The sequence below is a fragment of the Ovis canadensis genome, chromosome 25 (genome assembly GCF_042477335.2).
Source record: "Ovis canadensis isolate MfBH-ARS-UI-01 breed Bighorn chromosome 25, ARS-UI_OviCan_v2, whole genome shotgun sequence".
NCBI classification, from domain to species: domain Eukaryota; kingdom Metazoa; phylum Chordata; class Mammalia; order Artiodactyla; family Bovidae; genus Ovis; species Ovis canadensis.
The window spans coordinates 58913105-59201462 of NC_091269.1; the positions used below are offsets into that span (position 1 = coordinate 58913105).

Sequence of the window (288358 nt, forward strand, 5' to 3'; positions counted from 1 at the left end):
TCCTTTATTGAGTCCATCTTTGCATGAATGTTCCCATGGTATCTCTGATTTTCTTGAAGAGATCTCTAGTCTTTCCTGTTCTATTGTTTTCCTCTATTTCTTTGCATTGATCTCTGAGGAAGGCCTTCTTATCTCTCCTTGCTATTCTGTGGAACTCTCCATTCAGACAGTATATCTTTCCTTTTCTCCTTTGCTTTTCACTTCTCTTCTTTTCACAGCTATTTGTAAGTCCTCCCCAGACAGCCATTTTGCTTTTTTGCATTTCTTTTCCATGGGGATGGTCTTGATCCCTGTCTTCTGTACAGTGTCATGAACCTCCGTCCATAGTTCATCAGGCACTGTCTATCAGATCTAGTCCCTTAAATCTATTTTTCACTTCCACTGTATAATCATAAGGGATTTGATTTAGGTCATACCTGAATGGTCTAATGGTTTTCCCTACTTCCTTCAATTTAAGTCTGAATTTGGCAATAAGGAGTTCATGATCTGAGCCACAGTCAGCTCCTGGTCTTGTTTTTGTTGACTGTATAGAGCTTCTCCATCTTTGGCTGCAAAGAATACAATCAGTCTGATTTCGGTGTTGACCATCTGGTGATGTCCATGTGTAGAGTCTTCTCTTGTGTTGTTGGAAGAGGGTGTTTGCTATGACCAGTGTGTTCTCTTGGCAAAACTCTATTACCCTTTGCCCTGCTTCATTCCGCATTCCAAGGCCAAGTTTGCCTGTTACTCCAGGTGTTTCTTGACTTCCTACTTTTGCATTCTAGTCCCCTATAATGAAAAGGACGTCTTTTTTGGGTGTTAGTTCTAGAAGGTCTTGTAGGTCTTCATAGAACCTTTCAGCTTCTTCAGCATTACTGGTTGGGGCATAGACTTGGATTATCGTGATATTGAATGGTTTGCCTTGGAAACAAACAGAGATCATTCTGTCGTTTTTGAGATTGCATCCAAGTACTGAATTTCGGACTCTTTTGTTGACCATGATGGCTACTCCATTACTTCTGAGGGATTCCTGCCCACAGTAGTTTAAATACAATGGTCATCTGAGTTAAATCCACCCATTCCAGTCCATTTTAGTTCGCTTATTCCTAGAATGTCGATGTTCACTCTTGCCTTCTCCTGTTTGACCACTTCCAATTTGCCTTGATTCATGGACCTAACATTCCAGGTTCCTATGCAATATTGCTCTTTACAGCATCAAAGTTTGCTTCTATCATCAGTCACATCCACAACTGGGTGGTGTTTTTGCTTTGGCTCCATCCCTTCATTTTTTTCTGAAGTTATTTCTCCACTGATCTCCATTAACATATTGGGCACGTACCGACCTGGGGAGTTCATCTATTGAATTAGCTTAAAGGAAATTAAGCACTTATATAAATACTCAAATATAAAAATTCTAGCTAGAATGAATTTTGTGTTCATGTGATCTAGGAAATATTCAGTATTAAATTAATATCTGGGATGAAAGTTTGTTTAAGCTTGTTGGTTTGATTTATACAGATTTGTGCTTAGGGTCATCAACATTAAGTATATTACTTTTATTGTACCTAAGTTTATTAGAAATCAAAGAAGACCTGTTCTTGCTACAAAGTTTCTCAGCAAGAAAAATAACAAATGACAAAGCTTTTAAGTAAATAAAATAGAGGTATATGAAGTAAAATTTAGGTAAATTCTATAGGAATAATTGGGCTTCCCAAGTGGCGCTAGTGGTAAAGAACCCGCCTGCCAATGTAGGAGACGTAAGAGACGTGGGTTCAATCCCTGGGTTGCGAAGATCCTCTGGAGCAGGGCATGGCAACCCACTCCAGTATTCTTGCCTGGAGAATCCCATGGAAGAGGAGCCGGGAAAGCTACAGTCCATGGGGTCATGAAGAGTCGAACATGACTGAGGTGCCTTAGCATGCACAGCACAGCACATAGGAATAATTATATTTGGGGAATGTCTATCTGAAATAGTCTCTCTAGATTTTTGTAACTTGAAACTAAGTTAAATGAAGAGAATCATTGACTATGTAGCTCATTTCAAATAGGATAAAATATTAGAACATTAATTGCTGCTGCTGCTGCTAAGTCGCTTCAGTCATGTCCGACTCTGTGTGACCCCATAGATGGCAGCCCACCAGGCTCCCCGTCCCTGGGATTCTCCAGGCGAGAACACTGGAGTGGGTTGCCATTTCCTTCTCCAACGCATGAAGGTGAAAAGTGAAAGTGAAGTCATTCGGTCGTGTCCGACTCTTTGCGACCCCATGGACTGCAGCCCACCAGGCTCCTCCGTCCATGGGATTTTCCAGGCAAGAGCACTGGAGTGGGTGCCATTGCAGGCATGTCTAAATTTACCAACTTCTGCCTTCTTAGAAGAGGAAGACTAAAGCATAAGTGTGTCAATCAGGAAATGCTGATTTGACAGTTTCAAAATTACTTCTTGGGTTTTCACTGGAGATTAAAGTTTTAAGGTTAAGAATTGTAAGGAGAGTATTTCAGTATGCAAGATGTAGTGTGTGTGTCTTTAGCAAAGAAGGTATGAGGCATGAAAATGTATTTTGTTAAAGGGAAAAATGTGATTTTGTTCTAGAGCTTGTTCTGAATGGAAAAAGTGAGGGACAGATTAATATGCATATAGAAAATTGTGTAAGGTTTTTGGAGGCAGAACACTGAAAGTTTTTTGTGTGTGATCGGGATTAGCTAAAATTGAATTTAAGAAAGTGGTGCAAAACCTGAATTTGGTTCTCTAAGAGGACAAAGTTTTCTTAAAATATTAAAATGCTTTTGGTAATTGTTTCTTTAAGTGATCTATATTTGCTACTGAGATCTTTTCTTTTTTTTGAGATCTTTTACCACTGGTTAAAACTTTTGATACTTTTGATAAACTTCCTAAAGATCAAATTCTAAATGAAGTTCATTTGAAGCTAGTTAACTTTGAAGTTTTCCTGGGGGTTGTAACATCTCAAATTATTTGTTTTCTTTCTGTCTCAGAGGAATATTAAACTAATTAGGCTTATTTGGTATGTTAAATTATGTGGGAAGCATTGTCAAATAAGGGGTGATAAAAATTCTTGCAGTGTATCATATGTAAATGAGGTCCACAGCAGTACTTTGAACAATTTTTTTCTCAGAACTCCTTAATAAATAAGCATGGTGATGTTGGAAAAAAAACCCACCACATTTACATCATGTGTAAAGATGATTAACATACATGTTCTAGAAATTGTATGGAGCTCCTAAAATTCTGGTGTGTGCATGAGTGTGTACTAAGTCACCTCAATTGTGTCTGATTCTTTGTGACACCATGAACTGTAGCCTGCCAGACTTCTCTGTCCATGGGTTTCTCTAGGCAAGAATACTGGAGCTGGTGGCCATACCCTCATCCAGGGCATCTTTCCGACCCAGGGCTTGAACCCTCATCTCTTACTTCCTCTGCACAGTGACTTTTGAATGACTCTATAGCTATTTTGTGAAGAAGTGGGGAAGAGGGATGAAATCCTTTGTGAGCAAGCATTTGTGCTATTACATTGGGAAAATGAAGGAGATGAGAGCGAGGATATGTTGCTTGAAACCTTAACTCCTCTGGCTGAGCTAGCAGTCCCAGCCATTCTGGCCATTATGCCAATTATATCCAACCCTCTAGCGCCTATCAGGAGAAGGCAATGACACCCCACTCCAGTACTCTTGCCAGGAAAATCCCATGGATGGAGGAGCCTGGTAGGCTGCAGTCTGTGGGGTCGCTACTAGTCGGACACGACTGAGCGACTTCACTTTCACGCATTGGAGAAGGAAATGGCAACCCACTCCAGTGTTCTTGCCTGGATAATCCCAGGGAAGGGGGGGCCTGGTGGGCTGTTGTCCATGGGGTCGCACAGAGTCGGACACGACTGAAGCGACTTAGCAGCAGCAGCAGCAGCAGCAACATCTATCATTCCTACCCAGCCCCAGTTTCTGACACTGGAGCTCACGACTTCCCTTCCTAATAGAGGTCAGTTAGAAAATCCCGTGTTAGGTTTTGGGGCACAAGTACTTGGTCTGGTATCATGTAAGATCTGAGAGGGCACTCAGTTTGGGCCAGAAGCCACTCCCAGGGGAAGACAGTTTCCCTTCCCCATTATCTCATAGGGAAAGTGAAAGTGAAGTTGCTCAGTCATGTCTGACTCTTTGTGACCTCATGGACTGTAGCCTACCAGGCTCCTCTGTCCATGGCATTTTCCAGGCAAGAGTAATCGAGTAGGGTTGCCATTTCCTTCTCCAGGGAATCTTCCCGACCCAGGGATTGAACCCAGGTCTCTGGTGTTGCAGGCAGACGCTTTACTGTCTGAGCCACCAGGGAAGCCTAATCTCATAGGGAACCTAAGTGCAAATGATCAGCCCACCGGGTTTCTCAGAGTTATTTAATTGGAGAGATTGCAACCTTCCTTAATAGGGAGGATCTTCCACACCCAAAGCCCACTTGGCAGTACCCTGAGCTGAACCAAATTGGGACTCCAATGAAGGAAGAATGCCCTTATTAGAAGATAAATGCATCTTGGCAAAACTTTATAAAGGAGAACCAAAGCAAAAAGAGTTTCAAACAATGCAGCAAAACAGATGAAGACCTCTCTGAATTTTTAGAAAGGACTTGTCAGGTTTATAGATGTCACACTAATGCAGATCCCAAGGCCCCTGAAAACATTAGAATGGCAAATTTGATGTTTTTGTGGGGGTGGAGGCAAAGTACCTCAGATATTGTGAGAAAGTTGCAAAGATTAGATATTTGGAATGAATGCTTTTTAATCTGTAGATGTTGCTTTTAAAGTGTTCAACAAGGAACAACAGAAGAAAAGATGCAAAACAAAGCCACTATTTTTGTCAGTGAGTCGCCACTGGGGCCCCTCTAGGGGGCTCTACACGAAAACACAGGAAAACACTAAAAGAAGAGAGCCTCTTACTGGCAGAAAGAAAGAAACCGTCTGGTGAATGAGAAGGCTTAGGGGCTCCCTTGGACTTGAGGCAGTATGAGGTGGTAAATAACAGTTTAAGCAAATTTAAAAAAAAATCAGTTTAAAAGGAAAAACTGGGGCCTAAAATGTCCTTTCGGGGCTTTGAAAATTCCCAACATACTCTGAAGATTCCCAATACGCTGCTGGGAATATAGGCCATGAACATGTGTGAGGCCATAGTTCAGTAAAGACCTGAGAAGGCCTGAGGTTCGGCTCTCATCTTTAACCCTGAGGATTTGTGCAAGCAGGATGTGAGAACCAAGGCCAACATGTAAACTGCCTGGCTTAGTGTTGAAGGTGAGGCCCAGCATGCACAGAGTCTTGGCAAAGACAGGAGACCTACTGATTCTAGGTCCTGGAAGAAATCTCTGTCCAGTCATTAGCTGACCACTAAGCTAACTGAGGAGAAATTTCAGTGGCTACGTGCAACAGAGAACACTGACAGTAAGAATTAGTTCAGAAAGGTCACTAAACACTCAACAACAGCAAGTCTGGGGGGGAGGAGTGTGAAATCTGATTTCCAGAGTTCCCACTTTGTATTGTTGAACATGTCTGAAGTGAAGTGAAGTCGCTCAGTCGTGTTGGACTCTTTGCGACCCCATGGACTGTAGCCTACCAGGCTTCTCCGTCCATCGGATTTTCCAGGCAAGGGTACTTGAGTGGGTTGCCATTTCCTTCTCCAGGAGGTCTTCCCGACCCAGGGGTTGAACCCTGGTCTCCCGCATTGTACGCAGACGCTTTACCGTCTGAGCCCCCAGGGAAGTCAACCATTAGCTTGAAGGTAGCCAAAATGGTTTGGCTCCAGCACTGCCCTGTCTGATTCTGCTCAGTGTAGCTCATTACTCTAGGAAGCAGCGAGGAGGAGGTGGGCATGCTGTCCAAAGAACATTCCCTCCATCCACATTTAACATGTCTAGTTTTCAGCAAAAACAAAACGAAGATATGCAAGGAAAGAAATTATGATCGATTTAAACTGTGTGTGGGGGATGGAAACTGTACCTAGAGATGCCCAGAAAATGGACTTACTAGACAAAGACTTCAGCTATTTTAAACATGTTTGAAGAGCTAAAAGAAATTAGATCTAAAGAACTAAAGGAAGGTATGAGATCAATATCAAAAAGAGAATACAAATAGTTAGATATTATAAAAAAGGAATGAAATAGAATGAAATTAAATAAAAAATGAGAATTTATTACCAAATTCAAGGCCATGAAGGTTTATCAATATGGTTTCTTCTTATAGCTTTACAGTTTTATCTCTTATATTTAGGTCTTTGATCCATTTTGAGTTACTTTTTATACATGGAGGAAGAAGTCATGCTTTGTTCCTTTGCATGTGGGTATACAGTTGTCCTAATGCCTTTTGTCGAAGAGCCTATTCTTTTTTCATTGAATGGTGTTATGTGTTGAACTGAGTCCACCTACAAAAGATATGTCTGAGTCCTAACCTCCAGTATCTGAGAATGTAACCTTATTTGGAAACAGTCATTGTAGATGTAGCTAGTTAAGATGAAGTCATCCTGGAGTAAGGTGGACACTTAGTCCAGTATACCTGGTGTCCCTATAAGAAGACACACACAGAGGGACAATGGCCGTGTGACGACAGAAGCAGAGATTGGACGGTACAGCTGCAAGCCACAGAATGCCACGACTCACTGCTGCTACTGCTGCTGCTGAGCCGCTTCAGTCGTGTCCGGCTCTGTGCAACCCCAGAGATGGCAGCCCACCAGGCTCCCTCGTCCCTGGGATTCTCCAGGCAAGAGCACTGGAGTGGGTTGCCATTTCCCTGGTAGCTCAGAGGTTAAAGCTTCTGGCTCCAATGCGAGAGACCTGGGTTCGATCCCTGGGTCAGGAAGATCCCCTGGAGAAGGAAATGGTAACCCACTCCAGCATTCTTGCCTGGAGAATCCCATGGACAGAGGAGCCTGGCAGGCTACAGTCCATGTGGTCACAAAAAGTTGGACACGACTGAGCGACTTCACTTCACTTCACTTTTCCACGACTTGATGGCCACCACTAAAAGCTAGAAAAAGGTAAGAAGTTCTTCCCTTTGGGCTTCAGGGAAAGCATGGTCCTGCTGACACCTTAGTTTATTGCAGCCCAAACTACAAGACAATAGAGTTCCATGTGTTTTTTAAAAAATGTTTGTTTAGCTATTTATCTTTGGCTCTGTTGGGTCTTAGTTGCCGTGGTACATGGGATCTTCGTTAAAGTACGTGTGATCTTCTGTTGTGGCACGCAGGCTTTGCTAGCTGCGGCACGTGGCTTAGTAGCTGTGATCCAGACTTAATCCCCAACCAAGGATCAAACCCATGTCCCCTGCTTTGGAAGGTGGATTCTTAACCACTGGACCACCGGGGAAGTCCCCAAAGTTCTGTGGTTTTAAGCCATCCAGTTTGTGGTACTTTAAGTCAGCCTTGGGAAACTGATACAAATGATGTTGGCACTGTTAAAAAAAAAAATCAGTTAACCATAGACGTTTCTGGACTCTCAATTCTATTCCATTGGTCTGTAGCTTTATAAGGCTTTCACCTCCTTGGTTAAATTTATTTCCTCCCAGACATTTTATTCATCTGGATGCTATTGTAAATTAAATTGTTTTCTTAATTTCCTTTACAGATTGCTTTTTGCTGATGCATAGGAAAACTGATATTTGAGTGTTGATCTTGTGCCCTGTAACTTTGCTTAGTTTATTAGTTCCAGTAGAGCGTGTGTGTGTGTGTGTGTGTGTGTGTGTATGTTCTATGGGATTTTCTATATATAGAATCGTGTCATCTGTAAACAGTTTCTCTTGTTTTCCAATTCAGATGGCTTTTTTTTTTTTTTGGTGCCTAATTGCTCTGGCTGGGACTTCCAGTATCATGTAGAATAACAGGGTGAAGGCAAGGACATTGTTCTTCAGGGAAAGCTTTCTATTTTTCACCGATGAGTATAATATTAGCTGTAGGTTTTTCACAAAAGTTGTTTATGTTTAGAAACGGCCTTGAATTTTGTCAAGTGCTTTTTCCACAGCAATTGAGATTATGTGTCCCCTCTCCACTTTGTTCAGTTAATGGGGTTTGTTAGATTGATTTCCTCATTTTCATACAGTGAAAACTTTTATATTTAGAATTAGCCAGTTGGACTCATTTTAGACGATCCCAGTTTTGTTTGCAATATCTAAACTATTGTAGTTAGGAGCCAGTTAAATACATGCCTTCCTCAGGTCTGATCAGGGTGCTGACCTTAGCCATGTCAACATCATAGTGCTTTTTCACTGCATGTTTAATCTAGCTGTTGGCCTTGACATCCACAGTGAATACCAGTGTGTTGTCTGTTTCCTTCGGGGCTGACTCAGCGGGGAGGGGGAGCTTGATGATGGCATAGCGGTCAAACCTGTTTCTGTTCCGGGTACTCTTTTAAGGATATTCGGCTGCCTCTTGAGTCACAGTGTTTTGGGCTGTCAGAACGTGTGCGATGTCCGGGTCTCCCTTTTTTGTGGCTGTGGATGCCTTTGAACACTGCTTTGTTGGCTTTCCAAACCCTTTACTGTAGCTTTGGCTTTGAGAGGGCAGCAGCTTCGGTGGAGAACCTTTGGCGCCATCTTCATTCATAAAAAAGGTTTCAGATTGATTCCTTATGTTGATCCATCCTTGCATTCCTGGGATAAATCCTACATGATCATGACGTATGTATGATGTATATGCTGCTGCTAAGTCGTTTCACTCGTGTCTGACTCTGTGCGACCCCATAGACGGCAGCCCACCAGGCCCCCCCATCCCTGGGATTCTCCAGGCAAGAATACTGGAGTAGGTTGCCATTTCCTTCTCCAATGCATGAAGGTGAAAAGTGAGAGTGAAGTCACTCAGTCGTGTCTGACTCCTAGCAACCCCATGGACTGCAGCCCACCAGGCTCCTCCGTCCAGGGGATTTTCCAGGCAAGAGTACTGGAGTGGGGTGCCATTGCCTTCTCCATGATGTATATACTTATGTGCCATTGGATATGGTTTCTGAATACTTTCATGTCTTTGTTACTAAGGGGTATTTTTTAAAATTGAGGAATAATTGACTTATAGTGCCATGTTAGTTCCTGGTATACAGCAAAGTGGTTCAGTTACACATATGCCTTTTCATTATGGTTTATTATAGGACAATGAATATAGGTCCGTGTTATACAGTAGGGCCTTGTTTATCCATCCTATATGCTCAATCACACATGGTAATCCGAAACTCCCGGTCCTTCCCTCCCCTGCTTCCCTCTCCCCTGGCAACCACAGGTCTGCTCTGAGTCTTGTCTGGCAGGTCTGTGCATTTGACATGTTTTAGATTCCACGTCTGAGTGATGTGATCTGGTGCTTGTCTCCTGATTTACTCCGCTTGCTATGGTGATTGCAAGGTTCATCCCTGTTGCTGCGAGCTGCGGTATTTCATTCTTCTGTGTGGCTGAGTGATGTTCCATTGTATGCCCACAGCTTCTTTATCCATTCATCTGTCAGTGCACATTGAGGTTGTCTCCATGTCCTGGCTATTCTGTTATGCTGCTCTGAACATAGGGATCCAGGTATCATTTTGGACTAGAGATTTGTCTGGAGACATGCCCAAGAGACAGATTTCTGGACCATATGGTACCTCTAGTTTTTTTTTTTCAGTAACTTCCACACTGTTTTCTATAATGTCTATAGCAATTTATAATCCCATTAACAGGGTAAGATGGTTTCCTTTTCCCAACATACTCTCCAACATTTATTATTTGTAGACTTTTAAAGGATGGCAGTTCTGACTCATATTACAGGATATTGAATATCATTTATATATATATATATATCTCATATACTGTTTGGTTGCCACGCTGTGTCTGACTTTTTTGCACCCCATGGACTGTAGCCCACCAGGTTTCTCTGTCCATGGGATTTTCCTGGTGATAAGACTAGAGTGGGTTTTCATTTCCTTCTGCAGGGGATCTTCCTGACCCAGGGACTGAACCTGTCTCCTGCATGGCAGCTGATTTTCACTGCACGGCGCTGAGCCACCTGGGAAGCGCAGGTACACACAGACACACACACGGGATATTGGCGTGTCATCTTGCCTTTGCCTGGCTTTGGTGTTAGGATAATACTAACCTCATAGGTGTTCGGGCTTCCCTGGTGGCTCAGCAGTAAACAATCTGCCTGCAATGCCGGAGACGCAGCATGACTATATAAATGCTCCCAATATGTCAGCCAAAGACCACACTAAGATTCATCACCCCACTCTCACATGACCTGAACTCTACTCACCTACCTGGTATTGTTCCAAATAGTCTGGAACTTGTTTTCACATCTTTCCCTGCCGCCCCATCCCTATTTTGATGTTCCATTTAGAATGCAAATAGACACTGGGAAGGGCCTGCCATGACCACAGGGCCATGGGCTTATTTACTCCTTGCCCAGATGCTCAGAACCATGGAGAGACAGACTCAGCACAAAACAGACACTAAGTTCAGCTGACAGTTATGTTCCAGATTTGCCAGCTATATAAGCTGGTGGACTCAGGTCTGGAATCCAGTTGTTGATTACGGATACTATGATTACTATCAATCATATGAATACTATGATTATTAGTATTCTGTCTTGTTATATCCTTTGACTAAATTATTAGAAACAAAACATAATCAACAAAACCTCCCTTTGTTAAAAACTACTTATATACAAAAAAAGGTATATAAATTATGTTGGTACATCAGTTTTAAGCCTTAGAACCTCTTCCCTGAGAACAGCCACTGATAATGTTTCATAGAATAAAACACAAAAGAATCCAAGAATCAAATTTGGGCTGCTCAATATAATCCAAAGATACGTTATTTATGTGTTTGTTTCAAAAATTTTAGAAACCCAATTATAGTTTTATCATGTACTGAAAGAGGCAAACATATCAAATACAAAAACACAGAAATGAAACATTAGCTTTGGAAAAGGTAGTCTTTTTAATAACTGTTTTATCACCAGGTTAAGTCATGCAGTTACAAAGTAGTTAGAAATTTCTAAAAGGATATTATTGTTAAAAAAAAAAAAAGAAAAGCTCATTCTTACATAAATACTCTCTAGTACTTCATTGGGGCACTACTGTTCAAAGGCCCTGGCCAAACAACTCCCAACAAAATAGAACCCCGAGTTGCTTCCAGCCCACTAGGGACGAAGCCGTGCGCAAAGATGAGGCCTCTAAACGAGGACACCAAGCCAGGGCGAGTTGGGGCCATTGGCAATGCTGCCAGCCAGACTCCGAAGAGGGAGCCCACGTGGTTTTTTCTGGGATACTCTACTTGAATTATCGTTCAATTAGTCAATGCAACAGATCTTCAAAAGAGAACAATTGATTAACATGATAAGGAGGTCACTACATTCTTTGGACTATATATCATAATTGTGGTTAGCAAATTCCGACAGCCTTAACAAAAATAGCCTCCATCATTTGCAGGTATGAAGATAACTTAATTCTCTACTGGGCTTTTTATTTTTGCTGGATGACAGTATGCAATTGACAAGCTATAAATGATACTGTTTTATGTTATAAAAATACTAGCTTTTTTCATTTATTACGTTTATAGGCATTCACTGCTTGAGTCAAGGTTAGGCTCATTAAACGATTAAAGGCAATTTTCTTACAGCAGCATGTACTTTTTCTAAAAGAATAAAATACATAAAGAGAGACAGTTTTGTTTTTTTTGTTGTTGTTGTTTGTAACCTATAAAATCGAGTTATTTTGCTGATGTAAAATACCAGTAACTCACTTGAGAACCATGCTGCCTCCTGAAAATGCCATATACCTGCTTCTTACATGTGTCAAAGCACCTGACAGACGTGTTCAGAGCTGAAGTGGCGAGTGACTGACTGGTCTTGGCCGAGAGGGGCTTTCCTAGGGCCACAGCTGACTGTGCTGGAAGCAGCCATGGAGGGAGGCAGCACAGGCAGACGGAGAACCCTTATTTAAAGGCAAAATGCCCAAACGACTCTCTGGAGTAGCTGATTTCTACGATCACCTATTAGCTTATATATGATCCCCTAACCTTAATTTCTTTTTCTTAAAGGGCTGATTTGGATTGACTTGCTGCGAATGGTGTCCGTTACCTATTACGTCATGAGAGAGAGATTTCTGTGGTTATATGTAAACTTGTGATAGGTCTGCAGATGAAGAGGTGAAAGGGCAGTGAGGATGTCAGCCACAGCCTGGTCTATGTGAAGGTCACACCAGCTTCATTGTACACCTTGAAGACTTTCTCGATGGCGTTGACGTAGGCGGCCGTTCTCAGGTCCAGTCCCAGGTTATACTTCATGGCTGTGCGCATGATTTGCTGAGATGAAGGAGAAAAGGCAGTGATTATCACCCCGACTCAAGCAGCCAATCCGTGAACACACAGGGTGGATGTGAGCCTGGTACAGCTTGCCCGGGTGCCACTTTAGGGCTGGATTTGTATAGCCAAAGAGAAACTGCATAGGCGGAAGAACAGCTTCTAGGTGGGAAGGATTAATTCTCTGGAATTGATACAGACTATTGTTTAGGCAACAAGAAGGTGCTACTCTACTCTTCAAGATTTAAGATGTGAGCTATCTCTAGGCCCCTTAGACATCTAGTAATCTGAAGCAAGTATGATATACACTAATAATGTAAATGAACTAAGGATGGGTGATGGAAATGTTCTGGAGTTAGTGGCGATGGCTACACAGCTTTGTGAATAAACTTAAAGGCTGTTTTGTTATATATTTTAAAAGGGTGAATTTACGGTATGCTAGTTATCTAAAAAAATTAACGGCAAACACCATGATCAGTATCTGCTCTGCTATTTCAACTTAATGCCAAGTGGATAGAATCTGAGAAAACTGGACTCTGCTCGCTTCGGCAGCACGTATACTAAAACTGGAACGATACAGAGAAGATTAGCATGGGCCCTGCGCAAGGGTGACACGCAAATTCGTGAAGCATTCCATATTTTTCCTTTGACGAAGGAGGCAAGAATATACAATGGAGAAAAGACAATCTCTTTAACAAGTGGTGCTGGGAAAACTGGTCAACCACTTGTAAAAGAATGAAACTAGAACACTTTCTAACACCATACACAAAAATAAACTCAAAATGGATTAAAGATCTAAACATAAGACCAGAAACTATAAAACTCCTAGAGGAGAACATAGGCAAAACACTCTCTGACATAAATCACAGCAGGATCCTCTATGGACCCACCTCCCAGAATATTGGAAATAAAAGCAAAAATAAACAAATGGGACCTAATTAAAATTAAAAGCTTCTGCACAACAAAGGAAACTCTAAGAAAGGTGAAAAGACCGCCTTCAGAATGGGAGAAAATAATAGCAAATGAAGCAACTGACAAAGAATCTCAAAAATATACAAGCAACTCCTGCAGCTCAATTCCAGAAAAATAAACGACCCAATCAAAAAATGGGCCAAAGAACTAAACAAACATTTCTCCAAAGAAGACATACAGATGGCTAACAAACACATGAAAAGATGCTCAACATCACTCATTATCAGAGGAATGCAAATCAAAACCACAATGAGGTATTATTTCACACCAGTCAGAATGGCTGCGATCCAAAAGTCTACAAGCAATAAATGCTGGAGAGGGTGTGGAGAAAAGGGAACACTCTTACACTGTTGGTGGGAATGCAAACTAGTACAGCCAGTATGGAGAACAGTGTGGAGATTCCTTAAAAAACTGGAAATAGAACTGCCTTATGCCCCAGCAATCCCACTGCTGGACATGCACACCAAGAGACACGTGTACCCCAATGTTCATCGCAGCACTGTTTACAATAGCCAGGACATGGAAGCAACCTAGATGTCCATCAGCAGACAAATGGATAAGAAAGCTGTGGTACAATACACAATGGAATATTACTCAGCCATTAAAAAGAATACATTTGAATCAGTTCTAATGAGGTGGATGAAACTGGAGCCTATTATACAGAGTGAAGTAAGCCAGAAAGAAAAACACCAATACAGTATACTAACACATATATATGGAATTTAGAAAGATGGTAATGATAACCCTGTATGCAAGACAGCAAAAGAGACACAGATGTATAGAACAGTCTTTTGGACTCTGCGGGAGAGGGCGAGGGTGGGATGATTTGGGAGAATGGCATCGAAACATGTATAATATCATATGTGAACTGGATCGCCAGTCCAGGTTCGATGCAGGATACAGGATGCTTGGGGCTGGTGTACTCAGATGACCCAGAGGGATGGTGTGGGGAGGGAGGTGGGAGGGGGGTTCAGGATGGGGAACACGTGTACACCCGTGGTGAATTCATGCTAATGTATGGCAAAACCAATACAATATTGTAAAGTAATTAGTCTCCAATTAAAATAAATATATATTAAAAATAATAAAAAAAGAAAGAAAACTGGACTACAAACTGTGCTTGAAAGGCTTTGCAATAATGATCAAGTTGTCAAGAAAACTTTCATATAGACCAAATTCTATGCAGTAAGGTAGCTTCCTGTAGCTGTAACAGAGTAATGTGCACTGAGCTGCAATCCAGTTTGGCTGACTAAGCTAAACATCACTCCTCCTAACCTGGCAGTATTTATTTCAAAGTCTGGAAAACATATTGAGGACCCTAGAAACAACGCTCATCATATAAGAATGAAAAAGCACACGTTCTGGAACATTTAAGCAGACTGGTATTTCCTGTCACTGCTCACACAGTCGGGCAGCTGAGGTGCCGCAGCTGAGCTGCACTTCATGCAGCCAGCAGAAACACCGACGGCATCTGTGTACGTACCCTGGCAGAGCGCTCCATGGTGTAAGCTAGACCAGAGTGCACGATGTCTTTCTCAGAGGCACCCTGTTAGGAAAAAGACTAGTTTAACCAAAACCATACAAAGACATGCTTCACCTGTCAGAGCGCAAAGGATTCTTAAGTCAATATACAGCGAGATAGAATTGTTTTCTTTCAGGCAAGATATACTTAATTTAAAACACTTGTATAACATTTGTATCAATTAAGAAACATGGGTTAAACCTTATTCCAAACTTGTTCTACCAAATTAGGAAACACTTGCTTTACCAGTGGAATACTGCTCTGCCTTTCACTCACGCACCCATTCATTCAAATATTGTATATATACTATGTGCTAGGAACTCTTCTAGGTACTGGGGACGCAGCAGAAAACAACAATGAAACTTCTTTCTTCTCATAGTTTAGATTCTAGCAGAGGAAACGGCATACACAGTTAAAAACCAGGCCCCTAAGATCACCAAAATTTTGAATTCAGACTGAGAATGGCTCAGGGCCCGAGGGCTTCCACTGTTAACAGGGCAGAGTGATGGCAGGCCTCAGCAGAAGGGCCGGCGAGTGAAGCTGGGAGAAATCCAGGAGGATGCAGCGCCCTGGGAGCTAAGACGCCTTTCCACGGGGGGTGATCACCTGTGAGCAGCGAAGCAGCTGAGGACTGGACAACGACAACGTGGCAAATGACAGCTTGGCGACGTTGCCAAAGCGGTTACCTGGACAAGAAGAGCTTTGGTGGCGAGCTGGGCAGAATAGGAGGCATGGATACAGAACTGAGAACAGAGCACGTGCGCCTCTTACGGAGGTATGCTGGTTAGCAGAGGCCCCTACTTTTGGCACCGGGAACGGGTTTTGGGGAAGACAATCTTCCCATGGACTGGGGAGGAAGGACGGTTCTGGGGTGACTCAAGCACGTTTACTGTGCACTTTATTCCTGTTATCACACTGTGGTATATAATGAAGTATACAGCTCACCATCATTTCCCACTCGCTGACAGCGTTCTGACATGAGCTGCAAGCAGCTGATCTACTGCGGTCTCTGTGCAGGCAGATCTGCTGATGACCTGTATCTGCGGCGGCTCCACAGTGCTAGCGCCACTGCTTCAGCGCCACCTCACATCATCAGGCACTAAATGCTGTGGGGCATGTGCCAGTCACAGTAGGGCTTGTGAGGCGGAGCTCAGGTGGTACTGCCAGCAATGGGCAGTGGCTGTAACTACAGATGAGGCTTCACTTATTTGCCTGCTGCTCACCTCCCGCTGTGCAGCTGGTTCCTAATAGGCCACAGAGGGAGGCCCTTGTTATATAGGAAGTAAAAATGATAAGACCTGGAAGGGCAAGTGTGATTGAAAGATTTATATTTTCTTAAGAAAGCATTTGTTACATTGATAGCAAAGACTGAAGAGGGAAAACTGATGGTGCAAAAGAGGCAAAGTTTTGCCGGAAGTTGAAAGCAGGTCATCTGGTTGCCCAGAACAAGGTGCGGGCTGAGATGGAAGCACAAAGCGTTGCTCTATAACAGAAACAGGGCACAGACACCAGAAGCTGTGTAGAGGTGCAGGTTCCCTGATGCTTCACTCTTCTGTGAACAGATCCCAGGACATGAACTGGAGTGCAGGGGAGGGGAAAGGGAGAAAATATGATAGAATCACCAGGAAAGTGAGAAGATGAGTGGAACAGGGAAAGTAGCTCAATTGCTGGGGAACTGAGAGCCTACTTGAAGTGAGAGTCTGAAGAGTCCCTGGGCCTCCTGCTACAGGGAAGGAGCGGAGGAGGCGGCGCACGGCATTCCATCAGGTCCTGGTGTTAACAAGGGGGTGTGATGAAGCAAAACGAGACCAGGGAGTGACTGCAATGATGGCGAACGGAATTTAAGTGAAGACAGGGGTAACGAGGGACAGTGAAAAGACGATCAGGTCAATGATACAGGTCCTGGCAGGGCCAGATCACGGCTGGGGAGGGGGAGCCTAGAGGAAAGGAGCTGGGCGCAAAAACTCGTTTTTCAGCTAAAACTTATTACAAAACTCCTGTAATAAATAGGTCAATAAGAGGTGAGAAACAGCCTTAAAATTGAAAATTGGAAGCACTGAAAGCATCTGAAAGTTGCAAGGCCGATACACTGGCTGCTATGTGGCAGGCCATGTGCTGCGACATGGGGCGAGCTGCTGCAGCAGTGGGGGCTGGGAACGCACGTGACTCCCCTGGGATGGAAGGACAGATGACATGCTGGCACACAGAGGGAACTTCCAGGGAACAGAGATGTGATGATACTCGAGCAGGGCGTGGGTCTGGGTATTCCAGAAGGAGGGACCAAAACTAAGGGATACATAGTTGTGGAGAACAGGAAGGTTCTTTGAAGAGAACAGTTAGTATCCAGAGTGGAAAAAACATTGTCTCGTTCAAAACAAAGCCCTTAACATTTCCCCATGTGGTAACAGTCTTAAATTATTTTCTATGATGGACTATCTCATAAGATATATAATTTAGCCATTTGCTGGCCCTCCCCCCCACCAGAACGTTAAATCAAACCTAATTTTGAAAATGACTACACACACAGTTCAGTGACATCATGCACAGAATCATTCCTCTCCTTTAGAACTGTTTTTGTAGGATTAATTCCCAGAAGGGATGTTATTATAGTGTCAAAGAGCAGGAACACTTTAATAACATTTTTGCACTGTCATCAGAATAAAGGTACAACTGCTTCACCACAGACATGGTGAGTATAAGATCCATTGTTTATGCTAGTTTAATACATTAAAGGATCCTTATTTTAATTTGTATTTCTTTAACAGTGAGGTTAAACATTTCTTCTAAGCCTATTTCCTGTGATTTTTTTTCATGATGTCTGCCATTTACTGGCAAGGAGATTCTCTTTATGATGTGTATCAGTATATTCTATTGAGAGCTAATTAACATAAAACATCTGTTCTCATCTGTTTTCTTAATGCGTCCATGTTGCAATTTCCATCTTTATGTAAGTCAATCTAATGTTTACTTTTCAGTTCTATTTCTCTAAAGCTTGAGAGTCACAGTACACAATAATTCTTCATAATCGTGTTAGAATCACTCGTTGAGTCATCTATATTGTGAAAGTATCAAAAGCAGTAGAACCATGAATTATTTCACACTGAGATACTCCATTTTTAGAACATAATAAAAAGGGAAGTCATGTAATCGTCATGCTGATCACCACCCCTCAAGCCCATTTAACCTGCCTGGCCTCATCTAAAGAAGAGAGCAGGCCGTGTATGGAAAATACTGTCACGAGCACACTCACCGATATCCTGTCTTGGAACTCTGCTGTGGGTACAATGGGAATAGTTCCACCATGTTTTCCAAATTTCCTTTCCAAACTCTCTTGAACAGACACTATAAAAAGCCGAGAAATGAAGATAAAATTTTGCTAGTAGGAGAAAACAAATGAAATACAACCAAAAGTAATCCCAAACTATATTCACAATCCTAAACTGAGTAGTTTTAGAAACCTTCAACGCTAATGACATAAAAGGGTTACTCATTTTAAAACTGAGCTAAAAAGAATAAAGCACTTTGCCAAATTCCTATGTAAGTGTGAATTTAGGTCACCGATCTGTTTCCATAACACCCATTACCAGGGTTTTCCTTGGCTCTGTTAAAAAGAAAAAGGAACAGGAATTGATGGAAAACTTCACCCAGATTCTCAGTGGGCTCAGTAAAGCTCAGCTGGAGGTCTTGGTCTTATTTTAGCTTGAGGAAAATACTAGTGTTAACTCTGAAGCCTACTCTAGTCAAAGACAAACAGCATTCTTATCAGAAGATGCAAAAAAATTCCTGACACTAGATAGGTATCTACCAAGAGCAACCTGAGAAAGAAATGGATGAGTATCAACAGGGTTTAAAACGATACTCTTTATATACTACTAACTTACAGATTATGTTCTGGGAACACTTGCAGAATAAACACTGGAATATAAATACATTCTGGAGAGTTCATATATTGAATACCTCTAAAGGAATTGTATAGTTTTGGTCTAAGACTCATGAGACAGAATGGTTTCCTATTCTGAGATTAAACAAGAAGGGAGGGAGGAAGGTTCCAGAGGGAGGGGACTTACGTATACCTATGGCTGATTCATGTTGATGTATGGCAGAGACCAACACAATACTGTAAAGCAATTATCCTCCAGTTTAAAAAAAAAATTAAAAAACTAAAAGAAAAAAACATCTAATTATGTAACTATTATTTACTTAATACCACTGTATCATTATTGGTCAACAGAAAAATAACAGAATTCTATATCACCAAAACTACCACTTAATAGAAAAACCTGTAATTACTTTTTAAAACCCAGATGCATATCAGAATTATCTTGGAATTTCTGGGGGGCAAAAAAAAAAATTAGTCCTTTTATTAAACACAAGCTTTCCCCAACCTTTTAGATGGTCCAAAAGATTACTCTTAGAGAATACAATAATCAGAACTCACTAAGCAAGTGGTAGTTAGAATCCCTTTCATATTTGAAGGTCAAACGACCATAGCTGACGTGATTCAGATTCTTCAGCCACTCAAAGTAGGACACTGTCACTCCCCCAGCATTCAAGTAGAGGTCCTAGAGACAAAGAAACGAGATGACGGCTTTAGTAAAAGCTTACCGTGAACACAAGAGCTCAGTGTGAAAGCAGATTAAATTTCAGACTTCCCATATATATCTTAGACAGGGGCAGAAATTTTGTCCTTAAGAAATGCACTTTAACTGAAATTTTTAAAGTGCCTGCAGCAAAACGAATTCTTCAAAATGCATCGCAAGTCAACACGAACTTCTAATGGCCTTTTGCTACAGACCCCATGCTTAACCACTGAAAAACTTAAGCACGTGTTACTCACATTACCTTTCTGAGTGAAAGGAGCGAGGAACATTTGCAAGCTACAGTAGTATTTCTAGCACATTTAACATTTATATAACTGGATTTAAGAAGTCTAAATACATACTCAAGAAAGAGCCTGAAGTTGAAAGAAAATGTTCAGGTCCAAGTGAACCATCTCTTTTTTTTGGACAGGCTTATTATATTAACCACACTTCCACTTTATTTTCTTGAAAGCAAAATAAAGATGAAACATTCACTAAGGCTTGGGAAGCTAACAATCCTCTCCCCACAATTCCTTGCAAAAACACCAGTATGACTCTGAGCACATATAAAACCTGGCAAACATAGTTTACTTACTGGGATAACCATGATGTTCCGCTCTAGGAAAATCTTATCAGCTTCTGGAGTTGTTGGTCCGTTGGCACCTTCAGCAATGATCTGCAAGAAAGTTAGAAACATAGAGAAATCCTGATTGATAACACTGTGAAATCCCCTCCAGCTGAGCCTCAGAGAGATGTGTGCATGGGAGAGGGCTGTGAGAGAGACAAAAAACTCCCCTTTAAACTGCATGCTGGGGAACTATATGTGCATTACACCCCAGTAAAGCTTTTTTTTTTTTTTAAAGAAGAAGCCCACTGGAGCCTTTCTGCGACCTTCAGTCCCATCAGTAAGGCTGGGCCCGCCAGCATGTCACCTTGGCTTTCACTCTGGGCGCGTTGGACCTGGTCAGCTGCTTCTCGCTGGCAGCAGGGATCAGTATGTCACAGTCGACCTCCAAGATGCTCCCTTCATAGATCTTTGCTTTGGGGAAGCCCAGGATTGTTCCATGTTGCTATGATTGATTAAAAATCAGAATTAATGGCTGCAACAGAGTTTAAATGTTTATGTTCAGTGCCTATAACATGAAGTCTCATAAGCAAACAAAGCGAAAAGACAACACACAGAAGAGAGAAAATATTTGCAAATGGAGAGACCCACAAGGGATTAATCTCCAAAATATACTCATGCAGCTCATTAAAAAGCAAACACAAGAATGAATGGAAGACCTAAACAGATATTTCTCCAAAGAAGACATACAGATGGCCAAGAGGCACATGAAAAGATGCTCAGCATCACTAGTTATTAGAAAAATGCAAATCAAAACTACAGTGAAGGGCTTCCCTGGTGGTTCAGAGGTTAAGAATTCACCTTGCAATGCAGGGGACACCAGTTTGATCCCTGATCCGGGAACAATCCCCATGCCTTGGGGCAACTAAGTCTGTGCACTTGAACTACTGAGCCTGCGCCCCAGAGCCCAGGAGTGGCAACGGCCGAGGCTCTCGTGCCCTGCAGCCTGTGCTGCAGCAAGAGAAACTACTGCAATGAGGAGTCCCCGCGTGGCAACTAGAGAGTAGCCTCCGCTCACCGCAACTAAAGCACAGCGATGAAAATGCAGCACAGCCAATAAATACATAAAATATTAAAAACAAAACAGCTGTACAATGAGGTACCACCTTACCCTGGTCAGAATGGCCATCAACAAGAAATCTGCAAACAATAAATGCTGGAGAGGTTGTGGAGAAAAGGGGACCCACCTATACTGTTGGCGGGAATGTAAATGGGCATAGCCAATGTGAAGCATAGCATGGAGGTGCCTACAAATAGAGCTACAGTATGATTCAGCAATCCCACTCCTGGGCATGTATCTGGAGAAAACTATAATTAAAAAAGATATATGTAAGCAGCCAGGGCATAGAAGCAACATAAATGTCCACTGACAGAGGAACGGGCAGAGAAGAGACGGGACATATACACAGTGGGGTATCACTCAGCCAGAAAAAGGCACGAAGCAATGCCGCTGGCAGTGACGCGAATGGGCCTAGAGACTGTCCTCCTGGGTCAGGAACGTCAGACAGAGAAAGACAAACGCATGACATTGCTTGCATGTGCCGTCTAAACAGGGGCATAACGAACCTGTCTACAGAGTCACAGGTGCAGAAAGTCAACTTATGGTTACCCAGGGGGAAAGCGGGGGAGGGATAAACCGAGAGATTGGGACTGACAGACTGCTACATACAGAGACAGATAACCAGTAAGAACCTACTGTATGGCCCAGGGAACTCTACTCAATACCCTGTAAATGACCTACCTGGGCTAGAACCCAAAAAGTAGATATATGTGTAACTGATTCACTTCACTGTACAGCAGAAACTAATGCAACATTGTAAATCAACTATACCCCAATAAAAATTAATCTAAAAAAAGCAACAGAAACAGATTTCAATAATGCTTATTTCAACTTTATAACACCCAGGTGGTCAAACTCCTCAGATATTAGAATAACATACCAGTTTGAAGTCTTCCAGTTCCTTTGGGTCAATACCATCTGGATTCCATATGCTGCCATCAGACTCACCAACAGCAACACATTTAGCACCAAAACGATGTAAATATCTCATAGAGTGCAGGCCCACATTACCAAATCCCTGTGAACAACAGTTGTGCATGAGACAAAAATCGAAGTCCTAGCACAGATGGTTAAGTCATATTCTGACCAATACACATTCTATTAGTTTAGAAGTAATTCTCAAAATTCTTTTGACAAAAGAATCCATGTCTCTCTTCAATAATAAATTTCTGTGTGTTGGAATTCAGAACTCAACCCTTTGTAATTTGTGCTAGTGAGTCCTGAAGACATTCAGTTATGAGCAGCTTGCTGACTTATAAAGAAATGGCAACTACCTAGGACCTCAGGCCCTGATGGCCAGATGTCCTATGCTCATGAAAAGTAAGTCACTAACTGGGAGGAATATGAGTCTTATTTTAAAGTAGCATTCAACTTAATTTCGATTCTTCTAAGCAAACTAATCAAACATCAATCAAAAGCTGAAAACTGGATCACCGTGTATACACATAATAGTTTAAGAGGATGTATTACCCTGCAAATGTCCATTTTAAACCTTAAGAGATCCAAAGAATCGAATTTTAAAAACTGCAAATCTAGAGGCTCCAACGGAGAGCATGTGGAACTCGCCTCTTCCCAGAAATACATGAAAAATAGCTCTACGAATGGAACAATTTTCACAGAATACCTACTAATCACTAGGCCTCAAACACCTGAAAGGACACGAACGATCTATTAGTTTAGATCTTTCCATTAATAGATCTTTAGGATGAAAGAAAAAAAAAAAGGGAAGTGGAATGGGACCTGTGTCCCTGCAATTAAAGTGTAAAAGTGTTAATCACTCAGTTGTGTCCGACTCTTTGTGACCCCATGGACTGTGGCCTGTCAGGCCCCTCTGTCCATGGAATTCTCCAGGCAAGCATACTGGAGTAGGTAGCCATTCCCCTCTCCAGGGAGTCCTCCCCGACCCAGGGAGTGAAGCCGGGTCTCTTGCACTACAGGTGGATTCTTTACTGTCTGGGCCCCCAGGGAAGCCCTGGAAGGCAGCTACAGAAGGGAGAGGGTCCTGTATCCTGGGAAGCCGCCTCGCAGGTGGGGGGATCAGGAAAGGGGTTTAGAGGCTCCGAAGAGAGCACAACTGTTCTGTGGCAGGCAGGGCAGAGAAGAGACCTGCACAGACTGCCCATGCCACCACCCAGCGCACCTAGCCTGAAATGCACGTCTGCTGGTAGAGGTGGAGGTGGGTGCTGAAACTCGGAGCTGAGAGGACAGACCTAGGGGAGGACTGCTGTTGGCTGCATGGAGACAGTGAGTGTGGTATGGTCGCAACAGAGTGTGTGTGAAGAAGCCTGGCCCTGCCATAGGCACAGCAGTATAAGGATGTGCCACTGTTAAGGGCATCTGAAGCGAGGGGCAGGGCTGCCACAGCACCCTCTTTCTCTGCAGGCACTGGGAACACGCACCCTGCTGTCCCCTTGCTGGGCTCTTGGAGCTGGCACCAGCAGATTTCCCATGCACAGAGTGGGGCCGAAATCAGAGCTGAGCCCTTGGGCTGTGCATAGCAAAGGGGTGGCCTCGCTGAATATCCAGTGCAGGCTTTGGTCACAACCCCAGTCACACTTCCTATCCAGGGGATAACGGCTAGCATACACTGAGGAAAGAGGCAGCAGGCATCCACACTACAGACGGCCCTCGCACGAAACAACACCAAACCCATGCAGGTTACATAGGGATGCACCCACACGAAAAACAGTCCCCTAAGACCACAGGAGACCACTGCTGCTACTCACAGACAGAGAACAGACGTGTAGTTGGCAAGGGGGAGGGGGCGAAGGAGGAGTGGACTGGGAGTCTGGGATTAGCAGATGTGAATATGAGAAGGGTAAAAAGCAAGGTCCTACTGTATAGCACAGGAAAACGTATTCACTATTCTGTGACAAACCATAATGCAAAAGAATCTACATGCATGTACACCCAGATCACTGCTGCACGACAGAAACTAACGCCGCACTGCAAGTCAACCGTACTCCAACAGAACTGTTAAAACCTGCAAATCTACACACACTGAAAAACTCACGGCCTATTTATCAGCCATTCCTTAAGACAGCAACAAACATTTTTACCTGAACCGCAAATGTTTTATCTCCAAATCCTGGTGTCATTCCTAAAATACTCATGTAAGAAGCCTCATTGATGAAGTTTTCAATCCCATGGAAAACTCCCCGGCCAGTAGCAGAGATCCGTCCATGGATTCCACCCTGACTGATGGGCTTACCAGTAACACAGGCGTGGGCATTAATATCCTGTAAAAAAAAAAAAAAGGCACAAAACTTAAATTATACTCATTAGAAGTGAGTGTGTCTTTAAGGTATACTTTCATCAACAGAGACAAATCTCCCTTTTTCAGATTCTTGTTCCTAGAAAATATATAATAAAGTATATTGTACTTTCTGATGGGAGAAACAGGGTTTCTAGGAATTTAACATAAAGTAAGGACAGAAATGGTATGGACCTAACAGTAGCAGAAGATATTAAGAAGAGGTGGCAAGAATACACAGAAGAACTGTACAAAAAAGATCTTCATGACCCAGATAACCACGATGGTGTGATCACTCACCTAGAGCCAGACATCCTGGAATGTGAAGTCAAGTGGGCCTTAGAAAGCATCACTATGAACAAAGCTAGTGGAGGTGATGGAATTCCAGTTGAGCGATTTCAAATCCTGAAAGATGATGCTGTGAAAGTGCTGCACTCAATATGGCAGCAAACTTGGAAAACTCAGCAGTGGCCACAGCACTGGAAAAGGTCAGTTTTCATTCCAATCCCAAAGAAAGGCAATGCCAAAGAATGCTCAAACTACCGCACAATTGCACTCATCTCACATGCTAGTAAAGTAATGCTCAAAAAAAAAAAAACAACACCAAAAAAAACCACTAATGCTCATAAACTGAAATTCCAGATGTTCAAGCTGGATTTAGAAAGGCAGAGGAACCGGAGATCAAATTGCCAACATCCACTGGATCATGGAAAAAGCAAGAGAGTTCCAGAAAAACATCTATTTCTGCTTTATTGACTATGCCAAAGCCTCTGACTGTGTGGATCACAACAAACTGTAGAAAATTTGTCAAGAGATGGGAATACCAGACCACCTCACCTGCCTCCTGAGAAATCTGTATGCAGGTCAGGAAGCAACAGTTAGAACTGGACATGGAACAACAGACTGGTTCCAAATTGGGAAAGGAGTTATGTCAAGGCTGTATATTGTCACCCTGCTTATTTAACTTATATGTAGAGTACATCATGAGAAATGCTGGCCTGGATGAAGCACAAGCTGGAATCAAGATTGCTGGGAGAAAATATCAATAACCTCAGATGTGCAGATGACACCACCCTTATGGCAGAAAGTGAACTAAAGAGCCTCTTGATGAAAGTGAAAGCGGAGAGTGAAAAAGTTGGCTTAAAGCTCAACATTCAGAAAACGAAGATCATGGCATCTGGTCCCATCACTTCATGGCAAATAGATGGGGAAACAGTGACAGACTTCATTTTTTTGGGCTCCAAAAATCACTGCAGATGGTGACTGCAGCCATGAAATTAAAAGATGCTTGCTCCTTGGAAGAAAAGTTATGACCAACCTAGACAGCATATTAAAAAGCAGAGACATTACGTTGCCAACAAAGGTCTGTCTAGTCAAAGCTATGGTTTTTGCAGTAGTCATGTATGGATGTGAGAGTTGGACTAGAAAGAAAGCTGAACGTCAAAGAATGGAAGCTTTTGAACTGTGGTGTTGGAGAAGACTCTTGAGAGTCCCTTGGACTGCAAGGAGATCCAACCAGTTCATCCTAAAGGAGACCAGTCCTGAATATTCATTGGAAGGACTGCTGCTGAAGCTGAAACTCCAACACTTTGGCCACCTGATGTGAAGAACTAACTCATCTGAAAAGACCCTGATACTGGGAAAGATTGAAGGGGGGAGGTGAAAGGGACAACAGAGGATGAGGTGGTTGGATGGCATCACTGACTCAATGGACATGAGTCTGAGTGAGCTCCGGGAGTTGGTGATGGACAGCGAAGCTTTGCGAGCTGCAGTCCATGGGGTCAAAAAGTGTCAGACACAACTGAGCGACTGAACTGAACTGAACGGAAAATTGTAGCAACCAGAACAGTGTGCAATAGATAAACTGATGGGCGGGACATGAGAAAACAGTCCAAATACATACAGGAAGTCAATATAAAATACAAGAAGCATTTTACGTCAGTGGCTACAGTATGTACAGTTTAATAAACTGAGGCCATTTGTCACCCGTGTGAAATAAGATAAAGTGCCTTATTTCATACCATATCCCTTACCCTCCAATGTTCTAGCTGGAGAAGTTAAAAAATGACTATAAATACTTTTACAGAGAGAATTTAGGATTGTGTTAGCTGTATCATTACCAACAAAGAGGATAAAATAAAAAAACCAAAATGGTCCAGTAAAGTGATTTATGGTATTAGTAGTTTTCCCACAGTTTTCCTTCATGAATAGTTAATGCTTATGAATACAGAATTACAAACCAGGTGCCAAATGCTTTTGAACAGAGAAAATGCAAATGTTGGAGCTGACAGTGATCCTCTCTGAGGTCAGGCACTGTGCCGGCTGGCTGTGAGCTGCCCCGCATACTTAATTGTTCCGGAAAGCCTGGGCCAGGGTGGAGAACTTGCTTGCTTTCCAGTACCCTCACATCTGAACACAAGTAACAAAAACTATGGCTTCTTATCTGAGGCCTGGCCCTGATTTTGGATTTCCTATCACTTTAAGGACAGTCTTTTACCAGCGTTTAGTTTAAGGTTTAGTTGGCAAAGCCTCACAAGACTTTCTTTTGTCACCTTTGGGAATGAGCTAGGAAATAACAATGTATTGCCCACTGCTTTGTCCTATTCAGTCTAATGCTTTGCTTAAAAAGACCATACCCAGAGCTCATTTAACGTAAGAAGGTAACATAGAAAAGCAACCTTTTGGGAATGGCAGTCAAAACCAAAATTCTTTGAAGTGCCTCAGACTGCTCCTGTTTTAGGGGATTTGTAGAATTTGCCTGGTGTAGTATTTATACTTACTTTTTGTGGTTACCAAGAGCCACATTATTCTCTGACTCACTTAATCCTAATGGCTATCACATGAAGTAGGTGCTACTGTCATTTTCTAGAAGAGGAATGCGAGACAGAGCTTAAGGCACTTGCCGCAGGTCACAGAGCTGGCATGTGAAGGAACCCGTTCTAGAACCCAGGGTGTTTACCCGTGCTCCCGACTACACACACACTGTGTCACCTCAGGAAAAGAGACAAGTCTAAATTTCACAACTAGATGCTGTGGCCACCTTCCTCTCTTTCCCAGGAAACAATATTCCTCCTCTTCTAAGGCTGATTTTTCCCTCGGGCCCTTAAAAGATGAATCCGCGGCCTACAGCCAATCGACATGCCAAACAACAACAAAACCTTTCTCTTTGGAAAACAGGCACCTTTCAAGCTGCCTTCTAGCCAGCGCCGCTTTTCTTAAGCGAAGGCTACTGTTCATGCCCTACTTCACTCTCCACGGCCCCCACGGAGTCTGGCTCCATCCTCACCATTCCAGCCTAGCTGCTGAACTGGCGTCTCCTCAGAACCACCCCCAGCATCCACAACGCAGAGCTCTTGGTACTTCTCATTCTTTTGTAACTAACTGCTTCCCCCTCCACCCCGCAAATACTCTGCAGTCTGCCCATCCTCTCGATTCTGTGGCAGGCCAGCAGCGCTCTGGGGCTCCTGGGTAGCCTTCTCTCCCCAGCAATCCCATTTTCTGCTGCACACACGGTGAAGCTTCCTGTGGCACACACCTGCTCACTTAGCACCTCACTGGCTTCCCTCTGTTTTCGGGACAAAGACCAAAGTCCTTGCTGTCGCCTGCAAGGTAGGAATCTGGTCTGACTCTCTTCTGCGGGCCTCTCTCATGCCCTCTCTACTCTGGCTTCCCTCAGCCTCTCGGGTTCGCTTCTTTTCACATAAGGACCCAGGTGCTTCCTTCTGCCTCTAACCCTTGGCTAGCACCACTTCTCCTGGTTGATAAGTACTCTTCTTTCAGAGTGTAGACCAAAGGTTACATCTCAAGGAGGCTTTTCTGATCCTACTCCAGAGATGTGGTTAGGTTCCCAGTACTCTTTTCATGCCATCAAAACGCTTCCTTCTAGCCTTTACCCCAATTGTATTGAACACCTTGCTTGTACTTTATTATTTTCATTCTCCAATTAAAAAAAATTAATTAATTTATTTTAATTGGAGGCTAATTACTTTACAATATTGTAGTGGTTTCTGCCATACACTGACATGAATCAGCCATGGGTGTACATGTGTCCCCCATCCTGAACCCCCCTCCCACCTTGCTTGTACTTTATAAGCCCCGCATGTAGTAAGTGATCTCTCTATATTTTTAGAATTGCGAGCAGTGAGGGTATGGAGTTCTTAGAGGAAGAGAATCAGGAAAAGCCTTCCTCACAAAAGAAAAGCCATTCTGCTACCTGAGCCTGCCCACAGTGCTTGTACTTGGACAGGTCTCAGCACTCAACCATCAGATCAGCTGAAGTCCAAAGGAAGATGCTGACCTTTTCTGCTCTTCCTAAGTTCAGTCACCTAAAGCTTGGACTCTGCCAACCACCCAAGCCCCTCCATGAATATGCATGTACCCTTAGCTTAACAGGCTCCCGCTCTTGCTGTTTGGGGAGACGCTGCTTTGGGAAAGATCCCTAGTGCTGACTGGTAAGCCTAGCCCACCTTCAGTCTGGTCATGTCTTGGCCTAACACCCATCCAGGTGAATCCAGGTTTTGGGTAACAAAGTGTCTTTCTTCAGTTCCTTTCTCTTTCTATTCCTGAGTGGTTTTCAAGGCTCCACCCCTTCAAGGACAGAACATCAACCGTCCTTGTGTTCTGTGTCAGCGGCACGACTTCTATGCAGCCCAGAGACTCAAGCCCTCCTGGTGCCCTCTGACTCAACCTTGTCCTTCGCCTTGGTCCCACACGTGCGGCCCCGTACTGCTGAGTCTACCTCTGAGGCAGTGCTTCTCCCTAGCCACGTGGCTCCCAGGCTGGGAAGGCGGATGCTGACACTGTGGAGGCCGTCTCTCTGCTCCAGCCTAACACTGCGGCCAGCCCCTCTCCCCTAAGGAAGAGTCAGCATCAAAGGCTCCCTGCTGACTAGCACGTAAAACAAAAACACTGGGACTTGAGTATTTTCTTATTCTTTCATGTACTTCTTCATTCTGTTACCTTTCTAAATATGCCTTGTCTTCAGGCAATCCGAGCTCTACAGCTTCTCTGCCTATTCCCCAAATCCCCACATTTGAATGCTATCCATTTTCAAGGTCTCAGTTCAGTTCAGTTCAGTCGCTCAGTTGTGTCCGACTCTTTGCGACCCCATGAATCGCAGCACGGCAGGCCTCCCTGTCCATCACCTATATGCAGGTCAGGAAGCAACAGTCAGAACTGGACATGGAACAACAGACTGGTTCCAAACAGGAAAAGGAGTACATCAAGGCTGTATACTGTTACTCTGCTTATTTAACTTATATGCAGAGTACATCATGAGAAACGCTGGGCTGGAAGCATCACAAGCTGGAATCAAGATTGCCGGGAGAAATTTTAAGGTCTAGCCCTGACCAAATACCTTCTTCCAGGAAGCCTGCCTTCAGAAACTCTCCCACCCTGCTATCACAGTATCTCCATACCTTATCTGCTTAATGTGTCTTAGTTTCTTTGAGGGAAAAGCCCGAATTGAACGCGTCTTTATTTCCCATCTACTGTCTTGTAAGGAATCCTGCCCTGGTAGGTGATCTTTGAGGGTCCCATCCCAGTGTTGAGAACAGGATTGCATGTGAGTAAAAGCCTAACCCAAGTTCACTACATTTATGATGTAAGATTGTTGTTTAGTCACTAACTTGTGTCTGACTCTTTTGCAACCCCGTAGACTGCAGCCTGCCAGGCTCCTCTATCAGTGGGATTTCCCAGGGAAGAGTACTGGAGTGGGCTGCCATTTCCTCCTCCAGGGGATCTTCCTGACCGAGGGATTGAACCTGTCTCTCCTGCATTGGCAGGCAGATTCTTTACCACTGAGCCACCAGGGAAGCTCATGATGTAAGACGGACAGGAAGTAAAATAATATATAAAACGAGGCATAATTAAAGGAGAGGAGACAAACTCGATGAATTTTCCCCTTATATACATCATCATTCGAACTGTTACTTCTGACAGATAACAAACGTAGCCTTCAGGGCCTCGGTGGGTACTCACATAGTGCCCTATGGTGCTAGCGTAGGTGTCCGCAATCCAGGACATCTCCCGCTCGCCTGTGCTCATGTCTGGGGCGGGCACGTCAATGCCAGGACCTGGGGACACAGAGAAAGGGCACGGCACCAATGTTTAAGACAAATGCATCTCAAACACACCCTTGCAGTTCTCTATAATAACAAAGCTACCATGGCTAGAAAACTTCAGATTTCATCCAGGTTACTAATTCACATCACAGAAATACTAAATGTTCCATTACAAAGTTGACACCCACAGTGTTACATAACTTCTCCCAGTAGTGTTCACTCGCTCCGAGTTTGGAAATCAGCTCCGTACAACAGACACACCACTCAACAGACTTCCGAGTGTGCAAGCACGGGCAAACCAGTCTAACCTCTCTCGACCTCGGTTCCTTAAACTGCACTTAGAGACTGCAGTGGCATACGGAGGCTGCAGCTAGAAAGTTTATGTGTGACACAGCACAATGACATGCCTGCTTCCTGGGGATGTAAGCCCTCCTCACCAAGTGGAAGAAGCAAAAACACACAGTGCTGAGGCAACTGTGTTAAGCCCATAGTACTTTTACCTGTGACAGAATCCTGCTTTGACCTATTATTACAAGCTTACTCTGTACAGAAAGTTTTAGACCTTGGCTTTCAGTTCCTCAAAGCAGCAGATTAAATGGTTTGAAGGTAACAAGAAGTTAGCCCACAGGCAGTGACAAGTAACAATGACAGTCTTAATGCTGATGTCCTATGAGATCTCAGATGGAAATGCATTAAATGGTGCCCACTTAAATCTGTAAAGGCAGGAATATATAGAAGTATGCTCATCAAAATGGTAAGGAAGAATACAAAACAACCTGTTTAGTGGAGCAGTTAACTAAAATACAGTATATCATGCAAAGAAATACTATTCAGCAGTTTCAAATGATGTGCACCCATGTAAATGACTTGGAATCATCATTAAAACGTACATGTGGAGAAAAAAGCAGGTTTTGTATAGCAAGTCCAAGTTCCCATTCATATAAATTTTTCTTTCTTTATACATTTGTTATTGTTTAGTCACTAAGTTGTGTCAGACTCTCTGCAAGCCCATAGATTGTAGCCTGACAGATTCCTTTGTCCATGGAATTTTCCAGGCTAGAATACTGGAGTAGGCTGCTATGTCCTTTGGGGAATCTTCCCAACCTAGGGATCAAACCTGCATCTCCTGCAAGTTTGGGAGGCATATTCTTTACCGGTGAACCACTAGAGAAGTCCGTCTCTATATATACCCATGTGTAATAACTATACTTATTTCCATACAAACGTATGCAGAGGTTTAGAAAGGTAAACTTTTTCACTATATTTAGAGTTCAGTCTTGTTTATAGCTTTCTATATTGTTTCAACTGTAAAATACAAACTCATTGCCTTTATAAAAGGAAAACCACAACTTTAAAATGACAAATTGCTCCTGCATCCTTTTAGAGGTTCCCAGATGGCTGAGTAGTAAAGAATTCACCTGCAATGCAGTAAACATGGTTCGATCCCCAGATCGGGAAGATCCCCTGGAGAAGGAAATGGCAACCCAATCCAGTATTCTTGCCTGAGAAATCCCATGGACAGAGGAGCAGGAAAGGCTACATACAGTCTATGGGGTTGCAAAAGAGTCACATGACTCAGAGACTGTTACCACCACCACCCGAAGTAAAACTACAAAGTATTATTACTACTTCATACAAAATCAATGTATAGGGATACACAGATTACAAATAATTCCCGAGTTACAGGTAAATTCTCAAATACCTTACAAAGTACAGGTGTGAAAGTCTAGCCTTTTAACACTCAATCCTGTAACAGTAAAATAAGATAAAAAGTTGACTGAAAAAAGCAACTGCTTTCGCAGGAGTATAGAGGAAAAGCTAAACAGGTAATTTTGGGGCACGGAGATATGGGGGGATGAAAAGGGAGCCCCACAGTTTAAAAGACGATATCCAAATGCACATAACAGAAGTAACACCCTTTCACAAAGTAAAAAAAAGAAAAATGAAGGACTACTTCTCAGTTCATTCTATGAGGCCAGTATTATCTCGATATGAAAGACTTCATAAGAATACTGAAGACCAGTAGCTCTTAGAACAGTATCAGAAAAAATAAAATACTTATGAATAAACTTAACAATAGGTAGTACAAATCTTGTACCTAGAAAACTATAAAATATGATTAGACAAATGGGAAGACATTCAGTACTCATGGACGGGAAGACTCAGTATGGTTAAGATGGTAACACACTACAGATAAGTCAACAGATTCAAAGTATCCCTACCAAAACCCCAGGTGACAACATTTTTTTTTGGAAAAAATTGAAAAGCTGACCTTAAACTCATTCAATATGACAGGGCTAAGACCCAGACTCAGGTCTAACTCATAATCTGAAACTCTGTGGAAAGGCAAGTGAGAAAATAATGATGTCAGTTCCAAAGGTTTGCTCAGGACTAACTCTGTCCCCTAGAGAGAGGAAAAGAAAGCCAACTGCCTCCCTCTTAGGCTACAAAGCTTTCTGGGCCCAGATGTCAGCTTAGCTGCAGAGTGGCTTAGTAAAGCTTTTACACATAAACAAAAAAAGTTAAATTGCTAATATTTAAGCTTTCAGTGTTTTAATGAATCACTTTTTAACCTGTGAAATTACAGGGTTCTTATCAATATAGAGAAAATTAAGTTGTATATACTCTATATACGGGCAATAAATACAACTGAATAAAGTCTGATACCACTCAAGACTATTAAATATGTTTGAGGTTTAAGCTAAGCTATGATGTAAAAAATTACAAAGGCTACCAGAATTGGTAGTTACTCTGCCACCTCATTAGTGGTTCCCCTGTACAGTGACTGCAAGCAAAGCCCACAGCAGGGCCAGGGAGGACGTGCCAAGAAGCCAAATGCCTTTTAAATTATGAAAGACAGGACAAACCTAGTAAAGTTCTCGTGTTACTAGAAGGGGAACTTCAAAATAGGGATACATTAAGTCAACAGGAACTTGTCAACAGTGAGAAGAACACTAAGAAAGAAAAACAGAGGGTCAGGAAAACAGAAAAAGGAGCTTTTCTTTCCTGCTTAGTTTTCTGAGTTTACTATGTTAAACTACGGTAGCAAAATTCTATCAAACCATTTTATTTATTTATTTATTTATTTACTTTACCACAAATCAATCTTTCGGGACAATAAACAGGTTTAATTTGCTTGAAACTTAAACAGATTAAATAATAATTATAGATCAAAGAATACTCACATCTCACACCAAATAATGTATGATACACATAATACTATGATACAAAACCATAAAGAAATGAGTATCAGTACCCTCAGAAATTTAGTCTGACCGGCAAAAACTCCTAGTAACAAACATTAGGAGCCCCAGGAATCAGCCAGTGATGGCAGAGTGAGTCATGAGAATGAGCCTCCACACCTCCCAGCCTGCGCCCACTTCTCTGAAGGGAAAGGCCTGCTTCAGCCTCCGATTCCAAACAGCATGTTTTCTCACTGCTTTCCGAACAGGATTACTATTGCAAAACTCCTTTTCGCATATTAAAAATTATTTATGATGAAGGTATTATTTAGTTCCTAAAATCTTTTTGGATGTCACAATTGTGACTGTGCCTGTGGTTCAATGCTATTACAGTGATCAAAAATCTTATAATGTTATGTCTGTACAAGGAGAAGAGGTGCAAGTGACCTCCGCCGCTGTCCACCCTGTATACCGAGAACGTGAACTTTTCTATTAGAGCGGAGTCACGAATGTGCTCTGGTGTGCTCACCATGTTTTACACAGAACCCAAGTTCTCAAAGGAAAAGGACAAGTCCATCCATGTCTGTATCCATATACAGACAAAAGCAGGAGTTTAAAATCATGACAACTACTTTTTAGATGTTCCCACACTGTGGACACCTACATGGCAATACATACCAATAAAGCCCTTCTTTGCCAGCTCCATGGTGAACCTCCTTGTGATCTTTTCCAATTCGTTATCCTGTAAAGGAGAAAGGTGAAAACATAGACAACAATGAAAAAATAATTTTTGATAGAAAAACCACTAGAGGAGGTAACTAACAGGAGCATCCTATTTTCTACTTATAGAACATTTTCATATTATCTTGTATAATCTTCAGAAAAACAACTCCTAAAGTAGGCATTTCCATTCTAAATGGAAATTAAAATTTACATTTCTGAGACCAAAAATTAGGTTACCTAAAAAGGACAGGGAAGTCTAGCATGCCGCAGTCCACGGGGTCGCAGAGTTGGACAAGACTTAGTGCTTGAATAACAAGCAACAGAGGAGCACAGTGCTCACTCTTGTTCTTCTTGCATTGATATAGGAGCCTGTGGGCAAGCCTCATGGTTTATTTTCATTTAATCACAATTTAAAAAACATATATATTGTTTGTATGCAGATATTCATATAATTTATTAAACGTAATACAGAGGCTAATTAGTAACATTAACTTGGAATTGATAGGATAAACAAAATTTTTACCAAATTCCATATCACTAAAACCTTGAGATCCCAACATAAAAACCTCAGATCATAGCTGTATTAGTATATATTTATATAGTGTATTTACATTACAGCCATATATAATAAACATGCACACAAATGCCTAAGAATATGAATGTATACTTACTACCTTTTAACCAAGTCGGAAAATGAAACAGGACACTGCTGTGAGCAGGCGAGCTTTATCTGGCAGAACATTCAAGGCGCTAGTTGTCTACTTGTTTCTCCATTGCTTTTCAAAGCAAGGGAACCACTAATCTCACCGGTACAAGGGATGCACAGAAGCACAGTGATTTCAAGCCCTTTATGAACGTGCCATGTGCACTAACGTCATTTTGATACTTACAGTATAGTTCTTGGGATTGATCTTAACACCAGCTTTGGCACCCCCAAATGGCACATCTGAAAGAGAAGTTTGAAAGCCGTGATTCCACATAAAGGATACAAGAATCTAAAAGGCAGAAAGCACTACGTAAGACTATAACAGTGTGATGCTTTTAGCTTTAGTTTTGGAAAGTTCAGTAAACAAGCCCGCAACGATCTCTCCTCAAATGATGTGATATAAATTCTAAGAGGATGCAAATTACAGTGCATATCTAATCAGAGTGCCTTACTTCTAAAACGTCACAAAGTATTTTTCTTGTATTATGAAAAGTACAGTATGAATAAGACTATCTTTGGTCTTATTCACAGAGTATAGAAAGGGATTTAAACAAATATCTACACTTCAGGAAAATTCAGTTAATTCCTATAAAAAGTTTCCCATTTACAAAAAGGTAAACCAAGACTTATAGAAAAAAATGATGTAAGTCTTTCGCAACCTAAAAAAAAAAAAGCAAAACAAACCCCAAACACTTTTCTTAAGGTATATTTCTCTAACATCTTAAAAGTAACCTTGTATGCAAACATATTTTCCCAGAGTTCTTATTAGGCAGCAACAACGGAGATCACTTACCAACCACTGCACACTTATACGTCATCAGAGAAGCCAGAGCTTTAACTTCGTCTACACTCACATCGGTGCTGTAACGGATACCTGGTTGTTTAAAAAAAAAAAAAGATGGGGTGAGAAAGAGGGGATGTATTTAAAACATCCTTCCAGCATGTTAAAAAAAATACAAGAACTTAAAAATGTCCACACTTTTTAAAGAACAATTAAAGTAGCTTATAATTAAAGAGTCAGTAACAGATAGAGATTCCTGGTGTCCCAGTGGTTAAGACTTTGCCTTCCAATGCAAGAGGTACAGGTTTGATCCCTAGTCAAGAGAACTAAGATCCTGTATGCCCCAACAGAATAAGCACTGGATTTGATTTAAGTATTCTGATATTTTAGAGAAAAAGATTTGCCCACAAAGGTCTGGATAGTCAAAGCTATGGTTTTTCCAGCAGTCATGTATGGATATGAGAGTTGGACCATAGAAAAGCCTGGGCACCAAAGAACTGATGCTTTTGAATTGTGGTGCTGGAGATGACTCAAGCCCCTTGGATAGCAAGGAGATCAAATCAATCAATCCTAAAGGAAATCAACCCTGAAAATTCATTGCAAGGATTGATGCTGAAGCTCTAATATTTTGGTCAACAACACAGAAAGCTGACCCATTGGAAAAGATCCTGATGCTGGGAAAGACTGAGGGCAGGAGGAGAAGGGGGCGACAGAGGATAAGATGGTTTGATGGCATCACTGACTCAATGGACACAAATTTGAGCTAATTCTGGGAGATAGTGGAGGACAGAGGAGCCTGGTGTGCTGTAGTCCATGGGGTCACAAAGAGTCAGACATGACTTAGCAACTGAATAACAACATATAGATATTCAAATGGATAGAATATAGAAAATACATACACACCACATCTTTATCTGCTCATCGGTTGGACACTTTGAGTGCTTCCATATTTTGGCTATTACAAATAATGCTGCTCTAAACACTGAGGTGCGTGTATCTTTTTGAAATTAGTTATTTTCATATATATTCCCAGAAGTGGAACTGCTAAATCATATGGTAGTTCTGTCTTTTATTTTTCTTGAGAAACCTCCAGTTTTCCAGAGATTGGCTGCACCAATTAACACTCCCACCAGCTCTACCGTGATCCCTTTCCTCTGCTTCCTCACCAACATTTGCTATTTGTGGTCTTCTATTTTTAAATTAGATTGTCTTTTTAGTATGGAGTTGTAGGAGCTGTTTATACACTTTAGATGTTTAACCCAAATGTTTTCTCCCAGACAGTAGATAATGTCTTTTCACTTTGTTGCTGGTTTCCTTTGCCTTAGGAGACAGATCCAAAAAAAAAAAAAAAAAATACTGCTATGATTTATGTCAGAGTGTTCTGCCTTTGTTTTTCTCTAAAAGTTTTATGGCTTCCGATCTTACCTTTAGGTCTTTAAGTTTTGAGTTTATTTTTGTATCTTTTCCCAATTGTATAGTCTTGCCTCCTTTTTGGTAGATTAACTGAAGACTCTTGAGAGTCCCTTGGACTGCAAGATCCAACTAGTCCATTCTGAAGGAGATCAGCCCTGGGATTTCTTTGGAAGGAATGATGCTAAAGCTGAAGCTCCAGTACTTTGGACACCTCATGCGAAGAGTTGACTCATTGGAAAAGACTCTGATGCTAGGAGGGATTGGGGGCAGGATGAGATGGCTGGATGGCATCACAGACTCGATGGATGTGAGTCTGAGTGAACTCCGGGAGATGGTGATGGACAGGGAGGCCTGGGGTGCTGCAATTCATGGGGTCACAAAGAGTTGGACACGACTGAGCGACTGAACTGAACTGAGCTGAACTGAACTGACTGTAAGTGTGTGGGCTTATTTATGGGCTCTCTATTCTGCCCCATTGATCTATGTGTCTTTCTTGTGCCAGAAACACACTGTTTTGATTGCTGTAACTTTGTAGTATAGTCTGAAGTCAGGGAGCATGATACCACCAGCTTTATTCTTTTTTCTCCAGATTGTTTTGGCTATACAAGATCTTCTGTGGTTCCATACAAATTTTAGGATTATTTTTTTCTAGTTCTTTGAAAAACTGTTACGAGATTTTGATAGGGGTTGCATTAAACCCATTGATTACTTTGGGTATTATGGACATTTTAATATTATGAATTCTTCCAATCTATGAACACAGGATATTTTCCACTTCTTTTTATCTCCAATTTCCTTCAAAAACATCTTAGATCTTTCATCTCCTTGGTTAAGCTAAAAAATTGCTTAAATACTAAAATGTGTTTATACAAATTAATGAATAGGAAGGACTGATGCTAAAGCTGAAACTCCAATACCTTGGCCACCTCATTCGAAGAGCTGACTCATTGGAAAAGGCTCTGATGCTAGGAGGGATTGCGGGCAGGAGGAGATGGCTGGATGGCATCACTGACTCGATGGACGTGAGTTTGGGTGAACTCTGGGAGTTGGTGATGGATAGGGAGGCCTGGCGTGCTGCGATTCATGGGGTCGCAAAGAGTCGGACATGACTGAGCGACTGAACTGAATGAATAGGCATTACTTAGGCATGTTAATGGGGCTTCCCTGGTGGCTTAGCAGTAGTCTGTCTGCAATGCAGGAGACCTGGGTTTGATCCCTGGCTTGTGAAGATACCCTGGAGGAGGGTATGACAACCCACTCTAGGACTCTTGCCTAGAGAACTGCATAGACAGAGGAGCCTGGCAGGCTGCACAGAGTTGGACGTCACTGAAATGACTAAGCAGCAGGCATATCATTTAGTGGAAACTAAGCTAGGCCAGGAATCTGGGTTGGGTGCAGTGCCCATCATTTTCTAACAAGTGAATCCCCACTCAAACAGCAACTGCAATGGATGTCTACACCTGCTCACCTGGTTGAGCAATGAGGTATAAGCAATGTTCTTAGGCTTCACACCAGAATTGCTTGGGATAGTGTGTATGAGGCAGCTGGCGTGGTGTCTGCATGTGGTCAACACTTCACTCTCAACTATTTTCACTTCTATAGTAAGTATTACAAAGTAGTGGCAAATAGCAAAGAAATGTACATTTCAAAAGTCTAAATGGATAGCATTTTAAGCAGTTCAGTGAACTTTGACTTTAACTTCTCAAGATAAATTCATATGGGTGGTAAAGTAGTGCACTATTAAGAACCAGCATTTTTCTTATTATATATAAAGCCCTTTTATCAGTGTGCTTTGAGTCTGTGCAGTTCAGTTCAGTTCAGTCGCTCGGTTGTGTCCGACTCTTTGCGACTCCATGTATCGCAGCACGCCAGGCCTCCCTGTCCATCACTAACTCCTGGAGTTCACCCAAACTCATGTCCATTGAGTTGGTAATGCTATCCAGCCATCCTATCCTCTGTCATCCCCTTCTCCTCCTGCCCCCAATCCCCCCCAGCATCAGGGTCTTTTCCAATGAGTCAACTCTTCGCATGAGGTGACCAAAGTCCTGGAGTTTCAGCCTCAGCATCAGTCCTTCCAATGAACACCCAGGGCTGATCTCCTTTAGGATGGACTGGTTGGATCTCCTTGCAGTCCAAGGGACTCTCAAGAGTCTTCTCCAACACCACAGTTCAAAAGCATCAATTCTTCAGGGCTCAGCTTTCTTCACAGTCACACTCTCACATCCATACATGACCACTGGAAAAATCATAGCCTTGACTAGATGGACCTTTGTTGGCAAAGTAATATCTCTGCTTTTGAATATGCTATCTAGGTTTGTCATAACTTTTCTTCCAAGGAGTAAGCGTCTTTTAATTTCATGGCTGCAGTCACCATCTGTGGTGATTTTGGAGCCGCCCAAAAAATAAAGTCTGACAGTGTTTCCCCATCTAGTTCCCATGAAGTGATGGGACCAGATGCCATGATCTTCATTTTCTGAATGTTGAGCTTTAAGCCAACTTTTTCACTCTCCTCTTTCACTTTCATCAACAGGCTTTTTAGTTCCTCTTCACTTTCTGCCACAAGGGTGGTGTCATCTGCATATCTGAGGTTATTGATATTTCTCCCGGCAATCTTGATTCCAGCTTGTGCTTCTTCCAGCCCAGCGTTTCTCATGATGTACTCCACATATAAGTTAAATATATGAGTCTGTGCAAGTAGTCACTAAATTATATGAACTTCTTTTTTCTAAAAGATTTTTTTAAAATGTGGACGAGTTTTTTTTTTTTATTGAATTTGTTATAATATTGTTTCTGTTGTGTGTTTTAGTTTTTTCACCCGGAGGCATGTGAGATCTTAGCTCCCCAATCAGGGATCAAACCAGCACCCGCTGCATTAGAAGGGGAAGTCTTAATTGCTGGACCACCAGGGAAGCCCCCCTTCGTTTCTTAAGTGGGGAAAAAGTTATACTTTCCCTTCCCAGTGCTTATAACTAGTGCCTTCAACGAAAAACGGCTTGAAACATTAACATTCAGAAATCATACAGAAATTTAAGTTCTAGACTTACATGCTCATTGGAAACCAGACCCTTCTTTCTACATGGTGTAAACAAAACGTCTATTTTATTGCAGAAGTCGTGGAATGATGAGTCAGAAACTGTGCATGTAAGAAAAAACATGTTTCCACTGGATGGCACCCAGGAATTCCTGTTTGTAAAGTGAAATTTTCTTTCCTAGCCACACCCATTTACAGAGTTCAACTCAAAGACACTGAAGAAGTTACATAAATTACCTCTCATTCCACAGGCATTTTCTGCAGGCTAGGAACCAATGACGACTTCCAGTGAATTGAGGCAAGGGATGACTACAAGGAAAGTAGTGGAGTCAGGGGAATAAGCCTTGGAACAGATAAGGGTAGACACAGAGAGGAACCTAGAAACCAGTGCAAGGGGTGCCTGGGCTAAAGAAGACACATGCTTTTATTTTAACTTTCTAACTAGTAATACATGAATGTTTTTAATTCTGGAAATCAGCAGATATACTAGTACAGAGTGACTCACACTATTAATCTGAGGGGGAAAAAAAACAACCTCAACAAGTACTCCGCACTAAACACTTGAGATAACAGGTTAACAAACTCTAGTAATACAGGAAATTACCTACACCCAAGGGATAGTTGGTTACTCTTCTTCCTTTGGGATTGGAAATCAAAGAAAATTACTAAAAATATACTGCCATCTGAAAAATTCTTCATCACATTCTAACTGATGTTAAGAATATGACTGCAAAGAAGACAATATTTCCACTAAATCTGTAAATTCAGTGGATTGGGAGATACTATATTAAGACAAAGTTACGCATTAAGACAAAGTTACGCATAAAGCCAAATACCCACATGCATAAAAGAAAATCAGAAAAACTTAAAAACATTTTAAACCAAAATGAAGCAAGAAGGACCTTATTTTCAGTATGAATATTCTCATTTTTTATAGAACCAAGGCTTTCTTTCCCTCTTTTCTGTGGCAGAGAAGGCTAAAGGTAAGCAAGACCAACAGAGAGTTTTTGGGTACCCTGAAGTCTCAGGGCCTATGCTGACATCAGCACTACTAGTGTTTGCGAAGAGATCAATTGGGTCTTTGAACAACAGATGTAATAATGGAGGTAGATGCTTCCAATGGAAAGCCTAACTCCACTGCTGGGTGCACTAGAAAGGGAACTGGGGAAAGGAATAAATTAGAAGGTTGGGATTAACATATGCACACTATATAAAACAGATCGACAAGGACCTACTGTATAGGTAGGTCTACTGTATAGGAATCCTACTCAGTACTCTGTAATAACTTCTGTGGGAAAGAATCTGAAAACAGAAATAAACATACGTATAACTCAATCACTATGCTGTACACCTGAAACTAACACTGCAAATCAACTATACTGCAATATAAAACGAAAAGTAAAACAAGAGAAAGAAAGGGGGTCTGAAGTCAAGGACTATGGCTCACAGTAATCTGTGCTTTCAATTCACCAGAGTAAACTAAAGAAACACCACCCAGGACAATGTTTATTATTTATCAAACTTAGTAACATTGGAGGAAGGGTTGGTAATAGAACTTTGTAATCACTCCTTTGATTCTCCAGAGAAGTTAACCTAATATATACTTATTTTGAGCTAACTAGTATCCAGATGTTTGAAAAGAACATCAGTGAAATGCAGACATCTGCAAACCAGACACAGCACAAAATGTTTCTCAGCCTTTTAACGTAATTCCCAAAGATTTTCCTTACTACCTTCAAGAGCCTAAGATTGGTGTACAGTTAAGTTTTTCTAGAAGGAAAAAAAATCGAAAGCAAAAACTGGCTACGTTGCTATGGTGATAAAGAAAACACACCAGCTGATTACGCTGAAAAAGATGCAGTGAAAACCACTGCCGAGTAGCTTGAATTTTTCTTCCTTTTCCTAGCTGACTCAAAATCAAAACATACAAAAAGCTCTTAGCGACTGAGGAAGCTTTGTTTTTTTATGATGAATCATTAACTAAATAATACATTCATGTAAATTCAAATGGTTTTAAATGTCACTTGAACCTGGATCTTTTAATAGGGTTTGATTTATGGATTAGAAATTCGATTCCCATCTGTATTTTGTCTTTTCAGAAACTATACTCAATAACCAAGAGTTCTGCCACAAAAATAGAAACCTATAAAGGCAAAGAGGACTTACAACTCTTACTAATGTTCACGCACTACCACACTTGCCATTTACTCATTAGAACCTATTTTCTCAATAACATAGTCCCCTAATTCGCAATGAAAGAACATAACTTAATTTAAAATGAGGAGAGAAGGCAAAGAAGCAGTGAGAAACCAGTACCTACCCAGCAGCAAGTAATGGCCATATAAAATACTCAAAGTCTCACAAAAATTCCTTCAGCCTCAGGAAGGAGTATTTACTTCAGGAGCTAAGGACTGCTTTTGAAAGTATCCATGTAAGAAGGCAGCGAACACTTCACAGTTTTAACCTATTATCAAAATTTGCCTTCTGGAAGTGAATGTCTAACAGATGCTGAAAAAAATGGAATGGAAAATGTATTTCTTTCCATTGAAATTTCAAAATTATATAACATATATGCCTGTCTTCATCAAAATTCAAATACGGAAAAGCAGATGTCTCCTGATTACCACTTATGACCTCATTCTCTAGGGGTGAATATTCTTAGCAACTTAAATGTATATGTATCCTTCCAAGTCATTTCCCTGCATTTATGTACATACATATCTATAGAACATATAGCTCTGTTTTATGCTTAAGTATTTAACTTACTGCCCAACGGATGGAGGAAAGAATATGCATTAAGGGGGGGAGGGAAGATTCTGTTAATTTTTGTTTTATTGATTCCTTACTCTGATAATAATACTAAACTTAGTCACACCTTCATACCAAATATGTCTTGGGAATGATGCTAGTAAGACTTGTAAATATACAGTAGGTAACATTTAGTAAAAAAGACAATTTGTTATAAAAATGTTCAAAGAGGTAAAGGCTCACATTTTCAGATATCTAGTTTCATATCTATTATTTACAAGTCTAGGAGATATCTGAGAGGGATCTTAAGAGAGGAAGAGAATTATGGGGATATTGGAGGCAAGGTAGGGACAGGTGCCAGAGAGACTATACTTTGCAAGGATAAAGCTGAGAAAAATACATGCCTGTGTTTTTTCCTAAGGACCATTTTACACCAGATTTCCTTTATTTTCAAAGTCCAATCCTCTTTCCTCGTAACACTTCTTTCCCTAATACCAATTTTTCTATCAGTGTCTCACAGGAGAAAACCAACCAAGTTATCTTTGACTCTCCATTACATGCACCCTACCTGCAGGGGAATCCCGAAGTTATCAAGGAGCCAATAATTGGTTCATCAGAACAAAAGGTGCTCTTATTCACCCAGGAAATTCTAAGGGCTTTAGGAACTCTGTATAGGATGCTCCTGCCAACCCCCATAACTCTGGAAATTACAAGGATTTCAGGGGCTGTGTTAGCAACCAGAGTCGAAGGCCAAATATTGACACAATGGGCACGCTCAGAACCCCTATCACTCAGGAAACTACACGGGTTTTAAAAGTTCTGTATTAGTAATCAAATGAATATTTATGCTATAAAACCCTATTTTTCACTATTGACAAACACAGTCTGTCCTCACGGCCCCAATACACACAGTCCTGCCTCCTGCTAGACCTATGGTCACCTCCTCTTTGACATCTCTTTATCTGAAATGACGTTTTTCCAATCTAAGTCCTATCCCGCTTTACCTACCTCTAGACAGTTTTTCTCTGGCATCTTCCTTGAACTCCTACTGCAGCAACATATTATTTAGAGTGCTTTCAACTGTGTCACTAGAATCCGCCTGCAATGCAGGAGACCAGGGTTCCATCCCTGGGTTGGGAAGATCCCTTGGAGAAGGGAATGGCTAACCACTCCAGAATTCTTGCCTGGAGAATTCCATGCACAGAGGAGCCCGGTGGACTACTGTCCATGGGGCTGCAGAGTCGGACACGACTGAACAGCTAACGCTTTTTAGGAAAGGAAAATCAACCTTTATAATTTTCATTTGTGTCATCTTTCACATTTTCAACTAGCCAAGAAGCAATTCAGCAAAAGTAGAGGGTCCGAGAGACTTTCACCAGGAACAGTCAAGAGAAGTAATAGTGATTCACGATCAAGTCTGCTTAGTTTATAGAAGAGACACCCAGAAGAAAGCTATTTTAAAAATTATTGCACTGACTAGTAACAAATTTTGATTAACTCTTACATGATTCAATTTTTAACTTTTTACATGAATAAACCCACACAGTAAAGACTCAGAAGGTGGGTGCCGGAATCACATGGCTAGAACCTGAACTGAAGCCTACTACTTACTGCCGTGAACCCCTCCCCAAAGAAGACATTCTTTCACCTTGGTATCTGCATCAGGAAATCTGGGTCAACAGTGCATTCATGAGGTGGTTTTGAGGAATCAAAGCAGTGATGTATGAAACGCTCTTAGCGAAATGAATGGTGTAAGACTCAACAAATGTTATCTAGCCCCTTGTTTTGCCAGCTGACCTTTGTGAAAGCAGACTCTCCCAGGTACAGTTGCCTTTTGAAAGGTAATCAGAAATATTCTGAGCAGCCCTCTCCCAGACTGTCTTCTTGCCCTTCAGAAAACCTTTCCTGCCTTTATTAGTAGTATTAACACTTCAGTTTTGATAGTGTGTACTGTAATCTGCATTAATTTCTGCCTCTGGAAAGGCGAAAACATTGATTCATCTGGATAGCTAGGTCAGTTTTAGAGAACAGTTGTGGTATGAAGACTGTTCACGGTTATCTTGTAGGAAAGGACTGGGAATAGAGCTGCTTCATTTTATAACTTTCACAAACATTCACAAAAATTATTCACAATTATTCACAAATGTTCACAGATTATTAGAACATTTGTATTTTAACAGGGATTTGTAGGGTGGAGCAGTTATGGGCCCATTTATGAATCAACATGCTTCATTAAAGTGCTATTTAAAGGTTTTTCCCTTCATTATTTATAACAATCTAATTATTATGCAAAATAATCAGAAAAAAAAAGTCTCATGTCAGAGACTATATAGCCTAGGAATTTTCAACATCCAGAAGTTGATATTTTAGGCTTTATTCCTCAGTTATCTTTAACATAACTGGAAAAGAAACAATTTTATTAAGCAATCTAAATTATCACCAACAGCGCTAAAGCCAATTTCTTCCCACTATATAAGTTATAAAGTCTACGTAATTCTCTACACGTAGCAATTTACATGTCAGTTTTACTGGAGTTTGATACATACTATTGATGTTTGTCCTCAAATTTTTGATGCCCCAATTCCTGCAACGTGTCCTTTGCATAATGAGTAAGTAGTAAGTGTTTGTCTTTCTGCATATAGGGTTTTTACTGCCAAAGCAAACTAGCCAGAGGAATTCACACCAAGCGACAGGAAGACGGAAGGACAATCAGGTCTCTTGTATGGGTCTCCTCCATTATCAGGGCTTTTCATTCCCTAGTATTTCCGGGGAAAGCATCTGGCTCCATGAAATAAAAAAGACTCTTATAACAGCAACACCAATTCATATTTAACTAAACAATATTAAAAAGAACAACAGGGCTACTACCACAGGGCTAAAGGCTAGAGGGCAGAAGACATATAAGCTACCTGTGCTCTGAATGACCTTTCAGACTGAGTTAAATGTATAGACACAGACTCACTCTAAACATACTACACGGTGTGAATTTATTCAAACTTACCTATGTTTTGACCATTGTCAATTCAGCTTAAGAGAAATAAATCTGAAACATTTTTTTTTTTCAGTGTAAGCAGAGGAAGTCTCATTTTGAAACAGTATCAGTACTTTCTACAGTTTTCCCCGAAGTACTACTATTTACCACAAAATCAGATCCCAAAGGCTGAAGGGGGCTTCAATACTGTATTAACTCCAACCCTTATCGGGCTTCCCTGCCCCACCCCCGACATTCAGCTGCCCAAAGACAACAACAAAGACCATCTACCTCCTACTGTTGCTTTTTTGCATTTTGGTTCTTAAAAAGTCAGTCAATGGGTTAATATACACTTTTTTTGGGTGCCGACATTTGCAGCTAAATAAGACAATGCATCAGAATTACATCAGCTTTATTTAAATGATAATTTTAGAAAGTTCGGAGAGGAAAAGTCAGTCACAGGAATTTGGACTCAACATTTTTAGCCTGAGGACTAAAAGGGAATGGGGGATGGGAGGACTGGAGAGGAGAGAAAACAAATTGACTCTTGCATCGATGAACTGCTCTCATCAATCTCTCTGCTTCTCTCCAATGAGTTAAATGATTTTTCTCCTAAAAAGGTACATTAATCTCAGGTAGAACCATAGCCAATAAAACACAGAGGGTTTATTCTGAGAAAGTTAATAGGAATAATCACTGATAATGTTTTCAGCACGTTAGAAAGAGTCTTCTCAAAGCGAATTACACAAGATTAATCTTTGCTGAAAATATCTCAGGCCTCTCTTGAAACTTTCCGTCAGAGCATGAAGCACACTCTTTTGCAAATCCTTAACAGATGCAAACCTACTGGCTTCCTTTAAACATGGTATGTGGGAAAAGAGAAGCATAAAAACATTTGTATTATTAAATATTTACTTGGTACACATTAGCTACCCTCAGTTCTTAAAACTACCTGTTTCCCTTACAGAGATTATAAATTAGATTGCTGTTTTGTTTCAACCTTAAGAATTTTATGTTGGAAAACTCAGGTGTAAGGTTGCTCTTGAAGAAAGATTAGAAAGCTGAGGATTGGAGAGAACAATGATTTAGAGCAGACAAGGGTCCTCCCCAACTCAAACAAGCTGGTTGAGAAGGCAGTTGAGTGAAGACGGGGAGAGAAGCGTGCTTAGGAGGGTAAATTCACATGGCTAATCCAAAGCATTTAAAAAGTCTCAATCACCTAATACATGTTGTATTTCTAAAAATAGTTAACAACTTCCTTGTAGTATTTAGTTAGAAGTGAAAAAGAAAAACCCAGTGAAAATAAGTCCTTCTTGGAATATACATTCTCTGCAATAAGATGGGGATGATAAACGGCTAGGAAGATTCCAGAGTGTCATGAAAGCAAAGTATGGATGTCTATAGCACCTGTTTTGCAAATCATCTATTTAGTATCCTGTTCATTATCTTAAGCAATCTAAAATATGTTGAAGAGCCTTCATAGCTACATAATCCTTCCCAATCCCGCTCCCTCTGTATTCCTTAAGATAATATACTCATCAGTTTATACACGCTGATTTTCTTTTGTATTATCCTGCAATGTTTGCTACTGCTTATTAGGTGCAATCCAGTTTCTGTTTATATGCTGGGATTTAGCAGTGCTTTCAGGAGCAAACCTTCTTGTAAACAGGATAAAAAGAACAGAGAATTGTATCTTAACATTCCAGTTACTAGAACCTAGTAGAAACAAGTGCTACAGTAACAGTGCTTTCTATAGCTGATGCCATTTATTCATGTTTTGGTATTAAAAACTATGGCAAGATGAAGAGGACTAACAAACTAGGGCAAACTTCAGTTGCTTTCGTGAGTTTGTGGAGCTGTGACTCATCATAGGAGGACATGGCATAAAGAAACAGAATATAAAGTACTTCAAAGAAATGGACTAAGATCCTGCAGGAAAACAAATATACTGGCTTAGCTGCGTCTCTCTTAAGCAACTGGAAAATAACGTCAACAAGGCACATAAACGTGATGTCCACTCTTCAGAAGCAACTACAGTTTAATATTTGCTAACTTGGCCTCTTCTAACATCTTTGCTTCTCTAGGGAGCCGGAATGGGAATTGCTGGTTTTGAGAATAAGGGAGTGGACAGAAAGAAGGCAGGCGATGTAGATGGACAGAGTGTGTTTTATATAGTATTGGGGCTGCAATGGGAAATCAGAGATCAAAGAAGTTCAAAAGTTGGTTTTAAAAGAGGAAATTGAGAGCTAGAGGATAATTAAGCTCTAAAGGTTAAGTCCTAGAAGTGGGTGGGGTCAATGCAAATTTAGCAAGAAGTAAAAGTAAATCATTAAGCAGTCTGAAGCAACCTTTGTTCCTGGGCTAAGAATGCCAGCAGAGCGCAAACTTTCCTCCTAGAGAGATTTCTAAAACTCATCCTTAGAAGTCAGCCAGTATTAACAGAACACTGGACCTGATTTACTCAGACAAAGGGTCCAGCCCAACATCCTCTGTGCTTATTAGGCAATCCCCAGCTGGATTCTACCTCCCCGAGTTCTTTATTCTACACATTTTTTTAGTAGAAAAAAGTGGTTTTGCCACTGTTAAGCACGATTAAAAATGCACTGTGCGATTTTAAGGAGTAAAAAAGAGAGGGGAGCCTGTTTTTTTTTTTTTTTTGCTCAAAAAAAGCAATCTGACTGCAGAAGCCAAATCTACAGACATTCAAGAACTACTACAAATCTGGTGACTATCAAATTCTAGCCGATTCAACCCCTTTCTTCAAGTACTTTCCCCCCTCAAACTCAAATGTGGTGCTAGCCTGGACCAGTACACACCCCCACAGCTACTTCATTCCATTGGCTGGCAGGCGGTCTTGCAGTCTACACCCTTCAGATCTACCCTCGGTGTTTGTCTGATGTTACACTGTTCATGTATGACCATTTTGTGTGTGTGCGCAAAGCTGCCACAGCAGGAAAATAATTTAAGAGATCGACTATAATTAATAAATTCATTTAGTTAGTAAAACTGTAGATTTCGATTCATTTTGTTATGTTCCTGTATCATCTGTCACTACTGTGAGAGTGAAAAAATCTGAGAACAATTATTTCATGCTTTGCATTCGCTTGAGTCATAGAAGATCACAAAATCTTGCAGAGGCAGACAGATGGGGCTGTCATTTTCTTTTCTACAAGTGCTCTTCGTCAAGACCCACACTGTTTGTCACAGTGCCTAGGATCAAAAGAGCAATGTAGTGTCTTCTGCATACAGCATCAAGCTCGCGGGGGGAGGACCAACTACGGGGTGGTGATGGAGCAGAAAATTCACTATCCATCGGAGCCTGACACGGCTGAGGCCGGGACTTGGGGGAACGGGGACAGCGTGCGAGGGCGACGGTACCAGCCCGGGCTGGGCTGAGCGGTGAACCCCCGAGGCTGCAGGCCAGGCGGGGCGGGGCAGGACACAAGGGGCTCACCTCCCTTGCAGGGCGTGCGGTGCTGGCTGTGCTGGGCCCGGTAGCCCTCGATGACTTCCCAGGAGCCGTCGTCGCGCCGGATGGGGAAGGACAGGCTCAGCACATGGTTGCAGGGCTTGATGATCCGCAGGATGCCACGCACCCGGTTCCGCTTCTGCTCCTCGGTCTCCCGGGTCTTGAGGTCCTCCACCAGCTTGTCCTCCACGATGCTGGCACCGCGGTCAAAGAAGCCCTCCACCATCTTGAAGAAGTTGGGGTCGTCCTCGCGGTCGGCCGCCGCCTCGCTGTAGTGTCGCCGAGCGGGAGGCACGGGCCCTGGCTGCGGGGCGGCGACGGCTGCGGCAGCCTGCCCGCGGGCCCGGCCCAGCAGCACGGCCGAGTCGGCAGCCGCGGAGCCCAGGGCGGCGGGCCCGACGCGGGACAGCAGCAGCGCTTCACCCAGGCACCGGTACATGGCGGCGGGACGGAGGCCACGGAGGAGAGGCGCGCTCACAGGCCCGGAGACGGACGGAGGGAGGACGGGCCCGGCGCGGGCTGCCCTTTTAAGCCACAGCTTCCTGCCTTCCTGGCTATCCCCTCCCCTCCGGCGCTAGCCGCCTAACGGGGAGGACGGACTCTGGGTGCCACGGGCCAATGTCGCCTGTGAATGGCAGGGCGGGGGGCGCGCACCGCCCAGGGAGCCGGGCCTCCGCCTCCGCCGCGGCCTCGCCCGGCCTCCCCGGCGGCGGCGTGAGCCGGCGGGCACGCTCGGGGGCGCGCAGTCGCGGTCGGGCCGGACGCGCATGCTCGCAGGGCGGGGGGCGGGGCCAGGGCTCCCGCACAGGGCTGGGATCTGCGGGGAAGAGCTGGAGCCGCAGGTCTGTGCGCAGCCCGGGCCTCTCCCGGGGAGGGGTTTTAACTGCGGGCGGGGGCGGGGGGCCCTCCGTGGAAGAGGCCTACCCGCCTCGTGGGGGCGCTGAGAGTCCGGTCCCAAGCCCGCGGGCGGCCTGGCGGTGGGCCCAGGGTGGGTGAGTCATGGGTGTCCCTCCTTTCCGCCCGCGCGCTCTCGGGCGGGGCGGCCATCCTGTCACCCCTGCGCCTGTCTTCGGGTGGCAGCGAGAAGCACCGTTTGGAGGTCGGGCTAAGAGCTTGTCTTTATCCGCTGGGACTGAGACGCACTTTGGTCTTTGGAGTTGGAGTTTTAAAGTGTCTTGCAAGAAATGGAAAGGAGAAGGCTTGGGAGCTGGGGACTCCCTTGTTTATTGGCTTTCACCGCTTTAAGTTTTAGATTTTGTCCCATTCAACCACTGCGTGATGTTGAGATAGTTATGTGAATCGTTGTTGTATCTTTCTGAAATTTACTGAGTGTTTCCGCATTTCAGAGATACGCTCTCGAAATAGTTAAAAAACAACACTATAGAACTGCAATAATACTCCAGGATATTCTTTCTCAGTAGTAAATGTACTAATAGTCCAGAATAGAATTTGTAAAGGTTAAAAGACATCAGGGTTTAATTATGTACTTACACAAACTTGATGAGAAATGCTAGTTAATAGACTTCTATGGGTACAGTTAGATGCTTGTAAAAGTCTGATGACTCAGTTTTTAAGACAAGCTATCAAAGGCCACATTACCAACTTAAGTGGTTCCAGTGTAGGTTGGTGATTTTAAAATAGTACCTTTTTGACCTGCAAAACGACTTTGCCTCCTGACGTTCACTTTATTCAGAAGAGAATGTTTTAATTCTTACAATTTTCTGTGAAGTATAAGGTGACAACCTAGATCAATTAAATTACTTTCATCTATTCAGTGTACTGTCAAAACAAAAAAAGGTGGAGCTTATGTTTTATCTTATTTGCTAGACAGTTAATAGTCATTTATATTTGTATTGTGTTTTCAGTGGTAACTGTTCTCTGGACTGAATCCTGAATTTGTCTTGTTGGTCAAAGGATTAAGGTATCAAGTTTCCTTTTCACTGGATAGTGTTATTGTATATTGCAAAAACAACAACAACCAAAAACCTTAAAAAGTATCAGAATAAAATGATTAGAATCAGTAAACATGGAAATTCAGATTAAATTCTTAGGTATGGTTTGAAGAAAGTGTTTTAAAAGCTTAGTTTTATTGCACTTCTCTATCTCCTTCTTGATAACGACAGCCTTCAGAAAAATAAATGTTTAACTTTTCTTCTTCCAAGTTTTGTTCACCTGAATTCAAGAAGTTATTAATAGAGAGGCAATGGAAGGAGTGAGGAAATTTAACTGAGTGTGCTATGTGTCGATGTCTTATGAAATATCTCTAAAAGAACCTCCTAAAGTCGATTTTTAAGTATTTAGAATCTTTGTTATGTTTTTAAATTATGTACAAGTTGTACAAAAAATTCAAACGGTAAAGATAGATTTTTTTAAAAAAGAGTGAAATCAAACACTACTCCTCTCCTCACCTTCCCATTTAGTAAGTAGTTGGAATGCTTCTTTTCATACTGAAGTAGGTATTATAATTCTTGATTTTAACAGGAGGCGGAACTGAGGCTTGCAGAGACCAAGTAAATAGCTGATCACCTAGATGATAAATAGCAGACTAAAATTCAAACTATATATCTGACTCCAAGTTCTGCCATTTCTAGTATTCCAAGAAATATTTCAATTATGTGTTGTATTTAGTTTAAAATTATTTACTGTGATGTAAATCTAGTAAGTTTCAGCTTTACACTGATGATTGCCTTTATAAAATATACAGATATTTTGCAAATTAAAGCTTAATTATTGATAATAATTTTCAGTTCAAAGGAAGACTTGAATTTAACTTGAAAGGAATTTTGGTCATTTGATAACATTCAATAAAGACAGTTCATTTTCTGCCTTTATGCATTTTCCTTAGCTGTTTCAAAATTCCAGGCCTTTTCTCTTTGATTCATAGCATGCTTTTGTGCTTTCAAGTGCTTTAAAAATTATTTTAGAAGAATTATTTTAGGATTTAGAAAGACATAGCATATAAATACAGGAACAACATGGTTGTTTTCAAAAATAATTTAATTAGAAAAGGTAATATATACTGTCTTAGATTTGTCTATTCTGGACATTTTGTTTAAATGGAATCATGCAGTCAATATGTGGTCCTTTGTGACTGGCTTCTTTCATTTCATGTATGTTTTAAAGATTCATACCTATTGTAGCATGTATCAATATTTCATTTTTTTAATGGTTGAATAGTATTCGTTGTATGGCTATAGCCCTCTTTCACATATATTCAGTTCAGTTCAGTTGCTCAGTTGTGTCCAGCTTTTTGTGACCCCATGGACTGCAGCATGCCAGGCTTCCCTGTACATCACCAACTCCCAGAGTTTTCTCAAACTCATGTCCATTGAGTCAGTGATGCCATCCAACCATCTTATTCTCTGTCGTCCCCTTCTCCTCCCGCCTTCAATCTTTCCCAGCATCAGGGTCTTTTCAAATAAGTCAGCTCTTCGCATCAGGTGGCCAAAGTATTGGAGTTTCAGCTTCAGCAGCAGTCCTTCCAAAGAATATTCTGGACTGATTTCCTTTAGGATGGACTGGTTGGACCCCCTTTAAAGTCCAAGGGACTCTTAAGAGTCTTCTCCAACACCAGAGTTCAAAAACATCAATTCTTCAGCGCTCAGCTTTCTTTATAGTCCAGCTCTCACATCCATACATGACTACTGGAAAAACTATAGCTTTGACTAGACAGACCTTTGTTGGCAAAATAATGTGTCTGCTTTTTAATATGCTATCTAGGTTGGTCATAGGTTTTCTTCCAAGGAGTATGCGTCTTTCAATTTCGTGGCTGCAGTCACCATCTGCAGTGATTCTGGAGCCCCCCAAAATAAAGTCAGCCAGTTGCCATTTTCGTATATATATGTGTCTATATATGTGTGTGTGTGTGTATATATATATATATATATATATATATATATATCTTCTTAAAAATTTTATTTGGCTGTGCCAGGTCTTGGTTGTGGCACATGGGATCTTTGATTTTTGTTGTACCATGTGGAATCCTTTAGTTTTGGCATACGGGATCTTTAGTTGCAGCATGTAGGATCTAGTTCCCTGACCAAGGATTGAACCCTGGTCCCCTGCCTTGGTAGTACAGAGGCTTAGCCACTGGACCATCAAAAAGTTCTATGGCCCTCTTTTTTAAATCTATTAATCTTTGACAGACGTTTGGTTATTTCCACTTTTTGGCTATTGTAACACTACGATAAATGTTCTTGTAGACTTTTGTGTGGACAGATACTTTCAATTCTTTTGGGTTCACACCTGTTAGAGTTGAATTGCTGAATTATAGGGTAACTCTCTGTTTAACCTTTTGGGAAGCTGCCTAGCTGCTCTTCACAGCAGCTGGACCATTTTAATTCCTACCAGTGGAGGATTCCAACTTCTTTTTATTCTCCCAAACACCTGTTATTATCTGGTTTAAAGGTATAACTCATTTTGATTTTGATTTGCATTTCCTTGATGGCTAATGATGTTGAGCATCTTTTATTATACTTATTGACAGTTTATATATATAGATGTATTTTATATATTAATTAATTTTTATTGCAGGATAATTGCTTTACGACATTGTGATGGTCTTTGCCATACATCAACATGTATTGGCCGTCGGTATACATGTGTTTCCCTGCCATCATGAACCCCCACCTCCCTCCCCACCCTATCCTTCTGGGTTGTCCCAGAGCACTGGCTTTGGGTGCCCTGCTTCATGCATAGAACTTGCACTGGTCATCTATTTTACATATGGTAATGTGCATGTTTCAATACTATTCTCTCAAATCGTCCCACCCTCGCCTTCTCCCACTGAGTCCAAAAGTCTGTTCTTTACATCTGTGTCTTCTTTGCTACTCTGCAGGTAAGATGGTCGGTACTGTCTTTCTAAATTCCATAAATATGCATTAATATACAGTATTCGTCTTTCTTTTTCTGACTTACTTCACTGTGTATAATAGGCTGCAGGTTCATCCGCTTCATTAGAACTGACTCAGATGCATTTCTTTTTATAGCTGAGTAATATTCCATTGCTTCCTTTTACGTTCATCTATCAATGGATGTCTAGGTTGCTTTCATGTCCTAGCTATGGTAAATAGTGCTGCAATGAACGTTGCGGTACATATGTCTATTTCAGTTCTGGTTTCCTTGGGGTGTATGCCCAGCAGTGGGATTGTTGGGGTCATATGGCAGTTCTGACAATTTGTATGTATTTTTAAAGAGAGATGTATAGTCACATCCTTTTTCCACTTTTCAGTTGGATTGTCTTTTTATTGTTGACTTGTAAGAGTTTGGAGTTTTAAAAAATTTACTCTTGGCTGTTCTGAGTCTTGGTTGTTGCACAGGCTTTTCTCTGATGGCGGCAAGTGGGGGGCCACTCTGTGGCTGTGGTGTGTGGGCTTGTTACAGGGGCCTCTCTTGGTGCAGAGCACGGGCTGTAGGGTGTGTGGGCTTCAGTAACTGTGGCACATGAGCTCCGTAGGTGCCACTCGAGGGCTGTCGAGGGCTGGCTCAGTAGTTCCGGCGCACTGAGTTCTGGCTCATTAGTTGTGGCGCGTGGACTTAGTTGCTCTGCGGCATGTGGGATCTTCCTGGATATAGAACCCGCATCTCTTGTGCGGTGAACTTTCTACCACTGAGCCACCAAGGAAGCCCCTTTGTAAGAGTGATTTATTTTCGCTTTGTTTTCTTTTGAGAGCTCTTACATATTTTACAGGCAAATCCTTTATCACATATATGATCTGAAAGTGTTTACTTCCATTCTGGGGCTTGTCTTTTCACTTTGTTGATGCTGTCCTTTTAAAGGTTTTAAGTTTGATGAAGTGCAGCTTACAAATGCTTTCTTTCGTGGCTTGTGCTTTTGGTGTCATGTCTAACAAATGATTGTCTAATCGAAAGTCAGGAAGATTTGCACCTGTGTTCTAAAAGTTTTATACTTTTAGTTTTTACATTTTGAGTTGATTTCTGTACAAAAAGTGAGGAAGAAATCCAGTTTCATTCTTTCTCATGTGGATAACAAATTGTCCCAGCACTATTTGTTCAACAAAAGACTATTTTTTTTCCTCCATTGAATTGTCTTTGAATTCTATTGAAATCAACTGACCTAAACGTCAAGATTTATTTCTTCATTCCTTACTTCTTTTCAGCTCGGCCATGTGTCTCTCCCTATGCTGGTACCACATGGTCTTGGTTACTGCAGCTTTGTAGTAAGTTTTGAAATCAGGAAGTGTGATTTCACTCCAACTTTGTTCTTTTTCAAGATTGTTTGGTTCTTCTTAGTGTCTTGAATTTTCGTATGAATTTTAGGATCAGGTGGTTTATTTCTGCAAAGAAGCCAGCTAGAATTTTGACTGGCTTAATGTTGAATGTGTAGCTCAACTTGAAGAGTGGTGCCATTTTAATCAGAACATGAACATGTCTTTTAATTTATTTGAGTCTTTTGAAGTTTCTCTCATTCATGTTTTGTCTTTTCAGAGCATCTAAGTTTTGTGCTTCTTTTCTTAAATTTGTTAATAAATATTTTACTCTTTTTGATGCTGTTATAACTGGAATTGTTTTCTTAACTCCATTTTCAGATTATCTGTTGCAAGTATACAGAAATACAGTTGAATATTATATATTGACCTTTTTAAAAAAATACTCATTTATATATTTATTTGGCTGCCCTGGGTCTTAGTTACAGCATGCAGGGTCTTTAGTTTCAGCATGTGAGGTCTAATTCCTCACCAGCAATCCAACCTGGGTCCCTAGCATTGGGAGTGCTGAGACATAGGCACTGGATCACCAGGAAAGTCCCTATATTGATCTTTTACCAATATAGGTCTCATTTATTGACTGAACTCATTTATTAGTTCTGATAATTATTTTAGTGAATTCATTAGGATTTTCTGTGTACAAGATCATGTCATCTACAGATACAGATAGGTTTATTTCTTCCTTTCCAATCTGGATGGGCTTTACTTTATTGCCTGATTGCCCCTTACTTTTTTTTTTTAATGTTGTATAGTATTTCATTGTATGAATGTGCCATAATTATTTTTAACTAGTCTCTCACTGATGGTCATGTAGGTTCTTTCCAGTTTCTTGAAGTAACAGCAGTGCTGTGGTGAATAACCTATTACATAGAATATCGGTTTCCAAACTCTTCATCTCAGGTCTTCTTTAGTGTCTTAAGTATGAGTAGTGAATTTGAACTGAGAAAGAATTTAGTAGTCACCATAATTTTACTTACAGAGTTGTTTAGTTCATATTTGAAAAAAATCATTGTCCTATTTGGATATTAAAAATGATAACATAAAACCAGCTGATATAAAAAATCAAATTTAATTTTTTAACAAGGGCTTTAAAAACAAGGAGCTAAAAATCTTTTTTTTTTTTCTAATCAGGTCCCCATGTTACTGAGTTTTATAGGGTTTAGTTCACAAGTGCTTGTCAGTACCTCATTATTCACCCAGATGAGTGTAGCGGAGAGAAGAGTATACCCCATAAAGGAAAGATCATTAGCATAGGTCTGAAGACAGGTCGAAATCAGATTGATTATATTCTTTGCAGCCAAAGATGGAGAAGCTTTATATAGTCAGCAAAAACAAGGCCGGGAGCTGACTGTGGCTCAGATCACAAACTCCTTATTGCAAAATTCAGACTGAAATTGAAGAAAGTAGGGAAAACCACTAGACCATTCAGGTATGACCTAAATCAAATCCCTTATGATTATGCAGTGGAAATGAGAAATAGATTCAAGGGATTAGATCTGATAGACAGCACCTGAAGAACTATGGACGGAGGTTTGTGACATTGTACAGGAGGCAGTGATCAAGACCATCCGCAAGAAAAAGAAATGCAGGGGAGGGGGGTTCAGGATGGGGGACACATGTACACCCGTGGCAGATTCATGTTGATGTATGGCAAAACCAATACAATAAAAAAAAAGAAGAAATGCAGAAGGCAAAATGGCTGTCTGAGGAGGCCTTACAAAATAGCTGAGGAAAGAAAAGATGCAAAAGCAAAGGAGAAAAGGAAAGATATGCCCATCTGAATGCAGAGCTCCACAGAACAGCAAAGAGAGATAAAAAAGTCTTCCTCAGCGATCAATGCAAAGAAACAGAGGAAGAAAATAGAATGGGAAAGACTGGAGATCTCTTTAAGAAAATTAGAGATACCAAGGGGACGTTTCATGCAAAGATGGGCACAATAAAGGACAGAAATGGAATGGACCTAACAGAAGCAGAAGATACTAAGAAGAGGTGGCAAGAATACACAGAAGAATTATACAAAAATGATCTTCATGACCCAGATAACCACGATGGTGTGATCACTGGCCTAGAGCCAGACTTCCTGGAATGCAAGGTCAAGTTGGCCTTAGGAAGCATCACTACGAACAAAGCTAGTGGAGGTCTTGGAATTCCAGTTGAGCTATTTCAAATCCTCAAAGATGATGCTGCGAAAGTGCTGTACTCAATATGCCAGCAAATTTGGAAAACTCAGCAGTGGCCACAGCACTGGAAAAGGTCAGTTTTCATTCCAATTCCAAAGAAAGGCAATGCCAAAGAATGCTCAAACTACCACACAATTGCACTCATCTCACATGCTGGTAAAGTAATGCTCAAAATTCTCCTAGCCAGGCTTCATTGGTACATGAACTGTGAACTTCCAGATGTTCCAACTGAATTTAGCAAAGGCAGAGGAACCAGAGATCAAATTGCCAACATCCGTTGGATCATGGAAAGGCAAGAGAGTTCTAAAATAACATCTACTTCTGCCTTATTGACTATGTCAAAGTCTTTGACTATGTAGATTATAGCAAACTGTGGAAAATTCTGAAAGAGATGGGAATACTAGACCACCTGACCTGCCTCCTGAGAAATCTGTATGCAGGTCAAGAAGCACCAGTTAGTACTGGACATGGAACAACAGACTGGTTCCAAATTGGGAAAGGAGTACTTTCCCAAGGCTGTATATTATCACCCTGCTTATTTAACTTATATGCAGAGTACATCATGAGAAATGCCGGGCCAAATGAAGCACAAGCTGGAATCAAGATTGCTGGGAGAAATATCAATAACCTCAGATATGCAGATGATAACCACCCTTATGTCAGAAAGCAAAGAAGAAGTAAAGACTCTTGATGAAAGTGAAAGTGGAGAGTGAAAATGTTGGTTTAAAGCTCAACATTCAGAAACTAAGATCGTGTCATCTGGTCCCATCACTTCATGGCAAATAGATGAGGAAACAATGGAAACAGTGAGAAACTTTATTTTTGAGGGGGCTTCAAAATCACTGCAGATGGTGACTGCAGCCATGAAATTAAAAGATGCTTGCTCCTTGGAAGAAAAGTTATGAACAACCTAGACAGCATATTAAAAAGCAGAGACATTACTTGGCCAACAAAGGTCTGTCTAGTCAAACCTATGGTTTTTCCAGTAGTCATGTATGGATATGAGAGTTAGACTATAAAGAAAGCTGAGTGCTGAAGAATTGATGCTTTTGAACTCTGGTGTTGGAGAAGACTCTTGAGAGTCTCTTGGACTACAAGGAGATCCAACTAGTCAATCCTAAAGGAAATCGGTCCAGAATATTCATTGGAAGGGCTGCTGCTGAAGCTGAAACTCCAATACTTTGGCCACTTGATGGGAAGAACTGACTCACTGGAAAAGCCCCTGATTCTGGGAAAGATTGAAGGTGAGAGGAGAAGGGGACGACAGAGGATAAGATGATTGGATGGCATCACCGACTCTGTAGACATGAGTTTGAGCAGTAATCTCTAGGAGTTGGTGATGTACAGGGAAGCCTGGCGTGCTGCAGTCCATGGAGTCACAAAGAGTCGCACACAAGTGAGCAACTGAACTGAACTGATCAGTAATTTTGGTGCATCTGAAATTGTTTTCCAAGTCTGTGTGTCATAGTTTTTAGAATAATTTTTTCTAATATTTGCTTTTATGCTTCTGACTGATACTCAGAAAAGGGTAATTTTTTTTCTCCCCTAGTGTGTTTGTGTAATAAGCAGAAAAATAGTAACAGAAAGTATATCAAAGAGAAGGACCAGAAATTTTCAGAATTTATAGTCTTTTTATTTCTAAAAACCTTTTTTTTTCCCTTAATAAATCAAATGTCAGTTATATCTGTTTGGCTAGTTTGGCTAAGTTTTCGTTTTACTGTGTCACTGAATAATATTCAGCAAAGGTTTTCTCAAGTCTTGCTTAAGGATTCTTTCCCTGTTATGAGTAAACATGAATATCATGGTAGTATCTTTATCCCTTTAAGCATAGCATGCAAGAAACAATTTTTAAGAGCGCTGTTAAAAATTAACTGTAAGCCAGGATTTTGAGCTCACATGTATGTAATTCATCATGTCTCTGTCTCTTTTTTTAAATTGACATTTCTTTTTGTTTGTTTTCTTTATAGGTAAAAAAGATAGTACATTCAATTATTTATTATTCAAGGTGCCTCACCATTCAGCTCTACTTATTTATCTATGTAGATGACATGTAAATGCAAATCTTTATTCTGTCTTTAGCATTTTCTTTCTAGAAATTTTAGATCAGTTTTGATTTCAATATGAAATTGTTTTCAATAGTAAGAAAGTGTAAGCTAAAAATTGCAACATGTCTCTGATGCTAATAAAAGCAGTCATAACTGAAAAATAGACTGGAGGCAAAAAGTACCTTCCCGTTGACCGTGATGAAGAGTTACAGGGGAAGCATAGACTTTATTTTGAAGCATGTGAAAGTGTTAGTTGCTCAGTTGTGTCCGACTCTGTGACTCCATGAGTATATGTATATTATACTGAGTTTGCCCCTTAGTAAAAGGCAGAAAAGAAAAATGAACGAAGCAGTAGGGAGTAAGGTATCTGAGACACTGGTAATGTAAACAGGTAAGTTAAGCAGTCTCTGGAGAAGAACCGGGAACCACTTTCTTGACATAAGAGAAGCCATTTTGTGATCTCTGTCTGGTTACAATGCCTGCCCATGAAAGAAGTCTGGCAGTAATTATGACCTTAAGGAAAGTAGGGGAACACAGGACAGAGAAAAGACAGTTAAACAGTAGTGCAGTGATAAAGCAGAGTCCTAGCTCCTCCTCACAAGATGTACATAGGGTAGCTTTGAGTTCTGCAGGAACTAAGGCCCCCACCCAGGTAGAGGATGGAATGATGCTGAGCCTCCTGACCTTAACCAACCAAAGCTTGGACTCTGTTGATCTTTGCCCCAATTTGCTCCAATTTATTGTTGTTTTGGCCACACTGCTCAGCTTGTGGGATCTTAGTTCACTCGACCAGGGATTGACTGTACCCTTGCAGTGAAAATGAGGGGTTTTAACCACTGGACCACCCTGAAATTCCTTGTCCCAATTTTATGCCAATTTCTCCTTTACTCAGGCCTGTTCACGAATATGCATGTACCCTTAGCTTAAAACTTCCCCACTTTTTGGACTTCGCTGGTGGTCCAGTGGATAAGACTCCCTGCCGCCTGGGTTTGATCCCTGGTCATGGAGATAGATGCCACAACTGAGAGTTCTCACAATGCAACTAAAGATTCAGCATACTTCACCTAAGACCTGGTGCAGCCAAATAAATAAATTATTCATTTCCCTTGTGGCTCAGCTGGTAAAGAATTCGCCTATAATGTGGGAGACCTGGGTTTGATCCCTGGATTGGGAAGTTCCCCTGGAGAAGGGAAAGGCTACCCACTCCAGTATTCTGGCCTAGAGAATTCCATGGACTGAATAGTCCTTGGGGTCGCAGAGTTGAACACGACTGAGTGACTTTCACACAAATAAATTAGAACAAAACAAAACCTCCCCACTTTTGCTGTTTGGGAAAAGACTACTTTGGGAAAGTTCCCAGGTGTCCTCCTTACTTGCTGCAAGTAATAAAGAAGGATCTGGATGTATTACAAAGATTACAAAGATCTCCTGATCTTTGGCTTGGCTGTGCCTGTTTGAAATCATTTACCTCAGAATGGGGCTTGAACCCATGTGCTGAGACTCAAACCCAGCCAAAACCTAGTTTGAGACTTGAACCCATGAGGCCAGGACTGGAACCCAGCCAAAACCCAGTTTGGGACTCTAACCCATGATCTTTTAATTAGAATCACTCACCTTATGTCTGGACTTACTGAGACTGAGCTTCTTTGTGTCTCAGTGTAGAGGGAGTTCAGTGAGAGACAAAGTGATAGGCAAGAAGTGGATCTGTTCATACAGGATACTTATAAGAGATGCAGGTGGGCAGGCAAGGGAGCTCTGCCCTAAGGATTGAGTGGGCTACCCATTTTATAGTGAACAAGAGCGGGAGGGGAAAAGACCGCCTTCTTCAAGTAGACACAGATGCAGACGTAAGGCATACATCACTAGATCCTCCTTCATACTTGGCAGGAAAGTGTCTGACTCTAGAATGGTGGTGATGTTTTTCTTCCATCTAATGGCCTGGGGCATGTCTTGTGGGTTTGTTTATAGTTTTATGGTTGAGCAAGCTGCTTCATTGAACAATGTCCCAGTAGCTTTCTTGAGGTTTCCTTCTCCATCTATAGTCCCCTACTGGGACTTCTACAACTACCTGTATAACTATTCTGTTCTATCCCTATCATACTGGCTAGACACCCACCAAGAGGCCTACCCAGTTTTCGAGTAACAGTAATGACTGGAGTCAGCTAAGTAGCAGTAGTCTAAATGCCCGATCTTGATAGCTTGCAGTGAATAGATATTTGCTTCCCTGGTGGCTCAGACGGTGAAGAATCCGCCTGCAATGCAGGAGACCCAGGTTTGAGCCCTGGGTTGGGAAGATGCCCTGGAGAAGGAAATGGCAAACCACTCCAGTATTCTTGCCTGGAGAATCCTAGGGACAGAGGAGTCCATGGGGTTGCAAAGAGTAGGACACGACTGAGCGACTGACACACACAAATGCCTGATCCTGATAGCATGCAGTGAACAGATGGACTGGCCCGCAAGTGACACTATCCTGACAAAGGTGGCTTAAACTAAAGCCATAAACTAATAACTTACCGGACAAGAAGGTGGCGCTAGTGATAAAGAATCCACCTGCTAGTGCAGGAGACATTAAGAAGTGTGGGTTTGATCCCTAGGTTGGGAAGATCCCCTGGAGTAGGAAATGGCAACCTGCTCCAGTATTTTTGCCTGGAAAATTCCATGGACAGGCGCCTGCCTGGCTGTCTGTGGGGCTGCAGAGAGTCCTACACGACTGAGCAGCTGAGCACAAGAAGTCTGGATGCAAGGATATTCATTGTTGGTACAGGGCTTAGTTACCCAGTGATTTCTCAGTGTTATTTTTAGCAACGTGGTGATATCTTTCCTTAGGGTTGTGAGATTGCTGCAGTTTTCTAGGGGTCCCATGCAGATGCCGCCAAGCGTTACCTAGGGCAGCAGTTTCCTCCTGTACCCCTCTCTCTCTCTGTTTTAAGCTGCACTGGATCTTCATCGTTTTGTGAGGGCTTTCTCTAGTTGCGGCAGGCTGGGACTACTCTCCTATGGTGGGTGGGCTTTTCGTTGCTGTGGCTTCTCCTATTGCAGAGCATGTGCTCTGGACGTGCACGCTGGAGTAGTTTTGGCACACAGGCTCAGTAGTTGCAGCCTGCAGGCCTCCAGAGCACGCTGGCTTCAGCAGTTGCAGCACACGGGCTGTGGAGCACAAGCTCAGTAGAGTTGTGGTGCACAGGCATAGTTTTCCCATGGATGTGGAATCTTTCCAGACCAGGGATCAAACCTGAGTCCCCTGCGTTGGCAGATGGATTCTTATCCAGTGTACCACCAGGGAAGTCCTAGATATCTCTTTATTGGTGAGGAAAGCCTTTTCCAAAGGCCTGCCGGCCAGCTGCAGCTCTCTGAGGCCCCAGTAGATAGGATTATTAATTCATGCTCTTGCCATAACAGAGGCTAGAAAGAGAACTTTCTGGCACTTTTAGCTTCTGAGGTATAGGCAGGCTGTGCCAGCAAGGGAGAAAGTTGTGGAAGGAAAAATTGTTAAATTGGTAGCCAACAGTGTTTGCCATATTTACCATTGAAAGTAACTAATGCTGTCTGTGTTATCTTATTGCAATAATATATATTTTTAGAATACAAGTACAGTTTAAGATGGGTGAAACATCCCTAACACTGGGAACCGTCATGCTCACGGTTTCGTGTTCTCTACACTGAGGAATCTGCAGGTTCCAGTACCTTTGGGACTGACTGTCACTGTGTTCTGTGTTCTCTGTATTGAGAAATTTGCAGAGTCTTGTTCCCTTTGACATCTTATATAACGATGATAGTTTTAAGAGTATGGCTCCTGTTTTTTTGAAAAGCTTTTTACCATTGACAGCTTGTACAGCAATAACTCCACGCTGTGGGGTTTACTCTGTTGCTAGGACAGAAACCCATCCTTAACTTCTGGGAAAAATCTTGAGAATTATAATGAAATATCAAAGGCTCAGATGAAGCTGCTGTCAGCAACTTACTGTCCTTGGAGTAACACATAAGGCAAGTGGCTTAAATGAAAACAACTAGTGTGACCTCTATGTTGAGATCGGAAGTTCTTATATTTGTTTCAGGCGTGGAAATGCCAGCCTCATCACAGCAACTGTTAGAGTACCATATGGTCAGAAGCACAGCCCGAGAGTGGGGTCAGTGTGTGAAGGTGTCCTTCAGGTCGTTTCGTCAGTGTCTTAATCAACCATAGAATCTTCATGATTGCATTCTTGTAGGGTCATGTAAATCAAAGAAGCACAAAGGGGATTACATCTTCGATTCTGGAAGTTGATATCTGCCAGCCATCCCCAATGAAAATTTCAGTCAGCTATTTAAAAAAGAAAAAAACGAAGTGTCAGTGAAAAGCTGCTAATACGCAAAGAACACGTATCTAGACATCAAGAATGTAGGACATTTGTGATGAAAGGTTCAAGTTAAAGCAAATATTTATCCTTACCTTCGTGTGTTTTTTCTAGGTCAGGTAAAAATGAATTTATTTTGAATAATAATCTGGTATATTTTTACAAGTCTATTCTAATTAATTATAGACTTTGACTATCTTCAGGAAGCAATTGCAATTGGCTTTATTTATTGGCTCCCTAAATCACTTCGAAAAAGTTTAAGTGGGAAAAGCTAAAAAAAAACCCAAGCCCTGAGAAGTTCCAAATCCTTGCCTCTTATGGTTTTAATTTATTTTAACATTTCCTTAGAGAAAACTGCAAAAGTGTACAAATGAGAATAACAAAAACCTATACATAAGTCCATAATACCTGTGCATTTTGAATTACAGGTGTTGCCCACTGACCCAGCTCTTGGTGTCTGAACTCAGAAACAGGATAGATGGGATGGTAAGGGATGCTCAGATTTTATTCCTAACCTGATTGTATAGATTCATATTATTTCTAATGTAAATCCCAGTTTTTTCATATTGGTTCTCAATATGGAAGATTTATATTTTTCTAATTTTTCTCTGTAGTTATCAGTGAAAGCCGTAATAATTGGCAAAAAATCAATTAGAATTTTAAACAGTAGGATAAAACCTGGAAATTTTGAAATATGAAATAATAATTCTAAAATATATATATATAGGATCATATAAGCAGTCCATGATATAATTAAGGGATGGATACATGTACAGCATCCCTCACTTTTGGGAAGTTCGATTTACTCCACTTTTATGAAAGACCTACATTAGTACCTGTTTTTAATAACTGAAAGCAATCTGAAGAGGATTTTCACTTTTATGGAAAAAGGCAAAAAGCGAAAATAGCATTCAGCATTTGTGTTGAAGGGAGCCAGCTGTTATAGGGGTGGTCCACCACCAAACTCCTTCTCTGGTAACACGCTCAACCATAGCTTTGAACTGTTCCTATCTCGATTTATTTTGTGCATCCCTTAGCTAGCTGTCTCCTAAGGTAATTGCTTCTTCGATTTATGCTGTTTTGGCTTAAAGATTTCAGAGGAATGCTCTACTTCCATATAATAGGAGAACACTGCAATTGAAAACAAAAAAGACTAAGTATTTTCAATTTTTCCACTTTTGAGAATTGATTTTTATTTTGAATAATTTTGTTTATAATAATTTTTCTTTAGAAATAATTTTACATTTACAGAAGAGTTGTAAAGATACTACAGAGAGTTCCCTTTACCCATCTTTCCCTACTACCCACATCTTACATAGCCATGATACATTTATCAAAAGTAAGGAATTAATGTCAGTACAAGTATGTTTATTTTTGATTGTCATTTCAGTCAAATTATCATGTTAACTAACATGTTTTTTGCCAAATTACCTGTAGCTGTTGTTGTTCAGGTGCTCAGTCATGTTAGACTCTTTGCGACCCCGTGGACTGCAGCATGCCAGGCTTCCCTGTCCTTCACTGTCTCCTGGTGTTTGCTCAGACTCATATCCATAGAGCTGATGATGCCGTCCAAGTCTCTCATCTTCCATTGTTGCCTTCGCCTCATGCCGTCAAACTTTCCTAAAATCAGGGTCTTTTCCAGTGAGTTGGCTCTTTGTATCATGTGGCCAAACTATTGGAGCTTCAGCTTCAGCATCAGTCCTTCCAATGAATATTCGGGGTTGATTTTCTTTAGGGTCGACTTGGTTTGATCTCCTTGTAATCCAAAGGACATTCAAGAGTCTTCTCCAGCACCACAATTTGAAAGCATCCATTCTTCGAAATGTTGTGAAAGTGAAATTGTTAATCAACTGTGTCTGAGTTTTGTCACCCCAGGACTGTAGCCTGCCAGACTCCTCTGTCCATGGAATTCTCTAGTCAGGAATGCTGGAGTGGGTAGCTGTTCCATTCTCCGGGGGATCGTCCTGACCCAGGGCCTGAACCTGAGTCTCCCGCACCGTCTGAGCCACCGGGGGAGCTCTCGGGAGGCAGTACTTGGGCACAGTCTTAAAAATGATAGAATGATCTCAGTTCATTTCCAGGGCAAACATGGAGCATCACAGTGTTCCAGGTCTGTGCCCCAACCACCAATGCCGAAGAAGCTGAAGTTGAATGGTTCTCTGAAGACCTACAAGACCTTCTGGGACTAATACCAAAAAACGATGTCCTTTTCATCATAGGGTATTGAAATGCAAAAGTAGGAAGTCAAGAGATACCTGGAGTAACAGGCAATTTTGGCCTTGGAGTACAAAATGAAGCAGGGCAAAGGCCAACAGAGTTTTGCCAAGACAGTGCACTAGTTATAGCACCCTCCTCCAACAACACAAGAGACAACTATATACATGGACATCACCAGATGGTCAATACCGAAATCAGATGGGTTGTATTCTTTGCAGTTGAAGGTGGAGAAGCTCTATACAGTCAGCAAAAACAAGACCGGGAGCTGACTGTGGCTCAGATCATGAGCTCCCTACTGCAAAATTCAGACTTAAATTGAAGAAAGTAGGGAAAACCACTAGACCATTCAGGTATGACCTAAATCAAATCCCTTATGATTATACAATGGAGGTGACAAATAGATTCAAGGGGATTAGATCTGATAGAGTGCCTATAGAACTATGGATGGAGGTTCATAACACTGTACAGGAGGCTGTGACTAAAACCATCCCCAAGAAAAAGAAATACAAGAAAGCAAAATGGCTCTCTGAGGAGGACTTACAAATAGCTGAGAAAAGAAGAGAAGCGAAAGGCAAAGGAGAAAAGGAAAGATATACCCATCTGAATGCAGAGTTCCAAAGAATAGCAAGGGGAGATAAGAAAGCAAGCCTTCTTAAGTGAACAATGGAAAGAAATAGAGGAAAATAATAGAATGGGAAAAACTAGAGATCTCTTCAAGGACATTAGAGATACTAACAGAACATTTCATGCAAAGATGGGCACAATAAAGAACAGAATTGGTAAAGACCTAACAGATGCAGAAGAGGTTAAAAAGATGTGGCAAGAATACACAGAAGAACTGTATAAAAAAGGTCTTAATGACACAGACAACCATGATGGTGTGGTCACTCACCTAGAGCCAGACATCTTGGAGTATGAACTCAAGTGGGCCTTAGAAAGCGTTACTACAAACAAAGCACGTGGAGGTGATGAAATTCCAACTGAGCTCTTTCAAATCCTAAAAGATGGTGTTGTTAAAAGTGCTGCACTTTGGAAATTTGGAAAACTCAGCAGTGGCCACAGGACTGGAAATGGTCAGTTTTCATTCCAATCCCAAAGAAAGGCAACGCCAAAGAATGGCAACACCAAAGAATGTTCAAACTACTGTACAATTGTACTCGTTTCACATGTTAGGAAGGTAATGCTCAAAATCCTTCAAGCTAGGCTTCAACAGTATATGAACTGAGAATTTCCAGATATACAGTGGATTTAGAAAAGGCAGATCAGATTGCCAGCATCCATTGGATCATAGAAAAAGCAAGGGAATTCCAGAAAAACATCAACTTCTGTTTCATTGACTACACTGAAGCCTTTGACTGTGTGGATCACAACAAACTGGAAAATTGTTAAAGAGATGGGAATACCAGACTACCTGATCCGCCTCTTGAGAAACCTGTATGCAGGTCAAGAAGCAATAGTTAAGTTAGAGCCTTACGTGGAACAACAGACTGGTTCCAAATCAGGAAATGAGTACATCAAGGCTGTATATTGTTACCCTGCTTATTTAACTTATATGCAGAGTATATTTCGCTCTTCTCTTTCACTTTCATCAAGATGCTCTTTACTTCTTCTTTGCTTTCTGCCATAAGGGTGGTGTCATCTGCATATCTGAAGTTATTGATATTTCTCCTGACAATCTGTGGCAACCGGACAGTGACCACAGCCTTGGAATAAAAACACTTTCTCCTTGGAAGAAAAGCTATGATGAACCTAGATAGAGTATTAGAAAGCAAAGGCATCACTTTGCTGACAAAGGTCCATATAGGCAAAGCTGTGGTTTTTCCAGTAATCATGTACGGATGTGAGAGTGGCTATACTATTGATCTTGAGGTCACTGCTCTGTCCTCACAGCAGGACATGCTTTCAGGTGGTCATGTGACCTTAATCCCTTGTTCCTCAGGCTGCAGATGATTGACTGCCTTTTGGGAAGGTACCTTTGGACAGCACGTGCCTTTTGGCTAGCCATGGCTAATCTAAATGCTAGCCAGAAACTTGTGATGTGATGTGGTCAGAAAGATGACTTTCTAATTTTAATTTCATTTCTCATTTATGTGTATCTTTGTAATATCTTTGCTCTACTTTTTAAATGTGGTCCAAGTGTTTTCTTTTTCAAAACAAAAAAATCCTGATCAAAATGGTATGAAATAGTTTGTTGTTGTTTCGTTGTTAAGTTGTAAGCGACTCTTTTGCGACCCCATGAACTGTAACCCGCCAGACTCCTCTCGTCCACGGGATTTCCCAGGCAAGAATACTGGAGTGGGTCGCCCTTTTCTTCTCCAAGGGATCTTCCCAACTCAGAGATCAAACCCTCATCTAGTGCAGGCATCTTCTTTACTGCTGAGCCATCAGGGAATCCCATGAATTCCATAGCTACATCGTAGTTCACTGTGGTTGGAGTGTGAGTTTACGTGTTATTCATCGACTTTACCGATGTACTCTGTTGTGTGTGTGTTCTTTGTGAGTTTTGATTCTAGAGGTGGGGATCTGACATGGGTTCCAGGGTAATTTCAGCTGTTAACCCCTTTAAATACTGTTTCGACCCAATTTTATCATCTCTCATTGTATCTTCTGTGTATCTTATCTATTCTTTATATGCAACTTTTTAGTTTTTTATGCTTTATTCTATAGGCACCTGGGATTAGGCAAAGTGCCACCTTACTCCAAGGTTTGTAATTCCCAGGACCGAGAGACCATGCAAGACTTGGTTACCGGACTTTGGGGACTGGTTCACTTCCGGGTGACTGTTACCGTAGGAGTGTTGCCCTTTGGCGTTCTCGGTTATTGCGGGGATACTCTCTCATTAGACTTGTCATCTTATGTGGGTCCTGTGTGTTGAATTATGTTCCTTACAACCTACGGCACCATCAAACAAAAATTTTTATTTTTCCTCAAGGTCGAATGCCCTCAGATCAAAAGCAGCTCCAGTGCTAATTTATGGTAGGTTCCTGGTTTTCTCACAGAATTGTAACTGGGTATTCCTTACTCTCTTATTATGGCTTAGTGACTTTTAAGAATTTGCTTTTTATGTTTTGCTTAGTGTTTCTAGTTGTTTTCATAGGGTGAGTTGGCTTGAATCTTGATCATCACTTTGGAGAGCTGGCGCTCACGTTGCTGTTCACATACTTTAGTTCGTCTGCTATTTATCGTGATCAACTTACACACACAGACACATCTAACATACTTCTGTGTTCTTAAAGTTACATTAGTGTTAGAAATTCATGTGGAAAGAACTGATATCCTATTACATTATCACCGAACCATGAAAGAGGATGAAGCACTTTCCATTGTATTCAAACAGACTCTGTTGTTCTTCAGAGTTTTTATGGGCTGCATTTCATTCTTATGGACTCTATTTATTTTAATTTAATCAGTTGCCTTGATTCTTTGTCAGATCTGTTTCTGTCCTGTGTTTCTGTTTTCGTGGCTTTCGCCTGGAGAAGGCACCCTCTGGATTTACATACCATCTTTGTAAAACTCTGTAATTGCATTGTTCTTAAAGTAGAAATAGGGACTTACTTATGGTCGTTTATATGACTTTGACATCCAAATTGAAATGTGGTGGTTGTCTGCTTTTACCTGTTTTTCGAAGACTCTTGAATAGCCAGTACAGCCTCTTTTTGAGCGTTATTTATTTACTTTGGCTATGCTGGGTCTTCCTTGCTTTGCACGTGCTTTCTCTGGTTATGGTGATCGGGGGCTGCTCTCCCTTGGGGTGCACGGGCTTATCATTGTGGTGGCTGCTTCTGTTGTGGTGCATGAGCTCGAGGTGCACGAGCTTCAGCAGTTGCGCCTCTCAGGGTCTAGAGCACAGGCTTAGTTGCCTTGAGGCAAATGGAATCTTCCCGGACCAGGGACCAAACCCGTGTCCCCTGCATTGGCAGGCAGATCCTTATGTACCACGCCCCCAGGGAAGTCCTACTTTTAATTTTTTTAACTCCTTAATACTCAGATTTATTAGAAGATTTTAAAGTTTATTTTGACTCTCTCATTTTCCTTTGTTCATTCATTTATATAAAACTCTTTATTGAGCACCTATTAGTGACCAGACCCTGAGGTGAACAAGACAGACAAGGAAGAACTTTGGAGGTTAGATTGCAAGGAGTGCTGGAGAGGAAGTATCAGGGTCCTGTGCAGCTTCAGATAGGGTGGCCAGAGAGTCCTCTTCAAGGATGAAACATTCCCATTGAAATTAAAGGCTGAGTTGGAGCAACCTGTGTAAAGAGCTCTGGGTATAAGTGAAGGAAAAACACCGTGTGGAAAAACCAGGGGAGAGGAAGAGTGTATATGTGTGTGTCTGGGTGTCTGCGTGTGTCTGTGCACACAATCAGTCATATCCGACTCTTTGCAGCCTCATAGACACTAGCCTGCCAGGCTCCTATGTCCATGGAATTCTCCAGGCAAGAATACTGGAGCGGATTGCCATTTCCCACTCCAAAGGATCTTCCCACCTTAGGGATCGAACTGGCATCTCTCATGTCTCCTGAACTGGCAGGTAGGTTCTTTACCGCTGGCACCACCTGGGAAGGTGGTGGGAGGGAGGAAAGACCTTGACACATCTTGGGAACCAGAGTGATTTTGGTTGTCCAGCTGTAGAACAGCATGCTGTGATGTTGGAGAGGTAGATCATATCAGCAAGGGCTTTACCTTTTTACTTTTTGTCCAGTGAGACACTTAATTGAAAGTATAGTGGGCATAAATTTTCTAAGCTACAAATTTGAATGTGCAAACATGTAATTTTCATTTTCTCTCTATAACTAAAATTACCTTATTTCTGGAGCTTCTTATTCTACTACATAATAGAAAACAGTCTTGCCAGTACCTTCTGGTTTAACTTAGTTAATTCCAGGTTAACTCAGATGTTCAGGTAAATAATCAGTCCTTTAGATAAAGTGTTCAGTTTTCTCATACAGCGCCCCCTCTTTTATTTCTGGGGTGGGAAGTATTGACAGAGAAGCCATGTAATGTTTTCTGCCATAGAGGTGGGGCCTCTCACCTTTGTGCCATCCTGTGCCCTTGGCTGGAGAAGGCAATGGCACCCCACTCCAGTACTCTTGCCTGGAAAATGCCATGGACGGAGGAGCCTGGTAGGCTGCAGTCCATGGGGTCGCTAAGAGTCGGGCACGACTGAGCGACTTCACTTTTGCTTTTCACTTTCATGCATTGGAGAAGGAAATGGCAACCCACTCCAGTATTCTTGCCTGGAGAATCCCAGAGACAGAGGAGCCTAGTGGGCTGCTGTCTATGGGGTCGCACAGAGTCGGACACGACTGAAGCGACTTAGCAGCAGCAGTGCCCTTGGCCACTGTGAGACTGTATCTTATACTGGCTTAGTCCTGAATGGCACGGTCTGCTCCGCTGCATCTGAGGCTGATGTCCATGGCCTCTGGTCCTGGTCGGCAAGTCTGTGTATGCTGGGTCTTCCTTAATCCCAGGCTTTTTTGGGTCCATTGGCCCAAAGCAAACTCCTTAGTGGGTTCCACGTTATGCTGGCATGCTTGGGACTCTGAGGTAGCTTTTCAGGAGTGTGGTCTGGGCATGTTATTGGCTGTTGCTCCCCTACTGCATTGGATTAGTGTTAGCTGTAAAGTTTTGCCAAAAAGCTTGTAGTTCCCTCATCCATGACTTGGAAAAGGAAAACATAATTATCTTCTATTCCAGATCCTCCCCCACAAACATACTGGAGATCTTCCTCACCCCAGCCTTAGCCCCAGCTGGGACAGGAGATAGAAACTTTGAACTTGTATCTAAGCTATCTCCCAATTCCTCTTTCTCTCTGTACTCCTTCCCTAGGTTTTTATGTCCTCTCATTTGTTGTGGGAGAATTGCATTTTTGTCACCACCTGCCACTTTCTTTATGCTGTAGTTTAAAGTATAAAGGCTTCCCTGATAACTCAGGTAAAGCATCGCCTGCAATGCAGGAGACCCTGGTTCAATTCCTGGGTCAGGAAGATCCACTGGAGAAGGAATAGGCTACCCCTTCCAGTATACTTGGGCTTTCCTTGTGGCTCAGCTGATAAAGAATCTGCCTGCAATGCGGGAGACCTAGGTGTGACCCCTGGGTTGGGAAGATCCCCTGGAGAAGGGAAAGGCTGCCCACTCTAGTATTCTGACCTGGAGAATTCCATGGACTGTATAGTCCCTGGGATTGCAAAGAGCCGGACACAACTGAGCAACTTTCATTCACTTCCCTTACGTGTAAAGTCTGCCAGCAGTTTCCTTGCCTTGGGGTGTGATATTTAAAGCCATGGTTTTAGAGTTTAAAAAACTCTTTTTACTCTTAAACCTTCAGATACTGCCACTGAAATGCTTAGCTTTCAAAAGTGATGGTTTCAGTGGATTAAAGAACTAATTAAAAGAGCTGAAACTATAAAAAAAAAAAACTTAGAAAAAATGTAGGTACAGATATTTATGATCTTAGATTAGGCAGAGCTTCCTTAAATAGGACACAAAAGGCACAAGTAGCCAAAGAAAAAAAATAGATAAGTTGGATTTCATCAAAATTGAAAACTTTGGTTATCAAGGGATGTTATCAAGATAGTGAAATATACAAGTACCTATATCTTTTCATAGAGAATAAAACCAATGAAATCCTGATTCTAGAACTCAGGACAGAATTCTCAGCTATCGATGTGCATTTTGTCATCATCGGTGAGTAGATAGCATAAATATAGTAATCCTGGGACGGATGTGAGATGAGCGTAGAGGGGAGCCATGGGGAAGTGTAAGCATCTGTGGGCTGAATAGAGAAAGGAAGGGATGATGTGAGAGGCTGAAAGAAGAATATGAGTTGCCATAGAAGTTTCCCCAACTTGATTCTAAGTTTCTTGAGGGCTAAGATTGTCATATTCATCATTTTATCCCCAATTGTTATCATAAAGTAGGTTTTCAGTAAATGTCATTAAATGAAGACAGAGAAGTTTTAGGAAAAGCGTGGTCAGCAGTGTCAAATGTAGAAAATAGTTTGGCTGCAATGAGGACAGAGCAGCAAGTAGGTGATTGATCATCTCTGGTGGAATAATTTCAGTGAAATCTCTGTGGTAGAGATAAATGCCAGGTTGTTGAGAACTGGAGTGAATGGTTGTGAGAGAGTGGGAGCAGTAAGTGCAGATATTCTTTTCAAAAAGCTTATAGAGCTATAGGATCATAGGTAGAGGGCATGGTGTATCAAGAGAAAGTTCAGCATATTTATGTGTTAAACGGAGAGAGTCAGAGGAAGGGAGCAGTTGATGATACAGGAAGAAGGAGGAGGTGTGTGAAATTGGTTGACATTGTCCTTATGCATGGAGAGAGCAGAATGAGGATACTAGGACTGAGTGGCAATAGGAATATTGATCCCACCACAGTAGGGATAAAGGAAGGAAGGATGGTGCGGATGGAGAAGAGTGAGGGACGCGGGGCGTCAGTACGCTTGATGAGCTTTTCATGAAGTGGGGGGACCACCTCATCAGCCGAGATCATAGGAGATGATGATTGTAGGAGAGGGTTTGAGGGAAAAGGGAGAAGTTCTTTTTTTTTAATGTTTAATTATTTATTTAGCTGTGGTGTGTCTGAGTCCTGACATGAGGGTTTTTCTAGTTGTGGTGTGCAGGCTTCTCTCCAGTTAAACAGGTCACAGCATCATCTTTCAGGATTTGAAATAGCTCAACTGGAATTCTGTCACCTCCACTAGCTTTGTTCATAGTGATGCTTTCTAAGGCCCACTTGACTTCACATTCCAGGATGTCTGGCTCTAGATGAGTGATCACACCATCATGATTATCTTGGATGTGAAGATCTTTTTTGTACAGTTCTTCTGTGTATTCTTGCCATCTCTTCTTAATATCTTCTGCTTCTGTTAGGTCCAGACCATTTCTGTCCTTTATCGAGCCCATCTTTGCATGAAATGTTCCTTTGGTATCTCTCATTTTCTTGAAGAGATCTCTAGTCTTTCACATTCTGTTGTTTTCCTCTATTTCTTTGCATTGATCACTGAGGAATGCTTTCTTATCTCTTCTTGCTATTCTTTGGAACCCTGCATAGTGTGATTAGATTAACTAATTTTCTGTGATTATGGTTTCAGTGTGTCTGCCCTCTGATGCCCTCTTGCAACACCCACCGTCTTACTTGGGTTTCTCTTACCTTGGACATGGGGTATCTCTTCATGGCTGCTCCAGCAAAGCGCAGCTGTTGCTCCTTACCTTGCATGAGGGGTATCTCCTCACCTGCCGCCCCTCCTGACCTTGAATGTGGAATAGCTCCTCTAGGCCCTCCTCCTCCTTGGGCGTGGGGTAGTTATGGTATTACAGGCTTAGTAGCCCCAAGGCACGTGAGATCTTAGTTATGGTATTACAGGCTTAGTTGCCCCAAGGCATGTGGGATCTTAGTTATGGTATTACAGGCTTAGTTGCCCCAGGGCATGTGGGATCTTAGTTCTCAGACCAGAGGTTGAACCAGTGTCTCTTGGATTGCAAGGTGAATTCTAAACTACTGGGCCACTAGGGAAATGCAGAAAGGGAGAATTTCAAGAAGGCCATTGAGAGAAATGAGAGGGCTAACTGAATTGGATTATTACTTAGAAGAATCGTAATAATTTTTCATGGCTCTGGTATATTTAGTTGTCAGGTGATTTTTTCCCCCCTATCTCTCAGGCCTCACCAGCCTGAGGGTTTGAGCGGACAAGCTGAGCAATTGGATTGATTTTAGTTTGAGTTTAAAGCCCAGTGTAGCAGACAAAGGATGAAAGAAATTTCAGTAGTATGAGCATTTGGAGTTCTGGGCCACTGAGGATAGGCGGAGTAGGAAACAAATGAAACCAGGAAGTAGCTTCTGTAGTAGTGGCTGAGACGTGGGTATTGGAATTTGAGATTAAATAGGAGAAGCCCTTGCTGGTGTGGCTGAAGGTGAGATCTGGCTATGGGTTTCTGAAGTGGAGAGATGGTAAAGATTCCTGGAGTTGGAGGAGATAAGGAAACTGTAGAGCTAAACTTTTATAGGAGTCAGCTAAACAGGAAGTGAGTTGCTCAGAATGGTGGCAGAGCAAGGGGTGGAAAAATACTGAACCATGTTCCAAAGCCGTTAGTGATTGTGAAAGAGTGACCAGGAGGACAGGCGATGACAAGGGGAGAGACCTAACAGATGGCCTAACTCTCAGAAGATGTGCTTTTATTTGAGGGTGAAGAACTGTGCTGGTGAGTAAGGCCTAACTGCCATGCTTCCCATGGCCTCCCTGGTGGCTTAGAGGTTAAAGCATCCACCTGGAATGCAGGAGACCCGGGTTCAATCCCTGGGTTGGGCAGATCCCCTGGAGAAGGAAAATGGCACCCCACTCCAGTACTCTTGCCTGGAGAATCCCATGGGAGAAGCCTGGTAGGCTACAGTCCATGGGGTCGCAAGGCTTCATGTTTGCTGAGTGGGGAGAGATTAGCTTGCACCCAGATTAGTTTTGAGAACAAGACTGCTGGCAACCAATTTAAGTTGGTTGGGGTTTAGGGTATTTGCAGTGAAACAGTGGAAAGGGTTATTAAGAAGTACAGCTATGGGAGGCGTGTGATGGTCAAAGAGAGAGAGAGTACCGAGTAGGAATGAGATCAGAGTGCAGCAGGAAAGAGGGATTAATTGAAGGGGCGTACATTTCAGATGATTGTAAGAACGTGGTGGTCTTAGCTAATCTCAAAATTTTTATTAATTTTCTGGGAAAATGCCTTGATGCTGACGGATTGCAACTCTGGGTTATGCACAAAGCTCGATGACTTCATTGTTTTCAGGTCTATTTGGCAGCGTTTAGCTGTCTGTGGCCTTTGCGCAGAATGTCATAAAAAACCCTAGCATGGGACTGTTTTCTTTTATGGCAAGGCTTAGCCTTGGGAAAGGAGGAAGGCAGGGGTGGAATTGATTGGTGTTCACTTGATTTTTTGACCTTGACAAACTGGTCTCTAAGGGGTTTGTATATAGGTAGAGATAAGCCTAAGTTCAAATTGAAATGAGAAATCTTTAGGTCTTCAGACCTTTGCACAGTGGACACCAGGTTGAGGAGTGTAAAAGTTTCTGAATCACAAAAGGAGGTCACAAATAGCAATATGTATAGTTCTTGATTTCTTTAGAGGTATGTGAATTTAGTAACATTTTAGCAATAGCTAATCCATATTTAAGTTATAAATATAACCTGAAATGCTACATATTAAATGTCTTTTTTTGTTTTTTTTTGGCTGCACTGTATGACTTGTGGGATTTTGATTCCCTGAGCAGGGATTGAACTCGGCCCACAGCAGTGAAAGCACCAATTCCTTAAATATCTATTTTTGGAATTTTGAAAATGTATCAGTTCATAAAGTTGCGAAACTCTTAAGTGTTTTACCTCCCCAAATGCCTTAAAACCAAAGGTTATACTACATTAATCTTTGGCATATTTAAAATATGTTTTCAGACTGTCTCAGGTCACAGAATACTTTGAATCATGATTCATCATGTTTCTCTAGAACAAAAAAGAGTGACCGACTTTATTTTCTTGCGCTCCAAAACCACTGCAGATGGTGACTGCAGCCATGAAATTAAAAGATGCTTGCTCCTTGGAAGAAAAGCTATGACCAACCTAGACAGCATATTAAAAAGCAGAGATGTTCCTTGATTGACAAATGTCCATCTAGTCAAAGCTATGGTTTTTACAGTAGTCATGTATGGGTGTGAGAGTTGGACTATAAAGAAAGCTGAGCACTGAAGAACTGATGCTTTTGAACTGTGGAGTTGGGAAAGACTCTTGAGAGTCTCTTGGACTGCAAGGAGATCAAGCCAGTCAATCCTAAAGGAAATCAGTCCTGAATATTCATTGGAAGGACTGATACTGAAGCTGAAGCTCCAATACTTTGGCCACCTAATGGGAAGAACTGACTCATTGGAAAAGACCCTGATGCTGGGGAAGATTGAAGGCGGAGGAGAAGGGGATAACAGAGGATAAGATGGTAGGATGACATCAGTGACTTGATGGGCATGAGTTTGAGCAAGCTCTGGGAGTTGGTGATGGACAGGGAAACCTTGTGTGCTACATTCCATGGGGTCGCAAAGAGTCAGACACGACTGAGTGACTGAACTGAACTGAACTGAACTTGGAAGAAAAACTAAGGAATATTGAGGAGCTTCCCAGGTTGGCAAAGAGTTGGACACAACTGTGCGTACACACACACATGCACATAAAAGAAATATTGATGTGTGGGATTTCACTGTACAAACCAAGAACAGCTTTGCTAGCAAGAAAACATGGCTGTTTTGTATGTGTGACTGTCTCCGCCTCTCGCAAAATAAGAAAGAACCTTTGAAAGAAATCACATTTCGCACTTTTCCCATCTTTGCCCACTAAGCCAGTTTGCTTCTCACTGTTTCTTTTGTCATTTAGTAGAACTTTTTAGCTCAAAGGCAAGTGGTGTCAAGTTAGACTTAAGCAAAATTGATATACTCAGTGAAGAAACTTGGAAAACATAGAGAAGTAGGAAGAAGGCTCACCTTATGGCTCAGATCAACCATAGTTGATGTCTGGCTATATTTTTAGATTGAATTTTTCTCTTAAATTTTGATTCCTTAGTGTTTTGTTGGCTTTTATAAAATTATGCTTATACTTCAAAAGTAAACTAGTGACTTGCTTTTTCACATAGCATTATTCATCATCTTTAAAATAGAATTTGTAATGACTGTATAGTGCAACTAATGTGCCACTCTTTGTTTAATTCTTCCCCTAAAATTAGACTTTTGTGTGCTTGTTTAAAGGCTGCGCCGCACAACTTGCAGAATCTTAGTTCCCCAACCAGGGATGGAATCCACACCCTCAGCAGTGAGCGTGGAGTCCTAACTACTGGACTTCCAGGGAGTTCCCTAGACATTTTCAGTATTTCTAATTTTCCACAATATTAAACAATGTTGTAATATGTGTATTTATATAAGATTTTATCTTGTATTCTCATTTATCTTCATAGTGTAGATTCTTGAGAATTAATGTGTTTGATCAAAGGAAGTAAGCATTTCTGAATATCCTGACACATACTGCTTAGAAAAAATTTTAAATGGAAGCATAGCATAATTAGCACTTCCGGTAATGATTGTTGCTGTTTAGTGGCTACGTCATGTCTTACTCTTTTTGCTACCCCGTGGACTGTAGCCTACCAGGCTTCTCTGTCCATGGGGATTCCCAGGCAAGAATACTGGAGTCGGGTTATCATTTCCTTCTCCGGGGGATCTTCCTGACCCAGGGATTGAAACTGTGTCTCCTGCCTTGGCAGGTTGATTCTTTACCACTGAGCCACCAGGGAAGCCTGGTAATGACTAAATTTGCCAAATGGACACAATAAATACCAAATGGAAAAACACTATGATCTGAATATTGACTTCAAGTCTATACAACAGATGTGAGACTTAGATATATCTTGATAATGGAAACCATACATGTCTTTATTCAAATGGCCATAGATTGGATGAGGACGAATAGTTTCCACACAGTATTGTAGATAATTGAATGACTACTGTGATGAGACATGATCAGTTGAAGCCAGTGAAGGTTATGAGAATGGAAAATAAAACGATGTTCCATTCTACTACATGTACCAGTTCCAGTCACCAAACCCATATGCTACAATCTGCAAAGATATTACTGGCCTGGTGGCTTAGTGGTAAAGATTCTGCCTGCAATGCAGGAGACTTGCAGGAGACGCAGGTTTGATCACTGGGTCGGGAAGATCCCCTGGAGAAGGAAATGACAACCCACTCCATTATTCTTGCCTGGGTAATCCCATGGACAAAGGAGCCTGGCTGTTTGCAGTCCATGGGGTCACAAGTAGTCAGACACGACTGAGCATCTAAAGAACAACCACCACAAATTAAAGATACAACATAGGAACATCCAGATGGAAGCGATGAGTAGAGCAAGGTAGGGGGGTAGGAGTGTGGAGCTTCCTGGGCAATCGTCCGACACACTACCCTTCCAGCACCTCATTGTGTTCACCTGGGAAGCGTTAACCTTGCTATTTTTTTTAAACAGAGTTAATTTTAGTGATGGAATTCTTTATTGTTTCTCAGGGTACTTTTTGTTTGTTTTAATTTTTTTGTTAAAAACATTTTTTTTGTTTAAAAAATTTTTTAGTTTAAAAAACATTAACCAGTCTTTTTGAAGGATGGCCTGTGAAAAGTGGGTTCTATCGTATAAGTTTGGGAAACTGCATTCTATAAATATCCCTTGACTGCTTGGCCATTTATAATGAACATCAACTTTTATCAGCTTAATAGAGACTCAGGGAAATTATTTTAGTACTAATAATTTAACCTGTATCAAGCACTTACTATTCTAAGGCTCTGTTCTAAGAACCCCAGATGTATTAATCATTCTAATCTTTTTAGCAAGTCTGTCTTCTGCAGTTATTTCCTTTTTTTTTTTTTTTTTTTCTTTTTTAACAGATGAGAAGACTGACACCAAGAATGGTGAAATGACATGCTCAAAATCTGATGGCTAGGCTAGGAAGTGAAGAGTTGGGATTCAAACCCAGATATTCCAGGCTCCAGGTACTATGTCGTACGTTTTGTTACCAGTGAAGTTCAGCATTTCTCAAACTTGTTTGTTGCTTTTTTTCCCTACTTGAAAGCCTATTTTAAATGGAAAGTTTTTTGTTTTTTTTTTAACTTTTTGACTGTGTCTTGTGGCCTGTGGGATCCTAGTTCCCCAACTGGGGATCAAACCTGTGCCCACTGCATTGGAAGTGTAGAGTCTTAACCACTGGACCCCCTTGAAGGTATTTGTATATTCTTTTTTGCAGTGACTGTCCTAGGAATTTTTAAAAGGTCAACATCACCCTATAGTACTTTTGAGGTACTAAAACAGTTCATAATCGAAATCATTATTCTACTCTGCTTTCTCTGTTCTGATATTATATTATCATAGTGAAATAAATTAAGAAACTGACAGGTAGTTCCCTGGAGCATTATAATGATGGGCATCAGAGTCTGAACCTTGGCTCTGCCTATTTGTTAGCTAGGTGACCTTAGAAAAGGTACTGCATTTCTCAAAGCTTCTGTTTCTTTCTCTAAAAGGTTAATATCTTACAAAGTGGCTGTGAGAACTAAATGAAAAAATCATGTAGTACGTGACAAATAGAAGGGTCTCAGTAAGTGTTAATTACCCTTTTTTTTTTTAAGGCATCTCAGTTCTTTACCATGAATCATTATGAAAACAGTTGGGAAAGAAAAACCAGTTTTAAATTTAAACTGTCTCAGTGTTTATGCTGATATCAGCTACATTTCTGATAAAGTGATGTTGTCATGATACAGGTTGTATGGGAGTTAAACCCAGTTTCCTTCCGGCTTTCCAACTGACATAATACGCAAAACCTGACTGGGCAAACATAGGCCTATTTATTAGATCACTTATTATTAATGTTAAACTAGCTTTGGTGCTGACTTCTCCGGTTCTTTTTGAAATTTCACTGTTGTCATTTAAAATCTGACAGACTTCAAAAGCTTTGTAAAATGCTTAATGGTTTAAAACATCCTTCAGAACATAGAAAGTATATTTTCCAAAGGGGTGTTCTCTATCTAGCAATATGCTCAAAATCATGCAGGGGGACGGAATTGCTTATGTTTTCACATTTACTGCTGGAGGATTATTCAGTTTTTATGGCAATCGACTTTATGCTTTAGGAGAAGTATTTTTAACATATGTAACCAAAGTATGCATAATCATTTAAAACAAAGCTACAAGAGAAATCTATAGGGCGTTTTCAATTTCATAGTGATTTACTGCCCGATCGAAAACAAGGTGGGTTTGGGTTGAGCTGTGTGTGTGTTCACTTGTGTTGGCTCTTTATGATCCCATGGACTATAGCTCGCCAGGCTCCTCCCTCCATGGGATTATCCCGGCAAGAATACTGGAGTGGGTTGCCATTTCTTTCTCCAGGGGAATCTTCCCGACGCAGGGATTGAACCCACGTCTCCTGAGGCTCCTGCCTTGCAGGAGGAGTCTTTACTGTTGAGCTACCTGGGAAGCCCTTGAGCTGTTTGTAGGGGTTCTCTAACATTCTATTCTAAGTGCCTTGGAATAGCCCAGGTACATCATAAACACTCAGCAAATATTTATGGACCGATTGAGTTTGATTTCTAATCCCAGCCATATACCTTGCAACTTCTGTAACCTTGGACTTTCTCGCACCTTCTAAACTTCCATTTCCTCTTAAGTAAAAAAAAAAAAAGAAGAAGAAGTATCAATATTAACTTCCCAGGATTGTTGTAATAGTTAAATGTTCATGCATTAAAATGGCCAGCCCAGCACAGGGCGTGTTCCCCAGATACCTCAATAATGTTCTTTTCAAGCACTCTTTTTGTTTCTCATTACTTAAATATTTAGTTGTATTCAAGGGTGTTTACACTCTTGAAAAAAATGAATGTTTATTAAACTGAAATTATATTCCTTTGTAGCCCATACTTGAAATGTTTTGGCAAAAAAACGATTGTATGTTTGTTAGACTTTGGTTTGAATCTTGTCTTTAGTGTTGGGACCTTAGGGAAGTTATTTAGCCTCCCTGTAAGGCATTATGAAGCTGAAATGAGCAAAATATATAACGCCTCTAGTTCATTGCCTGGTTTGCATAAGCCCCAAATAGATATTATTTCTTTAAGTTGAAACTGTCATTTAGTCTGCTAATTTGCATAATTGATTCACGTAGCTCTAGAGCCTACTCTATTCAAGCCCCTCTAAGGGCAAACAGGAAGACTGTCAGTGGACACTGGGACAGTTATCATGTAGGCAACTGAATTTGGCCTTGGGGCTTCCTTTGTGGCTCAGTGGCAAAGAGTCCACCTGCCAATGCAGGAGACCGGGGTTTGATCCCTGGGTCGGGAAGATCCCCTGGAGAAGGAAATGGCAACCTACTCCAGTATTCCTGCCTGGGAAATCCCACGGAGCGAGGACACTGGCAGGCTGTAGTCCATGAAGTCACAAGAGTCATACACAACTTAGCAACTAAACAAAAACAACAAATTAGGTTCAGCAGAAGCGGTATTTTCTATTGTAATTGAAGTAGAATAAATTAGTGGGGTTATTATTGCACTAGGCTTCCCTGGTGGCTCAGACTGTAAAGGATCCACCTGCAGTGCGGGAGACCTCGGTTTGATCCCTGGATTAGGAAGATCCCCTGGAGGAGGGCATGGCAACCACTCCCGTATTCTTGCCTGGAGAATCCCACGGACAGAGGAGCCTGGCGGGCTGCCGTCCACGGGGTCACAGAGAGTCGGACACGACTGAGCGACTAAGCAACAACAACGCTGCACGTGGCGTGGCCGTTTTCTGATGTTGTCTTTTTTGAATGTCAGAATTTAAAAAAATGAATGTCAGAGACAGGTTCATGAGAACTCAAGGAGACCAGGTAAATTTTGCTATGTAAAGTTTTTCATCTTTTGTTGATCTTCATTAAAAATAAACATGTTCCTCCCCTTTACTAAAATTCAACATATGATATTGGTAAGCCAAATTTAGTAAAACATTCTGCCATTTTAAAATTCACTTGAATTGTTTAGATACAATATAAAATCGATTTCTACCGTGGCAGATCAAGCATTGCAAAGCTGGTGATAAGAATTTTATGTGAACTCCTGACAAATAGAAAAGATTATTGAGCATGGTAGAAAAAGGTTTACTTTTGAAAATGTTCCTAATGTCCTTAACAATAAGGTTTTTAAAGGGATACTAAAAGATCAGTGTTTGTTTGGGGAGGTAACCCTCTGATAAGATGTTAACATCTGTTTTCTGTTTTGTAGGGTTTCTTTCATTTATTAGAATGTAATTCACAGAACATAACAGTTTCAGTGGCTTTGAATACTTTCATTGTGATGCAGCTATCACCATTATCTGGTTCCAGAAGATTTTCATCACCCTCAAAGGACACCCCCTTAAATTTTCTCCCTTCTCCTAGCCCCTGGCAGCCATACCTCTGCTTTTATCTCTGTGGATTTGCCTTTTCTGAGCAATTCATATAAATGAGAGTCATATAATATATTGCCTTATGTGTCTGGTTCCTCTCTCACATAGTGTATTTTCAGAGTTTACTTGTAACGTGGCATATCAGTTCAGTTCAGGTACTCAGTCGTATCTGACTCTTTGCGACTCCATGGACTGCAGCACGCCAGGCTTCCCTGTCCATCACCAACTCCCGGAGCTTGTTCAAACGCATGTCCATCGAGTCAGTGATATCATCCTACCATCTTATCCTCTGTTGTCCCCTTCTCCTCCTGCCTTCAATCTTTCCCAGCATCAGTGTCTTTTCCAGTGAGTCAGTTCTTTGCACCAGGTGTCCAAAGTATTGGAGCTTCAGCATCGGTCCTTCCAATGAATATTCAGGACTGATTTCCTCTAGGATTGACTGGTTGGATCTTCTTTCAGTCCAAGTGACTCTCAAGAGTCTTCTCCAACACTAGAGTTCAAAAACATCAGTTCTTTGGTGCTCAGCTTTCTTTATGGTCCAACTCTCACATCCATACATGACTATTGGAAAAACCATAGCTTTGACTAGACAGACCTTTGCTGGCAAAGTAATGTCTCTGCTTTTTAATATGCTGTCTAGGTTGATCATAGCTTTTCTTCCAAGGAGTAAGCTTCTTTTAATTTCATGGCTGCAGGCACCATGTGCAGTGATTTTAGAGCCCCCCAAAATAAAGTCTGTCACTGTTTCCATCGTTTCCCCATCTATTTGCCATGAAGTGATGGGACCAGATGCCTTGATAGTAGTTTTTTGAATGATGAGTTTTAAGCCAACTTTTTCACTCTCCTCTTTCACTTTCATCAAGAGGCTCTTTAGTTCTTCTTCCCTTTCTGCCATAAGGGTGGTGTCATCTGCGTATCTGAGGTTACTGATATTTCTCCCAGCAATCTTGATTCCAGCTTGTGTTTCATCCATATCAGTAGTTTGTAGCTATTCTGGGCTGAATAATTCTGTTGTAAGGATATACCACATTTGGTTTATCTATTCATCAGCTGATGGATGTTTGGGTTGTTTCCACTTTTTGACTGATAGAAATGATGGTGCTTTGAACATTTGTGTACAAGTTTTTGTGTGTGCATGTTTTCAGTTCTCCTTGGTATATACCTGAGATGGAATTGCTAGGTTATACGGCTGCTCTCCTTTTCCTATTTGGAACCAGTCTGTTGTTCCATGTCCAGTTCTAACTGTTGGCTTCCTGACCTGCTTACAGACTGAGCGACTGGACTGATGGCGGCTCTGTGTTTAACGTTTTGATAAACTGCTAAAGTGTTTTTTTCTGAAGCAGCTGCGTCATGTTATATAGTTTTTAATGTTATTTAAGACTCTTGGAAGAAATGAGGAAAAAGTTTATGAAAATGTCCACCTAAGAACGTTAGTACTCATGAGGGCCATTCTGGCAAACCGGATGCAGGTCTCAGTCCGTCTCACCTGCTGCACAGAATGAAAGACTAAGACGTGGACGCGCATCATAGGAGCAGTGCCGTCTTTCATGCTCTCTCACTCCTTTACCTGCCCACTTCTCTTAGAAGTTTGGAATATACTTGGAATTGGTGTTGTTTACTTTCACATAATGAATATGTGACTGAAAGTGACATATTACGTTTCCTGCTTTGCTTCTCTTTAGTGAGTTTCATATTGTATTACGCAGTTTACTAAAGCAGAGAAACTGAGCATTGTTCTTTCTGCAGAAAACATTCTTAATCAAAATTCAAAATAGAAAAATAAAATTCAAAGTAGATTTGAATTCTGTTTCAACTTTCTTAGATATAAAAATATTTTTTAAAAATATCACGTAGAGACCTCAGTTATTTTGTGTCACTGTAATGGGTGGTTTAGAGACGCTTCTGTCTTATCTGCTGAGGCGGCTGCCCCTGTCTTTTGTTTTCCGCGGTCATAATCAGCTGTTCAGACAAACTTCACACTTGTTCTAACAAAGATTTATACAGCCTTCATAAAGTTACATGAAATGAAATTAGTAGGAAGAAATAAAGTATTTTTGTTTCATTAGGGAAATAGACTTTCAAAACAGAAGGGACACTCAAGAGAAACAATACTTATGAAATGATTTCTGATATTAGATCAGCACACAAGTGCTTTTCAAGCCTGTCTCATTTAAGGTAACAGTCCATGTGAATTTTATATTTGAAAGAAGAAATGTGATTATCAGTCATTTCATAAAGCTTGATGTGCACCCTGGTGCTCTAGGATAAATTGATCCTTATTCCTTTCAAGGATGTATCACAGAGATTGAGTCATATTCTTTGAGTAATGAAAAATTAAGGAGTTTCTTGTTTAGGTAAACTCTAAGTTAGCTTTGCAATGTGGACATCGAATATATTGTCTACTAAATTCTATAATTTTAACTGGTAATTTTCAGTTGTTTTGCAGTTATTTTGTTTTTAATATAATTTATGGTATTTTGTTGGGTAATTTTATCTACTTCATTTCTGGAATGCCTGAGTAAAGAACTAGATAAATATTGGGTTTTAATTAGGATTTTTCTTTGAAAATTGAGCCTTTTAATAAGTTTTTTATGTATTTTTTTGGTCTGTCATATTAATTTTTCAGTTGATAACTTTCTTTACTGACTAGAAGTAGTACAGAAAATGCTTTCTACCACCCTGTAATGTAAATTTTAGATTACAAAATTTACCTCACAAAAATAAAAGATAATTTACTGTGTGATTCAGCAATTCTACTTTCGGAAATATGTTCTAAGTGAAATCACTATCTTGAAGACATATCTGCATCCCTGTGTTCATTGCGGTGTTCTTTACCATAGCCAAGACATGGAAACCATGTAGGTGTTCCGTTGTTGGCTGAGTGGCTAAAGGAAGCATGGTATGTGTATATACTATGGAGTATCATTCAACCACAAAAATAAGGAAATCCTGCCATTTGCAACAACAGGGACGGACCGCAATGGCGTATGCTAAGTGAAATAGACCAGACAGAGAAAGACAAATGCCGTATGATGTCACTCACATGTGAAATCTAAGCAAACTGAAGACACAGAAGAAGAGAACAGATTGGTGGTTGTTAGAGGCGGAGGGGAATAGGTGAAGGTGGTCAAAAGGTAGGAACTTCCAGACTTACCTGGTGATCCAGTGGTTGGGAATCCCCCTGCCAGTGCACCAGACACGGGTTTGACTCTTGGTCCAGAAAGACTCCATATGCCCTGGGGTAACTAAGCTCAGGGGCCGCACTGCTGAAGCCCGCATGCTTTAGAGCTGTGCTCTGCCACGAGAGAGAAGCCTCCATCGTGAGAAGCTCGCCTGCTGCAGTTAGAGAGCAGCTCCCACAAAAATAAATACATCAATTAAAAGGTACACACTTCCAATTATAAGGTAAATAAGTTCTGGAGATGTAATGTACAGTGTGGTGACTATAGTTAACAATACTTTATTAAATATTTAAAAATTACAAATGGAGAAATCTTCAAAGTTCTCATCACAAGAAAGAAAAGTGTTTATAGCTATGCAGAGTGACGGATATTAACTAAGCTTACAGTGCAGACATTTTGCAGTATATACATATATCGCATCTTTATACTGTAGCCCTTGAACCAATACAATATTTTATACCAATTATGTTTCAGTAAAACTGGGGAGAAATTCATCTCAGATACAACATTGATGGCTGGTATTTTTATTTAACATACTGGTAAAGACAAAGAAGCAGGGAATTTTGGAGCTCAAGTTTTGTATATGTATAGGGCTTCTGGCAGCTCAGCTGGCAAAGAATCCGCTTGCAATGTGGGAGACCTATGTTCGATCCCTCAGTTGGGAAGATTCGCTAGAGGAGGGCATGGCAACCCTCTCCAGTATTGCCTGGAGAATCCCCATGGACAGAGAAGGCTGGTGGGCTACAGTCCATGGTGTCACTCAGAGTCTGACATGACTGAGTGACTCAGTACCGCATATATATATATATATATATTTAATATTTTAAATACTTCAGCTGGAATTCCATCACCTCCACTAGGTGTGCTTGTAGTGATGCTTCCCAGGGCCCACTTGACCTCACACTCCAGGATGTCTGACTCTAGGTGAGTGATCACACCGACGGGGTTATCTGGGTCATTAAGACCTTTTTTGTAAAGTTCTTCTCTGTGTGTTCTTGCCACTTCTTTTTAATCTCATCTGCTTCTCTTAGGTCCTTACTGTTTCTGTCCTTTTCGTGCCCTACCTTGCATCAAGTGTTCTCTTGGTATCACCAGTGTTCTTGAAGAGATCTCTGGTCTTTCCCATTCTATTGTTTTCCTCTATTTTTTGCACTGTTCACATGAGAAGGCCTTCTTATCTCTCCTTGCGATTCTCTGGAACTCTGCAGTCAGTTGGGTAAATCTTTCCCTTTTTCCATTCTCTCTTGTTTCTCATCTTTACTCCGCTAATTTCTAAGACCGCCTCAGATACCTCTTTGCCTTCTTGCATTTCTTTTTCTTCGAAATGCTTTTGTTTACTGCCTCTTGTACAGTGTTACAAACCTCTGTCCATAGTTCTTCAGGCACTCTGTCTATCAGATCTAATCCCTTGAATCTGTTTTTTACTTCCACTGTGTCATAATATAAGGGATTTGATTTAGGTCATACTTGAGTGGCCTAGTGGTTTTCCCTGCTTTCTTCAATTTAAGCCTGAATTTTGCAATAAGGAGCTCATGATCTGAACCACAGTCATAGAGTTTCTTCATCTTCAGCTGCAAAGAATATGATCAGTCTGACTTCAGTACTGACCATCTGATGATGTCCATGTGTACAGTCATCTCTTGTGTTATTAGAAGAGGGTGTTTGTTATGTCTTGACAGAACTCTGTTACCCTGCTTCATTTTGTAGTCCAGGGCCAGATTGGCCTGTTACTCCAGGTATGACATCTCTCTTTTTTTTGGTATTAGTTCTAGAAGGTCTTTGGTCTTCACAGAACTGGTCAACTTCAGCTTCTTCAGCATCAGTGGTTGGTGCACAGAATTGGATTATTGTGATTTTGAGTGGTTTGCCTTGTAAACAAACTGAGATCATTCTGTCATTTTTGAGATTGCACCCAACTACTGCATTTTGGACTATGCATATGTCCAAAATGCATAGTCCAATCTTTTGTTGACTATGAGGGCTACTCCATTTCTTCTAAGGGATTCTTGCCCACATGAGTAGATACAATGGTCATCTGAATTAAATTCACCCATTCCTGTTCATTTTAGTTCACTGATTCCTAAAATGTCAATATTCACTCTTGCCATCTCCTGCTTGACCACATCCAATTTACCTTGATTCATGGACCTAACATTCCAGGTTCCTGTACAATGTTCTTTCCAGCTTCGGACTTCACTTTCACCACCAGACACATCCACAGCTGAATATCATTTCCTCTTTGGCCCAGCCACTTCATTCTTTCTGGAGCTATTACTAATTGTCTTCCATTCTTCCCCAGTAGCAGACTGGACACCTTCCGATCTGGAGGACGTATCTTCTGGTATCACAGCTTTTTGCCTTTTCATGCTGTCCGTGGGGTTCTCTCGGCAAGGACACTGGAGTGGCTGCCATTCCCTCCTCCAGTGGATCTTGTTTTGCCAGAGCTCCTCACTGTGACCCGTCCATCCTGGGTGGCCCTGCACAGCATGGCTTATAGCTTCATTGAGTTACGCAAACCCCTTCTCCATGACAAGGCTGTGATCCTATAGAAATAGCTAAAAAATAGTACAAACAGAAATAATACAAATATTAGTGCTGTTACGCAGTGTTTGGAGGGAAGCATTGTATTAAATTCTTATATTAGAAAAAAGGAAAGGTCTCAAATCAGTGGTCTAAACCAGATATCAGTAAACTTCAGCTTGTAGGCCAGATCTAGCCGATCACCTGTTCTTGTGTGGCTTGTGACCTAGAATGGATTTTATGCAATAAAGTGACTGAGAAAGAGTGAAAAGAATCCTGAAATTTTGTGATATGTGAAAATAACAGGAAATTCACGTTTTTGGGACCATAAGGCTTTCCTGGAGCATGGCCATGCTCATTTGTTTATGTACTGTCTGCAGCTGCTTTCTTGCTGTATCCATGGTATACAGTAATTATAACAGACTATATGCCTGCAAAGCCTGAAATACTTATTTTCTGACATTTTGTAGCAAACATTTGCCAACCACGGCTATGGATGCTAAAGATTTTAAAACAGTTATATGGGTATATATTTCTCTTTTACCACTTTTATTTGACATTGAAATAATGGTCCTAGAAAGTGTAATAAGTCAAGATAAAGATAATAATTAAGCATACAAATCAGGAAAAAAGAAGTAAAACTTGTTTACATGTGTTATGATTGTGTACATAGAAAATTGTGGAATCTGCAAAAAGCAATTTTAATAGGTGAATTTAGCAAAATCAGTATATAAAATAATTTTAGTTCTCTGTATTAGCAGTGAATGATTTGTAAAATGAAATTAAAACTGCTGTTTCTGATAGCATTAAAAACAGACAGACAGACAGACACTTGTGGATAAATCTAAAGATGTGTCCTCAAAATTGAAAGGGAGAAACATTGCTTTTGTTGCTGTTTAGTCACTTGGTCGCGTCTGACTCTCTGTGACCCCATGGACTGCAGCATGCCAGGCTTCCTTGTCCTTCCCCATCTCCTGGAGCTTGCTCAAACTCATGTCCATTGAGTTGGTGATACCATCCAACATTGCTAATGTACATTTAAAATAAACTCGATAGTGATAGAACATATTCATGGATTGGAAGACTCAACATTGTTAAGATTGAGTTCTCTCTATAAATAGATTCAGTTCAGTCCTCATTAACACCCTAATACGCTTCTTTAAAAGGCAGTTTTGGTTTATCCACTGGCTGTGCTGGGTTTTGTTCTGCCTTCGCTTTTCTCTGACTGCGGTGAGCATCTGCTCTTCAGTTGCTGGGCACAGGCTTCTCACTGCGGTGGCTTCTCATGTTGCTGAGCGCGGGCTGTAGATCTCAAGGGCTCAGTAGTTGCGCTTCCTGGGCTTTAGAGGACAGGCTCAATAATTGTGGCTCACGGGCTTAGTTGCTGGATTTTCTCAGCTGAGGGATCAAACCTGTATCTCTTACATTGGCAGGCAGATTCTTGACCAGGGAAGCCGAAAGGCCCTGACCAGCTTTGTTTGAAGAATTAGATAAGATGATTCTACAAACTTATCAGGCTGTGAAGGACTAAGAATAACCAACATAATTTTGAAAAACACAGTTGGAGGATTTTCGTTTCCTGATGTCAGGATTTTCCACAAAGCTACCGTCATCAGGACAGTGTTGGGTAATTCCCTGATGGTCCAGTGGGTAGGACTCCATGCTGTCACTGCCAAGGGTTACAGATTTAATCCCTGGTTGGGGAAGTAAGATCCTGCAAGCTAAGGGGTGCAGCCAAAAAAAAGAAAGTGTAGTCTTGGCATAAAGTTGAACATATAGATCAGCCATACATAGTAGAAATCTCAGAAATAGACTCATACATTTTCCCACCAAAGTGCTAAGTCAGTCCAGTGGGGGGAGAAAAAGACAAATGTGGCTCTAACTTGATATCTATATGGAAAACAAGGAACTACCACCTTAACTCATTCCATACAGAGAAACTATCAATAATTTGCAAAGGATCATATATCTAAAATGAAAAAAGCAAAAACGATACAACTTCTGTATTCTCTCTTGCTTCATAACAATTACCCAGTACTTCCTGGCCTAAAGCAACACATATTTATGTAACGATTACTCTGTGTCAGGGACACAGGAGGAACTTAGCTAGGTAATTCCAGGACAGAGTCTCCTATAAGGTGGTAATCAAGATGTTAGCAAGACTGTAATCATCTGAAGACCTGACTGGGGCTTGAGAATCCCCTTCTAAGATGGTTTGTTTCTCATGGCTACTGACTAGAGGCCTCAGCTCTTACTGGCTATTGGTAGGACCCAGTTCTTCACCACTTGAACATATCCATAGGGCTGCTTGAGCACCCTCATGATATGGCAAGTGACTTCCCTCAGAGTAAGTGATCAAAGAGTGAGCACAGGGACGAAGTGGCATTGCCTTTTATGACAAACTCTTGGAAGTCACCATCACTCCCGCCATGTTCTTACTCATTGCTCCAATCCACATTTAGAAAATTAAGGGTAGAAAATTAAGCCTCACCTCTTGAAGGGAAGAGTATCAAAAATTTGTGGACCTATTTTTAAAATGTCATAGCTTCTAGAAAAAAGAAAAGGAAACCATCACTATGACCTTGAAGTATTTAAATATTTATTGAATAAGATCCTAAAAGAAAAAAGATATGTTAAAAAAAAAAAAAGGATAAATTGGGCGTCATCTAAATTAACACTTTAAATAATACCACTAAGAAAAAGAGTAGGTAAGCCCAGAGTATGGAAAAAATATTTCCAGCATATTTCATATTTATCCATCAAAGGACTTTTTTCTAGGGTATGTAAAGAACCACAACAACCCGTTAATAAAATGAGGAAAAGAGAAATAATCCAGTAACAAAGACTTCCCCACAGAGGATACTAATGATCAATAAGCACTTGCAGAGGTAGTCAGTGTCACTTAAAGAGGGAAATAATGCAAAGTAGATTCATAATAAGGTACCATTTCATACCATCTAAAGTGGCTAACAAAAGAAAGACTGAAGAGGCTAAATATTGGGCGTGACGTGATGCAACTAGAATTCATCCATTGCTGATGGGTGTGTAAAATGGAACAGCTGCTTTGGAGAACCATTTGGCATTGTCTTTAACTTTTAAAATTTTTATTTACTTATTTGCTGTGATGAGTCTTAATTATAGCAGGTGGGATCTTTAGTTGTGGTGTGTGAGCTCTTAGTTGTGGCTTGTGGGATCTCATTCCCTGACCAGGGATGGAACCCGGGCCCCCTGCATTGGTAGCTTGGAGTCGTAGCCACTGGATCACCAGGGAAAGTCCCGTTTGGCATTTTCTACTGAAGTTAAGTGCTTGCGGGTGGTTCAGTGGTAAAGAATCTACCTGCAATGCAGGAGATGTGGGTTGGATCCCTGGGTTGGGAAGATCCCGTGGAGAAGGAAATGGCTACCCACTCCAGTATTCTTGCCTAGGAAATCCCATGGATAGAGAAGCCTGGCTGGCTACAGTCCATGGGGTCACAAAGGAGTCAGACACGCCTGAGCAACTAAACAGCAACAACTGAAGTTAAACATGTAGCCATCCTGTGCTTTGACAGTTCCACCCCTTCATATTTAATGAAGACAGATGTCTACAAAATTATGAATTCAAGAATGTTCATAGCAGTCTTATTTATAAATGCTACAAATTGGAAACAACTGAAATGTCTGTTTACAAGGAAATTCATTAATAACTTGTGGTGTATTCACAGTACCCAGCGCCTGATATGCCCAACAACAGAGGTGAATCTCAAAACCATTGTGTTAAGTAAAAGAAGCTAGACATAAATGAACATGCACTGTTTTGTTTATATGAAGTTCAAGAAAAAAACAAGACTCTTCTGTAGTGATAGAAATCAGAAGATAATTATAGATTGGAAAGGGAAGGAAGCTGTTTAGAGAGGGACATGAAAGAACTTCCTGAGGCCCATAGGAACGTTCTGTGTTTTGTTTTGCGTGGTGGTTACATGGTGTAGACAATTGTCAGTTGTCATCAAACGGAACTCTTAAGGCTTGTGCCTGTTATTGAGTGTTTAATTATACTTCACATTTTAAAAATAGTAAACAAAAGTCTAGAGGAAGAATGTTTAAGGCTGAGGGGGTGGTGCTGAGATATGCTTTGGGGTATTTAAGGTCAAAGGAAGAAAGTGGTTCAGGTCAGGAAGATAACTCTGTCATCTGTGGTTTGTTTCATTTACTCTGTATATTTTAGCTCGCTAAGCAACGTATTTTTATTTATTTATTAAATGTTTTTGGCTGAGTCACATCATGTGGGGTCTTAGTTCCCTGACTGGGGATCCAACCCGTGCCCCCTGCAGTGGAAGCGCAGAGTACTAACTGCTGGACCACCAGGGAATTCCCAGCCACAGGCTTTTAAATTTGAATATTTAATGTCTCCCCTTCATGGACCACAGCTTTGTCATGCAAAGGAGCTTGTGGAACTTAGTGATGTTATGAGCCGAGCCATGCCGGACCACTCCAGATGGACACGTCATAGTGAAGAGTTCTGACCAAACATGGCGCACTGGAGGAGAAAGCGGCAGCCCACTCCAGTATTGTTGCCTGAAGGGCCTCATGGACAGCACGGACTAGAGAGCCTCTTGATGAGGATGAAAGAGGAGAGTGAAAAAGCTGGCTTGAAACTCAACATTCAAAAAATTCGACCATGGCATCTGATTAGGTCACTTCACAGTAAATAGATGGGGAAAAGTGGAAGCAGTGATAGATTTTATTTTCTTGGCCTCCAGAATCACTGCAGACGGTGACTGCAACCATGAAATTAAAAGACGCTATGACAAACCTAGACAGCATATTACAAAGCAGAGATATTACTTTGCCCCAAAAGTTCGTATAATCAAACTGGTTTTTCCAATAGTTATGTACGGATGTGAGAGCTGGTGCATAAAGAAGGCTGAGTGCCAAAGAATTGATGCTTTCGATTTGTGCTGGGGAAAACTCTTGAGAGTCTCTTGGACTACAAGGATACCAAACCAGTCAATCCTAAAAGGAAATCAGCCCTGAATAGTCACTGGAAGGGGTGGTGCTGAAGCAGACGCTCCAATACTTTGGCACCTGATGTGAAGAGCTGACTCACTGGAAAAGACTCTGATGCTGGGAAGGACTGAAGGCAAAAGGAGAAGGAGGCAACAGAGGATAAGATGGTTAGATAGCATCACTGACTCATTGGACATGAATTTGAACAAGCTCTGGGAGATAGAGGACAGAGGAGCCTGGTGTGCTGCAGTCCCTGGGGTTGCCAACAGTTGGACATGACTTAGGGATTGAACAACAACAAAAATTTAATGTCTTGGAAACTTATCATCCCATTGCTAGATGATTAAAGAGAGAGAGAGGGAAAGGGAGGGAGGGAGAGAGAGGGGAAGAATTTGTCAAATATGAAAGATGCGATTTACCAGGGCGGAGGAGGAGGGAGAGGTCCTCTCCAAAACCGTATATTATTCACTTCATTATCAGATTTACAGTAAACCTTCTAAGTGGAATTCTTTGATGATGAAACCCCTTTGTGTTGAAATTCTGTTCTTTCCTTACCTTTCTACCCTAAGCCAGTGCTTTGTGAGTATGTTTCATATAATTACAATCCCGAAAAAAGGCAACACCAAAGAATGTTCAAACTACCGCACAACTGCACTCATCTTACATGCTAGCAAAATAATGCTCAAATTGCTTCTGGCAGAAAGCGAAGAAGAACTAAAGAACCTCTTAATGGAAGTGAAAGAGGAGAGTGAAAAAGTTGGCTTAACACTCAACATTCAAAAAATGAAGGTCATGGCATCTGGTCCCATCACTTCATGGCAAATAGATAGAGAAACATTGGAAACAGTGAGAGACTTTATTTTGGGGGGGCTCCAGAATCACTGCAGATGGTGACTGCAGCCATGAAATTAAAAGACACTTGCTCCTTGGAAGAAAAGCTATGACCAACCTAGACAACATATTAAAAAGCAGACATTTCTTTGCCAAAAAAGGTCCGTCTAGCTGGTTTTTCCAGTAGTCATGTATGGATGTGAGAGTTGGACTATAAAGAAAGCTGACTGCTAAAGAATGGATACTTTTGACCTGTGGTGTTGGAGAAAACTCTTGAGAGTCCCTTGGACTGCAAGGAGATCCAACCAGTCCATCCTAAAGGAAATCAGTTCTGAATATTCATTGGAAGGACTGATGTTGAAGCTGAAACTCTAATACTTTGGCCACCTGATGCGAAGAACTGACTCACTGGAATAGACCCTGATGCTGGGAAAGATTGAAGGCAGGAGAAGAAGGGGATGACAGAGGATGAGATGGTTGGTTGGTATCACCGACTCCATGGACATGAGTTTGAACAAGCTCCGGGAGTTGGTGATGGACAGGGAAGCCTGGTGTGCTGCAGTCCATGGGGTCACAAAGAGTCAGATATGACTGAGCGACTGAACTGAACTGAAATTCATCGATTACAGCCTTGTCCTGGTGAAGAAGGGGTTTGCATTACTCAATGAAGCTATGAGCCGTGCTATGCAGGGCCACCCAAGATGGATGGATCATAGTGGAGAGTTCTGACAGTGTGGACCACTGGAGGAGGGAATGGCAAACCACTCCAGTATTCTTGCTGTGGGAACCCCATGAACAGGATGAAAAGGCAAGAAGATATGGAAATGCAAGATGGGCCACCCAGGTTGGAAGGTGTCCAGTATGGTGCTGGGGAAGAGTGGAGGGCAATTACTAATAGCTCCAGAAAGAATGAAGTGGCTGGGCCAAAGTGAAAGTGACACTCAATTGTAGATGTGTCTAGTGGTGAAAGTAAAGTCTGATGCTGAAAAGGACAGTGTTGCATAAGAACCTGGAGTGTCAGGTCCATGAATCAAGGTGAATTGGATGAGGTCAAGTAGGAGATGGCAAGAGTGAACATTGACATCTTAGAAATTAGTGAATTGAAATGGCTGGGAATGGGCAAATTTAACTCAGGTGACCATTATATCTACTACTGTGGGCAAGAATCCCTTAGAAGAAATGGAGTAGCCCTCAGAGTCAACAAAAGAGTCCAAAATACGATCTCAAAAATGACAGAATGATCTCAGTTTGTTTCCAAGGCAAACCATTCAACGTCACAGTAATCCAAGACTATGCCCCAACCACTGATGTTGAAGAAGCCAGTTCTATGAAGACCTAAAAGATCTAGAACCAACACCAAAAAAAAAAAAAAAAAAAAAGTCTTTTTCATTAGAGGTGATTGGAATGCAAAAGTAGGAAATCCAGAGATACCTGCAGTAACAGGCAAGTTTGGCATTGGAGTATGAAATGAAGCTGGGCAAAGGCTGACAGAGTTTTGTTGAGAGAACACACTGGACATAGTAAACACCCTTTTCAAACAACACAAGAGACAACTCTATAGTTTGTTAATACTGAAATCAGATTGATTATATTTTTTGCAGCCAAAGATGGAGAAGCTCTATACAGTCAGCAAAAACATGATTGGGAGGTCCTTATTGCAAAATTCAGGCTGAAATGGAAGAAAGTAGGGAAAAACACTAGGCCATTCAGGTGTGACCTAAGTCAAATCCCTTATATGATCATACGGGGGAAGTGACAAATAGATTCAAGGGAATAGATCTGATAGACAGGGTGCCTGAAGAACTATGGACAGAGGTTCGTAACATTGTACAGGAGGCAGTGACCAAAACCATCCTAAAGAAAAAGAAATGCAAGAAGGGAAAGTTGTTGTCTGAAGAGGCTTTACAAATAGTTGAGCAAAGAAGAGAAGCAAAAAGCAAGGGAGAAAAGGAAAGATATACCCAACTGACTGCAGAGTTCCAGAGAATAGCAAGGAGAGATAAGAAAGCCTTCCTCAGCAATCAGTGCAAAGAAACAGAAGAAAACAATAGAATGGGAAAGTCTAGAGATCTCTTCAAGAAAATTAAGAGATACCAAGGGAACATTTCATGCAAAGAGGGCACAATAAAGGACAGAAATGGTATGGACCTAACAGAAGCAGAAGATATTAAGAAGAGTTGGCAAGAATACACAGAAGAACTATACAAAAAAGATCTTCACGACCCAGATAGCTACGATGGGTGTCATCACTCTGGGATGTGATCACATCCTAAAGTGTGAAGTCAGGCGGGCCTTAGGAAGCATTGCTTGCATGCTAAATCGCTTCAGTGGTGTCCTACTCTTTGCAACCCTATGGACTGTAGCCCACCAGGCTCCTCTGTACATGGGATTCTCCAAGCAAGAATACTGGAGTAGGTTGTTATGCCTCCAGGGAACCTTCCCAACCCAGGGATTGAACCCACGTCTCTTATGTCTCCTGCATTGGCAGACTGATTCTTTACCACTGGCACCACATGGGAAGCGCCTAGGAAGCGTTGCTACAGACAAAGCTAGTGGAGGTGATGGAGTTCCAGCTGAGCCGTTTTAAATCCAGAAAGATGATGCTGTTAAAGCACTGCACTCAAGATGCCAGCAAATTTAGAAAATACAGCAGCGGCCACAGAACTGGAAAAGGTCAGTTTTCATTCCAGTCCCAAAGAAGAGCAGTGCCAGAGCATTTTTGAACTACTGGACAGTAGAGCTCATTTTGCATGCTAGTAAGATGATGCCCAAAATCCTTCAAGGTAGGCTTCAGCAGTACGTGAAAGGAGAGTAATCATGTGGCACTCTGAGCTGGATGAATCACAGGCTGGAATCAAGACTGCCTGGAGAAGTATCAATAGATATGCAGATGATGCCACTCTAATGGCAGAAAGTGGAAAGGAACTAAAGAGCCTCTTGATGCGGGTGAAGGAAGACAATGAAAAAGCTGGCTTAAACACTAAGATCAAACACTAAGATCAAAACACTAAGATCATGGCTTCTGTCCCATCCCTGCATGGTAAAGAGAAAGGGGAAAAGTGGAAGCAGTGACAGATTTTATTTTCTTGGGCTCCAAAATCACTCTGGATGGTGACTGCAGCCACGAAATGAAAAGCCGCTTGCTCCTTGGAAGAAGAGCTGCTGGTGGTGGTTTAGTCACTAAGTTGCATCTGACTCTTGAGATCCATGGACTGTAACCCTGCCAGGCTCCTCTGTCCATGGGATTCTCCAGGCAAGAATACTGGAGTGGGTAGCCTATCCCTTCTCCAGGGGATCTTCCTGACCCAGGAATCAAACCTGGATCTCCTGCATTGCAGGCAGATTCTTTGCTGACTAAGCCACGAGGGAAGCAGAGCTATGAAAAACCTAAAGAGCATATAAGGAAGCGGTGACATCACTTTGCTGACGAAGATCCATGTAGTCAAAGCTACGGTTTTTCCAGCAGTTACGTACGGATATGAGAGTTGGACCATAAAGAAGGCTGAACACTGAAGATTTGATTCTTTTGAATTACGGTGCTGGAGAAGATTCTTGAGAGTCCCTTGGACTGCAAGGAGATCAAACCAGTCAATCCTATAGGAAATCAACTCTGAATATTCATTGGAATGACTGATGTTGGAGCTCCAATACTTTGGACACCTGATGCGAAGAGCTGACTCTTTGGAAAAGACCCTCATGAGGGGAAAGATTGAAGGCAAAAGGAGAAGAGGACAGCAAAGGATGAGATTGTTAGATAGCATCACCGAACTCAGTGGACATGAATGTGAGCAAACTCCGGGAGACAGTGAAGGACAGGGAAGCCTGGCATGCTGCAGTCTGTGGGGTCGCAGAAGTTCAGACAGGACTTAGTGACTGAACGACAACCGCAAAGAGTAAAGAGTTCAGCGTGAATGTACATAGTATGTGGGCTGCTAGTACTCAGTTATTTCTTAGCACGGTGTATTAAGATAAGTTCAGTTGATTGACTGGAGTTAAAGAATAGAATAATTATTTATTTTTTAGCACCGCTGTATCAGTCACTCTGGAGAACACATAGAAACTGTAACAATTGTTTCTAACTTCAAGATAAATAGTAGTAAACTGAATACTGTTTTTTAAAAAACAAAATCTGTCCATATATAATCTTTGTTAGTCTCCTTGTTTTATGTATCAGTATATTTAGGAAAAGTTTTTGTAATCGTACATAGCTTCATGACTTTAAGTGGCTATACAGTTTGCCTTTGTATGGATGTGCCATAATTTATTTGTCAAACCTCAGTCAGTGAGCGTTTTCCTAGCCTTTCTAACATGTTACATGGTGCTGCTGTGAACATCCCTGTAGCTAAATCTGTTAAGAGCGTGCATGGTATTTTCCCCTTCAGGTTAAATCCCTCTAAGTGATGCTGAACAGGGCCCTGTGGGACTCCTAGGCACAGAGGTCTTTTTGTCCCCTGTTTCTTAGAGGGCTTCCCAGGTGGCACTAGTGGTAAAGAATCTGCCAGCGGGCAGGAGACCCAGGTTCTATCCCTGGGTTGAGGAGATCCCCTATAGAAGGGACTGGCAACCCACTCCAGTATTCTTGCCTGGAGAATCCTATGAACAGAGGAGCCTGGTGAACTACGAAACAGTCCATGGGATCTCAGAGTCAGACACGACTGAGTGACTAACACTTTCAGTTTTCTTATGGGCAAAATTCCACCCTCCATGACCTTCTCTCAGTTCCAAATGGCTGAACAGTTGTTAATCAGAGGAGGAACAGCAGTGAAACCACTGTGAGGCCAGATTAAAGGGCCAGAGCGGCTCATCAAGATTAGGAGGCTAGATCACCTAAGACCCTGCACAGACCGTGGTCTTGTCAACAGCCCCACCCTTTTGAAACTTTGCAGAAGAAAGACTGGAATGTCACTACCTGACTGCATAAGCTCTCCATGCTCAACAGGGGGAGGGAGCGCAGTTCTGGAGGCATGAGCTGCTGCGTTCCCCCTTTGCCTGGCAAAGTAACAAAGCCACTCTTTCCTTCTCCTGCATAACTGTCTCCGTATTTCTGTTTGGCAGTGGTGCACAGAGAGCCAAGATTTTGGCAACAGAAGTATAATTACGGGGTTAAAGGGGTACAGAATTTTAAGACTTTCAACATACATTGCCATATTCCCCTCCAGAAAAGATTTTTATCAGTATAAGTTACTTTGCTGAACCCTTGTACCTTTTTCATGAATGTTTGCTTGTTTGATAGCTAGAATTGTTTTCTTATTAATTTATAATTTTTTATTTAATTTTATTAGAAGAACGAATGTTTTCTTTGTTTTTAACCATGGCTTTTTTTCTGTGATATAAACCTGGTGATCTTCTTAACCCATTTTTCTATTTCTTTGTGTGTCTGTTCTTTCATACTCCTCATATATTAAGGATTTTAATCCAAATGTAATTTAAAATTCACTATTTTTTCAGTTTGGAAATAATTAAGGAAATGCAAATGAAACACCAGTGAAGTACCTTTGTGCCCTCACTACTAATTTCCTTAGTAAAATTACTTTTTAATATGCTTACAAATTTGTGGTGAGATGGAACTCGTGGCCATTGTTTGGGGCTTTATAAACTGTCCAGTTCTTTTGCACACAATGAGATAATATTAAGAACTATAACAATGTATGTCATCTATGACCCAATAATTGCATACCTGGGCAGTTATCACAAGAAAATAATTGAAAAGTAATTGAAAATAATTGAAAAATAATTAAATTTCTCTATTTATTGCAGAAATGGCTGTAATAGTGATAAGTTAGGAACAAATAAATGAAGTATTAAATTTCTCAAATTATTTATTGCAGAAATGGCTGTAATAGTGATGTTAGGAACAAATAAATGAAGTAGAGAGTAATGGGAACTAAATTAGATTCATCATGAAAACATTAAGCTAGCATTAAAAATGATTAGGAAGTTATAGGTTGACATAAAAGAGAGTAGCCTTATAGGGATTAAAGCAAAATATACAGTTATATAAATTTTATGGTTACAACTGTGTAAAAATACACATTAAAAGCAAAGCCCTAAAATACAGTGGTTTGGTTTTTACATGTCACTAAGCATGTATGTATAGAGTTTCCAGTGTTTAATTTAGTTTGTTGAATAAGTACTCTTGTGCCCATCTCACAGCGATAATGTAAGAAAGGGACTGATGTTATTCTCATTTGACAGATAAGGAAGCAATTATCACTGGACATTTAAAGAAATGTATTTTTTTGTTAGGGATGTTTTCAACTGTATACAGAAATATAAAGAACATATCATGTAGCTTCAACCATTTCTAGTTGCAGAGTATGGTTTTAGCCCAAATCTGTCTTACTGTAAAAACCGTGCTTTTAATTATTACAGTCCTGTGCTACCTCTTCATTTTGTTGTTTGATACTTTTGAGTAGCTTTATGATGCTTGTAGTTTTGGTAAAATGAATGTGGAAAGGCATGAAAATGGTGAGTTTATAAGTTGATGGTAAGATGGAGAAAGCACTCCCTTTTAACTGCTTATATTTTGTAACAAGCATTTCTAGTTGTAGTGTTCTACAAAGACAAACTTACCGATACGCTTCATCCTGTTTTATAAATCTTTGACCCATTCATTAGACTCTGACCACTCTAAAGATAAAGGACTATGGTTGCATTGGTCTTTCCGACTGAAATGGCCTTCTACCGATTGAGAAATGGTGTAATTATTAACTATGGTAATGGATATGTACTTGCAGGTTTCATCTGGTATCTTAATGAGCTTTAACCCTCGGAGTCCACCCAAGCATTATCCAAGAATCATTGAAATGCATCAGCGTTCACAACTTAGCTCTTCTGTCCGTGTGTATTTGCTCGGATAGATATTTCGTTTCCCTCTACCCTCACTACCCCCCATCCCCCTGTTCACAGACTCCAACCCCTATAAATCAGAGGAGTTAGTAGCTACAGCCTTAGCTGTAAAGACTTATTTCTTTGAAAAAAAAAAAAAAAAGTACTGTTTTGCATTAACAGGACCATACTTTCTAGTCAGTTTTTTTTTTTTTTTTGATGGGGGAGGTAGGGCTCCCGCACATACAGAGGTGTGTATTTAGACAAATAAGCGAAGGCATACTCAATAATTGTTATGTAGAAATAACCTGGTGTTTTATAGAGTTTCAATCTGCTTTGGACCTGTTCTGTACGAGACGTCCTGTCTGAGCTCTCTGGACTGCTTTCTGGCACCCCTGTGTGCCTCAGTGACTTCCCCCGCCTAGAGGGCAAGGAGAGCTCTGAATCTGGGAATCTGCAGCCTCTGGGCCCATAACCTTCAGCCCTGCCAAACTTGAATCTGTGGACTGTGTAATCTAGTCTGGATACAGAGTCATTTAGTCAGATTTTCCCTTCAAGAAAGAGACTAAATAGAACATGGCTTTCTTTTTTTTTAATTGAAGTATGGTTGATGTACAATCTATATGCTTCATGTGTACAGCATAGCAATTCATAATTTTTGAAGGTTATATTCCATTTATAGTCATTAAAAAGTACTGGCTATATTCCCTGTGTTATATCCTTGTGGCTTATTTATTTTATTTTATACTGTTATCTCGCCCTCTGCCTTCCCGCTTGCTGCTGGTAACCACTAGTTTGTTCTCTGTATCTGTTGGGTCTGTTTCTTTTCTGTTAAACGTTCGTTAGTATGTTTAGTTTTTAGATTCCACATATAAGTTACGTCATATAATATTTGTCTTTCTCTGACTTCACTTAGCATAATATCCTCCAGGTCCATCACGTTGTTTCAAATAGCAAACTTATTTTTAAATGGCTGAGGAGTATCCTATTGTGTATATAATATATACCATCTGTTCTTTATTCATTCATGTGTTGATGGACACTGAGGTTGCTTTCCATATCTTGGCTATAGTAAATAATGCTGCTTTGAGCATTGGGGTGCAGGTGTCTTTTTGAATTATCTTTTTGTTTTTTAGGTATATATCCAGGAGTGGAATTGCTGGGTCGTGTGGTAGTTCTCTTTTTAGGTTTCTAAGAAACCTCCATAAGAACGTTGCTTTTTTTTCAATCATCTACTGTGCTAGTATCATGATACTAGAAATATAAGTCTGATGTTAGGGAGAGTGGTTGGTTCAGTATAGACGAGTAAAGCATGATTGGATATTTAGTAGTAAAATGAATGCAGTTGGCTGGAATTCTGCAGTGTTGTAGGGAATGAAAAGATGAGATGGCCCAAGGAGAAAGAGAAAGAAAAATCAAAGAGGCAGAAGAATTATTTAGGAAAGAGTAGTGTTCTAAACATTAAGGAAAGACTTTCACAGTTGGAGTGGTGAAGTACTGTGGATACTTAATTGACAATTTGTACTTCACTGTTGTCTTAACAGAGATAGGAAATAGAAGTCAGATTGCAGGACATTTAGGAGGACATGTTAAGTGAGGGCCTACAAGCAGTGAGTGCCTTGCGCCCTGTAAACATTTTGGAGATCACGTATAGCTGGTCTGTCCCGTGAATAACACAGCTGAGGGTGCTTTACTGGCCCCTATTTTGGGGTGGGGAAGAGGGATGTCTTGGGACTATATTGTACTACTTTTTTATGAATATTATTTAAATATAGCTTCAAAATTTTGTCACTAACCATAGTCCAGTGAGTCTATGAAAAATGCAGGTAATGGACAGTCCTACTTCAGTTGAATTGCCCCAGGCTTCTCCCTCTTAGGGACACCCTGCATGTATTTCTGTGATAGTTCAGGATCTCAATTTTACAATTGTTAATTTAGTTCTCCCATTAAAATATAAGCTCTTTAAAGCTCTTTGTTATTGTTAGCATGATGCTTGACACCTACTACTATTTATTAAGTGAATAAATGAATAGATCAATAGTTTTCTGTGTGTTTTTTTTAAGCAGAAAAGTATTCTAATTTGATGATCTCACAGAATCAAAAAAGTAGAATGTTTCAGGAAAGAGGAATTGATAATCAATTTCAAATGGCAGTAAGATGAGAGTTAAAAACTGATCTTTGGATTTGGCTACTAGGGGTTATTGGTTTCCATAGTAAAAAGTGTTATACAAAATGATTGAAGTAAGAGCCGTATTTAAGTGGATTGAAGAGTAAATGGGAAGGGAGAACAAAGAAACAATATGGAAGCTTGTTTATTTATTTATTTATTTATTTATTTAAATTTATTTATTCTTAATTGAAGGATAATTGCTTTACAGAATTTTGTTGTTTTCTGTCAAACCTCAACATGAATCAGCCATAGGTATAATTAGTTGAAGCTAACGGGAAGAAACTGTTGGAGAAAAATCCAAAGATTCGAGAGAGGGAAGTTCGTTAGCATAGTAATTTAATGTTTTGATTTGAAGATACCTGAGTGTTTCTACACAGAACTATACGAAAAGATCTTCATGACCCTGATAATCACAATGGTATAATCACTCACCTAGAGCCAGACATCCTGGAATGTGAAGTCAAGTGGGCCTTAGGAAGCATCACTACGAACAAAGCTACTGGAGGTGATGGAATTCCAGTTGAGCTCTTTCAAATCCTAAAAGATGATGCTGTGAGAGTGCTGCACTCAATATGCCAGCAGATTTGGAAAACTCAACAGTGACCACAGGACTGGAAAAGGTCTATTTTCATTCCAATCCCAAAGAAAGGCAATGCCAAAGAATGCTCAAACTACCGCACAGTCGCACTCATCTCATACACTAGCAAAGTAATTCTCAAGATTCTCCAAGCCAGACTTCAACAGTACGTGAACCATGCTCTTCCAGATGTTCAAGCTGGATTTAGAAAAGGCAGAGGAACCAGAGATCAAATTGCCAACATCTGTTGGATCATTGAAAAAGCAAGAAAGTTCCAGAAAAATGTCTACTTCTGCTTTATTGACTGTGCTAAAGCCTTTGACTGTGTGGATCACAACAAACTGGAAAATTCTTCAAGAGATGGGAATACCAGACCACCTCACCTGCCTCCTGAGAAATCTGTATGCAGGTCAAGAAGCAACAGTTAGAACTGGACATGGAACAACAGATTGGTTCCAAATTGGGAAAGGAGTATGTCAAGGCTGTATATTGTCACCTTGCTTATTTAACTTCTATGCATAGTACATCATGAGAAACGCTGGGCTGGAAGAAACACAGCTGGAATCAAGATTACTGGGAGAAATATCAATAACCTCAGATATGCAGATGACACCACCCTTATGGCAGAAAGCGAAGAACTAAAGAGCCTCTTGATGAAAGTGAAAGTGGAGAGTGAAAAAGTTGGCTTAAAGCTCAACATTCAGAAAACGAAGATCATGGCATCTGGTCCCATCACTTCTTGGCAATTACATGGGGAAACAATGGAAACAGTGTCAGACTTTATTTTTTTGGGCTCTAAAATCACTGCAGATGGTAACTGCAGCCATGAAATTAAATGATGTTTGCTCCTTGGAAGAAAAGTTATGACCAACCTAGACAGCATATTAAAAAGCAGAGACATTATTTTGGCAAGAAAGGTCTGTCTAATCAAAGCTGTGGTTTTTCCAGTGGTCATGTATGGATGTGAGAGTTGGAGTATAAAGAAAGCTGAGTGCTGAAGAATGGACGCTTTTGAACTATGGTGTTGGAGAAGGTTCTTGAGAGTCCCTTGGACTGCAAGGAGATCAAACCAGTCCATCCTAAAATAAATCAGTCCTGAATATTCATTGGAAGGACTGCTGCTGAAGCTAAAACTCCAATACTTTGGCCACCTGATGCAAAGAGCTGTCTTATTTGAAAAGACCCTGATGCTGGGAAAGATTGAAGGTGGGAGAAGGGGACGACAGAGGATGAGATGGTTGGATGGCATCACTGACTCAATGGATGTGAGTTTGAGTCAACTCTGGGAGTTGGTAATGGACAGGGAAGCCTGGCATGCTGCAGTCCATGGGGTCGCAAAGAGTCGGACACGACTGAGCAACTGAACTAAACTGAACTGAAGTATTTCTGCCTGCGTTTCTGGATAATATATTCCTCCCTCTTCCACTTGGTGTTGATGTCAGTATATCTTTTGAGAGTGTTTTTTTGCTGTGCTATTTGGAGCCCCCTAGTGACCAATTTATTAGTGATATATAAATTTTTAAAAAGTGTAGTGTTAGTCTCAGTCATGTTTGACTCTTTGGGATCTGTAGCCTGCCAGTCTCTTCTGTCCATGGGATTTTCTGGGCAAGAATACAGGAGTGGATTGCCATTTCCTTCTCGAGGGGATCCTCCCAACCCGAGGATCGAACCCAGGTTTCCCACATTACAGCAGGTTCTTCACTGTCTGAACCACCAGGGAAGCCCAATATATAAATAATAAACCATCAATTAGATCTAATATATCAATTATTTTTTCTGCAGATTATTATTTCTCTGAGGATTAGATGAGGTCGGTATATGTGCCTATAGTGCTTAATGATACTTAGCCCTCTTTGTTTAGTTATGGGTCAATACACCTAAACTTACTATAATTTTGTTTCCTTAGTAATAATTCACTATTATAAGACTGTTTGAAAATAGCAGCATATCTTTGTTTTAACTGGTAATAAGTTAAAATTTGCCATCTTTGTTGTCAACTCTCATTCAGCAATATTAGATTTAGGTCCATTGTTGTATTGGAACATCATGTCCAGTTTGAAGATTGTGAAAGTAAAGCCTGAATTATCAAACAAAAAAAGATCTATTATGAAAATAATAACCATTCATCATTCATCACAATAAAACTTAAAATATAGACATCTTTGAAAAATCATCTTTAGTCTTGCTTCTCAGTTTTTCTTTCTAGGGTTTTTTTAAGGTTATAAAATATTTCTGAACAATATAAGGAATATATTTACCTAGTTAGAAAAATCAGTGTGGTTGGTACAGTTGATGCCCTTTGTGTCTACTTTACCTATCACATCCCCATTCTTCCTTCCTGAAGGTAACCACAATCCTGGATTTTGTGTTTTAATCTGAGACATATTTTAAAATTCAACATGTTGATATCATAAGTTGTCTACTCTTCAGATTCCTTCTTTCATTTAAAATTATGTTTGTAAGATGTATCCATGTTGATATGTAACTTGTGTTCATTTGTTTTTCTGCCACATAGCAGTCATTCTCTGGATAGCCCATGACTTATCTCCTCTTCATGGATTTTTAGGTTCTGAATTTTTTTTTTTATAAAGTCCCCCATGATCATTCTTGCACATGTATTCTTGTGTGGATACGTGCAAGCGTTCTCCAGAGCAGAAACTTGGAAGTGGCATTATTTGGTTGTGAGGTATGAGCATCCTCGCCTTCTCCAGATTGTTCGTCAGAGCTGTGTAAGAGTTCCCCAACCTTGGGTATGATTAGACTGCTCAACTCTTTCCTAAGTTTGAAAAAATTTTTCTTAAAAACAACAACAGAAGAGAAGGCTCGTATTGCAGGATATTCAGGAGATGTACAAAAGCAGAGAGACTAGAGAATGCTCCGTCAGCCTGCCTGGGCATACGGCCCATCTTGTTAAAGCTGCAACCCCATCCTGCCTCCCCTCCTGGTGTTCCAAGGAAATTAGGGCATGTCACACCGTTTCACATGCGAGTAGTCATTCTGCATCTTTGGCACATAGCCCTTCATATGTAGCCTTAGGTCCCACTAAAAACCCAGTAATCCCTTAATGTTATAAATACCAAAGTTTCGGCTTTTCCAGTTGCCTTATATTTCTACACTTGTGTCTTCAAATCAAAATCTAAATGAGGTCCGCACTTTGTAACTGGTTTCAATCTACAGATTCCCTCTGCTGTCCCTCATAACATCTTCCTGGTTATATTAGTAGTCATTAGTGGCTATTGCCTAGAAAATCCATGACTCCTTAGGGGTCTATCATTCTTCTGGTGGCTGTTTATTAGCAGAATATCACTGTAAAGAGAGACTTCCTCTCATCATGTATTTGGCCATCCTGAGATTCTCTTAGTAAAGAAAAACAGGGTAAAATGTTTTCCTTTTATTCACCAACTGTTTTGAAAGTGTCCTCTGAAGGTGATCACTGAGTGAGTTTGTTTTAGTTGTTTGTGTGAGTTGATGGATACACGCATGTCAGATTTGTTCCAGTCCGTCTCGGTGGTCATCCTGACTGTGTTCAGATTGCCCAGTTTTGGCAGCGGGAGCCTCTTTAAGTTGGCTCCTCAGTTCTTTTGACAGAGTCCTACTAGTCTTCGATTGTTCTCTTGTATGATGAGATGGTGCAGGCTCATCTTGTATATTTCCTGCCCCAAATCTAGAACCAGCCATTTCTCTAAGGAGACTTGGTGTTGCAGCCACCCTCTGCCTATCACATACCAAAATGCCAGTCTCTTAGAAGGAAAGGAAGTGATTATTAGATAGTTTAGGCACAGTGAGCCATTCTTATCAAGGAATAGTGGGAACCCTCCTGAAATCAAAATGCACAAATGCCTGCCAAGGGCCCACATTACAAGCGGGGCTTCTTAAGGGTGGTAGTCTTAGGCTTGGTATGTTAACTCTCTTCTGCACAGGTGCCTGTTAGGGATACCACATCCTCCTGACTCTGACCCCACCTCACACTTCCTCACCATACGCTCCTGCTCACTCTCCTGTGCTAGCTTTTCCTCATCTCCTCAGCTTCTTGCTCAGGGGCCCAGTGCTTGTATCTCAAGTAGAATATGGATAAGAATGCTGGGTAAGGAGTCAGGAATTCAGAAGAGAGACTGATGGAGATAAACATCTGGTGGGCATCAGTGATGGAGATGTACATCGGGTAGTCATTAGCCATCATATCCGATGTACATCTGGAAGTTGTTAGTGATGGAGGCATACATCTGCTAGTTATTAGAAAGAAGGTATTCAGATCCTGAGACTGGATGACAGTTACCTAGGGAGTGAGTCCAGAGAGAGACCCAAGTACTGGGGCCCTGAGCAAGAAGCTGAGGAGATGAGGAGAAGGAGGAAGCAAAGGAGGCTGAGAATGAGCGTATGGTGAGGTGTGTGAGCTGGGATGAGAATCAGGAGGCTGCGGTATTCCGAAAGCCAGATGAAAGGAAGAAAGGGGTGATCAGTGCTGACAGTCTAAGCTGAAAATGGGGAGTTGACTGATTCCAGTATGGAGGTTACTGGAGACCTTGAAATATGTTGTTTCAGCGGAGTCTTTTGGACCAGTGCTTGATAGGAGTGGATTTAAGAGAAGATGGGGTAAGAGGGAATATAGACAGTTCTTTCAGGGAATTTTGCTGTAGAGGTGAGCAGAAAAGCAGTACAGTAAGTGGAGGAGTAGAGAAGCTGAGGATCAACAGCATGAGGAATAGTCACAACGTGTTTGTATGTTGATGGAGATGCTCCAGTAAAGAAAGAAAAATCAAGATGTAGGAGAGAAATGGAGAATTGTTGAAGCCTGGGTAGGAAAGAGGTAATAAGGTCTAATGTCTAAGTGAGGAAGAGATGGCCTTAGAAGCACAAACAGTTTATTCATAGTAATAAAGTGGGCAAAGTATATGGGTACGGTAGAGGTCGGTAGGTATGTTGCTGACAACTTGTAAATGGTCATCAGCTGCACAAGGATAGGGGAGGAGATGCTGAGCTTTAAAGAGTATAAAAGAGTTATCTTGAAAAATGAATGGACAGGGAAAGATAAGGTTTCTGGGTACCACCTTGAGGTTAGTAGTAATGATCTTAAAATGAGACTAGTTTTCATTGGGTACAGTTGTAGAGTGGGTGTGATTGAACCAGGGCTTGAGTTTAGCTGGAGAGGAGAGTAGCAGAATTAAAGAAGTATGGTAGGGAGTGATTATAATGACCCTGGAATCTAAGCATTTTAAGGAGGGAAGTGAAGAATGAGGCTGTAAAAATGACTTATGATCATTGTGTTCAACATAGATCCCACGTGGTCAAAGAGTTGTTGTCATTGTCCATTTAGAGGGAGCAAGTCAAAGACAGGAGAAAGTAGTCAGTGAGTTGAAAGCTTAAATTGAAATTAAGGAAATGTATAGTGAGGTCACTTAGTTGTGTCTGACTTTTTGTGACCCCATGGACTGTAGCCTACCAGGCTCCTCCATCCATGGGATTTTCCAGGCAAGAGTACTGGAGTGGATTGCCATTTCCTTCTCCAGGGGATCTTCCCAACCCAGGGATCGAACCCGGGTCTCCTGCATTGTAGGCATACGCTTTACAGTCTGAGCCACTGTGGCACTTTTAAGGAAATGTATAGTTATTGTTCGGAGAAGGCAATGGCACCCACTCCAGTATTCTTGCCTGGAAAATCCCATGGATGGAGGAGCCTGGAAGGCTGCAGTCCATGGGGTCGCTGAGGGTCGGACACGACTGAGCGACTTTACTTTCACTTTTCACTTTCATGCATCGTGTCCAACTCTGTGCGACCCCATAGACGGCAGCCCACCAGGCTCCTCTGTCCCTGGGATTCTCCAGGAGAGAACGCTGGAGTGGGGTGCATTTCCTTCTCCAGTGCATGCATGCATGCTAAGTCACTTCAGTCATGTCTGACTCTGTGCGACCCTATGGTCAGCAGCCCACCATGCTCCTCTGTCCAGGCTATTATAAGTTAATTTCAATATATAAAAATTTCTGACAAATGCTTATTTTAGATTTTTCTTTTTCTTTTTCTTTTTTTCAGAAACTATGAGTGGAGGATCTCAAGTTCACATTTTTTGGGGTGCTCCAGTCAGTCCACTGGAAATGACAGTCTCACAGGAACCAACTTCTTTAGCGTCCACTGCTGAGACCTGGAAAGAAATTCAGGTTTTGTACAATCACCATTCCTTAAAGCTGAAGGATGAAAAATGCAGGCACAAAAATCTCGAGGACTATCAGGCCCTGAAACCTCTGGGCCTTCCAGATCTTCCTCATGATTGTTTTCCAGCAAATTCTATGAGCAGATCTGTTCACATGAAGGATGACACCACACATTGCATTTCTGAAACACAAACTGTAAAGTCCCAGAAGAGTTACCTCTTGGGAATGAGTGATAGAACCAGCTCCAGTGAGCAAATATGTGGATTCACGGGAGGAGTTCAGCATATTACTGAAGAAGAAAAGTATCAAAAGCTTTCCAGTGAACTTAAGAAAACCGCAGATGAACAGCATGATCAATCAAACATATGTGGTCAGAACATTCCAAAAAATTCCTTTCATTCAGATCATAAGTGTGCAGCTATATTGGATGTGGTCTGTGGTGCTGAACAGACCAACATGCCAGAAGCTGTCCTCCGTGCACCAACACAGCATCACGAAATGCAGAACCAATGTCTGGAGGTCTTTCCCTCCAACACAGTAGACAAACCGAGGCCTGAAGGAACAGTTGGGAAGGTGGCAGGTCTTAAAATATCCACTGATACTGAATTTCTTAGCATAATGACCTCCAGCCAGGTTGCTTTTTTAGCTCAAAGGAAAAATAAAGGGCAGAAGTCTGTAAATAAAGGGACCATAAACATGGAGACTGAACCAGAGGCAAGTTATGGGGAAATCAGAATAACTGAGGATAATTTGATTCGGTCCAAAGATGATTCTGCAGAAGGAAATGAAGATGGACAGAACCAAGCCTGTTCCCTTGAACTTTTTAGTCCTGTTTGTCCTGAAACAAAAAGTAGCCACACTGTCTTAAACGCTGATAAGGATCTTGAAGAAAACATAGGATCTCAAGAACTTTTCAATTTTGATGATAAATTTCAACCAAATGAGATACGCATTGAGTCATGTAACTCAGGAATACTGTGTTCTCAACTAAACACCTTCCACAAAAGTTCTGGTAAGAGAAGTTGGACCTCTGAAGATAAATCAGGCCATCCTCAGGCTCTATCTGAAGTCCCCCACGTAGCTAAGAAAATTAAGTTGTTTTCTAATGAGAGAGATCATACTGTAACAGTGGACCAGAGGAACATGTCTGGATTTAAGGGCATTAAAAAAACCTCATTAATAAAAAACTGTGATTCTGAACGTCAGAAATACAATTGCTTAGTCATGGTGTTATCTCCATGTCACATGAAAGAAATAAATATAAAATCTGGACCAAATTCTGGCTCTAAAGTGCCTTTAGCAACAATTGTGGTAACTGACCAATCAGAAATTAAGAAGAAGGTGTTTCTGTGGAGGACTGCAGCATTCTGGGGACTTACTGTGTTTCTTGGAGATATAATTTTACTCACAGGTAAGGTCATCATGGGAAGTATCTTTCTATTTTACAAAGCTGTTGTTTTTCTCCCCCTCCCACTTTAGTCCTTTAAGGGTTCTTTGCTTACCATTTGCTCCTTAGGGTTCGAGCATGATAGAGTCCCTCAGAGCGCCTGTGTTGGTCTCCGCATCCCTGCCCTGCCGTTTCTGGGTGTTTATCTGGCCTTCTTTGTTCTGTGCCTCCTTCCCCCTGTCCCTCCTGTTCCTCTTCCTCCTTGAGGAGTCTTCTCTGGTTTCTCCTCCTTTCATTCACTATGCTAGCATTCACGTTGTGTCTCATCGGGCTCGCTCTTTATTTTCTTACCGTTTCATTTACGTATGTCTTATTTGTAACCCTTTTCTTTAGCTTTGTTAACAGGACGACATTTCTACTATTCCATGCCTAGTAAAGCTGTGCACACTACATTCTTACTGAGGGAACATGGAATTTCTATTGCATTTTTAAATTATTAAAATTACCAAAGACCCTTGAACTGCACAGGCCCCTTTATGTGTGTGTGGTTTTCAGTAGTGAGCACTCCAGTGCTCCGCCATTGCTGGTTGAATCCATGGATGCAGAAGAGCAAGAGATTCAGAGGGCTGGCTAAAGCAATAGATGGGTCAGCTCTGTGTTATCCAGGGGTCACTGCTGATCACATTTGGAAATATGGAAAGGAGAAACTGCCAATATTATACCAGCCGCATGTAACTGCCAGTGGAGTGTGGGAGTTTTGCCTTCCAGTTACCTTGCCTGTGCTCCTCAATCACGTCTGCATATGGATAATGATGGACATTCACTGGGAACTTAGTCCCTGTTTTAGACGTTACATATCTTTCAACTCATTATGTAACAATTGTATGAGGAGAGCACTGCTTATCTTCCCCATTTTTCAGCTTGAAAATACGGACCCAGGGAAGTGAAGTAACTTACCTGCTGTCAGCCAGCTAGGGGGTGGCAAATCAGGGCTTCACCCAGACTCTAGAATCCCTACTCTCAATATATAGTTGTAATCATGAAAAGCTGGAATCAAGATTGCCAGGAAAAATATCAATAACCTCAGATATCCAGATGACAGCACCCTTATGGCAGAAAGTGAAGAGGAACTAAAGAGCCTCTTGATGAAAGTGAAAGAGGAGAATGAAAAAGTTGGCTTAAAGCTCAACATTAGGAAAACGAAGATCATGGCATCTGGTCCCATCACTTCATGGGAAATAGATGAGGAAACAGTGGAAACAGTGTCAGGCTTTATTTTTTGGGGGCTCCAAAATGACTGCAGATGGTGACTGCAGCCATGCAATTAAAAGACATTTACTCCTTGGAAGGAAAGTTATGACCAACCTAGATAGCATATTCAAAAGCAGAGACATTACTTTGCTGACTAAGGTCCGTCTAGTCAAGGCTATGGTTTTTCCAGTGGCCAGGTATGGATGTGAGAGTTGGACTGTGAAGGAGGCTGAGCGCCGAAGAATTGATGCTTTTGAACTGTGGTGTTGGAGAAGACTCTTGAGAGTCCCTTGGACTGCAAGGAGATCCAACCAGTCCATTCTGAAGGAGATCAGCCCTGGGATTTCTTTGGAAGGAATGATGCTAAAGCTGAAACTTCAGTACTTTGGCCATCTCATGCGAAGAGTTGACTCATTGGAAAAGACTCTGCTGCTGGGAGGGATTGGGGGCAGGAGGAGAAGGGGATGACAGAGGATGAGATGGCTGGGTGGCATCACCAACTCGATGAACTTGAGTTTGAGGAGATTCCAGGAGGGTGATGGACAGGGAGGCCTTGTGTGCTGCGATTCGTGGGGTTGCAAAGAGTCGGACATGACTGAGCGACTGAACTGAACTGAATCATGAAAAATGATTTGTATCCTGCTTTTTCACCTGAAAAGCAAAATCTAACAGTGTGTTGCATGTCCTATATTGATTTACACATAGTGTATTAGAGCAGAGATACCAGTCATCTTAAGAATGCATCCTATACCAGTACAAAGTTGATTAAGCTGTATAACATATGGAAAGAAACAATGTGGTAGGGAAGAGGTGTGGGTCAGCTTTAAAAGCTTAGAAAGAGAAAATATTAAGGCAGTCATTGGTAATTCCTGCCAGATGGTTTGTGGAGGGAGTGAGAACCTTAGCCAGTATACTTTGGTATTTGTGGAACATCGTCAGGTACAGCCTCTACTGGAGAGCTGAGCACAGGTTGTATCAGCTTTGCATAGTCTTGTCCCACGGGTGGTATCTTCTTTGTTGGCAGCTCAAGTCATCCAACTTGCTGTTTCTGATTCAGTGCTTGCCGAGCAGCCCTTTGCTTATGACTCGGCTTCCAAGATGTAAAACTACCTACAAGGTGAGAGCAGGCTGCAGGTGTTTCTTTGGCAGTTTTGTATATTTAAACAAAAAGGTTGTGTTCTGTTGTTTTTGTTTGTTTGTTTGTCTCATTAACTTATTTGAATACAAGCTTGTGCTACAGAGCCGAAATCTATTTTTGGAGTGCTGAAGAAAATGAGGTTCCCAAGACCGTAAAGAGTAGGTTAGACCCTGGACCACAATTACTTTACCAAGGCATTGCTGTCATTGTATGAGCCTCCCAGGAGGCCTGTTCCTAGCAGATGGAAACTCAACCCAACTATCTCTTTTTCCCTAGTGTCCATACAGTTGATAACAAGTAGGTAACATTCTGTGAGGTCACTTTACCAAAGTTTACTCAACCATTTTCCTATTATAGAATGTTTAGATTATTTCTGTGGGCACCAGTTTTTTTTTTTTTTTCCCCGTTTTTATTTATTTATTTTTTAATTTTAAAATCTTTAATTCTTACATGCGTTCCCAAACATGACCCCCCCTCCCACCTCCCTCCCCACAACATCTCTCTGGGTCATCCCCATGCACCAGCCCCAAGCATGCTGCACCCTACGTCAGACATGGACTGGCGATTCAATTCTTACATGATAGTATACATGTTAGAATTCCCATTCTCCCAAATCATCCCACCCTCTCCCTCTCCCTCTGAGTCCAAAAGTCCGTTATACACATCTGTGTGTTTTTTGCTGTCTTGCATACAGGGTCGTCATTGCCATCCTCCTAAATTCCATATATATGTGTTAGTATACTGTATTGGTGTTTTTCTTTCTGGCTTACTTCACTCCAGTTTTTTAAAATGGGTTTTTTTGTTTGTTTGTTTGTTTCTGTTTTGCTTTATTTCCTTAGTTAAAAAAATAGTTAAAAAAATAGTTTACAGATATCTAGTTTCTTTTATTTGTGTGGAACAGATGAAAACTTTGTGGAAAGAGAAATTGGTACTTTTCTATTTTCCAAGTTAGGCAGTGAGATTACATTTACAGAGAAATGTATGAATGAAATCCCACTTTAATTAATAGCATCTAGTTGCAGATGATTATCGCAGAAGGCAATGGCACCCCACTCCAGTACTCTTGCCTGGAAAATCCCATGGACGGAGGAGCCTGGTGGGCTGCAGTCCATGGGGTCGCTAAGAGTCAGGCACGACTGAGCGACTTCCCTTTCACTTTTCACTTTCATGCATTGGAGAAGGAAATGGCAACACACTCCAGTATTCTTGCCTGGAGAATCCCAGGGACAGAAGAGCCTAGTGGGCTGCTGTCTATGGGGTCGCACAGAGTCGGACACGACTGAAGTGACTTAGCAGCAGCAGCAGATGATTATATCTCTATTGGATATCTCATACTACCTACTGATACCCACCCAAAACTGAACAATCCTGTGTAACAGATGGATTCCAAATCACATTCCATTCAGCAATGGATATTTTTCTACTACACTTTAGCCATAGATTGAAAAGATGCTCTAAATATGGTCTGTATAGTCTCTAAGGAGACTAGTGATGAGAGTTAAAAGAGACCTCCCTGGGAAACCAGTACATAAAGAGCAAATAGAAAACCGTATCAGTGAATGGACTGAGAAAGGCGGGGCACGGGCTGAATTCTTAACTCCCTCCATCCGGTCCCCAGTGTTTAACATTTTACCAGTCTGAACGTAGGTTTTACAGTATGGTTTTCTGAAAGTTCTCCTTGAAATTCCTTGTTTGTTCCTTTCTGAAGAGCAGGCATCCCGAAGGTCAGATCCTGAAAAGCCTCGGATGCTGTGCTGGTTGTCCCTGACCAGGCCATGGGGAGCCACTGAGAGTGTTTTTAATCAAGTCAGTGGATCACATTAATGTCCTTGATGAATCATTCGTTAGCGTCATGGGACATGGATTGGAGATAGGAAGGGTACCTGCTTGGAGAGAGAAGAATGTTTGATGCAAAACAGTAGCCGAGGCAGGGCTGCGGGCAGAGTCCAGAGGCGGAGTCAACAGTTGGGTCGAGACAAAGATGGAAAGGAGAAGTAGAAGTTCAGGATGATGTCATGTTCCAATTAAGCGACTTAGCAGCAGCAGCAGCATAGTGCCAACAAATGAGACGGGGCGTACAAGAAGAAAAGCGGATTCGAGCAAGGCTGAGTTTGGGGAGCTAATGGGATATCCAGTCAGGAATGTCAATTAGGCAGTTGTAGATAAAGGGGTAAATGGGTTTGAAGATGAGGAGAGGATCTGGGATATAAATTTGGAAGTAACTACTTGGAAATTATGCATCCTTGTTTTCCTTTGATTATTTTGCTGCCATTAGTGTGTCTTCATACCTCTAACATTTTACACACTGATTATATCCTGCCCGGGATGGATCTGTTTCTGTCTTATACTTAATTTTTGTTCTATCTAGAATTGTTTCTCCCAGTTGGTGTGTTTAGTTCCACTGTTTCTTTTTCCATCTTAGATCATGCAGCTCTCTTTTTTCTGGGAAGTGTTCCTTACCTTCAAAGTATTTCATTTTTAACATCTATAGAAGATAACTATCATTCAGTTTAGGGAAAAGTAATCAAAGTTCTTTAAGAATGCCTTATATTTATCTATGGCTTATAGCAGAGGAAATAAATGCATACTAAATATGTTTTACTCTTCTAGGAACTACTGCTTTGGAACCCTGCGTTGCTTCCTGATCCTGAATGATTTAATTTATCAGAAATATATATTACACATTTGCCTTAAGTGAACAAACCGTTAAAATTTTCTCTATGGAGCAGAGCTTCCATATTGAGATTATTTGAATATACAGAAGAAATTTTGTTATTTTATCTACATACAGACATTCCTAGGTTCAGAGATCAAATTTGCTATTTTATCATTTTATGCCTTTAGAGAGAGCATTTACCCTATTTGGACTTCAGTTACCTGGCATGTGAGAGGCATGCATGGTATTTTGCTATGATGAATACATTAATCCCAGTGTGACAGAATTTTTAGCATGATCAGAACTTTTTTCCCCCTTTCTAGATGTCACTATCCATGAGGATCACTGGATTGGTGAGACAGTACTGCAATCAACATTTACCAGTCAGTTATTAAATCTTGGGAGTTATTCATCTGTCCAGCCCGAAGAATGTAAGACATATTTTAAATTTAAATATAATAATTTCTTAGTATTTAAAGTATATACACATATTGAGAAAAAGTAGAGTTAAAATGGCAATGTTACAAAATATTTTCTAAATGGTTAGCTGAAAGGTATTGGTTTATTTTCAGTAAGAATGAAAATAGAATTTATAAAAATCAACTTGTACAGTATAAATCATATTTATTTTAAGAAATATTGGGGTTCATGATATGTTTTCTTAGAGTCAATGTTGTCGTGATTCTTAACCTTTTAGGGAGTCATAGACCTCTTTGAGAAGCTGTGTGCCGTTTCTTAAGAAAAATAGACTTAAGTAGGGAGATATAAAATTTTGCATATCATTCCAAGTGATTCCATGGACCTCTGAAGTTCTTCCATAGAATTTCTGAGCCCCTGGAATTCTGGAGGTAGTGAAAAGAGGAGGTTGTGTGATGAATACGTGTTTAGTTCTATAAGAAATTGCCAAACTATTTTGCAGAGTGGCTGCACCACTTAAGCTTCCTACCAGCAATGTACCTTGTCGTTTCTCTGCATCCTTGTCAGCATTTGGTATTGTCCGATTGTAAAATTTTAGCCATTCTGATCACTGTGCAGTGATATCTCATTGTGGTGTTAACTTGCATTTCTCTAATGGCACAAGACAGATCTAATAGACAGAATATGACTAGGAAATAAGAGATCTAAACAGTATAGTGAGCCCTGTAGGTCTTATGAATAAGGTGTATCTTACAGGTGTAAACTGACTTCTCCATTCTAATGATGGAAATATGCCTTTTTGTCATGTGTGCACAGTACAGTCAGAAAGATTGATCCCTGCAGGTCATAAAGAAAACGTTAGTAATTTCTATAAACTGGAGTTATTACAAACATACTGGTCAAATGCTATAAAACTTGAATTTATTTCTTTTTAATTTTTTATAATGTTAGTCATTTATTGACTGTGCTGGGCCTTTGTGGCTGCATACGGGCTTCTTTCTAGGTGTGCTGTGCAGGCTGCTTATTGTGGTGGCTTCTCTCATCGTGGAGCACAAGCTCTAGGGCACACAGGATCCAGTAGTTACAGCACGTGGGCTGAGTAGTTGCAGTTCCTGGGCTCTAAGCACAGGCTCAGTAGCTGTGCACAGGCTTAATTGCTCTGCGGCATGAGGGATCCTCCTAAACCAGGGATCGAACCTGTGTCTCCGACATTAGCAGGTGGATTCTTTACCATTGAGCCACCAGGGAAGTCCCCAAACTAGAATTTATTGACAACAGCGGCAGCAGGTCCTATATCTGGAAATTTTATGCCTGCTAAACAAATTTTGAGTGAAAAAGGAAATGCAAACTGATATTACAGAGTTAAAAAATATAATAATGAAAACACTGCATGTCAGAACATCTGGGATGCATTTAAGGAAAATTATCAAAGAAAAATTTATTAGCTGAATTCTTTTTTATCAATAATAATAAAAGAGTAAAAATACATGAATTAAATTCTAAACTCTGATACCTGGCAGAAGGACAACAAAGCAAAGCAGAGAAACAAGGAATGAAATAGTAAAGGTAAAAGCGGTGATTAATGAGAATGGGCATTTTAAAATGATAAATGATTCTAATGATAAAATCTTGTTTCCAAAAAAATAGATGAACCAGCTAGCTAATTTGATCAAGAAAAAAGGGAGACATGCACGTCAGTGTGTTTTGCAGCACTGTCTGTAAAATGGCCAAGACAATGTCCCCTGATAAGAGGAAGGGATAAGGAGCATGTGGTACGTGTGTACAATGGAATATTACGTCCATAAAAATGAATGAAATTATGCCATTTGCAGCAACGTGGATAGACCGAGATTATTGTACTGAATGAAGTAAAGCGGATAGAGAAAGACAACTATATGGTATCACTCATATGTGGAATCTTTAAGTTTTTAAAAAATGATACAAATGAACTAATTTGCAAAAGTGAAACAGACTTACAGATATTGAAAACAAACATGGTCACCAAAGCGGGAATTTAGGGAGAAGGGATAAATCAGGTATGCTTGGGATTAACATACACAGGCTACTATATATGAGATAGACAACCAGCAAGAACCTACTGTACAGCGCAGGAAGCTGTATTCAATATTCTGTGATAACATGTATGAAAAAAGTGTCTGAAAATGAATGAATGTATGTAAATAGAATAGGGAAATACAGATAGCCAAAATTGATCCCATTAGAGAAAGAAAGTTTAAACTCATCAGATTCTATAGAAGAAATAGAGAAAATTACTAAGGAACTGCCATACAAAAGAAGGCCAGGTCTGAAAATAGTTTCACAGGAAATTCTACCCAACCTTCAAAGCCAGATAATTCCAATACTGTATAAATTAGTCCAGAGTATTGAAGGAGAACATTCCCAATTCCTTTTATAAAGCAAATATAACACTAGCACCTAAACCAAATAAAGACATTACAAATAAAAATAGAGACCAGTGTTATATATGATTATTGATGTAAAAAGTCTAAACAGGATTTTAGTAGACAAAATCTAACTCTACATTAGGGAAATAGTGACCAAATGAGATTTATTCTAGAAATGGAAGATTTGTTCAGATCCATGAATATTTCATATTAATATATCATATTAACACATCTGAGAATTTATATGACTATCTCCATAGATGTTGAGAAACGCTTTGACAAAGTTCAACATCTATTTATTATAAAAAGCATTCCAGGAAATCAAAATTGAGGGATACTTTCTCCTATCAATACATACAGTATCAGTATAGTGGTACAACTGCAATATAGTTGATATTATATCAATAATATAGATACACTTAGCCCTGATGCCTGATCTTATTTAATGTGAAACATTAGAGGCATTTCCACAAAGTCAAGAACAAAACGAGAATATCCCTTATCTCTGCTGTTCTTTCCATTTGCTGTTGTTCAGTCACAAGTCATGTCTGATTCTCTGTGACCCCACGAACTACAACATGCCAGCCTTCCCTGTCCTCACTGTCTCCCAAAGTTTGCTCAAATTCATTTCCACTGGGTCAGTGATGCCATCTAACCATCTCATCCTCTGCTACCCTCTTCTCTTTTTGCCTTCAATCTTTCCCAACATCAGGGTCTTTTCCAATTTGTTGGCTCTTCACATTAGGTGGCAAGGGTATTGGAGCTTTAGCTTCAGCATCAGTCCTTCCGATATATATTCAGGGGTGATCTCCTTTAGGGTTGGCTGCTTGGATCTCCTTGCTGTCCAAGGGACTCTCAAGAGTCTTCTCCAGCACCACAGTTCAAAGGCATCAGTTCTTCCGCACTCAGCCTTCTTTGTGGTCCAGCTATCATATTCGTACATAACTACTGGAAAAACCATGGCTTTGACTATGTGGACCTTTTGTGATGCCTCTGATTTGTAATACGCTGTCTAGGTTTGTCACTGGTTTCCTTTCAAGGAGCAAGTGTCTTTTAATTTCATGGCTATAATCACCATCTGCAGTGATTTTGGAGCCCAAGAAAATAAAACCTGTCACTGTTTCTACTTTTTCCCCATCTGTTTGCTGTGAAGTGATGGGATTGGCTGCCATGATCTTAGTTTTTTGAATGTTGAGTTTCAACCCAGCTTTTACACTCTCCTCTTTCAGCCCCATCAAGAGGCTCTTTTAGTTCACCATTATACTAGAGTTATTCACCAATGCAATCAGAAAAGAAGAGGCATTTGAATGGGTAAAGAATAATACAAAAATTACTGTTTAAAAAATCAGTAGCCTTCATATACACAAACACCAAACAGAGGGCATAATGGTAGGAAAATTCTAATTTACAATAGTAATAAAGATGTTTCAGAATAAATTAAACAAGAAATGTGCAAAAACTATATGACTAAAAATTTTAAATACACTGGAAAGAAATGAAGACATGAATAAGTGGAAAGACAACATTCCCTATTACTGGATTAAATAATTCAACATTAAATGATACCAGTTCTTAAGATTATAAATTCAGTGCACTCTCAGTAAAAATGCCAACATGATGCTAACATGCTGCTATATGTAACTTGATACTAACATTCATATGGAAGAGCAGGCATGCAGGAATAGCTAGGGAAACAGTGAAAAAGAAAAACATGAGCGACTAGGCTTATTGAGCATTAAAACCTACGCTAAAGCCCCAGTAATTAAAGCAGGGTGACACTGGCGCAGGAATAGGCAACTAGATCAGTGGCAGAGAATAGGGAGATAAGAATTAGGCTCCTATGTGGAATTTACTGTGTAAGGAAGATGGTATCTGAAACCACTGAGGCAAAGGTTAGCTTTTAAATAAGCGTTGCTAAGGTAACTTGATAGCCACATAGAAAAAGATAAGATTGTATCCACTTTGTAACCAAGTAGGGTAGGGGGTCCCTGGAGAAAGAGTATCAGTATCAGGCATGATTTTCTTGACATAAGAGAGGCCATTTTTGGCCTAAGCCATTTGGTGATCTAAGCCTGGCCGTAATGCTTGTCTTTGAACAGACCTGAGTAATTAATAACCTTTAAGGCAAAAACCAAAAATGACTGTTATTAGGCAAGAGAAGTTAACAATAGCAAAGATAACATATCAGTTGTAAAGATTTCCAGTTCTGTTTCAGAAATAAAGATGAGCCTGAAGTGGTGAGCCACCTGAACAACGGAACCTAAAGGATGATGGTGTTGATGTTTTCAAATCTGGGCTCTGCCTACCTCCCAAAGTCCCTTCATGAATATGCATACACTAGCCCAAACTTCTTCGTGAAAAAGTGAAAGTCACTCATTAATGTCCAACTCTTTGTGACTTCATGGACTATCCATGGAATTCTTCAGGCCAGAATACTGGAGTGGGTGGCTGGAGTGGGTTGGGATCTTTCCAACCCAGGGATTGAACCCAGGTCTCTTGCATTGCAGGTGGATTCTTTACCAGCTGAGCCTCTAGGGAAGCCTGACTATGCATCTACCCTTAGCTTAAAACTTCCCCAATTTTGCTGTTCCAAGAGACACCGCTTTGGGAAACATCCCCAGTATTCTTACTTGCCACAAGGAATAAATCCTTCCTTCTCTCAATCTTTGGATTGGTAGTGTCTTTTGACTTGACACGCACAAAAAGGTGAACCAAATTTTTGGTTAACAAATTCTTATGACAAATAGAAGAATAAACTCCAAATGGATTAAGAATATAAATATAAGAAAACAAAACAATCTAACTACTAGAAGGAAACATAGATGAATTCCTCTCTAATCTTGGTATAGGGAAAGGCTTTCTTACTATAACTCCAAATCCAGAGGCAGTAAAAACAGGAGACTGATACATTTATCTATGGAAAGATACTAAAAACACATAAAGTCAAAAGACAGTTGGCATACTTGGAAGGAATGTTGCAGCATACACCTTAGACAAGATCCTAGTGTTCTAGTATATGGAAAACTCTTAAAAATTAAGCAACAAGGGACCTGATGGGAAAATGGAAAGGAGACATGAGAAATTCAAGTTAAAACTACATAGAGGTGTCATTATTCACCTATAAAAGTGGCAGAAATTAAAAAATAAGACAACACATTCTGTTGGTGAGTCTGTGGGGAGTCTGTGAGTCTAAGTTAACAGGCTCACTTAACCTTGCCGGTGGGAATGTAAATTGCTACCACCCTTGTGGAGGGCTATTTGGCAATACCTAACAGGATTCTATATGTGCTCACCTTTGAGCCCAGCAAGCTTATTTTTAAGAATCTATCCTAAAGATAGAATTACAACAATATGAAAATATCTGTACATCAGAACAAAAAAAATATTCATTGCAGTATTGTTTGTAACTGCAAGGCACTGAAAAAGTGGAAACACTCATATATAGAACAGCTGATTAGATTATAGTACAGTCACATAGTGGAATACTGTGCAGCTGTAAAAAGAAAGTGAAACTATGAACTGATATTAAGTGATTTCTAAGACATACTGTTGTGTGAAAACCAGAAGCCCTCAAGAGCATATGTAGTCTGCTGTTCTTCATCTCAGAAAGAAGGGAGGAATAAGAAAATTTATGTGTAACTCCACAGTCGTGCGACAGAAGTACAGGAAGGGGCTTCCCCTTGGTGGCCCAGTGGTTAAGAATCCACCTTACAATACAGGCGGCACCAGTTTGATCCCTAGTCTGAGAAGATCCCACATGCCCCAGAGTGGCTGAACTTGTGTGCTACGCTCTTCAGCCTTCGCCTGAGAGCCTGGGAGCCCGTGAGCCGGTGAGCTGAGACTGCTGAAGCCCGAGTGTGCTAGAGCCCATGCCCCCCAGGAGAAGTTGCCGCGACGAGAAGCTTTTGCGCTGCAACCAGAGAAAGCCTGTATACAGCAGCAAAGGCCCAGTGCAACCGAAAACAAACAAATACATAAATGGATATTTTTTTTTAATGCAGGAAGGATAAACCAGAAATAACAAGATTGGTTACCTACAGGGAAGGGTTGGGAGAGAGGCAGAAAGAAAGAGGGAATGGAAATAGGGTGACATTGATGAAGGAGTGACGCTTCTTTGAGTATATCTTTTTGTGTGTCTCTGTCTTGTAGAACCAAAGTAATGTTTCATATACCCCCCAAAATAAACAATTACAACCAATTAGAATGTGGAGTGGGAATCCAAAATGGAATGGAAACACCTGCCAATGAACCTCACAGTATTAAACATGAATAAAGTAACCATGCAGAAGGGTAGTGGGGACAAAAGAACAAACCCAAGAAACTGTGGGAAACGGTGTATTGACTGGATTCTGTAAGGCCAAGGGGGAAAAAAGCTGTACATAAGTGCTGTAGTCTAGTAGTAAAAGTGCTTCTCAAGGAGGAATGGGTTAGCAACAGCCTTGTATATGTACTAGAATTGAACAAGTAAATAAATATGTAATAGATAATGAGAATTGGGTTTTCCGTTGTTACAGAAAGAAATTATATATAAAAAAGGGGGACGATTAAAGGGAACCTTTTGGGTTAGAGTCAGAGATATTAGTATAAGTGCATGGTCTTGTGTATATATATATATATATATATATATATATATATACACACACATATACATATATATATATATAAGCAAATAGATACAGGAATACAGAAATATAGATATAAGTGTATGGATGGGCTATTATGCTCAGTACATGAATCTCCTGGTTCTGCCTGCTGAGAGGACACAGCAGCAGTGGCACCTCAGTAGTAATTACCCCACCTCGTGCCCGTCTCTTACTCTGTAAAAGAAATCAGCACTGCTAGAAGTGGTTGATTACAGGCCTGGGGCAAAGAAAATCCGAGAAGAGGCTGGAACTTTCATGGTGTCAGAAAAGGGTTGTTTTGAAAGAACACAAAAGCCAACTTTAAGGACAGCCTATTGGCAAGAACTGAAACAATTTAAGAAAAAAAGAAAAGATAATGTTGGATTATAGCCCTCAGAATAAGATATGTATGGATTCATACTGATATAAATATTTAACTAACTTATAAAACAAGTAAGCAAGTAAATAAATGAGAGAGCTCTTTTTCACAATTCCATGGGATAAATTGGAATTCCAATGAATAAATGTGAGAAGAAAGAAGAAAACAGAGAATTACCATTAGGTAACTACTTCAGTAATAAATATTGCGAACAAGGATCCATTAATAGATGCTAAAATTAGTAGGTGGAAGTTTGGGGGAGATATAGCATTGCATATGTATGCAAAGTATCTCCCCAAGGTAGTTATCAACATACAAGGGGAAAAATAACTTTATAATGAAGAAACTTGGCTGACATCAACTTAACTGGGTGAATCAAGGTAAGTGTTCTCTGTATTAAGGATATTACGAATTCCTTGCTTTGTTGCACTGACAGGGGCACAGCATAATTTTTGTGATATTCCTGCCAAGAATGCATAACCTCATTTCAGTCATGAGTAAACATTGGAGAAACCCAAATGGAGAGACATTCTACAAAGTAACTGATCGATACTCTTCAGAAGTGTCAAGGTCATGAATGACAAGACTGATAACAACTGCAGACTAAAGGAGGATAAGGACAAATAAGAACTAAATGTAACGTAGAATCCTGGATAGGACGCCACACAGAAGATTAGTGGGAAAATCGGTAAAATTTGAGTAAGATTTATAGTTTAGTTAATAACATTAATATTTAGACAGTATTAGTTTCTTGTTTGTGGATAACATGATGGATTATTAGGATTATTATTTATAGATTTACAAAGAATCCTTCCCCTCTTAAAACTACAAGCAGATTAGTAGAAATAATGAGAAAGTTTAGCAAGGTGGCCACGTAAAAGGTTAATACACAAAAGTCAATTGCATTTCTAGAATGGAGTGACTAAGAACTAGTAACAAATAAAGACAAGGCACCATTTACAATATTGTCATGTGAGTTTAACAATTTTGTTGTTAAATGAAACAACGAAAAATTAAAAGACTAAATATATTTTGTTCACTGATTGAAAGATTTAACATTGTGAAGATTTCAGTTCTCCCCAAGTTGATCTGTAATTCAGTAAAAATCCAATCAAAATCCCAGTAAGATTTTCGTGAAATTTGATAGATTATTCTGATAGGGAAAAGAGTAAGTGGTCAAAAGCAGCCTGGGATTTTATTTTATTTTTTTTTTAATTTGGGGATTTCTTTAAAAGATTTAAGTTTAATGTTTTATTATGAACATTTGAAGTTGCTACATCTTGGAAAGCACATTTCCAAGGAGTCAAATGGCTTTTAGAGTTGTTATTCCAGATGTTTTATAGTTGTTAATACAATGGAAGGGTAAAGAATATTTTAAAATAATGAAAATAACATGGAATGTAAGTATTTTTCAAGGGATTTGGGAGAAAGGTGTTGTAGATCTCGTTTTAAGACAACTGGATTCAAGTAAGATTGCTCTAGTTCAGTAATTTCACGAAGATCTAAGGATCCAATTCTGGACGGAGAATATGCCATGGAAACTCTGGGTAGCTTCAGGTTTTTGTAGAATAATGTGAAAAATATTGAGCTAGTTAAATAGCTTTTAGAGGTTATTTCAAATTTGTTTTTCTACTTACATGGGAATTTATATTGCCTTGTTTTTCACAGGTTACACAAGTTAGTAGCTACATAAAGTATGTTCTAAGGCTTCTTTGTATGACTAGTTAACTATTTTGAAAATAGTTAACAGTTGATACTTTGAAAATATTTCAGTTGTTTTTCTTCTGAAAGAAGAAGTCAGTTTTGGTTTTTATTTTTGCAAATTGTTACAACTCATGAGAGGTTACTTCTGATCAGCATACATATAGAATTTTTGTTCTTTTCTCATTATAGTAAGGCACTATAAATTTTACAAATTCAGTCCTGATAATGTGACAGGATATAAATGTATCTTAAATATTACTAAATTAAATATATAAATAAAAGGTTTAACAGTGTTTCCATGAAGTAGACTATTTTATTTTGAATCTAAGTAATCAAATGTTTCTGTACAAATTTTTATGAAGCAAGAATTAGTAAATAATTTGATGTTAGGGAGCGTCCCCTCCCTCCAAATCTCTTATTGCAGATAAAGAATAAAGCCCAGAAAAGTTATGTACAAGTTCAGAAGAGTCATTATTGACAAAGCCAGAATTGACCCCAGCTCTTCTGAGTCCAGATGTGCTGGAAATATTGTGAAAGGGGGATCAGAACGCCTGGTGAATGAACGGGAGCTGGAGAAGGAGATGTTTGGCGTTGGGTTTTGCTATGATGTGCTCGGCCTTGTCTGTACTCTTCCTCTCTTTCTCATTCATCTGGCATGATATCTGTTCTTTTCTTTTATGTCATTATCTTTGCTATGATATCACCATTGTTTTATAAAATTCATTTATGAATTAAGTAACCTTAATTAGAATAGATTTCATGTCAGGTTCTGGAACCTTTAGAACATCTGTTTTTACCCGTCCACTCAGCTATACTAGAAGTCTTGTCCTCTGCAGTCTTCCCTTTACCCTCCGCACCTGTTGTTTTAGACTCTGCCTCTGAGCTGGCTCGCAAGTCTTCAGGCGTTTCTCCTTCACGCAGTCTTGCCTGCTTTCCAGCTCTCATCGTCCGCTGGATGGTCATTAGCCTCCTAACGCGTTCTTCCTGCTTTTGTCAGTGAAATTGATTCCTCTGCATTAAAGCATTCATAAACTTGGATGGGAAGATATTACATCCCTTTTTTTTCCTGCCAGTTTTATGAGATATAATTGACATACAGCACTGTGTAAATTTAAGGTACACAGCATAATACATAACGATTTGAGTTATATGCATCATGAAATGATTATGACAATAAGTTAAGTGAACATCATTTCATATGAATAAGATGATAAAAGATAATAAAATTAAGGAAAGAGAAAAAAAAATTTTTCCTGTGATGAGAACTCTTAGGATTCACACTCTTAATAGTTTTCATATATAACATAGAGCAGTGTTAATATGTTTATCATGTTGTGCATGACACCCCTAGTACTTATTTATCTTATAGCTGAAGCTTTATACCTTTTGGCTGCCTTCATCAATTCCCCCTCACCACACTCCAGCTCTGTTAACCATAATATTATATCTTTATTTTCACTAATTGCCTACTGAAAATTAGCATTTCCTTCCATTATGAATAAGGTGACGACCCACAGTAATATTTTCAATACTTGGGACTTGATCACCGATGGAAAGCACGTATATTTTCATATCACATTATAGTTGTTGGAGGCAACTTGAACACTATTCATCCACATGATACTTTGGCATTCTTTGAAGTCATAGTAGTTGCCGCATACTCTGCCATTTCTTATTATTTCATGTTGTAATGAGGCACATAAGTTATCCTCAGTTTTAAAAATATTTTGATTACTGTGTTTCCGTATAATTGGTTTTACTGTCCTATTTCATTGAATGAATTTTAAAATATTACTCTGTGATAAAAATGTTGTAAAATTAGATAATGGTTATAGCCACACAACTTTGTGAAGTACAAAAAGCAAAAACACTGAAATGTATACTTTAAAAGGGTGAACTTGGGAATTCCCTGGCGGTCCAGTGGTTAGGAATCTGCACTTTTACTGCTGAGGTTCATTCCCTGGATGGTGAACTAAGATCCCACAAGCCGTACAGTGTGGCCAGAAAAAAGAGAAAAAGGGTGAACTTATGTATGTGAATTATATTCCAATAAAGTTGTTATAAAAATATTATTCTGATAATGGGTCCATATGCTTTATCAGAATACCAAAAGCATCTGAGATACATAAAGGATTACTAACCCTTTCTCTTTACCTGGAAACATATTCTTCTTCCCAGTTACTACCTAGAAACCTTTTCTTAGGCATTTTCCCAAAGCACTGCTCAAATGTTTCCTCAATAAAGCAAGCCTCTCCCAGCTCCCCGGGGCAGGTCTTTGGGTGCGCTCTTAGGAATGTGCGCACGTGTTGCTTATATCCTAAGCCCAGTGCTGGCTGTCAGCCTCTAGGCTGGTAATTTCTTCAGCCTTGGGATCATGTGTTTGTATCCCTAGCACGGGGAGTCTAAAATGGTTGTTTTTCTGTGTAGGATTCCGATGGGTGGCTAGAGAGAAGAATGACAGCATTGTAGCCAGTGAATATGGTGAGGGCAGAGGCTTAGAAGTGAGAGAGAATAAAACATGTTCTGGGAAGGCCAGTTAGAAGAGTGTTAGGAGTATTTCAGATGAGAAATGCTAACAGTCTTGAGGAAGAATAGCGGTGGTTGGGATAGTTGAGAAAGATGTGATCAAATCAGATTTCAGGGATTAGGGCACTGGTTGGATACAACAGGGTAACGGAGGAGTCAAAAAAATAATTGATGCATATATATATATATATATATATAGCTGATTCATTTTGTTGTATAGCAGAAACTAACACAACATTGTCAAGCAACTATACCCCAATTTAAAAAAAAAACTAAAATATTAGTCTTGGTTAATTGGTAGAAAAATGATACTGTTAATGAAATAGAGAAGGGAACAGGGCAATTTTTTTTTTTTTTTGCAGATGATAAATAATTCCATTTCCATTGGTTAAAAACATCAAGCTTATTTTGGCATCTAAACTGGTTCAAGGATAAGCTACATGCTTTATAGAAATGAAATCATGTTTGACATTTAATCACACTTTGCAACATAAAATACAGTTCTAAGAAAATGCCATCAAGAAAATATAACGTTTCCCTCTTTTGTATATATGGTCTTTTTTTTTCTTTCCTAGATTCCAGTATGATTAGTAATGTTGTACTTCAAGACTTATTGGCATATGTATCTTCAAAACATTCCTATCTCAGAGATCTTCCTCAGAGGCATCCTCAGAAAATGAGCAGTATAGAATTTATAGAGTTGGAGCAGCTTCAGCCAGACATTCTAGTCCATGCAGTTCTAAGAGTTGTTGATATCACTGTACTAACAGGTAAATATTTGGGGTACTTCATCAATTTTAGGTTATAAAAAAATTAAGATATAACAAGGACCTACTGTATTACACAGGGAACTGTACTCAGTGTTTTATAATAACATATAAGGGAAGAAAACCTGAAGAAGAGTACATATATCACTGTGCTGTGTACCTGAAACTAATGTGATACTTTAGATCAACTGTATTTTGATTAAAAGAAACTTAAGTACAGGACTGTCTTAGTGTACCATTTGGTTATCAGTGGATATTTATCATCAGACAGTAAAGTATGATATCACATGCAGTAGAGTAACGCCAACTAAATATTTCTTTTCCTTTTCCAGAGGCGTTATACAGTTATAGAGGACAGAAGCAGAGGAAAGTTATGTTAACAGTGGAACAGACCCAAGGTCAACATTATGTGCTTGTATTATGGGGTCCTGGAGCAGCCTGGTACCCTCAACTTCAAAGGAAAAAAGGTAAATACACCAAAAAGCATTTAATCTATTTATAGGTGAGTAAATGATTAATGCTTATGAGCCTAAGATGAAGGGACTCTGGAGATCAGACAACGTTTGAAATATAATTGAGCATGATTGAGTATTCTTTTGCAGATTTCTTGTTACAATTTTTTACCTCCTGTAAACAATTCAACGATCTATAACCCTCTATAATTAATGGCAGCAAATTAAAAGGTTTCATTTATTCCCAGGTATACTACTTTACCTTTTTAGTGAAGATTGAAGATCTTACCTTCCTTGGATAATGTTGTTTAAAACTTTAATTCTGGAGATGCTTCTACAATTTTTATTCAGCCAAGGTAGTCTGATAAATAAACTCCTCTCTGGTTATAGGGCAGATGTTAGAGGAGTTGCATTAACTCTTTCAAGTCACAGTGTTACTGTTTAATAAATTACTATGTTCCAGGTTTTTATTCCAGTTGTTTTAAAAGTGTGGGCTATTAAACATCCATAGAACGTTCATGTTTAAAGTATGACCCATGGTTATATTTTTCTTTAGAGCACCAGTTAATCATTTATAAGGTATTAAATTAAATGGAATTGAAACAACAGACTGGTTCCAAATAGGGAAAGGAGTACGTCAAGGCTGTATATTGTCACCCTGGTTATTTAACTTATATGCAGAGTACATCATGAGAAACGTTGGGCTGGATGAAACACAAGCTGGACTCAAGATTGCTGGGAGAAATATCAGTAACCCCAGATATGCAGATGACACCACCCTTATGGCAGAAAGGGAAGAAGAACTAAAGAGCCTCTTGATGAAAGTGAAAGAGGAGAGTGAAAAAGTTGGCTTAAAGCTCAACATTCAGAAAACTAAGATCGTGGCATCCAGTACCGTTCAGTTCAGTTCAGTTCAGTTCAGTTCAGTTCAGTTGCTCAGTCGTGTCCGACTCTTTGCAACCCCATGAATCGCAGCACGCCAGGCCTCCCTGTCCATCACCAACTCCCGGAGTTCACTCAGACTCGTGTGCATCGAGTCCGTGATGCCATCCAGCCATCTCATCCTCTGTCGTCCCCTTCTCCTCCTGCCCCCAATCCCTCCCAGCATCAGAGTCTTTTCCAATGAGTCAGCTCTTCGCATGAGGTGGCCAAAGTACTGGAGCTTCAGCTTTAGCATCACTAGTACCATTACTTCATGGCAAATAGATGGGGAAACAGTGGAAACAGTGACAGACTTTATTTTCTGGAGCTCCAAAATCACTGCACATGGTGACTGCAGCCATGAAATTAAAAAATGCTTGCTCCTTGGAAGAAAAATTATGACCAACCTAGACAGCATATTAAAAAGCAGAGACATTGCTTTGCCAACAAAGGTCCATTTAGCCAAAGCTATGGTTCTTCCAGTGGTCATGTATGGATGTGAGAGTTGGTCTATAAAGCAAGCTGAGAGCCAAAGAATTGGCGGTTTTGATCTGTGGTGCTGGAGAAGACTCTTGAGAATCCCTTGGACTGCAAGGAGATCCAAGTGGTCCATCCTAAGGGAAATCAGTCCTGAATATTCATTGGAAGGACTGCTGCTGAAGCTGAAACTCCAGTACTTTGGCCACCTAAGGTGAAGAACTGACTCATTTGAAAAGACCCAAATGCTGGGAAAGATTGAAGGCAGGAAGAGAAGGGGACAACAGAGGATGAGATGGTTGGATGGCGTCACCGACTCAATGGAAATGAGTTTGAGTAAACTCCCACCAACTCTGGGAGTTGATGATGGACAGGGAGGCCTGGCATGCTGTAGTCCATGGGGTCACAAAGAGTTGGACACGACTGAGCAACTGAACTGAACTGAATTGATGTTTCAATAACAGTGTAACATCTTCATTTTGACATTGGATCCTTTAGTTGTAACAATCAGAGACAGTTTAACTAGTGGCTTCTGAGTTATTTTACTCTGTTAAATTAATTCAGAGGTTGATTAGGTATGTGATCCATTCTTTTTTTACCTGAAAGAGTTAATGTGTCTTTGGAAACTTCTATTTCAAAATAGTTATCTAAAGATAGGATCTATCACATCGCCTCTTTTAATCATTAATAGCCCATAACTAGGAACTGAGATAAGTCTGAATTTTGGCTTTCATGTTAAGATCAAACAGTGGCAAATATTTGTTTGGTTGAGAAATCTGGAAGACATGTGTCAGTGATACACAGACCATCATTATTGACCACTGTGTCATGGTCGGGAACATGAGTCTGCTGCATGCCGAGCAGAATGTGGATCAAAGGTGGCGTTCCGACTACAGTGGAGCTGCGGCAAAGCAGATTGCTCCATGCTTAATATGAATATCCCTTAAAAGCTGATAGTTATTTGGTCAATAGAAGAGGAAGTATATTTTCTCTAGATAATTCTTTGATATTTAGGTTAATGTTGAAAATTTATAAATCCATGAATTAAAGTGTAGTTTCTTTGTTCATTTCTTCAGCATATTTATTTATATTTCAAGTTTTAATATCTGCCTTAATACCTCAAGATCTAATTTTGAAGAATCATTTAAGTAAGTGATTCTCCTTTCACAAATTGTTAGTATTCTGTCTATTCATTTAGTATTTCTTGAGGCATTCTCTGTATTATTCTGTGTACTGGGCCCGCGTTTCCCTTGCTCCCAAGGGTAACAAACTCACATTTAGGTGATATAATTAGAAGTGATTGTCAAGCAGTAATTACTGAATACTAGAGACAAAAGAGTTGATGTTTTGGAGAAAAACAATAATAAATTAATTCCCAGTTTTTTTGAAATATGTTTTGCTAGTAGGAATTTGGTATGCCTGATGTGCAGCAAGCATTGGTTACAGTTAATGTCCTAATGAGGGTGGGCTAGGGACACAAATTACACTTCTTGGTAATAATTTGGTATGCATAAAATAAGCTATTCAGAACTAAGTGCCTTTCCAATGCAATATTCTCCTGAAATCTAATAGAAGTCTAATATTTTAAAAAATATAACATTACAATAAAGTACACTCATGATGTTACTAATTAAGCACAGAATAATACAAATGATCCCAACCTTTGTGGTTATGCTTCATGCAAAATCATAGTTATGTCTGCGTGGAGGTTCGGTACTCCTTCACACCCTTAATTCATGATTGAAGTATAGAATTGTATCACAAATTGTCTCGGTACTGCTCGGTCTCCCTCAGACTCACTAGCTTAACCCACATTTGACTCCTTTCTGTTTCTTGAACACGCCAAACTTTTTCCCGCTTTGGGATCTTGAATTTACGTGTTTCCCCTGCCTAGAGTGCTTCTTCCTCCAGCTCTCCCACACAGATGGCTGTCCAATTTCATTTCCCCAGAGAGGCCTCACACATGAGTGTACAAAATCACTATCATGTCAGTCTGTGCATTGCGCTTGTGCCACCTAACACAGACAGATGATCCAGCTGATTTGCTTGCTTGATAATTAACTAAATGTCTCAGTAGGTTGTATAGTTTGTGACTAAAAGCACCCTGATTAGCCTGTTCACCATTGTATCCTCATCACACAGAACTGCCTGCACTAGTAGATACTTTCTCTATAAATGACTGAAGAATAAAATATAGGTCAGGCAGCCATTTAAAATTCCCGCTGTCTTTAAGGAATAAAGATGCAAGTTTGAGGAGGAAACAGCTTGTTTCAAATCATGAGGAAAAAATCACAAAGGTAAAAATGCTTGCACATGAAGATTGTGCAGTCCGTTGGCTGTACTAAGAAACTGTGTTTAAACTTGGCACTGAAGGCTCAAATTTCACACTGGCACTCCATCATGGTTAACTTAAACAATTAAGGGGTATATATTGGAAGTATACAGGAGTATCTCCTAGTAAATAGGGCAAGAGTGTTGGGTTTCAGGGGGACTTGGAATTAGGAACAGAAAAGCTTTCTGGGTCCAGGCAACATCTCCATGGATTTGCTTTATTTACTTAGTAGAGACTTTCTCTGCTTCTCAACATTATGGATCGCACATGGTTACTCTGTAGCTCCTGCTTTCCTTTTCCTTTTAAGAGACCAGTCCTATTTCCAAATTCCCAGTAAAGAGAATCTGATTGCCTAGTTTGAATTTGATTCAGTCAACTGTGGCCTGTAGCACAGGGTCAAAAAGTACCAGTTGGGGGGTTCCCTGGCGGTCCAGTGGTCAGGACTCTCTGCACTTCTGCTGCGGCAGGCACGGAAACTAAGGTCCCTCATGCTGTGCTAAAAGGTAAAAAAAAGGTATGAGTTGGAATATGTAAGCTTATTTCAGTGGGTGAGGGAATAGTTAAGGGGGTCATTTGTGGTCTGGTGGACATACCAGTATACTCACTATCAAAGACATGTATGTTCACTCTCCTGGATAGATGTATAGATATAATATTTAGTTTAAAAAACTAGATTATAAAACTTCATGTATAATAGGATCCCATTTTAATAAAAGTAGATATGTAAGTATGTATATACACTTTGAAAAATCTGGAAATATAGGTACTAAAATGCTAGCCATCTCTAGTAGTATTATGTGGTTTTTATTTTTTATATCTTTAGTTTGAATTTCATGCATGTATGGAATTTACATTTATTCTTTAAACCTTTTAGTGTAAAGAAACTTCAAACATACAGACAGAATAATACAATGAACTAAAGTACCCATTATCCATTTTATTGAAATACAGACAATCTTACTTTGCCTATTACTTTTCTTTTACTGTCTAAATATTTTATAAAAAGGATGTTTTATTTTATAATTTAAAAATTAAAGCAAATTTTTTCTTTAAAAATTAGTAGATATATTTGAAATATCTATCTAACAATTTGAGAAGAAATAAGAATTAAACTTATGCTTCATATTTGTGTCCAAATAAATGCTGGATGTATTAGAAATTCAAATACTTCTATTTATTCATTTATTTTTTGCCATTCATTTATTTATTTTTATTTTTTAAAATATAAATTTATTTATTTTAATTGGAGATTAATTACTTTACAATATTGTGTTGGTTATGCCATATATCAACATGAATCTGCCACAGGTATACACGTGTGCCCCATCCTGAACCCCCCCATACCATCCCTCTGGGTCGTCTCAGTGCACCAGCCCCAAGCATCCAGTATCATGCATCGAACCTGGACTGGCTATTCATTTCATATATGATATTATACATGTTTCAATGCCATTCTCCCAAATCATCCCACCCTCGCCCTCTCCCATAGAGTCCAAAAGACTGTTCTATACATCTGTGTCTCTTTTGCTGTCTCACACACAGGGTTATTGTTACCATCTTTCTAAATTTCATATATATGCATTAGTATACTGTATTGGTGTTTTTCTTTCTGGCTTGCTTCACTCTGTATAATAGGCTCCAGTTTCATCCGCCTCATTAGAACTCAACATCACTCATTATCAGAGAAATGCAAATCAAAACCACAATGAGGTACCATTTCACACCAGTCAGAATGGCTGCGATCCAAAAGTCTACAAGCAATAAACGCTGGAGAGGGTGTGGAGAAAAGGGAACCCTCTTACACTGTTGGTGGGAATGCAAACTAGTACAGCCACTATGGAGAACAGTGTGGAGATTCCTTAAAAACCTGGAAATAGAACTGCCTTATGACCCAGCAATCCCACTGCTGGGCATACACACCAAGGAAACCAGAATTGAAAGAGACACGTGTACCCCAATGTTCATCGCAGCACTGTTTATAATAGCCAGGATGTGGAAGCAACCTAGATGTCCATCAGCAGATGAATGGATAAGAAAGCTGTGGTACATACACACAATGGAGTATTACTCAGCCATTAAAAATAATACTTTAAAAATTCAAATACTTCTAAAAAGGACAGTAAGTACTAGGAGAAAATATAAGTGAACTTATTTGGAACCCAAAGATTAGTAGGTTAAATAAAATGCTGTAACAAAAACTACCATACATGAAAATCACCATATGCAAAATTAAAATACAAGTGAAAAACCAATAAAAAATTGCATGTTGTCTAAAAATACTAGCATAATCTAAAGTCAAATACTTGTGAGAATAAATGAGCAATAGATATGAACAGGCAGGTCCTCAAAGAAGAAATAAAAGTGGCCAATAAGTGTATGAAAAAAATTATTCTTACTAGCAATGGAAGGCAGACAAATAAAATAATAATGATAACTGATTTTTGTCCTAAGAAATCAGTAGAGAAGATATGGAGAAATAACCACTCTCATAGACTATAGAAGATGTAAACTGGCGATCCTTTTTTTTCTCTTTTTCTTATCGAAGTATCATTGACTTATGTGTGTGTACTTAGTTGCTCGGTCATGTCCAACTCTTTGCAACCCAATGGAGTGCCCGCCAGGCTCCTCCGTCCATGGGATCCTCCAGGCAAGAGTACTGGAGCGGGTTGCCATGCCGGCCTCTAGGGGATCTTCCCGACCCAGAGATGGAACCGAGGTCTCCCACATTGCAGGCAGACTGTTTACCATCTGAGCCACCAGGGAAACCCATAATTGACATGAATTTGTTTCAGGGGAATAGCCTTTCTTGGGGACAATTGACAGTGCATAGGGAAGCCTTAGAATTTGGGATACCTTTGGCCTAACAATTGGCTCAGACGGTAAAGCGTCTGTCTACAATGTGGGAGACCTGGGTTCAATCCCTGGGTCGGGAAGATCCCCTAGAGAAGGAAATGGCAATCCACTCCAGTACTATTGCCTGGAAAATCCCATGGACAGAGGAACCTGGTGGGCTACAGTCCATGGGGTCACAAAGAGTCGGACACAACTGAGCGACTTCACTTTGGCCTAATAATGACGCTTAATAGGAAGTTATCATGACTATGAATAAAGATGTAGCTAAAAATATTTTACCATAGTACTAAATTTATACTAGTGAAAAATAAGAAACATGTCCCCAGAGAGAGGATTGCGCTAGTAATTTTTAAGATCTTGGTGTACCTGTGCAAAATGTAGAATAATACTTAATGACATAAAATACACATTTGACATAGTAAGTAGAAATCAAACAAATTGAGAGCATCTGCATGGACACTAAAATATTAGCTGTTTTTATTTTGAGGCATTGACTGTAGCTGCCATTTATTTCTTTGCTTATCTTACCTGTGATTTCTAAGCATGTATTCTATAATAAGACAAGAAAATTGTTTTAAAATAGTGATTGGTTTTAAGCAACAACTTGGAATGTATATGCTTTAGCTCTTTCTAACGATGCTCTGTCTATACAGATTTACTGACTTGTTTTAAAATTTCCCACAAAACAATAGCTGTCCAGAGAAACTGAGGAAGTGGATGAGATGTGTGATTTAGATTTATAGACTGAAGTATGTGGGAAAATAAAAAGACAGTTGTCATTAGAAGGCTTTGTACTAAGAAACTTTTTTGTTTTAATATAGTTTTAAAGTTGAATTTATTAATATACAGCCTGATTATCCCTGGAGAAGTGCATGGCAACCCACCCCAGTATTCTTGCCTGGAGAATCCCATGGACAGAGGAGCCTGGTGGGCTACAGTCCATGGGGTCACAAAGAGCTGGACATGACTGAGCGACTAAGCACAGCACAGGGCTGTCTGATTGTTGAGCAAGAAAGTCTGTGCTACTGTGGTTCAGAATTATTACTGAAAGAATTAAAATTAGGAGCAGCTGAATCTAAATGGTTTTTTGTTGTTGTTCCAAAAAAATTAGCTAAATAAGAAAAATAAGGTATTGAAAAATCATTGAGTAATATGATTATGGTAGACATGTGTCCATTTCTATGTCATTATTTGAAAAAAAAAATTTCCTGTAGATAATCAGAATGAGTTTGCTATTCTGAATAAACAGTTGGTTATGATAAATTATGACTGTTTAGGAGACCAAGTAATCTTTAGAAAAAATTTTGTTAAAATTATCTCTACCATTCTTACTGCCTTAACACAACATTCATATTTTGCCTCTTTATATCCAGATTCCTTAATGTGATAAAAGTTACGTTTAACTGATTTAATCAGGTCAGTCTGTTTAATCTGGTTTTGATCCTAGGTAATTTCATTATGGTAACTTTTTGTTTTTGTTTTGTTTAAGATTATATTTGGGAATTTAAATATCTTTTTGTTCAGCGGAATTGCATCCTAGAGAACCTAGAATTGCATACAACACCATGGTCATCCTGTGAGTGCCTGTTTGATGATGATATAAGAGCAATTACATTTAAAGCAAAATTTCAAAAAAACACACCCTCCCTTGTGAAGATGTCAGATTTAGCAACACACCTAGAGGAAAAGCATTCAGGTAAGATCTTATTTATAAAAGACATTGCTAGTTTTAATATAAGCAAAGAAGCTGCCATTTGTAGGAAAAATGTATAACTGATATAAAAGTGAAATAGAGATCTCTGTAAGTAGCTGAAGCAGATACTAACCTCTTCCTGACTTTCTGCCTATAATCCTTTGAGATCAATTTGTAATTATTAAGGGTTACTTAAAAATATTTTTTGCATATAGTTATAAGTAGCTTATCATTTAATATGCCAGAAATAGATAGCAACTCTAATCAGAATCACTGTTGAGATAAATATTTTATCAAGTTACTAAGCTATCATCTATACATGATTGTTAAAAATTAACATTGAGGAATTTCCTGGCGGTTCAGTGGCTAAGACTCCATGCTTCCAATGTAGTGGGCCCGGGTTTGATCCCTCCTCAAGGAACTAGATCCCACATACCACAACTAAGACCTGGTACAGTCAAATAAATAAACAACTATTTAAAAAAAAAATTAACATTGACACAGAATTTATGGAATTTACTTACTGCTTTGTATATTGTAATAGCATACTTCTTGAACTTGAATGTGTGTGTGTGTATATAAATTTCATTTTCAGAAGCATACCACAGGAAAGGACGCCTGATGAATTTTATATACATGCTCACGCAATTTCCATGAGCAAAATATAATTAATTTCTTTTGGGTGAAGTAGTAGAAGGAGTATGTTTTAGGTTTAGTACGCTATATACTTTGAAATGAAGAGAGACTAAAATAGCAAAAATAAATAACTAGATAACAATTTTAGTGGGAAATACCAATACTTTCCACTAAATTGCATTGGCTTCTTAACTATGGAAATGATGCTAAAAGATGCTAACTCCTAGTTGATGGTATTATAAATTAAACAGCATTTAAAGCTATAGTTAGGGTTGCTAAATGCCAATAATGAGTAAATGTCGGTGATTATCAGTTTTGGAAACTAATAGAAAGCTTTCCAATGGCTATCATAGCGAATAAATTCAGAGGGAAAATAAAGATTGAAAAAAATGAGATGTATCTGCAGGTTTATTGTTATATAATTTAAATTTGTTAATGAAGAAAGATTTGGTGAAAAATTTTCCTCAGAATTTGTATAATATTACTGTTTTTGAAAAAAAATTACTGTTTTTGATTTTATAGGTTGAGTTATTACAAATATCTCAGGAAATTTGGATCTTGACAGTGAATTTTAGCTTTATTCTCCAATTTGCATAAATAATTTTCAGAATTATTGTAGATGGCTTTAGATTTCATTAAATGGTAGAATTGTTTTAAGTGAAATAAGGTTATTTTTACAGTTTTTCTAATGAAAAGAATCTGATCCCAAATAAATTAGGTTGAAGCTCCTGATACCACATGCTAGGATTCTCAACTCCATTTCTTGGGGTTTTTTGCTAGCATGCTCTGCCCTCTTCTGGTTCATCCACAGAAATGTAAGAGTTGGGTCCTATGCAGTTAATAGGACATTTCAGTTGGTGCTTTTCAAACAGGTTCAGAATGTTAGATTAAAAAAAATTTTTTAACAAGATTTTTGGGATATAATTTTCATATAGGCAGTTGCCCTTACTTAATAAAGTGTGTGCATTCACACTGGTGAGCATGGACTTGAAGCCCATGAAAGCAACCACAGTCATGGCGTCGTCGCCCGCCTCTTTGTATCTGTTTCCACCCCTCCTCCCTGCCCCCGACCCTTCCAGGGAGTCACGCTGCTTTCTGTCACTAAAGATTAATCTGAATTTTCTGTGCTTTTATATACATGGAATCATTTGTTTGGCATCTCTAACTTGGCCAATTCTTGGAGAGGTATCAGTTTCTTTGAGATATATCTATGTGGTTGTGTGTATCAGTAAATCATTCTTTATCCTGTTATACAAATATACCCTGCTTTCTTTATTTGTTCAGTTATGGATGTACATCTGGGTTGTTTCCAGTTCTTGGCTATTATAAAGTTTCTATAAACATTCAAGTACAAGGCATTATTCAGACATAGTCTTTCTTTTCTCATGAGTGAATACCCAAGAATTGAATCAATAGCTGGATTATATGGCAGGCTTATGTTTAGCTGGTAAAGAAACTGCCAAAAAAATAAAAATAAACTGCCTGTTTCCCAAAGCAGTTGTCCCGCTTTGCATTTCCACCAGCAGCGTAGGAGCTCTGTTTTTCCGCACCCGCCTCAGCATTTGGTATATTCTTCTTCATTCCGTTCATTCCGGTAGGTGTGTAGCGACGGGTCACCATACTCTCAGCTTGCGTTTACTTATTGGCTGGTGGCGTTGAACATCTTTTATGTACTGAATTGCCACCTGTATATCTTCTCTAATGAAGTGTCAATTGAAATCTTTTGCTTTACCAAGAAAAAGTTGGCTTCGTTGTTTTATTGAGTTTTGAGAGTTCTTTATATTCTGGGTAAAAATTCTTCTTTTGGGGGACTTAACCTGGTGGTCCAGTGGTTAAGACGTCACCTTTCTAAGGCAGGGAGTTTGTGTTCAGTCCCTGGTCAGAGAGCTAAAATTCCACTTGTTTTGAGACGCTTGCTCCTTGGAAGAAAAGTTATGACCAACCTAGACAGCATATTCAAAAGCAGAAACATTACTTTGTCGACTAAGGTCCGTCTAGTCAAGGCTATGGTTTTTCCTGTGGTCATGTATGGATGTGAGAGTTAGACTGTGAAGAAGGCTGAGCACCGAAGAATTGCTGCTTTTGAACTGTGGTGTTGGAGAAGACTCTTGAGAGTCCCTTGGACTGCAAGGAGGTCCAACCAGTCCATTCTGAAGGAGATCAGCCCTGGGATTTCTGTGGAAGGAATGATGCTAAAGCTGAAGCTCCAGTACTTTGGCCACCTCATGAGAAGAGTTGACTCATTGGAAAAGACTCTGATGCTGGGAGGGATTGGGGGCAGGAGGAGAAGGGGACGACAGAGAATGAGATGGCTGGATGGCATCACGGACTTGATGGACGTGAGTTTGAGTGAACTCCGGGAGCTGGTGATGGACAGGGAGGCCTGGTGTACTGGGATTCATGGGGTCGCAAAGAGTCAGACACGACTGAGTGACTGCACTGAACTGAACTTGAGGCCAAAAAAACAAGATGCAAACCAGAAGCAATATTGTAACAAATTTAATAAACACTTTAAAAATAATCCACATCAAAAAAAGCTTTAATTTTTTTTTTTTTTTTTTTTGCATCCAGCTTGTAGGGTAGTTCCCTGACCAGGGACTGGACCTGTGCTCCAGTAGTGAAAGTGCTAGGTTCTGACCACTGGGCCGCCAGGGAATTCTTGCTTTTTGTTGCCCTTGTTGTTTAGTCACTAAGTCATGTCACACTCTTCGCAACTGATGGATTGTAGCCCACCAGGCTCCTCTGTCCATGGGATTTCCCAGGCAAGAATACTGGAGTGGGTTGCCACTTCCTTCTCCAGGGGATCTTCCCGACCCAGGGATCAAACCTGTGTCTGCTGCATTGGGAGTCGTATTCTTTACCACTGAGACACCCGGGAAGCCCAGAGAATTACTGCTGATACCTGTTAATAAGAAGCTTTGTGTCTGTATCACGGTGGATATTTGTCTGCAGTCTCCTTGTGTCTCTTTCTGGTTTTGGCGTTAGAGCACTGCTCATAGAATGAGTCGACGAGTAGTGTCTCCTCTTCAGTCATCCCTTCCCTGGTGGCTCAGAGGCTAAAGCATCTGCCTGCAATGTGGGAGACCCGGGTTCAATCCCTGGGTCAGGAAGATCCCCCTGGAGAAGGAAATGGCAACCCACTCCAGTATTCTTGCCCGGAGAATCCCATGGACGGAGGAGCCTCTTCAGTTTTCTAGAAGAGTTTATTTGGAATTAGATTAAATTCTTCCATACATGTTTGGCAGAACTCCTTCAGGCCTCTCTGGGCCTGAAGTTTTCTTTATTGGAAGGTTTTTAACTACAAATTCAATTTCTTTAATAGATACAGGGCTATTCCAGTTACTTGTTTCTTCTTAAGTGCGCTTTGATCGTTTGTATCTTTCAAGAAGTTTGTTCATTTCATCTAGGTTGTTGGCACAACAACAACAAAAGTTTGTTGGCATGAAGTTATAGTATTTTCTTACTATCCCTTTTAATATATGTAGAATTTGTAGTGATACTGGTATTACCTGATATTGCTAATTTGTGCCTTCTCTCTCTTTTTTTTGACTGATCATCAGCTGGAGTTTTACCAGTTTTATTAATCTGCTCATATAACTACCTTTTGTATTCATTATTTTTTCTATTTTCTAGTCCATTGATTTCTGCTCTGATCTTTTTTTTTTCCTTTCTTCTGCTTTCTTGGGTTTCTTTCTCTTTTTTCACATTCCTTAGGGTGGAAATGGAGGTAACTGAGATGTTTTTTCCCAATGTAGGAGTTTAGTGCCATGAATTTTTCTGTAAGTATAACTTCTAAGTTCTCTGCTGAATACCTTATGGATTATTAGATTTTCCCCTCCAGCTGGTGGGGGAAGACACTATTCCTATCTCTGTGCAAGCTTCAGGGATTGTCCAGTACTTTTGGATGGTTCTTTTCTTGCCCTCTGGTTACATATATTGGTCAGTATTCAGTTGAATTCTTCAGGCGGGGGGTACCCTCTGCAGTTCTCCAGAGTTCCCCTTTGTCTTGTCTCATAACCAACTCTGATATCTCTAGCCATATTAGCCTTCCAGACTCCAGCTGTGTCTGCGGTCAGTTCAGGGAAACCACCAGGCTCTGCCTGGGCCTCCTTTCCTGCACTGTAGCCAGTAAACGCTTGTCTGTAAGCTGGGGCAGTTACTAGGCTTACATCTTTTGCGTCTCATCTCTTAGGGATCGCTGTCCTTTGTTGCCTGATATCTAATGTCCTGACAGTTGCTGTTTCCTACATTTTGTTTGGTTTTTAGTTGCTTCTGGTGTCAGCTGTTTTCACGCACAACACTTGTGACATCAGATGGATGGTTTGTTGTTGTTTTCCACGTCAACAGCCAGTTCTCCAACTCTGAACACCAACTGGGTGTTGTATCAATTCAGTTTGGATGCTGCCTACTTCAAGTTAGTGTCAGACTTCACAGCTTAAAGAGCTCAGTCCTGGCCCAGAAAATTAAAAAACAAAACCCCACTTTTTAATTGAATTACAGAGATTTATTCTCAGAGAACTCCATATACCCACTTCTACATGGAAACATTTATTATTAGCTTTAACCAAATGTAAGTTCATGTGCTGGACACACAGTGAGGGCTAATGAACCGGAATGTCAGAGTTTAGAGCAGAAAAAGGTTTACTGAAGGGCCAAGCAGGGAGAATGAGCAACTCATGCTCAAAAACTCCTAAGTCCCCGATGGTTTTCAGGGAGAAGTTTTTATGGGCAATATTTGGGATGTGAAAGGGTGTGGCTTTCTTCAGATTGGTTGGTGGTAAGGTCACAGGATAATGTTCCAGGAATCTTGTGCTTTTTAGCCTGAAGTTACCATCCTCCAGCTGGGTGGGGGCCTTAGTTCCTGCAGAAGATCTCAAAGATACTGTTATATATATTTTATGAGGAGGACCCTGCCCCACTGGTATACTGTTCGTTCTTGACTTCTTCTTCGATTCCCTCCCTTCCCAGATTCGTAACTGAATTGGAACTTGGAAGGTCAAGGGGGCTGAATGAAGCCTGTTTCTTAGAAACAAGACATGAGGACAGAAAGGAATTTGTACCTGGGAGGGAGGGCCCCATAGGGTCACGCTCTGTTTTAGTACTAACAGTTAATTTAATTTAATAATATTTCTGGAAAATAAACACAGATAGTAGAAAATTTACACATTTTTTACATCATCAAACAAAAATTCGATACAACTTTCAAACATGGGAGTGAGTGGCCACAGAAGCCTCTAGACTGATGCTAACCGGTGAGACCTTGGGCAGCGCTGTTGTGCCATGGATGTGTCTAATCCTGCTTCCCGTCTCTGTGTCCCTCCTGCCCCCACCTCTGAAGCCTCACGGGCTTATGAGGATGGTCACTGCAGGGAGAATGCCGCAGGCAGTAGAGGGGCTGCATTTATGTTGGTGTCACAGAAGAGTCAACCCTTTTTTTTTGTTTTAACAATCTTTTGTATTTTAAGTCTTTATTGAATTTGTTACAACATTGCTTTGGTTTTTTGGCCACAAGGCATATGGGATCCTAGCTCCTCAGTTCAGTTCAGTTCAGTCCAGTCACTCAGTCGTGTCCGACTCTGCGACCCCATGAATCGCAGCACGCCAGGACTCCCTGTCCATTACCAACTCCCGGAGTTCACTCAGATTCACATCCATTGAGTCAGTGATGCCATCCAGCCATCTCATCGTCTGTCGTCCCCTTCTTCTCCTGCCCCCAATCCTTCCCAGCATCAAAGTCTTTTCCAATGAGTCAACTCAACCAGGGATCAAACCCGCACCCTCCTCATAGCAAGGCAGTCTTAACCACAGGACCAGGAAATTCCTGTTACATATCTTTTACATAAAACATCTACTTGCTGGGGTTAGAGGCCTAGAATTAGATATAATGATAAAAATAAACAACATATAGACAACAACAAATTAGGTGGCTATGGTTTTGATGATTAATAGCACAAAGGATATATCCTCACTTCATTTGGGGCATGAGGCTGGGAATTGGGAGCATTCTTGCAAGCCCTGGAGAGGTACTCCCCACTGGGAAACCATACAAAAACCTTGTGCTGTTATAATCAGTCCCTGGTGGGCTTCCCTGGTAGCTCAGCTGGTAAAGAATCCGCCTGCAATGCAAGAGACCCTAGTTCAATTCCCTAGTTCAATTTGGGAAGATCCTTTGAAGAAGGGACGAGCTACCCTTACTCCAGTTTTCTTGGGCTTTACCGGTGGCTCAGGTGGTAACGAATCCACCTGCAACGAGGGAGACCTGGGTTCGATCCCTGGGTTGAGAAGATCCCCTGGAGGAGGGCATGGCAACCCAATTGCCATGGGGAGTTCTTGCCTAGAGAATCCCCATGGACAGAGGAGCCTGACAGGTTATAATCCATGGGGTTGCAAAGAGTCGGACACGACTGAGTGACTAAGGACAGCACAGCACACAGTCAGTCCCTGGCAGTGAAACTGAGCAGGATCCTCTGGGGCCCTCTGTGGTACAGACATCCATCTTTTCAACCAAGGTAGCCAAATGCATCTCTCCTCTTAGCTACAGGCAGAGGGCCCCTCACACTTCAGAGTAAATGCTGAAGCCATAAGTGAGTGAGCTTGTCTAGCAAGAGAGCAGAGAAGACCAAGACCTTAGTGTCCTTCACTATAAGTAACTGTGAATCAACCATGTAATTAACCATGCTTGTAAATTAGAGTTATGGTTTTGGCCTCCTAATTTATGATATTTCTTTTTGCTTATCTTTTACAGGGGTGATTCTAATCAAAGCCCAGATTTTAGAGCTCGTGTTTCCCATCACAGCAGTTCAGAAAATAGCTCTGAATGCTCGCAGTTCTCTGAAGAGTATTTTTTCTTCTCTTCCCAACATTATATACACTGGCTGCGCAAAATGTGGATCAGAACTACAAACAGATGAGAACAAGATCTACAAACAATGTTTTAGCTGCTTGCCATTTACGATGAAGAAAATGTACTATAGGTAAGGCAGCTAAGCAGGCCAGCTAGGTGGGAAATGTTTATTATTATGGGACTAGAAATGACCAAAAAGTTACATATATCAAGTGCTTCTGATGAAAAATAACGAGCTAATCCAAGAGAATAAATTTTTCCTCCTGAGTGATGGAGAAATGGCTAGTTATGAAAGCAAAAATTGCCCAGTAGTCGTAACAGGAATTTTTAAAAAGCAGTAATTGGAGATTTTATTGTTTTTAAGCAGATATACTAAAGAAACATTTTGCTTGGTTTAATTTTTAACCAAGTTCTAAATGGCTCATAAGAAACTCATTTCCCCATCTTAACTCATTATTGGAATTTAAAGGTTAAAATTAATTATATGATCTAACTCCTGAGTTGTAGAAGCTAGTAAGATGTTTAACTTTTCTGCACCTCAGTTTTCTCATCTTCACACTAAACGTTAAGGATAGCAGATTAGCAATCAGTGTTTTATGCTCTTTTCTATTTCTAAATACTACAATATCTAAAAACCAAATGCAGATATGTTCAGCATGTTATCATGGAATACTTTAAATAAGAAAATTTATAGAAGGATAATCCATTAGCCTTATTTCTCTTTACATATATTTCTGTTTGTTATGAATAAGTAAATGAACTTTGCTCTTACTTTGGAAGTTGCTTGTCTGAAAAAGAAGGTTGGATTCAGATGCAAGGTCCCCTCCTCTCTTTGTCTCCACCAAGTCCATTCTCCACAGCCAACAGAGTAACCACTGCCTTCCTTTAGAACCTTTCTGGAATTTCCCGTCACACTCTGCATTTGCCATCACACTCTGCATTTGCCATCACACTCGTCTGCCACACTCCCTGCCTTGATCTCTGGGTTGATACTAGCCTTCTGTACAGTTTTTAGCGCTCTGACTTTTTCCTCCTTAGGGCTTTCTCGCCTGCTTCTCCCCCTGCCTGACCCCGCAAGGCTGACTCGTTCGTGTCTTAGTTGAGGGGCCCTTCATCAGAGAGACTTTTTTTAGTCACCTCCTTTGTTCTCCGTTGAAGGGCTCTGTGTGTGCACCCAGAGTCATTTACTTGCGTAGTCTTCTGAAAAACCTCTTTATGGAGATACAGTTCACAGTCCATCAAATTAACCCATCAAAAATGTAAAATTCCAAGGCTTTAGTATATTCACAGGCTTGTGCAGCTGTTACCACAATCCATTTTAGATCACCTTCACCTCTCCCACCCCCAAAGTGGCCACTTCTCACTCTCCCTTCCCACCAGCCTAGAGCACCCACTAGTCAAATTTCTGGCTCTGCAGATGTACTTACTTTGGACGTTTCATATAAATAATCATACAGGGTGCAGTCTTTTATGACTGGCTTCTTTTTTAACATGTTTCCAAGTTCGTCCATATTGTAGCATATATCAAGCACTTCATTTTGTTTTATTCCCAGGTACTATGGGCGTCCCTGCGTGCCAGTGCAGGAGATGCACGTTTGATCCCTGGGTTGGGAAGATCCCTGGAGAAGGAAATGGCAACCCACTCCAGGATTCTTGCTTGGGAAATCTCATGGACAGAGGAGCCTGGTGGGCTTAGTCCTTGGGGTCGCTAAAGAGTTGGACACAACTTGACGACTAACCAACCACAACATATGGATACACTGCATTTTATCTATCCCTTCATCAATTGGTGAACGTTTGGAGTGTGCCTACTTTTTGGCTATTATACATAATACTGCTCCAAACATTCATGTACAACTTTTTGTGTGGCCATGTTTTCATTTCTCTTGGGCATGCACTCAGGAGTAGAATTGCTAGGTTGATGCGGTAACTTTTCATTCCTTTCGAGGAGCTGCCAAACTGTTTTCCGAAGCTGCTGCACAGTTTTAGTTTTACCAGCAGTGAATGAGGGTTGCAGTTTCTCCATGTCCTGCTGTCACTTTTTATTATTGTCTGTTTCTCTTTTTTGTTGCATGTGCTTTTGGTATCGTATCTAAGAAAAGTATGCTTCCTAAGCCAATATCACGGAGGCTTACTCCTATATTTTCTTCCAAGAATTTTATAGTTAGCTCTCACATACGGATTCATGATCTGTTTTGAGTTAATTTCTGTATGTGGTATAAGGTAGGAGTCCAACTTCATTCGTTTATTCAGTTGTCCTTGTACCGTTGGTTGAAAAGCCTAGTCTATCCCCACCGAAGCATCTTGCCTCCATATTGAAAACCTTAACTGTCTTTCTGTACCACTAAACTCTGAAGTTCCTTGAGTGAAGGAAGCAGATCTCTCTCGTTCACTAGTGTATACCCAGTGTATATATGAATAGTACAAGATTTTGAGTACGTATTTGTTGAAATAGAGAATGGAGGAGGAGGGGCGTCCCCGGAGGTTCCGTGGTTAAGACTGCTCCCCATGCCGGGGAGGCAGGTTCAGTCCCTCGTCAGGGAACTGAAGGCCCAGGTGCCACGTGGCGCATCCAGATTTAAAAAAGAGAATGGGAGAAGTGAGATACCCTGGGGAAAGATTATAAAAAGGTAAAAGCACCTAGAATCATCATGTGGATAAAGGGAAAAATAAGTTTTTAGAGAGAAAATCAGTAGTCATGTTTTAGTGGTTACACTGAATTCCCCTACACTGGTATGTCTTTCTAAATTCGGTTCAGTTTATCTTGTGATAATTTATTTTTAAAAGGGGCGTATCCCTTTCTTTAAGAGCACGCAGAATAATTTTATTCACGTCATTTTGCTCATATTGATTGTTCTTTAGAGTGTATCATGGTTTGTCTCTACTTCTTTGTCTTTATTTAGTGACATGCACAACAGTTTGTTTATTATGGTAAAGAATCCAGTGGGAAAAAATAACTTGAAATTGTGATTGTGAAATATGTGATTATCATCTTTATTTTATCTCTGAAAGTAATTTTCACAATAGGGTAAAATTATGTCCTCTTATATTAGTATCTGAAAATTTAAAATGAATGTGAGATAAATAAAATCTATTAATTTATTACTTGAAACTCTTTAAAATAAAAGCCCTTCATTTCTAGGGCATTTCAGGACATGCTAGTGTTGTTTTAGGAATTAAAATTAACTCTGCAGAAAAACCCAGTGATTTGGGCTTCCCTGGTGGTTCAGTGGTAAGAATCCACCTTGTAATGCAAGGGACACCAGTTTGGTCCCTGGCCTGGGAAGACCCCATATGCCTTGGGGCAACTAAGCCTGCGTGTAGTGATTACTGAAGCCAGCACGTGCTAGAGCTCGTGCCCCGAAACAAGAGAAGCCGTAGCAGTGAGGAGCCCACTCACCACACCTCGAGAGTGGCCCCTACTCCCCGCAAGCAGAGAATGCCTTTGCACAGCAACAATGACCCAGTGCAGCCAAAATAAGTAAATAGATATTTTTTTAATAAAACTGATTTTTGAAATTATATTACATTTAAACATTTCTTTAACTGAAAATCTTTTTGATGGTCCTGAGCTGTTTACTCTTTTGCAGGCCAGCTTTAATGACCATAGTTGATGGAAAATATAAGGTCTGCATCCATGTGGGATCAAAGCTGATAGAGAAGATTCTTCTCAACATTTCTCCTGACTGGCTCAACAGAGTAATAGGTAAGATATCAACATGCCATCAAGAGGTTGTCCTCTGTGAAACCATTCATATCAGGAGTACAGATAGTATATTAAAATAGAAGGAACATTATACTCTAAATTAACTTCTTTTCCTGTCAGTTTATAAGCAGAAGGATAGTTTAGTTTGAGTGAAACGCAAGACTATACAGACTACTGTAAATAAAATAAGTAATCAGCGAGGACCAACTGCACAGCACAGGGAACCCTACTCGATACTCTGTAATAAGCTGTGTGGGAAAAGAACCTGGAAATGAATAGACGTATGCGTACGTGTAACTGCCTCACTTTGCTGGACACCAGAAACTAACACAACACTGTAAATCAACTACACTCCAATATAAAATAAATTTTTTTAATCAATAAAATTCTCATATGTACAATGAAAAAAAAAAAGAAACACAAGATTATGTCAGTTGGAAGGTAAGACTTGCTCTACATCTGTCTCAGCACGTGGAGAGAGAGAGGTCGGTACCTAATCTCTTCTTATTCTAACTTTCCCCTTGGTGAGGGAAACACCAGTACCTTAGTTTTTTAATAGTTAAGTGAATGAATGTGCAGCGCTATACAAACAGATGAAGACTGTCCAGATGCCAGTCATGTGGGTGTTCAGGAACCCCAGCTCTGATGATGGGCACAGCAACAGTGGCTGATCATCAGTAGCTGACAACAAAGATGATCCATTTGTCAGATGCTCAAACCCCACCCTCCCCTCCTTAGTCTTAGACTCTCTAAGCAGATGAGTTAACCTCGTTTAAGGATGGCTCTGCCTCTTAATAGTGGGTTATTTTTTCTGGCTTTCATTTTTGCTTAAATGGTGAACATTGCTTATAGAGCAGAACAGACTGAGGCGAACAGTATTTGTACCTAAAGTGAGCGTGCCTGTTTTCTTCGACTTTTAATGGGGGTGGGCGTCAGCAGAGTAGAGTTAATTTTGCCAGACCATGAGTTGGATTTGAGTTTTTCATTGCTCTGGTTACCTTCAGGTCACCACTGGCTTCAAATTATCTAGCATCATCCATGCTCATGGTGGGGAATGGTTTTCCAGAGAGTTTCCTCCAAATATTCCTGCTCCACTGTCAGCTTCAATCCTTCACCCTGCACCCGGGCCTCAGAGAGCTTCTTGGCACAGGCTCCACTGGTTGTCATTTTTGCATCCCAGCCTAGAGAGAGGGGCAGGAGTGATTCTCTTTGATTCTTGTCTAGCTGTGGTCCTACACAGGTTCTTCGTGTGTCTGGTTCTTGGATGTGGTGCTTTCTAACAGGCCCTGTCCCTCCTGCCATAGCAGCTGAGCTCTGCCTGTGTCTTTGTTGAGTATCTGTGCGTGGTCCTACCCCTATCCCAGCCTCAGGGTACTGCTGATGGTCTTGATCCAAGGTGGTTTTCTGCCCCTTCCCCAGGAATAGAGGGATTTTCCTCCATCTTCATCCTCACCATCTGTATCTTGGGGCAGGAAGACTTGTGGTCTTAAGATCCCTGGTGGTCCAGGGGCTAAGACTCCACAATCCCAACACACAGGGTCCTTGGTCAGGGAGCTAGATCCCACAGCCACGACTAAAGGTCCTGCAGTGAAGATCGAAGATCCTGCCTGCCGCAACTAAGACCTGGCACAAACAAATAAATAAATATTTTAAAAAGATTTTGATATTCATTAAGTAACTGACTCAGGGTTCTGTTATACAAACAGTATGTGTGTGTATAACCATGATAAGATAGACTAGATAAACCTGAGAGTTCTTTTCTGATGTGGACATACCCTTTTTGTTTCAAGCTTAATTTAGGAAAAGATGAATCTCAGTTCTTTCCTGTATTGTTTTATGAAGCCGGTGGCTGTGCCATAATAGGAAACACCATCAGTCTGAACCCGTGCTTTCTCTTCAGAACAGCAGGAATTGGACCTCATCATAATAGAGTAACCTATGGCTAGAAAGAGCAAGGATAGATATTTACAGTGGCTTTGGGACTTGAGAAACCAAGGGAAACAATGAACCCTTTATGTGTGAGCATTTCCGTTCTCTCGGGAAGGACACTAAGAGACCCACGTGTTTCCTCTTCCGCAGCCCCTCCCTCTGATGTCACCTACGGAATGGTCGCCGCAGACCTGCTCCATGCCTTGCTGGCGGGTAGTGGGGCACCTTGTGTCCTGAAGGTGCAGAGCCTCTTTGTGTTGGATGAGAACAGCTACCCACTGCAGCAGGACTTCTCCCTCCTGGATTTTTATCTCAGCAGCTTGAAGCATGCATCCCAGTCCTTCTCTGAGACCAGAGGAAGAAAATGCAGGCGCTTCAAGGAAGAGCACTGAAATGATTTGTCTTTGGAAATGAATGACAGGGCTTTTGCTCGGGGTTTTAAAATAAGTATGTTTTATAAAGAGAACTGTGCTAAATATATTAATTAAAACTTTTTTTCCCTAAGAAAATTCTGTGAAGTTTATTGTTCGCTCATTTTTTGGTCTTTCCCTTTCTTGCCGCTAGAGAAATGATCTAGCAATGAGGCAGCATGCAGCAGGTCATTAGGGTTAAGCCTCTCTCCGTTTAGTCCCTGCTCCATTCCAGGCTCTGTGCTAAGTACTGAGACATGGACCTGAGGAACTGCTTTTCTGCTATGGTCACAAACTTAATGTTTTTCTTACTCCTTCATTAACAAACTGTAGACATGACATGATTTCCTTGATTATAGTTATACATGACTATGGCTTAGTTCAGATAAGCCTATGTTTAGACAAGTTCCAGACGACCATGTCTTTTGATAAAGAGGCATTGAAAATGTAGGAACGTGGTCGTGTTTCAACTCATTATCAGGGAAGGCAGAGAGTCATATTGTTCATTTCTAGGATTTGAGTCGGAGAAGGCAATGGCACCCCACTCCAGTACTCTTGCCTGGAAAATCACATGGACGGAGGAGCCTGGTGGGCTGCAGTCCATGGGGTCGCTGAGTCGGACACGGCTGAGCGACTTCACTTTCACTTTTCATGCATTGGAGAAGGAAATGGCAACCCACTCCAGTGTTCTTGCCTGGAGAATCCCAGGGACGGGGGAACCTGGTGGGTTGCCATCTATGGGGTCGCACAGAGTCAGACACGACTGAAGCTACTTAGCAGCAGCAGCAGCAGGATCTGAGTACCTCACTGAATTCAGTTACCAACAGACACTTTACAACTTGTTACATTCTGTACATCCTCTCATTATAACTATAGCAGCAGCTCCCAGAGAATGGTAGTCACCAGTGAGGAAATCGGGAGCGGTACTTAACCAGGAGGTCTGGAGGATGCTCAGTGGCACTAGATTAATCATATTGCTTGAAGAAAGCTAAATTCATGATAAAATGAACAGGTGTGTTTATCGTAAAATTGTTTTGGTTCATTGAAATTTTTTTTCTCAAATTCAGGCTTGTTTTGTTTTTAACTTGGCTTCCCTAAAAATGAACCTCAGGAGTTTTGTGATTCTCTCCAAAACCATATACAAAAAAGATGAGAGTATGTATGAGAGTGCACACATACAAAAGAACCTTATTTGGTGGAGAAGGGTCTGTAACTTCTAACAAAACCTTCTTACACAGTTTGTGACAGTTTCTTGTCACGAGAGAACAAGCTCCTGCCTGATCCTCACACGCCGACAGCTCCCGCCAAATGGCACCTCCTCTCTCCATCCTAGTATTTCTCTCTGATTCATTTCACCGTATGCTCAGATAAGCTCCGGGTAGCAGGCCAGCGAATTGTCTGCATAATCAGATACTAGATAAGCTAAGGAGCTGTCTTTATTTACATTTGTTCTTCTTGAGTTGCTCAGTCTTGTCTGACCCTTTTGTGACCCCATGGACTGTAGCCCACCAGGCTCCTCTGTTCATGGGATGTTCCAGGCAAGAATACTGGAGTAGGTTGCCATTTCCTTCTCCAGGGGAATCTTCCTGATCCAGGGATCGAACCTGAGTCTCCTGCATTGCAGGCAGATTTTCATGCAACACTGTGATCATACTGTCTGGAAGAATCTTACCAATATGGTATAGTGATGCCCCTAAATGGGAAATCCTGGTTTTATTTTCTCCTTTATTTTTACTTGATGGAATTATTAGAAAAATGTCCCTAACTTCTAAAGAATATAAATTCCCTGTATTAAAAAGATCACTTCCCAAATATAGAAAAAATATATATTCATGTAACCAATATCCCAATTAAGATTTAGAACATTTCCATCACTCTAAAACTTCCTCTCATCTCTACCTCCAGTTAGTTCCCACTAATGACAGGAAATCACTGTTCTGATTTCTACCACTGTAGATTAGTTTGTTCTGTTCTTGAATTTCATATAAGTAAAATCATATAGTTTATTTCCTTTGTGAACTTTTTCTCACATCAGTTTTGAAATTCACCCAAGTTTTCACGTGACTCAGTATTTCATTCTTTTTATTGCTGTGGAATATACCAATTTTATGAATATATTACATTATCCATTTTCTAGCTGCTATAAGCATCATTTTACAAGTCTTGTTGTGGATGTATGTTTTTATTTTGTAGTTGGGGAGGTAAATCGTTATGGAGATTGCTGGCTTATGGGATAGGTGTAGATTTAACTTTGTAGGAAACTTTCAAGCAGTGCTCCAAGACTGTTCTATACATGTATGAGGATTCCGATTCTATACCTTTGCCAACATTTGAGGGTGTCATTTTCATTTTAGCCGTTGTAATGGGTGTAAAGTGGTTTGAAACATTAGGTTAGTGGCTGTGAGAAGGGGAGCTAGTGCTTGGGAATGGGCACGAGAGAAGAGTGTGTGTGTGTGGTGGTGGAGGAGCTAGCTAGCTTATCGGTTTCGCCACAGTTATCAGTTATCAGTTTCCCTGCAGCTCTGATGGAGGAGATAGGTAGGCCCAGGCTGAGCCCTGCAACTGGTGTCCTGCTGATGCTTTAAGATGGGATACCAGTGGGAGCATTGGGCCTGACTGGGTGCATTCTTGTGGATTTCCCCCAGGACACATGCAGAGAAGGTTTTCAGTTTAGGGGAAGGACAAAGGGAGGGAGAAAATGCAAACTGGAATCCAGCTTGGCTGAGATGTGCCCCACACCAGGGCCAAATTTGGAGATGACTGGCCAGAAAAAAAAAAAAAAAAAGTCCAGAAAACTAACAGTACATAAGCAACCTAAGCTGCCCCTAGTAGATGCAACTCACTCAGCTCACCTGTGTGCCCCTTCAAACGTATCCTGTTGTTTCCACACACACTTTGCTTCTTCCACATGTATTTTGCTTCTGATGAACCGCCCCCCCCTTTTTTTTTGTCTCACAATCTTGATCTCTGCTGAGTTCTTCAAAGAAGACAAGAACCGAAGTCCTTTTTTCAGCCTTTCACCTCCGGAATCAGCTGCAAATTCATCCTTTAAAACTTGCTTTGCAGATGGAATTCCCTTTAAGGGTCTCTCCTTCGCAGTGAGTACGCTACTAAACAGTAGAAGGCGCTAGAGACCCATTGCGGGATGTAGGCGCTTTTCTCGGTGGGTGCTAGTAGCTGCCGGAGAAGGCAAAGGCAGCCCACTCCAGTACTCTTGTCTGGAAAATCCCGTGGACGGAGGAGCCTGGTAGGCTGCAGTCCATGGGGTCGCTGAGGGTCAGACACGACTAAGCGACTTCACTTTCACTTTTTACTTTCATGCATTGGAGAAGGAAATGGCACCCGACTCCAGTGTTCTTGCCTGGAGAATCCCAGGGACAGCGGAGCCTGGTGGGCTGCTGTCTATGGCGTCGCACAGAGTCGGACACGACTGAAGCGACTTAGCAGCAGCAAGCAGCAGCAGCCAGTAGCTGCACTTATGTCCCCAGGGGTGCGCCGACACTGGGTGGCGCTCTGCTCTCCACCGGCTTGCGGCTTGGCCTAGCCCGCCAATCACGTTCCCATGGCCCTCCTGACAAGGAGACCACCAGCTCCAGGCCCCCCTCCGGTCTGTACCCATGCACCACCCACCCCACTCATCCACTCCCTGCAAGTTTGTCCTACCAGATTTGTCAAATAGCAAACCGATAAAAGCATATTATCAACTCACAGGGCAGATAGAAATCAAAGCTAGTTATTTGCTGGATTATACCTCATTAGTGGAGATGAACAGAGAACTTACCAGACAGGAGTGAAGGACAGAGGAAAGGAGAGGGAGGGAGGGAGGGAAGTAGGGGAATAGGGATGAAACGTGGAGAAATAAACAGCCTCACTAGAAACCAAACGGACAAACAGAAGCGGCTCTATTGAATAGGCACTTACAGGTCCTTTCATGGATCCTAGGCTGTGGCATGTTCTGGCACTCCGCAGCACCTCTGTCCTGTCTGAGGTCTCTTGGGCTATATGTGATAATGTTACCATTTTTAGACATCTGGAATCTGATTCAGATTCCAGCTTCACCACTTCCTAGTTCTGCAGCCTGAGAGAGGGCATTGCCTTCCCGATGCGCACGCCCCTCACTTCTAAGTGTGGGCAAGTTCCTCCTGAACTGTTGTACAGTTTCACAAGCGAATGCTCAAAGGCCTAGTACAGTTCCTCAGCGCTAGTTCCCTCCTACCCGCTTTGATAGTCCACTCTGAGAAACACAACCCTGAAGTAGAGAGGGGAGGAGTGATCTGAGCAAATAATCCCACACTTAAAAATTAAGGGGAAAAACCCATAATAGGCAGATAGTCCAGTCTAGCTTCATAAATTAAGACATACATCATTTTGTTGAAAGAGCCAGCCTTATGGAATGTAATCGGTTAGCTACTTCATTCTGTTCTTCCCCAGTCACCCATTCAAACCTGTTTCCCCCTTCCCTTTGGATAAAATCTAGGGCAAGTCCCATGGCTTTTTTGATCATTCTTATGTAACAATAAATCTTCCCTGTGACTTCTAGTTGTAAAAACAAGCTATGTTCAGCACTGGAAATGTCCAACCCCACGCAGTGGTCTAAACCTCCGACGTCATTTGAAGTTTACACCTCCCCTTCTCTCCCGCCCTGACCGAGGCTCATGCCTTATAGATAGGCATGGAGCTCCATTTTTTTATTTCTCCAGTTTGTGCTTCCATTCCTCCTCCCAATTTTCTAACAGGAATCTCCTTCTTTTCAATTTTAATTTTATTCATTTATTCACTTTTTTGGTTGCTCCATGTCATGTGGGACCTAGGTTTCTGTGCCAGGGATTGAGCTCACATCCTCTGAATTGGAAGCGTGCAGTCTTAACCACTGGACCACCGCCACTGCCACTGTCCCCTAACAGGGATTTCTGATCATCCAGGCAGGGGCAGGGAAGTGGTACAGAAAGCCCACCTAAGGGGCAGGGGAGGTTCTGCGTGACCAGTTATGAGCTAGAGTGCTCACATGGGTTCTTCCAGAGCCTCCTTTTTCTGCAGGCTCCCATGACTCAGGTTGGCCCCAGAGTGTGGGATGGCACACAGTACCCTTCTCATCCACTTTAAAGGTCTGAATTACAGTTTTGGGAAATGAAAGTCTGAAAATTATGCTTCCCAGACTCTCTTATGGACCAGGTTCCAGGTTGCTCACCAAATGTGAGGCACTCAGGTGAAGCTAGGAAGCAGAAGGTAGAAAATCATCCTTTTCTTCCTTTGATGGTGATGCTTATGACAGCAAGATGCTTGAGAACCTTGTAGTAATTTGAGCAAAAGAGAAAATTTGTGCAAATTCCAGCCAGTTATCACTATAGGATACCAAATAGGCAGCAGTGGCTTTGAGACCTGGCAGCCATTACGAGACAGGGAGTTGTCCTCCTCTGGGACCGCACCTGCACAGCCAAGCACAGAGCCTGGAGTTGCCCATTTCTAGGAAACGTCAATATGGCACCCTGGGTTATCACCCCCGTCCTTAGCCTCTCCCTGTAGCTGTATCTATTGCCATGGTGCTTTGCAACTCTTCTCCCAAAAAGGTGTAGTTTACCCTGCCCCTTGACTTGGAAACTTGGCTATGTGACCCACTTCAGCCAATAGGATATTAGGCGACACAGCACAAGCTGAAGGTAGAAACGTGTTTGTCCTTCTTCTGCCTTCCCAGTGGAAAAGCTTTCCCTGGGTTGCTGCTGCCCCTTCAGCTTGTGCTCAGAATGAACAAACATGGAGCAGGCCTAGGTGAGGACATGAGCCTGGTCAGACCCACAGGTTGGAAGTGAGTTGTCTCATCTAGACCAGCCCATATTCAGCTGATCCACAGGTGTGTGAGAAATACATGCTCAATTTAGTAGAACACTAAGATGTTGAGATTCTTTGTTATGCACCATTTTTCCAAAAACAGCCAACTGATACAAGCAACTTTTCTCCTTTTGGCTTCATCGGCCCCCTAAGAAAGCTATGTAACTTGTGTCATCAAATTCCCTGTATAAAATCACTCTTTGTTGCCAGTTCTTTCTCTGGGAGAAGAATTCTGAGAAAATAATGATTTTTCTGCTTGAGTCAGAATTATGTTCATGCTGAGAGTTAGAAAACCTGAATGAAATACAGAAAGCTTCTTTGCTAAAGAGCTGCCAAGTCAACAAGCATTTGATGGGCCATGATCTCAGAAGAAGGAAAACACAAGGGATGAGCTGGCATTTTGTGAACCACTTTTCCCTTTAGGAAACTTGCTGAGCATTTGCACAGAGGGCCATGGGTTAAGAGGTAGAAAAGGAAGCAGAGTCTCTGGAGCTGAACAGACAAGACGTTGGAGACTGGAGTTGCCAAGGCAGCTAGGATTAGAGGGGCCAAGATGCTAGATAAAAGCAAAGCACAGAAAAGAAACTCTGGGGGATTCTCTGGTGGTCTGGTGGTTAGAGCTCAGTGATTTCACTGTGGTGGCCCACGTTCACTCCCTGGTCAGGGAACTAAGCAAGTCAAGTGGCATAGGCCAATATAAAAGAAATTTTGAAACTTGAATGACATTTTAAAGCTGTTGAAAGAAGAAGAAATGTTAACCTAGAATTTTATATTCACAAATTTTTTTGGTGAGTTTCTTAGGATTTTCTATACACAAAGCCATGTTGCTGCTGCTGCTGCTAAGTCGCTTCAGTTGTGTCCAACTCTGTGCGACCCCATAGATGGCAGCCCACCAGGCGCCTTTGTCCCTGGGATTCTCCGGGCAAGAATTCTGGAGTGGGTTGCCATTTCCTTCTCCAATGCATGCATGCATGCTAAGTCGCTTCAGTCGTGTGTGACTCTGTGTGACCCCATAGACCAGGCTCCTCTGTCCACAGGATTCTCTAGGTAAGAATACTGGAGTGGGTTGCCATTTCCTTCTCTGCAAAACCACATTATCTGCAAATAAATATGGTTTTACTTCTTCTTTCATGATCTGGATTCCTTTTATTTCCTTTTCCTGTCCAATCACGCAGCCACCACAGTTTTGCAGGAGATAAGGAAGGCATGAAGATTGTAAAGGAAGAAGGAAAACTGTCGTTCACAGAGGTCATTACTATATACAAAGAAAATACAAAGACTCTACAGCAATCACAAGTGACTTTAGCAAGGCACTCACTAGGTACAAAGTCAATGTACAAAAATCAGTGGAATTTTTACATAATAGAAACAAATATAAAACACCTAAGAGTAAATCCGAGAGAAGAAGCACAAGAACACTTTCCTGTAAAACCACAGAACAAGTTTAAAGAAACTTGCAGAAACCCTAAAGAAATGGAGGGATACACCATGTTATACACATGTAATACACCATGTTAATGGGCTGAAGATTCAGCATTTCAAAGATACCAAATTGTCCCCAAACTGATCTATATGTTCAATGGAAAGTCCAACCAAATTCTAGTACTTTTTCGGTGTGGAAATTAAGAAGCTGATTCTAAATGTTCTACGGAAATGCCAAGGGCTTCATTCTGCTTGGATCACCTTGTGGACAGGGTTGAGACCTGCTGTCTTAGGTCCATGGGAGGCACTGTGTATTTTTTGCCCTGACTGTGTATGTAAACAGGGGCCAACCAATATAGCACCCCCCACCTCCCCATCAGAGCAGAGAGCCCGCCTGTCTCTTGCTATTGAAAATTTTCAACTGAGTCAGACATGTCTGTCCATTCTGTCCTGCAAAGGGCATATTTACCATATTTTCCAAGTGGCCCTGGAAAGGTCACTGATAGACATGAACCTCCCCGTGAAATGTGGGGGTAGTTGGCACCTATGGTCTCAGGACCCCAAGATAAAGGGGAACAGTTTCATTCTAGTAGCTGGCTATACAAACACACTGTTGCTGTTTAGTCACTAAGTGGTATCTGACATTCAACTCTTTGTGACCCCATGGCCTGTAGCCCACTAGGCTCCTCTGTCCATGGGGTTCTCCAGGCAAGAATACTGGAGTGGGTTGCCATTTCCTTCTTCAGGGGCTCTTCCTGGATCAGGGATTGAACCCATGTCTCCTGCATTGGCAGGTGGATTCTTTACCACTAAGCCACCAGGGAAGTCCCATACAAACACATAGAGAATGCCTATTACATGTGTGCTGTGATGCTATTAGAAATTACTACAGTATTGATTATGTTAAAAATCATGAAATAAGTAAGGAAAAGCAAACACAGGGTATTCTGTGCATACAGACCACTAGCAGCAAAGCTTATATTTGTGCATTGACAGAGATTGGAGGTGAAGTCAAAGAGGCAACATTTCACGACTTTCTTTTGCGGAAGTTGCTTCACTGTGTAAGAAAAGAGAAGACATCATTTAAGTGATGTTTCAGTTACACAGAAACAAGGCTTGAATATGCAAAGTTAGTAGTATTCAGGTGAAAATGATAACTGAGCACAAGCTGGAATCAAGATTGCCGGGAGAAATATCAATAACCTCAGATATGCAGATGACACCACCCATATGGCAGAAAGGGAAGAGGAACTAAAAAGTCTCTTGATGAAAGTGAAAGAGGAGAGTGAAAAAGTTGGCTTAAAGCTCAACATTCAGAAAACGAAGATCATGGCATCTGGTCCCATCATTTCATGGCAAATAGATGGGGAAACAGTGTCAGACTTTTTTTTGGGGGGCTCCAAAATCATTGCAGATGGTGATTGCAGGTGTGAAATTAAAAGACGCTTACTCCTTGGAAGGCAAGTTATGACCAACCTAGATAGCATATTCAAAACCAGAGACATTACTTTGCCAACAAAGGTCCGTCTAGTCAAGGTTATGGTTTTTCCAATAGTCATGTATGGATGTGAGAGTTGGACTGTGAAGAAAGCTGAGCCCTGAAGAATTTATGCTTTTGAACTGTGGTGTTGGAGAAGACTCTTGAGAGTCCCTTGGACTGCAAGGGGATCCAACCAGTCCATTCTGAAGGAGATCAGTCCTGGGTGTTCTTTGAAAGGAATGATGCTAAAGCTGAAGCTCCAGTACTTTGGCCACCTCATGCGAAGTGTTGACTCATTGGAAAAGACTCTGATGCTGGGAGGGATTGGGGGCAGGAGGAGAAGGGTACAACCGAGGATGAGATGGCTGGATGGCATCACGGACTCGATGGACATGAGTTTGAGTGAACTCTGGGAGTTGGTGATGGACAGGGAGGCCTGGTGTGCTGCGATTCATGGGGTCGCAAGGAGTTGGACACAACTGAGCAACTGAACTGAACTGAACTGAACTGTTAACAGTTATCAGTGACAAGCAGAAGGGCTGCTGGTGACTTTGAGTACATCTTCACAGGGAATCGATGACTGTGGTTTGTGGGAATTTCCATCTTAGTGAAGTTTACAGGGACATCTATCACAACACAGTAATCATAATGGCTCTGCTAGGTTTACAGGCAAAGGTTTCAGCCCGATGGGCTATGCTTTGGCCATGTGCTTTCATCATTTCTTACCCAAAGTGAGGGCCCAAGGGCAGATGATCAGAACCTGTCCACCACTTGGTACCTGGGCGGGCTGTTTACAGCGTTCTCCTGCAGGTGTGAAGCCAGTGAGTCTTGATCCCCAAAAGCCTTCTCTTCCAAGCCATGCTGCCCAGGCTTTCTAGGACTGTTCCACACTTACACGCCCAAGCTAGTCGTCAGACTATGCTATTATATTCGGTTGGTGCAAAAAGTAACTGCGATATTGCATTGTTGAACTTTGCTGTTTGATATTGGAGTACATTCTTAAATAAATGTGGTTATGTTATACATAATTTTACTGTGCATTTCTCGCTTTATTTTTTTGCTAATGACATTATTTGCTGTATATTTTATATTTATTTTAGACTATAGAAATGATGTTAGGAAAAAAGCAAACGAGTGATTTTTTTTTTTTAATTCAAGGGCAAAATGGGTTGTTAATGATCAGAGACAACTCGAAACGTCAAAAACACATTTGACCTAGGAACTGCTAATGAGCATACAGTGCAGTAGTGGTTCAAGAAGTTTTGCAAAGGAGACGAGAATATGAGGAGTATAGTGGGTGACCACTGCAAGTGGACAACGACCAATTGAGAGCGATCACTGAAACTGATCCTCTTACAACTACGTGAGAAGTTACCCAAGAACTCAGCGCTGACCATTCTACTGTCATTTGGCATTTGAGGCAAACTGGAAAGGTGAAAAAGCTCGATAAGTGAATGCCTCCTGAGCTGACCAGAAAAGAAAAAGAAAGCATCGTTTTGAAGTGTTGTCTACTTGTATTCTACATAACAACAATGAACCATTTCTCCATTAGATTGTGACATGTGACAAAAAGTGGATTTGATATGACAACTGGTGACAGCCAGCTCAGGGGGTGGCCTGAGAAGAAGCTCCAAAGCACTTCCCAAAGCCAAAAAATGGTCCTGGTCACTGGTGGTCCGCTGCCAGTCTGATCCACTACAGTTTTCTGAATCCCAGCTAAACCATTACATCTGAGAAGTATGCTCAGCAAATGGATGATATGCACTGAAAATTCCAACGTCTGTAGCCAGCGCTGGTCAACAGAAAGGGCCCAATTCTTCTCCATGACAGTGCCCAACTGCACGACCGCAGGTTGCACAACCAACATTTCAAAAGTTGAACGAATTGGGCTATGGAATTTTGCCTCATCCACCATATTCACCTGACCTCTCACCTACTGACTACCGGTTCTTCAAGAATCTCTTGACAACTTTTTGCAGGGAAAACACTTCCATATTCAGCTGGAGGCAGAAAATGCTTTCCAAGAGTTCGTTGAATCCTGAAGCACAAATTTTTATGCTACAGGACTAAACAAACTTAGTTTTCATTGGTAAAAATGTGTTGACTGTAATGGTTCCGATTTTGATTAATAAGATGTGTCTGAGCCTAGTTATAATGATTTAAAATTCACAGTCCGAAACTGCAATTACTGCTGTACCAACCTAATATTTATTGTGAACCAACTGAAGTAAACCCTTTAGACAACTTGTCTTCTCTGCCGGGCAGAAGGTAGAGAAACAATAGCAGAAAAAAGTGTAGGCTGAACATTAACACATCATCAGCTTTCCAAATTTCCACGGCACTCTACACATGTACAGCTACGCTTTTACTAAAAGAGACTGTTTCTTCTCAATGTCTGAGTTTCCAGTCCAATTCAAGACAGGGATGACCGGGAGCCAGGATTCTAAGTCCAGGCACCCCCATGGGCAAAAAAGGACAGAGTGAGTCAAGCAGGGCCTCTCGGGCTGCTGAGATGTAACCCACCAGTCACACCGCTGCCCAGGCAAGGGCTCTCTTGTCCCCTCTTCCCTCCTATACATCAGCATACATGTTCCCACAGCTCAGGCTGACCCTGCAGCCCAGTGAGTTGCTGGATGCAGTGTCCAAGCCTGTGGCTGTCAGGCATGGCTCTGGGGAGAGAGAGCTTCTGGAGCAGACCTGAGTTCCTCGCCCAGGTTAGGGCTCGGTGGTGCGGTAAAGTGCATGCCAGCGCTTCACCAGCTCCTTGGGTTTGCTAAGCATCTCGTTCCAGTGCTCCAGTTCTCTGCCACGGGTGTACATGTAGGGGCCCACCACCACCCGGCCCAGCTCGTGACTCTCTGCAGGGGAGGGAGAACATAGTCATTCTCGGAAGCTTAGAAGCCCCCTCACCTAAGCCATCCCCAGGGCCTTCCCTCTCTCTCACTCGCTCCTTCTCTTAAGGGAAGTAGCCAGCCCTCTTCCTTTTTAACAGCCTCCAAAGGGGTCCTGACTTTGCTCTGGAGCTGGAGCTGACGGGGAAGGGAGCCCAAATAAAAAGCCTGCCCTTTGGTGCCCGGGCACCCATTCTGCCCCCCATCCTTCTGGTGGGCCATCAAACTGCCTCACATCGAAGAGCCGAGGGAGGAAGGGGCCCCTCCAGAAAGAAGCCCTCTTCTCTCAGTCAACTTGTATACTCAGCAGGAACATTCAACAATAATTTTCACCTTTTACCAACTATCACAATGGAGAAGGGGCCTAAGCTCTGACCCACAAGACCAGCTGACCCAGCAGCTCTGCCTCAGTGACAGTGGACCCTGGAGCGAGGGGCAGTGTGGGATAACTCCACCCTCTCATCCACCCTGAGCCTCACCCAGGACCCTCAAGGCTTGTACAGAGGGCATGAGGCAACACAGGGTACACAGAGACCCACAGCACTGGGTCGCTTGGCCAGTGCAGGTAGCTGTGCTGTTTCCGGAACTCTCTGGTGATTTGCCCCAGGACGGAGCAGCAGGGGCCATCCTTTAACCTCTTTTAGGGTGCTATGGACAATGACACCAGATTAAAGCTGGATGTGAGCTCCAGCTATCTCACTAGCAAGCTCCGTGTCCTTGGGTAAATATCTTAGCCTCTCTGAGCACTAGTCTCCTTAGGCACAGAACAGAAACCATCCAGCTCCCTCCAAAGGGTCTGTGCTTCCTGAATGCACAGCAGCCCCGCCTTAGCCCAACACCCCAGGCTGACCGTGAGGGGGCAGCCTTACTGTCTGCTTCCGTGCTCTGCATCACTGTCAGGCTGAGGCTTGCGGTGTCCAGCTCCGCGGGGTTGGCTTTGAAGCTGAAGGTCTCGCTGTACACAGGGTTGGTGGAGCCCAGCACAGCCGAAGTCTTTTTGCACTTGACAAACTTGTGGTTCATCAGAGACACTTTGACAAACACACCTGAGGGGCAGGACAGACTGCAGGCTGGGAGGGGCAGGCAGGGGCCCCAGCCTCCTGCCCGTGGGAGCCTGGGTGGGAGGGCTCATGCCTCGCCTGGGTGCCAGGACCCCATTACTCACAACTGCTGCAGCCAAAGGGCGTTACAAGAGGAAACGGGGTTGATTAGCTCACTGCCTACAGCCAAGGAAATGCTTGGCTCCCTTCCTCTTCCTTCCTCTCTGTCTCCTGAATGCACCCAAGGTATGGCTGGCCCTTGTTACTGGAGCCTGGCACCACACGCCCATCCGTCCCCATTGTGGGGTGGATCCTGCTTGCTGGGTGCCCGGGCCTCCTGGGGCCCTTAAGCACCCCATTCAGAGGTCAAGTTTTTTGGTTTTTTTGCAGGGGGAATTGCTGTTAGATGGGTTTTGAATCCACAGTGGAAGGCTGAATGCCAGCTTGCTTGTAGTGACCCCAATGCAGAGATGCACAAGGGGCAGACAACCACCTGCTTGCTGGGGGCCCCACAATGGGGCTGGACATTTAGGGTGAGCCAGAGCGGGGTCCCCGTTCTCCCAGCTCCTGAGTTCTACCCGAGTGTCAAGCTCTGCATGCAAGGACACCCTGTTTGCTGCTCCCTGCCCTGTGGGGAGCCCTCGCTTTGCAGAAGGGCCGGGCTGGAGACAGGCAGCGCAGTACAGGAGCTGAGGCACTGCTTTGGGAAAAGGGAGGGGCAGGCTTGGTCTCAGGGTTCTTAGGGGTCTTGATGAAGGCCAAGGGGGTGCAGCCGTGGATCAACATAAGGAAGCAATTTCTCACACCCCAGCTGTGCAGAGAGGGAGGGCGTGGCTTGGGAGGCAGCAATGCTCCTGGTAGCAAATGCAAGCAGAAACTGGATGGCTAGGGTTGAGGGCCAGACTCCAGGCTCCAAGATCATGGGGTGGGCCCTGCCCCAGGGGGAAACCTTACTGACAAAACTCGTGTTCTCCCGGAGCCGGAGTCCCTTGGCTCGCAGCACGACCACGGTGAGGCGGTTCAGACGGTCATTGTAGCTGAGGCAGAACTGGAGGTCACCAAATTCGGAGGGAGGCTGGAGAAGCCAAGAGGAAAGCACCCCAGGTAGGTACTGGAGGCCCCATGCCTTCCTCCTTCCTCCTGGCAGGCAGGCCCGGGGTACTCATGACACAGCCACACTCCCTCCTTGAAACCCATCCACCATTTTACAGATGGGGAAACTGAGGCCTGGGGAGTTGAAGGGGCCTGCTGAATATCACATAGTAAGGGCCAGAGCTGAGGGTTCAAAGCCAGGAATGGGGAATTCCAAGGCCTATTCCGAGTGATCCTCAGGGGTTGGGGGAGGTGTTGGGGGAAGAGTGGGTAATTTCCTTGGCAGGTCCATTTGAGGTGTCAACTTTCATAGCTAACTGATCTGGGTGGAAATCCAAATGTGGTTTTTCCAGGATGCTCCAGGTAATCTCCAGGGCAAAGGAGCCTCAGGTGCACCTCCACTGTCCCGTGCAGCTCTGGCCTGGGCCCACCACTGCGGGTCACACTTGTAGGGGTAGTGGACAGTGTTCTGCTGGGCCACACCTGCTGGCTGTCTACGGTAGTCAGACTCGTGGTCATGTGGCACGTGTCTGGTGACCCTAACCTTTACCTCCAGGCTCTCGGCTTCCAGGTCTCTCCAGAGGACGAGCCGGCAGTTGCCCGCCAGTGTCTCCTTCTTCAGAGGGAAGAGCACTTGGCCTAGGAGCTGGTGCTTCCTTTGCCTGTCCACGTGGTACACTGAGAACCTCAGCACCCTCTGGTTGACGCTCTTGCTGGATACCTTGGAGAGACGAGGGCCCGGCTGGAGTCAGGTAGGGTCAGGGGATGGGATGATGTGATATGTTGTTCTGGAAACAGAATCTTTCCATGAGGGGTGTCTCAACCAGGGACCTGCACACCCCAAACCCAGGCATCCTCAGGGGACCCTTTGCCACGGTGGGGTCACTGGAGGTGTGAGGCTGTGCCAGAGCCTTGCCACACAGAGTGTGGTCCCAGAGCCAGCAGCACCCACCACCCCTGGGGCCTTGTTAGAAATGCGGGACCTTGGGCTCCACCCAGACCCACGAAGCAGAATCTACCATTTAACAGGCATCCAAGTGAGTTGCCTACACTAAAGTATGAGAGGTTCCCACACTGGAGCCCAGGCTCTGACACTGAACCCCCGTCTCTGCTACCTGAATTTGGCACCTAAACAGTCCTCTCCCTGAGACTCAGTCTCCTCACCTGTAAGATGGGATAATCGCTCTTACTCTCTGGGTTATAAAACCCCAATTAAAGGGCCTGGCTTAAGGCAGATGGTGAATTAAATTTGATTTTCTTCTCTTTCTCTTCCCTAGAGAGGGAAGCACAGAGAGGCCAGGGTAAGGCTGGTGCAGGCACAGGGCAGGGAATGATTCAAAGCTCCCCACCTTGGATTTTGAGGTTCCAACAGAAGCAGGTTCACCTGTGAATTCTCACAGCCTGAGCCCAGCAGGACGGCCTCGGGCTGGGCCCCATGCCACCCCTCTTCCCAGGGCTCAGCCCCGGAAGAAGGTAGAAATCACACTCTTCCCAGTTGCAGACAAGTCTCTCCTTACCTTGCCAGTCAGCTTCCTGCCCTGCTCTTAAAAATGTTTGTCCAGGGCCTCTCAGGAGCTCTTGACTGCTGGCTTCCCATAAGGGCCCCAGTCACCTGCTGAGGCGCCCAAGGCCGCTGTGTACCTGGCTCAGTGCCTCATCACCTCAGCTCCTCAGGACCCTGAGCTCACCTGCCCACCATGCTGCAGAGGTACCACCTGTCACGAGATGGCTCTCGGGTCCTGCTCTGGCCTCTGACAGGACGGGTGAGTTCTGGTCCTGGGTGAGGGGGGAGGTCTCACCCTCCACCTTCCATGGATAACCATGTCAGAAAGCTCATCGTGTTCCAGGGTCTTGGCTGCCTTCCTGAGTCCCATAAACCAGGGCCTGGCATTCAGTGGGTGCTCCAATAATATGTTCCTCTTTCTCCCCTCCAGGCAGCCTGTACAGGAGGAGCCCAGCCCTCTGCCCCCTCATCCTTCCAGTCTCTCATCTGCCCCCACCATCAAGGGTCAGGGCTCTCGTATACCCTGGCCTGGCAGGCGGGGTAGGGTAGAGCCTGCGGTATGGGGCCCCTGGGGGCTGCAGGGCCCTGGTTAGCACCAGAGGCTGGGCTCTCCTGCACAATGTCTGTCCTTCCCAGGAGGCAAAGGGCCCCGGACCCTGCCAGCTCAAAGGTCATACCTGAAAGACAAAGTGTTCATCGAACCGTGGACTGGTGGTTCTGCGTTTGGTCTTAGACTGGAGGAAGCGCCGCTCATCCGGCAGCAGGTGGAGCTTCACCAGGGGGCTACAGTTCTCTGAGGGGGCGTGCAGCCGCTGTGCCTTGATCAGGCCCACCAGCAGCCGCTCGGCCTCCTGCTGGTATTCCACAGAGAACCACAGCCGGCCCAGGCAGCCCTCAGGGAAGTCAGCCTCACTTTTGTCCTCTGGGATCTTGTAGAACTCAGGGTTGATGGTCCCCACCACGCACGCATCTCCTACAACACAGGGGCTGGAAAGACTGGCAGGCCAGGGGAAGGCAGGGGCGTGGGGACCACAAGCTCTGGCTCTCCCGCCCCCTCCCTGCCCAGCCCTTCTTGGCTGAGTCTTGACAAGGTCGTTCACCGGCTTCTCCTGACCACATTCGCCCCAGACTCTTCTCCAGACTAAACATAGCCCCTCTGTCTAGTGCAGCTGGGCAGGACGCATTCTCAGCACATTCTACATCCAGGCCTGCTCCTCCTGGGCTTCCTAGCAGAGGACATAGGATTCATTCAACCCTTGCCCCCATGACTGACCCCCACCCCTAGAGGTCAGGGCTGGCAATGTGGGTGCAGTGCCCAGCATCTGGCCTGGCTCCTTTCTGTGGTGTCCCAGAGGATGTCTCAGTGATAAAATGTTGCCTCTTGTCTTCCTCTTTAAATTATAAGGGCTTAGCTAATTACTGAGTGGTTCTTAGCGAGGTCTTCAGAGCAAGGAGGTGGGCAGAAAGCTGTGTGCCCAGGTTCCACTATTCTGCTCTCTAGATTGGCCAACCCATCATCCTGGAGGAAGACCCAGCACAGGTGCTACACCTGGGAACACTGGGTTTCCGATCCCAGATTTGTTGCTTACTGCCTCTGTGAGCCGGGCATGGCACTGTTACCCTCCCGAGCTTCAGTTTATTAATGTGTAAAATGGGGTGATTCCCCCAGCCATGGTCTAACTCCAAAATGGCACATGAAGCCATACCTAGCCCAGACTGGGACGCAGCAGGCATTGGTAAACTGAAATACCTGGAAAGAGTGGTCACTGGGCAACTCTGGCATCTGGGGCCCCATCTGGACTCTTTTCAGGAGCCAGGCCCAGGAAAGCAGATAGGTCTGTCCTGGCCTGGGCGTACCATGACCCCTGGACAGGCCCGGGTGGGCACACTCACCAAGATTGCTGCCAGTGGTGTGGGGCAGGAGCTCCGGGGCTGGGTAGGGGTCCTGTGGGACCTGGGCCCACTCTCTGCTGCTCAGGGGTACCCAGTCTTGGCTTTGGAGGGAAGGGGGCACCGCAAATGGTACACCAGGTGGCCTGTCCAGAGGCAGGGAGATGACAAATAGGTAGCAAGTGAATGGTATGGCTTCAGAGTGCTCAGCCCAGAGAGTGTAAGTGTCAGGAACCAGAGGAGAAAAAGCCAGCAGGAGCCGGGGGAGGCAAGAGCACCATCTTCCGGGCCCACACCAGGGGACACGCACAGCCACCTCCTCCGTGTGCCCACAGCCGTGGTGAGTTGGAGTAGGAGCGTAGCTCCTGCAGTCAGCCTGCCTGAGTTTGAATGCCCGTTCTGCCACTTTCTAGTTGTGCTATCTGGACTTACGTCCATTGAGCCTCAGTTTCCCCAGCTGGAAAATGGGCTTCATAACACCTGCCTCATAGCTGCGGCTCAGATTCTGGGGTTTCTTTGTGATTGCTCCTGGCCTGCTGACAGCATAGAGGAGGCGCTCTATAAACAAACAGACCTTTCCTTCTCCACCCCACTCCAAGGGAAACTCCACAGGGAGGGCCTGAAGCAAGGCCAGGAGCTCCCTTAGCCCCACATCCTGCCTCACCTGCTTGCCTGGGTCCTGGCATCCGGGGGGCAGAGCGCATCTCCCTGTGTGCTGGAAGCAGCCGTGGTATCTGACAGCTCCTCATAGGTGAATGTGGCACAGAGTCTCTTCCAGAGATAGTAGCTCACCCCAATCAAGAGCAGCAGCAGCAGCAGCCCCCCAAGGATGCCCCCAATCACCAGGGCCACCTGCTCTGGGGGCAGACACCACCAGTACTGTGATGCCTGGGGAAAGTCACCCCCCTTCACACCACTGGCATTCTGGAGACAGAATTTGGGTAGCAACCCCACCTCGCTGGGTTGGATCCCAGGAACAACACAGAAGCAGGGCTCATGTGCTCCTGTATCTGCTGGGGAAGGGTGCTGCTGGCTCGGCTCTGCTGGGTCTCAGGGGAAACGCCATTGCCCTAGAGGTCCTAATGCCCTGTACAGAGCTGTTTAGTTCTGGACTTGGCATTTTGGATTAAATGAACCATTTTTCCTTGTGCTTCTGTGTAGAAACTAAGCCTTCTCTTATCAGAACCTCCATCTCCCCTGGACTCCTGTTCAGGCTTGAGGGCGGTGGGCAGCATGCCCTTAAGGAAAGCCAGGGGAGGGATGATGCCATGGGTGGCACTCAGAGCCCTCTTCTTTGGGTCCTGGAACCTGCTGAGAGGTTAGTTCTGTAACTTTCCCTAAAAACCTCTCCCTCCCCTCAGCCTTCTATCACAGCAAGCCACATACAGGGGAGTAGGTGGGAGCCGGTGGAGGCGGGTGTGGATGGGCACGGGAGCAGCGAGTGTGAGAAACCAAGGCACACTGGCACTCTGCTGCCAGTGGCTGCCCCCACACTTGCCCAGACCCGGAGGCTTCACCCTGAGCTCACTGAGAGCTCTGCGCTCCATCCCGCACTAGGCGAGGAATGTCCCTCCTTTGGGTCACGCTTGAGGCGGGCGCTTCCCGACCCGGGGATCTGGACTGGGCTGGGTGGTAAGAAGGAAAGACACCCACACCTCCTGACCCGCAGCTCTCTACGAGGAGTGGGCCTCAACTCTACCCCCGCACCTCGCTAGGAGCGGGAAGCAGGGCAGAGGCAGCCCCCAGGGGGTGGCAAAGGGGCGCCGCGCGGCGCCGGGGGCGTGGGAGGGGAGGCGAGGGCGCTTACCCTCCATGCGGCTGCTCTGCGGCCGTCGGGGCGCGGGCCCGGAGCTTGATTCGCTGGTGTCCGTGCCTTCAGCCGCTGCCAGGCGGTTGTAAAGCGCGGAGCGGGAGGGAGGGGCGGGGGTGGCGGTAGAGGGCGGCGCCCTGTGGCGCTCGGGTGAGCGGCGGCCGGCGCGAGGCACACACCCGGCCCCCAGAGGCCGCAGCTCCGCGCCGCCCGGCCCAGACGGCGGCTCAGCGGGGGCGCGGAGTCCACCACGCGCTGCCGGAACGCCAGGGCTCCGCTCAGGGCTGGGCGCCTGGGGCTCCGCGCGGTTAAGGCGCCGGGGCCAGGCCTCCCCGGGCCGAGCTAAAACCTCCTCTGCGGGCTTTTCGCCCCTGACGACCTTGTCCTGCGCTGTGCCCGTCTAAGAATGCCCTCAGCCAGCGGGCACCCGTTCCCCACCCCGTCAAGGATGCGCACTCACAACCTCCCCGTAGGGAGCTGTTGTGCGGGCGTCTTAGACCTCAAAGAACCTGTAAGTGAGGAAGGAAAGGAAGTAATTTGTGGGGGACGGAGGTGGGTCTTGTTATTTTGGGGCTTTGAAGGTTGTGTCCAAAGACAGAGCCTGAGCCTGGACCTTGCTCCCACGCGGCACCAACTGTGTAGGAGGGTTCCCTTTCCTCCGCACTCTCTCCAGCACCTGTTGGCAGACTTTTTGATGACGGCCACTCTGACCCGTGTAAGGTGATACTTCGTTTGATTTGACTTGCATTTCTCTGCTAGTTAGTAATGTCGAGCATCTTTTCATGTACTTTTATATGTTAGCTATATGTCACCTTTGGAGCAATGTCTATTTAGATCTACCCATTTTTTGATTGGGTTGTTTGACTTTTTCACATAGAGCTGCATGAGCTGTTTGTATATTTTGGAGATTAATTCCTTCTCAGTCGCTTTTTGTGCAAATATATTCTCTCATTCTGTGGATTGTCTTTTTTTGTTTATGGTTTCCTTTGCTGTGCAGAAACTTCTGAGTTTAGTTAAGTCCCATTTATTTATTTTTGTTTTTATTCGCATTACTCTCTAGGAGGTAGATCCAAAAAGATATTGTTGAGATTGATGTCAAAGAGTGTTCTGCCTATGTTTTTCTCTGAGAGTTTTATAGTGTCCAGCCTTGCATTTAGAACTTTGATCCATTGTGAGTTTACTTTTCTGTAAGGTGCTAGAGAATGTTCTAATTTCATTCTTTTACATGCAGCTGTCCAGTTTTCCCAGCACCACTTAGCGACTGTCTTCTCTACTGTATTTTCTTGCCTCTTTTGTCATAGATTAATTAACCATAGGTTCTGCCTCCCTCTTTCTTATAAGAACCTTTGTGATTTCGTGGGGCCCACACAGATAATCCTTGATAATCTCTGCATCTCAAGGTCCTTAACTTAATCATATTTACAATGTCCCCTTGTCCAGGTAAAGTAACCTGGTTTCAGGAACTAAAGAGTGGACATTTCTGGAGCCATTATTACGCTGAGCAGTATCTGGGCAGCCCTCAGGGAGAGATGGTTTATATTCTCCTACCTCTTGCTGTCTGGAGCTCTCAACACTCCCAGGCTGGGACCAGACAGCTAGCGAGGCCCTCGCGCCCCCAGATGGTAACCCTCCAGCCACCTTAACACCACAGTACACCTGCTCCCCCTTGACCTGTGACTGTCCTGCTTGTCTGACCACCCCTCCCTGGCGGGCATGGCACAAACTCAGGTTGGCCACCTGCACAGTTGGGCCTCGGCTTCCTGGGGATCTTCTGAATGTGGGGGAAGTAGCTGCTTCTGGCAAAGGCTATGCCTGTGGCTGGTCTATGCCAGGCATAGAGCTGCCCACACTCTCCCAGCCCTGTGCTATGCTGTCCCAGGGCCCCATCACCCTCCTTGGCCTCCTTGTCTCACCAGTCACACCCAAGCAGTCTCCAAGTCCCGCCAGCTCTTCCTCCTCCATCCATCTTCATCTCCATCAAGCACTTTGCCCAGGTCTCCATTATGCCTCACCTCCTCAACTTCCTCTCTGCAGTTTAGATTCCACCTTATACTCCTGCCCTCAGCTTATGTCTTCCAGGCTCCTCTCTCCATTCTCACCCACATGGACACCCCATATCCCCCCATTTTTCTGCCGTGCTCAAGGTCCAGACTGATGGAACTTTTTCTGGCAGCGCTGCTACTGAACTGGATGTGTGCATGCGTGCGTGCGTGCCAAGTCGCTTCAGTCATGCCCAGCTCTCTGTGACCCTATGGACCGTAGCTCACCAGGCTTCTCTGTCCCTGGGGATTCTCCAGGCAAGAATATTGGAGTGAGTGGGTTGCCCTGCCCTCCTCCAGGGGATCTTCTGGACCCGGGGATCAAACCTGCATCTCCTGTCTCCTGCGCTGGCAGTCTGGCGCTGGGTACCTTCTCGTTACACTGCCCTCTCCTGGTGGCTCGTGCCGTGAAGAGTGTGCAACGAAGGAGACCCAGGTTTGACCTCTGGGTCGGGAAGATCCCCTGGAGAAGAGAATGGCTACCCACTCCAGTATTCTTGCCTGGAGAATTCCATGGACAGAGGAGCCTGGCAGGCTACAGTCCATGAGATGACAAAGAGTTGGACACCGCTGAGCAACTAACACTTTTACTTTCACTTCCTGCCTGAGATATTTGGGCCCACTATCCTTCCCCACTGCTTATCCTTCAGAATGAAGTACTGTGAGTCTCCTTCCTTCTCCATGAAGCTCCTTCCTTATCTTCACTGTACCTGTAGCTACCATGTTGCTTTCTAGGACTCTGTGTCTGTGACTGTCACTCCAGCTCACTCTCCCAGGCAGACCTGGACTTCTGTGAAGGCAGGGGGCCATGTCTTATTTATTTTAGCATTCCCAATATCCACCTCCAGGCCAAGGCAGTGCTGAACGGTAGATGAAGAACTTGTGCCCTCAGGCTGAGCTGCTTCTTGGCTTCCCCCACCTTTGTCCATGTATCACACGTCTTGGGTCCACCCTTCAGGGTCTGACATGAGCTCCTTGGCCTAGCCCTGGAGACCAGCTGCTGGGTCTTACACTCACTTTGCTATCACTATCTGCAAGCACCTTACACGTCCAGCCAGCCCATTGAGTTTTGAGTCTTTCTTCTTCCACTGGAAGATGAGAGCAGATGGCAGGAGGTAATTCACCTTTCCTGTTGCTCCTTATGTCCTGGGTATTGGGATGAAAGCTTGATGCTCCTGATTCCACTCAACTCTGCTTTGTGTCAGCCAGCCCTGCAGGGACCACCCCATTAGATGAGGAAACCAAATCAAAGAGTTTCCATTGCCCACCCAATAAGTGGTGGAGCTGGACCCGACACCTGGCCCTCCTCATTCCTTTCTCGTCACTGACCGCTGATGGCCCAGGCAAGGCCCCAGGGGACCATTTCCTGTGGCGGTGACCTTGAACAGCGCCAACAGCCACATGCACTGTGGTCAGTCTCCCTCAGTCCACTGCCCTGTGGAGGTTCTAAGACCAGGCTGGCCTGGAGCCAGCTCCATAGAACAGAACGGCCTCTGGTTCTGGCTGCCGTCCTGGCCCCGCTTCCTGTTTTCAGATCTTGCTTAGGATTCTCTGGGAGCTAGGAAATCTGAAAACAGCAGCAGACAATGTTTCTCTTTTCCATGGCCAAAAGGAAGTCATATTTCCACTGGAAAAAGCATTTCCAAGGAGGTTTGCAGGAAGTCCAAGTGTTTAAAGGCCTGAAAATGACTGCAGGTGATTAATAATTCAGTGCAATGGATGATTCACGAGAAAAGGCCACTTTTAATTAACCTTAAGAATCAGCCCTGTCTAAGGAAGTTTCATCTCTCATCACTTAGGAACAGAGAGGCCAGAGCAGAATAAAGGCCATGCTGAGAAACATGCGGAACACTGTGTTTCTGACATTTATGTCAATTCCAGCCTGGTCACCCCACGTGCCTTTGTGAGGTGGGGGAGGGTTCCCCCATCTGCATCCTCTCTATTCTCAGGTGTTATTAAGGTGGCCTTAGCATGAATTTCCCATAACCTCTTCTTCTGAGGACTTTGGAGAGAGTATCTGTCCTTGTCATGTCCGAAGGCCTCTCCTTCTCTCGTACTCCACTGGGCTGGCTCCAGATTTGTGCCATCTTAAGGACAAGCACCCAGGGTCCCAGGATGGAGACCAGAGCCCGTGGCTTACTGCTGCTTCCCAGGAATGTTCTTGGCTTCTCTGCTCAGTTCTCCCTGCTTCCCGTTCCCTGCCTGGCAGCCTTTTTCCTCTCCTGGCAATAGCGTCCTGCCTTTTCTTTCTTAGGGCTAGAATTTTCTCTCCTCCTTGTTCATGCAGTAACTGATGGAAGTGGATCTCTTCCCTTTCCCTACATCACCAGATCACCTCTGTTCTGGAGCTTTGCATATGACCCAGGCAGGCCACAGGGGTAGATTCAGGGGTGAGTCATGACCTAATCAGGATCAATCCTGGAATTTTTGTGGATCACTCCCTTTTTTGGTGAGTGTTGTTGAGCTGAAGGAGCTAAGTCTAGGGCCATTGGGAGCACCTGTGTGGAGGAATGTATGTGAGATAGGAGCTCAGAGAAGTGCAGGCTGCCTGATGAAGCTGTCTGGCCCCTGGTCCTGCTGTTCAGGCAGCCATCTATCCTTAGGTGGTCCAATAAATTAAACCTTTTCTTTCTCTTGAACCAGTATGAGTTGATTTCTGATATTTGAAACTGACACTCTTAATTAATTGTTAGCCATGGCAGGAGATGAATGATGGGGGAGGGGGAAGCAAGCTCTATGAGGCTCTTGTCCCCATTATACTCAGGTGGAAAGTGAGGGACACTGAGGTGATGAGACTAAGAAGTGGCTGGTCAGGTTTGATTAGCAGGTCTAGCTCCAGGTCCCCTGAACTCTAAGGCTGGCCCTCAGCACAGAAGTCAAGCATTAGTAGTTGCGGCTTGCAGGCTCTAGAGTGCAGCCTCGGTAGTTGTGGCCACGGGCTCAGTTGCCCCAAGGCATGTGGTATCTTCCCAGATCAGGGTTTGAACCCATGTCCCCTGCAGTGGCAGGTGGATTTTTATCCACTGTACTAAAATGGAAGTCCCCATAATGTCAGTTTTCCAAAGTGGCTGAGAATCAGCTAGACAATTGGCCAATAGTGAGAAAGAAAATTCTGGAAGAGTGGAAGAGAGTAAGGACTTGGGAGATGCCTTTGTTGAGGGCTGAGGCTGTGATGTAGGACCCTTTGCAAGAGGGACAGGTGGGTAGCCAAACTCTCCCCTCAAGCCCAGGGAGCTTTGGCTGGGTAGCTATACTCTCCCTCAAGCCCAGGGAGCTCAGGACCACTCTGAGTGCTTGCTTCAGGAGGAAATGGATTGGCCGTTGGTGTGCACAGGCATCTGTGGCTTCTGGCCTGAGATGTCAGAGAGAGAACCAGAGACCAGAGCAATTTGCTGCTGTGTTGGGAAGTAGCTGCACTCCCTCTATTGGGAGTCAAAGACTTACAGAAATCAGGGACTAGACTTGCCGCTTGTGGTGGGAATGTGGGCCTGGGTATGAGGCAGAATTACCAGTTACATATATACTCTTTTTAAGTTTCTTTTCCATTATAAGTTATTATAAGATATTGAATATGGTTCCCTGTGCTACATAGTAGATCTTTTTTTAAAAATCTATTTTATATATAGTACTGTGTGTCTGTTAACCTCAAACTCTGAATTTATTCCCGTCCACCTCTTTCCCCTTCGGTAACCATAAGTTTGTTTTCTATGCTATAGTAGGTTTTTTTTTTTTTTTTTTAAATCAGTTAAGACTTATTTTGGCTTCTTCTTACAGAAAACCTGGTTAAATGTGTCCTAATCCGAAATCACTGCAGATGGTGACTGCAGCCATGAAATTAAAAGACACTTACTCCTTGGAAGAAAAGTTATGACCAACCTAGATAACATATTCAAAACCAGAGACATTACTTTGCCAACAAAGGTCCGTCTAGTCAAGGCTATGGTTTTTCCAGTGGTCATGTATGGATGTGAGAGTTGGACTGTGAAGAAAGCTGAGTACGAAAGAATTGATGCTTTTGAACTGTGGTGTTGGAGAAGACTCCTGAGAGTCCCTTGGACTGCAAGGAGATCCAACCAGTTCATTCTGAAGGAGATTAGCCCTGGGTGTTCTTAGGAGGGAATGATGCTAAAGCTGAAGCTCCAGAACTTTGGCCACCTCACGGGAAGAGCTGACTCATTGGAAAAGACTCTGATGCTGGGAGGGATTGAAGGCAGGAGGAAAAGGGGACGACAGAGGATGAGATGGCTGGATGGCATCACCAACTCGATGGATGTGAATCTGAGTGAACTCTGGGAGTTGGTGATGGACAGGGAGGCCTGGAGTGCTGTGATTGATGGGGTCACAAAGAGTTGGGCACGACTGAGCAACTGAACTGAACTGAACTGAAACCATACGGAAATTTATTACTGAGTTTTATTAACTTGAAGATGCCATTGATTATGAAATGTATCACTATTATACCACTTTGCGTAAGAAAAAATGCTATCAAACTATGAAGCAATTCTTTATTATCAAATAGTTGAGATGTGACTTGATTTTAAAGGTGTTATGTGTGAAAAAGAATATGGCTCTTAGAATTGGTGAAATATGGTATTTCTTAACAAGAAATTGGAGTTAGATGGCCTCAGATTTGGTTTGGCAAAGAATATCATCCAAGACTGAGGCTCCTTGTGTCTTTCTGCTTTGCCATCTCAGCATGTTTCACCTTAAAACTGCAAGACTTCTACGATAGCACCAAGCTTAGTGTTCTCTAAGACGAAGTTCAAAGGCAGAAAAAGCAGGAAGGGAACAGCGTGGGATAAGTGCTTCTTTCCTCACTCACTTCTCTCCTTTCATCAGAAAGCCCTTAGCATGTTGACTCTTATGCAACACCCACATGGCCATGTTGGTTTCAGGGAAGACCAAGAAAGTGAATATCTGATTTTTCAGTCTTATGGTAGGCATTGAGTGAGGGCAAGGAACTTCACAAATGGCTGTTTGTCAAAGGTCGAGACCAGCCTTAGTTCTCACTAGGGTCAAAACTCAAAATGATGTTGTTAGGACCTTGCTTCTCTCAACATCCTGGCTTTGTCACCTGCTGGGCTGATTCCAGTATCAGGCTTTGTGTAAGACGATGGCTTCAGTCTCCACATTCCTTTAGCAAAAACAGTGAGTTTCTTCCTCAAGACTCCCAGAGAAATTCCTTATTGCATGCCATTGGCTCTAAGTGGGACACATACTTATCCCGAACAACCTCTGAAGCCAGGGTAACGTGAAGCAGTGATTGCCTTAGGCTTGTTGTATGCCCTTCCTCCTGAGACCCACCCAAAGCACATGGGTGTGGAGGAGAGGAGAGGATGAGTAATTTGTAGCATACAGGTTGAACTGTTGGAATAGAAACTTCAAGTGAGATTAGCTTAAGCAAGATAGAAGTTTTTCTTTCTTACCTTTCTTAAGCAGCCTGAGAGTCCAGGTGTTTCCCTATCCTGTCGCTTTACCAGCCCTAGGTATTACTTATCTGTGTAGTCTGAGGCCTTTCATCACCTCCATACCTAGCCAGTGGAGAGAGAGAAGAGCACGGCTCACTCCTGCTTACAAGCATCACCTCCCTACACTGCAGTCCTACTGGTCAGTTACCTGGCCAGATAGCTTCCAGAAAGATAATGAAATATCATCTTTCCCCCCTGGATTTCCATGTCTACAGATAAAAGGAGATCATGACCACTAGAGGCCAATTAGCAGTCTCATCCCCAGTCCATCCCTTTGGCCAATCAAATGTCTGTGTTCCTCATTCTCCCAGAGCTTCAGATGTCCTCTCCCAGGGGGAGATGACTCCAAAGTTCCATCCAGTGCCTGCATCCAGCTCCCAGCCTAGGATCTGGGTATGGACAGCCTGCAGTATGGAGTCTGGATGTGGTTCTTCACGGTTCAGTGCCCTCTAAAGGCATACACAAGTTAGCTGCTTCGTCACACCCAACATACAGTAGTACACAGGAACAGTATAACATAGTAGGGACCCTCGTCCAGAAGAAGGAAAAAATGGAAATCCATTGCAGCCACTGGTTGGCCACTGTCATCACATCCTGGTAGGCAGAGACTGCAAAAGATCCCAGGGTGGAGCAACTTCCTTGGAGGACAGCCTTCTCTCCAGGATTGTTCCTTTGGGCCCTGGTTGTCCTCACTTTGGTCATTCTCTTCCATCCCCACCACGGAAGTGGGCATCCATGGCGCACCCCTCTCGGGGCTGCATAGCTTTTCAGCCCACTTCCTGCTGACATGGGTTTTGTGGCTTAAGGTTGGTTAGTTTGAGTGAACAGTGCAGGCTGGTGTTGACCAGGCTTGTTCTTTTGGGGGAAACATATATCCCTCAAAATGGTAGTTTGGGGCATGTAAGGAAATTTAAAACTCTGGTCTTATATGTATGAGCTTGTACGCTATACCTGTTCCCTGGAGGAGCATATGACATAGGCTGGCCAATCAAAGAGCTACCCCCTAACTGACCATCCTGGCCCAGTATTACCAAACAGGGTAAGATTTGATTTGTGGATCCAGAGATGTGAGGATGTAGATTTGGGGTTGCCAGCAACCTTGTTTCCCAAGAGAGACTAGGTAAGAATGACTCTAACCCAGAGGCGATCAGAAGGAAGGAGTGTAAGAGACAGAGGCTTTGGATGTTGCAATACTCAAAGCTAGATTCAATAAATTCCCTTCTTTGCCTAAACTACAGAATATTAGCTCTTTTACCCAGGGTTCAGTTCTGATCAATGATTGGTTAGTAGGCAGGTCAGTTAGTTTAAATACAATCGGGGAGCAATCTGATTCAGAATTTGTCTAAATTGTCTAAATTTTCTTCCTAAGCTTTTTCAAGTTGCCCTTCCCACACTTAACTGGCAGAAGTTTTGATGACTCACTTTTCAGAGCACTTAACCCAGTTTTCACAGGAACAAAACTGTCTTTTCATATTCATATCCTATCAGTTCATGTGCAGTTTAATTACCTTGCATAATGACAAGGTGTATGGTTGGAGTAAGTAAGTTTGGATACAAACTCACCTGACTCTTAAAATAACCCACAACTCAACTGGTAAGAGGAGAGGTGTCCAGTCAGCTAGAGTGTGTCCTCCTGGACACCAGCATCCAGAAGGATTTGTTCACTGTTTTTACTGAAGGAATGGGGACTGTGGCTTATTCTGAAAGTGTACAGTGGAGTTGTGTCAAAAGCACCGTTTATTTATTTATTTTTGGCAGCGTGCAGCTTGCGGGATCTTAGTTCCTCAACCAGGGATCAAACCCGTGCCCCCTCTGGTGGAAGCGAGTAGACCACCAGCGAAATCCCCAAAGGTACCTTTTAAAGTTCAACTTTCTAATTTTCTTTCTTTCTTTTTTTTTTTTGACATTTTAATTTTATTTATTTATTTATTTTAAGTATTGATTTTATTTTATTTTTTAAATAATTTTCTCTTGCAGCTGTGAGTCCTAACTCAAATTTGCTTTTCTTTGAATAAGATTCTTTCTTCACAATTGCTGGTTCCAAGCTTATGTGGGCCCAGATATTTCTTGGTTACCTTTCATGGCATTTCTTTGGCTAACAGGCTCTTCCACTTTCTGCAATGACTTTCAAACCTCCTCCTCCCTCCTTGCCTCTCCTACCTTTCCATCTTCCCCTTTCTGTCTCAGCACGTGATTTTGCCTTTTATTACACGCAGAAATCAGAACCATCAGACAAGAAAACAGAAATCAACAAACTTCAATTTCCAGACCTCACTGACCTATCTTGGTATCACTCCATCATTTTTCTTCTCGTCCTCTGGTTACACAGAAACCATTTCACTCCTGTTCACTATGACCAGGATCCCAGTGGGGACCTCACACCAGCAGTGATCCCCACTCTTTCCTGTTCTTCCTCTACTTCTGTATGGACTCTTCTCCTTGCCATCAAATATGCTCAGTTTATTACAACATGCAGTGGATCTGTGTCTGGCTGCCCAGTCTCCATTCCTCTTTCTGGGGAAAACACCCTGTTTGCAGTCCTGGTGGGTCCTGTGTGATGCTCCTAGAGATGAATTTGACCAGATATTGCTCTCACCATCCCAGGACAGAGAGCACATGGATATAGCTCAGTCAAATGAGTTCTCTTGTTCCCCTTGGAGAAGGAAATGGCAACCCACTCCAGTGTTCTTGCCTGGAAAGTCCCAGGGATGGCAGACCCTGATGGGCTGCCGTCTATGGGGTCGCACAGAGTTGGACACAACTGAAGCGATTTAGCAGCAGCAGCAGCAGCTCCCCTGGTTCTTTGAATTTCAAACTGAGAGGCACAGGAAGGACAGACAATTGGAAGCTTTCCTTCCAGGGTGGTGATAGGGCGAGATGGTGGGGTGCTCCCTGATGCTGAGGTGCTCCCTGATGCTGAGGTGCTCCCTGATGCTGAGGTCTACACTCACCCGAGGAACCAAGACCAGCTCTCCAGCATTAGCTTCCATCCCAGACTCCTGATATCTTCCAACACATTCCTTTTTTGCTTAACTTTGCCAGTTGGTTTTTGTTGCTTGAAATCAAGAAAACCCACTACATGATGCATCATATTTAAAAAAGTGAGCCAAACACAATATCAACACCAAAAAAAAAATTTTCTTTCTTGCTCCTGCGCCCCTTTCCCAGTGACACTTTCTTACCTCTCTTTCCGGCCACCCATAAGAGCTGACTGCACAAGCGGTCTTCCATCTCCCGCCACACCCCTTCATTCCCTCCTCCATCTGCCCCGGTGGCTTCTGCTCCACTGCCTTGTTGAAGCTGTTTGCTCTAAGTGCCCAGGGTCACAGCAATGTCCTGGTCTCCCTCTTTCCTTTTTGGCTGGTCCTTATCAGTCTTTAAGCACGTGGTCAGTCACAGATGCCAACTCCAGTATTCTTGCCTGGAGAATCTCATGGACAGAGAAGTCTGGCAGGTTCACAGGGTCGCAAAGAGTCAGACACAGTTGGAGCAACTGAGCCTGCATGCACTCACGGGTGAGTCTGTACTTCCTGAAAACCTATCCAGTCCTGTGACTTCAGGGTCCTCTGTGCCCATGATGCTCAGACTTCCCTGGGGAACCACAGTTTCTGTGTCATTCACCTCTCCACCTGCTGCCCCCCATGGAACTCCTGAGACCATCACACCTGCTCCTTTTCGGTTGGGCTCCAAGTCTCAGGAAATGGCGCTTGGCCCATGGGGTCTTAAGCCAAGTGCCTCCTCTCTCTACCAAAGTGATCAACAAACCCCACCCCACTCCCACTTCATGCAGTCCTAGCTTGTATCTCCAGAACCTAATGCAGGAGGAGCTTGTTAAATATTTGATCAAATGACTGATAGCAGCAAGAACACTCTGCAGAACATTTAACCTCTCTCTTTCCTATCGCCCTGTGAGGTAAGAATAATTATTCTGCAGATGAGGAAACCAATATTCAAAGAGAGGGATAGCTTGGCTTGGGTGTGGGATCACAGAACCAGTGAATATGTGGGATGTTGAGGTTGTAATTCCTGTTTGAGTCTTCAGGTGTCTGGACTAGACGCCAGACTTGGGGCTACAGAAAGTGAATGGTGCAGGCTCTCGCCTGGGCTTCCCAGTTTCCACAGGCTGGGGAACTTTGTGCAGGTCCCCTCTTGATGTTAGGTGGAGGCACAAGGCTCGGGGAGACCAGAGAAGTGAGGCTGGTGCCTGAGGTCTTCCCAGACTGGAAGAGCAACAGAGATGGCTCTCCCTTTCCGGCTACTGAACCAGAGGGGTGCAGACCCTTCAGTAAAGCCTGGACAAGCAAATCAATGGTCCCTGCAGCTGGGTTCAACAGAAAAGAATCGATACTGGGACTCGATTCTCAGAGACAAGGGCCCTGGGGATGGGTGATAGAAATCCCTGGAGAGCAGAAGGGGTAAGGAGCTGTCTGGGCCTGGGGAGGCATGTTGGGAGCCTGTGCCTAAGGAGCCTGCTGCCTGAACTGGAAACAGTTCTGGGCATGGAATCTATGGGGTTGAGGTTGTGGGGCCGGATGGAGGGCCTGGGTCTTGAAGGCGCCATGGACGCAAAGCTCGAAGGACCAGGCTCGGTGGTGGGGTCTGCAACAGTGAACCTGAGAGGGTTGGAACTATGGGGTCCAGGGCTTGGAGAATGGGCGTCTGCAGGGTGGGTCTAAGACGGACCCAACTAGGTGTCCCATGCGCCTGGGTTCTCGAGGGCAGGACTTGAAGTCCCTCACTATTGAAGGATGGGGGCCAGGGTGATCAAGAACATGGGGGCTGGGTGGCGAGTAAGAGGGTCTCCTGAGGGGCTCTTAGACCTCTGTGCTGGGCGTGGTACGCCGAGAGAGCAGGGCTCTTTGGACTTGCGCTGCGGAGCTGGAGGATTGTAGGGAGCCGAGCCTATAAGGTTGGGGACGTTGGGGTTGGGTCGAGAAGCGGCGGGATGTCGTTGGGAGGCCTGTAAAACGAGATCATGGTGGGGGCGGGGCCGAAAAGACGGGACGGTGAGACTTGCCGTGAAGAGTGGGTCGGGAAGAGGGACTAGGGGCTCGCGGGGCAGAGTCGAGGGGATGCTCGTGGGGCTGTAGGTTGGCTGGGGGTACGGAGCGCGGAGGGGCCAGGGGGCGGGGCCGGGGCGGGGCCTGGGCCGGGGGCGGGGCCGGGGGTCGGGGGCGGGGCCCGGGGCGGGGCCGGGACGCCGGCGTGGGCGGTGGAGCGCGGGGGCGGGCCCAGGTGAGCGGGGCTACCGCCCCCTTCGTCCCTCCTCCCCCGGCCTCCCCCCGCCCCTCAGCCACCCAGCTGCGCCTCCTGCTCCCGCTCCGCTGGCCGAGCGGACGGCGGCTGGCGGCGTCTTCGGCCCAGGCCAGGTCCAGGTCCGGCTCGGCTCCATCTTGGGCCGCTGCGCCGGGCACCTGTGGCGGCCACAGGAGCAGCGCTTCCGCCGGCCTCCGCGGCCTCGGGCTGGCAAGAGGGTGAGAGGCCAGCTCCGTGCTCGCCCGTGTTGGGGCGAAGGAGGGTGGGATGGGCGGCACCTCCCCTTCTTGCGCCCGGGAACCCCACTCCTCACCTTTCCCTGAGCCCCGACCCTACGCATCCCGGCCCCCGCCCGGTGCTCAGCGGCCCCCGGGGCTGCACCCCTCCTCGCATCTCTGGGCTCATTGCCTGAACTATCCCTTTTTCCACGTCTCCTCTGCCCATCCTCCCATTTCTCAATATTCAGTGCCCAGGACCTCGTCTCTTTCTGCCAGCCCCCACCGTTCTTACCGCTTCTTCCCCCTTCCTTCCTCTTCCTTTTTCCATCCCCACCCCTCATCCACTCTCCTCCCACCGCCCCCAGCCCCCGCCCTCCCTTCACTCTCGCTCCTCCTGCCCTCCATCCCTGCCCGCTTACCCCGCAGCCCCCTCTTCCTCCAGTCGCAGTCTTTGCTGCTGGGAAGGTCTGGAGCCCTGCTTGGGGGTCATATTGAAGACCTTCTCCGGAGTCCAGGTGGGCTTTGTGTGGGAAGGCAGGACAAGGGCCCCTTGCCCTAGGGGAGAGTGTACTTGCGGTGTGTTCAGGCCTTTGGCCCTCAGCTGGACGCGGCCTGTCTGTCTGGTGCGCAGAGTGCAGCTGGTGGGTGCTGTTTCCTGCAGGCTCACACAACAGACGGGCCTATGTGTTGGCCCCAATGGGTCCATGGGTGTGGTGTGGGCCTATACTGGCTCATGGGAGCCCATGGCCACGCAGGTAGGAACACACCAGCCACCTGGGCTGCTTCAGGTTTGGGGCAGCTGGGCCAGGAGGCTGACCCTTTTCATCTCCGGTTCCTCTTGGGAAGTATGGGTAAATCCTCCTCAGGGGAGGAATCTCTTGCCTGGTGGGATCTAGGCCTCTCTGTGGTGAGCAGAGCTGGGTCTGGGACCTCTGCCCCACGGTTCCCCAGAACCCTTTCCTGGCACAGCTTGTGACGTGGGCGCTTTGTTCTTAAGACTCCTTCATCCTCTGTGAAGGGCAGGTTTTGTGCCTCCACACACTTCTCAGTAGCTCAGGAAGGCTCCCTGCTGCTTTCCCCAGCTTTGGCCCTGTCAGTCCTGTCAGGCCCTCCTTTGCTGGGATGGATCAGACCACCTACTGGAGGTCGCCACGCCCCTTATTATACGAGGAGGGGTTTGGGTGGTGTGTGTCCCTACCTGGTCCCTAAGAGGTAAGTTCATATCTCAACATTTGAGGAGTCTGTGTGTGTCCGTATGCATGCATGTATGAGTGGACGTATACATATTCTCCCACGCTGAGGTTTAGAATAGACTTGGAAACTGAGATGATGGCGACATTGGGAGCACTGGTGGTGACTGTCACCATCCTAGGAAGATTAAGAAGCAAACCAAGCTGCCCTATAATCTAAATGGCTTCCTAAAAGCCACCTTTCTACTCCTACCCCCACTTCCAAGTCCTGTGATACCTTGAGCACAAGTCACTCTTGATGGGAGGAAGAAAGGTAAGATTATTATCAATCACTGTTCCAGGCAGTCCATATGCCATCACATTATGTCTTCACAACAGCCCTGCAGAGTGGGGATTTATTTCTGATTTGCAGATTGGGGAAACTGAGGCTCAAAGAGGTTAGGGGTCTACCTGAGTGTGCATATGTAGGAAGGGCAAGAGCCTGGATTGGAAGTGTACCCCTTTGCTTCACTTGTTCGTCCCTGGCTCCGAAGTTCATCTGATCAGCTCTATTGCTTCCTGGGAGGCCTCTATTCTTGGGGGTAGGTGGGGTGTGAAAAACCTTCTTTCGATAGCGTACCTCTATGCAACTCCCCCTGAAGCTCTTCCCTCGATCAGCCTGGGAAGGCCAGCTGGGGTTCAGTGGTGGGTTCTTTGACATTTCTGAGCTGTTCCAGATCTCAGATTGTCACCTGCCATTTGTGGAGGTGGGCTAAGGAAGGAAACTAACAAGAAATATAACCTCCCACTCCCCTGGGGTCTTTGTGGTCACTACTTTCACTCTGAGTGACGGCCAGCCCTGAGCATCAGGCAGCCACCTGGTGAGGCAGATGCCGCAGTACCTGCACTGGCAGCTTCTCGACAGCTCCTGGCAGAGACTGTGTGTGCCCCCAGCCTTGGCTTGTTTCGTCAAGGAGACCAAGGTCTGGCTTCCTCTGGCCCTCCTCCAGGGTAGGTGGGGTTCAGTCAGAGGCTGTGTGGGCTGTCCAGATAGGACTTCCTTCGGGTTCCTGGGCTTGGGGCTCAGTGGCTGTCCGCCTGCCAGGACCCATCGGTGACCACAGCCTTCCTAGCCAGCAGGCCTCCTTCTGTCTTTCTGAGTCTCGGCTGCCTACAGAGCTGCTAGAAGCAGGTAGGGTGAATGGGCATCCAGGCTTTGCTCTTACTTGTTCACTTGTTCCACTGGCATGTCATGGGTACCACTGGGTACCCATGTGTTGGGTGCTGGGACTCCAGTTGAGTCATGGCAACACTAAATAAAAAGGGATGCCCGTGGAAGAGTGATAGTGTCCAGGACGGAGGTCTGCACTATTCTCAAGAGGGAGCACAGAGAACCTCAGGCACTCCTGAGTTTGATTCCTGGCTTAACCACTTACCAGTTGTGTGCCCTTGAGCAAGTCACTAAACCTCTCTGAGCTTTGGTTTCCTCTTCTGCAGAATGGAGACGATGACTTATGTCCTGAGATTGCTCTTACTCTCACATACAGTGCTGGAAAGGAGACGGCACATGCCTGCCACATGGTGGGTGGCTGGGCACTTGGAACTGCTGTTCTTGTTATCATCACCGTGATTGTTATTGGCTTTGTTGACCTTCTCTCTTTATATGTCCACCTTAGAGCCTGAGAGCAGGGCCTGGGCCATAGTCTTTTCTTGCCTATTCATCATTTTCCTGACTCTTCCAGGGACCAGTCTGGCTTCAGCCCCGAGGAGCAGCTAGGACAGGAGACTGCTGCCCAGGCTGGTAACATGTGTCTTAGAGCTGCATGGTCATCGGTAACAGTATGTGGCCCTTTAAATTTCAATTTTGTTGTTTACTCCCGAAGTCGTGTCTGACTCTTGCAACCCCGTGGACTGTAGCCTGACAGGCTCCTCTGTCCATGGGATTTCCCAGGCAAGAATACTGAAGTGGGTTGTCATTTCCCTCTCCAGGGCATCTTTTGGACTCAGGGATGAAACTCACGTCCCCTGCATTGGCAGGCAGATTCTTTACTACTGAGCCACCTGGGAGGCTCTAAATTTCAGTTACTTAAACAAAATTAGCAAATCAGTTGCTGAGTTGCACTAGCCATCTGTCAAGAGCTCAGTGGCCCCATGTGACCAGTAACAACCATACTGGACAGTGCAGAGCAGCATGTTTTCATCACTGCTGAAAGCTGTGCTGAACTGGGCTTCACAGCAAGCCTGGAACTCTAAGGGGACAGGTGCTCTGGAAACAGCCTCACCATTGGCTTGAGCAGCCACCAGCCATCTCCTGAGCTCTGGGGCAACAGGAAGTTTTAACGTACAGAAACTGAGTTCCTGAGAGCCCTTCCCACACTGCCTTTCAGTGGCCTTGCTCGCCTGGCCAGGTGGCTGGTTTCGCGGCAGTTCTTATTAGCACAGGCTGGGAGGGCAGGACTGGGACTACCCGAATTGCCGCTGTTGCCTGCCATCCCCACCCTGCTTCTCCAGCATGTCCTGCTAGGCTGGGAGTCTCAGAGTGATGTTCCTTATTCATGACTTCGCCCTGGGCCAGGCTGCCTCATGCCCTGACCCCACTCCCTCTCTCTGGGTCCTGCCCAGTCCCCAGCCTGCTGCCCCCTTCTTGTGATCTGAACATATGCCTCCTGCTTTCTGCTCACCCTGTTCCTTGTTCCGTCCTCCCAGGCATCATCTCCTTCTTCTCTCTCCAGACCCAACCTGCAGGTCTGGAAGAGTCTGTATGGCTAGAGAAAGGGACAAGAATGGCTGGAAGGGAGCAGGGGCAAGAGAGGACATGTGTCTGATTGGTGGTTACAGGTATTCCCTACTTTTCAAAAGTTTGCTTTATTCCACTTCACTTTCATGGGAGACCTACATTAATTAGTAACTGTTTTCAGTAATGGAAAGAAATCCGAAGAGTTTTACAAGACAAGGTAATTGCCTCTTTACACTATTTTGGCTTATGAAAAGGTTTCATAGGAATACTCTTCTTTCAGACAGTGGGGGTGGCCTGTATTGGACCCCATTTGGTGGGCACAGCAGATCTGCATCAGTTCCATGTTGCCTGATCTCAACAGCATGGCACACAGAAGGTGCTCATGAGTTGGCAGCGGGAGGAGTGAACAAATGCCAAGTCCTAAAGGGCTGATACGGGAGCCTCTCCTGCCCTTGGAGCATGCAGTGGGAGCCAGGAAACGCCTTCCCCTTCACAGCGGCCAAGACTGAGCCCCAGAGACGTGACAACCCAGCCAGGCCAGGCCAGAGAGGATGGGGAGGGAGCGTGAGAGAACCCAAGGTGTTTTCAGTGAGCCCGGCATTCATGTCTTTCTCATCCCCAAGACTTCTCTGCCCCCCACTGTGTACCAAAGAGGCTCCAGTCCAAGTAAGTGAGATGGTGATGGTTCTGGGAGGAACCAGGGTAGTGTCCATCAGTCCAGCTTTACTGGTTATTAAAATACTGTAATAGTTCTGTGCTGATTGACTAAGAGCTATTGTCTCAAAGCCCCAAGCCCCCAGGCCCCAGCAGGCTCGGCCTAGCCCCTGGCTCCCCCTCCCCCATAAACCAGCAGTAGAGTCAGCCACTAGCCTTCTGGATGGCCTCTAGGGGCTCACCCTAGGGCTGGTTCTGATCCCTCAGTTTTGGTGTTTAGAAACGTCATCCTGGCTATGTGTGGTGACCTTGATTTGAAGCGTCTGGCTCCTGTCATCACTTTGCTTGTGGCTCTGACTGGTCAGGCAGGCTGAGACTGAAGCTGTCCCCTCAGTGTGCCTTGCACTGTGTGAGCCCTCTCTCTCTCCTGCAGGCAGCCATGAGATCCAGCCGTCCTGAGCCGGATATCCCGGAACCCCTCAGTGCCCACCCTCAGCCCCTGTCCCGAAGTTCCTCCAGCCTGCTGGGTGAAGGCCAGGGGCAGAGGCCAGAGTATCGCAAGAGAGCCAGCAGCGTTGTATGGCAGGCCCAGCTTGGTGAGGCCAGCACTGGCGCCCAGGTCCCGGAGGCGGAGGGGCTGCAGGCTGAGCGCGTGGAGCAGGCACAAGCCTCCAGCCCCCAGCTGCAGCCCAGCGCCGTGGGCCACTGGCGCAGCAGCACTGTGGGCAACGTGTCCACTGCGGGCGGCAGTGGCCTGAGTCACCTGCGGGGCCCTAGCGCTGCCGCTATGCAGAGGAGCCACTCGGGCCTGGTTCGCAGCACCCAGATCCGGGGTCACAGCGGTGCTCAAAAGGCCAGCCTCAGCTGCTCAGCCCTGGGCAGCTCGCCTGTCCACAGGGCTCGGCTGCAGCCCAGCAGCACCTCGGGCCAGAGTGCCCAGACCCCTGCAGGCTTGGAAAGGGACCTGGCTCCGGAGAACAAGACTTCAAACTCAGCCTGGACACTGGAGAGTCAGGTGTGGGTGCCACCAGCTGCCTTGGGAGGCACAGTGACCCACAGCAGCAGCCCCAAAGCCACTGGCCAGTCGGCCACCGCCTCCTGCCACGCTTTGTCTCCAGCAGCCCTGCTCTGTGGCATGAGGGAAATGGGGGCCAGCAGCTGCTGCTATGGCTTGCCTGCCCCAGGGATTCTGGCCTTTCCCAAATTAGTGGCATCAGTGAGTGAATCTAGGCTGCAGGCTCACCGTGGGGTGAAACTCCGGTGTACGTTTCCTGGGGGGCTTCCTGGGCACTCCCACTGCTGTGCCCACCCTTGGGGTCCCACAGGGTTAGCCATGGAGCCTAGTGCCAGGACCAAGGATATGTGGACCATGACCTCAGCAAGTGACTTGGCCCCTGTCTTGGCTTCCCCTCTGTCAGCCCAGGATGCTGGTGTTCAAGCAGCCCCCAAGGCCGTCTGCAAGGCAGTGGCCACTAGCCCACCTCTGGAAGCCCCTGTGGCCCTGCACCTGTTCCCGGAGGTGACTCTGGAGTCCAGCCTGGCAGCAGCGCCATCTCCTGTGCGGGACGTACGATGGGATGCTGAGGGCATGACATGGGAGGTCTATGGAGCTGCAGTGGACCCGGAGGTGCTCGGTGTGGCCATCCAGAAGCACCTAGAGATGCAGTTTGAGCAGCTGCAGCGGGCCCCTGCCAGCGAGGACAGCCTGTCTGCTGAGGGTAGGAGGGGGCCACTTCGAGCTGTCATGCAGTCCCTGCGGCGCCCCAGCTGCTGTGGCTGCTCCAGTGCAGCCCCCGAGTGAGGAGCTGCAGCCCCTGGAGCTGCCCGGGGTGCGTGGACTCAGCCCCAGGGGCGGTGGGGTCCCCGTGCTCTTTGGATCCACAGGCACCCACCGACACATCTCTGTCCTCTGCTGCCCGCAGGTCACAGGACTGCAGCCTGGGGGTTCCCTGCCCCCGGCAGTCGGGCTAGTTTATAAGGGCTTGATTCCCAAGAGCCACGTGCGGGCTCTGAACTTTGGGACAGTTTCAACACTGTATGTAAGGGGGATCCTGACTTCTCTGTAAAAACCCTTGATCCAGTCTCTGTTCAGAACTCTGCCATGATTTCCCCCAGGCCTCTTTGTGACTTTATTTTCACAGCAGTGCTGAGATACAACAAATTCCTGACATAAGAGTTGGGGTCTCAAGTGGCAAGGGCTGTCTAAGTCTTTAGGGAAGGGAACTGATGTTGTCGAGGCGTCCTGTGTGCCACACGCTTGCCAGCTCCCTTTCCTGAGTCTTCACCGTGTTTTACAGACACAACCACAGACATTTGGCAAGACTGCAGCTGCCACGCGCAGGCTGGACAGCTCACAGTGGTGGGCTAAGAGCAGAGCCGGGGGCTGGCTGAAGCCTGGTGTGTTTTCCTGCAGCATGTGGTTGGCAGAGCAGGGCAATTGTGAACAAGAATTTATTGAGCCCATATTCATTGCCAGGTTTTGTGGCTTCCTTGGGGAAGAAGCTGCCTGTGCCCTTGTTGAGCTCACCATGTATTGAGCATTATAGAGGGCTGCAGGGTACTTCTCGGAGCCAACCGCCTGGTAGATGATTGTGTTAGGGTCTGACAAAGGTTAGTGCCCTGCTGAGAGTCACTTGGCATGGGAAGGTGGAGTCAGGACCCACATGCAGCCCTGCCCGTGACATGGGCCTGTTCCTGGGCCCCCTTCTGCACCCAGGAATCCAGGATCTGACAGCCAGCATATTCCCCATCCCCAGGGGAACAGCACTCTCGAGGTGGAAAGGACTCGCAACAGTGGGTTAACTTTTAAAGCAGTAGTGACAAGAGGCAGGAGGAACCAGGTGAGAAAGGCAGGTTTCAGGTCAGAATGCATCCCAAGACCCAGCATGGGGCTTTCATATTCCAACATGTGACTTTCTCTCTCCCAGCTGAGGCTGGGTGAACTGCCACTCCTGCTTGACAATAACAGCAGATCAGAGCTGCTTCTGAGGGTGGGCCTGGGGCAAAGGGGTGGTGCGGTGTGCAGGAGGGCACTTGACTTTATCTCCCTTTTAAAATGTGATCAAGCAGGTTGTCATGAGGGTCTTGACACCATGTAGCCTGGGGTCCTGGGCCTGTCCATCCCTCCATGTGTGGAATGGGGCAGGCGAGTCCACTCTCGGGAGTGACATGTGGGCACCAGGGTGTCCTCATCTCTGGCCCCTCACGGGAGCACCAAGAACCCCAGCTGTGGGGACACAAGGGGAGGGGTGATGAACTGGCGTAGGAAGTCACCTTCACACAGGGCCAGAGCTGAGCAGGGTCTTGAGGGCACAGTGAGGCTGGACAGGTGGGTGAGTGGGACGTGGCTACTAGGCAGAACAGCCTGGTCAGAGGCTTTGGAGGTTCCTGTCCTGCCTGGGTTGTGGTGAATCATTGAGGTAAAGGCTGTATTGGGGTGTTTGTCGAGTTGGGAGGCTGGTAAGGGGGTCCCAACTGTGAAGCTCCTGGTGTGACTATGGAAGGGGGCTTTATAGGAGCTGTGGATGCAGGAGTGGGGCCAGATTTCAGTACAGTAATATCCCTTTGGCTGCCATGAGGGGAGACTCGTGTGGAAGAAGTGGGAGGCGGGAGCCTGAGCGGGGGGAAGGGGAGGGGTACTTGGGCACGGGAGCCAAGGAGGGGCCTGTTAGGGGGAAATGGAGCGGGTAGCTGGGGCTGAGCACGCATACTCACACACAGTGTGTGGCGGATTTGGGAAGGAGGAGTTGCAGAAAGCTGCGGTTTCCAGTTTGAATAAAAGGAGATGAAGCTACCACGTGGGACAAGGTGGGAGGCCGGGGAGGGGCAGGTGAAGGGCCATATACCCCAGGGCTTTGTGGGCACCAGTGACACCCTTCATGAAGAGACTTTCTCCTCTGTCCTACACAGGCTGTCCTGTGCTTATTCTCCACATACCACCCCTACATGCTGCACCTGGTATGCCAAGACAGCAGGCTGGGATGCACCCTGAGTGGGAAGGGCCAGCCCAGCCTCCCACCTGCCTCATCACGACCGAGGTGAAGGCTGGCAGGGTGGTGCTGGACTCCAGCCTGGCCTGTGTCTGACCTTGGTGCTGTGCGTAGCTGGGGCCCACAGAACAGCCCCCCTAGGTAAGCTTGCCACCCCCAAACAGTGGAAAAAGAGTGTCCTTGGCCTCACTAACCCAGGCTGCACAGCCTCTGCGGATAGGTCTACTTGGAGGAGCCGAAGCTTCATTTCCAAATTCAACCTGGAGGCCCAATCCGCCACCCCACTTCCTGGGCAGGCCTGGCTGGCAGTGGTTGAGGGTCCCAGGACGTGGCCACCGGCTTCCTTTATAGGGCTTCTCCTCTCAGACTCCAGGTTTCTGTCCAGACTTTCTGGGGCCCCGTCAGGCCTGGCTCTAGGAGGTGGTGGATTTCATTGTGTGTACATTTGTTTCGCTTAGAATTTGAAATAAAGTAACGGAGGTCGCAACTTTGCCAGGGAAGGATTTTGTTCTGGTAGATTCTGTCCCATAGAACATCCTCCAGATTCGTAGAGCTCCCCATCCAGGCAGGAATCTTCTTCCCTCATCTCCAGGGATTTTCCCTCTGTCCACTGGCTGTCCATCCTGGCAACCTGGGCCCCCGATAGCAGAAGCCTGGCTCTCTGACGCTTGTCCCCGTGGGCCTGGCCAGGACACAGGGCGTGCATCTCCTGTCCAAATCGAAGTCTGCGATCACCCCCGCAGGGACCACCAGTTCACCCGGGGAAGAAGCTGTCCCTGCCAGAGTGTGGGCTACTGGTGAGTGGCCTGAGATCACAGTGTTGGGGCAGGGAGAAAAGCAGAGAATGGCCCTTTCTCACTGTGACATCACCTCCCGAGTTAGCTAAATTGGGTCTCTGTGCCCCAGAAGTACTGAATTTTTATTTCACTGTGGGCCAGTGAGGTCTTCCCAATACAGGTCCTGACATAGGATATGGAGGGGATACTATAGTTTAGTGCAGTAAAACTCGAATTGAATCCTGGATCTCACCTATAGTTATGAGACCTTGGGCAAGTTACTAAAACCTCCCTGATCCTCAACTTCCTCATCTATAAAACGGGGATACTAATGGTGCCTCCTCCTTTGGTTCGCTGCGTGGGGTAAATGAAGAACCCACACCTGGTGCCTGGCGCTGACCCCTACTGTTGCTGAGTGCAGCTCCCGCAGCCACCAGTAGGGGCGAGCTTCTGCCCTGCTAGTTTGACTGATTGAGGCCCACGTTCCGTTTCCCTAACCCTCCTTCATTAAAGAGCCTCTGTCCATGTCCTTCACTCTCTGCTTTGAAATATGCTTGAAAGGGAAAGTGTTGGCTGCTTAGTCGTGTCTGACTCTTTGTGACCAAATGGACTGTCGCCCACCAGGCTCCTCCGTCCATGCAATCCTCCAGGCAGGAATACTGGAGTGGGTAGCCATTTCCTTTTCCAGGGGATTTTCCCGACCCAGGGATCAAACTCATGTCTCCAGCATTGCAGGCAGATTCTTTAGTGTCTGAACCACCAGGGAAGCCCTGAGCCCTACTTGGGACACATTTATTCTGGCCCTGGTCCTTTGAAATGCTGGCTCCCAGAGAAATGTTAAGGAGAACCATCCCACCTCTCTCTGCTAGTCTACAATAGGCTTCCCAGAAGCTTTTCATTTTCCAGCATCTTTCTTAAGAAAAGACACCACGTGCTTTCTCAGCATCCTATAAACGTAGGAAGCACAGTGCCTCATTAGCGTCCATTCCAGGAGCAGTGGGGAGGCTCTGCAGGACCTGCAGCCGCTGCTGTGGTACTCTTTCTCCCCCATCCCATGCTTCTCCTTACTTATTTTTCATCTTTATCTTTTTGACTGCGCCAGGTGGCATACATGATCTTTATTTCCTCACTGGGAATCAAGCCTGTGCTGTCTGCGTTGGGAGCACGTCTTGTCTACTGGACTGCCCAGGGAGTCCCCCTTCCCGCACCCCCACCCCCCACCCCGCTCCACCCCCCCCCCCGTTGTTGTTTAGTCACATCTGACTCTTGCCTCCGCATGGACTATAGTCTGCCAGGCTCCTCTGTCCATGGGGTTTTCCGGGCAGGAATACTGCAGGGGGTTGCCCTTTCCTTCCCCGGGGGGTCTTCCTGACCCAGGGATTGAGTGTGTATCTCCTGTGTCTCCTGCATTGACAGGTGGATTCTTTGCTGCTGAGACACCAGGAAAGCCCAAAGTATCCCCTATTTCTCTTTAATTTCAGTTCTCCCTTTCTCCTTTTCTGCATCATGTCTTCTCTGCCCCCAGAAGCCTTCTGTCTCCCCACCATCCGTCCCACCAGTTCGCCCTCTGCTTCCTCCCCTTTATGCCAAGGCTTTGTCTTCCCTTATTCCTTCTGCTCCAAACAGCAGTTTCTCTCTTCTTGTGGCCAGGGTCCCTGCGTTCCTGGTTTTCACTATTCTAGGCTCTTCTTTCCACCTGTGCCTTTTCTCTTTGGACAAAACTCGAATGGCTTAAGCCTGAAAAATAGCTTCTGAGCCTCTCCCTGGAGGAGGAGGCCTTGCTGGGACGCCTGGGGCTGCTTTGCCAGGGGGTTTCCGTTGCTTTTGTTCAAAGAGAGAGAGCACTTTCCAGTGGTCCTGCCGGCTGAGCGAAGAGGCTTTGGTCTGGCTAGAAGGGCACCCTGTCGGTCATCAGTTTTGGTGGCCTTTATGGGGCCCTGAAAAAGTTGGCTTAAAGCTCAACATTCAGAAAACTAACATCGTGGCACCTGGTCCCATCGCTTCATGGCAAATAGATGGGGAAACAATGGAAACAGTGTCAGACTTTACTTTTGGGGGCTCCAGAATCACTGGAGATGGTGACTGCAGCCATGAAATTAAAAGATGCTTGCTCCTTGGAAGAAAAGCTGTGACCAACCTAGACAGCATATTAAAAAGCAGAAATGTTACTTTGCCAACAAAGGTCCATCTAGTCAAAGCTATGGTTTTTCCAGTAGTCATGTATGGATGTGAGAGTTGGACTGTGAAGAAAGCTGAACACTGAAGAATTGATGCTTTTGAACTGTGGTGTTGGAGAAGACTCCTGAGAGTCCCTTGGACTGCAAGGGGATCCAACCAGTCCATCCTAAAATAAATCAGTCCTGAATATTCATTGGAAGGACTGATACTGAAGCTGAAACTCCAATACTTCGGCCACCTGATGGGAAGAACTGAGTCATTGGAAAAGACCCTGATGCTGGGAAAGATTGAAGGCAGGAGGATAAGGGGACGACAGAGGATGAGAAGGTTGGATGGCATCACTGACTCGATGGATGTGAGTTTGAGTAAACTCCAGGGGTTGGTGGACAGGGAGGCCTGGTGTGCTGCAGTCCATGTGGTTGCAAAGAGTAGGACACGACTGAGCACTGAACTGAACTGACTGATGGAGCCCTGGCTGGCTAGGTCACCCAAGGGACAAGTTGGGTGCGTGCGGCTTCAGGTAGACCTTTTCTCTTTCATGTTTTCTCCTTGCTTGGCTTGTAATTAGGTTGGGGCATGGCCTGGGCCTCAGGAGGGGCACACCATGCTGTCTTGTCTCTGTTTCCCTCCTGCGTGGAACTGGACTTGTGTCTCAGAGGCAGGGCTGGAGTCAGGGGGAGGAGACTCCTGAGAAGACTTCTGAGACCCCGAAAAAGCCTCAGTCAGGCCCAAGTAGGGAGACTCTGCTGGAGCTAGAATTTTCCATGGCTTACCAAAGAACTATACGTGGGGTGCTAGAGTCTAGCTGGGGAGGAGTGGGCCTCTCACCCTAGGCCCACTTGGCTTCCCTTGTGGCTCAGCTGGTAAAGAATCCTCCTGCGATGAGGGAGACCCGGATTCGATCCCTGGGTTTTGAGGATCCCCTGGGGAAGGGAACGGCTACCTAGTCCAGTATTCTGGCCTGGAGAATTCCATGGACTACAGTCCATGGGGTTGCAAAGAGTCAGACACCTGACCGAGCAACTTTCACTTTCACCTTTCAGGCCCACTTGGCCTATTGCCTTTAGCCTTCTGCTTCTGTTTACATCTCAGTTTTAGCTGTCCAGGGTCTGGGAAGGGAGTTGACAAGGGAGCCATTTTGTTGCAAACTTTGTGGCTTTTGTAAGCCCAGTTTGTGTCTCTTAAGGAAGACTCTCTCGTTTGATTTTCTTTCCCTTCAGACTTGGGGGAATTCAGAGACTTCTTGAGAAGATTTCAACCCAACTCCCTCTGCGCTGATACAGTTCCCTGGACTGCACGGCTGTGGTTGCAGAGGGGCTGGGACCCAGAGCTGGGCGTCGGCCCCGGGCCACTGATCAGGTTGGCCAAGGGAATTTGGTGCAGGGCTGGTACCCAGGCAGCGCAGCCAGGCGGAGGAGCCCGGGCGCCCCCTGGTGGCCGCAGAATCGACTTTCAGAGGCACCTGGGGGCGCAGGTTGGGAGCCACCAACCCCGCCCCGCACGCGGGCGGTCTGGCCCGACCGTCTTCCCCTCCCGCCCTGGTTCGGAGACTCGCGCGGGGTGGGGGCAGGGCGGTCACTGCCAAGTTCGGTCCCTCTGCCGCCTCTCCCCCTTCTGCCACTCCTGATTCTCCACGCCAACCAGGACACCTGAGGGGAAGATTCCAGAGAGGAGGAAAGAGCTGGAGAAGATGGAGGGGGTGGAGTCCAGGCAGGGCCGGGGGCAGTGAGGGGTGCAGGTGAGGGGCAGGCGCGAGACAGGGAGGGGGAGGCGGGAGCGGGGGTGGCGGGGCAATTTCGGCTTTCGAGACAGAAGACCGCTTTAGTGTACTCATACCTATGACTCTAAATGTGAGTTTTACCCTTCCAGGGGGCTGGGTGTAGGAGCCTTACTTTGCAGCCCTTCTGTCTTTACATTTACCCAGAGTTTCTAAATGTGCCCTGTGGCTCCAGTCCATCCTCTTCCCGGGCCATGGAGAGAGCAGGTGTGGACAGCTAGGAGTGTGCCTCCCTCTTGGGGCTCTGACCCTTTCTGACAGAGGGAGTATAGGGGACAGTGGGCTTGAGGAGGGGCCCACAGCAACTGGAGCCTAAAGTTCACTGCAGTGAGGGCTTAGGTTGGGGTCTTTCCCCTGCCACTTCCTGCCTGGCATGGTTTCCACCGCTCCGTCTGGTGCCCAGGGCCAGCTGGGGGTGCCAGGGGTGATGGCAGCCAAGAGAAGTTGGAGGCAGAGCCTGGTCTTTGCAGCCTGTCAGGCAGGAAGACCGGATGGAGCCTCTCAACTGAAGTGTGGCTGAGGGATGTGTCTGGGACCAAAGCAAGAGGAGAGCTTGCACCAGCTGGAGGGAGAGGGAGTGGCTGTGCCCAGGACAAGCCCTTCTCTCTCATTCCAAGCTCAGAAAGCCTCCCTATGGCCGTCTCTCCTTGAGGACATTTTTAAGTTGGAATATGGTTGCGTCTGTCTGCCTACAATGTGGGAGGCCTGGGTTCAATCCCTAGGTCGGGAAGATCTCCTGGAGAAGGAAATGGCAACCCCTCTTCAGTATTGTTGCCTGGAAAATGCCATAGATGGAGGAGCCTGGTAGGCTGCAGGCCATGGGGTTGCAAAGAGTTGGACACGACTGAGCGGCTTCACTCACGCACGATGGTTGCTTTGCACTGTCAGTCTCTGCTGCACAGCAGAGCGAATCAGCCTTCTGTATACACATACCCCCCCTTTTCTGGGTTTCCTTCCCACTCAGCTCAGGCTTCCCTGGTGGCTCAGAGGTGCCTGCAGTATGGGAGACCATACTGGGTCAGGAAGATCCCCTGGAGGAGGGAATGACTACGCTCTCCGGTATTCTTGCCTGGGGAATTCTATGGACAGAGGAGCCTGGTGAGCAACAGTCCATGGGGTCCCAAAGAGTCGGACACGACTGAATGACTCACACTTTCACTTTCCACTCAGGTCACCGCAGAGCACGGAGGGGAGCTCCCTGTGCTTGATAGCATCTGTTTTATGCACAGTGGTGTGTGTATCTGTCACTCCCAACACCCCAATCCACCCCAATCCATCCCATTCTCCCCCCGCCTTGCCCCATCGGCATCCATATATTTCTTCTCTGTGTCATGTCTGTTTCGCAAATAAGATCATCTATACTGTTTTTCTAGATTCCACATATATACTTTATTTTTTTAATTAATTTTTTTAATGGAAGGATAATTGCTTTACAGAATTTTGTTGTTTTCTATCAAACATCAATAAGACTAAGCCATAGGTAGGCCCATGTCCCCTCCCTCTCACATCTCTCTTCCATCTCCCTCCCTATCTCACCCTTCTAGATTGTCTCAGAGGCCCTATTTGAGTATATACTTTAACATATGACATTTGCTTTCCTCTGACTTAACTTCACTCTGTAGGACAGTCTCTAGGTCCACCCACGTCTCTGCAAATGACACAATCTTTTTCTGACTGAGTGCTGTTCTGTTGTCTGCAGACACCACTTCTTGATCTCTCTCCCTGTTGGCCGACACTTCGGTTGCTGCCATGTCCTGCCTATTGTAAACAGTGCTGCGTGAGCACGGCAGTCGCGTGTCTTTTTGAAATGTGGTTTTCTCTGATCCTCGAGAACTGCTTTAATTGCCAATAACTGAATTATGGACCAAAAGTTACCTAAAGGATGAGAATGTTCAATTTCTCACTTAATTATTTCACTTAAGAATCCAGGAGGTCGTTGTTCTCGAGAAAGCTCAGAGGCTCAGTGAAGACATCAGGGATTCAGAGTCTCTCCGTAACTGTGCTCGGCCGTCCTCAGGGTCTGGGCAAGGGCTGTCTTCATGGTCACGGAGGGCTGCAGCCCTCCCAGGCACCACATTCTCGTAATAAACATGGGACCTACAATCTGCCCCAAGAAATCATTGGTACACACAATTAGCCAATTGGAAAAAATAATCACCTTTTATAGCCTCTTGGTGAATGAAGGGATGATAATTGTGGCTACCACACTGCGACACCAAGGAAATGGCAGACGCAGGGATGATATTCTGCATACCTTATTTACCTCTCACAATTTGCCCCACTTCCCAATGACAACTGAGATTCGGAGAGATCAAGTAATTTGGCCTGTTTTATGACCAGGAAATGAGAAACTGGCATTCAAACTCCAGTCTGTGTGACTCTAAGCCTATTTTTTTGCCTTTTTAAAATGAAAGGAATACATATTTACGGTAAGAATCTCAAACAGTACTGACCTTGACTTTTCATTTTTCAACACTGTATGTGTTCATAATAAGAATTTTAAATAGTGTCAAGTGTAGAGTGAAATTTGCCTTGCTCCCCACTGGGCAGTTCCCACAGTTCCCACCAGGAAACTTCCTCTGTAATCATAAACTCAGATTTCTAAATACTTTGTATAAATTAGGCCAATTTAGACACTATTGTGCATTTATTTTTAAAAATTAATGTATCTTGCAGATATAATGTTGCCATATATAGATTCTGCTTTCTTTTTTGTGGATATATTGTATTACATAGAATGTAATTGCTTTTTAAAAAATAATTAAACTAGTCCTTTCTGCTGGGATATGTTATTTCCTATATATTTTGACATTAAAAACATGTAAAAATAAATATCATTATATGTACAGTTTTGTGTGCATGCATAAGAATAAAATTTTCAACTGGTGGTACATATAAAATATCTATATAATTGGCAAATTGGTCTTCAAAAAGATTGCACATTAATACATGAAAATTCTTATTTTCTCAGACTTCTACCAATGTTTGAGTCTTATCAAACTAATGTTTTGGCTGATTTGATAAGTGAAAAATGATAATGCTTATTTCGATTTGCAATTCTTTTACTATGAGTAAGATTCTGTTTAGCCAGACCGCCTAGATGAGAATTCCTGTTTGGTCCTCGGAAGTTGTGTGATGTTGGGTGAGTTGCTGAGCCCCATGATTTCAGTTTCTTCCCCTGTTAAATGGGGGTATGAAAATGACCTTACTAGTTGGATTTCAGGATTTAATGACATCACACATGTAAAGTGCTAGCATAATTCCTAGCTCAAAATAAGGGCTAAGTAAATGTTGTAGCTGTTACTGTTATCTACTTACAGACCACCTGAATCTGTTTATGATCTGCTTGTATATATCTATATTCCATTTGTGTTGGATTCTTCTTCTTCTTGATTTGTTAGAACGCCTTTTTTTTTTTAATAAATCTATATAGTTTTATTAAGACAAAAAACTGACAGTGTTGATATGAAGTTACATTTAAACAAAAGTTTTCACAAAAACCTAACACACGCCTAAAAATTACAATGGAGTTCTAGATGCAGATCAAGACGATGTCAACAACTGATGGATCTCACGACTCAAGACAGCGTTTTGGATTTTAGTTAATTCTTAGGATTAAAAAAATTGTTTTGTTTTAAAGTGAACCACTGCCCCAGTATGAAAATTTATCTTCTCCTGAGACCAGGGCTTTTGAAATCATTCAACTCTTGAACTTGTGCTGTCAGTGACTGAACCCTGCCACCAATGGTTTCAAAGTTCAAAAAACAGAGGCTCCAAGAGTTTTCCACCCTATGAGCACCGGCCCTTGTCTTTCCCTACTCACTTACCTCCTATACCACTCTCTGCCCTTCCCTAAATACTTCACCAGTGGCTTGGATGGAGAAGCTGATATTTGTAACTTCACAATAGGAAAAGAAAGGGTCTTCTTGTCAGTTTCATGAGTAGAACCTCTAAGACAGAATGATCTGCCTGTGTATACACTCCAATAAGACTTTTCCTCCTCAACCAGTTTCCATCTCCCAAATGGCAGCTTTGGTAGCTTCTTATTTCTTTGTTGGGAACAGCATTAAGCTCAGGCAGGGGAATACCTTGGCTTCTAAGTTTCAGGCATTCACAGCTTTTAAACAGTCTCTCACAGTCCTCATTTAGGTTGCCAATGACATTTTTTGAAAGGATACAATATTCTGGACACTGAACCCAATTATCATTAGTTGTTCTTTCCTTTGTTTCACCGTTTCCCCAAATTTTAACAAAAATGATCCTAACCCATCTCCCTTCTTTCCCACCCCACCCTACCCACCCCAAATAATACACCAGTAATAGCCAAAAACTACACACATGCTACGCTGTAAAAATGCAGAGTTAACACTATCGGGAAGAAGGCTGTGTGGGTTGTGGAGATGCTCTTTGAAGATCTACAGTATCTCTTGCTCTCCCACATCCCATTCTACATTTTGTCCTTCATAGAAGGCCCTTTGCTTTTTTTTTCCAGCAAAGTTCAGAACGGGTTGCCTTGAAACACTGACCCTCCTTCCCCTCCACCGGGATGGGTGTGCAAACTGTACAGCATGGAGCGGCTTTGAAGCCCTGGGCTGCTGTAGGGCACAGAAAATATACTGGCTCTTCAAAGGACATCTTCTCAAGCCACCTTCATGGTGTCAAGACAAGGAGAACTCCTTCTTTCCCCACTTGAAACCCACAGTCAGATGTGACAGGGGCTGGTATTCAAGAAAGTTAATTCTTATCATCTTTTTTGTCATCATCCTCTGAGGGGTAAGAATGCCACGTCAGCCTTTCCTCATAGAAGGATATGACAACCTGCGGGCACTTGACATTGGCTTCCTTGGCAGGGACCAGATCAGCCTCATCAGAGTTCTTCCATTTCATTAGGAACATGAGTTCTCCACTGGAGTCCGTAGCTCCAATAATCCGCTCTGGTTCCAAACCCCGGGCAAAGCCTCGTGGCTTTTCTGACTCTTCTTTCTTCTTCTTTGGTTTGCTCTCCTCCCCCTTATCTTCTGAATCAGAATCAGCTTTGCGCTTGCCTCCCTCTGATTGATCTGTCTCGTGTGCTGTTTTCTGTGACTGCAGAAACTCAGCAATGAGATCAGGGCAATCCAGGTTCTCTTCTGGTTCCCATGTGTTATCCTCATCTGAGAAGCCCTTCCACTTTAGGAGATACTCCACTTTGCCCTTTACCACTCGACGGTCTAGAACTTTTTCCACCACATATTCTTCTTCCTCTTCTTCTAGCACCTCCTCCACTTTCTTCTTGTTTTGTTTTTTTTCCCCATAGTGCCCGCCAGCTTTCTGGTATAAAGGATGACGCCGCTCAGAGCAGCGCCCACAAGCCCGAGAGGAATCGGTGCCGCGCTACTGGCGGGACTTGTCCGGCCGGCCGGGGGAGTGGCGACCAGAAAAGCAACAAGCCGGGTGACCACTGTCGAGCCCCCTCACTGAAGCGGCGTACCGCAGGCCCCTGCCAACGGCCCTCCCCTCAGACGAACAAAAGAGCCTCGCACTCTGCGCTGCCCGCCGCCCGCACCGCGCAGGCGCGATGACCCGCCGCACAGCAATCTAGAACGCCTTTTATATTAATAACATGGTTCTTTACATATATGTTACAAGTATTCAGTTCAGTTCAGTCGCTCAGTCGTGTCCGACTCTTTTCGACCCCATGAATCGCAGCACACCAGGCCTCCCTGTCCATCACCAACTCCCAGAGTTCACTCAGACTCACGTCCATTGAGTCTGTGATGCCATCCAGCCATCTCATCCTCTGTCATCCCCTTCTCCTCCTGCCCCCAATCCCTCCCAGTATCAGAGTCTTTTCCAATGAGTCAGCTCTTCATATGAGGTGGCCAAAGTATTGGAGCTTCAGCTTTAGCATCATTCCCTCCAAAGAACACCCAGGGCTGATCTCCTTCAGAATGGACTGGTTGCATCTCCTTGCAGTCCAAGGGACTCTCAGGAGTCTTCTCCAACACCACAGTTCAAAAGCATCAATTCTTCAGGGTTCAGCTTTCTTCACAACTCTCCCATCAGGTTGGTACAAAAGTAATTGTGGTTTTCCATTGTTGAACTTTGCTGTTGGATATTGGAATACGTTTAAAAATAAATGTGATTATGTTATACATCATTTTAATGTGTATTTCTCTCTTTATATTTTTTGGCTAATGACATTACATGCCATTTATTTTCTATTTATTTTAGCTTATAGAAGTGATGTTAGGCAAAAAGCAAATTTGAGTATTTTTTTTTTTTTAATTCGAGTTCAAAATGGGTCATAAGTCAGCAGAGAGAACTCAGAACATCAGCAATGCATGTGGCCCAGGGACTGCCAATGAACGTACAGTGCAGTGGTGGCTCAAGAAGTTTTGCAAAGGAGAGGAGAGCCTGGAAGATGAGGAGTGTAGTGGCGAGCCACCGGAAGCTGACAACGACCAGCTGAAAACCATCATGGAAGCCGATCCTCTTACAGCTACGCGAGAAGTTGTTGAAGAATTCAGCATTGGCCTTTCTATAGCTGTTTGGCATTTGAAGCAAATTGGAAAGGCAAAAACCTTGGTAAGTGGGTGCCTCATTCGGTGACTGAAAAAAAAATTGTTTTGAAGCGTCCTCTTATTCTACGCAACAAAGATGGACTATTTCTCTATCAAATTGTGACATGAGACAAAATGTGGATTTGATATGACAACTGGTGACAACCAGCTCAGTGGTTGGACTGAGAAGTTCCAAAGCACTTCCAGTAGCCAAACTTGTACCAAAAAATGCGCATAGTCACTGTTTTGGGGGTCTGCTGCTGGTGTGATCCGCTACAGCTTTCTGAATCCCAGTGAAACCATTGCATATGAGAAGTGTGCTCAGCAAATTGATGAGATGCACTGAAAAGTCCAACGCTCTCAGCCGGCACTGGTCAGCAGAAAGGGCCCAGTTCTTCTCCACGACAACACTTAACCCAACACTTAACCAAACGTCACATAACCAATGCTTCAAAAGTTGAACAAATTGGGCTACAAAGTTTCACCTCATCCATCTGACCTCCTGCCTATCGACTCCCACTTCTTCAAGGATCTCTTGACAGCTTTTTGCAGGGAAAACACTTCCACAATCTGCAGGAGACAGAAAATGCTTTCTAAGAGTTTGTTGAATCCCAAAGCACGGGTTTTTATGCCCTGGAAATAATTTCTCATTGGCAAAAATGTGTTGACTGTAATGGTTCCTATTTTGATTAATAAAGATGTGTTTGAGCTTAAGAATGGTTTAAAAATCACAGTTTGAAACTGCAGTTAATTTTGTACCAACCTAATACTTTTGTTTACATTAGACACCTTTTTCAGAGCAGTTTTAGGTTCACAGCAAAATTGAGAGGAAGGTCCAGAGTTTCCCCATTTGTTTCCTGTTCCCGCACGTGCACAGCCTCCCCCATTATTGACATCCTCCCCCAGAATGGTACATTTGTGACGACTGATGAACCTACAGTGACATACCTTTATTACCAAAAGACCACAGTGTATATGAAAGTCCATTCTTGGTGGCGCTGGATATCCTGACCCTCTCAACCTTTATGGGGCTGCCTTCTAAGGTACTACAGCAGTGGCTGTCCCTGAGAGTATGTCCCAGCACACAACACAGGTGCTGGGCTGGTCATCCTCCCTGAGCGGACCTTAGGGACCAAGACCTAGAGGAAGAAAGTATCTTCCTTCAGCTCCTTGTTGGCACTGCAGCCTCCTCTGACATTTCCATGCTGCTTCCATCACTGACCCAGTCGAAGGCTTCTGGCCTTGTCCCTGCTCCACTGGTGCTGTTTGTGGGGGTTGGGGTGAGGATGGGGCACAAGCAACCTGGCCAAGCCAGCCTGCAGGGGTCCTTGACTTCTGTACCCACAGTCAGTGGTTGTGGGGCTCCCCCACATTCTGTTTCAGTGGATGACATAAGAAGGGCAAAGGCTGCCGCCCTCTCTCAGCGTTCGTTGTCAAGCACTCATGGAGCATCCCCTGTGTGCAAGGAAGTGGGCCCCAGAGATGCAGAGCTGAGAGCTCTGTGGAGCATCCTCCCTGTCCAGGGCCCCTTGGGCATCCTTGGTCCAGCTCTGGGCAAAAGAGGAAGCAAAGTAGGGTAGGTGAGTAGCTGGGTGAGCATGCAAAGATGCTGAGCTGCACCGCCGCACGACAACCCAGAGTGCTCTGCCTCCAAAGCAAGGCTTCTCTGGGCCCCTGCTCCACTTCCCGCCTGGGACAGCCCAGCTCTGAGACTTCCATGACCCATGGCATGGAGGACTGCAAGAGATTTCTGACTCCCTCAGGCACCCTTTCTGCTGCGGCCACTGCTTTTTACTTATTTATTTTTAAGTTTCAATTTTTAAGATAGTAGATTTACAGATTCATTGCAAAGAGTCTAGAGAGTTCTTGTATACCCCTCACCCAGCATAGAGCCATGGTGTATTTATCCAAAGCTCAGAAATTAACCCTGGTACAAGACTAACTAACCTATAGGCTTTATTCAGTGGTCCCCAGGTTTCATTTTGATGTCCTTTTTGTTCCAGATCCCTTCCAGGAGCGCCCATTGTGTTCAGTAGCAACCACTGCCTTTTAATGCACCTGTGAAGTTCCTGCCCTTCCCTCCAGGCCTTTCCCTTCCTTTTCTCTCCCACTCTTCCCCTCCCCAGCCCTTCCTTTCTGTCAGACACATCTCTACAGTGCTGACCACAGATGCTGGAGCTGCGGCTCTCATTCTCGAGCAGCGCAACAGCAGCCCGGGGGCAGGACAGAGTTACGGGGTGGGGATGGCATGGGCAGGGTCTTTTCCCTCCTAGAGTCTCTGGGAGCTGACTGTACACAAGAGGGCAGGTCACTGCGGAGATTTCTGGGGCCAGCCTCCCTCCGGCCTGGCTTCTCTACCGAGGCCACTGGCTGGGTGGAAGCACATCAAGCCTGGGAGGAAGTGGGGACCTTGCATCTCCCGTGGGTTCAAGGCCTGTGGGCCAGGCGTGTTGCAGGCGTGCTAGGCTAGGCAGCCCCTTGATACCTGGAGACCCCAGTCCATTCCTTGGCCCCATCCTGGCAGCCCGCCAGCCTGCCCCATTGAGGTCTTCAATGTGGGAGGCGAATGTGGGGAATGGTTCCTTGCAGGGAAGAGTGCAGAAGGAGGGGGGAAGTTGGGTAGGGGAGTTTCCTGGAAGCCCCCCCTTCACCAGGATTGGTCCCCTGGGGCCTGGGACCTGATACTTTATCCAAGTGGTCACACCCAGGACGTCCTCACATCACTTCTTCCACTGGACCCTGAGGTCACACTTAGAATGTCCTCATGTCCCCTTGAGGGTTTGGTTGCTGCGAGACTGCCATGAGGATCTGTGGACGCCTAGCTGGGCAGTGTTGTCTCTACAGTGGGGTCCTATTTGGAGTTGGAGGGGTGTTGCTGCCTGAGCTGGGCGTGGGGAAGGTCAGCTCTGTGAGGCAGAGCCCTGCCCACACCCTCACAGGAGTAGGTGTTGTACATCTAATCATGGCCCAGGGTATTTAAGGCAGTGCCTGAGGCTTCCACGGGAGAGACCGAGAGAGGAGGCTGGGGTTGCAGCAGGAAAGTCTGCTGGACTCGGTGACTCAGCGAGTCACCACCTGCTGCTCTGAATTCAGGGGCTGCAGATGGGGTAGGGCTGTGCTCCCCTTTGGCCCTGGCTTCCTCCTTCTTGGGGCTCAGGGGCTTGGAGGGGCAGTAGGGGGTGCAGGAGGGAAGGACCCACTCACAGGCTCCTGTGATCCCAGCACGAAGTGGGGGAGCCCCGCTGGGTCAGAGCACTGAGCCCACAGAAGTCCCTGGACCGCGGCTCACAGGAGCTGTAACAAATCCACCTTCTCCCGTGCCGCTCACCAGTCTGCAGGCCAGGTCAGGGTCAGGGAAGAGCTTGCTGGCTGAAGTCTCATTATGCTGCGGGACCACTGGGACAGGTGGTGTGGGTGAGCATTTGGGGGGCTAGTGAATGTCTGGGTGGCCTGATGAGCACTGGGAGCCTGCTGAGCATTCGTGGGTCCTGGTGAGCATTCAGATGTCTGGGTGAGGAGGGGACTGGAATATTGGGTGGGTTTGCCACTGTCTGTGTGTCCATCGGTCCCTTCACCTGAGAACTACTTCCTGAGCGTCTCCTTTGTACCAGTCGCTACGTATACATGTGTCTGGAGATGGAAGAAGTGTTCCTGCAAAGTCACAGTGGGCAGGTCAGAGGCCACCTAGCCATTAAGGCAGGTCAGTAGGACTAGAACCAGTCTCTTGAACCTGCTGCATTTTGGTAAAGCTTCTCCTGGTGCTCTGGAGAAGGCAATGGCACCCCACTCCAGTACTCTTGCCTGGAGAATCCCATGGACGGGGGAGCATGGTAGGCTGCAGTCCATGGGGTCACTAAGAGTCGGACACGATTGAGCGACTTCCCTTTCACTTTTTACTTTCATGCATTGGAGAAGGAAATGACAACCCACTCCAGTGTTCTTGCCTGGAGAATCCCAGGGACGGGGGAGCCTAGTAGGCTGCTGTCTATGGGGTCGCACAGAGTTGGACATGACTGAAGCGACTTAGCAGCAGCAGCAGCAGCTCCTGGTGCTCACCTGAGCCCCATGTGGACTGAGAAGGCAACGGATGGAGTGGGCTCAGCCGAGGACGCGCTCAGTGGGGAAGGTGTCGGGGCACACAGGTGCACCCAGCTTACCCCCAGGGTTGCTGTCTGAGGGACTGAGGTTGGGGTTGTACCTGGGGAGTGGGTATTGCCTGGGAGGTTCTGGGTTTGCACTAGTGCAGAGCACAGCTGAATCTGCACTTGGAAACCAGAGGGTTGGGGTCCGTGGGCAAGGGAAAGGGTGGGTGGCCCACGCTGTGTGCCTGGGAGGAGGCGAATGCCTGGCAAGCGCATGATCGGCGTCCGTGGGGTGGGGTGAGTTTCCTCCCACCGTGGACAAACTCATGACCTTGTCAAGTGGCGGCAAGGGGAGGATGAGGGACTCGTTACAAAGTGACCCGCAGATGCAGCAGGGTCTGGGGACGTGGGCCAGGAGGGGCCAGGAGGGGCCAGGAGGGGCCAGGAGGGGCCGGGACACTTAGTGCTCAGGTGCCCCGAGTCATGGGGAGAGGCCTGGAGACATGGGGTCAGGCGCAGACAGGACTCTCTTAGTGTCGGGGGGCTTGTGTTCAGGGAGAGTTCTCCTTCTCTGTGACGAGGACACAGACACACACAGGACCCCCAGTGATGACAGACACCAGCGTCCCCACGACGGTGACACAGGCTCCCCAGAAGGTGCCCTGCGCGGTGGGGACACAGACGCTGCTACACAGCCGGTGCCGGGCCCTCCAATGTGCATTTTGCTGTATGTCAGCTTGTAGTCTCTTGAGGCCTATAACATAAAGTCAAATCCAGCTTAGAAAGGAAACTTTTATCTCAAAAGAATTATTACAGGGAGGCAGGGGGACCGTTACAAGAGGATGCGAGTGTGCTCACGGGGGCGGGGATTATTCCTGGAGAGGGACCGCTGTATCTGTACAAGGGGCAGTATCGTTGGAGAGAGGTGACTCACATGATAGAGGGGGGAGCAGGACAATAAGTGGGGTCCATAACAGTGTGGGGAGGCATTACTGTGGAGAGGGGACTCGACAATAAAGGGGGGCTACCCTGCCCCGGTGCTGAAGCTGAAACTCCAGTACTCCGGCCACCTGATGCGAAGAGCTGACTCATTTCAAAAGACTGTGATTCTGGGAAAGAGTGAAGGTGGGAGGGGAAGGGGACGACAGAGGACGGGGTGGCTGGATGGCATCACCGACTCGATGGATGTGAGTTTGAGTGAACTCCGGGAGTTGGTGATTGACAGGAGGCCCGGCGTGCTGCAGTCTGTGGGGTCGCAGAGAGTCGGACACGACTGAGCGACTGAACTGAGCTACTGTCGTGGGGGGCACATTACTAACAGGTACAGGGGGCATTAACAGTGAGGGAGGCGCATAGCTCGGGAGCTGTTACAATAGAGGGGGCTATTCCGTAGAAGAGTCTGAACCGCTCTTTAGAGGGGGCCTGTCACGCTAGAGGAGGACTGTTACTATTGAGAGAGGACTAGTAGGGTAGAGGTGCGACTGTTAGGGCAGATGGAGGTCCGCTGGTGTAGAGGGGCACGGCCGGTGCACAGAGGGGATCACTGCGGCAGAGGACTCTTATGAAGGAAAGGGGACTATTTCCATGGCGGAGGACTTTTGCTGTAGAGGGGCGCTGTTACGGTGGATGGAGGTCTCTCCCTGCCGAGGGGGACTGTCACTGCCGAGGGGGACTGTCTCTGCCGAGGGGGACTGTGTTAATAGAGGAGCATTATAGCCTTGGGGGGACTATTATTATAGAGTGGGGACACTGGCGGCAGAGGAGCGCGGATACCGCAGAGCGGAGCTATGACGTCAGAGGGGGCCTGCTGCCGTGTGGGGGTTGGGAGAGCGGGAGCGGAGCTATGAGTGGAGCGCGGATGACTGTTGCGATAGAAGAGGGAGGATGACAGTGGGGGGAATGTTACTCTAGGGGGTGGACGGTTGCTGTCGAGGGGGCTATGGCAAAGGGTTATTACTCTGCAGGGGAGGCTGTTACCGTAGAGGTGTTAGACGATAGACGGGGACTGTACCATAACCGAGGGGACTGTTACTGTAAAGGAGGGGCTTTAAAAATTGAGAAGGACTCTTGCTGCAGAGAGGGGACTATGACACTAGGGATAACTCCTGACAAGGTCTGCAAGCATCTGGATAGTTGGGGCAGAGGAGGTTTCTCCCTGGAGAGGAGCAAACACGAGTATGAAGACCTGGGGTTGGATGAAACGTGGCCTGACAGCACGTGGCTCGGAGGCCCCTCAGAGCAGTGGCTGCGGTTCGGGAGGAACTGCATGGGTGTCCAGCCCTTGTTCTGCTGATCCTGGGAATGAGCGGGTCCGCTTCTGGCTGATGAGCCTGGGGAGGGACTGGGTTTGTGTGGCTCAGTCAGGAAAGGGGGGTCCTGAGTCTCAGCTGGGTGTTTGTGGGGATAGGCCATTATGGGAAGCTGTTTCTGAACACGGAGTGCGGGGATTGCTGGACCTTCCGGTCCTTCAGTGTTGTCAAAAGGCCGTGACAGGAGGCAGGGGACACTCTATACCCTGGGTTCTGCGTGTGGCAGGAGGAAGGTGACACTCATACCCTGGGCCGTGACAGGAGGAGAGGACACTCAGACTCCGGTCTGTGATGGGGGTGGGGACGTTACACAAACATAGGAGAGAACATTACACACACATCGTTTATTCTGGAACCAGCAGGAAGCCGCGGCAGGCAAGCATCTACGGGTATCGGGTATCGGGGCAAACCCACCTGAGAGGCAGACTCACCCTTTGTGCCGCGGAGCAGAGAGCGCCTGCTCCATCCATGTTCCCAGATAAAAAATCACGGATTTCTTCATAATGGAGTCAGTTTGTGTTTGGAGCCAGGGCCCACTGGAGTCAGGTTCTTCTCTCAGGAGCTGGAAGGTGTTTTTTTTTCCCCTCCATCATATTTCAGAGACATTCCTAGTCCTGCTGGAAACATTGGAAACATTCTGAGATGAGATGATGTCAGAGGCGCGTTCACCTTTAAAAGATGGACTTCAAAGAGACAGAGAAGGAATTCCCCCATATTCTAAAGTAAATGTTCTAAGAAAAGGGAAGGGGGCCAGTCTTTATTCTCTGAGAATTAAGCCTGGAGGTTTAATTTGGATTTGCTCTTAAACTGCCCACTGTGAATCTCAGGTGGGTTGTGTAGAAACCAAGTTCTCCCATGCGCTTTGCAAATTTGTCTGAACTGTGGATGAGAGAGAGAGAGAGAGAGAGAGAGAGAGAGAGAGAGAAAGACAGAGAGACAGAGACAGAGAGACAGAGACAGAGAGAGAGACAGAGAGAGACACGGGGACCCAAGCCTCTGTTGCAGGAAGGGTCTAATCCAATTTATATCACCTAAGAGTTTTTGAAAATCATTTAAAGTTGATAATTTATCAGTACGAATCTGTGTTAGTTGGGGAGTAATACGTTGTCTATTAACAACAAATCCTAAGTAATGGCAAGGTGTAGAGGTTTGAATTTTTTCACGGGCAGTGATTAACCCAGAGTTTTCTAAGCATTGTTGAGCTATATCAAACATGTGTTCAGTTTCTAAAACAAATGGAGCCGAAAACAATATATCATCCATATAATGAATAACAAGAAAGTCAGGAAATTGCTTGCTCACAGGCTCAAGGGCTTCAGCCACATAGTGCTGACACATGGTGGGAGAATTCATCATTCCTTGAGGCAGCACAGCCCACTGATATTGCTTATGAGGCCCGACGTGATTAGAAAAAGGGAGAGAGAAAGCAAATCTCTCTTGGTCTAAAGGGCGTAAAGGTATATTAAAAAAAATCTTGTAAATCAATAAAAATAATGTACCAGTTTTGAGGAATAGTGGTAGGTGATGGGATTCCTGGTTGTAATGTACCCATAGGTTTCATAGATGCATTAACTTTTCTAAGGTCTGTTAAGAGGCACCATTTGTTAGATTTCTTTTCTATAGCAAAAATAGGAGAGTTGCAAGGAGAGCAAGATTCCTCAATATGTTTTAATTCTAATTGCGTGTCTATAAGTTCTTTAGCAGCCTGTAATTTTTCTTCCGTAAGGGGCCACTGCTCTATCCAAATAGGCTCGTCATTCTTCCAAGTTATTTTAATACCTTGTGACTTGAAGATACATGTTAATTCCCTTCAAGCGGGAATTGGTGGGTTTTGAACAAAGATCTGACATACCCCAGGTAACAAAATTCCCCCTTTCTGCCTTCTGAAGCTGCTTCCTGCTGGACAGAGGTGTGGTTTTCCCCCTGGATTGGAGGAGCAGAGTCTTGCTGAGTCTAAAATATATCTGATCGTCACCAGGCAACCGCCTCCGTTGCTCATACCCTTGTGTTAGAATCATGTGAAGTCTGGCTTCGGTCAGTTTACTAACAAAGTTGACAAGGCAGTTAAGGAGACAGGGTCCAGAGATGAGCAGCAGGACAACAGCAGTTAGTGGGCCAAAAAATGGAAGATACTAGGTTAAGATACTAGGTTAAGATAACAGAGAGGCTCTGTCTGACCATATTGCAGGTGGAGTTTGGAGCTGGACCTTGTATGTTATATTTCTGTAGCCTTTGAGCTGGCTCACATATCTCTTTTACGTTTACCTCAATCTGACCAGAGTCACTAACATACCTGCGGCAGGTTTTACTCATAACTGAACATACTCCCCTTTACTTAGCCAGGAGATAGTCGAGGACTATTTCCTCGACTATTTGTGGTTCTATTGGTAAACATACCAGCTTCTAGCACTGATGATACAGTAGGAGTAAGAATGGTGGGAGAAGCCGAAAGTTCATATTATTTATCCGGGGGAAATGGTGTATCAGGGGCCCCAGTTATCAGTGGGACGAGTGAGTTTCTGAACTCTCCAGCTGTAATGGGCACAACTCTAAAGAAAATTATTACAAATGCGGGGCTGTTATGACTGTGTTACAGATTTGGTCATCTCCAACTAGTGCTCCAGGTTAGCAGAGCTCCGCAAGGATTAGCAGACTTACAGTGGTGCCTAATATTCCAGGTCAAGAACCAAATGGTAAATGCAGAGTGTGGATACATCTGTGATTCGTTAAAAATGATCAGCAGTTTGTGAACAAAGTCAAAGTGGCTGAGCTAGCATGAGAGCATGAATCTAACAAAGAGATTGAGCCTCTTCGCCAGACTCTGTGGTGAGTCAGCAGATTGAACTCTAAATTCACACAAGGGGCTTCACTTCTGCCTGCGCTTTTCTTCCCTTTTTCCCTCAAAGACGGGAGCATATTGAAGCCAGTTAGTTGACTAGGGTATTTACCCATTAACTTCCTGGGGTGGGAGCCCACCAATCGAGTAAGAATTTAGCTTAATTAAAATGTCTCATTGCCATTCAAATGATGTAGGATTGAATCTTACAATCCTTATTTTCAGGAATTAAGTAAATCATACTTGCTTAGAGTTTTTGAAAGCTCCTGGTCTAAATTTCGAATCCAGCACAGATAGAATGGATGTTAAGGGCACTAATAGTGTGGATATTATGATTAGTAATGATAGAAAAGTTATTTGGTTGGTATATTTGAAATTATTGGTGTTATTTTATTTTTGTATTGTTTATTAAAGGAATATAGTGAGTGAAGTGTAGTATGTTAGCCACAGTGGGAGTATGTGCTGAGTACTGTTTGATGGCTGTTGGTGTTGGTAGAAAGATGTTATTGTCTTTGTTATTTCTTAGATAATTATTCATTTGGGTAAACACTCTGACAGTTGTGGGAGACCTCCTAATGATACTATAATGGTGAGGATAAGCGTTGTGATGGGAGGTGTTTTATTTCACGTGTGTTACAGTGATTCTGTTGTGGTACATGAGTTGGGCATGAATAGTAAGAAGACAGCATTATAATATAAAATAGCATGTTTGGGATTGTTATGGTTGGGTTACACATTATAATAGCTGTTATTCATCCTTTATGGGCAATTGACGAGCAGGCTATAATTTTTGTAGTTGAGTTTGTCAGAGTCCCCTGCAGCCTCCAATTATGATTCATCATATTGCTATGATTAATAGTGGGTTTAAGGGCTTCCCTGGTAGCTCAGCGGTAAAGAATCCACCTGAGAACACAGGTTTGATCCCTGATCCGGGAAGATCCCACATGCTGTGGAGCAGCTAAGCCATGCGCCACGACTATCCGGCCTGCGCTCTAGAACCTGGAAGCTGCAACTATGCAAGCCCTAGAGCTGGTAGTCTGCAACAAGAGAAGCCTGCGCACCGCGGCTGGAGAGCAGCCCCTTTCTCTGCAGCTGGAGGGCAGCCCCTTTCTCTGCAGCTAGAGGAGAGCAGCCCCTTTCTCTGCAGCTAGAGGAGAGCAGCCCCTTTCTCTGCAGCTAGAGGAGAGCAGCCCCTTTCTCTGCAGCTAGAGGAGAGCAGCCCCTTTCTCTGCAGCTAGAGGAGAGCAGCCCCTTTCTCTGCAGCTAGAGGAGAGCAGCCCCTTTCTCTGCAGCTAGAGGAGGGCCCACACAGCAACGAAGACCCAGTGCAGCCAAAGGTAAATAAATAAATAAAATTATTAAAGAGCGGTATGTTTAGGCTGTGGATGGTATAAGGCTTGAAAGGGGGCAATTTTGTCCCGTTGACAGCATGAGGTCTGCTCTTCATGGAATACCTCGTGTCAGTTCAGGCACTCAGAAGTGAAATGGGGAAAGTCCTGATTTTGTGACAACGGCTATTATTATGATGTATTAAAGATTTTCGTAATTCATTGTGTTCGTTACCCTGAGTCTATTAGACTAATGATACTAGTCACTACAAGTAGTATTGATGTGGTGGATCGTTTTAGAAAATATTTGTGGCATGCCCCTACAACTTATGAGTTACCTGTTTTTATTAGAATGGGGATAATATTAACCAGTGTGAGAGTGTTACTACAATTATGGTTCCTGAGATAATGGTCAGTAGAAGGAGAGTAAAAACAACAGGGTTTGTTAGTTCAGGAAGGATGTAAAACAATGTCTTGGGGAGATGGGTCTGACAGCTTATTTATCGGGCCTTACTGTAGCATGTGGTAACGTGTGGTAGCATGGGGAATGAAAACTCTAAAGAGCAGGTCCAGTTCCTACAATTGTAGGAATAAGAGGGTTTAAACCTCTATTATTTACTCTATCATAGTTACTCGCTTGTCATACGTATTATGTTTTGGTGGGATGTGTGGTATGATGACAGGCAGTGAAACCTCTCGCGTACATAGGGCTAATATTAGTGGTAAAATTTTTTTTGTAAGATGTAGCAGTTAATCATATCAAAATGGTGGGAAGGATGCTCAGCTTCATAGGAAAGAGATTATGAGAAGCAGCGGTTCAGTGATGACACTGTCATAACTGGCGTGTATGGGTTGTGAGACGATCCTAAAAATCAGATGCTGTGAGAAATGTTATTATAATAATATTCACACATTCTTCTAGGGAGAACAGGGCCAGTGGGCTTGCAACCTTTTCTCCACTGAAACCGAGTATAGGTTTTGATTCTGCTGCTGCTGCCAAGTTGCTTCAGTCGTGTCTGACTCTGTGCGACCCCATAGACGGCAGCCCACCAGGCTCCCCTGTCCCTGGGATTCTCCAGGCAAGAACACTGGAGTGGGTTGCCATTTCCTTCTCCAATGCATGAGAGTGAAAAGTGAAAGTGAAGTCGCTCAGTCGTGTCTGACTCTTTGTGACCCCATGGACTGCAGCCCACCAGGCTCCTCCATCCATGGGATTTTCCAGGCAAGAGTACTGGAGTGGGGTGCCATTGCCAAGATTCGGTTTATTGAATGCCTACTTCGGTGTTTCTTGTGGGTAGGCTTTTGGATGACTGGTGCCAGGGGTACCGCTTAGAAATCTCTTTGATTAACATTTCTCTAATCAATAACGATGCTGAGCATTTTTCAAGTGTTTTTTTTTTTTTTTTTTAAGAACACGAGGTGAATTTAGGCCTTGAAATTGGCTTCTGGAGAATAAGCCCTACTTTAAATTCCTTTTCGGTTACCTATCACAGGGAATTCGTGAGAGGACGGGACATTTACAGCCCCAGAGGCCTCGTGTATATTAAGTGCCCAGATGTCCCCCTGTTAAAGTTGTTGTTAGAAGAAATGGCCACAAGGCGGCAGCACTCCTTCATGCCTCACTGCGGTAACTCGGGCAACCAGAGCCTTAGAGCAAGTCCTGTTTCTGGGTGGTACAGTTGAGTGGAAAGAACCTGAGCAAACACCCACGGGCTTGTATCTCATTAGCTCTTCCTCCTTATTTCTTTTAATTTTAATTTAATTTTTTTTTTTTTTTTACCACCAATCCCATAGAAATCCTAAGCCCTGCATAAGTGCTATGTACAGGGCGCTGTTGTAGGTGTAGGCGTGTTCAGTGAATGAAGGAGGATGGCAGTGGGTACCCCAATACCAAGAGGCCCCTATATCAGGTGTGTTTTTCAAAGCTCACCCTGCCCGGCAGGTCTGCCATCCTTTGGATGCACTGGGCTTGGGTAAGCTGTAAGAGGGCCAGCCTGCGTCTGGGGATTGAGGTCCCACCTAGTGGGGACCGGGCGATAGACTTCCAAAACAGAATTCATCAGCTGGAATACAGTCCTCAGCCATCTCAGCCCCAGCACAGACCAGCATGGGACCAAGCCTGTTTAGGTTCCAGAAATGGGCCACCAGCCTAAGTCACCGAGGCCTGTTGGGAACAGAGTAGTCATGACCTCTTTTCTTTCTTTCTTTTTTTCATATAATTTTAATTTCTCTAGTGCAGTATATACATTTTTCTGTTTGAGTTCTATAGCAACTGATTCACTCACACATATGCCTGTACCATTTTGATTCTTCAGATTCTATTCCCCCGTAGGTTTTTACAGACTCTGCAGTGGAATTAACTGCGGTGTCCAGAGGGTCCTTGTTGATTATCTGTTTTATGAAAGTAGTAGTTTGTGTTAATCCTTGCCTCCTAATTTCTCCTTTCCCCAACCCTACATTCCCTTTCTGGTGCCTAAGTTTCTGTTCCAAGTCTCTGAGTCTAATTTTGTTCGGTGCATGACTCACTTTTATGAGACTTTTTATTCCACAGATAGGTGACAACACGTGATGTCTGTCCTTCCCAGTCTGACTACCTGGACTTAGTGTGCTTATCTCCCTGTCCACCGATGGCACTGCAAATGACATCATTTTCTTCTGGTGTTTGCTGAGCCGTAGTCTGCTGAGTATATGTAGCATGTGGTTTTCATCCGTTCATCTGTGGATGGGTATTTTTTATTTTGTTCATGCCTTGGGTACTGTACACACTGCCCCACCATCCGCTACAGCAGTGTTGTATTTTTAAAGGAATTTTATTCTCCAAATATGCGCCTACCCAAGAGTGGGACCTGAGGGAACTGGAGTGTGGTGGTGGTCTCTAATTCTCTCTTCAGAAGGATTGCCCCACTCTTCCCCACAGTGGCTGTTAGTAAATAACATTGCCACCAAGACCGCAGTAGGGTCTCTCTTCTGCGTGCTCTCTGGGGTGTCTGCTGCGGCTGACTTTCAGTTGACTGGTGCCAAGGGAGGCCTCTTCAAGTTTTCTCTCGTTGTTGTTCAGTGGCTTAGGGGTGTCTGACTCTTTGCGACCCCATGGAATACAGTACGCCAGGCTTCCCTGTCCTTCACTATCTCCCAGAGTTTGCTCACATTCATATCTATTGAGCTGATGATGCCCTCCAGCCATCTCATCCTCTTTTGCTCCCTTCTCCTCCTGCCCTCAATCTTTCCCAGAATCAGTGTCTTTCCAATGAGTCGGCTCTTTGCAACAGCTGGCCAAAGTATTGAAGACTCAACTTCATCATCAGTCCTTCCAGTGAATATTCAGGGTTGATTTCCTGTAGGCTTGACTAGATTGATCTCCTTGCAGTCCAAGGGACTCTCAAGAGTCTTCTCCAGCACCACATTTTGAAAGCATCAATTCTTTGGTGCTCAGCTTTCCTTATGGTCCAGCTCTCACATCTGTACTTGACTTTTGGAAAAACCAAAGCTTTGACTAGACAGTCCTTTGTAGGCAAAGTGATGTCTCTGCTTTTTAATACACTGTCCACGTTTGCCATAGATTTTCTTCCACGGATCAAGTGTCTTTTAATTTCCAGTCTGCAGTTACTGTCCGCAGTGATTTTGGAGCCCAAGAAAATAAAGTCTCTCACTGTTTCCATCGTTTCCCCATCTATTTGCCACGAAGTAATGGGACAAGATACCATCATGATCTTAGCTTTTTGAATGTTGAGTTTTAAGCCAGCTTTTTCACTCTCCTCTTTCACCTTTATCAACAGGCTCTTTAGTTCCTATTTGCTTTCTGCCACTGGAGTGGTGCCATCTGCATATCTAAGGTTACTGACATTTCTCCTGGCAATCTTAATTCCAGCTTGTGATTCATCTAGCCCAGCATTTGGCATGATGTACTCTGAAGGTGAAAAGTGAAAGTCGCTCAGTCATGTCTGACTCTTTGTGACTCCATGGACTATATAGTCTATGGAACTCTCCAGATCAGAATACTGGAGTGGGTAGCCTTTCCTTTCTCCAGGGGGATCTTCCCAACCCAGGGATCGAACCCAGGTCTCCTACATTGCAGGAAGATTCTTTATCAGCTGAGCCACAAGTGAAGCCCAAGAATATTGGAGAGGGTAGCCTATCCCTTCTCCAGGGGATCTTCCTGACCCAGGAATTGAACTGGGGTCTCCTGCATTGCAGGCGGATTCTTTACCAACTGAGTTATCAGGGAAGCCCCTGATATATGATGTACTCTGCATATAAATTAAATAAGCAGGGTGACAATATGCAGCCTTGATGTAGTCCTTTCTCAATTTTGAACCAGTCCATTGTTTATGTCCAGTTCTAACTGTTGCTTCTTGACCTGCATACAGGTTTCTCAGGAGGTAGGTCAGGTGGCCTGGTATTCCCATCGCTCTAAGAAATTCCCACAGTTTGTTGTGATCCACACAGTCAAAGGCTTTAGCGTGGTCAGTGAAGCAGAAGTAGATGTTTTTCTAAGCTTTTGTTAGCATTTCTATAATCATTAATGATGCTGAATGATGTGATACTTTTAAGAATGTGAGAACAATTTAGCTCTTGAAATTGGCTTCTGGAGAGTCGGCCCTATTATGAATTTGTTTTTGATTACCTACCGAAAGGAATTTTTTGAGAGAAAGCATCATTTATAGCCTGGAATTCCTTGTGAATAGTAAGTGCCCAGAAGCACTGGTTCTAAAGTTGTTGTTAGGAGGAACGGCCACAAGGCGGCAGCACGTATTCATGATATACTCTGGTAACTCGGCCAAAGAGAAAGAAAGTGAAGTCGCATTGACTGTAGCCTACCAGGCTCCTCTGTCCACGGGATTTTCCAGGCAAGAATACTGGAGTGGGCTGCCATTTCCAAGCAGGGCTTTAAAGTGATGTTTCTAGGAGGTAAATTAGAGTGGAAATAACTGAACTAACACCCACAGGTTTTCATCTCATTATCTCTTTCCCCTTATCCTTTACCCTCAACCCTAAAGAAATCCCCTGCCCTTCCAGAGTGCTGTACTGAGGGTGCTGGTGTACGTAAGTGAATTGACCTGAAGAAGGAGGCTGGTAGGGGGAAACTCAACATCAGTAGCCGAAGAGACCAGGTGATTTTGCAAAGCCCTATCTGCCCAGCAGGTCCATCATCCTCTGGATACCCTAGGCTTGGCTGAGTGGTAAGAGGACCAGCCTGGATCTGGGGATTATGGGCCTAACTGGAAAGGACCAGACTCTAAACTTGGGAATAGGAACTCAGCAGCTGGCATATACGCCTCAGCCCCTTCAACCCCAGCAGAGGCCAGCCTGGGGGCTCAAACACCTGTTTAGGCGTCAGAAATGTGCCAGTAGCCGAAATCATGGAGGTTTGTTTTGAACGGAGTAGGCATTTCTTTCTCCCTTTCTCTATTTCTTTCTTTCTTTTTGCAAATAATTTTCATTTTTCTAGTGATATATAGTTGATACACAATTTTGTGTTCTCTGAGCTCTATAGCAACCTGATGCACTCGTACCTGTATCTGTACCATTTTGCTTCTTCTGATTCTGCTCCCGTGTAAGTGATTACAGAGAGTGCAGTAGGGTGCCCTGTGCTTCCTCGCTGATTATCTCTTCTATGAAATCAAGTGATTTTGTGTTAACCCTAACCTCCTAATTTCTTCTTATCCCAGAATTCCCTCTTTTGTAACTAAGTTTCTTTTCTGGGAGTCTTTTTTGGTAAGGTACCTCAGTTTCTTTGTATGAGGTTTTCCACGTATAGGTGATATATCTCTCTCTGTCTGACTACCCGGGTTTTGTATGGCCAGCTCCGTGTTCTGCCCAAATGACATAATTTTCTTCTGTTTTCTGGCTAAGTCATATTCCACTGAGTGTATATCAGTTCAGTTCAGTTCAGTCGCTCAGTCGTGTCCAACTCTTTGCCACCCCATGAACTGCAGCACGCCAGGCCTCCCTGTCCATCACCAACTCCTGGAGTTCACTCAGACTCACGTCCATCGAGTCAGGGATGCCATCCAGCCATCTCATCCTCGGTCGTCCCCTTCTCCTCCTGCCCCCAATCCCTCCCAGCATCAGAGTCTTTTCCAATGAGTCAACACTTCGCATGAGGTGGCCAAAGTACTGGAGCTTCAGCTTTAGCATCAGTCCTTCCAAAGAAATTCCAGGGCTGATCTCCTTCAGAATGGACTGGTTGGATCTCCTTGCAGTCCAAGGGACTCTCAAGAGTCTTCTCCAACACCACAGTTCAAACGCATCAATTCTTTGGTGCTCAGCCTTCTTCACAGTCCAACTCACACATCCATACATGACCACTGGGAAAACCATAGCCTTGACTAGACGGACCTTAGTCGGCAAAGTAATGTCTCTGCTTTTGAATATTCTATCTAGGTTGGTCATAACTTTTCTTCCAAGGAGTAAGCATCTTTTAATTTCATGGCTGCAGTCACCATCTGCAGTGATTTTGGAGCCCCCCAAAATAAAGTCTGACACTGTTTTCTACTGTTTCCCCATCTATTTCCCATGAAGTGATGGGACCAGATGCCATGATCTTCGTTTTCTGAATGTTGAGCTGAGTGTATATAGCATATCTTTTTATCTTTTCTTCTGTGGATAGATAATTAAGTTTTTCTGATGTCTTGGCTATCATAAGTATCGTCCCTATGAGCCTTGGGGAGTACATGTGTTTTCGAAGGATTTTTTTTTTCTCTGAATATATGCCCACTCAGGGTTGGAGTTGCCAGGTCGAGTTTTGTTTCTATATGTATATTTTTTTTTGAAAAGAACTTCCCTGCTGCTCTCCATAGTGGTTTTTAGCAATTTACATTGCCACCAAGAGCATAGTAAGATTCTGTTTATTGAACGCCTACTTTGGTGTTTCTTGTGGGTAGACTTTTGGATGACTGGTGCCAGGGGTACCACTTAGAAATCTCTTTAAATTAACATTTCCTAATCAATAATGATGCTGAGCATTTTTCATGTGATTTTAAAGAATTTGAGGTGAATGTAGGCTTTGCAGTTGGCTTCTGGAGAATCGGCCCTATTTTGAATTCCTTTTCTATCGTCTACCACAGAGAATCTCATGAGAAAACGGGTCATTTACAGTCCCAGAGGCCTTGTGAACACGAGATGCGCAGGTTTAAAGGCATTAGGAAAAATGCCCACAAGGGGGCAGCACCTCTTCATGCCCTACCGTGGAAACGCGGGTAACTGGAGCCTTAGAGAAATCCGTTTCTAGGGGTAAAATTTGAGTGGAAAGAGCTGAACAAACACCAAGGGCTCGTATCTCAGCTCTCCCTGATTATTTCTCACGCCAAGCCAGAGGAATATCCCAAGCGGTACAAAAATGCCATGCTGAGGGTGCTGGTGTTCATAGGTGACGTGAAAGAAGCAGGCTGGCAGTGGGTGCCCCAACACGAGGAGGTGAGGAGACGAGGCGACTTTGCAAAGCTCTGTCTGCCCCGCAGGCCCACCGTCCTTTGGATGCACTAGGCCTGGGTAGACTGTAAGAGGGCCAACCTGGATCTGGGAATTGCGATCACAGCTAAGGGGACCAGGCTCTAAAATTCTATCAGGAGCTCATCAGCTGGAATATTACCCTTAGGTACCTCAGTAACCCTATAAGCTTTTGGGACCTCCTCAGCAGGGTTATAAACTACCCTTGGGACCAAGCCTGTTTAAGCTCAAGAAACGGGCCACCAGCCTAAGTCGCCGAGGCCTGATGAGAATAGTCATTTCATTCTTTCTCTATTTCTTTTTCTTTTTTCATATAATTTTAATTTCTCTAGCGCAGCATAGTTGCAGTCCATGGGGTCGCGAAGAGTCGGACACTTACTGAGCGACTTCACTTTCCCTTTTCCCTTTCATGCATTGGAGAAGGAAATGGCAACCCACTCCAGTGTTCTTGCCTGGAGAATCCCAGGGACGGGGGAGCCTGGTGGGCCGCCGTCTATGGGGTCGCACAGAGTCGGACACGACTGAAGTGACTTAGCAGCAGCAGCAGCAGCAGCAGCAGTATAAGTGATATGCACCTTTGTGTTTCAGTCCTGTAGCAGTTTGATTTTCTCATTCATATACCCTTACCATTCTGTTTGATTTCTACTGCCACATTGATTGTTACCCATTGTGCAGTAGTCCTCTGTGCTCTTAGGACGGTTCTTGTTTTATCTGTTTTGTGAAAGAAGCAGTCTTGTGTTAATCCTAATCTCTGATTTTCTTCTCGCTGCCCTCCCCTAATTGCTGTTTCGGTAAGTAAGTTACTTTTCTAAGTCTGTGAGGCATTTTGTTGGATACATTACTTGGTTTGTATGGTTTCTTCCCTTTCCATCTATAGGTGATGACACATGATATCTGTCTTCCCCTCTCTGAATACCTGGATTTAGTGTGATGATCTCTCTGTCCATCCACGGTGCTGAAAATAACATCATTTTCTTCTGGTTTCTGGCTGAGTCATAGTCCACTGAGAATATGCAGCTTATCTTTTCTTATTTGTTCATCTATGGAGGGCTATTTGGGTTTTTTCCACGCTTTGGATATTGTAAACAGCCCTGCTGAGTTTTGTGGTGTACGTGTGTTTTCAGCAGGTGTTTATTCTCTGAATATATACACACCAAGTGTGAGACAGAGGGATGCTGTGGCACTTCTATTTCTCATTTTCAGAGGAACTTTCCTATCGTTCTCCAGGTGGCTGTTAGCAGATTATATTGCCACCGAGAGCATAGCATTGCTCTTTTATTCATGCCCTCTTTGGTATTTAGACTTCCCCGGTGGCTCAGATGGTAAAGCGTCTGCCTACAATGCGGGAGACCTAGGTTTGATCCCTGGGTTGGGAAGATCCTCTGGAGTAGGAAATGGCAACCCATTCCAGTATTCTTGCCTGGAAAATCCCATGGACAGAGGAGCGTAGTAGGCTACAGTCCATGGGGTCGCAAAGAGTCGGACACGACTGAGCGACTTCACTTTGGTATTTATTGTGGGTTTACTTTTGGATGACTGCTGCCAGGGGTGTCTCTTAGAGTGCACTTTGATTAGCCTTTCTCTAATCATTAATGATACTGAATGATGTGACTTTTTTAATAATGTGAAAACAATGCAGTCTTTGAGATTGCTTTCCGTGGTTGCTGTTCAGTAACTAAGTCTTATCTGACTCTTTGCAACCGCATGAGCTGTAGCATGCCAGGCTTCCCTGTCCTTCACTGTCTCCATATAGTGGAGATATATATGGAGATATCTCCACTATAGCCATTGAGTTGGTGATGCTATCTAACCATGTCATCCTCTGCCACCCTCTTCTCCTTTGCCTTCAGTCTTTTCCAGCATCAGGGTCTTTTCCAAATAATCCGCTTTTTGCATCAGGCGGCCAAAGTATTGGAACTTCAGCATCTGTCCTTCCAAAGAAATTCAGGGTTGATTTCCTTTAGGATGGACTGGTTTGATCTTCTTGTAGTCCAAGGCATTCTGAAGAGTCTTCTCCAGCACCACAATTCAAAAGCATCAGTTCTTCCATGCTCAGCCTTCTTTGTGGTCCAGCTCTTGTGTCTGTACATGACTACTGGAAAAACCATAGCTTTGGCTGTATGGACCTTTGTAGGCAAAGTGATGTTTCTTCTTTTTAATACACTGTCTAGGTTTGTCACAGCTTTCCTTCCAAGGAGCAAGCATGTTTTAATTTCATGGCTGTAGTTACCACCCACAGTGATTTCAGAGCTCAAGAAAATAAAATCTGTCACAGCTTCCAATTTCTCCCCTTCTATTGCCATGAGTGATGATGGGACCAGATGCCATGAGTGATGATGGGACCAGGTGCCATGATCTTCGTTTTTTGATGTGAAGTTTCAAGCCAGCTTTTTCACTCTCATCACATTCACACTCATCAAGAGGCTCTTTAGTTCCTCTTCTCTTTCTGCCAATAGAGTGGTACCGTCTGCATATCTAAGGTTATTGATGTTTCTCCCCCCAATCTTGATTCCAGCTTGTGATCATCCAGCCTGGCGTTTTGCATCATGTACCCTGCACATAAGTTAAATAAGCAGGGTGACAATATATGCAGCCTTGGTGTACTGCTTTCCCGATTTTGAACCAGTCAGTTGTTCCATGTAAGGTTCTGACTGTTGCTTCTTGCTCTGCATACAGGTTTCTCAGGAGGCAGGTAAGGTGGTCTGGTATTCCCATCTCTTTAAGAATTTTCCAGCTTGTTGTGATCCACACAGTCAAAGGCTTTAGCACAGTCAATGAAGCAGAAGTAGATGCAGATGCATTTTTGGAATTTCCTTGCTTTCTCTGTGATCCAGTGAATGTTGGCAATTTGATCTCTGGTTCCTCTAACTTGTCTAAACCCAGCTTGTACATCGGGAAGTTCCTGACTCATATACTGCTGAAGCCTAGCTTGAAGGATTTTGAGCATGTGAGTGCAATTGTGTGGTAGTTGGAACATTCTTTGGCATTGCTCTTCTTTGGGATTAAAATGAAAAAACTCACTTTTTCCAGTCCTGTGGCTACTGCTGAGTTTTCCAAATTTGCTGACATATTGAGTGCAGCACTTTAACAGCATCATCTTTTAGGATTTAAATAGCTTAGCTGGAATTCCATCACTTCTCCTAGCATTGCTTGTAGTAATGCTTCCTAAAGCCCACCTGACTTCAAACTCCAGGATGTCTGGCTCTAGGTGAGTGACCACACTATCATGGTTATCCAGGTCATTAAGACCTTTTTGTATTGTTCTTCTATCTATAGTCTTGCCGTCTCTTCTTAATCTCATCGGCTTCTTTTGTGCATTAGTCCCCCAGTTGTGTCCAGCTCTTTGCGATCCCACGGACTGCAGCTTGCCAGGCTCCTCTGTCCATGGAATTCTCCAGACAAGAATACTGGAGTGGGTTGCCATCCCCTTCTCCAGAGTAACTTCCCAACCCAGGGATCGAACCCTGGTCTCCTGCATTGCAGGCATATTCTTTACCATTTGAGCTACAGGGAAGTCCCTGCTTCTCTGCTTCTTTTAGGTACTTACATTTCTGTCCTTTCTGGTGCCCACCCTTGCGTGAAATGTCCCCGGATCTCTCCAATTTTCTTGAAGAGATCTCTAGCCTTTCCCATTCTTTTGTTTTCCTCTATTTCTTTGCATTGTTCACTTAAGAAGGCCTTCTTATCTCTCTTTGCTACTCTCTGGAAACTCTGCATTCACTTGGGTGTATCTTTCCCTTTCTCCCTTGCTTTTTGGCTTCTCTTTCCTCAGCTATAGGTAAAGCGTCCTCAGACAGCTACTTAGCCTTCTTTCATTTCTTTTCCTTTGGGGTGGTTTTGGTTACTGCCTCATGCACAATGTTACAAGCCTCTGTCTGTCTGTAGCTCTTCAGGCTCTCTGTCTACCAGATCTAATGCCTTGAGTCTATTTGTCACTTCCACTGTATAATCAGGAAGATTTGATTTAGGTCAGCCTCAATGGCCTGGTAGTTTTACCTACTTTCTTCAGTTTGAGCCTGAATTTTGCAATGAGAAGCTGATGATCTGAGCCACAGGCAGCTCCAGACTGTATAGATCTTGTTTTTACTGACTGTATAGATCTTCTCCATCTTTGGGTGACTGTATAGATCTTCTCCATCTTTGGCTGCAAAGAATATAATCAATCTGATTTTGGTGTTGACCATCTGGTGATGTCCATGTGTAGAGTTGTCTCTTGTGTTGTTGGAAGAGGGTGTTTGCTATGAGCAGTGTGTTCTCTTGGCAAAACTCTGTTAGCCTTTGCCCTGCTTCACTTTGTGCCCCCAGGCCAAGCTTGCCTGTTACTCCAGGTATCTCTCGACTTCCTACTTTTCCATTCTGATCCCCTCTGATGAAAAGGACATCTTTTCTTGTGTGTTAGTTCTAGGAGATCTTGTAGGTCTTCATAGAACCAGTCAACTTCAGCTTCTTCAGCATCAGTGGTTGGGGCATAGACTTGGATTACCACGATGTTGAATGGTTTGCATTGGAAATGAACCGAGATCATTCTGTTGTTTTTGAGATTGCACTCAAGTATTGCATTTCAGACTCTTGTTGACTATGAGGGCTACTCCATTTCTTCTAAGGGATTCTTCCCCACAGCAGTAGATATAATGGTCATCTGAATTAAATTTTCCCATTCCCATCCACTTCAGTTCGCTGATTCCTAAGATGTCGATGTTCATTCTCGCCATCTCCTGCTTGACCTCATCCAATTTACTTTGATTCACAGATGTAACACTCCAGGTTTCTATGCAATATTCTTCTTCATAGCATCAGACTGTACTGTCACCACCAGACACATCTGCATCATTTCCGCTTTGGCCCAGCTGCTTCATTCTTTCTGGGGCTGTTAGTAATTGCCCTCACTCTTCCCCAGCACCATAATGGACACCTTCCAACCTGGGTGGCTCATCTTCCATCGTCATATCTTTTTGCCTTTCATCCTGTTCATGGGGTTCCCGCAGCGAGAGTACTGGAGTGGTTTGCATTCCCTCCTCCAGGGGACCACACTGTCAGAACCCTCCACTATGATCCATCCATCTTGGGTGGCCCTGTACAGCACGGCTCATGGCTTAATTGATTTATGCAAGCCCCTTAGCCATGACAAGGCTGTGATCCTTGAGAGGCTTTCAGTAGAGTCAGGCATATTTGAATTTGTTTCTGATTACCTTAGGGACTGTTTTGAAGGGAAGCATCATTTACAGCTTCGAATGCCTTGGTGGTGTTGGTTTAGTTGCTAAGTCATGTCTGACTCTTGTGACCCTATGGACTGTGGCCCACTGGACTCCTATAACCATGGGATTTTTCCAGGCAAGAACACTGGAGTGGGTTGCCATTTCCTTCTCTAGCGGATCTTCCGAAACCAGGGGTCGAACCCAGGTCTCCTGTGCTGCAGGCAGTCTTCTGCTTTGCAGGCAGATTCTCTACCCTCTGAGCCACCAGGGAAGCCCTCGAGTGCCTTGTGAATATTAAATGCCCCGGAACACAGGTTTTAAGATTGTTACCAGAAGCAGTGACAGGCGGCAGGACATTTTCATGCCTCAGGATGCTGAGCTGGGCAACCAGAGCCTTAGAGAACGTCATGTCTCTATGTGGTGAATCGGAGTGGAAAGAACCTCAACAAACACTCATATGTTTGCACCTCATTATCCCTTCCCTCTTACCATTCACCCACAACAGCAGAGAAATTTGAGGCCCCTCGATACTGCTCTGCTTTGGGTTCCAGGGTATGAAGCTGAGCTAACTGACTGAGGGAGGCTGGCCTTGGGAACCCCACACCAGGACCCAAGGAGAGCAGGTGGCCTTGCAGAGCTCTACCTGCCCGGCAGGCACCACACTGTGGATGCCCTAGGCTTGCCTGAATTGTCAGATTGCCACCCAGATGTGGGGATTGTGGGTCCCACTAGAAGGTACTGGGCTCTAAACTTGCACAAAGGAGCTCAGCGGCTGACCCCTGTGCCTCAGCTCCCTCAGCCACAGTGCAGGTCAGCCTGGGGGCACAACTCTGTTTAGGTTCCAGAAATGAGCAACTAACCTAAGTCACTGAGGCCGACTAGAAGCACAGGAGACACTTCTTCCTTCCTTCCTCTCTGTCTTGCTTTTTCGTATAATTTTCATGTTTCTAGTGTCCTATAGTTGATACGCAATTTTGTGTTTGAGTTCCATAGCAATTTTGATCACTCATCCATAAACCTGCGAGGCCTTGTTTCCCGGAGTCTCCTCCCACACAGGTGATTTAGTTGCTGAGTGTATCGTAGAGTTCCCCATTGATTATTCTATGAAATCAGCAGCTTTGCGTTAATCCTAACCTCCTCATTTCTTCTTCTCCCCTCCCAGAATTCTCTTTTTTGTAACTAAGCTTCTTTTCTGTGAGTCTTTTTCTGGTGAGGTTCCTTTGTTCCTTTGTATGAGGTTTTCGATTCTACCATCATATAAGATGATATTTGCCTTTCTCTGTCTTAACTACCTGGATTTTGGGTGGTCATTTCCCTGTTCGGACATACAGCTGGAAATAACATCATTTTCTTCTCTTTTCTGGCTGAGTCATATTCCGTTGAGTATACGTAGCACATGTATTTTATTGTTCATCTCTGGATGGATGATTTTTCTTTTCAATGCCATGGCTATTGTAAACTCTGTGCCAGCAAGCCTTGGGGAGCACGTGTGTTGAGTGAGTGACTTTTTTTCTCTGAATATATGCCGCTCAAGGGTGGAGTTGCCAGATCTTGAGGTGGTTTTTCCTTGCTTTCCACAGCGATTGTTAGCAATCTATATTGCCACCAAGATTGTAGTAAGGTTCTGCTTATTAAACAAACTCTGTGGTGTTTATTGTGGGTACACTTTTGGATGACTAATGCCAGGGATACTTCTTAGAGGTCAGTTTGATTAGTATTTCTTTAATCAGTAATGATGCTGAACATCTTTCATGTCTTTTTTTTTTTTTAAAGAAGGAGAGGACAATTTAGTCCTTGAAATAGGCTTCTGGAGTACTGGCTGTATTTTGATTTTGTTTTCGATTACCTACCACAAAAATATCTTAAGGGGAAGGGTCATGAACAGTCCCGCAGGCAGTGTGAATATTAAGTGCCGAGATACACCGGTTTAAAGTTGTTGTTAGAAGAAACGGCCACGAGGCGGCAGCACTTCTTCACACCTTCCCGTGGTAACTTGGGCAACTGGAACCTTAGAGAAAGTCCCGCGTCTGAGTGTAAAATCGGATTGGAAAAAGCTAGAACAAACAGGGCTTGTAACTTATTAGACTCGCCCCCATACTTTTCACCCCCAACCCCAAAGGAACCCCAAGCCCTACAAAAGTGCTGTGTTCAGGGTGCTGGTGCACAGAGGTGAGACGACCCAAGGAAGGAGGCTGGCAGTGGGCATCCCAGCACCAATAGCTGGATTTGAATGCGGTCATTGCCCTGTTCCCAAGGTGCTGCAAATGACATCGTCTTCTGTTTTCTGGCTAAATCGTATTCCATTGAGTATTGTATTAATAGTACATCATTTCATCTATTCATATCTAAATGGATATTTGCGTTTTTCCCATGTATTGTCTATTGTAAACAGTGTCCCAGTGAGCATTGAGGAGCATGTGTGTTTTTGAAGAGTTTTTTTTTTTCTGAATATATGTCCACTTAGGAGTGGAACTGCTTAATCTTGTAATGCTTCTATTTTTCTTTTTGAAAGGAGCTTCTCTAATGCTTGTTTTTCATTACGTTGCTACCAAGAGTGTTGTGAGGTACTCTTTAGAGAATACCATAATTCTAATTTATTTTGAGTAGAAATATGGATGACTGGTCCTAGGGGTACCTCTAAGAGATCAGTTGATTTAATCTAATTAAATCTCTAATCAGTAATGATGCTGAACACTTTTGCCTGTGTTGTTTTTAAGTATGGGAGAAAATATAACTTGAAATTCACTTCCAGTGAGATGGCCCTATTTTGAATTAGTTTAGGATAACCTACAAGAGGGAATTTGAGTGAAAGCAACATTTACAGCCTCTAATGCCTTGTGACTATTACTGCTCAGAAGCAATGGTTTAAGTTGTTGTGAGAGCAAAGGAGAGAGTGATTCTTCTATGCCATTATGATAACTCAGAAACCAGAACTATAGAAGTAAGGTTTCTGTGTGACAAGAAGTAAGGTTTCTGTGTAACAACTTAGTGGGGAGAGTTTGAACAAACACCACGGTTTTGGGTCTCAATATATTGTCTTCCTTAGCCTGGAACCTTTAGCCCAGAGCAATACCCAGCCCTGGCAAAGGGCTCTGGTGAGCGTGCTGGTGTAGGTAGGCAAGCTGACCCAGGAAACAGGCTGGTCCAACACCAGGAGCCAAGAGGATCAGGTGAGTTTGTAAAGCAAAATTAGAGACACCAAGGGAACATTTTATGTAAAGATGGGCTCAATAAAGGACAGAAATGGTATGGACCTAACAGAAGAAGATATTAAGAAGAGGTGGCAAGAATACACAGAAGAACTATACAAAAAAGATCTTCATGACCCGGATAATCATGATGGTGTGATCACTCACCTAGAGCCAGACATCCTGCAATGTGAAGTCAAGTGGGCCTTAGGAAGTGTCACTACGAACAAAGCTAGTGGAGGTGATGGAATTCCAATTGAGCTGTTTCAAATCCTGAAAGATGATGCTGTGAAAGTGCTGCACTCAATATGCCAGCAAATTTGGAAAACTCAGCAGTGACCACAGGACTGGAAAAGGTCAGTTTTCATTCCAATCCCAAAGAAAGACAATGCCAAAGAATGCTCAAACTACCACACAATTGCACTCATCTCACATGCTAGTAAATTAATGCTCAAAATTCTCCAAGCCAGGCTTCAGCAATACATGAACTGTGAACTTCCAGATGTTCAAGCTGGTTTTAGAAAAGGCAGAGAAACCAGAGATCAAATTGCCAACATCCGGTGGATCATCGAAAAAGCAAGAGAGTTCCAGAAAAACATCTGTTTCTGCTTTACTGACTATGCCAAAGCCTTTGACTGTGTGGATCACAATAAACTGTGGAAAATTCTGAGAGAGATGGGAATACCAGACCACCTGACTTGCCTCTTGAGAAACCTTTATGCAGGTCAGGAAGCAACAGTTAGAACTGGGCATGGAACAAAAGACTGGTTCCAAATAGGAAAAAGGAGTATGTCAAGGCTGTATATTGTCACCCTGCTTATTTAACTTTTTTTTTAAAATTTTATTTTTACTTTATTTTACTTTACAATACTGTATTGGTTTTGCCATACATTGACATGAATCCATCATGGGTGTATACGAGCTCCCAATATGTCATGAGAAACGCTGGGCTGGAAGAAGCACAAGCTGGAATCAAGATTGCTGGGAGAAATATCAATAACCTCAGATATGCAGATGACACCACCCTTATGGCAGAAAGTGAAGAAGAACTAAAAAGCCTCTTGATGAAAGTGAAAGAGAAGAGTGAAAAAGTTGGCTTAAAGCTCAACAGTCAGAAAACAAAGATTATGGCATCTGGTCCCATCACTTCATGGCAAATAGATGGGGAAACAGTGGAAACAGTGGCTGACTTTATTTTTTGGGGCTCCAAAATCACTGCAGATGGTGATTGCAGCCATGAAATTAAAAGATGCTTACTTTGGAAGGAAAGTTATGACCAACCTAGACAGCATATTAAAAAAGCAGAGACATTACTTTGTCAACAAAGGTCCATCTAGTCAAGGCTATGGTTTTTGCAATAGACATGTATGGATGTGAGAGTTGGACTATAAAGAAAGCTGAGCACTGAAGAATTGATGCTTTTGAACTGTGATGTTGGAGAAGACTCTTGAGAGTCCCTTGGACTGCAAAGAGATCCAACCAGTCCATCCTAAAGGAGATCAGTCCTGGGTGTTCATTGGAAGGACTGATGTTGAAGCTGAAACTCCAATACTTTGGCCACCTGATGTGAAGAGCTGACTCACTTGAAAGACCCTGATGTTGGGAAAGATTGAAAGCAGGAGGAGAAGGGGCCGATAGAGGATGAGATGGCTGGTTGGCATCACTGACCTAATGGACATGAGTTTGGGTGAACTCCGGGAGTTGGCGATGGACAGGGACGCCTGGCATGCTGTGGTTCATGGGGTTGCAAAGAGTCGGACTCAACTGAGCAACTGAACTGAACTGAAGAGCCCAGTAGGTCCATCATCCTTTGGTTGCCCTAGAACCAGCCACACTGCAAAAGGGCAGGCCTGCATCTGTGGATTGTGGTCACACTAGTGGGGACTTGCCTCTATATTTGCATAATGGAGCTCATCACCTGAAATATTCTCCTCACCACTCTGGGCCCCACTGTAGTCCAGCCTTGACACCCAGGTCTCCCGAGGCTCCAGAAATGTGCCGGAATTCTCAACCGGCGAGACTGATGGCGATAGATCTGCAGTTTCTTTCTTCCTTTTACTGTTAATCTACATTTGATTTTTCTGGTTCAGTAGAGCCGAGGCATGCGTGTGTGTTTGATATTCACACCTACATAGACCCGCACTGTCTCTTTTCTTCTGATGATGCTCCCTCATCTCTTCTTACACTGTGTGTGGCAGAGTTCCTGGCCTTCCCAGCAGAACCTCATGGATTTCCTGCTTGAGGAAAGTAGTGGTTCTGTGCTCATCCTGATCTCCTAATGTCTCCCTCCTGAGCCTGGTATGTCTTTTTAGGACACCAGATTCTTTTCTCTGTTGATGCTATTTGAGATACATATGTTCTTTTGTGTGAGTGATTAGATACCACCTAGCATGCATTGGAGAAGGAAATGGCAACCCACTCCAGTGTTCTTGCCTGGAGAAGCCCAGGGATGGGGGAGCCTGGTGGGCTGCCGTCTATGGGGTCGCACAGAGTTGGACATGACTGAAGCGACTTAGCAGCAGCAGCAGTGCTTGAATGTGGCTTCTGGAGAGTTGCTCAGAGTTTGCATTTGTCTGAGATAGCCTACCAAGGGGAATTTCTTGAGGGCAATCGTCACACACAACCCCAGGGGTCTTATGACTGTGAAATGCCCAGAAGCACTAGTTTTCACGTTGTTGCCAGAGGAGGCCACAAGGCTGCAGCGCCTCTTCATGCCCCTTTTCGTAAGGTGGGCAGGCAGAGACTTAAAGTCATTTTCTAGGTGGGCAACCCTGGTGCCTCAGCTGGTGGAGAATCCACCTGCCATGTGGGAGACCTGGGTCCAATCCCTGTGTTGGGGAGAGATCCCCTGGAGAAGGGAAAGTATTCTGTCTGGGGAACTCCACGGCCTGTAGCGTCCTTGGGGGCCGAGTTGGACACAACTGAGTGACTTTTAGTTCACTAGGTGGTCAGACAGATGGAAAGAGGTGGGAAAACGCCTATGGGTTTGCATCCCATGATCTCCTCCCTCTCGGCCTTCAGCCAGCGGTGCAGCAACATCTGAGGCCCTTCAAAAGTGCTCTGCTTTGGGTGCTGAGCTTTGTAGGGGAGTCAGGCGATCAAAGGAGGCTGGCCTTGCAGCCCCAACACCAGGGAAGCAGGAGGCCAGGCGACTGGCAAAGCCCCCATCCTTTGGATGATGCCCTAGGCATGGCTGAGTGGGAAGACAACCAGCCTGGACCTGGGCCTTGTGGTCCCAGAAGAAGGGACTGGGGTCTCAGCTAGCGAATAGGAGCTCAGCAGCGGGCACATGCGCTTCAGTCCCCGAGCCCCAGCACAGGCCGGCCTGGGGACCCAAGCCTATGTAGACGCTGGACATAGGCAGCCAACCGAAGTCACGAAGGTCTTCTGGGAATACAGGCGGCATCTCTCTCATCCTTTCTCTATTGTTTAGTTTCTTTTCCATCCTTTTCAGTTTACTAGAGCCATATAGTCCATACAGAAATTTCGGTTTCAAGAATAATTGATTTATCCTATATGCATCTGTACTTGTAGTGTGTATGTGAGCCCAGTATGAACAAAATTCCAGGCACACGTGACTGCATTGGTGGCATAAGGCAGATACAGACACCTGAACATCCGACACCCAGGAAGGAAGAGAAACTGATGGTGGGTGGGCAGTGAGGATCACATAAAGTTTAAGTAGTGCCGCAGAGAAAGACAGACACCAGCTCTTACAAACAGCAGGTGAAGAAAGAGACTCACACACATGAGCCAATGGACCAAGACAAAGAGGGGTAGGCAGTCAGACAGGAAGCTTAGAAAGCCGGAGAAAAAGCGGTGGACGGGGAGCAAGAGAGAAGAAGGGAGGGATGAAGACGAAGCCGCTACTTGCATCAGACTGATAATCAGTCAGGATCTGGTGGACTGAACAGAAAACGCTACTGGGTACTCCGTACCATCATAACAGATGTGGCCAGCCACAGCCACACGCACGCAAAAGAAACAAAACCTCGTAAAGGTGCAGGAATAAATGAATCAAGCGGCTCAGGAAGCGAAACAAACACGTTATGCACGAAACATCTCTCCCTGAGATAATTTAGCTGATGTTAAGGGAGAAGAAAAAAAAAAAAGAAACTGAAAAAGGAGAAAAGAATGGCACGCTCCACTGCTATCAGGCCTTGGTGCCCTAAGTTGGTGGCACATCCCTGGAGCCTGAACAGACTTGGGTCCCATGCCTGGGTTCTGGTGGGGCTCAGGGAGGTGGAGAGCATGTCCAAACCGAAGAGGTGATGTCAGTTTAGGGCCCAGAGCACCTCTGGTTGAGACCACAAGCACAGACTGAGGAAAGCCCTCTGACTGCTGAGGCAAGCCTAATGCATCCAAAAAATGGTAGAGCTGCTGGACAGGTAGAGCTGTGCAAAATCAGCTGTTCACGCCAGCTCCTGGTGTGCGTGTTCCTGATTTCAGGCTCTTTGAATTTGGCTCAGACGGTAAAGCGTCTGCCTACAATGCGGGAGACCTGGGTTCGATCCCTGGGTCAGGAAGATCTCCTGGAGAAGGCAATGGCAACCCACTCCAGTACTCTTGCCTGGAAAATCCCATGGACAAAGAAGCCTGACAGGCTACAGTCGATGGGGTCGCAAAGAGTTGGACACGACTGAGCGACTTCACCTAGGAACAAGGGTACCCGCACCTGAGGACTTTTGCAGGGATGGGTACTCTTCTGGGGGCTGGGGGTGGAACGGAAGAAAGCTGAGGTCAAAACATACAAGCCCTCGGCGGGGCTGGGCGTGGGGGATGCTTCAGAATCCTTGAACTTACCACCGAAAAAGGAGTTTGTCTAAGGTTCTGTTAGCCCCAGTTAGCAGAGCGGAGGATCAGGAAGTGCCTCCCCCTTGTGGACGTCTCTGGTAACAGCAACCTGCAAACCATTAGGGACACTGACGTTGCTGGGCTGCGGCTGTAAATACCCTTGCCCTCAGCAGAAATCCAGTCGTAAAGCTCGACAAGGAATGTACAACAGGGCAGAATCCCCAGAAGCTGATATCAAGAGCTAAACTGTCCTCATACTCTTAAAAAACATCACGGGAAGCGAGAAGAGAAATGCAAATAATGACGATCCGAAGCAGGGATTGGCTGACACCAGGCATCAGAGACTCTGGCACAGTCAAGAGTAAACAGGGCAGGCAGAAAAGGGAACCCTTCTACACTCTGGGTGGCAACGCAAACTGCTAACAGCCACTACTAAGAACGGTACGGAAGTGCCTTCAAAGCAAAATACCCTAGAGCCAACACATCCAGTGATACCACACCTACGGGGGAGGTATTTGAAGAAAACCATTCTTGCAACAGCCTCACGTGTGAGCACCAAGGCGTGGGAACGCCCAAAGTGCCCAGGCACAGGTGAATGCATGACAAAGGCAGGGGACGCACAGCCAGTGGGATATGTAACTCATAAGGAAGAGGGAGGAGCAAAGGCAGGGGACGCACAGCCAGTGGGATATGTAACTCATAAGGAAGAGGGAGGAGCAAAGGCAGGGGACGCACAGCCAGTGGGATATGTAACTCATAAGGAAGAGGGAAGAGCAAAGGCAGGGGACGCACAGCCAGTGGGATATGTAACTCATAAGGAAGAGGGAGGAGCAAAGGCAGGGGACGCACAGCCAGTGGGATATGTAACTCATGAGGGAGAGAGAAGAGGATGATGGCATCTGCTGAACAACGGGTGGGCAGTGAGAAGACTCGACACAGACAAACACCACGTCTCACCAATCACAGGGGAGATAAAAAGACAAAACAGAACTCAAGTCAATGAACGAATGATCCGAGACAAACAGGTTTACACAGTTAGGGAAGGAACTTAGAAATCAAAAGGAAACGGTGGGGATGGGGGAAGGAGAAAGAAGGACGTCGGGGTTAATGCTAGATGGTTTGTTTCACCAAACAGATCGTCAATCAGGAACTGCTGGATTGCCCGGAAAGCTCTATGGGGCACTCGATAATAACAGACGTGATACTAGGATCTGAGTAAATCAATATGAAGAACAACAGTCAAGTACACAGAACTGGTACGTGGAGGAGTGAATCAAGGGGCCTCAAGGAAACACATACAGAGAGAAACATCCTGCACTGGAAACATGGAGATGGCTTTAGGAAAGAAAGAAATAGAAGGGAAACATAAACGCATGCCCTTTTCCCATCACACCCCATCACTTAGGATGGTGGCACCTCCTGAGAGATTCCTCAGCATAGCGAATGCCAGGCGTCAGAGACTCTGGCACGATCAATAGTAAACAGGGCAGGCAGAAAAGGGAACCCTACTACGCTCTGGGTGGCAACGGCAAATGGCTAATAGCCACTACTGAGGACATTAGGGAAGTGCCTTCCAAGAAAAAAAACAGTGCAGCCAACATGATGGTCATGCCGCACCGAAGGGGAGGGCATCTGAAGAAAACCATTCTTGCAGCAGCCTCGGTGCGAGGACCAAGGTGTGGGAACGCCCGAAATGCCCAGGCACAGATGAATGCATAACAAAGGCAGGGGGCACACACGCAAGGAACATAACTCAGCCAGAAGTGTGAAGAAAAGGATGGGATCTGCAGGACCGTGGGGGGACAGTGGGAAGACCCTACCCAGTGCAGGGAGTGCCGCAGACAGAGACAAATCCCACGCCTCATCAATCACAGGGGAGGCACCACGACAAAACGAAACATAGCTCCTATCAATGGGCTGAGACAAAGAGTTGCACACAGTTAGGAAAGAAACTTAGAAACCAAAAGGGAAAGCTAGGGATGGGGGAAGGAGGAAGAAGGATGTTGGGGTTCAGAAAAAAAATCGGTTATTTCATAGAACAGATAATCAACCAGGAACTGCTGGATTGAATGGAAAGCTCTATGGGGCACTCGATAATAACAGGCGTGATGCTATGATCCGAATAAATCCATAAAAAAAAAAAACAACCATCAAGTGCACAGAACCAGTATATGGGGGGAGTGAATCAAGTTGCAAGAGGCCTCAAAGAAATGCATACAGAATGTGAAACGTCCTGCACTAGAAAAATGGAGATGATTTTAGGAAAGAGAGGAAACAAATGCACAATCCGTTCCCATGAGGCTTCGGTCACTTAGGATGGTGGCACCTCCCTAGAGACCAAAGGGGCTTGGTTCTTCCTTGGCTGGACTGTGGGGAGCCTTAGAGAGCTACAAAGCATGGGCAAACAGTGGAGGGCGCCTTTGAAGGAACAAGCTGAGTGCCCGAATCCCCTCTGGCAAGGTCGGGCAGGATTACTGCTGGGTGAAGCCTAATGAATCCAAAGGATACCAGAATTGCTGGACAGGTAGAGCTTTGCAAAGTCACCTGCACCCCCAACATCACGGTGCAGGCGGTGCCTCTTGCAGCCTTCTAGCAGCCCCTCATCCCACCGAGGTAGGTACCTGGCACCCTCAGGAGAGTATTTTGTGGGGCTTGGGATTCTTCTGGGGGTGAGGGTGAAGGGAGTGGAAAAAGAAGGAATGAGGCTCAAGCCCTGGGTGATTGTTCAGGCTCTCTGTGCTCTAATTGCCACTCAGAAGCAGGACTTTCTCAAAGGTTCTGTTGGCCAGAGTTATCAGCGTGGAGCATGAAGGAGTTCTGGAGCATTTGGGCCATTTCTGTTCACAGCAACTTCAAATCCTGTGCTCCGGGTACTGAATAGTCACCTGGACCGTGAGGCTGTAAATGACCCCGGCCCCCAAGAAATGTCCTAACGTACATGATGGGAAATGAATTCACAATAGAAACAGAATCTCCACAAGCCAATTTCAAGAGCTACGTTGTCCTCACATACTTTAAAACAAAATATCGTCTGTTGAGGCTCAGCATTCCCAATCACTAGGGAAATACGTATGAAAGGACAAGAAACACAAGCCCCAGGGCCCCAGCACTGAAGCTTTCCCCAGATAAAATATTAAAGACAGACTGCAGAAAGGAGAAGACTGCCAGGCTGTTGGTGTGCATGCAAATTGCTAACAGCAGCCTCGGAGAGCCCTAGCTAGCGTTAGCCGCTCGTTCATGTCCGACAACCTATGTACTGTGCGCTCCAGGCTCCTCCTCTCTCCATGCGGTTTTCAGGCAAGAACACTGGAGAGGGTTGCCATGTTGTCCTGCAGGGGTCTTCCCAACCCAGGGATCGAAGCCACATCTGTGTCTCTTGCATTTCAGGCGATTCTTTACCTGCAGAGCCATCAGGGATGATCCCAGGGTGATTTAAGTAAATCATTTATAACAGGGAATTCTCTTAGTTAGAAAGGTCAATATTTACCACCCCGTGAAAGCAAATGTGATCCTCATCTCAAAATCGTGTTTTTTATATGCATATATACAAACACACGCACAGACACTGGTGTGGGCTCATATACATACGCACACGGGCAGACACACAACCTCTGCTAGAGTGACAATAGCTTTTGAGGCCAGTGAAACCCCAAGATTACAGCTCACACTGTGGAAATGAGCTGACTCTGGGTTTAAATCCTGCCCCTTGCCATGGGCCAGGGCGCAGATCACTTCTCCCTTCATGGCATTCTGTTAAACAGCACCTGCCTCAGAAGGGTTAATATGAGGATCAGACAGAATAGTGCTCAGTAAACTGGTGCTTCTCAAACTCCAAAGCACACTCAAATTATTTGGAAATCTTGTTACAATGTAACTGCTGATTCAGATGCTCAAGTAGGGCTTGACATTCTAAGTTCCTAGGTGAATATTGCTGGTCCATGGACCAAACTTTGCATAACAAGGCACATACTGAAACTTTACAAAAATTTTCTATCCAGTGGTCCTGCCAGACAAGTAAGAAAAGAAAGCTGAGAAAGATTTTCTTTTTGGTGCCCAGTGTGAGCCTGGAATGTCAGTTTCTCTAGGTGTGGGGAAAGGAACAAACCCATTTGGGGCAAGGCTTTATTCTCTCCCTGATGAGCCTCAGCATGACTTAACTTCCATTCTTCTGCCCAAGCTCAGCCAGGGCACACAGGAACCCACAGAGACGTAAAGGCTCATACCTGTCATAGTCTTGGCAAATCTCCACAACCACAGGTACTCAGTGGGTTGGTAGGGGTGGATGCAGTATAGGAAGCAGCTGTTCCTGGGGCCCCTGTTTGAGGTGGTGGAATCTATAGCTACCTGGAAGAGAAGGTAGGCAAATGGGTGGATTTAAAGTGAATGCATCTTATAAGAAAGGTTGGAAAAGACCTTGATGCTGAAAAAGATAGAAGGTAGGAGAAGGGGACAGCAGAGGATGAGATGGTTGGATGGCATCACTGACTCGATGGACATGAGTTTGAGCAAGCTGCAGGAGATAGTGAAGGACAGGGAAGCCTGGCATGCTGCAGTCCATGGGGTTGCAAAGAGTTGGACTCAACTGAATGACTGAACTGAACTGATGAGAGAGGTACATCCCGAGTGAAAAAGCAGCATGTTAAACATCCTTCGATAAGCAGAATTAGATAAGAAATTCATTAGCTTTAAAAACTAGTTATTGATTTGGTTGAGGCCATTTCTGTAGCCTGCAGTCTCCCTCTCCTCTGATGCTCCCTCTTCTCCATGTCCAAAACAGAACTTGAGACTGATGGAAAGGTCAGAAAGGCCAGCTGCTTCCGATCCATAATGCCACCAGGCAGCAAGGTAAGGGTGGAATATCATGATTCACTGAGAGGTCTGTGCTCTCCAGGCAGGACACTTCCATCTCTGAGGCCTGAGCAGACTCCTGGAAAACCCAATTTTGTGTTAAAGACGTGGTCTGTATAACAAAGCCATTTTTACTTTCATCAATGGCCAGTTGCAGAGAGATGTGCTAAATTGGTTATAATAAAATTTCTTCCAGAAGCAGCTCTGTATAAGGCTCCACTTATGTAAAAACTCCTGCCTACAACAGGGGTGTGTGAATGTTATGCCACTGTCAGTGGCAAGGGAGAAGAGAAACCTCTTTCTTGCCACCAATTTGTCATTAACCTTGAACTTTAAAAATTATTTCTGACCTCCAGCATCATCTTAAATAGTAGCTGACTCATTCAACACTTCTTAACAACAACAACAAAAATGCTTAAGCCTGGGGGGTGCTCAAATGGGGAGGTGCATATCTTCTAATTTTTAACATCATCCCCCTTTAAATGAAGGTTAACTCAGTAACTGGGTATTGTTTTTGCTTTGGCTCCATCCCTTCGTTCTTTCTGTAGTTATTTCTCCTCTGATCTCCGGTAGCATATTGGGCACCTAATGACCTGGGGAGTTCCTCTTTTTGTATCCTATCATATTGCCTTTTCATACTGTTCATGGGGTTCTCAAGGCAAGAATACTGAAGTGGCTTGCCATTCCCTTCTCCAGTGGACCACGTTCCCACTTGTGGATGTGACTGGTGATAGAAGCAAGATCCGATGCTATAAAGAGCAATATTGCATAGGAACCTGGAATGTCAGGTCCATGAATCAAGGCAAATTGGAAGTGGTCAAACAAGAGATGGCAAGGGTGAACGTCGACATTCTAGGAATCAGCAAACTAAAATGGACTGGAATGGGTGAATTTAACTCAGATGACCATTATATCTACTACTGCGGGCAGGAATCCCTCAGAAGAAATGGAGTAGCCATCATGGTCAACAAAAGAGTCCAAAATGCAGTACTTAGATGCAATCTCAAAAACAACAGAATGATCTCTGTTCATCTCCAAGGCAAACCATTCAATATCACAGTTATCCAAGTCTATGCCCCAACCAGTAACTCTGAAGAAGCTGAAGTTGAACGGTTTTATGAAGACCTACAAGACCTTTTAGAACTAACACCCAAAAAGATGTCCTTTTCATTATAGGGGACTGGAATGCAAAAGTAGGAAGTCAAGAAACACCTGGAGTAACAGGCAAATTTGGCCTTGGAATGCAGAATGAAGCAGGGCAAAGACTAATAGAGTTTTGCCAAGAAAATGCACTGGTCATAGCAAACACCCTCTTCCAACAACACAAGAGAAGACTCTACACATGGACATCACCAGATGGTCAACACCGAAATTAGACTGATTATATTCTCTGCAGCCAAAGATGGAGAAGCTCTATACAGTCAACAAAAACAAGACCAGGAGCTGACTGTGGCTCAGATCATGAACTCCTTATTACCAAATTCAGACTTAAACTGAAGAAAGTAGGGAAAACCACTAGACCATTCAGGTATGACCTAAATCAAATCCCTGATGATTATACAGTGGAAGTGAGAAACAGATTTAAGGGCCTAGATCTGATAGATAGAGTGCCTGATGAACTATGGAATGAGGTTCATGACATTGTGCAGGAGACAGGGATCAAGACCATCCCCATGGAAAAGAAATGCAAAAAAGCAAAATGGCTGTCTGGGGAGGCCTTACAAATAGCTGTGAAGAGAAGAGAGGCAAAAAGCAAAAGAGAAAAGGAAAGATATAAGCATCTAAATGCAGAGTTCCAAAGAATAGCAAGAAGAGATAAGAAAGCCTTCTTCAGCGATCAATGCAAAGAAATAGAGGAAAACAACAGATTGGGAAAGACTAGAGATCCCTTCAAGAAAATTAGAGATACCAAGGGCACATTTCATGCAAAGATGGTCTTGATAAAGAACAGAAATGGTGTGGACCTAACAGAAGCAGAAGATATTAAGAAGAGGTGGCAAGAATACACAGAAGAACTATACACAAAAGATCTTCACGACCCAGACAGTCATTATGATGTGATCACTAATCTAGAATCAGACATCTTGGAATGTGAAGTCAAGTGGGCCTTAGAAAGCATCACTACGAACAAAGCTAATGGAGGTGATGGAATTCCAATTGAGCTGTTTCAAATCCTGAAAGATGATGCTGTGAAAGTGCTGCACTCAATATGCCAACAAATTTGGAAAACTCAGCAGTGGCCACAAGACTGGGAAAGATCAGTTTTCAATCCAATTCCAAAGAAAGGCAATGCCAAAGAATGCTCAAACTACTGCACAATTGCACTCATCTCACATGCTAGTAAAGTAATGCTCAAAATTCTCCAAGCCAGGCTTCAGCAATACGTGAACCGTGAACTCCCTGACGTTCAAGCTGGTTTTAGAAAAGGCAGAGGAACCAGAGATCAATTTGCCAACATCTGCTGGATCATGGAAAAAGCAAGAGAATTCCAGAAAAACATCTATTTCTGCTTTATTGACTGTGCCAAAGCCTTTGACTGTGTGGATCACAACAAACTGGAAAATTCTGAGAGAGATGGGAATACTAGACCACCTAACCTGCCTCTTGAGAAATCTGTATGCAGGTCAGGAAGCAACAGTTAGAACTGGACATGGAACAATAGACTGGTTCCAAATAGGAAAAGGAGTACATCAAGGCTGTATATTGTCACCCTGCTTATTTAACTTATATGCAGAGTACATCATGAGAAATGGTGGACTGGAAGAAACACAAGCTGGAATCAAGATTGCCAGGAGAAATATCAATAACCTCAGATATGCAGATGACACCACCCATTTGGCAGAAAGTGAAGAGGAGCTAAAAAGCCTCTTGATGAAAGTGAAAGAGGAGAGCGAAAAAGTTGGCCTAAACTCAATATTCAGAAAACGAAGATCATGGCATCTGGTCCCATCACTTCATGGGAAATAGATGGGGAAACAGTGGAAACAGTGTCAGACTTTATTTTTCTGGACTCCAAAATCACTGCAGATGGTGATTGCAGCCATGAAATTAAAAGACGCTTACTCCTTGGAAGAAAAGTTATGACCAACCTGGATAGCATATTCAAAAGCAGAGACATTACTTTGCCGACTAAGGTCCATCTAGTCAAGGCTATGGTTTTTCCAGTGGTCATGTATGGATGTGAGAGTTGGACTGTGAAGAAGGCTGAGCGCCAAAGAATTGATGCTTTTGAACTGTGGTGTTGGAGAAGACTCCTGAGAGTCCCTTGGACTACAAGGAGATCCAACCAGTCCATTCTGAAGGAGATAAGCCCTGGGATTGCTTTGGAAGGAATGATGCTAAAGCTGAAACTCCAGTACTTTGGCCACCTCACGTGAAGAGTTGACTCATTGGAAAAGACTCTGATGCTGGGAGGGATTAGGGGCAGGAGGAGAAGGGGACGACCGAGGATGAGATGGCTGGATGGCATCATGGACTTGATGGATGTGAGTCTGAGTGAACTCCGGGAGATGGTGATGGACAGGGAGGCCTGGTGTGCTGTGATTTATGGGGTCGCAAAGAGTCGGACACGACTGAGCAATTGAACTGAACTAACTCAGCAAACCCCTCTCTAAAGAAATGCTTAAGCTTGAGGGCAGAGAATGAGGAGAGAGGGATTAAAATGAAAAAAGCTGTAGGGAAAGAATAGAATGTTTTTGGTGCAAGCATTCATTCATTGGCCCTATTTTCTCTCATGATCTTTTGAACAAGAAGTGTTATTTGTAAAATAATTGGCAAAATTCCATTATAACAAATAACCTGAAATATCTCACTGGATTTAGTGTAGGATATTAGTTCTGGAAGGACAGAGGAAAGCGGCTGTGGGCTCTGTGTCTGCTTCTGAAAAGCTAGACTCTAAGAGCAATGCTGTTGGGGAAGAAAAGGCTGCAATGTCTTATATTGCAAGCCTGCAACCAAGTCAAAGTAACTAGAAGAGAAAAATCAATAGGCTAACACTAATTCACTTACAACTGCTCTTTTTTTCTTTCATAAAGTTACTTTTTTCATCACTGAATTTCCCCCTTTTGTCCTCACTCCTCCACAGGACTAAAGTGAAGATAAATTTAAGCAGGATTCAAATTTTATTTTTCAGAATTCCCAGATGTTTTCCACAAGGTAGTACAAACTGATAAGATGCTAGTACTAAGTGATGCGAGGGGAAAGGTCATATGAAGAAACACTCACTACATAGCATCTCCCCACCCCTTAGACACCCTTACTGTGGGCAATGGGATGGAGGGAGGGGTCACCTTTGTTAAAACCCTACTGTGCATCAGACACCTGTGCTGACTGCTTCACAGGCATTGTGCTATTTCATGTTCATAAAACCTCTGTGTGGTAGAGATTGTTATTCCTTTTTACTCACGGAAAGTCTGATGCCCAAAGGTGATGATGGTCATAAGGTCATACGGGATGCAGCTGGGTTTAAACCCAAGTCTGCATGGTTCCAAAGACTCCACTTCTTCACTGAATCATTATACTCAAGAGAATGGGTAAATCCGTGTCCAGCTTCTCAGATGCCTTGTGATGGTGGTGGTGCAGTCGCTAAGTCGTGTCTGACTCTTGTGACCCCATAGACTAGCCTGCCAGGTTCCTCCGTCCCTGGAATTCTCCAGGAAAGAATACTGGAATGGGTTGCCATTTCCTTCTCCAGGGTATCTTCCCAACCCAGGAATCAAACCTGGGCCTCCTGCCTTGCAGGCAGATTCTTTACCAACTGAGCTACAAGGGAAGCCCAGATGTCTCATGGGTATGTTTTATTCCTATAAAGAATGAGGGAATTTGGCCTGGATGAAGGGAAGACAAACCTGAAGGCAATTACAATAATTTAGGAGAGAGGATACACCTTGAGTGAACAGCTCTTTATGATCAAAGCAGCGGCAAAAAGTGGGAACAGGGCAAATGAAGTGTGCATGTGTGTAAAACAGTGGGAGCATGTGTGACTGAGGATGCCTGAGATTAACCTGGAAGGGCCAGCGAAATCTATCTCCTGAGATGGTTTTCATCCTGAAGGTGAAGACCAGCCCATCGGAAAAGAGAGGAAGACCACAGATGAAGGGCTGTTTAGTCATGGACTATGTGAAAAGTCAGAGCGTGGGGTGGGGGTGGATTAAGGGCTGTTTAGTCATGGGCTATGTGAAAAGTCAGAGCGTGGGGTGGGGGTGGATTAAGGGCTGTTTAGTCATGGGCTATGTGAAAAGTCAGTGCGTGGGGTGGGGGTGGATTAAGGGCTGTCTAGTCATGGACTATGTGAAAAGTCAGAGCATGGGGTGGGGTGGGGGAGCAGGCCACATGCCTTCTGTGAACAAAAGGAGGCATAAAGCACTCCAGAACCCACTTACGGGGGCCCAACCAGTCAGAGGTCTGGACTCATGCAGAAAATCCCTAGGAGACTTCTCCAAGGAGAGCACTCGAGACAGTGTGAAAGACAGTGATTTGGGGAACCATCTCAGGGTCTCGTGGACTTACTAAACTCCAACGCGTAGCCACCGTTCTCTGCCTTTTTGTCCTGAGGAGACACTCTTAAGAGATCATGACACTTAGCACATGTGTACACAGTGTATGAAAGTTTAAAGTAGTGCTGGGAAGGCTAGAAGTAAAGTCGCCTGCCGGGAGCCAGCATGGGGAATCCCGCCCATGGCAAAGGTCATGAGGAAGGGGTTTTTGCACAAGGTTGGCCTCCCCCGTGTCGACTCTTTCTCTCTCTTTCTTCCTCTCCCTCCCTCTCCTTTTCAGGCTGATCCCTTGGAACACAGAGGCTCTCCGTGTCTACTTATTTGCCCGGGCTTCTAAGACCCACGCGAGAGGGAGCCCAAGGCGGGGCACCCTCCGCTATTCAAGTGGGCGCCTGTGGCCTAACGTAGATAGTGCAAGTTTCTTGTCTTGAGACTTTATTAGCTTTCCGTGTAAACAAGGGAATATCAGTCTCTTTTCTCCTCTATTTTTTCACTACATTATTCATCCCTAATCTCTCTTTAAATTTCTAATTAATCTCTCTTTAATCGCCGACTCTGTCCCTGCTTCGAATTCCCTGGATCCACCGGGGCTGGACCCCAGCAGTTGCTTCTCTTGCCTACTGAGAAAAGTGGCAGATTCATGTTAATGTATGGCAAAACCAATACAGTATTGTAAAATAAAGTAAAAATTAAAAAAAAGGAAAAGAAAAGCAGTTTAGAACTCTAGAGAAAGCAAGGACATTTTCATGGAGATAACTTTGATTCTGCTCTGATTTATTAGTATCATTGCAAGTACTGCAAATCTTTGGCAGGTTTTTGATACTTAATTATTAATAATGAATACCGTGGCTCCCCTCGCTTCTGTTTACAGTGCCCCTCATAACGGAGCATCCTTCTCTACCTGCGTTTCTTAATATTGGGGCTAACAGCCTGTCCTATGTGTTGATTACCTGATTGTTAAGGGTATCCTGTGATGACAAAAATATGCTGGTGTCTTGATGTAAAACCAGAAAATGAAATCAGATAATATAAAGAACAGAGGGGAAAATTACCATAAAGAAAAATGGCACCTCAAGAAATGTAACTGAACATTTTACCCTCCCCAGGTATGGGCGAGAGCCTCCAAGGGTGCAGATGCCAAGCGACAGCACCTGAGCCCGGGTGTACCACCTGGATGAGTATCTGTGGCATAAAGAGCTACAACATCTGGATGAATGTTAATAGATTTGGGCAACAATTTACACTAAAAATAGAGGAAAAAATCATAGGCCTAAGATTAGGGTAAGGCAAGTGACTAGAGTGTAAACTCAGGAAGACACTCAGCTGACCCTATACTTGCTCAATCCTGAGAGTGACGCTTCCTTAAACTTTGCATCGTATGTGCCCCTGTTTCTTCACTCTTGTCCTGGTCCTGGTACATCATTTCGTTGCTATCAACTCTTTCTCCTTATAATAAACTAGGGTGTGGCAGAGATGATGGTGAGAAGAGGATTGTGGTTGAAGATATTAAGGACAGAAAACTAATAGGATTTTGGATGACATTAAGGGAAAGGGGGTGGTCGGATCTCCGTGGGGATAAAGCAAATTACAATGTGGGACAGTTTGAGCTGCCTGTTCCTGGGGGTGCTCTAGGGACAGACAAACACAACATGCCTGATGGAAACTGTGGTTTTTTTTTCTGCAGGCAGGCCTCTGGGGTTTCCACGCTTCCTGTGGGATTGACCCCTATGTCTGTGACAACCACAGAGGCTGTTCCAACTCAGCTGATAAAACTTTGGCAAAGGTATGAACTTAAAAATGATCTGAAGAAAAAAGAAATAAAACAGTGGTCCTTATCGCTCACTGTTTTCTGTAGTTTCCACTGCTTATAAAAATATTTTATCATTTGACTAGACAGCAAATGGACAGTTGGAAGCTGAGAGATTTTTATTTCCAGACAAGTGATAGTTTCTGGTCTCCTGGAAGAGGCTGGAGATAAAATCTCTGTTTTCAGGAGGAGGCCTTCTACCAAGAATTCTCTGTGCTCTTTAAGGTAGCGTTAGAGGCTAGAGCAGAAAGATTAGATTTTAAAAAACAAACGGGAGGCCATGAAAGAGGAGATTAAGCTGAGAAATAAACGCAAACAATGACTGAAATGCCAGCTTGTGGAGGAGGCGTCCATCTCCCGGGTTCCTGAACGGGGCGGACTCACTGTTTTCGTCTTCTGCTATGAAGCCTTTAGGAAAGCCTGCAGCTCTAGTACATGCTCCAGTCTTCCCAGCAGGCAGCCCCCAAACTGGCCTTTTCTGTCCCTCCTTCTGCCCAGGAGGCCTCGCTCTTCCTAAAGCTGAGCCGTGGAGCAGTTCTGCAAAACCTTGTAAAGTAAGAAAGCAAGATGCTTGCTCCCTCCATGGCACCAGGTCCCCAGTATGGGGAACTGCTTCCAGGAAAGGCTGGATGCTAAAGATGAGTATCCTTCCTTGGACATTTTTACAGCTTCTTACCTGAAAAGAACCCATGCCTCATACCCTTTATCTGCCTGACAAACAGGTCATTTGCAAATCTCCTGGAAGTTTTCTGAGGAAAGCTTCTGTGAACCCATCTCTGGTTAGCTGCCCAATCTCTCTTCCATCAACCTTGTGATATTACCTGCTCTAGGGCAGCTTTTATTTTAAAGATTTGCATACAGTTTGGACCTATACAACGAGCCTTGTAGGTAGAGATACTGTTTAGTTTGGACCGTTTCTGAAATAATAGGTCTGATCCTAGTGCTTTCCTCTTTCTTCAAAACTCCATAGTGAGCAAAGAAAATAGAACCCTAGGCAAGGTGGGAAATACCCTGGAGGGCACCTGGTTTATTTCCTGAGAAGGGCAAAGCATTCTCCTCAGCCCAGGACTCACCCTTATTTCTCAGAAATCTATACCAGAGTCCATCAGTGTTTAATTTTGGATATAAAATCAGAATTTAAAGCTTACACTGAGACACAGTAAGGGGATAGGATGACCTAAAGGTGTTAGGTCAGAGAAGATTATGTAAGAGGGACTTCCCTGGTGGCCAACTGGTTAAGACTTCGCCTTCCAATGCAGGGGGTTTGGGTTCGATCCCTGGTCTGGGAGCTAAGATCCCACATGCCTCCTGGCCAAAACCTCAAAACATAAAACAGAAGCAATGTTGCAATAAATTCAATAAAGACTTTAAAAATATTAAAACCACCTTAAAAAACAAGATTATGTGAGAGAATCTTTCATATTTTGGGGGCTTGAAGGTAAATCTGGGAGAAGTCACGTTCAACGTGTTATATCACATTATATTATTAAAATATAACCTGTCAAGTCAGAGATAAAAGAAAGCAATACCATCTTTAATTTTAAAAAATTACAAATAATAAAAAGGAAATTTAAATATAATATTAAAAAAATGACTCAGGAGTCCACTAGTCTGGTTAGTTGTGTGTGCATATGTGTGTGTGTATATATGTACACATATGAACATTTATATATATAATAAACAAAATACTTAAAGTGTTTACATAAAATACAGTGATATATAATATATATATAAACATTTAACATATGCAATCATAGGGTAACTGCTTTAAATTCTTTTGTCTTCACTTAACACTACATCATAAACATATCCTAATGTGATTACCAGTTATAATTATCACTTAAAATGGCTTTATCATAGTCCACTTAAATGAGTGAACTGCAATTTACATAGCCATTACCTTAGTCTTGGACATTTATGTTACTTAAAACCTGTCTTTGGGAAAAGGCACTTCACAACTAAGTTTTTTTTGTATCTGGAAAGAGACACTTAATTCTACCATTTTCTTTCCAGATGTCTCATTAAGCCTGTCTCGTCTATGCTGTCTATAGTTGCGAATGTTGTATGTGACATTCTAGTATCTGGTTTTCTTTCAAGCCTCTGTGCCTGCCATGTGTCAAACACAGGAAACCCAGTCTCTCTCCCTGAAGTCTCTGCTTCACCTCTGCCCAGCTCCTCCAAGACACAATGTGATGCTGCCCCAGAGTCCTTACAACTCAAGGATTCAAGCGAGGAGCAAGGGCTGCTCTCAGGGGTGCCCTGACCTCCTGGAACTGTGTGCGCAATTGGCCGTGTGCACTTTTCAGGGAGAGGGTATGGATCTTATATCAGATTTCAAGTGGGCCATGTGACCAAAAAAGGGAAGAATCCCTGACAGGGGCTCTTTTAGCATCCTTTATCTCCTTCCCTCCCCTGGCCCTTCTCTGCTTATCAGATAGCCTAAAATTTCCCCCTTCTCATCGCAGGTTGCCACGTATTTTCCACTGCTTGCCTTCCCTTCATTATTGGCCTTCTTGGATGAGTAGATTTACACCCCTGCTCCTGGGTCTCCCACCTTATTTTGCTGACATTGCTTTTCTGAAGATGATTTGTGCCTACTCGTTTTCACCCTTCACCCTGTCTTCTCTTGGCCTGAGGGGTCATTCCCCTTGGCCTTGTAATATTTCTCCCTGACCATCTGAGTTCCTGCCTTCTCCAGGACCTTTTCTTCTGCCCTCTCTTCTCTTCCAATTTGTCCTTCTTTCCTCTGCTGCCAAATGGAGGTTTTCTATAATTTTCTGTCGCCAGGCCCACTGTCTTTCTATATTCTTCTCTTTGGCCACCTCACCCGGACCCATGTATGTGCGGCTGCCACATCTCTTGGAACTAAGGTCCGTATTTATAAGCGCTGTCTCCACTGGGATGCCTGACAATACCTGCACCATATCCGTGAGGAAGTTCATCCTGTTGCCTGGCAGCTCCTCTTTCTTTCTTTTTTTTTTTAAAATTTTAAACATTACAAAATGTAATGGGGGTATAGCCAATTAACAAACAATGTTGAGATAGTTTCAGCGGAACAGCAAAGGGGCTCAGCCATACATATTCCACCCCCACCCCGCCCCCCAGCACCTCTTAATTTCCATATTTCTGTGGATGGGACTGTCAATGCTTTGTCTTCAGGCACAAAAGCTCTGAGTCACCCTGGGCTCCTCACTCTCCCTTGCTTTCTGTCTCCTCCTGGATCACAAGTGAAGGTTAACTGAGTCTCTTTCCACAATGTCCCTTCATACTGCTGCCCCCACTGTTACCTCCTATTACCTGACGTCAGGATCGTTGCAGTGGGCTTTAATCTCTTCTTCTGGAGGCCCTTCACCACCATGGACGCCTTTCACCAAACCCTGCCAGATTTACTTCCCTAAAGCATGCGTCTGATCACTCCAGAGTGTTGCTCAAGATTCTTCTGAGTGTCCCTGTATCCATCAAATTACCTCAAAATTCAAAGCCCTTCGAGTCCTCAACCCAAACCATTTCCCCAACAATCCCCTAAATATATCCTGTATAGGCACATTAAGCCAAGTCCGGTTTCAGCATATATCATTAAAGTATATGGATGTATAAATATTTAAGCTCATAGGGGTGCTTTTTAAGCAAAAACCTATTAATAGTATCACATTTATTTATCAAATTTATTCTTTTCTCTTTTCTTTCCCTTTCTTCTTTTATATTTTCTTGAAGATTTAGGCTTCAGTCCCTCTCATTTAATAGAAGTGTTTTGAGCCCCTTATATTGATGTGTTTAAACTGTGGTGTTGGAGAAGACTCTTGAGAGTCCCTTGGACTGCAAGGAGATCCAACCAGTCCATTCTGAAGGAGATCAACCCTAGGATTTCTTTGGAAGGAATGATGCTAAAGCTGAAACTCCAGTACTTTGGCCACCTCATGCCAAGAGTTGACTCATTGGAAAAGACTCTGATGCTGGGAGGGATTGGGGGCAGGAGGAGAAGGGGACGACCAAGGATGAGATGGTTGGATGGCATCACTGACTAGATGGACGGGAGTCTGAGTGAACTCCGGGAGTTGGTGATGGACAGGGAGGCCTGGTGTGCTGCGATTCATGGGGTCGCAGAGTCGGACACAACTGAGCGACTGAACTGAACTGAACTATATACTTCAGCCTGATACCTGAAGGAAAAGATGCTCCACCCTTGATATCCTTAAGGTTGAGCCAGGAGCTCCTGGCATCTATGAATGAGGCAAAAGCCTCTTCTTCACCCTTATTTGTAAGGCATGTTATTATAGTCTTGACAGGAATCAAATGGTCAACACAAAAGGAAAGACTGAGGATAATTTAATAAAAGGACAATTTGCAAACATTTCAAGGAGGCTGATAAGAAAAGGTCCAGCGGGGTAGTTAGTAGAACTTCGTGAGAGTAGTGTCTGCAGGGCAGGACGCCTGGAATCTGTCCTTCTGTAGAAGAATGTGGTCACTGCCAAACCTACCTGGCAGGCAGAGAGCAGGGAGGAGGCACCTCAACTTCATTCTCCTCCCACAGTTTGACCTCTGGCTGCTACCTTCAAAGAGGAGGGTGTCCTGGGGCAGAAGGCAGGGGCTGAAAAGGGTATGGAAATATGAACCGAATTCCACTGCTGGCTCCTGAAGGTCTGTCTCCAGGGAGACAGAGGCTCACCCCGTTGAAACTCCTGGGCTTGCTCAGAAATCTTGGGTCATTCACTGTGTCAAAGGGAGATTTCGACTCTGGAGGGCTCAGGGGTGGGGTGACTGCGACATAACCTCATTCCTTCCTAGGCTCTGCCTGTCACCACACCAGGAAGCCCTCGTTTCTCATCCCTTTGCCACTTTCTCTTCATTTTGCCAGATGGCTTCAATAAAATTATTGGACAGATAATAAATATTTAGAGGCCAAGTTAAATAAGATATGCTGTCCTTAATAGCGGAGAAGGCAACGACAATCCACTCCAGTACTCTTGCCTGGAAAATCCCATGGATGGAGGAGCCTGGTAGGCTGCAATCCATGGAGTCGCTAAGAGTCAGGCATGACTGAGCGACTTCACTTCCACTTTTCACTTTCATGCATTGGGGAAGGAAATGGCAACCCACTCCAGTGTTCTTGCCTGGAGAATCCCAGGGATGGGGGAGCCTCGTGGGCTGCCGTCTATGGGGTCGCACAGAGTTGGACATGACTGAAGCGACTTGGCAGCAGCAGCAGCAGTCCTTAATACCTTGTATTGCAGCTTATCATTTACAGTAGATGGCATTGCTTGAGTAATAAGAAATTAATAATGAGAAAGTTGACTTTAGAGGGAAATGACAATGAAGCAGCTGGTATGTTTTCTTTACTAGAAAACTCAGAACAGAACACCTAGCGACCTTCTCCTGTGTCCCTGGCCTGAAGCCCTTCAGGAGGAAGGGCTTTGTTGCAGACGCTGCTGATGATCTGGCCCCTTCTCCTCAGTATTTATCTGCCTGTGCTCCCCTTCTTATGGCCTGCTCTAGACTTGCTCCAGACATTCCACATCCCACAGGTTCACCCTGAAGGGCTGGGAAGAACCACTGAGGTGGTCCCTCCCAGTTGGGCTTTGAGCAGTCAATATGATCAGCCTCTTCACAAAGCCCTCATCAGTCAGCTCACCCTCTGCTGATCCCAGTACCCTGTTCCTGGGGAGTAGGCAAGTGGAGCTCAGATCTCCTTCCTCTCACGACTCAGACAGTAGGGATTATGATGACCTTGACATCCATGGAATCCAGTCCCATCACTTCATGGCAAATAGATGGGGAAACAATGGAAACAGTGACAGACTGTTTAGTTTTGGGGGCTCCAAAATCATGCAGATAGTGACTGTAGCCATGAAATTAAAAGATGCTTGCTCCTTGGAAGAAAAGCTATGACCAACCTAGACAGCATATTAAAAGGCAGACACATTACTTTGCCAACAAAGGTCTGTCTAGTCAAAGCTATGGTTTTTCCAGTAGTCATGTATGGATGTGAGAGTTAGACTATAAAGAAAGCTGAGCACTGAAGAATTGATGCTTTTGACCTGTGGTGTTGGAGAAGACTCTTGAGAGTCCCCTGGACTGCAAGGAGGTCCAACCAGTCCATCCTAAAGGAAATTAGTCCTGAATATTCATTGGAAGGACTGATGCTGAAGCTGAAACTCCAATACTTTGGCCACCTGATGCGAAGAACTGACTCCTTGGAAAGACCCTGATGCTGGAAAAGATTGAAGGCAGGAAGAGAATGGGACAACAGAGGATGAGATGGTTGCATGGCATCACTGACTCGATGGACATGAGTTTGAGCAAGCTCCGGGAGTTGGTGAAGGACAGGGAGGCCTGGCATGCTGCAGTCCGTGGGGTCGCAAAGAGTCGGACACAAGTGAGCGACTGAACTGACCTTGACATCCACAGGCTCCCTTACTCTCCTGTTGTCAAACCATCCTCACCTCCTGCCTCCAGATGGCAGGCCTTCTGCCTATCCTGAGTGCACCATACCGGGGTGATGAGTCAGTAGGAATCAGATCCTAACAAGTGTGTTATTCTGGCCTTGTTTAGACCATCCTAACGCCACCTTTTGAGCACATTTACAGAGGAGCAAATGAATAAATTGAAACTCAACTAATGTCACTCTTCTGCATTCAAATTTACTGGAATCTGGGAAAGTAAAATTTTATTTGAGTAAAGAGAACCATATAGGTCTTGATTAAAAACACAAGGCTGTTGACTGCTAGGGGCCTGGCAGCTGAGATGCTGAAACTCACCAGCATGGTAAGTGCCAGATGAAACTTATCAGAAGATACCAAATTAACTGTCCAGGAAGGGAAGAAGGGGACAGCGATGCAGGGACTGGCTGACCCTAATTAAACTGGTGGAAATGATGGTCCCTCATCTCTGAATGGCATCTCTTTTCCACCCTGTTCTCTGTACCCTTTTGTCAATATTGTCTCCAAGTTCTAAATGACTTCAAAAAGGGAACAGAGCAACAGAATAATCTATAATGAGCACCATTTAATTCTATTCCGTGAGACAGAATTACAAGAAATAGATAAGCACTTTAAAATACTCACTCTATATTTATATCATATATAACATGTATTTTCTCTGATTATAACATATCTGCTACTGCTGCTACTGCTAAGTCACTTCAGAAGCAAAACAAATTGTTAACTTTAAAAAAAGATATTTTGGTACAGGAATTTTAGTTAAAATCAAGTAAGTATAGAGAAGAAAATAAAAGTAACTATTTAGGCTCAGAGAGTATAGCTGTCAATATTTTGACGTATTAATTTGCAATATGGTGTGTGTGTGTAGAAGAGAGTGACATAGGCAGTTATTAGAGAGACAGAGACAAAAAAAATTGGAATCATAATATACATAGTTTTATATTTTGTTAGGTTTACTTAGCATTGTTCTGTGAAGGATTTTAACAATCTGTTGGAAAATATTTTTACCCTGATGTCAAAAAAAAAAAAACCAACCCAAAAAACAACAAAAACTAAGGACTCCAGCTAAGCCGTCCTTTGAGACAGTGTTAAGAAAATAGAACAGGGGGCTTCTCTAGAGGTCCATCGGTTAAGAATCTACCTTCCAATCCAGGGGAAATGAGTTTGATCCATGGAGGGGGAACTAAGATCCCACATGCCACAGGGCAACTAAGCCCGAGCACCAGCTACTGAGTTTGGGCACTTTGGAGCCTGCACGCCACGACTAGAGAATCCCATGTGCTGCCACTCAGACCCACTGCCGCTGAATGCTGGCAGTGTACGGGTTCCTTGTGGATACTTCACACACAGCTGATGGTCCAGAAAAGCTCAACATTTTTGAAAGAGTGAGGAGGCTTTGGTAGCTGAAAAAATGGGAACCTCAGTTCAGAGTCAACACTTAGAAATATAAGGTCAAACGCCAAAGGACGCTTTTGTTTGGAGACTATAACCAGCCATCACGGCAGAGCTGTGGGAGGACAGGGGATGGGCTCAGAGAACCCGTTGTGTTTCCCATCACTGCATCACATGACCCCTGTGATGAGAAAAACACGCTGCATGATTAGGGGCAACGGCCACTGGAGTTTGACGAGTTTGCTGCTTCCTTCAGCCTGGGCACCAGCAGGAGCCTGTATCAAAGCACTTCAGCCACAACCTAGTCTCCTTGGTCCTACAGGCAACATTCTTATCTTACCCTTTTTTGTCCTGATTTCCCCTGCCTGCAGAAAAATTGTGATCTCTGCCTCCCTATGAGGCCTTGGGAGGACGCCCTCTCTACCCTTTAGGTCAAGGATCAGCAGACTTTTCTTATAATGACCTGGGTAGGACATATTCTAGATTCTGTGGGGGATGTGATCTCTCACAAACACTACTCAACTCCGCCTTCACAGCAAAGAAGCAGTTGTAGGCAAGCATGTCAGTTCATGGGTCAGTTCATGTAAACAAAGCTTTATTTATAAAGACTGGTGGCAGGCCAGATGGGGCTCCTTGGCCACAGTTTGCTGACCTCTGCTTGAGGTCGTGCTGGGCATGAAGCGGGCAGAACCTGAGCCTCAGCTCACTGACATGAGCCCTGAAAGCCACCAAGGGTGATGCTTCTGGACAAACAGAAGTTAGCAGCCAAGATGGCAATGGTGTGAAATCCTTCCTCCCATCCTACCCTTGACTGTCATTGAGTTGGGAAGAGGATTAAACTGAGAGGACTGGCCTCACACAATAAGAGAAGGGACTCACTTGGAGCATGGAAGCTTCATTCTACGAGATGCGTCTGTCTGGGCATTACGAGCTTGATAAATTCACGCAAGATTCCGCAAGTCAGATTGGCCTCTCTTCTGCATTTTCCCAGGCTGCCTTTCTAAAGGGACACAACCAAAAAGGTGGCCTCAAGAACAGTAACATATTTAAGAATTTATGTCTATTCTATTTCTTCAGGCGATTACATCTAATTATGCCTTGTAACCAGGAGCTTTTTTTTTTTTTTGTCTTTAAAAGAGTGACTGAAACTCAGGATATCTCAGAGGTGTAAGATTTGGAAGAAACTGACTAGAAGGCTTAGCTCTTCTTGGGGAACAAGAAGCCTCTGTTCTATCCATGCTGGACGCTAGATGCACAAAATCACAAGACCAACTTCTTTCTTCATGACTGAAACATGCTCAGCTTCCCAGATAACAGCGCCGCCCACCCAGGGCAGGGATGGTGCTATGATGCCCTTGCCCAGAGTCCCTACAGGTTAAAGTAACAATTGTCACTGACATCTGAGGAGCAGATATTCCATGCCAGGCACTATCAAAGGGCTTTAAGGTCCTTCTCATTTAACAACCTCAAAACTCATGCCTTGAGACCCATTATTATCATTACTCCATATTGACAGATAATGTAACAGGGGCACAAACGGATTTGAGTAACCTGCCCCAAATCATGCAGCTTCAAGTGTGGAGTTCAGATATGGACCCAGGGATCTCAGCTCCAGAGTCAGTGCTCTTAACTTCTATTTATACTGCTTCTAATAATGCAACTAATACAGGTGATCAGTAAATGTTTGGGGGTGGATGTCATAGTGCCTTGGAGAGGTGGGGAGCAAAGGAGGAGGCCTGGGTTGAAGTTAAGCCAAACTGTGGTTGACTGCCAGTGAGCTAGCTCACTGCATGGTCTCCTGAGTGGGGAACACAGGGCTGTCTTGAGGGCTCTGTACCAGAGTCCAGCTCTAAGAGGCTGGTTGCTACTGGAGGAGCTTCAAGAAGGCATGTCTGCAGCTCATAACGAAGGCCTTTCCTCAACCGCCTGAGCCATAGCGCTGGAAATGTGCCCGCAGCTGGCAGCACCATTCTCTCTGACCATCCCAGAGCCTTCCCTCAGGGGACAAGGCAGAGAAAAATCCCCCGGGGCAGCCCCCTCCCCCACCCCATCTCCTCAAGATCCTGACTCTGGGAATGCAGGGGCCTGACGTTCCAAATTCCTCAGTGACTGTGGTGAAGATGAGGGGTAGCCGAGGAGGAGGAGGAGGAGGAGGAGGAAGAGGCACTGCCAGGCCGGGGCTAGAAATGATAGCTTTGGTCATCAGACCACTTGGTTTTCCCTCCCTCAGTACCCAAATTATTTTTTCTTTTTTCTTGAAATGTTTTCGATTCAGAAACTATTTTAATCTCTATTTTCTTGTCTAATATTGGGATTTGGGAATAGGAAATATAGCCCAATTACAGTTTTGATTGCATCCTGTGCACATGAGGAAGACTGGATTTCTATTGTCTTTTAATATACTACGTGCTTGGCTTCTGTCTTTCATAAAACAGCTGTTGAATAGTTTTTGAGCAACTGGATAACTTTCAATTAACTTAGCATTCTATACCTCCAAAACCCTTATATCATGTTATGAGAATGTCAAGGGCAATGAAATCTGATAGCTTTTTTATAAGAATATTTTTCAAACAGACCCTATATATCTTTGTAAAAGATCTTTATATTCTTGAAATATATTTTACCCTCCATTAAAAAATTTTTTTTCTTGAAAATTCTGTTAAATCACTCCTAATGAAGTATAGAACAGAGCTGTTTCATTTATGCTGCTGATCAAACATTTAATTTACTGATCACTGCTTTCTTTGTCTAACACATTTTGATAATAGTGTGCAAAGATTCTGTATGTGTCTTTATTTCCAAGGGTCAGAGAACCTGTACTCAGATCCTGGTTTGTCTTTAATCCGCTGCATCACTTTGCCCAAATCACTTGATATCTCTAGACCTACGTTTCCCTTTTGTATAACACATGGAATTGAGTTAAAACTTTCAAAACTGTCTTTTGACAATATCATTGGATATTAGACAGCTGTCAGTGAGGCTTTACCACCAGGGCCATCTTCCCCTTTCCTTTCTGTTCCAAGGAAACACTTTTAACCAGATTTCACCTGATGTAGGAAAGGAAGGAAAGAGCATATAGATTCTGAGAATCACTACACTGTCCTTGGAAGGAAAAGAAATTCCTTGTTCTGCCTACACACACACACACACACACACGGCATGTACCTGAATATGAACTTTTCAATACTTAATTGGAATGTACCAATGAGAAAAATTTTATTCTGAGCAACCAGCAAGTATTGGTAAAGGGATTTTTTCTTTTACTTAATGACAAATATCAAAAGGTTACAAGCCTAGAGGGACCCCTGCCACCTATATCTCCCTAGTCTTGGAAAAGATACAATGGAACAATCACAGAGAAATGCCAGTCTCAGAGTGAATAAACTTAGAATTTTCAACTTCCACAGCCTGGCTATCACTGCAGTATACTGATCAGATTTCACTCAAGTGAAAGACTAGGAAAGACCCAAATACCTGCTGGGATCAAGGTTCATCAGGCATTTGAAAATCAACTGCTCCTTCATGGATTAAGTATGTCAGAACCAAATAACATGGAATGGCTTCAGCAAATAACACACCTCTACTAGGAAAACATCCAAGAACAATTGCTAAATGTACATACAACGTGCAAGAAAAATGAGAGCACTCCCTGGATTGGACTCAATCACACTGGGCCAGCCACACCAGGAATTCCAACTGAAATCTTTGACTTCAGGCCCTCTGAGGTCACCAGCATGTCAGAGCATGAGCCTTGAAAGCAGTGCTCTGGCCCATCCAGAGCCGACAAGACTTCGGTTGGCATTTCAACCACTAAGCTGGAAACGACAGTTCAGCGCTCTCTCTTCAGTTTAGAGGTCCTCTCTTGCTGGGGTCCAGCCCCGGTGGATCCAGGGAATTCGAAGCGGGGACGGCATTGGCGAGGAAAGACTTACTTATTTATTGATATAAGATTAGATTAGGAAGAAATAGTATAGTAGGAAAATTAAGTGGAGAGAAGAGGCTGATTAACTTGGGTTACGTGGAAAACCAATAAAGTTCCAGACAAGGAGCACCATCTACGTTAGGCCGCCGGCGCCCGTTTGAATATCGGAGAGTGCCCCGCCTTGGGCTCTCTCTCTTATGGATCTTAGAAGCCGGGACAAGTAAGTAGACACAGTGAGCCTCCACGCCCCAGATGGGAATTCAGCCTGAAATTAGAGTAAAGAGGAGACACGGGGGAAACCAGTCCAGCGACTGGCTCCCCTTCTATTGTCCTTCAAGGCCTTTTATACTTTTGATTATACACAGAGATCAATGGGTAACACAAAATTATGTAGCGTTAGCAGCCCAGACTCTTTCTGTATATCTTTTTGTATACAAAAGGTCTCAGGTGATTTACATTATCTTCTGGCCAAGAGGCTTGTTAACACTTTTTGGCTCTCTTCCTTAATGAATGTTAATTTCGTTTCCCCTAAGTGTTTTTCTTTAATCTGCATCTCCTTAAAGCACTAAAGTTACATCTCTATAGAACAAAGGCGCAGTGGTTTATAACAAAGAAGGTACTTAACTCAAAGATCTAATGTTGCTAATACCAGGTCTACTACTTGTTTTTCTATATACCAACTATATCTAAAAATAAAGGATATGAAAATTTGGCAGCAAGTATTGGCTCAACAAATGAAACCTTTAATCAATCCTATTTTAATGATTTTGACTCTTCGGAAGCCCTTACATTCCTAGGATGTTTTAAGCTTCCTGTGCCTCCTGAGGTCAGGAGGCCTCAAACAATCACATGCGCAGCTGTACGAGTCCTGCAGGCAGGCTAGAAAGCCATCAGAGGGGTTTTTGGATTGACACACTCTTTCAAATGCAGAAGACTAAAGCCCTGAATTGACTTTTTCCAGAGAATGTCAGAAGAGTGGAAAAGCAGGCAGATTCTTATTTTTGGGGGTACATGCTCAGGAAATGCCAGAGGGAAAACCTGAGATCTGACTCGACCCTGCCCATCAGATCTCTGCTGCATGACCTTGTCACGGGTGGAATTCCTCATGCTGGCTTCCGGCATTCTCCAAAGAGTTCTTTATGTGCAGCCAAAAGTGACCTGTCTGTTGGTCAAGGCAGGGGCAGGGAGAAACTGGGTGCTTCCCCTGAGCCCACCAACAGCTGAATTTAAAATGTGGCGAGAGATACAAAACTGAGGAGGAGGTGGTGCCAAAGAGCCCTGGGAGATGGTGAAGGTTTCCTGGGTTGGAACTTTCCTCTGGAAAACATCTGACAAACAACAAAAAAAGACCCACTGCTGAACCTTTACCCAGGTCATTTCCCTTTCCTGGACTGAAATGTTCTCTTTTCCAAATAGGAAAATCCTATTTGGAACACGTGTTCCTTCTGTATAACACCTTCCCATCCAACCCACAAAAACTGCTCCACTCTCTAAGCTCAGCCGCTGTCTTGCTTCACTCTGATGATGCTCTTGCTGTCTTCTGGCATCTCACATCCTTGTTCTGTGACATCATGGAATTATTCTGCTGCAGAAACCAAGCACCACGCTTGGAGAGTTGGAGAACTCTGGTTTATGACGCCAGCGGGCCCAGAGGAGTTAACACTCCAAGCTCTGAGCCCCGAACAAAGGGGTTACAGAGTTGTTATAGGCAGACTACAGTGGGCAACACTAGCTGCTAATAGGCTGGTTTAAACTAAGCGGTTTCATGATGGGGAGGGGGATGCCTGACCTTTACACAGACAGGCATGGTTAAGCAGGTTTTCAGGGGCTGGGCAATTGCAAAGAGCAGGACAAGGGTGAGTGAGATAAGCTCCAGTTCCTAGTATGTAAATACCCACTTTCTGAGACTACGTTGTAAGGTCGGACCCTGGGGGCCATGACGGGCCGCCCCACCTCTCCCCTGCCAGCGGGGGAAGTCCCTAACGGAGGGAGCCTCCCAGATCCCAGGGACCAATGACAGCACACTCCACCAGCTAAAGCCGCCCTGCCCCAGCTGCATAAGCCACCCCGCCCCAGCGGCACAGAGAAACCTATCAGCTCGTGAGGGGCGAACCGGCAACCGATTCAAATCCCCTTCCGCTAGCCCAGCCATCCCTCGCAGCCTGTGTATATAAACAAACTTCCAACACAGCCCGGTGCGCAGATTTGCTCAACCTGCCCCGTCCTGGTTCGGGAACCCAGCCCAGGAGCGCTTCGCCATTAAAGCCCGTTAGACATTTTTTGATGTATCTGGTTGTCTTTTACCTGACATACGTGACCTACGTGATCCAGACTTTGCAAGGAGCAAGCTGAGTTACAGAGGCAGAATGAGTAGGAGGTTATGTAAAATTTTAACTTTTTCTCTTCAATTTCACTATTATTCAGCTTTTCACATAATATACTTCAATCTCTAAATTTGATTTTAACCTTCCTTCTTGAAAGTGAAGTCTGTAATCATATTAGCTTTTTTCCTCTAAGGCAACTGTTGGATATATGCTAATTGATAAAGGAAGAAAGGGGCAGGTGTAGGCGACACAGTGCAAGAACGTTTGCTAGTACTTGTCATGACAGAAAGGGCACCAAAGTTTCACGCAAGCTATGAACAGCACCCAGCAGATCCCAGAACACATCTGTTCAATGGAAGGAAGGAAGAGAAGAAAAAAATGAGAGGAAATGACAAAGGGAAGAGAGAAAGGAAGGGAAAGAAAAAGAGGAAAGGGTGGAGGGAGCAAGGAGAGAAGGGGGAGAGAAGAATGGAAAAAGGCTGGAAAGATGGACAAAGGGGGAGAGGGAAGGAGGAAGGGTGGAAGGAAAAGGGGAAAGAAAGGGATGGAGAATGTCTTATCCTTGACCTTCTGGGTCTTTCATGTCTACACTTGTTCCCTTTCTATTTACAAAATATCTCTTGGGGCCCTATGATACTGAGCAGGTCCCTGTGGGATTCCTGGGCAAAAAAGCCTTTCTGGGACCTCCGTTTTTTGGTTACAGAAAATAGGCTTCATTCAACCTTTAAGACCCTCCCTGAGTTCCAAGAAACGGGTTCAAACCTTTGCTAACTGGGGAAGGGAGGGGGATGCAGAGACAGAGCTAAGGCAGGAACAGAAGCAACAGTGTAGCCTTGGGGAAGTGCTGTGGTTCCCCTCAAAGAAGGCACAAGACAATAGCTTTGAGCTGTCTTGCCTCACCAGGTGGGAGAAATTAACGTCACAGAGAGCTCAGACCAGTGGGAACCTCAAATTGATGATGCTGACTCCCACTTCAGTTCAGTTCAGTTGCTCAGTCATGTCCAGCTCTTTGCCACCCCATGGACTGCAGCACACCAGGCTTCCCTGCCCATCACCAACTCCTGGAGCTTACCCAAACTCATCTCCGACTTACCAACCAATTAGAATAATGTCTATCAGTTGATCGCACCAGCTTTCAACCATTACAACTCTTTACTACCGCTCCAGGACACACAGTTTTGAGGCTATTAGCATGTTGTGACCTCCTCTCCCTGGCAAAGCAATAAAGCTATCTTTTCTACTTCACCCAAAACACCATCTCCAAAATTTAATTTGGTGTCGGGGTACAGAGGGCAGATTCAGCTTCCCTTACGGGGCACCCAGCACCTAGCTCCAGTTTGCCTGATGTACCCGCATAAAGATCTGCATGAACCACTTCCAAAGACAAGATGATTCATCGTTCAGTACCCACCATCTCATTCAAGTGCCCCTGGCCCAGAGTCACTGGCCCCTGCAAAGCTATGCCTCATGGCCCAGACTTGGACCTTTGGAGGACATCTGGGCCTAACTGACCCTCCAACAGGAGTGCAGCTGGAGGGCATATCCTCTTATTGGCATCACACAGCACACTCTGCCCACTGGCTTCCAGCGCCACCCATTAGGGAGTCAGGGCACCCGAGCTCTGAGGAGCGAGGGATGGAGTGCCTGAGGTCACTCACTGGTGTGAATGCGACGCCCCCCTCACAGCCAGTCATCTGACTCCCTGGGCCCTCCTGCACCTCCTCCTCCTCCACACACTACCACAGCCCTGGTGGGTGGGAGCCAGGAGGAGGATTAGAGCCTTAAAGCCCATCAGCAGCCTTCAAGGGGAGGGCAGAATGGCATCTTTCTAACAGTACTTCTTAGGGATCAGCTTGAAACCAAGCAGGACCCTGTGGGCCCCCCTGGGACACAAAGCTTGTGTCCCTGTTTCTTGTTTCTAGGAAATAAGACTCCATTCAGCCTACATGACCTTCCTGGAGTTCCAAAGGCCAGGTCTAAACATTGCTGATAAGGGAAGGGGGAGCTTCACAAACAAGGTAGGGGAGGTCAAGAAACAATGGAGCAATCTTGGGGCAGGGTCTTGGTTCCTCCTCAGGGAATATACAAATCTTTGAGTATATACAGTACCTTTGAGCTCTTCAAGAGACCATTGAGCCTATGAATGAGTTTTGAACCCATGGATCAGTTTTAAGCTGGAGAGCCCAGTCAGTTCAGTTCAGTTCAGTAGCTCTGTTGCGTCCAACTCCACGACCCCATGAACTGCAGCACGCCAGGCCTCCCTGTCCATCACCAACTCCCTCCCAGAGTTTACTCATACTCATGGTGATGCCATCCAACCATCTCATCCTCTGTTTCCCCTTCTCCTCCTGCCTTCAATCTTTTCCAGCATCAGGGTCTTTTTCAAGGAGTGAGTTCTTTGCATCAGGTGGCCAAAGTATTGGAGTTTCAGCTTCAGCAGCAGTCCTTCCAATGAATATTCAGGACTGATTTCCTCTAGGATGGACTAGTTGGATCTCCTTGCAGTCCAAGAGACTCTCAAGAGTCTTCTCCAACACCACAGTTTAAAAGCATCAATTTTTCGGCTCTCAGCTTTCTTTATAGTCCAACTCTCACATCCATACATGACTCCTGGAAAAACCATAGCTCTGACTAGATGGATGTTTGTTGGCAAAGTAATGTCTCTGCCTTTTAATATGCTCTCTAGGTTGGTCACAACTTTTCTTCCAAGGAACAAGCGTCTTTTAATTTCATGGCGGCAGTCACCATCTGCAGTGGTTTTGGAGCCCAAAAATAAACAGTCTGTCACTGTTTCCATTACTTCCCCATCTATTTGCCATGAAGTGAGTAAGATCATGGCATCCGGTCCCATCACTTCATGGCAAATAGATGGGGAAACAGTTGGAAACAGTGGCTGACTTTATTTTTCTGGGCTCCAAAATCACTGCAGATGGTGACTGCAGCCATGAAATGAAAAGATGCTTACTCCTTGGAAGGCAAGTTATGACCAACCTAGACAGCATATTTAAAAGCAGGGACATTACTTTGTCAACAAAGATCTGTCTAGTCAAGGCTATGGTTTTTCCAGTGGTTATGTATGGATGTGAGAGTTGGTCTATAAAGAAAGCTATGCACAGAACAATTGATGCTTTTGAACTGTGGTGTTGGAGAAGACTCTTGAGAGTCCCTTGGAATGCAAGGAGATCCAATCAGTCCACCCTAAAGGAAATCAGTCCTGAATATTCATTGGAAGGACAGAAGCTGAAACTGCAATACTTTGGCCACCTGATGCGAAGAGCTGACTTATTTGAAAAGACCCTGATGCTGGGGAAGATTGAGGGCAGGAGGAGAAGGGGATGACAGAGGATGAGATGGTTGGATGGCATCACCGACTCAATGGACATGGGTTTGGGTGAACTCTGGGAGTTGGTGATGGACAGGGAGGCCTGGTATGCTGCAGTTCATGGGGTTGCAAATAGTCAGACACGACTGAGTGACTGAACTGAACTGATGGGACTGTAAGGTAGGACCCCGGGGGCCATGATGGGCTGCCCCTCCCCTCCCTCCCACAGGCGAGAAAGTCCCTAATGGAGGATCCTCCCGGATCCCGTGGACCAATGACAGCACACTCTGCCAGCTAAAGCCGCCCTGCCCCAGCTGCTTAAGCCGCCCTGCCCCAGCCGCATAGAGAAACCTATCAGCTCGAGACGCCACGAAGCAGCAACCTATCCAAACCCCCATCCGATAGCCCAGCCATCCCTCGCAACGTGCATATATAAACAAACTTCCAACGCGGTCCCGGTGCGTGGATTTCCTCGACCTGCCCCGTTCGGGTCCAGGAACCCCGCCCGGGAGCACTTCGCCATTAAAGCCCGTTAGACATTTTTTGGTGTACCTGGTCATCTTTTACCTAACATTTGGCTCCCAACGTGGGGCTCGAGGCGAGGGCCCATCCCACTAAGAGCGGGATTTGCGGCCCCCTTGGGTCTGGCCCGCGCCAGACCAGGTCACCCCGTCACTCGTCCGGGATGATTCAACCGTCTGGCAGGATGTGGGGTAAGTTCCATCGGTCGGGCTCTGGGGGTTTGTGCTCCCTTGGCGATTATGCCTAGGGTGTCCAGGTTCCAGTAAATCGCAGCCGCGTCCGGACCCCTCCTCCACAAGCCAGGCTTGCTTCCTCACCGCGTGTCAATTTGGAGACATCCATCTTAACTGAGCGGCCTTCTCCTCGCTGGGTTGACGGCCTGTTCGGGGACGCCTGACCGGACTACTCCCAGCCCTGTTAATGATTGGTCCAGGACCTTCCTTTCATACTCGCCATGGGGGCGGCTGCCTCCAAGCCTGACCGGCCCTGGTCTACACCACTAGAATGTTTACTTGCCAACCTCAGAACTCTACATATCTCTGGAGAAATTCGTTCCAAGCGCTTAACTCACCTTTGTTCTGAGGCATGGCCCCAATATTCTTTAGATAATGGCTCACAATGGCCACCAACCGGGGCTTTCGATTTTGACATCCTCTGTGACTTAGATAATTACTGCTGGAGGACGGGAAAATGGTCTGGGGTGCCCTACGTACAGGCTTTCTGGCTGTTGCGCTCCCGTCCCACCCTATATACCCACTGTTCCCCTTCTGAAATTCTCCTAACCATGACTCTCTCTGGCCCTACATCACCAGGGAGGCCGTCAGCGGCCCAGCCAGAGACACCTGAGGCAGAAACTTCTGCCCTTATAGTGCCTCCAGAAGACCTAGTGGCCCCCCCACCCTACACTCCAGCCCCTGCTACTTCACCAACCTCCCCTCTGTCACCCTCACCCACTCCCCCCATGTCCTCCCCTCCCCCATCATCCTCACAGCCTAGCCCTCCTGTAACAAGGCCATCTCTATACCCACCCCTTCCTTCATGCCTGGCCTCACCAACCCCCCCCTCACCAACCTCCCCTCTATCGCTCTCACCCGCTCCCTCCATATCCAACTCTCCTGCGGCCATGCCTCCCGCCATTCCCCTGGCTCCATCCTTGGCTCCGTCCTTGGCTCCATCTCTCCATCCACCCCTTCCCCCCTCACCGCCTCCTCCCCCACCACTTTCACAGCCCAGCCCTCCTGTGTTTATGCCTCCTGCCACTCCCTTGGCTCTGTCCTTGGCTCTGTCCTTGGCTCCGTCTCTCCATCCACCCCTTGCCCCCTTATCGTCTCCTCCAGCACTGTTCTCACAGCCCAACTCTTCTGTGACTACGCCTCCCGCCGCTCCCGAGGCTCCACCTCAATATCCACCCCTTTCTGCATGCCCCCCTTTTTTGACTCACCAGTCAGCTCACACACAAGATCCCCGACCACTCCCAATCTGCCGCCAGCTCCCCTGCTTCCTCTGCACCAGGTGGCCAGCCCAGAGGGTCTCACCCATGTCCACGTGTCCTTTTTTACTCCAACATCTTGCCCATATTTAACAATGGCTAGGCTCCTACTCGGCCAACCCCTCTAACTACATCAAAAATTTCACCCAGCTATCTCGATCTTACGCCCTCACCTGGCCAATGGGGCCCTTGACCACCGAGGTACTGTATCTACCAGCCAATGCCTCTTGTGTTCTGGCCAACGACACCTCATTAACCACAGGGGCCTGTGATGGCTCGAGACGAGGGCCCCTATCCCCAAACCCTCCAATATGCGGAAAACCTGGGATATTCTTTCTCTGTAATCAGACCGCCTTACTACAATGTTTTCCACCCAACTGGACTCAGCCTTGCACCCCAGTCTTCCTTACGCCCTACCTGACCATTCTGACATGGAAGACCAGATCCGACCAACCCACCGCGGACGAAGGGCACTGGCTGCCGCTCCCCTGCTCCTCGGAGGAGGCTTATTCACAGCCTTAGGACTGGGTGCAGGGGGATTGGGATCAGCCACACACTTTTACTATAAGCTCTCCGCAGACCTCAATCGAGACCTGGACAAGGTGGCAGACTCCTTGATGGCATTACAGACCCAGATAACTTCTCTGGCAGGAGTAGCTCTCCAAAATCGAAGGGCCCTAGACCTGCTAACGGCCGAAAAAGGGGGAACCTGTCAGTTCTTAGGGGAAGACTGTTGTTTTCTCATTAATGCCTCGGGGATAGTTCAGAACAAGGTCCAAGAGTTGAGAGAAAGCATCAGACTTAGACAGGCTGAGTCAGGCGGTTCCGACTTTTTGAGATGGTGGAAGTCATCTTGGGAAAAATGGCTTTTCCCACTTCTCGGACCCCTCACCGCCTTGTTCCTCATCCTGTCGATAGGACCTTGTGTTTTTCAGATCATCCTCCAGAGGGTCAGGGATCTGACCCAGACGGCTACTGGACGGATGCTGATGGTGGCCACATACTCCAAACTCCCGTCTGGAGACCCTGAGGCCCCCTAAAGGTCACCGGGATCCGGCCACGACCCTCAGCCCCAATGACGCCCAGTTCAGCAGGAAGTAGCGAGAAACGATAACGGCGCCCCTTATCCTATCGAAAGGGTCAGAATGTAAGGGCGGACCCCCGGGGGCCATGATGGGCTGCCCCTCCCCTCCCTCCCCCCGGCGAGAAAGTCCCTAATGGAGGAGCCTCCCGGATCCCGCGGACCAATGACAGCACACTCCGCCAGCTAAAGCCGCCCTGCCCCAGCTGCATGAACCGCGCTGCCTCAGCTGCATAAGCCGCGCTGCCTCAGCTGCATAAGCCGCCCCGCCCCAGCCGCATAGAGAAACCTATCAGCTCGCGACGCCAGGAAGCAGCAACCTATCCAAACCCCCATCCGCTAGCCCAGCCATCCCTTGCAACGTGCATATATAAACAAACTTCCAACGCGGTCCGGGTGCGCGGATTTCCTCGACCTGCCCGGTTGGGTCCGGGAACCCCGCCTGGGAGCGCTTCGCCATTAAAGCCCGTTAGACATTTTTTGGTGTACCTGGTCGTCTTTTACCTAGTAGGGACCAGATGCCATGATCTTAGTTTTCTGAACGTTGAGTTTTAAGACCCCCTTTTCACTCTTCTCTTTCACATTCATCAAGAGGCTCTTTAGTTTTTCTTCACTTTCTGCCATAAGGGGAAAATTTCTCGGAGAGCCCAAGGTGCAATTAAATGCTACTGGAACCTACTGTAAGGATGGGTGGAGGGATGGTTAGGAGGCTGAGTCCCACTTCAGCGGGCCCTGCCCAGGGACACCAAATCACCTCCGCCCCCCTCCCACTTCTGCCACCGGAGGTGGGGCCCTGCGACTCCAGCAGGGATTCTGTGCCTCCTGCTCCCCATTCCCAACAGGAGGCATAGCTTGGCTCTCTCCGCACTCCCGCCAGCCCCAGCGAGCCAGGTGGAGGGCAGGAGCTAGAGGACTGACCAAAGCTCCGCTGCCCCAGCTCTTCCTCAACAGCGAGAGCGGCTCCACCCGAACGCGAACCCGTGGTGTGGGATTGAAAAGTTGATTTCCCGCGGAAGCCGGAGGACGCAGGGCTGGGTCCGCTCCCACTTAACTTGGCCCGGGCCCTGAGGGCTGACCCGGCTTGCCCGGCGAGGTCCGGCCCGAATGCTGCTACAGTGCAGCCGTGGGCGAAGTCGAGGGTCGCGCTGCCCTCCCCTCGGGCTCCGGGGCAACTCGGCGGAGATGCCGAGCCTCGAGTTCAGGCTCTTTGGGGACCCAATTCCACTCCTGGCAGTGGGGGCGCGTCTTCTCTGCCCTAAGTCACTAGGGGAGGGAGCGAGACAAGAGCTGGCAGCTGCACAACGCGGCTCAGCCGAGAGCTTCCACCCAATAAAACCTGTGGGCCACGCCGCCCACGTGTTGTGAGCTCCTACGCTTGGTCGTGGGGACTCGGAGGAGGGCGGGACCGGGAGCGAAGTGAGCCGTCTGGTCCAGGCCGGCCCGGCTGAGGGTCGCGGAGTGGGCAGGCTGGCCCTGGGGAAGGCCTGCTGGGGTCGCAGCTCCGGTCCCCGCCCGGTTGGCTCTATGTGGGCTCCTGGGGCCATGCCACCCTGGGGACCTCCTCTCCACTTCGGGGTAAAGCAGGCGTAACTGGAAGAGGGTGGGAGTAGTGCTTCTTTTCTCATACATTCCAGGAAACTTTTGGGATAGATGCTCACTGCCACCCACAACGGCGAGAATATCGCTGGCTTCTGCATCCTGAACCTGCAAGAGCTCCTGGCATATGATAGGAGTCTGGTAATGACTGCTTACTAAATGAGCGCATGGATAAATGAATGGACGATGAGGCTGTTTTTCCATCCCACGATGTCTTCCGAAATACATCCACTTCACAAATAAGCAGAAAATAAATGTTTGGGAAGCACTAGCGTTAAAAGGAGAAGGGAGTGGCGCCCCACTCCAGCGCTCCTGCCTGGAGATTCCCATGGGCGGAGGAGCCTGGTGGGCTGCAGTCCATGGGGTAGCTAGGAGTCGGATATGACTGAGCAACTTCACTTTCACTTTCTTGCATTAGAGAAAGAAATAGCAGCCCACTCCAGTGTTCTTGCCTGGAGAATCCCAGGGACGGGGGTGCCTGATGGGCTACCGTCTCTGGGGTCGCACAGAGTCGGACACGACTGAAGCGACTTAGCAGCAGCAGCATTTAAACATCGGTATAAACAGGCTATCTTATGTAAGGTATAACCACTGCCATATGTTATGAAGCACTTAAGAAAGGAAGTGTGGCTTTCCTGTTCCAGACTTGTTAAAAGTCGAATTCTGACAAATGAGCACTGGAGGTGTATGCTGTGCACTGCGACTGAGTGTTTCTGTAACAGTAGATAAATTAGACAGCTGCAATAATCCAAGAGCATTATCCCACATCTGGGAACGGAGCCAGCTGCCAAGTGGAGGAACACACAAAACTGAAGGAGGCCTGTTGGAGTTTTCAAAAGTCTCTGCTTCCAGCATAACAGTCACTTTATTTATTTATTTACATTTTATCTTTAAAAATTTATTAATTTTATTTTTAATCATTTATTTATGAAATCATTCTCTTTGGTCAAATATATATTGGTATGGAAAACATGTAATAGTTATCTACCAAAGACATCATTTCTGACTGTTGTATTCCCTCAATACTGTATACATTGACACAGGTTCAAGGACGTTATATTCCCCAAATGTTTTATATTCAGAATTAAATTTTAAAGGGCCGTGTTTTCCATAGTTTTAGCCTGGTGCGCAGGTTATTAAAAATATCCATTAAAACAGCACAAGTCAGAATAAGTACCAGCCATCAGAATAGTGCCAACTGTAGGAACAAGGCATCAACCATCAGAATGATTGCCATACTGTTTATTTTAAAACAGCTTGCCCAGCTTGCCCTGCTTGTCTTCCTGATGCCCAAGGGTTTGCTTCTGACTTCTCTGCCCAAGTCCTCTTTTTATGAATGATTGTATATAACTATCCCCAACCCTTGGCTTTCCAAGCTTCTCTGCATTCAAGCTGGCATTGTGAGTTGGGCTAGGCTCCTCAGACTTTGTGGCTATAATCAACAGTAAGAAATATAAATTACTATGTGGCTCAGGGCACACGCGCGCATGCACACACACAAACACACACACACTGGTATATTTTCTTCTATTATATTTATTTTCATTAAAAACATGCTGATCCCTGGAAGTTTCCTGGTGGTCCCTGGTGGTTAGGACTCTGTACTTTCACTGCCGAGGGCACAGGTTCAAACCCTGGGTGGAGAACTAAGATCTTGCAAGCCATGCAGCACAGTCAAAACAAACAAACAAAAAGGAAAGAAAGAAAAAAACCCATGCTTATCCCTGATGGATTTCACATCCAGGGCAGGAGGAGAGGGGGGTGAAAGAGGATAAGATGGTTGGATGGCATCACCAGCTCAATGGACATGAGTTTGAGCAAACTCCGAGAGACAGTAAAGGACAAGGAAGGCTGGTGTGCTGCAATCCATGAGGTCGCAAAGAGTCAGACACCACTTAGCAACTGAACAAGTGGGTTGCAACCTGCAGAGCTGGGATATTGGCAGAAAGTTTTAAAGAAAGTAACTGTGCTGGGCCCTCACCTGCTGCCTGGCCTGGCTGCCCAGGGATTATAGTGGGAGCCACACCTTGGTGCTACCTTCTCTGAGCAGCTCTGTGGTCACCAAGACATGAAGACCTCTGCTTTTGGTCAGCTGGCACCTTCCAGATACCACCTCCCTGACTGATCATTGCAGGCCACACATAGACCAGACGCTGTGTGTAGAACAGACATTTATGAAAGGCATTAGCAGAATAAGGAGGACCTGAGAGAGCTGGGGAGAGAAAGATGGAGACACAGACAGACTGAAGGAGATGAAAGATGCAGGATGGCCAAGTTGCCCCGGTTGTCCTGCTTTTAGCCTCAATATCCATATCCTGGAGAACCCCGCAGGCTCAGGAAAAGCAGAGATGTTGGTCACCCTGCAAAAGAGGGACAAGGAGAGAGGAGCAGAAGGCACAGACACTGAGAGATGATGCGTTCACTTCCTGGGGCTGCTGCAAGCAAGCACCCCAGACTTAAACAACAGACATGCATTGTCTTATGGTTTTGCAGGTCAGGGTCCAAGACTAAGGTATTGGCTGGGTTGGTTCATTCTGGGAAGGATCTGTTCCAGGCTTCTCTACCTGCTAGTAATAGATGGCTGTCTCTTTCTTGTGTTCTCATGTCATCTTCCCTCTGTGCACGTCTGTCTCTGTGTCCAAATTTCACCTTTTTGTAAGGACACGAGTCACATTGGATTAGGGTCCATCCTAATGACCTCGCTTTAACTTGACTTTCTCCGTAAAGACCCCATCTTCAAATAAAGTCACATCCTGAGGTCCTGAGGGTTAAAACTTCACAGATGAGTTTGAGGGGAACACAGTTCAGCTTGTAACAGATGGGAAGCCAGAGAGAGACACCCAGGGGCCAGGGACAGTGTCCCAGGTCTGACCTTTTGGTCTTTCTGACCACTGCCTGACCTGCCCCTGGCTGACCAGGAACTCTGCCCTAGCCTTCCCTGGGAAACTTCTCCTGCCGTAAATCGAGCCTTGTGCTCCTCACTTGCCTGGGCTTTTATACCTGTTAGTTCACCAGCCTGTACATCTGGGAGGCACAGTTGGAAAAGAATCCGCTGGCCAGAGCAGGAGATGCAAGAGACTTGGTTTCGATTCCTGAGTCGGGAAGATACCCTGGAGTAGGAAATGGCAACCCACCCCAGTAATCTTGCCTGGAAAATTCCACAGATACAAAGGAATCTGATGGGCTACAGACCATGGGGTCACAGAGTTGTTCGCCACTGAGCACGCATGTATATATAAGGCTAATGACTGGCACATCCCGACCATGCTCCTCTCTTCACCCTCCCAGCCTTCACTATGTCCAGGTAACAAAAAAGATGCTCCATGCCAGCTCAGCAAGAACCCCAAATCCAAGATGGGCTTTCAAACAAGACCCAGCACACATTTGTGGAAAAAGAAAATTACGATTGAATAAAGACATCCAGGAAACAGAGAATCCACCCAGACAGTGGAGTGAACCTGGTCTAGTGGAAGGGAAATTTTGAGCTTTTCTTTTTTTTTTTTTCATTAGAAAATGCAATGGGTTTCTTTCATAGGTGGAAGATCTAAAATTATTTGTAGGAAAAAAGAATTGGACTGGATAATGAAGATTGGGGAGAAATTTTGTATTTTAATTTAGTGTGATAGGAGCAAATGTTGGTTCCTTTAGTATTCCTAAAACTATATTATTATCCATGATTGGCTGTTGTTCAAACTTATTTTACTCCCCCCAACCCCAGTTTGGATTAGTTTCTGGACCTATTATGCGGGGTGTAGCCTTGCGACTTGATTTTGCCTTAGGGTGGTTGCAGGGTGATTCCTTGCCCCTTGACTTTGTGCTCAGCTACGTAGCTTGCTTTGGCCAATAGACAGTCACAGTTGTGACTCAAAGAGGACTGGAAATTAGCCTCTATAGCTGGATTTGTGTTCTTGTACCTGTGCCGTCTTAATGAGTAGAGCTTCTTTTGAACTGCCCTTTCAGCCTGGGCCCACAATGGGTGCAGGTGGAGGAATTGAAACCTTGGTGAGGAGCTAGTCCAGCTGAGCCCACAGCTCAAAGAAGAGCTGCCCCCTCGAGCACAGCCTAGCTCAGCTAACCACCAGCTGACCTGAAATTATGTTTGTTTGTCACTGAGATTTTGAGTTGTTACTCCGTGAGAGCTGACCCATACATTATTGTATCAGGTGAGCTTGGAAGGACAGCACAGCTGAGCACAATCTGAGATGGGGAGTAGCCTGGAGTAAATTCTTCCTCCAAAGCATGCTGTAACCTGGTGGGTATTTTACTTACTATTTCATCTGCATCCATTTTGGAATTCCTGGATCAAAACTTCTTTTAGAACTTGTCTTGAGGAACTGGACTCTGTCCACTGTCTAACACATACAGATGATTTAAAATTTTGTTAAATGACTGTGGACAGTTTGAATGGATCCCAGAAGGTCCCAGGAGGCAGGAACAGGAGTTAGGGATGTGAATACAAAACATACAGGCTGAACTACTTTGCTATTTCTCCCTGTCCCCCACAAAGCGATAGTTGATGCACTGTGGGCTAGTGACTCCACTGGGTTAGCAGAGGATTAACCTGGGGACTGTGGGCTTTTTGGGAAATGATATCTCTCTGTCCTTGTCTTTCTCTTCTTCTGTATTTAGTAGGAAAGATGCTATTTTGAGATGATCAGCTTCATCTGATCACCTGCGCCCTCTTCCTCCATTCTCTCTGGTGGCAGACATGTTCTGCACTGTCCTTCCTTAAAATGGAATAGAGGAGGAGGGAAACATCAGTAAGGAGGGCCTGGGAAAAGGCACTGGGAAGTTTGGCTTTACCCTGGAGAAAGGCAGAGCGGGGAGCCAGGGCCATGCCACCTGTCTGGAGTCAGGCAGGAAAAGGGTAGATCACTTAGCTGAAATCCCTTACCTTTTTCTCCTGTGATCAGAGTAAGTTATATAACAGCCCAGCCTCTTTATGGCTTAAACAGGGAGAAAAGGCAAACAAAGAGCATGTGATCTCCCAGGATCTGGGAGCCACCTTCCCCAGCAGGTGCATCCTCTTCAGCAGACCTGCCTACTGCTTAGAGGGTTTCCTGGAAGACCAGAACCGTATCTGCTGCCTGATCCTGAAGTCCTGGCGTCCCTTTCTCATGTCTCCCTCCCAGGTGTCTTTGAAAGACTTTGAAGTTTTCAAAGGATTATTCTTTAATCCTTTGTGTCCTCACCTTGTCATGAACCTAAACCAGTCTTGGCTCCATTTTACAGATGATGAAACTGAGGCTAGAATGATTGTTATCAAGCATTATACTCTGCGCTATGAGATATCATTTAATTTATTGTATTATTTTTATTTTTTATTTTTAAATATAAATTTATTTATTTTAATTGGAGGTTAATTACTTTACAATATTGTATTGGTTTTGCCATACATCAACATGAATCTGGAGGTATACATGTGTTCCCCATCCTCAACACCCCTCCCTCTTTTATTCTTTCTAAAAATAAAATTATAATTATGAATTTTTCTTTAATAGAGAGAAGGAAACAAATGGTCTATATTCCTATTACTCACATAACTGATGTTAACATTCTTTCTGGCCCAACAATTCTATTTTTAGATGTTCCTGCTTTCAGTTTCTATTTCTGTTTTATTCCATGAAGGTTAAAAAAAACTTGATATTTAAAAATATCAACGGTTTCAGTTCAGTTCAGTTCAGTCGCTCAGTTGTGTCCGACCCCATGAATTGCAGCACGCCAGGCCTCCCTGTCCATCACCAACTCCCGGAGTTCACTCAAACTCACGTCCATGGAGTCCGTGATGCCATCCAGCCATCTCATCCTCTGTCGTCCCCTTCTCCTCCTGCCCCCAATCCCTCCCAGCATCAGAGTCTTTTCCAGTGAGTCAGCTCTTCACAGGATGTGGCCAAAGTACTGGAGTTTCAGCTTGAGCATCATTCCCTCCAAAGAAATCCCAGGGCTGATCTCCTTCAGAATGGACTGGTTGGATCTCCTTGCATTCCAAGGGACTCTCAAGAGTCTTCTCCAACACCACAAAAGCATCAATTCTTTGGCGCTCAGCCTTCTTCAAAGGTTTACATATATATAAATGCAAACAATTTTGGGCTTATGAAAAACTACAAGTGAGGATAAACAGTATTTTTTCTGAACCATTTGAGTAAGCTGCCAACAAGAAGCCCCTCTTTTCCAAATACTAATTTTATTGTCTATTACTTACAGAAAAGGACCTTCTCCTACTCTCCCAAAACACAACCATCATGATTCAGGCAGTTAGCATTGAGACATAACTACCCTCTCAACCCCAGGTTCCATTCAAGTTTCATCACTTGTTCCAAGATGCTTGTCCCCCAGATACTGCGGAATGCAGTCTCCCCATTGGTAGGATCTCCCAGACTGGGGTCCTGGCCTCCTATAGCAGGGAAGTACAGCTCCAGATTTCTTGCTCATGGGCTGTTTTCTCAGGGAGATTTAGATATTCTTGCTCTGCTCTTTGCAGGGCTCAGCTGCCACCAGGGGTTGCTGTTTCCTTCCTGTCAGCAAAAGGTCTGACAGCCAGCACTTGCTGTGTTGCTTAACTAAGAATGTCTACTTATCCGCTCTCAGGGGTATTTGGACGCTGGAGACAGAGCTTGGACTCTGGGTTCAAACCCCAACCCCGCTATCTACAATTTGGATTGAAGGGGGCAAGACACTCCAGTTCCCCCAACCTCAGCTTTCTCACCTGTGATATGGGATGATCATACTTTATGAGGTGGGCGTAAGAGAAAGTACTTTTGTCTGGCACAGGATCTGGTCACTATTTTTACTGCCCCATCAGCTGCTCTCTGTTCTACACGGGCTTGAGCTAAGGCCTAGGAGCTCTGGGAAGTTGTTTAAAAGGCTCACCAGTAAGACCTCAATCCATGGCCCCACATAGCTGCCCCATGAGGAGGAGATGTCAGTGTCTGAGTTCCTGCCCACACAGAGAACAGTTGTCTATAAGTGAGTGGTTTCTAAACAAGAAAGACTCTTCACTTTAGACTCCTGGAAGCCATCATTATGATTGTTGCTGTTCAGTTGCCAAGTTGTGTCCAACTCTTCATGACCCCGTGGACTGCAGCACGCCAGGCTTACCCTGTTCCTCACCAACTCCCAGAGTTTGCCTGTTTGTGTCCTTTGCATCAGTGATGCCATCCAACCATCTCATTCTCTCGCCCTCTTCTCCTCCTGCCTTCAATCTGTCCCAGCATCAGGGTCTTTTCCAATGAGTCCTTATAATTAAGTTCTGCTAAATGCGTTCTTTCCTTCCTTTGTCACGTGCTGTCACTGTGCATGGACCCGTAATGGGCTCTGAGGGCAGAGGCAGGAGCCGTGCCCTGGACACGGGAGTATGCTGTATGAACATACACACAGGCTGTGCCACCTGCTTCTGCAGCAAGAACACATCATGGCCCGGGGACACTGGAGCAGGGCTGAGAAGGAGGAGCAGCAGTTTCCCAGGGAGTCAAGGTAGGGAGGAGAGTGATCCTGAAAGGAGATATGGCAGGTGCAAACCCGGGCAACCAGCCGGCAAAGGCTTGGGTGTTTGATGGGCATGATCTGACCATTCAGTTTTTTAGCTGAGTGATTTTTGGGGAAGTTGCTCAATCTTTGAGTCTCACTTGGTTTCATCAGTAAAACAGAAATAAAAACGCTCACCCTCAGAGCTGTTCTGATGATCCAATAGGGTATTGCCTGCAGAGCCCACTTGCACCATAAATGACAGCTGTCATTCTAGAAGGGGCCACTGCCCACCACTCTGGAACCATTTCCGTAGTCAGCACTATGGATGGTCCATCTGGGGTTCCTTGGTGTAGGGGGGGAGTGGCTAGAAGATCTGGGCGGTGTCCTGTGTGTCATGGGGCGCCATGGAAGTTTGTTTTTCCCCCAGCTTTATTGAGATATAATTGACATATAACATTATGTACACTTAAGGTTTACAATGAGTTGATCTGATACACTTACACATGGCAAAACGATTACCACCAAAGCATTAGATAATGTCTCCACCCTTTCACATAATTACCATTTCTTTTTTTATAAGAGAATTTAAGATCTACTCTCTTGGCAACTTTTGAGTATATAATACAGTGTAATAAGCTATACTCACCCTTCTGTCCATTAGATCCCCAGAACTTGTTAATCTTATAACTGGAAGTTTGGACCCTTTGACCAGTATCTCCTCCCCATTTCCCCAAACCCGCGGCCCCTGGTAACCACTGCTTGACTTGATTTCTGTGAGTGGGAGCCATGGAAGGTTTTATAGAAGAGTCGTGCATGTCTGACACTCAGGAAGTGTCCCAGAAGAGGGGTCTACTCTCAAGAGGTCCTGCAGGTACAAACGGTGACTGTACCATGTGGCCTCCTGGAGGAAATGATAAGGCAGTATATTCAGAATTGGAGCAGCCTTTGGAATACACACTGCGCCATTTCAGGCAAGTCCTCACCTGGACTCCACTGGAGAAGAGCTTTCTTACTTGACTCTTGTTGCAGCAACCTTGGAGGCCTTTCCAGAATCTATGAGGGCCTCTCTGACTCTTCCTGAATGCCCCTCTGAAAGCCCCGGCGTTCTCCAGCCACATGGCTCTCCCGTGATCTCCAGTGACCAGATACCTCCAGCCTCAGCGCCTTTGCCTTTACTGTGCCCGCTCCCTGGACCATCTGTCTATAGCTGACCATTTCCCCACAGCATCTCATTCTCTGCAGTAACTGAGTTACTTGCCCCTGGTCTGCCTTCCCCCCTGGGCTGGGAACTGCAGTATGACCCGAGGACGGGACACCTGTTTTCCAGCTCTGTGTCTGTCGGGAGAGTCAGGCTCACAGCGGCCTGCAATTCATGTCTGTGCATGAGTTTATGAAAGGCAGGTCTTCTTATGCCCGTTCCATGGATGAGGGCACTGAAGCTCAGAGGGAACAACAGTTCCAGCCCGCTGGCCTGGGCGGGGGTGGGCGTGGAGAAGGCAGGTTTGTCTGGCTGCAGCTGCGGGCAGATGGGAAGGCTCGCGGGCGCGGCCCCGGGGCAGACGCCCGGGTCCCCCGCGGCGGCTGGAGCGTCCTCGTGGGCGGCGCGGGGCGGCAGACTGGGCGGGGGCTGGCGGCGGCGGCGGCGCGGGAGGGAGCCGGGCGTGCGGGTGAACTGGCAGGGCGGCTCCGCTCCGCAAGCAGAGAGAGCGCCGGGTTGCCGGAGCAGGTGAGGCCGGCACCAGCCCGTGGATGCGCTCCGTGGGTTCCGAGGGAGGAAGGGGCCGGGGCCGGAGGGGCCCCCGGGAAGCCGCCCGCTGCCTCCGCCAGGCGCCCGGTGGGCTTTACAGAGCCCGAGGCTCGGAGCGCCGCAGTCAGCGCGGGTGCGGGGACCCTGCCACTGGGGCGGATTTGGGCTCCCACAGCCTCGGCGTTCTCTGCGCGCTGCAGGCAAAGGAGGTAAGAGGTGCGTGGCAAGTGTGGGCGCCGCGGGCTTTAGGAGACAGGAGCTGTTTGCTGAAATTTCAGGAAACAAAGCAGACATCCTTGTCTCCATTCTTACCTCCTGAGAAGATTATATTATTTGTCTTTTCCATTAGTTTTCATCTGACGGCTGGGAAGGCAGGCTGCAGTCTGGGAGGGCTCCCCTGGGGGTTGCAGGTGGTCCCCCCCCGCCCCCCCCCCCCCATCAGGAGAGCTGCTTGGGAGGTAAGCCTGGAGACACTATTCCACTGATTTTGCATTACAGTCCGCCCTACCCCTCCCAGAATCACCACCCTCGGGGGTGCACCTGGAAGATTTGAGGCCTCCTGGTCCTCACTGGGCCTCTCCGAGGAATGCATTGGGAAGTGAGAGACAGTCTTGGTGTGCGGTCCTTTGGGGGAATTCTAAACCACCCAGAAATTCTTGAAGTGGTCAGTGTGGTCGCAACTCAGAAGCCCTGGTGATTACTGGGTATGATTACTTCAAGGTGATCCAGGTGAAAACCAGCACTGATGGCCACTTGCCTGGTGATAGCCCTGCAGGCCCACATCTCGTCCCCGGAAGCTTGTGCTCTTGTGTTCGCCCTCAGGAGGGGCCTCTGAGGTTCCAAACTGCATTGGGAAGGAGACAGCTCTAAGAGTGTCATTCCACTAGGAACTCCAAGCCTGGGTCTGCTTGGGAAGGATGAAGGGCTGGAGAGGCTGGGATAGCCTTGAAGCGGCTGGGGAGGTGGAGGGGTCTGAGCCAATGTGCTGGGGCCCAAGGCCAGGGGACCCTGGGCAATGCCACCCCAGCTGGGGCATCTTGTCGCTTTGCTGAGCCATACCTTGGCACTGCAGGGTGCTCACCTGCTCATCTGCCTCTGCCATTTCTCCTGCCCCACATCAGCTCACCTCCTACTTTAGCACAGACTTCCCTTCCTCCTTTCTAAAAAATCTGTCTGGCATGGCCTGGTGCCACGGCCTTCAGAAGCAGACTAGCCAAGGTTCTAGTTCAGCTTTGCCACTCACAGACTCTGAGGACCTTGGGCAGCTTCCTTTCATCTAACTGGGCCTCAGTGTCCTCTTTGAAATGGAGCTGTATAAAATCCAGTCATATGGTTTTGCTGTCTTTGCAGATTGAAAATAGTTGGATACTGGGGATTTCATATGGTTCAGCCTAATAGAGCCTTTCTCCCATGGCTAGGGTTTGGATTAATGCTCAGGAAGATGTCTTGAGCCCAAAGCTGAGTGAAGGTTGATGTCTGTCCCTTCTGCCCTGTCTCCCAGCAAAGCATGTGCCCTCCACAGTAAGGCAAGACCACCCACCGCTCTTTGGGCTCTTTCCAAGATTGGTTCCTGCCTTCTGTCTCCTGCTTGTCTTTCCAAATTCCCCTTTCTGCTCTTCTGGGCATGGCAGGTTCAGTTGTCCCATTCTCTCCCCAGGTCCCATCCAGGTACCGCCCTGGAGGCTACTTGGGTCTTCCAGGTGTCTGCAGGACCAAACTCAGACCAGAATTGCCTCTGCATGCCCACTGCCACTGCCTTCTCCCTACTGCCTCTGTGCACTTTCTGCAGAAGGAATCTAACTTTCGTGCTGACCTGGGGCTCAGGGTTTGAATGATTGCTGCCTCACCCCTGGAGTCCGCTTCTGGAAATCCTCAGTTCCTGCGCACAGAGGGTCTTTCTTGGGTGGGCCCTTAGGGGGTAGTTTCATTCCAGTCTGCAGCTCTGGAGAAAGATGCAAGGGCCATCTGGTAATTCTGCTCCTTTCTTGGTTCCCCAAAGATCTCCTTCCCATGTTGTTGCTTCCCCAGCCCTAGCACTTCCCTCCTCTGCCCCAGTCCCAGATGTTGTGCAGAAGGGTTGGTTTAGGTCCAGGCGTCCATGTGGTCTAGTCAGCAGGGACTGGTGTGGAATTTCCTGGCTCACTGGTGACCATCCCTTGTGTTACTCTTTAGCGATTCTTCGAGAAGGGGGCTGCAAGCCGAGCGGATCTTCACTGCTGCCTTCAGTGCCCCCATTCTAGATCCCACAGCTGCAATGAAGATCAAGGATCCCATGCGCCACAGCCAAATGAATAAATATTAAAAAAAAGTTTAAAAAAACCAGAAGAAAAATTCTCTTGTCTCTGGGATTGGGTAACTGAAATAACTAAACTATAAACTGCCTTTGAATTCATGACAATCTTTCCATGGCCAAATGTGATTCATCTTTCTAAGTCAAATTAAATTTATAGTAAGTGACATTTACGATAGCTGACAGATATTATAGCTTTTACTGACCTTTGGTTAATTTTGGTTATCCCCTGTAAAAACTGCCTCTAACTTAGCATTTGATCATGAAGAACATTTATATGTGAACAGTTCATAGATAGACGTAATCATTATAAAGGCCCTAAAGAATATCTGAATAGGGCCCTTTCTAAATAGTGATTATTGAAATGGGGTCCAAGGACCATGTGATCGGAATCATATGGTTCACTTGTTAAAGTACACATTCTTTGGCCCCATCCTGTACTCACTTAACTGCATTTCCTGGTGAGGGACTCTGGAATCTGTGCTTTTGATCTGCTCCTGGAGTGATTCTGGTCTCCTTAAGGCTGAGAACTGCTTGTGGGATTAGTGATGACTAGAGAAGTCACGAGGAAGGGAACTCTGACGGTGTGTGGTGACATGATGGCACACCACATCGAAGCATCTGTTGTTGGCATTGCCACTTGGAGGTTCTGAGGTCCAAATTCCAATTAGGTCTTGGCAGAGAGTCCTTTGTGTTGAGGCACCAGAGGAAAAGGACCAGGCTGACATGGAAGTGTGGACCAGGCCAGTTTCTGGGAGCTACAAGCTGTGGCTTAAGCATAGGCATGGAGGGGACCCATAGGGTAGTTAGTGGGCAGCCCTTGACCTTGGCCTGATGTGTATGTACTGGGTCAGGAGGAGCGAGCTGGTGTACTGAAGACCTAGTCTTCGGCATACCTGGCAGTCTTCAGTATTGCCATATGTCACTGAGAAACAAGGCTGGCAGAGTAGGTAGGGGCTGAGACCAGGAAGGCACACTTCATGTCAAGCCCTGAGGTTCTGGATCTGTCCTAAAGGGAATGTGGGGACATCCCTGGTGGTCGGATGCCTAAGACTCCATGCTCTCAATACAGGAGGCTTGAATTGGACCCCTGGTCAGTGAACTAGATCCCACATGCCTCAGCTAAGAGTTCACATGCCACGGTGAATATCAAAGATCCCTTGTGCTGCAACTATGACCCAGCGCAGTGAAGTAAATAAATACTTTTTTTTAAAGGGCATAGGGTCCAATGGAAGGACCTGAGGGCATTGAAGAATGTATTGCTATTTCTGTTTGCATACAGTGTGATAAGGGGATTTCTACCCGTGCTCCCTAAATAATTCTGTCCCCGAACTCTGCATACAAAATTTCAATTTCTTCGTCATCAAAATAGCCTCGAACCCTGAGGTCAAAGGGAGTCTATGGAACAGGTTCTGATGTCAGACAGACCTGGGTTTGTATCTGGGCCCCACTGCTTATTAGCTGTGTGGGCTAATTGACTTTGGGCAAGTTGCTTTACGTCTCTGAATCTCAGGTTCTCCAGGTCTCGGGCTTGGGAAGGAAGCAGCCATGAAGCTCTCTACCTAGCCCCCACTCTCCCCCGGATCCCACACAGGGGGTGGTATCCCTAAGTGCCATTTGTCTTTGCTTTGCAGGCATCATCCTTGAATCTCCTGAACTCTCCTGTCCACCATGAACACCTCTCACTTCTTGGCCTTGCTGTTCCTAGGATCCCCTCAGGGTCAAAACAGGAGCAAGTCAGCTTCACTGCACACTCCATACAACTTCTCTGACCACTGCCAGGATTCCGTGGACCCCATGGTCTTCATCGTCACCTCCTACAGCATCGAGACCATTGTAGGGGTCCTGGGCAACCTCTGCCTGGTATGTGTGACTATCAGGCAGAAGGAGAGGGCCAATGTGACCAGCCTGCTCATTGCCAACCTGGCCTTCTCCGACTTCCTCATGTGCCTCATCTGCCAGCCACTCACGGCTATCTACACCATCATGGACTACTGGGTCTTTGGCGAGGTCCTTTGCAAGATATCCACCTTTATCCAGTGTATGTCAGTGACAGTCTCCATCCTCTCCCTTGTCCTTGTGGCTCTGGAGAGGCATCAGCTCATCATCAACCCAACAGGCTGGAAACCCAGTGTCACCCAGGCCTACCTGGGGATTGTGGTCATCTGGCTCATTGCTTGCTTCCTCTCCCTGCCATTCCTGGCCAACAGCATCCTAGAGAATGTCTTTCATAAGAACCACTCCAAGGCTGTGGAGTTTCTGGCAGATAAAGTGGTCTGTACTGAGTCTTGGCCGCTGGACCATCACCGCATCATCTACACCACCTTCCTACTGCTCTTCCAGTATTGCATTCCACTGGCCCTCATCCTGGTCTGCTATGTCCGCATCTACCAGCGCCTGAGGAATCAGGGGCGGGCATTCCGCAAGGGCAGCTGTAGCTCGCGGGCTTGGCGGGTGCAGCGGATCAACGGGACCCTTGTGGCGATGGTGGCTGCCTTTGCTGCTCTTTGGCTGCCCCTGCATGTGTTCAATAGCCTGGAGGACTGGTACCAGGAGGCCATCCCCATTTGCCACGGCAACCTCATCTTTTTGGTGTGCCACCTGCTTGCCATGGCCTCCACCTGTGTCAACCCTTTCATCTATGGCTTTCTCAACACCAACTTCAAGAAGGAGATCAAGGCCCTGGTGCTGACTTGCCAGCAGAGTGTCCCTCTGGAAGAGTCGGAGCATCTGCCTCTATCCACAGTGCACACGGAAGTCTCCAAAGGGTCTCTGAGGCTCAGTGGCAGGTCCAAGCCAATCTAGCCAGGTCTAGGGCTTCTTCTTGCTATGTTCATTGCCAGGCTCTTTCACCTAGCTGAGTGGGCACATTTCAACCTGGGGGTGGCCTTCTGTCATTACTGGCTTTGTGGGGCCTAGGTAGGATAGCAAGGGCCTGTTTCTGTATCCAGTTGCCTTGTGAAGCCTGGTGTTCAGATGTATCCAGTTGCCTTGTGAAGCCTGGCATTCATATGGTTCAGCTATTGTTCCTGGGAGAATTCCGAGTCTGGATTCTACAGGTCACGTGCAGTGTGTGTCTTGCAGCCTGAACAGATGCCAGAGCTGGAGATGGTCTGATTATCGCAGGCAGAGTTCATCCTGGTAACTCAGCAATGTGTGCCCCGCCCGGAAACCCAGGGGTTTTATCTCCACCGGTGAGACTGTGAAGACGCAAGTGAAAAGCATGTGGAGTCCGAGTTCTGGACCTTGGTCAACCCTAACATTTTGGGGAGACAATGTTTGTGGATTGGCTTGTACACAGTAAAGAGCTCTATGGTGGCGACAGTGGGGTTACTCTGTATCATTAGCACGTCCAGCTGCAGAGAAGGGACCCTGGCAGCCTGCACTCCTTTGCAGTAGGCAGGTTCGCCCTGAGCAGCAGGAATTCCGGGGTCCACATCTTTCTCCATCGTTTTTCTCTTTCTTTGCATCTGCCACCTTGAATGAAAGTGCTGAGCCCGAACAACTGGCCTGCCAGGGAAGGAACGTCTCCCTCTCTATCAGAACTCTGGAGAGGATCTGCTCGCTCGTTTTTTTTTAAGGTTCTGCACTGTGTTGGCTATACCACATGTCATGTGGTTCTCCGACCAGGGACTGAACGCAGGCCCACTGCACGGAAAGTGCCGAATCTTAACCACTGAATCACCAGGGAGGTCCTCTGGGGAGGACTCTGATAGCTCAGTCCTTAACCAATGACTGTGACCAAGTAGCTGGAATACTTTCTGTATCCAGGCCTGTGTCCCTTGACCACTGCTAGATCAGAATGGTGGGGTCAACCCTATTGGAATCACACGGATAAGCAGGATTATTGTATCAGGGGATAGAGGTAGTCCCCCAAAGCAGAAGTAGTTTTGAAGAGGAGAGAATGAATTGGAAAGATTTTTGGGTGTCAGATAAGATGACTTGGATGTGGAAGAGGGAAAGAAGAGTCCCAGGTTCCAGACTTGGGAAAGTGGATATATGTCTGGTCTGTTTAGTGTGATGGAGAGGGGTTTTGGTTTATCTGTGTGCATGCTGTGTTTGAGGCCGTCTTGGATGTGCAGATGGACAGTCAGATGCTTGAGTCTGGAGCCCTAGAGAGAGCTTTGGCCAAGGCCTGACCAAGTCATGCTGAGGGGTGGGGCTGAGATGTGACTAGATGGGATGTGGGCTGATCTGGAGCTGGATGTGGGCCAAAGGAATTCCAGGTTCCCAGAGCTGAATCGGCGATGGGACAGTGAGGTCAGCAAACAAGGTGGGGTCCTGGGATACGGGGTGGGGTGGTGCTCAGTAGGAGGCTCTGCAGGACGGGGCGGAGTTGCTATTTTCCCAGAGATGATACCAGGTAAGTCGCCCTTCATCTCTTCTCTGTGGTCTTTCTTCTTTAGAGAATCAAGGACTGTTTCAAGGTCAAGCTTCTTGACTAGAAGATGGGAGTTGTTGCTGTGACTTACTGCTTTGTAGGGATACAATGATGCCTGAGAAAATCCTGAAAAGACCTGCAAGTTCTTCAGAGAAGAAATTTTTGCTTCCTACACATTGAGAGATGGTCTGGTGATGGAGGAGTGAGCACAGCTGTCATTTCTGTCTTAAAGTGGGTCATGCTAACTTGGATAGACATCCTTTAGTGACAAGTCCCTTGGCCTGGCCTGGACTGGTGATAAGACTTCCCCAGAGTGTCTCTTTAAGGTTCTGATGCATCTCAAAATGGCTGCAAATATATGGACATAGACAAGACTGGGGCTTCTGGGTCCTGAGAATACACTGGGAAAGGATTGGCAGAGCATATTCAGATGCCTGCTTAGCTGAGAACAGCCAGGAACTTCCTACTTCGGGCAGCTGAGAAGGCTTCTGCAGGGTGAACTTGCCAACAAGCCATCAAGCAGGAGGGTGCTTATGAATGGGGCTGTGTAATCATGGCCCTTGAGGTTTCTAGTTGTTTAAATGTCACCCTTTATTTGAAACTGATTCTTGTCAGATTTTGAAAACAGTTTGTCGGTGCAATTGTGTACCAGTATGGAGCTCCCTTAAAGTACATTTCCTTTCATTCTTGAAGCTATTAATGGGCATTCAATTAGTCGCTCAATCAACTGCCAAGGAAACCACACTGAAAACAGGGTATGTATTCAGAACAAAGAACTTCAACTCACTGCGATAGTCACATCTCCTTTAAGGGTAGAGTGCTTTGAGATGGCCAGCAACCTGTTGCCACCTTGTAAATGTCATTTGCAGCCCCTGACTTTAAGGTGTGGGGGTGTATCTACAAAGAATTTCTTAAAGAGGGACCTCCTTTTAAAGGCCCACGTGCCTGAAGCAAGTGGGAGACGTGTGCAGTATCTGGGCAGGTGTGAGCATCAGCCTTTTTCCTGAGCCCCAGGGCACTGTCAGGGTGTGCTGCCAATTGGCAGTGGGGCCTCAGTCACATCGAGGTGGAGGGAATACTGAGGTTCTTATCAGAATATTTAACTCTTCAGAGGAGGTGGCAGGTGTCACCTTTCATCCAGTATTCAGCTTTGAAACAGGTAAAGATCACTTGATTTATATAAGATAGTGTTTCAGCATCTGTGAGATCTGGAATCTATGGCTATGGGCAGGGCAGAAGGGCCTGGAGCCTGAGCTCTGGGGTGGATGCAGCTGCTGACCTTCATCCCGATTCACTGACACCTCTGCAGATGGCATGACTGAGCGCCCTCCAGGTTGGGCAGGTATGGAAACAACTACCTAGTGTAATGACAAAAGTGATCGTGGAGTTCAGGAGGAGGAGCCAGACGTTCTCCACGAGGGCGTCTGGGGTGATGAGTCTGCGAGTTTACAGGGCCAGAGGGATGGGGAAAGGCTCGCGTCACTGGAGCCACGGAGGCCGCAGACCCAGTGCGTTTGGAGACGGGGGTGCTGAGGGTAAGCCTGCACAGAAAGGTGAGGTCTGGTGCAGGAAGCCTCACATGCCAGGCTGAGCAGTTTGACTCTATCATGCTGGCGAGGGAAGACGCTAAGTGGCCTTAGCACAGGGTGCTGTGGTTAAGTTTAAGGTTAGGAAAGCTGCCTTTGACAGGAAGAAGGAATTGGGGAAGTGAGAACTAATGTATTCAGCTGGTTCCTAGTTTAGCTATTCTCGGTAGGCTGGCTTCAGAGACGCCGGTCTCCTGCAGAGCTCCAAGAAGCTGGCTCCATTTGGATGCTGAAGACGTTCAATCTTAGCAGATCACTGCCAAGTCATAGGCTGGAACCCCAACCCTGGGCTGCCCCCCAACTCTGAATGCTAAGCTGGAAGAGTAGGGCAGACGACCAGAGTTCTGCCAAGCCAGGAGAGGTGTTGGTGTTTCTCTAATCATAAAAGCCCAAGGCTGGGGTCCCTCTGCTGGAGTCCAACAGCAGCCCAGCTAGATCCCCATGCTCAGCCCTGGAGCAGGTCCACACGCTGTCCTGGAGCTTATCTCTATGGGTTTACTTCACTGACCCCTGCTCCAGTAGGCAGCGTGTAGACCGCCAGGTACTTTTTCCTTGTTTGCTCAGGAGCTTGGGGCCCTAATGCCACGTCCACAGCCTTTTGATTCAGCTGGTTAAGGAGAGACCCCTCTCAGTCACAAGCATAGAGTCCTGATGAATGAGGGGACTTGAAGGATGATGGGGATGTGCAGGGCACCTTGATGATGGGGCCTTTACTGCTGTGCCCACCCACCTCCTCCTCAGCCTCCCCTCCACTGTCCAGGCCTCCTTCCCTGGACATTACGTGGGTGCACCCTCCAGCCCAGAAGTTAGGAGGGCTCTGTGTTCAGTTGAATCCGAGCCCGCCAGGGTCTGGGTTGTTGTCCAGAAGGTGTGACCGAATGTCCTAGAAGCCTCGTCATGTCGTGGTAGCTGCCTTTGCATTGTTCAGTGGGTTCTGTGTCGCCCGCTCAGTGAGAAAGTTTTGGAAATTGTTAACTCTGTGCCTTATTTCCGTATTAGTCAAATGGAGGTGGGAATTGGATTAGAATATGTTCAGGATTCTGTGCTCTTTTAGGAGAGTCCATGATTTCTTTATCCTTATAGGAAGCAGAGTAATTTAATTTTATAGCCCTCCCATCTTCCCATCGGAGAAGGCAAAGGCAACCCACTCCAGTACTCTTGCCTGGAGAATCCCATGGACAGAGGAGCCTGGTGGGCTGCCATCTATGGAGTCGCACAGAGTCGGACACGACTGAAGCAACTTAGCAGCAGCAGCAGCATCTTCCCATCAAATGAAGTAGAGGTATAGTCACTATGGAGAACAGCATGGAGGCTCCTTAAAAACTAAAACGAGAATGGCCATATGATACAGTAATCCCATCCCTGGGCATATATCTGGGGAGGATGAAAACTCTAGTTAAAAAAGATACATGTACCTCAATTCTCAAAGCAGCGCTGTTTATAATAGCCAAGACATGGAAGCAAATGATGTATCCACTGACAGATGAGTGGACAAAGAAGATGTAGCTTATGCATACAATGGAATACTGCTCAGCCATCAAAAGAAAGCAATGATGCCGTTAGTAGTAACATGGATGGACCTAAGTGAAGTAAGCCAGACAAAGGCAGATATCATGATACAGACTACATGTGTAATCCAA

The 288358-nt window shown here is 44.5% G+C and overlaps 5 protein-coding genes, 1 long non-coding RNA gene, 1 other non-coding gene and 1 pseudogene across 28 annotated transcripts; 5 read left to right on the forward strand and 3 right to left on the reverse strand.

The window, feature by feature from the left end:
• Positions 1-10880: 10880 nt before the first annotated feature.
• GLUD1 (glutamate dehydrogenase 1) lies at positions 10881-50435 on the reverse strand. Its single transcript, XM_069572375.1, has 13 exons — positions 49350-50435; positions 35745-35825; positions 35136-35191; positions 34201-34264; positions 30258-30352; positions 24085-24264; positions 21906-22043; positions 20273-20410; positions 19936-20016; positions 19199-19322; positions 18011-18102; positions 14722-14784; positions 10881-12269 (listed from the first exon to the last, which is right to left on the reverse strand). Exons 1-13 carry the CDS (start codon positions 49801-49803, stop codon positions 12150-12152), a joined length of 1686 nt encoding a protein of 561 aa, XP_069428476.1. The 5' UTR covers positions 49804-50435; the 3' UTR covers positions 10881-12149.
• On the forward strand, positions 12803-12909 carry LOC138430627 (U6 spliceosomal RNA). The gene has a single exon (XR_011253312.1). It is a non-coding gene; the product is annotated as a U6 spliceosomal RNA (small nuclear RNA).
• Positions 49975-152172, forward strand: SHLD2 (shieldin complex subunit 2). 21 transcript variants are annotated; one of them, XM_069572368.1, is made up of 14 exons: positions 50172-50206; positions 51230-51285; positions 64579-64636; positions 69300-69343; positions 70755-70898; positions 79817-79921; positions 110450-111979; positions 117324-117431; positions 129629-129823; positions 130153-130287; positions 138345-138551; positions 145930-146158; positions 149619-149734; positions 151814-152172. In XM_069572368.1, exons 7-14 carry the CDS (start codon positions 110455-110457, stop codon positions 152053-152055), a joined length of 2757 nt encoding a protein of 918 aa, XP_069428469.1. In that variant the 5' UTR covers positions 50172-50206; positions 51230-51285; positions 64579-64636; positions 69300-69343; positions 70755-70898; positions 79817-79921; positions 110450-110454; the 3' UTR covers positions 152056-152172. The 21 variants fall into 21 exon arrangements, with proteins under 21 accessions (XP_069428465.1, XP_069428460.1, XP_069428458.1 ...); XM_069572360.1 differs by lacking the exon at positions 51230-51285 and having other exon boundaries at positions 50157-50206; XM_069572369.1 differs by lacking the exon at positions 64579-64636 and having other exon boundaries at positions 50177-50206.
• A 10814-nt stretch (positions 152173-162986) lies between these two features.
• On the reverse strand, positions 162987-171124 carry LOC138430274 (synaptotagmin-15-like). The gene is made up of 8 exons (XM_069572376.1): positions 171026-171124; positions 169883-170075; positions 169222-169364; positions 168006-168301; positions 166375-166545; positions 165687-165807; positions 164562-164738; positions 162987-163659 (listed from the first exon to the last, which is right to left on the reverse strand). Exons 1-8 carry the CDS (start codon positions 171030-171032, stop codon positions 163517-163519), a joined length of 1251 nt encoding a protein of 416 aa, XP_069428477.1. The 5' UTR covers positions 171033-171124; the 3' UTR covers positions 162987-163516.
• Positions 170836-177578, forward strand: LOC138430275 (uncharacterized). Its single transcript, XR_011253083.1, has 2 exons — positions 170836-171743; positions 176842-177578. It is a non-coding gene; the product is annotated as an uncharacterized lncRNA (long non-coding RNA).
• A 6168-nt stretch (positions 177579-183746) lies between these two features.
• On the forward strand, positions 183747-190679 carry GPRIN2 (G protein regulated inducer of neurite outgrowth 2). Its single transcript, XM_069571561.1, has 4 exons — positions 183747-184009; positions 186921-187017; positions 187885-188581; positions 189003-190679. Exons 3-4 carry the CDS (start codon positions 188375-188377, stop codon positions 190368-190370), a joined length of 1575 nt encoding a protein of 524 aa, XP_069427662.1. The 5' UTR covers positions 183747-184009; positions 186921-187017; positions 187885-188374; the 3' UTR covers positions 190371-190679.
• Positions 190680-201589: 10910 nt separating this feature from the next.
• On the reverse strand, positions 201590-202968 carry LOC138430228 (chromobox protein homolog 1 pseudogene; annotated as a pseudogene).
• Positions 202969-278355: 75387 nt separating this feature from the next.
• LOC138430199 (neuropeptide Y receptor type 4-2) lies at positions 278356-284071 on the forward strand. 2 transcript variants are annotated; one of them, XM_069572214.1, is made up of 2 exons: positions 278356-278440; positions 282386-284071. In XM_069572214.1, the coding sequence occupies exon 2, from the start codon at positions 282423-282425 to the stop codon at positions 283554-283556; it is 1134 nt and encodes a 377-aa protein (XP_069428315.1). In that variant the 5' UTR covers positions 278356-278440; positions 282386-282422; the 3' UTR covers positions 283557-284071. The 2 variants fall into 2 exon arrangements, with proteins under 2 accessions (XP_069428315.1, XP_069428314.1); XM_069572213.1 differs by having other exon boundaries at positions 278380-278670.
• Positions 284072-288358: the final 4287 nt, after the last annotated feature.

What these genes read in the sequence shown, in the direction of transcription:
- SHLD2 (XM_069572353.1), top strand. Translation starts at nt 70,784, where the DNA reads ATGTCCATGGAATTCTCCAGGCAAGAATACTGGAGCGGATTGCCATTT. An exon ending in ATCTGTCCAGCCCGAAGAAT is followed by an intron (nt 117,432 to 129,628) that starts GTAAGACATATT and finishes TTTCTTTCCTAG; the next exon opens with ATTCCAGTATGATTAGTAAT. An exon ending in CCTAGAGGAAAAGCATTCAG is followed by an intron (nt 138,552 to 145,929) that starts GTAAGATCTTAT and finishes TATCTTTTACAG; the next exon opens with GGGTGATTCTAATCAAAGCC.
- GLUD1 (XM_069572375.1), bottom strand. Translation starts at nt 49,803, where the DNA reads ATGTACCGGTGCCTGGGTGAAGCGCTGCTGCTGTCCCGCGTCGGGCCC. An exon ending in GGCAAAGAAGGGCTTTATTG is followed by an intron (nt 30,353 to 34,200) that starts GTATGTATTGCC and finishes CTGTGTCCCCAG; the next exon opens with GTCCTGGCATTGACGTGCCC. An exon ending in CCATGGAGCGCTCTGCCAGG is followed by an intron (nt 12,270 to 14,721) that starts GTACGTACACAG and finishes CCTTCATCTCAG; the next exon opens with CAAATCATGCGCACAGCCAT.
- LOC138430274 (XM_069572376.1), bottom strand. An exon ending in GCCAGGACCCAGGCAAGCAG is followed by an intron (nt 169,365 to 169,882) that starts GTGAGGCAGGAT and finishes GCCTCTGGACAG; the next exon opens with GCCACCTGGTGTACCATTTG. An exon ending in GGAGAACACGAGTTTTGTCA is followed by an intron (nt 164,739 to 165,686) that starts GTAAGGTTTCCC and finishes CCTGCCCCTCAG; the next exon opens with GTGTGTTTGTCAAAGTGTCT.
- LOC138430199 (XM_069572214.1), top strand. Translation starts at nt 282,423, where the DNA reads ATGAACACCTCTCACTTCTTGGCCTTGCTGTTCCTAGGATCCCCTCAG.
- GPRIN2 (XM_069571561.1), top strand. Translation starts at nt 188,375, where the DNA reads ATGCAGTGGGAGCCAGGAAACGCCTTCCCCTTCACAGCGGCCAAGACT. An exon ending in CCAAAGAGGCTCCAGTCCAA is followed by an intron (nt 188,582 to 189,002) that starts GTAAGTGAGATG and finishes TCTCTCCTGCAG; the next exon opens with GCAGCCATGAGATCCAGCCG.